Below are 288,358 nucleotides of genomic sequence, written 5' to 3' on the forward strand. Positions count from 1 at the left end.
CTCTTCAGGATAGGTGCAGAGCACATGGCCTTCTTCAGGTCATCAAATGCCTTTTGACAGCTAACTGTCCACTGAACCTTTTTTGGCATCTTCTTGGATGTCAAGTCATTTAATGGTGTCACTATAGACCCATAGTTTTTCACAAACTTTCTGTAATACCCAGTCAGGCCCAAGAAGGCTCTGACTTGTGTCTGGGTAACTGGAGGAGCCCAGTCCTGTATGGTCTGGATTTTGCTCTCCAGTGGCTGAACCTGACCTCCTCCTACTAGGTGGCCCAGGTATACAACCTTACTCTGCCCTATCTGGCACTTAGTAGCCTTGATAGTTAGGCCTGCCTTTTGCAGGGCCTCCAAAACTTTCTTTAGGTGGATCAGGTGATCCTCCCAGGTGGAGCTAAAGACAGCAATATCATCTAGATATGCTGCACAAAAGTCATCCAACCCAGCAAGGACTTGGTTCACCAACCTTTGGAAAGTGGCAGGTGCATTCTTCAAACCAAAGGGCATTACCACAAACTGATAATGTCCACTAGGGGTAGAGAATGCTGTTTTGGCTTTTGACTCCTCAGCTAGTCTGATTTGCCAGTAGCCAGCTGTCAGGTCAAATGTGCTCAGAAACTTAATCTGTCAATGAGCTCATCTGCTCTTGGAATGGGGTGAGCATCTGTCCTAGTGACAGCATTGAGACCCCTGTAGTCCACGCAAAATCTCATTTCTCTCTTTCCATCTTGGGTATGAGGTTTTGGCACCAGGACTACTGGGCTGGCCCATGGGCTCTCTGATGGCTCAATCACTCCAAGCTCCAACATCTTTTGCACCTCAGCCTTGATGCAATCCCTGACATGGTCAGGTTGCCTGTAGATCTTATTCTTCACAGGCAGACTGTCACCAGTGTCCACCACATGGGTACACCAGTCAGTCTGGCTGGGGGTGAGTGAAAACAATTGTCTGTGGGCCTGCAAAACTTTTCTGCAGTCCACCTGTTGCTGGTCAGTGAGGCTGCCCCCCAAGGCTACTCCATCAACTGAACCATCATGAGGGTTCTGGGAAAGCAGATCTGGGAGAGGGTCACTCTCTTCCTCCTGTTCCCCATCTGTGGCCATGAGCAAGCTCATGTTTTCCCTGTCCACAAATGCTTTCAAACGATTCACATGGATTACCCTGTGAGGGCTCCTGGGGGTTCCAAAGTCTACCAAGTAGGTGACTTCTCCCCTTTTCTCAATGATAGGATAGGGTCCACTCCATTTGTCCTGGAGTGCTGCTGGGGCCACTGGCTCCAGTACCCACACCTTCTGTCCTGGTTGGAACTCTACCAGTACAGCCTTTTGGTCATGCCAAGCTTTTTGTAATTCTTGGCTGGCCTCCAGGTTTTTGGATGCTCTCTCCATGTATTCAGCCATCCTGGAGCGGAGACCAAGTACATAGTCCACTATGTCTAGTTTGGGCTTTTTGAGAGGTAACTCCCATCCTTCCTTCACCAAACACAATGGACCCCTCACAGGGTGGCCAAACAAAAGTTCAAAAGGGCTGTAGCCAACCCCCTTCTGTGGGACCTCTCTGTAAGCAAAGAGCAGGCAAGGTAAAAGAATGTCCCATTTCCGCCTGAGCTTCTCTGGTAGTCCTTTTATCATGCCTTTAAGGGTCTTGTTAAATCTCTCCACAAGCCCATTGCACTGTGGATGATAGGGGGTGGTAAACTTGTAGTTTACTCCACATTCCTTCCACATTGCTTTCAGATAGCTAGACATAAAGTTCGTGCCTCTATCTGATAGTACCTCCTTTGGGAAGCCCACTCTTGAGAAAACTGCAATGAGGGCTTTTGCCACCACAGGTGCTGTGGTGGTCCTCAGGGGAATAGCCTCTGGATACCTGGTGGCATGATCCACTACCACCAGTATAAATCTGTTCCCAGATGCTGTTTGGGGGTCCATTGGACCCACAATATCAATTCCAACTCTTTCAAAGGGAACCCCCACCACAGGTAGTGGTATTAGGGGGGCCTTTGTTGTGCCACCTGACTTACCACTGGCTTGGCAAGTGACACAGGAGCGACAAAACTCCTTGACATTTTCTGACATATGAGGCCAGTGAAAGTGTGAAACAAGCCTGTCCCACGTCTTGTTCTGGCCTAAGTGTCCTGCAAGGGGAATATCATGGGCCAAGGTAAGAAGGAACCCCCTAAACTGCAGAGGTATAACCAACCTCCTGGTCATGCCGAGCTTGGGGTCTCTAGCCTCTGAGTAAAGGAGTCCATCATCCCAATACACAGTATGGGTACCTTGGGCATCCCCAGCAGCCTCAGCAGCAGCCTGCTGTCTGAAGGGTTCAAGTGAAGGGCAATCTAATTGAGCCTGCCTCAGGTCTGCCCTTGAGGGTCCCCCTGTCCCCAGAAACTCAACCTGGTCAGGTTCAAGTTCCTCAGAGACAGTTTCCTCTTGGACTGCAGAATCAGTTTCCTCTGAAACTTGATCCTCAACCTGGGGCAAGGTGGAAGGTTCAGCCTTTCCTCTCTTGCTCCTTCTCTTGGGTTGTGGTTGGTCTAGTGTTCCAAGATCCACCACTGGTTCAGGAAGGCACTTCTTAGCCTGAGACCTTGTCACTGCAAGGACATGCTCTGAAATCCCTAGCATTTCTGCATGAGTCCTGTACTCCACTTCTGACCAAACTGAGCTTTCAAGATCATTGCCTAACAGACAGTCTACTGGAAGGTCTGCACTCACAACAACTTTCTTTAGGCCATTTACCCCTCCCCAGGAGAAGTTCACAACTGCCACACTATGGGAAGTAGTGGAGTTGCTTGCATTGGTCACTAGGTAACTCTCACCTAGTACAATCTGTCCAGGGTCCACAAAGTCAGGTGTCACCATTGTGACACTGGCACATGTGTCCCTGTAGGCCTGAGCCAGTTTCTCATTAATTAAAGGCGTCTGCCTATATTTGCCCAGGTTACTGGGACTCACTGCAGTGGGCAAATCTATGTCCACATCATATAGGAGAACTGCCTGAGTAGGGGTTCTGACTAGGCCAGATCCTACTTCAATACCCACGGTCAACCCAGCTACACCCTTGGACTGTGTTCCACCACTGCTTACTGGACTAGGGGTTGCAGTTGCTTTAGGAGCTGGAGTGGTGGAGACTGGATTTGCCTTAGTGCATTCACTGCCCCAGTGTGAAACTGATTTGCAGGTATTACACCAAGGTGTCTTTGGACCTTTATTCTTCTTCTTCTTGTTTCCATTTTGGGAACCACCCTCCTTACTATTAGTTTGGGGGCCTGAAGACTTCTGGTCTTTTTCTTTATCTTTCTGATTTCCACCCTTCTGGTCTGTTTTCTTCTGGTCACCACCTTGGTTCTGGGGTTTCTGCTTAATCCTTGTTCTGACCCATTTGTCCGCCTTCTTTCCCAATTCTTGGGGAGAGGTCAGATCAGAGTCAATAAGGTATTGATGCAACAGCTGGTTTGTACAGTTATTAAGGATCTGTTCTCTCATCATAAGATTGTACAATCCTGTATAGTCTGAAACTTTACTTCCCTGCAACCAACCCTCCAAAGCCTTAGTGGCACACTCAACGACATCAGTCCAGTCTTGAGTCTGTGCTTTTTGGGTGTCTCTGAACAACAACCTGTATTGCTCAGTGGTTAGGCCAAACCCTTCAATAAGAGCACTCTTCAAAACAGAGTAGTTTTTGGCATCCTCAGGTCTAACTGTAAGGAGCCTGTCCCTCCCTTTCTCAGAAAAGGAGTACCATAAAATTGCAGCCCACTGATCCTGAGGAACCTGCTGTACCATGCAGGCTCTCTCCAGAGCAGTCATCCATTTGTGGATGTCATCCCCTTCCTTGTAGGGGGGCACAATTTTTGTCAGGTTTCTATTATCATAGCCCGTGTCTTTTTCTCTAGGAAGATTGCTGCCACCAGTGGCATCTAAGCCACACAATTTCTGCTCTCTTGCCAAGGCAAGTCTAGCTTGAGCCAAGGCTACCTCCTCCCTCTCTATTTGGAGTTTGACAGCCCTCATTCTGGCCCTATGCTCTAGCTTTTGAGAAGCAGTCATGCCTCTCTGAGATTCTCTTGAGGCACTAGAAATATGAGAGTCCCCTGAGGGAGATCTCACTCTTCTGTTGCCTGGGAGAATGACATGGTGGGATCTGGGGAGGTGCTGGCCCTCTCCATTCCCCAGTAGGTCTAAGTTGGCCTGGTTAAGCCTGGCAACTTGGACCTGGCTACCCCTCTGATCCTGATCTTCTGGGTCCTCTACGTCTGAGCCCTCCTCCTCCTCTTCTTCCTCCTCTTCTCCTTCCTCTTGAGGGGTATCAGTTACAGGGGGGTTCACTCCATCTCCTGATTCTAAGGGAGCTTCATTTCCCTTCTCTAAGTCATCCTGCTCTAGAATGGCTATCAGGATAGGACATGTGGGACTTCTGCCCCTTTTTAACCCTCTTGATATGCACAGGGCAATCAAGTCCTTTCGGGTTAATTTGTCATAGCTGGAAGTTGCCTTGGTAAGGTCAACTGTCACAGGAGCAGACCCTGAGGCTTTTCCTGTGTCAGACATGACTGCTAGTGAGGTGTAAGTGGTGCACTTACCTACACTAAGTGTTTTCCTACTGTACCTTGCTAGTGAGTTGTAGTCAGGGTGTGCTAATCCCTTTAATCTACAACTACTAAGTTCAGTAGAACTTAATATGCTAAGCTTTTGATTTATATGTACCTAGAGGTACTTGATGTGATCTTTCAATTTGATAAAAAGATTGCAATGGTAAAACAACAGCAAGCTCAAATCCGCACCGCTGCTCACCAATGTGAGAAGTTGGCCTGATAGGTGATGTTTCCAATTCTGGAACCACCTGTTATCAGACCAAACAATCCCTTTTGGTGTCTGGTTGTAAGTCAACCTTATTAGACAAGCTATCCTAGGGGTAGCATGGACTAAGCAGCCTAAAGGCTTAACTTAAGAGGTCGTGTTAAGCGAGCTGTTTTACCACATACAATCCTGTAATATCAAATGAAAGGACACCACACAAGTATATATTATAAAAATATATGTGTTTATTACTAAAAACAATCCCCAGTATTCTTTATGAATAAAGGGGCACAAGCATTAAATCAAAAGCACTGTTTAAACATACAAAGTTGCACAATTATGGATGAGGGCGGGTGGCCACTCAAACCATATACTAAACAAGTGGTATAAGAGATGCCACTCGAGCAGTGGTTAGGCCTAGGGCCTAGGGAATCGCTGGGAGCAGTCGGGACAAGCAATGCTGAAGTCGGGAACGGCCCAAGGGATTCGGGAGCAGTGCGGAAAGCGCACGCATGCACCAATGTTAACCAATGGTGCGTAAAAGTTGTAAAGTTAGAGTTTAAGGGCACTTCCGCTGAACCTAGAGGAACAAAACTTAAGACACAGACCCTAGAGATGTGTACCAGTGTGGGAACACCGGCGGAGCAAAGTTACCTCACCCACAGGAAGCGGGTGCACAGGGTCGAAGTTGAGTCGGGTTTCGTCACGCAGGCTCTTGGTGCTTGAAGCTGAAAGGGCTGCAGGCGGGGTGAAAGTGAAGTGTCCGGTGGAGTCCAAGGGTGGACTCAAGTCGAAGAGTACCTGAAAGCAGAGGGGACAGAGTCTGGGTCACTCAGCAGTGACCAGGGTGGAACCAGGACGGAACCAGGCAATGTCGGGCGCAATCAGGTGGTCGTCGAGGAGGTTCTCTCCGCTGTCACGTGGGCTCTGGGGCATCTGCGACGTCCAGGAGCAGGTCACGATCTGTCCCACGCAGGCTCTCGCCGTCGGCGCTGTTGGCTTCAAGATTGGAGCAAACAACACTTGGCAAAAGCAATCCACGCGGAACCGGGAGATTGCTTCTCACTCGAACCAGGAAGGTCAGAGTGGGGGCTCCTTTTCAGGGGAGCTGGTTTAGATCTGGAGCAACCAGATTCACAAGTCGTATTCGTAGTTTCGTCGGCACAGGGACCACTAGCCAGCTGGCAAGTGACCGGGCCAACGCATTGAGCCAAATGGAGCAGAAGGGCCCCACGCAGCACTCGTCGAGTGTGGAGGGCTGAACTTCGTTGCAAGAGTGGCTCAGGGTGGGGGCTTCTCAAACCCCGGTGTACAGCTTCGAGGGTCACTCGTGGGCTGCACGGTCAGCGTCTCGTGGTCAATTCAAGATGGCGTGCCCCACGCTTCCGGTCGCCTCCACGGGTCTCAGCTCTGCAGGGACTGTGGATCGGGCTGTTGGAAGGCAGGCAAGCTTGATCTCGTCGATCTCTGTCGCTCGAGTTCCGGCGGGAACTGCAACAAAGTAGACGTCGAGGGCTGGATGGAGCCTGTTTGCACAGGGTGGTCACTCCTTGACCACAAGGGAGATTCTTCGGGCTTCCACGTTGAGTAGGAGGTCCAAGGGTCCAGAGTTTCGTTTCTTATGTTTCGTTCAGGAAATCTAAAGTGCATTGGCACTGCTCCCACTCTTATTCGAATCTGGGGGGCGTGATTACCTGCTAGGTCCCCCCCTATGGGTGGGACCCAGGAAGTGGGTGGATACACCCCCTTCCTTTGATCCAGGCCGCCCTGGCACGAGGGCTGGAGTGCCCCAGAACCGGTTTGGCCGGATTATGCAAGGGGCAGCCTTGTGCGCCCCAAGCAGTGTCTGGTTTCTTTCAGACCTCCCTGCTACAATCCACTATCTCCTGTCTGGAGGGTGGTAAAACCCCCCTGCGACAGGAAACCCTTTGTCCAGGCCCCATTTGGCTGAGTTTCGGTCAGCTGCAGGGGTCCAGACCCGTGTCTGTGGCAGAGGCATCCATTTTGTGGATCTAAGGCCCTTTTAGAAATTAACCGCATTTAAGTAAAGTAACATGTCTTACCCCTCTAGAGGGGTGGAATGCTATCCCCGTCGCCAGAACTGGCGAGGGGATAGTATTCCAAATCGTATGACACCTTACACGACATGTTTTGATAAAGCCAAACCAAAGTTGCTATATAACCGCGAGGATTATAAGGCACTTAAGAGTATATGGTATGGCATTATCCTGAAACAGCTTAGGGAGTTGTTCCCGACAGCTGCAGACAGGCTCAGCTCATGCTAGAGCTCCATCTCACATGAAACCACGCACTCTGCCTCCAGGATTGATGAGGCCTTCCATAGGAGTGGCTCACAGGTTAATATGTGTCCAGATATAGGTTTAGATATAGGTATACTATATCTAAGCAAGGGGTGATTACACCACCTTACCCCAGCTGAGTGATCAGCCAGTTGTGTCAATTTAAGAACCAGCCAGGGGTGGCAAAAGATATGCTGCAGCCCCTGGTAGGCCTTGGTGGCCCCTATGCCCTGGGCACCTATAGTGCATTATACAGGGGCTGACAAGGAGTCCATTTCCAATTGTGGTATGTACCTATAGCACATGTATCAGTAATTTAGTGAGAGAACAGCAGGCTGGGGGTCTGATCAGCAGGCCCACAGCCTCAGTAGTCGAAAACCAGTGAAGCAAAAAGCAAAAATTTGGGGTGACCATAGGATAGCAGACCCTACTCTCCTACAGGGGGTCAACATGGACGTGCGAAGGGAGGCCTAATAACACTTCTTTCTAATAAGCTTAAATATGAGAAAGTAAGTTTTAAGTCTAATTCTAGTTATTATCAACTAATAACCCTAAGCATAAAGGGAATTATTGTAATCCTGATAAATTTCTACAATAATATCCCAAAAGACGAGATACTGAATCCCTTAAGAATACTTAGGGAAAATATACAACATGAAATAGATAAATCAAATAAGGAAATGGTAATTTTATGGGGGGGAGATTTTAATTGTCCACTCTGTACAAAGGGAAAAAAGGGGATTTGTGGCCTAATGTTAGAATAAGATATAAATCTAACACATTTTGATCATTCCTTGATCGGGGATCTACTTAATGAACTAGTATTTATGTATGATTTGGGTTTTGCAAATGAAATAGCTTAGAACCCTACTCCTTTTCAACCTACATTTATTGGCAGAGGAGCCATGTCCACTATTGATTTTATTCTTGTATCAAATAGTTATAGCTATAGGATCAATAGCTTAGAGATTTTGGAGTAACCCCACAAGTGATCATTTGCCCCTATCATTAGAGGTTGAGAACCCTTTTTATGGACATCTTGAACACACTCTTATTCCATATATCGCCTCTGATGTGAGTCTGGGAAGGCAAAATGGGTATACACTAAAATGGGGCAAGGTCATGCCAGAAATGTTTCTTGCAAAGCTGTTAAATACCTGTTCAGATAGCTTCTCTATTTGCCTAGGGGAGACGTCTCACTCTAATCAGATTTTAGAGCATTTTGATAGAATAGCTATCGAAATTAAGAAAAGTCTGTGGGTGGAGTTAAAAAATAAGACTAGGCGTACTAAAAGCTGGTTTGATACCGCTTGTACCAGGGCACTAAGTGATCTGAAACATGCTATCCACAGGTCTCCCCGGGATCACTTCGCAATAAGAGGGTTAAGGAAAACCTATAACAAGGCCCTGAAAAATAGGAAAAATGCCATAAAAAAGGAGGCCCTTGAAGCACTCTGCGAGGCTGCACAGTCAAAGGATGCATCTGCTTTTTGGAGGGCAGTTAACACCCCCTTCCTCTTTGACAGTCATAAGGCTCGTATAGAGACAGCGATTACCGAAGAAGAATGGGTGGAACACTTTTCAACTTTATATAGCTCGCAGGATGCTCCTTACACTACAAATGTTTTTAAATCTGTGAACGGTGCAATGGGTGAGGAAAAGTTGGTGATATCCCTGGAGGAAGTTTTAATCGGGTTGAAGGCAATGAAGGGTGGCAAGGCTGCCGGCCCTGACGGGATTCCTGCAGATTTATATAAAGCAAATATAGAGATTTGGGGTCCCATGTTGGTACAGCTTTTTAATGCCGCTCTTGCTAATGGCTTGCATTCATCCTGGTTTACCTCGATAATTGTGCCGATTTATAAGAAGGGTGAGAGACAAAATTGTGCTTGTTATAGGCCAATCTCCCTTCTTGATTCATCTGTAAAAATTCTCGGTAGAATAATCTTGGCAAGACTCCAGAATTGGGCGGAGGAAAATGAAATAATGAGCGACCTACAGTACGGTTTCCAGAAAGGTATGGGTACCGTTGAACAATGTTTAAACTTAATGATTATCCAACAAAAATATATAAGGGTTAAAGGTGAACGGTTATATCTTATGTTCGTTGATTTGTCTTCGGCATTTGATTGTGTATCACACACTAAATTGTGGGATATTTTGAAAGGGCTAGACGTCGATGACGCCATAATTCGCTTTCTGAGAGACTTATACTCAGGAGCCACAGCCTCAGTTCGATATGGCCGTGGGGGAGAATGTACTAGAAGATTTGGGGTGGGACGCGGAGTACGCCAGGGGTGTGTTCTGGCCCCCTTCCTATTTCTTCTTTACATTAATGGACTTGAACATCGTCTCCTACAGGAGTGCAGGGATGTGCCTAGGGTGGGGAAGTGGTTGATCCCTGCGCTCATGTACGCGGACGATGCCGTCCTAATGGCTCGTACCCCCTTGGCCTTACAGAAATTGTCATTATCCTTCGAAAAGTTCATGTTGAGCTTAGATCTGAAAATTAACTGTGGTAAAACATACTCCATGAACTGTGGTACAAAATCTGGAAAAAAGTTGAAAAGTATGTTTTTAAACAACGTTCCCTTGGAAAATATTTCTTTTTTCCCCTATTTGGGTATTTTATTTCATTTCATTTCAGGGATGGTTAAGTGCTATAAAGGCTAGAACTCTTTTGTTCCAAAAAACTATAATGGCCCTTAAGACTTTTTTGAAAAAGTTGGGAAATAAACCAATAAAAGAAATCTTGACCATATACAACGCCACATGTACATCCGTAGCCCTCTATGGTGCGGGACTTTGGGGCTTTTCTAATATTGACCCATTACAAACTGTTGAAAACAAATTCCTGCGGGATGTTTTAGCTGTACCGCAGAGTGTTCCAACTTATATTTGTCATATGGAGCTGGGTCAACCCCACGTATCAGACTTAATTAGAATACAGCCCATTCTCTTGTGGCACAGAGTATGGACTACTAATGAATGTGTAGTTAATCGGGCTGTGATACAGGATATATTGAATATGGAAAATACGGGCACTGTCAAATGGCTAGCATATATTAAGCAATTTATGTTGGATATTGGACACTGCGAATATTATGAGGACCCATCCTCTATGGGAACTGTACCCAGAAGATTTTTGAAAAAACTGAGTTTGGATTACCTCGAGGATAAAAGAAGAAGAGCAGAAGCCAGTAAAAAGACAGTTGCCTCGCATAATTTAATATTGACTGGTGTAAAAGTACAGCCCTATTTGACCCTGTTGATGTCAAATTATGATCGATTTCTTTTAACCCGCTTCAGATTGAATCTTGTTTTTAGACTCCTGTCCTTCCCAAAAATGAACTTATGGTCGCGAAATTTACCAACCTGCCCCTGTGATGATTCCTCGTCCCAATCCGATATTCACATTTTATTCTTTTGTAAATTTTATACTATGCCTCGCCGAAAAGTCTTAATCCCCTTTCTTAAAGACATGAATTTAAACAGATGTTGTTTAGCTTTCCTAGAATGTCAGAGAATGGATACAGTTTTTACTGTTGTGGTACTTTTAAGCTATTTTAAATATGTTTTGAAATTACGGAAAACTATTACTGTAAATGATATATAATGATACTGTGTGTTTTAAGCTAGATTTGTATATAGTGTATTTTTCATGTTGTTACTTTCATGGTTAATGATTTTAACCGAATAAAGTACTTTCTGATTCTGATTCTGAGTCAGCAAGCACCAGCAGGAGTGTGTGATGAATGGACCAAGAACAGCAGTAGCATCTGCCGTCCGCTGGGAAAACACGAACATGGACTTCAAACAAAATATTATCTCCAAGCCTAAGGCTGAAAGAGATATCTTCAATCATGAGGGGCACAAATAAATGAATGCTTGTTGTGATTATTTAGGTTTTTTTATAACCTAAAGTGCCGGTGCTCATGCCACCACTGTTGCTGCACACGTGCAAAGCTGGCGCTGCACCATTAGTTTAGTACCCTATTGGCTAGTTCTCCTGCTGGGGGAGTAAATCATTAGGGGCCCCTTGTACAAAGCATTTTTGCAGTCGGAAACGTCGAACCGCAAAAATGCTTTCATAAATGTACCAAATACAAATTGTGATTCAGTAAAACGCTACCTACTTGCAATTAGTGTTTGCGATTTGGTATTTAAAAGGGGCGTATTTATGGCATTTCTTCCATTTACTGAATCTGAATGGGCTGTATGAAAGTTTTGCGACCGAATTAAGGTCAAGTTTTACTGACTCCCTGCAGGAGGTGGTAACCCATTTGCAAATAGGTACGGGACCTTTAAAGAATGGAAAACGAATATTTTTAAGGCCAGGCGGCTGTCCCTCGGACCCCACTGCCTACTCTTAAAAAATTAAACGAAAAAGCTTATTTTTTTTCTTTTTAAATGCATCCCATTATCCTTTAAGGAAAACGGGCTGTATTTAAAAAAAAAATAAACAGACTGCTTTATTTAAAACCAATCATAGACATTGTGGTCTGCTGACCTCAGCAGGCTGCCATCTCTGTGATAGCTGTGATTCCTAATGGGTCTCAAATTGTGACCTACCACACTAATATACACAAGGTAGGTCTATTTGTCACTCGCTAGCAATCGCTAATGAAACTCAAAAGAGTTTCATACATTAGGATTTCCAATTTCCAAATTGCGACTCAGAGAGAATCACAATTAGGAAAAAGGGTATTCTGTGATGTCCTGATGCTAGTACATCCTGCCCTACGTCATGTTGTATTTTGCATTCTTTGAATGAGGAAAGCAAAAAAGGGCTGGGATGAAAAAAAGAAATTAAAAATCTGTCTGGACACAGTACTTACTCCTTACAAGAGGTAAATCAAGTTATAGCTGGCGGCACTCATAGCTACGGGGCTCCTTGGTGGGTTAGCTGCTTTGCAGTTGGTTGCGGCAGCACTCTTCACTACCGAAGCCTGAGTGCTGTAGAGCTTACAGAGCGACACAAAAATAAATGTGCGCCCTGTAGGAGGGGATCTTAAATGCAAAGAATGCTGACTCGAACCCATTGCAATGCAAGATACAGCAGGATTTATTTAGGAAATGATGTCTACATACATCTGCAATAAACACAGTTCAACTACTAACTCTTAAACATATGTGATAAAAGGTATGATGGGAAGGGAAAAGAGCCCACGTTTTTTTCTGCAGTTCCAACGTTAATCACACACCACAAAGAGCGAGCAGCACCTGGGCTGAAGATGGAAGCAAGTCCGTTCCGAGAGGCGAGTACCTCTGCGCTGCAGAGGGGCATCGGGCTTCGATTTCTTAGGACTTTGGCATCTGCAAATAGGGGGCAGTGCTGAGAGCCCTCGCTGTGAGCTCAAAGTTGTGGTGACGTGTAAGTAGTAGTTTAGTGTGTGTTTTGTAAGGCGGTGTGAGAGCGTTGAGGCTGTGCCCTCATGTAATGCATGAGAGAGGTGGTAAATGAATCCTATATTCCGTTGGTACAATAGAATCAACTAGCAGTGAGAAACGCTCAGCACATTTATAAAGAAATTAGATTAGTTGTTGCGTTTGTAGATTTGCGTTTTGATTGAAGCTCTTCTCGCACACAGTGCAGCGAAAAGGTTTTTCTCCTGTGTGTGTTCTTTGATGCAGTACAAGGTGTGCCTTCTGAGAAAATGTTTTGGAACACTCTGTGCAGTGATAAGGTCTCTCTCCGGTGTGTATTAGTTCGTGCTGTAGTAGATGCCGCTTTTGATTGAAGCTCTTCTCGCACACAGTGCAGCGAAAAGGCTTTTCTCCTGTGTGTGTTCCCTTATAAGCAAAGCGCTGGGAACACTCAGTGCAGTGCTAAAGCTTCTTTCCTGTGTGTACGATTTGATGCCGTACAAGGGATCCCTTATCAGCAAAGCGCTTGGAACACAGAGAGCATTATTAAGGCCTCTCTCCTGTGTGTACACTTTGATGCAGAACAAGGGTCGCCTTACGAGAAAAGCGCTTTGAACACACAGTGCAATGATGAAGTGTCTCTCGTGTGTGTACAATTTGATGCCGTACGAGGCCTACCTTTTGAGAAAAGCGCTTTGAACACACAGTGCAATGATAAGGTCTCTCTCCGGTGTGTATTAGTTGGTGCGTTTGTAGATTTGACTTTTGATTGAAGCTCTTCTCACACATGGTGCAGCGATAAGGTCTCTCTCCGGTGTGTACACTTTGATGCTGTACAAGGATTTTCTTATGAGCAAAGCGCTTTGAACACACAGTGCAGTGATAAGGTCTCTCTCCGGTGTGTATTAGTTGGTGCGTTCGTAGATTTGACTTTTGATTGAAGCTCTTCTCACACATAGTGCAGTGATAAGGTCTCTCTCCGGTGTGTATTAGTTTGTGCTTTAGTAGAGTTGCCTTTTGATTGAAGCTCTTCTCACACATGGTGCAGTGAAAAGGCTTTTCTCCTGTGTGTATGCGTTGATGCTCATGGAGAATTTGCTTTTGAGTGAAGCTCTTTGCACATACAGTACAGTGATAAGGCCTCTCTCCTGTGTGTACGCTTTGATGAGGCCTCTCTCCTGTGTGTAAGCTTTGATGAGGCCTCTCTCCTGTGTGTACACTTTGATGAGGCCTCTCTCCTGTGTGTACGATTTGATGAGGCCTCTCTTCTGTGTGTACGCTTTGATGAGGCCTCTCTCCAGTGTGTACGCTTTGATGAGGCCTCTCTCCTGTGTGTAAACTTTGATGAGGCCTCTTTCCTGTGTGTACGCTTTGATGAGGCCTCTCTCCTGTGTGTACGCTTTGATGAGGCCTCTCTCCTGTGTGTACGCTTTGATGAGTCCTCTCTCCTGTGTGTACGCTTTGATGCCGTACAAGGCCTTTCTTATTAGCAAAGCGCTTGGAACACTCTGTGCAGTGATAAGGCCTCTCTCCAGTGTGTGTTCTTTGATGCTGTAAAAAAGTTGCCTTTTGAGTGAAACACTTTTTACACGTTTCGCAGGGATATGCCCTGAGGCTGCTGTGTCCTATTTTGTGCCTCACAAGAAGTGTCTCATTGATAAATCCTTTGTCACACACATTACAAGCAAAGCGTCTCTCCCTCATGTGCATTCTGCGCTGTTTTTTTAAGTAGATATTTTGAGTAAAATTCATCTTTCCTCCGGAACCTTTATGGCTTTCTTTCCCATTCATACTTTCTAGATGTGATTGTTGTGCTGCAAAATAGAAAAAACATTGAAAATTACATGAAGAAAATATTATTGAAAAAGCTGCATTGTTATAATATGGAGAAGTGAAAAGTTAAAATTCAGAAAAAAAGTGTATGTTCTAGGAAAAAGAGTCACACTTCCCTTTGAGACACAAATGGTGGCTAGTCCTCCTCCACAAAGTGTGGTGACCTGGTTCTGCAACAGGAGCATGCTGGGAAATCAAGTGATTCACAAGAACCACTGTTGGACATGGAGTTTCTGGTTGGCCAGGGTAGGCACCTAAGCCAGGCAGGATCCACCACTCTAGTCAGGGTAAACCAGATACACACCTGAGATAATCTGCGCTCACCATCTGGTAGCTTGGCGCAGAGCAGTCAGGCTAGTTTAAAGAGGCAATGTGCAGAGCATTTGTGCAACACACTCGCGCAGCAACACAGTGAGTAAACCACAAAAGGGAATCCACGCAGGATTATGTAAAAATAGATTCTATATTGTACATCAAACGAGACCAAAATGACTTAAATCACAGTTAGTGCAAATAATGCATGTTTGACAGAGAAAAACACAAATTACTATGAAAACAGGTCACAGCGAACCTGTGCTCCTATTACACTTCATACGGTAACTGTAGTGAACGTGGTTGAAGTGATTGCATTTAGAAACCAAACGTACGGCGCAGGAGCACCTACTAAACGCTGAACAGTAATTGAGCTTGAGTCTTACACCAGTTCTCCTCTTTGGACGGCCCTGCGCCATTCTTGAGGTCATCTCCAGGGCAGAGACAATGCTGAACAAGAAATGCCCCTCACGCTCTTGCGAATTTGGAATCTGCCGGGGCCGCTTGAACCGCGTCTCTTTGCCCAAGGGAAACTAAGCCACCCGTGAAGGAGAGCAGGGCGGCTTTACCCTTCTTCTGGACCCAACCCGCCTCACAGTACCTTTGTGGGTGCAGGGTCACTGTCCTCAGGGCATCTGTAACTTGCTAACAATGTTGTCATGTCTCAGGAGTGGGACAAGACGTTGGAAGCCTCATGTAGTATACGCTTAAAAACCAGAGGGCAAGGCTGGCTGGAATGAGCCTCAGAATGCTGGCCGCCGCATGTTACAGAACAACGCTGTTCACAAACCATTGGAGAGCACTTCGGGGCGCAAAAGGAGGTGGCAGACAGCACATACAGTTAGGTTGCAAATTGGTAGTCCCTCCTGCAGCCCAGCAGCAGCAGGTCAACACAAAAAGGCAGTTAGTTGAAATGATGGTTGCTCCTGGCAGCACAGCAGTCCTCATGGCAATGAGCAGTTTGTAAAGCCAACAGTGTCTGGTTACAAGTCCAAAGGCAAGCCCGTCTGCGCCCGTCCGCGCCTGGGCGTCGCCTTTCGCCAAACCCGCTGGGCCAAAGTCGGGCGACCTTTGTTGCTACGGGAGAGATACTCTTATATCTTTAAATCCAGGTACTGGGGAGTGCAGTAAGCTCACGTCACATATGGGGGGTACAGATCTGAAATGTTCTATCTGCAATTTTTGCACACCTACCCCTGAGTTTGCTAGTGTAGCAGGGAATAGAACCCACCTAGTTCAGCTCAAAATATATCAACTTAACGTGAGGTCGCTGGTCAAACATCACATGGAAATCCATGATTTTATCTCTGAGGAGCTCCCCGATATTCTTTTTATATGCGAAACCTGGCTTACGGATGACATGATAGCCATGCCTAACCTTACCTCCCTGCGGGATATTCGATCACTACTATAAACCGGGACTCTAGGGGAGGTGGCATTGCGATAATATATAAATCGCAGTACCCCTGCTCTTTTATTAAGGAGAATATCAGAGATTGTGAATGCGCCCGTTTTAGGGTGGACATTAACGCGCATTTCACTTTCTCTGGATTGTATATTTACCGCCCACCAGGACCGGCTGCCAAGTTCATAGAGGCATTTTTGGATGTGACGTGTGAATTAGTAGGGGGTTCAGCCAACTTTACGATTCTGGGGGATCTTAACCTCCATTTTGATATGCCACAGGACAGTGCTATTGGTACTTTATTAGCGGATCTAGGGGCGCTGCAGATGGAGCAACGAGTGTCTGATGCCACACACATAGCTGGTCATACACTAGATCCAGTATTCTCTAACATCTCAGCCTTGAACATAGCTGTCCCTAAACCCATGGGATGGACTGACCATTTCCTGATAAAATAGGGTTATCTATCCCAGACGCTTATAGACTGGACACTGATAACAGGGTCCTGAAACGCCCATGGCACAAACTAAGATTAGAAGAGTTTCATGCTTACCTTTTGCCTAATCCTCCAGGAGTTATGACTGAGGTGGCGTATACAGAGTTTTGCGATTGGATACTAAAGGCCTTAGATTCCCTTATCCCTGCAAAATGGACCAAGGGGCGTATGTCCAAATCGAGCCCTTGGTACAATGAGTCTTTGAGAACCCTAAGGAAAGCTTGCAAGAAAGCGGAACAGGTTTGGAGAAGGGAATACCTAGATGGAGAGAAAATTATCTATTTGTCAAAAGTCAAGCTTTAACATAAAGCAATTTGTGCTGTACGTGCGGCTTTTTATGCGAAGGAGATCAAGTTGAGCCCCAATCCAACTAAATGTATATTTAAAATCTTTAATGAGCTAAGGAGCATTAGAGCGGCCCGTTTGAGTGTTACATCTACACAACACTGTGAGGAACTTGCAACTTTCTTTGTGGAGAAAGTGCAAAAGATCTACCAATCCTTTCCACAAGGAGTCCCAGATACCATCCGCACTTCTGTTAGGGAGGAGATCCGTCCTACGTTATCAGTTATACCAGAGATTTCGGAGATGGAACTCACCAGACTGGGGGGTAGAATTAAATCGGGCTCCCCGTCTGATCCAATCAGGCCGCCCCATTTTATTGAGTCATTGTCGATGCTTCGGCAGCCGCTATGTCAAATATTGAATCGGTTCTTTTCCATTGCTATAGTTCCAGCTGCTTGGAAAGAGGCCTATGTGTCCCCTATTATTAAGAAGCCTATGCTAGACGCTTCAAAACCTGAGAATTTCAGACCAATTTCTCTGCTTCCTTGGGCGTCCAAGATAGCTGAAGCCCACGTTAATAACACCTTGTCACAATTCTTGAGTACCCATAACATTCTTGACCGGTCACAGAACGGTTTTCGTCCGGGACATAGCACGGAATCGGCCCTGCTAGCCACCACGGAACACCTTCGGAATGTTTTGGATGCCGGTCAAAGTGCAGCGCTGATACTGTTAGACCTGAGCGCTGCCTTTGACACGGATTCACACCGCATCCTGCTCCATCGTTTGGAGGCAGCAGGGGTCATCGGTACGGCCTTGGAATGGTTCAGGTCCTTCCTTATGGAGAGATCCTTCCGTGTGTCGGCCCCACCGTTCCTTTCTCAATCCCACTCTATCGGCCAGGGGGTACCACAGGGCTCAGCATTGAGCCAGTCACTGTTCAACCTTTATGTACAGCCTTTGGCTGCTGTTGCGGAAGGTTGGGACCTGACGATGGTGTCCTACGCGGATGACACCCAGCTTGTTATCACCTTAGCTGAGGGATCATCAGTAGCGGCTACCAGATTCAGAGAAGGGATGACAGCAGTGGCTCAATGGATGACAGAAAACTATTTACAACTGAACGCTAGCAAAACTGAAGTTCTGCTGGTGGGTAAGAAGGCTGCTCTATGAAATGAACACTGGTGGCCGGCGCCCCTTGGTCCTATGCCCAGGCCTAAGGCAGAGGTAAAGAACCTTGGAGTCTGGATGGATGCTACGCTTAGTTTTCAGACCCATACTAAGATAGTTGCGGCCACCTGTATAGGACTACTAAGAGGTCTTAAACCCCTCTTGAAATTTTTTGACTCAGGAGTAAGTCAGCTCATCGTACAAGCTACCGTTCTGACTCGCTTAGGTTATGCCAGCTCTCTGCTTTTGGGGGCCAATAAAGCAGAGATACGGCGACTACAACGAGCTCAGAATTCGGCAGCCAGGATCTTGGTAGGTCTCCCTCTCCATTGCCCAGCTGGGGCTACAATTCAAGGGCTGCACTGGCTTCCGATTTATAAACGGATCCAGTTTAAAGCCCTTTGCCTATCTTTCAGGATCTTAAAGACGAGTAGCCCAGCGCTTCTGTGTGACTTTTTGATCCCGTATGTCCCTCACCGCCAGTTGCGCTCCTTGGGTCAGCAACTGGTGACTGTCCCGCGGTTCAAACGTAGCAGGGCTGGAGGGCGTTCATTTCGCCATCTGGCTGCCAAGCTATGGAATTCTCTACCGTTATCTATCCGCGGTATGGAGAACTTGCTGGCATTTCGAAAAGCTATTAAAACTTTCCTGTTTGCATCAGTATAGACTATAGGTTTGGGTTTGTCAGCGCTGTGCTGGGTGTTTTTTTTTTTCTTTCTCTTTGGTGTATGTAAATCTGATAGCGCCGGGACGCCCCTTTGCTGGGGCAGCTGCACGCTTTAGTAAATGTCTATCATAACATAACATAACATAACATAACATAACATAACATAACATAACATCTAAAAACATGGGATCAGAACTCCAGTACATATACTCAAAAATGTCTTTGATGAACAGGTTACTTCAAATGAACCCTCAGAAGAGTGCAACAATCCCTTGCAGTCCATTCCTGGCTCCAGACGATCAGTAGGGGGTCAATCAGCCCTTTGAGGGATGGCAGGACACAACCTATTCAAATGAAAGTGTGAATCACCTCTCTCCCAACCGAAGAAGCCTATCAGCGTGCAGATGTATCCCCGGTCACACCCAGCCTCTTCCATTGGGAAAGCTTGGTTGTCATGACTCTTCCAAACATGATAGTTGCAGGGGTTTCCACTGTGGTGAGTGAGGGGGTCAAATGCTAACCTCAAAGAATAGTGTTCAAAACACCTTCGAGGTCGAGCTTCCCCAATGCAGAATGCTGAACAACTTTCTTTAGAGTACTCATGAGGCCTGGGGTCAAAGGGGAGTGCTTTTTTGATGCTTTTTATTGAGGTGTTTTAAAACATTTTTGAATTCTTGACTATTAAAAGGCGGGTCATTGTCAGATTTTAAGATTGCAGGTACAAGTCATGACACAAAGATGCCATCTAGTTTTTGAATAACCCTGCTCATGTGTAGTGGATGAAAGGTCTTCTACCAATGGAAAATGGGAGTATTGATCAACAATAACTAGAAGATAATGTCCATTATCCAGAGGGCCATAAAAAAAATCAATAGCAATTCTCTCCCAAGCATGATGTGGCAATTCTGACATAATCAAAGGTTGCTGACAAACTTGAGATGAAAGACAGTTGCATATGTGACAAGTCTTCAATTCTTTTTTGACCCTTTTGTCAAGATACAGAAACCAGACTCGATCACGGAGAGATCTCTTAGTGGCAACTATTCCTCGATCTCCTTCTTGGTCAAATTCGACTACTTGTTGTCAGAGACTTTGGTGAATAACAATCCATGTACCTTGCAGAATGAGGCCTTGCTGCGTTACTGAAAGTTTATCTCTTACATTTCTGAACTTCATATACTCGCTGTCATTAGTGAGAGGTCTAGAATACTGGTTCCACAACTTTCAATCTTGACATGCCACTACCTTGGCTTGTGGCAGTGACAATTTGCTCTAAAGACATGGCAGTTGGTGTCCTCGATTTCACAATAAATTTGATGTAATCCTCCACTGTCTTAGATGGGGTACCAGGGCATAATCAGCCAGTTTCTGATCTTTCCCTGGACGATGAAGAATAGTTTAGTTGTAATTCTTGTGACCTCAATCCCCAATGCTCAATTCGAGGAGGCATTTTTGCTGTGGGATTGCCAAATACCATCAACAATGCTTGGGGATCAGCCACTAATGTGACGGGCTTTCCATACACAAACACATGGAAATTATTCACAAGCCCAAACCAGTGCCACACTTTCTTTCTCAGGGTGCGAGTAAGCACATTCAGTTTGTGACTGGCTCTTACGGGCATGTACCATGATATGTCGCGGGGAATTTGGCGGTCCCTTGTGCTGTGCAAGGATTGCGTCTAACCTTGAAGGGCTATCATCAACTACAACCTCTGTATGGAGTTTGGTATCAAAGTCGGGCATTTCAATGGCACTCTGAAAGGCTTGCTTGATTTTTTGGACGCTCTGTTGGCCTTCCGCAAGCTCCTGAAAACCCCTCTCTTCAAGGCATCGCTCTAACATTGCTGTTCCTCTGCCGCTCGGTCCGTAAACACTAGGAGGCCTCAGGGTAGCTACGCGCCATATCAAATTAAATGCATTCATTCATTCTTCTCACACTCATGTGACCAATGAAAAGACATATACTTTTTGGTTAGTTCTGGTGCAATGACCATAGCAAAGTATTGTATAATAATAAAGAAGCTTGTAGAGCGCCTGGTAACGCCATCCCGGCGTGTCCCCGCGCTGTGGAGAGCATCGGCCTACCCATAGAATGAGGAAAGCCCCCGATTTCTGCTTGGCATTACATAGTAAACAGGTGTGTTTTTAGTCGGCTCCTAAATCTGGACTCCGAGGGCTCCAGCCTGAGAAAAAGCGGGAGATTGTTCCAGTATTGAGCCGCCAGGACCCTGAAGGAGCGTCCGTCCATCCTGGCTTTATGAAACCTGGGGACAGCCAGCTGTCCTGACCCCACCGATCTCAGGGCGCTACCTGGTACATATCTGGAAACCAAATCTCCTAAATAGGAGGGAGCCTTATAACAAATGATACAATGGCATATAAGAAGGGATTTAAATAGAATTCGCTTCTTAACAGGGAGCAAATGTAGAGCCGTCAGCGTGGGCTTAGAAGGCACTCTTCTAGGTAGTCTCAACACTAGCCTTGCTGCCGCGTTTTGTAAGACTTGCAGGTGGCCTAAGATCTTTTCCGACGCTCCCAAGTATAAAACGTTCCTGTAATCTAAACAGGACGTAATGAGCGCCTGAGTCATCGTCTGCCTAGCCTCTAGAGGGAGCAGGTCCAGTATTTTGTTTAATGTCTTTAACACACCAAAGCATTTCCCTACCAGCCGCCTTATCTGGCCCTCATAGGAAAGGGCAGAATCCACCCAGATCCCCAGGTTCTTTGCCTCCTTACAGGGGATAGGGGTGGGGCCCAGGCAAGGCGGCCACCAGGCATCCGTCCAGCTAAAAGTGTTGCTCCCCACCACCAGCACCTCGGTTTTGCCTCCATTTAACTTTAGGCAGTTCTTACTCATCCAGGAGGCCAGCTCCTGCATGCATGCCCTAAAGTTGGCGGCCTCAACCGAGGGAGACTGGGATAGGGATATCAGCAGCTGAGTGTCGTCAGCATAAGATACTAACTCCACTCCAAATGCCTGCACCACCTCAGCCAGAGGGGCCATGTACAGGTTGAACAGGGTGGGACTCAGGGCAGAGCCCTGAGGCACCCCCTGTTCTAGCGCGATCTCAATAGATTGAAAGGAGCCCCGCTGGACCTGGAAGCTCCGTCCTGTCAGGAAGGATTTCAGCCATCCCAGAGCGCCACCCGACACACCTCCCTTGTTCAGACACTGCAGCAAGGTTTGTATGTATGTATCTAGAACAGTAATTGACCGTTCCAATAAATAATCATAAGATAGTAATGCCTTGTGGGGGATTTGCAGTAGACAATGCTTGTACTCTAGATGGATCAGGTTTCATACCCCCATCAGAAAAGACATGGCTGTAGAATTTCAAGTTTTTCTTGTGGAATTCACATTTGTCAGCATTCAGAGTTAAGGCTGCATCATTCAGCAAACGACATACCTGCATGAGAGTTTTGTAATGCTCTTCTGTGCAGCCCCACAATACCAATATATCACTACAGTTAAATGCATTTACTAAAGGCTATAAGATAAGTCAAATGACGTCTTGGAAAATTCTGCAGCAGAGGATATACCAAAACTCAATCGCTTTTAGCAAAACAAACCAATATGTGTAGAAAAGGTTGCAACGTGTCTGGATTTTTCTTTGAGTTCCAATTGGTGAGATCCTTTATTTAGGTTGAGTCGAGAGAAGAACTCTGCGCCATTCAATTGAGTTATTATATCAGCAATGTGCGGACTGTGAGGTTTCTGTCGCTCAGTTGCCTGGTTGGCCTGACGCATGTCAACACTTATGCGCACAGGTCCTTCACTTTCTCTTTTAGGTACTGTTACAATGGGAGAAAGCCATGGTGTCGGACCACTGGAGCGTTCAATGATGCCATGTATAAGTAACAAGCATTTGCAATGCAATAGGTCTCGCATTAGGAAAGTTTGAGCTATTGGTATTGTAAATGACAAATTTTGTATTTATGTGTTTGTTTTGAAAATAACAAAATTAATACCTTTGTCATTTACAATGCCAATACGTTTAACTTTCGCAAATGTGACACCTATAGCATTTGTAATGTAATATGTGTTGTATTTACGTGACTTAGATGTATTGATATCACAAATAACAATGCCTTCTTTTCATTTTTAAAAATAATTAATACTTAAATTAAAGTTATTGTAATTTATAATGACAATAGCTTAAACTTTTGTAAATAACTTTTGTGAAGATTATGTTCAGTGTATTTTATTGTGATGATAATCCAAGAACAGAAGTGAAATATTAACATCTTTTTGTGACATTTGTAATAAAGCTTGAAACATTGAGAGAACATATTTGAACCAGTTGTTGTTGAATGGTTGCACAGACTGATGCTGTGGTGGCGCGGAGTGATGTTGTGGTGGCGGCGAGTGATTCTGTGGTGCTCAGTGATGCTGTGGTAGCGCATAGTGATGTTGTGGTGCCCCTGCGTGATGCTGTGGTGGTGCTGAGTGATACTGTGGTGATGCGATAGATAGAGTGAGTGCGATAGATAGATAAAGTAAGGGCGATAGATAGAGGGAGGGCGATAGATAGATAGAGTGATGGTGATAGATAGATAGATAGATAGCTAGATAGAGTGAGGGCAATTGATAAACAGATAGATAGAGTGAGGGCGATCGATAGATAGATAGATAGATAGATAGATAGATAGATAGATAGATAGATAGATAGATAGATAGATAGATAGATAGATAGATAGATAGATAGATAGATAGATAGATAGATAGATAGATAGATAGATAGATAGGTTTAGATAGATAGAGTGATGGCGATAGATGTTAGGGATCCATAAGTAATATGCAATAACACAGCACGGCACAAAGTTATGTTTTCTCGTTCTCTCTCCCGCTTACCTTTCCGGTTCCATCCTTCCACCTTTTGACTTTTTATTCCATCACAGCTGCCAACAATATCCAGGAAGTAGCTTTTTGTGCTCCTTAAGAAACTGGCACCAGTTGGATGAGAAGCAGCACAAAGGCAACATTATACCCATACATTATTTGCATTGCGACTGCCAAAATTAGAACAGCACTGAAAAATAGTACCATAACCTCTCTGGCACGCACCAAAAACCTTAAGTGGTAGGGACAACATGTTACCCTACTAGTCACTAAGCTGGCAGACAGTTCTTTAGATAGCACAGCAGAACTCTTACGTTTCCAATGACCATGTGTGGGTAGCTCATGAAAGCTTGCTTTTTCCTTTGTATACTGAGAATCATATTTCTATCTGTATAATGTGATAAAACAGGACTTGTCTCATAAAGCATAGTAAAAAAAAACGTGAAGTGAATAACCAACTCATGCATGAACCTGGAAAACTTGGGAGCTCTGTGGCAGGTGGAGGTGGGGTGGGGTGGGAGAGGGTGCTGCTTTAAGAAAGTGGCTTCACTTGTGTACTCGCTGGTAAGTGATGAACTGCACTTTGAAATGGTTTCACAGCAGTATACGCACATTGACAAAAACTGTGCTCAAACAAACGCACTGTGAAACCACACACTCAGACATATATATTTTGGAACCTTGTTTCATCAAACGGAGTCTGTAGAATGCCCTCAACGTAAATCAGTGCCATTTAACGCAGTTTCTCGCAGCGATGGCGATTTCCAGGTGTGAACGAGACTCCTGTCAAGGAGCTCCAAAGAAAATGGTCAAAGTTGCGGCCTTTGCAGACAAAATGTGAGACTTGTAGGTGTGATGGACTATACAAAAAAGTAGCACACAAAAATATACAGTTCACGTTTTACTTGGTAAAGACCGTTTTTAAAGTCCTGCAAGATTGGGACGGAGGTAAGGGAGATTATGGCTCAGAGGCCACAGATGGCGAACGGCACTCTGGTAGCAGTGCAGCAGGCAGTGTACAAACACACCCTGCGTATGTGTGGTGGACGTCCGTTTTCGATATCGCCCAAGTCACACATGTGCAGAGTGTGTCTGTGAAGCTGTAGTGAGGGCAAGCAGACGCTACCTGAAGCAGCTGGTTTTCCAGGACTTCGGTCGGATTTTCGGCTCGCCCGGATCTCTGACGTTGCTAAATTCAGAACAGTCTTCTAGTTCTAGGATCCCGCCTCCTCCTCTGACTGGATGACTGTTGATACAGTCACCCTATGACAATCGGAGGCGGGATTTCAAATACTGCTTCCTGCGCCCTCCTTCCTTGAACCAGCTTCAACCCGGTCCAAAATAGAAACCGCGTGATGAAGCTGATAGCTGGAAACAGTGAGTACTTTAATGTGCTTTTCATTATTTTGCTGATTTATATAGCGCGATCTCGACCTGTAGGTATTGGAGAGCTTTACACGAACGCCAGTTATGTAGCACAAGGACACATTCATTTTTGGTATGCACGGGGAGATAAGTGAATTGCCCAGACTCAGGATGCTGAGCCCACGCGAGGATCGAACCCGGCTCCCCAGCGCACTAAGCTCACAACACCACAAACCTCTGTAGATGATGGTAATTGTCTGTGCAAAAGAGTGCCCCACAGGTAGTAACGTGCAGATAACAGGCACAACCCCACCTGCACATGTTATTCCCCAGTTGTTTGAATGCATGCACCTTCGGTGTTTGTGTGGCCTTTTGTATCCGTACCTGTATCTTCCGACTCTTCTCCCTAGCACTTGTCCTGGTTTTACTCCAGCCCATTTCCTGCATCTGCCACTCCCTCCTTGTTCCTGCTTCAGTGTCTCTGCTCTCAGTGAAGAAGAACTTTTAGTTATAAAAGAAAGAGCCAGGCCTATTGGCATCGGCAGCGCTTGTTCCTCGGGTTGTCATGAAAACGGCAATTAGAGTGTTAAAAGCCGGTCACTGACAGCGTTACATCTCACTGCTTCCCATTTTAAAGTACTGCCTCGGCCTGGACAGCATCGGATCGCTGTGTGAGAGACTAGAAATCAATTCTTTCAGCAGCCAACCGGGCATCGGAGCGCTTTACACGAAAGCCAGTTACGTAGCACAAGGACACATTCATGTTTGGTATGCACGGGGAGATAAGTGAATTGCCCAGAATCAGGATGCTGAGCCCTCACGAGGATCGAACTCGGCTCCCCGGCGCACTAAGCTCACAACACCACAAACCTCTGTCCCGGACCTTAAGCGGACTTCGACTGCCTCCGCCTGGACCACTGACAGGTATGCCAGCGCACGCAGTGGACTGCTCCTCGGCCCCCCACCCTCCTTGCATCGGGCTGCTCTTTGGCGGTGAAGTGCAGGGTGCATGACGCGCGAGGGTGGGGTGGGTCACTTGTAAGTGCTGCACCCGGCTCACCATTTTAAAAGGTTGCCAACCGCTACTGGTGGGTATCATGCCCCCACAGTCGTCTCCCTGGCAGTGCATGCACGCGGGATGTCAGTCAGCGGTACCTGAGCACGCGCCGCCTGGTTGATAGCATTGTTGATTGGCGCCAATCCGCGGCAGACGGGGCAGGAAGCGTGGCGAGGCACCACCCACCGGCAGTAGAAGTCTAGCCGGGCAGAGGCGGCCGGATAGTGACGGGTGCTGCACGAGGACACCAGGGCTGGCGCGCGTGGGACTCCAGGACACCCTGCACCACTGACTGACAGCGGGACTCTGCGGGGCTCATTACAATGCGTCCCCGTCTTCGAACAGGCGGGAGTCACGACGAAAGAGCCAGGTGAGTGGGGGGGGGGCTGTGTGCGTGCGTGTGTGTGCGTGTGTGTGTGTGCGTGTGTGTGTGTGTGTGTGTGTACGTGTGCATGTGCGTGTGCATGCGTGAGTGTTTGTGCACTTCAGGGAATCGGAGGCTGGGGAAGTGCAAGGCGCCGGCCTGGGCATGCGCGTCCACAGAAACCAATCGCCGCTCGTGCCCGACCCCTGTCTCAGATTCCCAGGAGACGGGCAACATTAGTTGTCGAGCTGGACGCAATGCTTCGCATTGCTTTTCTCCAGCTCGACCTAAAAAATGAAGTTCCTTTTCAACAGCTTCTTGTAAGTGAAACACAACTCGTCTGTGTCTTTGATGAAAATTCTCATTTATGTGTAACCTTACTTTCATTGTTTGACTTTTCCCGACCCATGAAATAATGAAGGAAATCGACTTACAATTTCATGATGAGCATTCATAGTGTAGTTCACTGATATCAGTCCCATATCAGCAGCACTATGGAAACTCAGCAAACGCTTGAAGCTGTTCCTTGAAATACATGAATAGGCGCATTCACCACAGTTTTCTTATGTTTCAACGTGGCTACAAATTTTTAATTTGACTTTTGAAGGGAGTTACGGCAGCCCAGGAGTATACTTTAGTCTTTGAATTCGTAAGTTGTGGTACCGGAGATAATTCGTGATACATCTCCAGCGGCATAATATTTATCGACGCACAGCTGTCTTCATGTTGATTTGCCTACACTTTGGATTTTTTCTCACATTTGACTAGCTCCATATGTACATGCCTTTTTGTAGTAAACTTCAATATTGCACAATTGTCCTTGTCCCTTTCATTGTAAACAGACACAAAGGAATTCTTTCTCGACGATTTAGACGATTATCAACTTCATTTTGAGTCGATTTGCCTCAATTGGTGTGACAGCTAAGCCTTGTGGGAGTACGTTGAATGTCACTGATGTAGCGTTTGGTCGGCCATTTTGTCTTCACGCTGCAACGCACCTACTTTTATCTTCGCGTTGCAAGTCATCACAAAATGATTCCCTTTGCCACAGTCTATGCATATCTGTCCAAAGGCGGGATATTTACCTTTGTGTGGAAATAACAGTCCATATCTGTAACACATTTTCTTTTTCTGTGAAGACAGATACGTGTGACCCTCGGCCTTGTACCTTGGCTTACTTTTCATGTTTATGACCAACGCACTTTGGGTGCCTACGACCTCCATGTCAGCCAGACGATAAGCACGCTTGTCAGCGCAAGCAGCCTTGAGGACTTGATACAAGCTCAGTTTCCATCAGCATTCGTCATTGAAATGCATATGACAGACATCCATTGATTACTCCGAGGAGGGTAGCCTCCTCATCATAAATTAATTGAATTTACAGTGCTTTACCATACATCAAGTCTTTCAACAAACTCATCAATGGTCTTACCTGGTCTCTGGCATTCTTGGCTGAATATGTATCGTTTATAATTCACATTTGTCACTGGCTTAAACTTGACATTAAAGGCCTTTGTGATTTGATAATATGTCTTTTTACCTTCTTGTAAATGCTTTTTCATGGCTTCTTTCACTCCTTCACTGGCCATGTTTCTCAAGACACTTTATATTCTTTTTCATCTATTGCATCTATGAAGTCTTCAAAAGTCTCTATCCATCCACCTATCGCCAATATTCTGTTTTTTTGCACTATCAAATGCAGTTGGCGGTTTTAAGAATGCAGCAGCCGTGTATACATTGGAGGACAGTAGTGGTCTCTCAGGCACTCCCTGTGGAACTTGATCAGACAGAGCTTCTCTAGCGCCTCGCGATGTGCTGGCTTCGGGGTCAGCCTCAATGGCTTTTGGAGCTTGGATCTCGTCCTGGCTCTCCATCAGAGCTCTGTATGTTATGGCTGTCTAAGGAGTTGATCTGGGCACCTTATGCAGCAACTTTGGTGGTGGGCCGCTTCGTCTGGGGAAACTCGACAAACCCAACCCCGACCCTCTTTCTGGGACTGCTCTCCAGCATGTTGTGAGACGATGATTTGTTGATGGTTTAGAGAAGGAGATACATCTTTGTACACTACAAGTACATGAAAGCAGATAACACTGGTCGATTTTGTGCTTAAATGTTTCTTCACAAACACCTGGTTAATCTCTGCTTCATAGCATGTGAATTTCAGTGTAATGTGTACTGAATTATTTCTGTGTGCTTTCCTTGTCCACCTTTAGTTTTCTTACTCCGCATAGCGTAATGGTATTAATTTGCATAAGGGCGCCATATATTCTATTAGAAGCTGTTTCGTTCAGTTCCTGTCCAGCGACAGGTAGACTTTCAGTGTCGCTTTCTTTATCTTTAAGAATTTTTTGCAGGCTGGCATTACGCTGAGACTCCACCAGTGCCAGCATCGATTCTGCACTCAACTGAGGCACATGTAGCACGCACGAGCAGTGTGCTGGACCACGGCAAACTCTCTGGAAGAGCGCTTTCAGTGTACGGGCTTCGTATCCCCTATCTTGTCACCAGTTATAGCTTCCTTCCAGCCCAAATACTCGCCAATAACCAAGCCACACACGGAGAGTAGTTGAACACATCTTGATTACACTGCATGTACGTCAGAACTCAACATTCTACGCCGGCCTTTAACTCATCTCTCCAGCGCTAACGTCCTTACCGATGATATACCTTGGAAGTCACTTATGAAGGATCGATGCTACTACTGCAAGAATAAGCTTGTTAGTTGCACTTGAAGAAAACAGCTATTGAATTTGTTAGACATGGCCCTCTCTAGAGGGTCACCCCCAAACTGGTGCCTTCACCCTTCCAATTTTTGCTGAATCGGTTTCTGTTGATCTTAGGACACCCTCCCGTTCTACGCCACTGAGAACCCATGTGGTACCCTTTGTAAAAGCTCTCAGGACCAACTAGGCTACACCACTGGTACTCCCCAGCTGTCCGCGTCCAAGACCAGGCCCTGTGCCACCCAGATGCCACTGGTCCTTGCCCATGCACAGACTACCCTGGCAGATAGTAGCCATTCTCCACTCTTCCCCTCATCAGGGCAGTTCTAGACTGCCACTGATCCTCCAGCCTAGGGTCTGCACCCTCAGGCTGACCAGAAGTCACGGCCGAGGCTCTCCTCCCCCTACCTCTCCTCCTAGGGTTCCGCACTCTGCTCCTTTAAGAGGTACCCTTAGAGCACAACTCTCCCACAAGTTCAGGACCTCTCTCCAGCAACTGGCCTCCCAACCTACGGTCTAAACCCTCAGGTTGCACCGGGATCAGAGGCGTGGGATTCCTCCCTCTGCTCCCCCCCCCCAAGAGTTCTGCACCCTCCCAACTGGAGCGGTACCCCTGAAAGCCAAACCTGTCACGACACTGGTTACAGATGTCCCTCCATCCAGGTCAGGCAGATCCTGAACCTGTCCTCCCAACCCAGGGACCAACCCCTGCGGTAGAACACTTGCCTGGTACGCCAGGATTTCTGGGGGCGCACACAGCCTCAACCCCATGAGGGTAACACATGACTCATGTGTCGTGTGAAAGTCAGCCTGGCGCAGATCTCCCGACCCCTGTTCATCTGACAGCGTGCGAAGATCCCCCAGGACAGAAGTGGTGTCACCATTGCCATTCATCGGTGACTCAGCCCTTCTGGCTGGCCCCTGGTTCTTCCACTGGGGAACCCATCCACCTCTCACCCCTCAATCCGGACTTCTGCACCCTCCCATCTGGAGCGATACTGCCAGACACCAGAACCACTGGAGCTCCGTTTACAGATGCTCCAGGGTCTCCTAACATTAGGAGATCCCCCTCAAATGGCTTCCTAGTAAAGCCTAGGCCCTCAACCTGGTGTTCCCTTAGGGATCCCTCCAGGCCCCAAGACTGGGTTTCAGGCACCTGGGGACACACAGTCCCACACTAACTTCTACTCCACTGAGACAGGATGTGAGCCCCTACACCACTCCCACTACACTGGGACCTAGCTGGGCTACACTGAACCTCTTCCCCCACACAGGAAGGGAAGATACCAAAGCCACTACTTTTGGAATCACTCTCAAATGCCTTGGCAGAACTTCGGGCACTTAGCCAGAAGTCTGCCTCCTGTGCAAGTTCCCAAGGATTAAAGGACTCACACTCCAACAGGTGTTGGCACAAGCCCGGCAAACAACGACTGAGCATGTCCTCTTTGATAACCATCTTGATCAGTCCCTCAAAATCATGCTGCGGGTTAAAAGTCACCCAATCAACCAGTGCATCATAACATTCATCCGCAAACTCCCCCCAAGACTGGTGAGACAGTTTCTTACTGCCACTGAACTTCAACTGTACTCCTCTTCTTGGGAACAAGGTACCATACTTTGGGAACTGGGAATGGGACTTGCTGCACTGGACTCCATCTTGCTGCCACCACTGGACCCCACCCTCACGGGTGAATCCAGAAAACTACACCTGCAATCAGGGGATAATCTACCCTCCAGAGCTAATTTCTCCCTGGCGAAGGCCCTCTCACCCTCTGTCATCTTCTCCTGCGCTAAGATCCTTTCGGTCGCTAGCTTTTTCTCCTCCACCCTCAGCTGCATTATCTCCTTGGCATGCTCTAACCTGAGCTTCTCCAAAGCCAGCTGATGCTCCCTTTCTTCCCTCCTATCTACCCACTCCTCTGGGGATAGGGAAAGGGATGGGGCACTGCACCCAGCTGGGGACTCCCTATCTCAGACCCTCCAGGATTTCGCGATTTCGCAATTTGCAAAAAAAATAGCGAAATCAGCAGTTTTGTAAAAAAGCCGCGATTTTTACAAAACTGCCCGCGAAATTTCTTTCATTTCCCAACTTTTGGGAAACTAGGACCTCTTGTGGCCATATCGTTATAGCGCTCACATTGATTGTCAGTCACAGACAATCAAAAATTTCTCAGCAGCCCCCTGACTCATGGAGTGAACCAGGACTTGCAAACCCGAAGGAAACAAAGTTCTCACCCGCGTAGCTAGGGGGGGGGGGGCGGTCCGCCCCAGGCGGCACATTTGTGGGGTGGCCGAGCTGCACTCGAGGTCCGTTGCGGCGGCATTTATAATTTATTTGGGGACACTCAGTGACAGTAGTGTCAGTGTCCCCAATAAATTATAAATGCCGCCGCAACCAGTGTTGCCAGATTGGGTTTGTTTTTCCCCGCACAAATGGGAATAATGTCACCTATTTGTGCTGGGAAAAAACCCAAATTGTGGGTGGCTACTCTTTGGGCATTTATTGGCCCGTTATCATGTTGTGCTCATTTTTTTAAGCTGGGGCGGCGCCTCAGCAGTGTCTAAATCATCCTTGGCAGCCAGCCCTGATTAGTGGTTGGACACGAAGTGTGCTGCGCAACATAACTAAAGCCTCGAGTAGCCAGTTTGTGTAGCTACTGCATTGCGTGCACTGCCTGAACTTATTTTAAACGTTTTCTATACCTTCCTGTTTGGTTGGATCTCGGGCGTCTGGCTGGGGGCAGGTCGTGTGCGAGTAATACTTTCCCTTTCGATTTCCCTTGTGGTTCGTGCAGATTGCTAAGTGATTCAAGTAACAGCAGGTAAGTTTCCCCCCTAGTTTATACACTATTTGTGGAGGTGACGGCACTTCTAAAAAGATAAAATGCGCATCACTCTGAGGGTGAGGTTAGGGAAAGAAGGACACAGCCGAGAATAGAAGTGTTTTTGGTGTCATGTGTAGAGAGACAGGGTGTTGCAAGGACAGGGGGAAAAACCTTCACAGCTACAGGGGAAGTGTTTTAAATGGGCCTGCACATATTAATATTCTTCTCTTCGGTAGGTAATGGAACGTTATTTTACAGTTTTGTAGCAGTGTAGTTCGCCACTCAGCCGGTTCTTGGATTCCCTGTGAACAATGCGAGGGAGACCAGAGGCGGGCTGTAGACAGTTGGTGAGTGTAAAGTGCCCCTGGGTGTATGGGCGCCCTTCCATAACAGGCCACAGGCGCAGGAGCATGGACAGACACTGGACACCGCGTCCGGTTACGTGCAGTTGACCACGAGCCTTGGTCGTGTTAAAAAGAGAAACATTTGCAAACCTACCTGAAGAAAGAAAGATTAATTGCTCGTTTACTTAAAATCATTACAAAGGTTGAAAATTGGGCAAACGCACAATTACAATTAGTCGTGTATTTTGCTTACTAAAGTGGAATTGCAAACACCATCTAAAATCTTTAACAATTTATCTACAACAAATACCTCCTGCGCCACAGGATAGTGGCACCATGCGTACAAGTAACATTTATGGGAGCAGGCGAAAAAAGAAAAATAGGAGACAAAAAGGTAAACAAGAAAATAAAAGCTTGTGGGCAGCCGCAGCATTGGTCGGGTCTTCAATAGCTGATCCTAGACTACTTTGGATGAAGCCATGGAAACAAGACTCCACTCAGAGGTTTACTTAAAAAATTACATTTTAGAGGCTATGTTTGCTCAAGTCGTCCTATGAGGACTGGACCAAGTAAGCAGGAGGTGACCTCCCTTTGCAGTCTCTCTCACTTATTGGGATCAGTCACTACGATCCTGCATCCTCGGGAGCCTGAGGAAGAGGTGTCCTGCCTCACGGATCCAGGAGGAAGCGGTGCCCCGGCAGGGGTGCATTCATGGGCGCTAGAAAATCCCAAGGAGCTCCCTCCTATGAGGTTAGAACTGGAGATGTGCTTCTGCAGAGATACAGACACTTTAAACATGCCTAATTCAAAGTAGAATACTCTGCTAAATAGTTTCCATTGATTTCAGGCTGAAAATGAATGATTATGAGTAACATAAAGTGACGCAAAATTGCAGCTAAATTTCCATATTTGTGCCGCTAAATTTCCATATTTGTGCCGCTAAATTTGCTAATCCATGCCGCAATATCCTGGGGGGTCTGCTATCTATGGGGTCCTCACTATCTACTTGCGTCCCGGTCCTGTCATTTTCTTTCTCCACTTCAAACTCCACAGGCCCCCTCAGACCCACCACCATCTTGGCATGCGTCCAGGGTCCTCATCTCCTCATTGCGCAAACGTTCCCATTCATCCTTCTGCCATTCGATCAGGTTTCCCCGAAGTTTTGACATGGTGCCTAACCCACTCACTGCTATGTCTCTCTCCTCACATAACCCCACCAATTCCCACATACTGTATCTAAACAGACCATAGAAATTAAAGGCAGAATCCATTTTGGCAGGACGCTCAGGGACACGAGCAACACAAGAGACCTAGGTGCAAGAGCTGCAACAGGGGTACGTAATTAAAAATGACACTTTTAGGAGAAAAAATCAAATAAAACTCAGAAACAATAATCCCGAAACACGTGATTATCTAAATGCAGGGTTGTAGAGCAACCAGTTGTCGCTGTGGTACTGTACAAACGCAAGTCCTATCCTCATCGCTGACCACCAATGTTAGAAATGGGATCTCTGGTTGGCTAAGGCTTGTGCCAAAGCCAGGCAGAGACCACCACTCTAGTCAGGGCAAGGGAGTTACACGCCAAAGATAACCCCTGCTCACCCCCTTGGTAGCTTGGTACGAGCAGTCAGGCTGATCCCGGAGGCAATGTGTAAAGCGTTTGCGCAACACACACATACACAGGAGCAACACCCTAGGCACACCACAAAAGGAACTCCAAACAAGGTTATATAAAAAATAGCCTTTGTGTGGTCATAAACACATCAGAAACATAATCACATAATATGTATGTATTGCGACTTATATAGCGCACGTATCACCCGAAGGCATCAAGGCGCTTGCCTTGGGAACCCGTCCTGGCTTTTCCCTGTGAGATAACCCCTACTGGGTATCCCCAGGGTGAAAGCCAGGCATCCCGCAGCGGGTGGGCCACCGTAGTAGAGATTAAGCAACTATTGCCCAGAGTTGCAGCGTGGGACCCCATGGTCAGAGAGGCACCGAGGCGAGATTTATTGAGCCCGCTGACATTGTTTCCCTACCCTACCGCGTCGGGAATCGAACCCTGGTCCCGGGCCGACCTCTGCTTCTGGGTCTGCCGCCTCTAACCGGTGAGCCACACTTCTCCACTAGATTCTCCATGGATTCTCACTCCATTGCCTAGTGCCAACTGGCACTAGGCAATATTCACAGGGGATTATATAGAGGACCAGGCCGATCGGGCCCTGTTCATAACCATCAGAACAGGTAAGTAAAACACAAGTAATGAAACAACCAGTAACTACTGGTACCATAATGACCTCAGCATTATCACCTGTAATAAACACATTATGTCTGCATCACTTTGGGCATACACACATTACACTATCTCCTTAGGCATAAACACATTAGGATATTTATTTATTTATTTATTTTTCACATTTGTAAAGCGCACTGTTACCAAACGGTGTCCTGACGCTGAATGACCACTGGTGTGCATGACAGAAGGATTAGTGTGTGAATAGCCATGTCTTCAGGGCCCTCCTAAAGGGCAGCAGGTCTGAAGTCTGCCTGAGGGCCAATGGCAGAGCGTTCCAGGCCTTAGCTGCTCCAAGAGAGAAACTCCTTCCCCCCCAGCGAGCCTTCCTGACTCTAGGGACTACGATCAGTCCTTGATCGGCAGACCTTAGTGATCTTGTCGGTTTGTACCACTGGAAGAGCGGGGTTATGCAGTGAGGGCCCAGCCCTTTTATAGCTTTGAAAACTACACAAGGTGTGTTAAAAGCTATTCTTTTGCGTACTGGCAGCCAGTGTAGCTTTACCAGATCTTGTGCTACCGAAGAAAATTTAGGTGTGCCCGTAATCAGGCGGGCAGCCGCGTTCTGTAAAATTTGAAGTTTGTTTAGCAGCCACTGTTGGGCATTTAAGAGCAGGCTATTACAGTAGTCTAGACGAGATATTACTAATCCCGTTACCACTGTCTTTCTATGTTCGTCGGGGAGAAAAGGCAAAACTTTTCGTATTGTTTTTAGGACATAGTGGATGGATGAGGACAGGGCGTTAACTTGAGGTCTAAAGGAGAGGGTATCGTCCATCAGAACCCCCAGGTTTTTTACCTTAGTGACTGGAGAGGGGACTATCCCCATTTCCTCAGGCCACCATCTTGGGGACCAGAAATTGTCTTTGGCCCCGAACAGCAGGACTTCAGTCTTTGTTGAATTCAATTTAAGACAGTTTTCTGCCATCCAGTTGCTGACCTCGCTCATGCAGTCCTTAAACCTGTCAGCAGTGTCTTCCACTCCACCCGACACGCGACACTACAATCTGCGTGTCGTCTGCGTATGATGTTAAGTTAAAGCCGAAAGATCTAATAACTGGCGCCAGGGTGGGTACGTACACATTAAAAAGAGTCGGACTCAAGGATGAACCCTGAGGGACTCCACAGGGGAGTGCAAAAGGGGCCTATTCAAAGTCTCCCAGTGCTACCACCTGAGTCCTGCTGGAAAGAAAGGCCTGCAAGATCTTGAGGGCCTTACCTTGAATTCCGCAGGACCCCAACCGGTCCACCAACAACCTGTGATGGACTGTATCGAAGGCCGCGGACAGGTCTAGCAGGATGAGGGCGGCTCTGCCTCCTGCATCCATCACTTGTCTTATATTTTCGGCTGATTATATCAGGGTCGATTCTGTACTGTGCCCTGCCCGGAATCCATGCTGAGACGGACCCAGACATTGTTCTGTCCCCAGAAACGCGCTCAGCTTGGTATTCATTATACCTTCTATAATTTTAGCTGGTAATGGTAATCTGGCGATGGGCCGATAGTTGTTCAAATCGGCCGCATCTAGGTTAGATTTTTTTAGAAGGGGTAGAATCGATGCTTGTTTCCAGCGTATAGGGAACTCACCACTTTTCAGCATGTTATTGAAGAGTGGGGTGAGTCCCGCTGCTATGATAGATGGGACTGTTTTTACAATGGTGGCTGGGCAGGGATCACCCGAAGAACCTGATTTAATCCTCTGTATCCGGTTCTTAACCTCCTCCTCGGTAATGGGGGAGAAGTTAAGTAACCTTTCCATGTACCTATCAGTCTCTGAGACCTCTGGGTTAGTCACTGGAGGATTGACCTTAACTAGGTGATCCAGAGAATAAAAAATCTTCTCGACCTTACCCTGGAAGACTTTGGCCAGATCTTCACATAGTTCCCGACTAGGGGGGGGGCTTCCACTGGTTTGGGGGCTGCTAGAGATGACACTGTGCGGAATAGTTCTTTGGAGGAATTACTAGCTTCCTGAATGCGATTGGTAAAAAAGGCCCTTTTAGCTGATCTGATCATCTCTTTGTAGACTCCCAACTCTGCATTTAGTAGCTTTTTTTCTTTCCAATTTTTTACATTTCACTTTATGATCCCTGATTTGTTCAGAGAACCATGGGGCTGATGGGCTAGAGCGCGTAGAGTGGTAAGTTTTTGGGGGTGCTAATAGCAGACATGCCGAGTCTAGCCAGTTTGTGTAAGTCGTTGCTGCTTCCTCAACAGTTCCTAAGGAGTGCGTCATCGAGGAATCCAGTAGGGTCCCGAGGGCCTCGCCGTCTATACTTTTCCATTTCCTAATCGTTCTGGGTGGGTTCATGACCTTACTGGACCTGGGGAGAGGGACTAAGGTAATACTAAAATGGATAGCGGCATGGTCCGACCAGGGGACAGGATCAACTGCCGTAACCACCAGGTTGGGATGGTTAGAATAAATGCCATCTAGGGTCTGTCCAGCCTAATACTCATAATCATAAATCACCTTAGGGCCTGGTGCCCTACAAACCTATTAGTCCCCCTTGCCAACTGGCCTTCTCAGGGGCTCTAATGCCCTATGTCCCAAATGTCAGGGCTTCTGCCATGCAGCGGAATTCGCAGTGCGCTCTTGCTCTGGTCAGAGGAGTGCATCTCACTCCTACCTCATTCAGAGATTCCCCCAAAGGAGTGCTGGCCTAAACGTGGCAGCTTCCCTCTACTTGCTGGTCAGCTGTGAAATCCAAAAAGATGGGCACTGGCACCCTCGGTCCCCCACTGGGACTCTAACAAAATAAATGGGCCCAAAAGTTGCAGCTGCCTGCGCTTCGCAGGGCAGCTGTGGGAATGCACTGGCAGTCCTGGCGCTCACTGTGCCTCTGGTGCCCAAAACAATGCCCCACAAGCAATGAGGACTGGCACAGTGCACATGGGAGTCCCGCCCTGGGACTCTGAAAATAAACTCTGCCCCAAATGTTGCAGTTGCCCACTGTCATGCGGGGCAACTGTAACGAAATCTTGCCAACAAGGGGAAGAGCACGGTCCTCTCGTTGAAGATTAGACTGGAGAAGGGCCCAAAATGTTGCAGCTGCCCACTTCTTTATTTTTTTCATTTTAAAGGTTTTATATAGCACTGGCTAGACCCGGAGGTATCAGAGCACTTTACATGAGCATCAGATCATAGTTACAGGTTACATCGTTACAAAGGTTACACAGTTTATTAGAGCATGGCAACATAGTTACTTGTAAGGTCAAGATAAACAATAAGCACAAATACGTAAGGGGAAAAGTAGGTGGGGAAAGATTCAGGGAAGGGGAAGGAGCTGGGGAAGTAGACAGGTAACAACATGTAGGGGGCCACTATGGAAGCCAGGGAGGGGACTGGACTGTACACTGGGACACTGGTGGCTATCCTAAGGTCAGGCATCAGGCAGTTAAAGTCAGTATCAGGACAGCAGCCGCCAGAGAATAACAAATGCAGCATGCACACACCATCACACGCACAGACATGCACAAGCACACACAAATTTGAGCATACACCCTCATATGCGCACTGACGCACGCACACAAGCACATAGACAGAAAACGTCCAAGAACACAAGCACACATAAAATCCTGTGCTCTAATACAAAAACACCCAAATACATGCACACGCAAACATTGTCACATGCACAGACACGCACAAGTACACACAAATATGCTTGCACTCTCATACACGTAGACACGCACACATACACAAGCACACATACAGAAACTATCAAAAACACAAGCACACATACAATCACATGCTCCAGAACAAAAATACCCAAGGATGTACACAAATACATGCACACATCATCACACGCACAGACATGTACAAGCACACAGAAATGTGAACATAGTCTTTCATACCTGCACAGGCGCACACACACACACGTGCGTCCGCACACACCCCCTCATACACGCACAGACGCACACACAAAAGCACTCCCATGATACATTTCTCCAGGACTACTGCAGCATTGACGGCAAACAATGGCAGGTTTGGACAGACTAATGAAAGAAGGCTAGTTGTACACGCAGGAATCGGTCGAGGCCAACAAGATGGTGGGCCCAATGACTATGTTATTTAGCACCTGACGGAGCGTTGGAGATTATTGCTGATCTATGCTCCTGACTCTATTGTGTCCAGCAACACACAAGCCCTCTCCATGGCGAGCTTCTGGGGCACTGAGGTGGCATTGTCAGTAGGGCGCCATTTTATGCAGGAACCCAGCGCCCAGTTCAAAAGAGCCATGTCTGAACTGGGGTGGCTGAGTGAGCTAAAGAATGGTGATGGATTAAACCCAGATCAGTTGACTGGGGGTGAGTGTTTGATTTGCTCAAACACTCCGTCCATCTTTCCCTTTTGTATCGCTTTGTTCGCCCTTAGTTGGCATGGTATCCTCAGACGTGAGTCCCTTGCTCACTTGGCCACTGGATTCAAGATAGCCTGGCTGATGAGGATTATGAATCCAAAACCAGTCCCAGGATGCTTGTTTCCGGTCCAGGGAAGACATGGCTTGGCAGTTCGGGCTGGACTGTTCCCATGAGGCACAGGGTCAGACTGATTTGCATATGGCCATGTCTGAACTGGGGTGGCTGAGTGAGCTAAAGAATGGTGATGGATTAAACCCAGATCAGTTTACTGGGGGTGAGTGTTTGATTTGCTCAAACGCTCCATCCATCATTCCCTTTTGTATCACTTTGTTCGCCCTAAGTTGGCAGGGTATGCTCAGACGTGAGTCCCTTGCTCACTTGGCCACTGGATTCAAGATAGCCTGGCTGATGAGGATTATGAATCCGAAACTGGTCCCAGGATGCTTGTTTCCGGTCCAGGGAAGACATGGCTAGGCAGTTCGGGCTGGACTGTTCCCATGAGGCACAGGGTCAGATTGATTTGCATATGGCCATGTCTGAACTGGGGTGGCTGAGTGAGCTAAAGAATGGTGATGGATTAAACCCAGATCAGTTGACTGGAGGTGAGTGTTTGATTTGCTCAAACGCTCCGTCCATCATTCCCTTTTGTATCGCTCAGTTCAAAAGAGCAGCAGGCCACCAGACATCCACACCGCCGCTGGATAAGGGAGCGCTCATCCAGTCTGTAGCACCAGCGGGGGTGGTAGCTTCACGGCTGAGTTCCCTGTTATCCAGCCATATCATCAAGATTCAGGGCCGCCCCATACCCCTGTTAAGCAGTCACAGCGGATTCAGATCTGCACCCCATCCTGACCGAGGGGTCCTCTCACCATCAGGTCAGAGGCACTTCGCCTCCAAGCGCCGTCGTCCGCAGGGCACTGAAGACCGGGATCACGTTTCAGGCGATTCTCACCGCAGGAGCGCAGCAGTCGTCCCCGTTTCACTCTCACTGTAGTCTGTAACCTTCGTTGTGGCTTGCGGGGTCACAGCGCTGCTCGTACCTTGGACACAAGATGCATCACACCGCACTCCGGCCCGCTCAGGACTCTAGCTTTCAGCAGTTCCCCATGGCCGCCATGTTTCCACCTCTTTTCTCCTTTTGTTTATTTGCTCCCCAGGCTGCTGTGCAGAGACTCTTCTCTGCAGCCGCACGGGGTTCCAATGCGACGCCCTGCAGGGGCTCCCTCAGCATACGGGAGCCCTGCAGAAACACACCCTGCCTCTCCACTTCACCTGGGTCCCCTCCTGGCACCCGGGACTTCCATTGCTACCGTGGGGCTCTCCCTTCTTCATGGGAGCCCTTTAATACCACGAATTACCACGAACACACATGTCCCCCATGCATTCCTGTGGGAGGGCAGGCCAATCTCACCACAGCACTCAGAGAGCGCAGGCACTCTACACTGGGCCACAGCGCTAAAGTGCCCAGAGTTCTAAAATCAATGCCACCATGTCAGAGCTTAAGGCAAAAAGTTCAGGGGTGAACCTGCCAAAAGGGCCCAGTCCAACACCGGTGAAAAGTGGGTGGAGTCTAGGGAAGAGCGAGCACCGCACTCAGCTTTAAAGTTACACAATAAACCTTAAACGGCACGGCTGAAGTGGTGAAAGGAGAGGGGGTTGTTTGTAGTGTTGCTTCTGGTATATGCAGCAGAAGGGGGGTAGGGTTGATGTAGCAATAAGATAAAAATGTAAGTAGACTGACAGCAACATACTGGTTACCTTGGACTTCTGTGCATTATATACTAGTATCCCCAAATCTGGGGAGATTGCCGCCAAACAGCATTTTTTTAAAATCGGAGACGCCACTCTACTTGAGCATTCTGGAATGCTAATAGATTTGATTACTGTTGTTTTGGCTAACAATGACTTTATCGGGAGTAGTATGATTTTACAGCAAGTTGCAATAACTTAGCATGGCCAGATTATCAGGCACAATCTGTTTTAGGATCTCACCCGATGCACTTGGCTCTTCACAGGGTATCCTTCAGGACCACAACGGTGTTCTTCTTGTTCTATCTGGTGGTGGTGACTTAACAGCTGCATTTCTTATCCCTATGTCATTGTTACAATTGTGTAAGATACTTTGTATATCCTCTTGCAGCCTTGAAAAAGTCTCTATGACGAAACACTTGACGGCTGCCTGTCTGTAATGGATTTTACGTCTCCAACGCAAGAAAGTGAATAATTGTGGAAACAATAAATCACAACAAACATCTTTGATCTTCCAGTACTTCTTTACGAGCCACAAGGCATGGCCATTGGACTACGCTGAGTGCTTCAGTATTCCTCTGCTCATTTGAAAGTGAGGTGCTGGCAGGATAGGTCTCTTTGACTTAACGAGGGGGAGCAGCTGTCACTTATCACAGTTGCACATCACAAAGGCTCTGCATGAGCACTCTCACAAAGGAGTTATCACTGGTCTTATGTGACTCCAGGCAAGCTGGACCCAGGGCAAGGAGGAACCAGATGCCTGGCACGTCATGGTGGTGGAAGCCTCTAGAAACTCCTACTAGTGGGCGCCAGGTATAAATATTGGACTCCAGACCGCAAAAGAATAAACGAGGTCCCAATGCCACCCACTGTCCCTTCTAATACTTCATGCCAGTAAAAACAACTCTCAACAAAGTCCCACAAAATTATAGTGTCAGAGACAATTTACATCAATGACACCTAGTGACCCCTCCCAACATATCTCCCCATTAAAATGAATTTTCAACTAAGTTCCACAATGCTAAAGTGCAAGATGTTCTCTTGCGAGTATAATGTGTCTTTATATCTACACTGTTATTCTAAGCCTACATGGGGATTGTTTTGCCCATCTTATTCCAATATTATCTCGTGCATATACTGTTATCTCAAGTTTATGCTGCTTCCTATCCTACCATGTGCCTATAGCAGTGACCCATCCTTTGTGATGTCTACTAGTCTATGCTGATATTGATATACTACCTATGATGTGGGTGTATAACTTGTATATATGCCCTCGAATATAAAGGACGTTTCTGCAGACTGACCAATAAACTCCATCACAACCTCCAGCTCCAAGATACCATGGCCACTAAGAACCCAGTGACATCAACAGGCCCTAGGCGCTTTTCGGCATTCAAGGCCCCCTTTTCCTCAAAGGGATCCTACTAGATCGCTTTGGTGCCCTTTTTCACATGCCTCTGACACTCGCATCCCACTCTTCCAAAGAAGTGCCCACCAACCATTGAAAGGGCCCAATGTTACAATCAGGCGGCCATCTCAGCTGTTGGAGGCTGCCTCTTGACCACTATGCACAGCTCTGAATGCTTCTCCTGAAGTCTAACTTTGGTTATCCCCAGAAACAACTTCTGAGTATCACTTCAACTTCGGCAGCGTGGAAAGATACGCCCCCAACTCATTTCTGCAAAACCTCTCCAAACACGCTGCTAAAAAGTACAAACACAAAATCCTTAAAGAACACCCAGAGACACTAATAACAGACATCTTGTACAATCCAACACACGGAAGTCTTAAAATGGACTTCATCTTCTACACTACGAAACCCGCCAAAAGGAGAGAAAACGTCATTCAACACCTTCATGTAACTAATGCTACCAATGTCCCTTATGGATCTAAATAAACTATATCCCTATTCCAGAACTTTAGCGGAGATCGGTCCATAACTATATACAGAAATGGGAACATCCTAATCCAAGCCACTGAACAAAATTATCTATTTTCCACTTTCCGGCTCTCTGTGCCGCATTGCCATTCGCTCCCACCACCACCCCTCCACCCTCTCCCATGCACGCCCTCATCTACTAGCTGAACCTTCTACTTCCAAACCCACTTGCACTGCCCCCACCTCTACCTCCCCTACAGCCTCTCTGATCCCCAGACGCACTGAAGCTTTTGTTTCGATACCAAAACTACTTGCCCCCTCTGCATGGCACACCTCCACTGCCCAGCTTGACTTATCTATCCCACCGGAATCCTCTCAGTCCTCCAACCACAGCAGGCTGGATACTACATTAGCCCAGGAGCGGCCTGTGCAGGTAAGAGCAGTGGGGGGCCGGGGGAATGCGAGAGATGACGACAAGGGAAAATTAAATAAATCAATCCCCCCATCCGGCCCCACCGATCTCTCTCATCAAGTGAGAGAGAAAGAAAGAAAGAGAAACAGAGAAACAGAGAAAGAGTGACAGAGAGAGAGAAGGAGAGAGAGAGAGAGAGACAAAGATAGAGAGAAAGAGAGAAGGATAGAAAGAAAGAGAAACAGAGAAAGAGAGGGGGAGAGAGAGAGAGACACCATGGTTTAAGTGAGTTGCAAATCATTTTTAAAAATAAATTAAGATGTTGAAAGCAATCCTAATAATAAACTTCAACGTGACCTTTGTGCTTTTGATCCAAGACTACCAGACAGCGCTAAAGACATCTTGGGGATATTCAGGAAGCGTGATAAGCGCTGTTTCCATCGGGAGCAGCGTCCCTTCAGTGCACTTGGAAGAACGCGTTCTTTAATTGCTTTAATAAAAATTTCTTGAAATCAATTCTTGTGTAATCTTTTTATTCTTTTTCTTTGTTTTTCATATTCCACATTATTCATTCATAATGTAATCTCTCTTGTCAGCCTAATGCATTTCCGTCGTTCGCCCTTCATCAGGGGACTTAATTCTGAAAGCAACCAAGCGAGGCACACATTTAATATGTACAAGTACATATGCTTATAATTGCAAATTAACATCATGCATTAAATCATGTTTATCGATTTTATCATGCATAAAACGAATATCGGGTTGGATTTTAGTTAACAAATGAATCTCAGTGGAAAGAAACAAAAGAGGAAATGTTAGAATGAAGGAAATTGAAGAAGGGAAAAGGTAGCCAGTTCATTGAAAGAGTGCAGAATGAGAACATAGTTATCCCGGCTAGATACACCTAGGTGTATGTGAACGTTATACGCTGTGATTGTCAAAAACATGTGACTCATGCGTATGCATATGGAGTAGACCAAGTGAATCCCTTGGGTCTGACCTGTTACTGTTGTGTAAGAATACGTTCAATGCCGTATGTAGATCGTAGATGGAGTCTATAAAAGATGTAAAATCGTGATAAGACTAATACAATGAAATAACCTGATCGCAGGGGTCGGGTGTTTTAACGCGTGGAAGGGCTTTGGTGCTTACCGCGGGTTCTTGACGATGTGGCGTTTAATCCTCTCCGCACGAATGTGTGAAGACGGAGTGTTGAACGGCTGACGCTGTAATGTAAGTGACTCCGACATGTGTGTTGGATTCTGATTGGGTCAGCGCTCGGTCATGTGACCAGAGAAATGCGTAATCCTTTCCGATAGGCGGAAAAGCGGTCAGAAGGGCTGTTGCTATGGTGATTGCGTTTTTTTGAGCGTGAAACTTTATTATTCAGAAATGAAGATGTGGGATCACATGTTAGAACAGGATGTGTGCAGGAATACTGTAGAAGAGTAGGGTCTGCTATCCTATGGTCACCCCAAATTTTTGCTTTTTGCTTCACTGGTTTTCGACTACTGAGGCTGTGGGCCTGCTGATCAGACCCCCAGCCTGCTGTTCTCTCACTAAATTAATAATACATGTGCTATAGGCACATATCACAATTGGAAATGGACTCCTTGTCAGCCCCTGTATAATGCACTATAGGTGCCCAGGGCATAGGGGCCACCAAGGCCTACCAGGGGCTGCAGCATATCTTTTGCCACCCCTGGCTGGTTCTTAAATTGACACAACTGGCTGATCACTCAGCTGGGGTAAAGGGGTGTAATCACCCCTTACTTAGATATAGTATACCTATATCTAAACCTATATCTGGACACATATTAACCTGTGAGCCACTCCTATGGAAGGCCTCATCAATCCTGGGGGCAGAGTGCGTGGTTTAATGTGAGATGGAGCTCTAGCATGAGCTGAGCCTGTCTGCAGCTGTCGGGAACAACTCCCTAAGCTGTTTCAGGATAATGCCATACCATATACTCTTAAGTGCATTATAATCCTCGCGGTTATATAGCAACTTTGGTTTGGCTTTATCAAAACATGTCGTGTAAGGTGTCATACGATTTGGAATACTATCCCCTCACCAGTTCCGGCGACGGGGATAGCATTCCACCCCTCTAGAGGGGTAAGACATGTTACTTTACTTAAATGCGGTTAATTTCTAAAAGGACCTTGGATCCACAAAATGGATGCCTCTGCCACAGACACGAGTCTGACCCCCTGAAGCTGACCGAAACTCAGCCAAATGGGGCCTGGACAAAGGGTTTCCTGTCGCAGGGAGGTGCTACACCCCCTCAGACAGGAGATAGTGGATTGTAGCGGGGAGGTTTGAAAGAAACCAGACACTGCATGGGGAGCACAAGGCTGCCCCTTGCATAATCCGGCCAAACCGGTTCTGGGGCACTCCAGCCCTCGTGCCAGGGCGGCCTGGATCAAAGGAAAGGGGTGTATCCACCCCCTTCCTGGGTCCCACCCATAGGAGGGGACCTAGCAGGTAATCCAGCCCCCCAGATTCGAATAAGAGTGGGAGCAGTGCCAATGCACTTCTGATTATCCTGATGAAACATAAGAAACGAAACTCTGGACCCTTCGACATCCTACTCGACGTAGAAGCCCGAAGAATCTCCCTTGTGGTCAAGGAGTGACCACCCTGTGCAAACAGGCACCATCCAGCCATCGCTGTCTGCTTTGTCGCAGTTCCCGCCGGAACTCGAGCGACAGAGATCGACGAGATCAAGCTTGCCTGCCTTCCAACAGCCCGATCCACAGTCCATGCAGAGCTGAGACCCGTGGAGGCGACCGGAAGCGTGGGGCACGCCATCTTGGAAAGACCACGAGACGCTGACCGTGCAGCCCACGAGTGACCCTCAAAGCTGTACACCGGGGTTTGAGAAGCCCCAACCCTGAGCCACACTTGCACCGAAGTTCAGCCCTCCACACTCGTCGAGTGCTGCGTGGGGCCCTTCTGCTTCTTTTGGCTCAACGCGTTGGCCCGGTCACTTGCCAGCCGGCTAGTGGCCCCTGTGCCGACGAGACTTGAAATTCGACCTGCGAATCTGGTTGCTCCAGATCTGCACCAGCTCCCCTGAAAAGGAGCCCCCACTCTGACCCTCCTGGTTCGAGTGAGAAGCAATCTCCCGGTTCCGCGTGGATTGCTTTTGCCAAGTGTTGTTTGCTCCAATCTTGAAGCCGACAGCGCCGACGGCGAGAGCCTGCGTGGGACAGATCGTGACCTGCTCCTGGACGTCGTAGATGCCCCAGAGCCCACGTGACAGCGGAGAGAAGCTCCTCGACGACGACCTGATTGTGCCCGACATTGCCTGGTTCCGTCCTGGTTCCACCCTGGTCACTGCTGAGTGACCCAGACTCTGTCCCCTCTGCTTTCAGGTACTCTACAACTTGAGTCCACCCTTGGACTCCACCGGACACTTCGTCTTCACCCTGCCTGCAGTCCTTTCAGCTTCAAGCACCAAGAGCCTGCGTGTCAAAACCCGACGCCACTTCGACCCTGTGCACCCACTTCCTGTGGGTGAGGTAACTTTGCTCCGCCGGTGTTCCCACACTGGTGCACACCTCTAGGGTCTGTGTCTTAAGTTTTGTTCCTCTAGGTTCAGCGGAAGTGTCCTTAAACTTTAACTTTACAACTTTTACGCACCATTGGTTAACCTTGGTGCATGCGTGCGCTTTCCGCACTGCACCCGAATCCCGTGGGCCTCTCCCGACTTCAGCATTGCTTGTCCCGACTGCTCCCAGCGATTCCCTAGGCCCTAGGCCTAACCACTGTTCGATTGGTATCTCTTATACCACTTGTTTAGTATATGGTTTGAGTGGCCCCCGCCCTCATCCATAATTGTGCAACTTTGTATGTTTAAACTGTGCTTTTGATTTAACGCTTGTGCCCCTTTATTCATAAAGAATACTGGGGATTGTTTTTAGTAATAAATACATATATTTTTATAATATATACTTGTGTGGTGTCCTTTCATTTGATATTACAGGATTGTATGTGGTAAAACAGCTCGCTTAACACGACCTCTTAAGTTAAGCCTTTAGGCTGCTTAGTCCATGCTACCCCTAGGATAGCTTGTCTAACAAGGTTGACTTCCAACCAGACACCATAAGGGATTGTTTGGTCTGATAACCGGTGGTTCCAGAATTGGAAACATCACCTATCAGGCCAACTTCTCACATTGGTGGCAGTGGTGGGATTTGAGCTTGCTGTTGTTTTACCATTGCAATCTTTTATCAAATTGAAAGATCACATCAAGTACCTCTAGGTACATATAAAATCAAAATCTTAGCATACTTAAGTTCTACTGAACTTAGTAGTTATAGATTAAAGGGATTAGCACACCCTGACTACAACTCACTAGCAAGGTACAGTAGGGAAACACTTAGTGTAGGTAGGTGCATCACTTACACCACACTAGAGTCATGTCTGACACAGGAAAAGCCTCAGGGTCTGCTCCTGTGACAGTTGACCTTACAGAGGCAACTTCCAGCTATGACAAATTAACCCGAAAGGACTTGATTGCCTTGTGCATCTCAAGAGGGTTAAAAAGGGGCAGAAGTCCCGCCAGTCCTATCCCGATAGCCATTCTAGAACAGGATGACTTAGAGAAGGCGAATGCAGTTCCCTTAAAGTCAGGAGAAGGAGTGAACCCCCCTGTAACTGATACCCCTCCAGAGGGAGAAGAAGAAGAGGAGGAAGAGGAGGAGGAGGAGGTCTCAGATGTAGAGGACCCAGAGAATCAGGATCAGAGGGGAAGCCAGGTCCTAGTTGCCAGGCTTAACCAGGCCAACTTAGACCTACTGGGAAATGGAGAGGGCCAGCACCTCCCCAGATCCCACCATATCATTCTCCCAGGCAACAGAAGAGTGAGATCTCCCTCAGGGGACTCTCATATTTCTAGTGCCTCAAGAGAATCTCAGAGAGGTATGACTGCCTCTCAGAAGATAGAGCATAGGGCCAGAATGAGGGCTGTCAAACTCCAAATAGAGAGGGAGGAGATAGCCTTGGCTCAAGCTAGACTTGCCTTGGCAATAGAGCAGAAATTGTGTGGCTTAGATGCCACTGGTGGCAGCAATATTCCTAGAGAAAAAGACAGGAGCTATGATAATAGAAACCTGACAAAAATTGTGGCCCCCTACAAGGAAGGGGATGACATCCACAAATGGATGACTGCTCTTGAGAGAGCCTGCATGGTACAGCAGGTTCCTCAGGATCAGTGGGCTGCAATTTTATGGTACTCCTTTTCAGAGAAAGGGAGGGACAGGCTCCTCACAGTTAGACCTGAGGATGCCAAAAACTACTCTGTCTTGAAGAGTGCTCTTATTGAAGGGTTTGGCCTAACCACTGAGCAATACAGGTTGTTGTTCAGAGACACCCAAAAAGAACAGACTCAAGACTGGACTGATTTTGTAGATTGTGCCACTAAGGCTCTGGAGGGTTGGTTGCAGGGAAGTAAAGTTTCAGAGTATACAGGATTGTACAATCTTATCAGATCCTTAATAACTGTACAAACCAGCTGTTGCATCAATACCTTATTGACTCTGATCTGACCTCTCCCCAAGAATTGGGAAAGAAGGCAGACAAATGGGTCAGAACAAGGATTAAGCAGAAACCCCAGAACCAAGGTGGTGACCAGAAGAAAACAGACCAGAAGGGTGGAAATCAGAAAGATAAAGAAAAAGACCAGAAGTCTTCAGGCCCCCAAACTAATAGTAAGGAGGGTGGTTCCCAAAATGGAAACAAAAAGAAGAAGAATAATGGCCCAAAGAAGCCTTGGTGTAATAACTGCAAATCAGTTTCACACTGGGGCAGTGAATGCACCAAGACAAATCCAGTCCCCACCACTGCAGCTCCTAAAGCAACTGCACCCCTGTTGGACAGGCCTCGTAGCTGGGCCGTCCCCCCTCCGCCCAACGGGGCCCGGACCCCGGCTCTCCCTGAATCCCCAGCAAGAGCCACCCCGGCAACCCCCCGAGGCAACCCACAACCCGTCCACAACGGGACGCCAGCTCCTGAACCCTCCCGTACCGGCTGGCCCTGGTCCCCGTCAGCACCGTGGCCCCGGCCCAGCCGCCATCTTTGGACACTACAGCACGAGGCCGCGTGGCCTCGACTTGACCCCGACCCTGGGCCTGGCCAGGCCCCGACATCGAGGCACCGACCTCCACACAGGGGGTAAAGAGACCACTTGGCAGGTCAATGGAAGAAGGAGTCGTCAACGGCTCTCCTCCGCCAGGTGTCGATCACCCCCGGCCTCCCTGGCCGCTGGCTCCACCCCCCTGCTGGGTGTCTTTACTCCCTCATTCCGGACCTCCCGACCTCCAGGCGCGAGGGTCCGGACATCAAAGGGGACCAGACCTATAACTGGGGCAGCTCCAGACCAGGAAGGCAGTTGTATCCTGGAGTCGAGAGACACCGAGAAGATCTCATCCTTGACGGACTGCCGGCGCTGCCGCAGCCTTGCCCTGTGAACCCTTCGTCTTGGCCTGCTGGCGCTGCCACGGCCTACCCTCGTGAAACCACCGCCTTGGCCTGCTGGCGCTGCCGCGGCCCTCCACCTCGTGCAACCATCATCTTGGCCTGCCGGCGCTGCCGCGGCCTTCTGCCACGTGAACTATCGCCTTGGCCTGCTGGCGCTGCCGCGGCCCTCTGCAACGGGAACCATCGCCTTGGCCTGCTGGCGCTGCCGCGGCCCCTTCGTTGTAGACCTCCATCCTAGCCGGCTGGCGCTGCCGCGGCCCGACCTTGCAGACTCCTAAGCTCGAGGATTGTGAGCTTCCCTCTTGCCACCCCCGGTGCCGATCCGGTACCCAGACTGTCCCGCTACCCCCTTTTCCTACAGAGACTAGAATTGAGGGGACCCTCGAGTCCTGAATCTCCTGTATCGCTGATAACCTTGCCGCAAGAACCCTATATAAAGAGTGTTGATCTCATCCTGGTGTGGTGTCTATCCTTGGGGGGAGAAGTGACTTGTCTGTACGATCGCCGGAGACGGCCCTCATCGGAGGCCTCTCCCCCAGTACTCGGCCGACCCTCCGGGTCCCCGTCTAACATTGGTGGCCAGCGGCGCGATCCGAACCAACGCATAATCGTACAGAGGGTAACTCGCCCCGCGACACACAACCACCATGACAACAAAAGAGAGCGGAACAACGGAAAAATTCCAGATGGAAAAGCTAGAAGAATACAACCACAGAGAACTGAAGCAATTCTGCATAGAACTAGGCATTTCAACCAAAGGACTGAGCACGAAAGAGGACTTCAAACAAGCCCTGGAATCGTGGGCGGAGATGGGTACGACCGTACCCCAAACACGAAGCCACGAGACACCCGAAACAAGCCCCACGCCGACGGAAGAAAGAAGATCGGGTCTCTCCCCAGAGGAGGTCCGAGAACGGGAAAAAAGCAGGCTCCATGAATTAGAACTGGCGCGACTTCGCTTAGATGGAGAGCTCAAATTGGCGGAACAAAAAATAACATTGGAACACTTACGGCTCCGAGAGGAGCGAGAAGAGAAACAAAGGCAGAGAGAGCTAGAAGAGAAGAAGCTAGCCTACGAACATGAGCGCAACCTCAAAGAACTAGAGATTCGGAAGCAGAACAAGGAGCTCGGGACCCCCGAGCGCACGAACACCCCTGCCACTACAGACCCCAAGGTCCACATCCCCAAAGATGTCGTCAGAGAGTACTACAAGAACGATGATATCCAGCAATGGTTCAAAGCGTACGAGGTAGCCATGACCTCCCACCGGATTCCCCGGAGCGACTGGGGAGCCGGGTTATGGGGGAGGTTTGTCAACGAAGGGCGAGACGCCCTGATGCAACTCCCGGACCATCTGATGACATCCTACGACCACATGAAAGCCGCCCTCCTCACTCGATACGGACTCACACCCGAGATGTACCGCCAGCGGTTCCGCGACTGCAAACGGATCCCGGGTACAACTTGGGTGGAGTACGTGAACTTCTTTAGCCGGGCCTTCGAGGGGTGGATCAAGGGCAGCAAAGTGACCACCTACGAGCAACTCTTTGACCTTATTGTGTGGGAGCACCTTTCTAACAACTGCTTCATCGCACTCAGGCAGCACCTCCTGGACAGTAAACTAACGGAACCTCGGCAACTTGCCGCCGAAGCTGACCGATGGGAAAGCACCCGAGTTGGCCGAAACGGGCCCAGCAAACCGAACAGAACTGCCCAAGGGCTCCATCGCCCCCGTGGGGGAGGAGGAGGCCAGGGTCGGGGTAGAGACACCGGCCCGGTGACTCCCACAAGCAACCCCCCGCCCCCGGCCAGCAGGGGAAACCCCCCGATGCGACCAGGCTTCCGAGCCAACATTACTTGCCACCGATGCCAGCGACCCGGCCACTACGCCAATGATCCCCACTGCCCAAAGAACCCGAACACTATACCCCGCCAGGTCGCTGCTGCCGCCCTGGGGGAAGAGCAAACCCCGGAAGACCAAGAAGAGTACGAGACCGACCAGCCGGAATGGGAACCGGCCGCCATGTCCCTGGTTTGCTTAGGGGAACGGGACCTGATCCCTCGGGCCCCCCTTCCCGCCAACACGCAGAAGTACAGCCAGTGGGTCAACATTAATGGCCACCGGGCTGAGGCCCTCCGCGACACAGGGGCCAGTGTGACTGCAGTCCGCTGTCATCTGGTGGCCCCGGACCAGATCTTGCCGAACATTCTTTGCCCTGTCCGGTCGGCCGACAACTCAGAAAGTCTATGTCAAATGGCCTACGTCCCCTTCGAATGGGGAGGAGTATCCGGGATGCTGAAAGTGACTGTCCGCGATGATGCCCCTGTGGATTGCCTCCTGGGGAACGATCTCGAAAGTTCTCCCTGGGCAGCAGTCGAACGGAGAGAGCACCTGGGGATGCTGGGCCTCCCCGAATGGGTCTGTGTCACGACCCGGTCCCTGACCGCCCGTGCCGTCCCCCGTCCAGAGGAACCCGAGTGGCCGGAGCCTCCTCTCGCGATTGCCCCAGAGGAGGCCACCCCAGAAGCAAGTCCTCCAGCCCGGACCGAAGAAGGACTCGGTCGGCTCCAGGACCTCCCCGACCTGGCCCAGTGGCGTCAAGAGGGGGGTCCCACCCAGGAACAGTTCCGACAAGAACAAAGAACCTGTCCCTCCCTCGAGGGACTTCGGCAGCAAGCCCTTACCCAGAGCGCAGGGGACACCTCGGGACCCACTGGATCTACTGGGACAATGACCTGCTCTACAGTGAGCAAAGGATTGCAGAACTGGGGGCCAGTCGGGTGCTGGTGGTGCCCCTTCGCTTCTGAGATTTCCTCTTGAACTTAGCCCACGATGTACCCCTTGCCGGACACCTGGGACAGGACAAAACGTATGACCGCCTGGTGACCCACTTTTACTGGCCCCGAATGCGAAAAGACGTCACCGACCACTGCAGGGTCTGCCCCACCTGCCAGGCCAGCGGAAAAAGTGGCCGAAAAACCAAAGCACCCTTACAGCCCTTTCCCGTCGTCACCACCCCGTTCAAACGGGTGGGAATATACATTGTGGGGCCCCTGGACCCCCGGACAGCCCAAGGACACCGGTTCATCCTGGTCCTGGTGGACCACGCCACCCGCTATCCCGAGGCCATCCCTCTTCGGACCGTGACGGCACCCGTGGTAGGCCGAGCCCTGATGGGGATCTTCTCCCGGGTGGGCTTCCCCCGGGAGGTCGTCAGCGACAGGGGCACGAACTTCATCTCGAAATACATGAAGTCTCTCTGGCAACAGTGCGGGGTCACCTACAAATTCACGACCCCCTATCACCCGCAGGGAAATGGATTGGTCGAGCGGTTTAACCGCACTCTCAAAGGAATGATCATGGGCCTAGAAGAACCCCTCCGTCGCCAGTGGGACGTGCTACTCCCGTGCCTCCTGTTCGCCTACCGAGAAGTCCCTCAAAAATCCCTAGGCTTCAGCCCATTTGAACTCCTGTACGGACACCCCGTCCGGGGTCCCCTCAGCCTAGTCAAAGAAGGTTGGGAGAGGCCCCCCAGAAAACTCCCCCTGATATATACAAGTATCTCTTGGCCCTTCGCAACCAGACCCGGCGATTCAGGGAGATCACCCCCTGGTGCCTGCACGATGTGGACACCGGGGACAGCCCCCCTATTGGACACAGGGCGTACCGCGTACCAGATCGGGTGCGCGCCTGCATCCAGACCGAGGTATCCAAGATGCTGGCCCTGGGAGTGATCGAACCCTCTGACAGCCCCTGGGCCAGCCCAGTCGTCCTGGTCCCTAAGGCTGCCGCCCCGGGCGTTGCCCCTGAGCTCCGGTTCTGTGTGGACTACCGGGGACTGAATGCCGTTACCAGGACCGACGCTCACCCTATCCCCCGGGCAGATGAGCTAATTGACCGTATGGGGGCCGCCCGCTACCTGAGCATCTTCGATTTAACAGCGGGCTACTGGCAAATCGGCCTCACCCCCAGGGCCCAAGAGCGATCCGCCTTCTCTACCCCGGACGGTCACTACCACTTCAAGGTGATGCCATTCGGCATGAAAAACGCTCCGGCAACATTTCAACGACTCGTGAACCAGGTACTGGCGGGCCTCGAAGAATTCAGCGCCGCCTACCTGGACGACATCCCTGTGTACAGTCACCATTGGACCGACCACCTCCGCCACCTGCGGGAAGTTCTACACGCCCCCTGGCAGGCCGGGCTCACCGTCAAGGCCAGCAAATGTCAGGTTGGCCAAGGGTCCGTGACCTACCTAGGTCACCAAGTGGGAAGCGGTCTGGTGGCCCCCCTCCAGCTCAAGATCGCTGCCATCCAGGCCTGGCAACCCCCTACGACCCAAACCGAGGTCCGGGCCTTCCTGGGACTCACCGGGTACTACCGGCGGTTTGTGAAGGACTATGGCAGCATCGTGGGGCCCCTCACGGAGCTCACCTCCAAGAAGAACCCCAAAACAGTCAACTGGACTCCGGACTGCCAATCGGCCTTCGAGAAGCTGAAGGCCGCCATGTGCACTGCCCCCGTGCTCCAGGCTCCCGACTACGGCCGGGAATTCATTGTACAGACGGACGCCTCCGATCAGGGCGTGGGGGCCGTCCTCTCCCAACTCAACACCGAGGGAGTCGATCAGCCAGTGGCATTCATCAGCCGACGCCTGCTGGCCCGGGAACAGCGCTGGAGCACCATCGAGAGGGAGGCCTTCGCCGTAGTATGGGCCCTCAAGAAGCTCCGGCCCTACCTCTTCGGCACCCCCTTTAGGGTACAGACAGACCACCGACCCCTGCAATGGCTGATGCAGATGCGGGGGGAAAACCCGAAACTGTTGCGCTGGTCCATCTCCCTGCAGGGGATGGACTTCACTGTGGAGCATCGTCCAGGCCAGGACCACGCCAACGCAGACGGCCTGTCACGCTTCTTCCGCCTCGGCGGGGAGAGTCCCCAAGAGGATGGCTGACTCTCCCTGCCTTCAGCTGGGGGGGACGCATGTTGGACAGGCCTCGTGGCTGGGCCGTCCCCCCTCCGCCCAACGGGGCCCGGACCCCGGCTCTCCCTGAATCCCCAGCAAGAGCCACCCCGGCAACCCCCCGAGGCAACCCACAACACGTCCACAACGGGACGCCAGCTCCTGAACCCTCCCGTACCGGCTGGCCCTGGTCCCCGTCAGCACCGTGGCCCCGGCCCAGCCGCCATCTTTGGACACTACAGCACGAGGCCGCGTGGCCTCGACTCGACCCCGACCCTGGGCCTGGCCAGGCCCCGACATCGAGGCACCGACCTCCACACAGGGGGTAAAGAGACCACTTGGCAGGTCAATGGAAGAAGGAGTCGTCAACGGCTCTCCTCCGCCAGGTGTCGATCACCCCCGGCCTCCCTGGCCGTTGGCTCCACCCCCCTGCTGGATGTCTGGACTCCCTCATTCCGGACCTCCCGACCTCCAGGCGCGAGGGTCCGGACATCAAAGGGGACCAGACCTATAACTGGGGCAGCTCTAGACCAGGAAGGCAGTTGTATCCTGGAGTCGAGAGACACCGAGAAGAACTCATCCTTGACGGACTGCCGGCGCTGCCGCAGCCTTGCCCTGTGAACCCTTCGTCTTGGCCTGCTGGCGCTGCCGCGGCCTACCCTCGTGAAACCACCGCCTTGGCCTGCTGGCGCTGCCGCGGCCCTCCACCTCGTGCAACCATCATCTTGGCCTGCCGGCGCTGCCGCGGCCTTCTGCCACGTGAACTATCGCCTTGGCCTGCTGGCGCTGCCGCGGCCCTCTGCAACGGGAACCATCGCCTTGGCCTGCTGGCGCTGCCGCGGCCCCTTCGTTGTAGACCTCCATCCTAGCCGGCTGGCGCTGCCGCGGCCCGACCTTGCAGAATCCTAAGCTCGAGGATTGTGAGCTTCCCTCTTGCCACCCCCGGTGCCGATCCGGTACCCAGACTGTCCCACTACCCCCTTTTCCTACAGAGACTAGAATTGAGGGGACCCTCGAGTCCTGAATCTCCTGTATCGCTGATAACCTTGCCGCAAGAACCCTATATAAAGAGTGTTGATCTCATCCTGGTGTGGTGTCTATCCTTGGGGGGAGAAGTGACTTGTCTGTACGATCGCCGGAGACGGCCCTCATCGGAGGCCTCTCCCCCAGTACTCAGCCGACCCTCCGGGTCCCCGTCTAACAACCCCCTAGTACAGTCAGCAGTGGTGGAACACAGCCAAAGGGTGTAGTAGGGTTGACCCTGGGTACTGAAGTAGGATCTGGCCTAGTCAGAATCCCTACTCAGGCAGTTCTCCTATATGATGTGGACCTAGCTTTGTCCACTACAGTGAGTCCCAGTAACCTGGGCAAATATAGGCAGACGCCTTTAATTAATGAGAAACTGGCTCAGGCCTACAGGGACACATGTGCCAGTGTCACAATGGTGACACCTGACTTTGTGGACCCTGGACAGATTGTACTAGGTGAAAGTTACCTAGTGACCAATGCAAGCAACTCCACTACTTCCCATAGTGTGGCAGTTGTGAACTTCTCCTGGGGAGGGGTAGATGGCCTAAAGAAAGTTGTTGTGAGTGCAGACCTCCCAGTAGACTGTCTGTTAGGCAATGATCTTGAAAGCTCAGTTTGGTCAGAAGTGGAGTACAGGACTCATGCAGAAATGCTAGGGATTTCAGCTCATGTCCTTGCAGTGACAAGGTCTCAGGCTAAGAAGTGCCTTCCTGAACCAGTGGTGGATCTTGGAACAATAGACCAACCACAACCCAAGAGAAGGAGCAAGAGAGGAAAGGCTGAGCCTTCCACCTTGCCCCAGGTTGAGGATCAAGTTTCAGAGGAAACTGATTCTGCAGTCCAAGAGGAGACTGTCTCTGAGGAACTTGAACCTGACCAGGTTGAGTTTCTGGGGACAGGGGGACCCTCAAGGGCAGACCTGAGGCAGGCTCAATTAGATTGCCCTTCCCTTGAACCCCTCAGACAGCAGGCTGCTGCTGAGGCTGCTGGGGATGCCCAAGGTACCCATACTGTGTATTGGGATGATGGACTCCTTTACTCAGAGGCTAGAGACCCCAAGCCTGGTACAGCCAGGAGGTTGGTTATACCTCTGAAGTTTAGGGGCTTCCTCCTTACCTTGGCCCATGATATTCCCCTTGTAGGACACTTAGGCCAGAACAAGACGTGGGACAGGCTTGTTTCACACTTTCACTGGCCTCATATGTCAGAAAATGTCAAGGAGTTTTGTCGCTCCTGTGTCACTTGCCAAGCCAGTGGTAAGTCAGGTGGCACAACAAAGGCCCCCCTCATACCACTACCTGTGGTGGGGGTACCCTTTGAAAGAGTTGGAATAGATATTGTGGGTCCCATGGATCCTCAAACAGCATCTGGAAACAGATTTATACTGGTGGTAGTGGATCATGCCACCAGGTACCCAGAGGCTATTCCCCTGAGGACCACCACAGCACCTGTGGTGGCAAAAGCCCTCATTGCAGTTTTCTCAAGAGTGGGCTTTCCAAAGGAGGTACTCTCAGATAGAGGCACAAACTTTATGTCTAGCTATCTGAAGGCAATGTGGAAGGAGTGTGGAGTAAACTACAAGTTTACCACACCCTATCACCCACAGTGCAATGGGCTTGTGGAGAGATTCAACAAGACCCTGAAGGGAATGATAAAAGGATTACCAGAGAAGCTTAGGCGGAAATGGGACATTCTTTTACCCTGCTTGCTCTTTGCTTACAGAGAGGTCCCACAGAAGGGGGTTGGCTACAGCCCTTTTGAACTTTTGTTTGGCCACCCTGTGAGGGGTCCATTGTGTTTGGTGAAGGAAGGATGGGAGTTACCTCTCAAAAAGCCCAAACTAGACATTGTGGACTATGTACTTGGTCTCCGCTCCAGGATGGCTGAATACATGGAGAGAGCATCCAAAAACCTGGAGGCCAGCCAAGACTTACAAAAAGCTTGGCATGACCAAAAGGCTGTACTGGTAGAGTTCCAACCAGGACAGAAGGTGTGGGTACTGGAGCCAGTGGCCCCAGCAGCACTCCAGGACAAATGGAGTGGACCCTATCCTATCATTGAGAAAAAGGGAGAAGTCACCTATCTGGTTGACTTGGGAACCCCTGGGAGCCCTCACAGGGTAATCCATGTGAATCGTTTGAAAGCATTTGTGGACAGGGAGGACATGAGCTTGCTCATGGCCACAGATGGGGATCAGGAGGTAGAGAGTGACCCTCTCCCAGACCTGCTTTCTCAGAACCCTGATGATGGTTCAGTTGATGGAGTAGCCTTGGCAGGCAGCCTCACTGACCAGCAACAGATGGACTGCAGACAAGTTTTGCAGGCCCACAGGCATTTGTTTTCACTCACACCCAGCCAGACTGACTGGTGCACCCATGTGGTGGACACTGGTGACAGTCTGCCTGTGAAGAATAAGATCTACAGGCAACCTGACCATGTCAGGGATTGCATCAAGGCTGAGGTGCAAAAGATGTTGGAGCTTGGAGTGATTGAGCCATCAGAGAGCCCATGGGCCAGCCCAGTAGTCCTTGTGCCAAAACCTCATACCCAAGATGGAAAGAGAGAAATTAGATTTTGCGTGGACTACAGGGGTCTCAATGCTGTCACTAGGACAGATGCTCACCCCATTCCAAGAGCAGATGAGCTCATTGACAGATTGGCTTCTGCCAAGTTTCTGAGCACATTTGATCTGACAGCTGGCTACTGGCAAATCAGACTAGCTGAGGAGTCAAAAGCCAAAACAGCATTCTCTACCCCTAGTGGACATTATCAGTTTGTGGTAATGCCCTTTGGTTTGAAGAATGCACCTGCCACTTTCCAAAGGTTGGTGAACCAAGTCCTTGCTGGGTTGGATGACTTTTGTGCAGCATATCTAGATGATATTGCTGTCTTTAGCTCCACCTGGGAGGATCACCTGATCCACCTGAAGAAGGTTTTGGGGGCTCTGCAAAAGGCAGGCCTAACTATCAAGGTTACTAATTGCCAGATAGGGCAGAGTAAGGTTGTGTACCTGGGCTACCTAGTAGGTGGGGGTCAGGTTCAACCACTGGAGAGCAAAATCCAGACCATACAGGACTGGGCTCCTCCAGTTACCCAGACACAAGTCAGAGCCTTCTTGGGCCTGACTGGGTATTACAGAAAGTTTGTGAAAAACTATGGGTCTATAGTGACACCATTAAATGATTTGACATCCAAGAAGATGCCAAAAAAGGTTCAGTGGACAGTTAGCTGTCAAAAGGCATTTGATGACCTGAAGAAGGCCATGTGCTCTGCACCTATCCTGAAGAGTCCTGACTACTCCAAACAGTTCATTGTACAGACAGATGCTTCTGAGTTGGGGGTGGGAGCTGTGCTCTCACAACTTAATCAAGATGGTCAAGACCAGCCCATTGCTTTTATTAGCAGAAGGCTGACCCCCAGAGAGAAACGTTGGTCAGCCATTGAGAGGGAGGCCTTTGCTGTGGTTTGGGCCCTGAAGAAGTTGAGGTCCTACTTGTTTGGAACTCACTTCCTAGTTCAGACAGATCATAAGCCCCTCTTGTGGCTCAATCAGATGAAGGGTGAAAATCCCAAACTGCTCAGGTGGTCCATTTCCCTACAGGGGATGGACTTTACAGTGGAGCACCGCCCAGGGACTGACCATGGTAATGCAGATGGTCTCTCCAGGTACTTCCACTTAGAACATGAAGGTCTTATCTGGTCAAGGTTAGTTTAATGTCCCTGCGTTTGGGGGGGGTTGTGTAGGAGAGTAGGGTCTGCTATCCTATGGTCACCCCAAATTTTTGCTTTTTGCTTCACTGGTTTTCGACTACTGAGGCTGTGGGCCTGCTGATCAGACCCCCAGCCTGCTGTTCTCTCACTAAATTAATGATACATGTGCTATAGGCACATACCACAATTGGAAATGGACTCCTTGTCAGCCCCTTATAATGCACTATAGGTGCCCAGGGCATAGGGGCCACCAAGGCCTACCAGGGGCTGCAGCATATCTTTTGCCACCCCTGGCTGGTTCTTAAATTGACACAACTGGCTGATCACTCAGCTGGGGTAAGGGGGTGTAATCACCCCTTACTTAGATATAGTATACCTATATCTAAACCTATATCTGGACACATATTAACCTGTGAGCCACTCCTATGGAAGGCCTCATCAATCCTGGGGGCAGAATGCGTGGTTTAATGTGAGATGGAGCTCTAGCATGAGCTGAGCCGGTCTGCAGCTGTCGGGAACAACTCCCTAAGCTGTTTCAGGATAATGCCATACCATATACTCTTAAGTGCATTATAATCCTCGCGGTTATATAGCAACTTTGGTTTGGCTTTATCAAAACATGTCGTGTAAGGTGTCATACGATTTGGAATACTATCCCCTCGCCAGTTCTGGCGACGGGATAGCATTCCACCCCTCTAGAGGGGTAAGACATGTTACTTTACTTAAATGCAGTTAATTTCTAAAAGGACCTTGGATCCACAAAATGGATGCCTCTGCCACAGACACGAGTCTGACCCCCTGAAGCTGACCGAAACTCAGCCAAATGGGGCCTGGACAAAGGGTTTCCTGTCGCAGGGAGGTGCTACACCCCCTCAGACAGGAGATAGTGGATTGTAGCGGGGAGGTTTGAAAGAAACCAGACACTGCCTGGGGAGCACAAGGCTGCCCCTTGCATAATCCGGCCAAACCGGTTCTGGGGCACTCCAGCCCTCGTGCCAGGGCGGCCTGGATCAAAGGAAATGGGTGTATCCACCCCCTTCCTGGGTCCCACCCATAGGAGGGGACCTAGCAGGTAATCCAGCCCCCCAGATTCGAATAAGAGTGGGAGCAGTGCCAATGCACTTCAGATTATCCTGATGAAACATAAGAAACGAAACTCTGGACCCTTCAACATCCTACTCGACGTAGAAGCCCAAAGAATCTCCCTTGTGGTCAAGGAGTGACCACCCTGTGCAAACAGGCACCATCCAGCCATCGACGTCTGCTTTGTCGCAGTTCCCGCCGGAACTCGAGCGACAGAGATCGACGAGATCAAGCTTGCCTGCCTTCCAACAGCCCGATCCACAGTCCCTGCAGAGCTGAGACCCGTGGAGGCGACCGGAAGCGTGGGGCACGCCATCTTGGAAAGACCACGAGACGCTGACCGTGCAGCCCACGAGTGACCCTCGAAGCTGTACACCGGGGTTTGAGAAGCCCCAACCCTGAGCCACACTTGCACCGAAGTTCAGCCCTCCACACTCGACGAGTGCTGCGTGGGGCCCTTCTGCTTCTTTTGGCTCAACGCGTTGGCCCGGTCACTTGCCAGCCGGCTAGTGGCCCCTGTGCCGACGAGACTTGAAATTCGACCTGCGAATCTGGTTGCTCCAGATCTGCACCAGCTCCCCTGAAAAGGAGCCCCCACTCTGACCCTCCTGGTTCGAGTGAGAAGCAATCTCCCGGTTCCGCGTGGATTGCTTTTGCCAAGTGTTGTTTGCTCCAATCTTGAAGCCGACAGCGCCGCCGGCGAGAGCCTGCGTGGGACAGATCGTGACCTGCTCCTGGACATCGTAGATGCCCCAGAGCCCACGTGACAGCGGAGAGAAGCTCCTCGACGACGACCTGATTGTGCCCGACATTGCCTGGTTCCGTCCTGGTTCCACCCTGGTCACTGCTGAGTGACCCAGACTCTGTCCCCTCTGCTTTCAGGTACTTTTCGACTTGAGTCCACCCTTGGACTCCACCGGACACTTCTCTTTCACCCCGCCTGCAGCCCCTTTCAGCTTCAAGCACCAAGAGCCTGCGTGACGAAACCCGACTCAACTTCGACCCTGTGCACCCGCTTCCTGTGGGTGAGGTAACTTTGCTCCGCCGGTGTTCCCACACTGGTACACATCTCTAGGGTCTGTGTCTTAAGTTTTGTTCCTCTAGGTTCAGCGGAAGTGTCCTTAAACTTTAACTTTACAACTTTTACGCACCATTGGTTAACCTTGGTGCATGCGTGCGCTTTCCGCACTGCACCCGAATCCCGTGGGCCTCTCCCGACTTCAGCATTGCTTGTCCCGACTGCTCCCAGCGATTCCCTAGGCCCTAGGCCTAACCACTGTTCAATTGGTATCTCTTATACCACTTGTTTAGTATATGGTTTGAGTGGCCCCCCGCCCTCATCCATAATTGTGCAACTTTGTATGTTTAAACTGTGCTTTTGATTTAACGCTTGTGCCCCTTTATTCATAAAGAATACTGGGGATTGTTTTTAGTAATAAATACATATATTTTTATAATATATACTTGTGTGGTGTCCTTTCATTTGATATTACAGGATTGTATGTGGTAAAACAGCTCGCTTAACACGACCTCTTAAGTTAAGCCTTTAGGCTGCTTAGTCCATGCTACCCCTAGGATAGCTTGTCTAACACGGTTGACTTCCAACCAGACACCATAAGGGATTGTTTGGTCTGATAACCGGTGGTTCCAGAATTGGAAACATCACCTATCAGGCCAACTTCTCACAAATACAAAGAGGGAAAAAGTGGTAGTCGAATGTAATGGGAACGGTAAAGGCAAAAGACTTAAAAGTGAACACCAAGGGCAATAAACATGGTTGTAAACACAATTGGATGAAAACAAATTAAATAAAGACAAGTTTGATGAAAACACTATAGTTCAATAACTGCTAACTCCGGAGTTCATTTATAAATGGCAACTAAATTCCAAACGTTCATTGAGTCCTTTAGGCTGTACTGAAGACAACCGGTGTATCCAGTACAGTTCTCTTCTGAGTAGGTACTGGCTATTGTCACTTCCAGGTAATATTAGTACCATTTCTAGGATGCAATAACGTAGTTGACTGGGGTTGTGATTGTATTCATTAAAATGGGCGGCCACTGTGGATTTTGTTGATTTTAAACGAATGTTACTTTTATGTTCCACTATTCGTGTTTTTATTTTTCTTGCGGTTTTTCCCACGTTATGAGGCCACACGGGCATTTTAACATATACACCAAGTTGGTGCTATCACATGTTCCATTCGTATTGAGTTTGATTTTGGTCCCATGTAGTGGGTGAGTAATTTCATTGCCTTTAATGATGGAATTGCAATTACCACAGTTATGACACGGTAATGTTCCTTTAAATTCTTTCGCGGGAACATTAATCGTATAGTTTGATAGTTCCTTGATGTTTTTAGTTCTTTCATAGGCAAATCTTGGGTTTAATGAAAATATGCCATTGAAGTCTTCCTCCGATGCTAGTAATGGCCAATGTTTTAGAATTGCTTTTTTGATGTATTGGCTTCTGGTGGAGTATTTGGATACAAATACAGCCCTCTGTTCGTCCTTTGCATGGGATGGTCGTAGCAGTTGATCTCTATGTATTCCCTGTGTTCTGTCAATGGCCTGATGCAACGTGGTTTCAGGATACCCTCTGTCTTTGAATTTTTGAATGGTGGTAATTTTCTGTTGTTCATAGATTTCTTGAGAGGAGGCGATTCGCTAGATTCGAAGTAATTGGGAAAACGGTAAATGTTTTTTGAGTGATGGAGGATGGAAACTGTGAAAATGAAGGAGGTTGTTTCTGTCGGTTGGTTTCTGGTATACGCTGGTTTGTAATAGGCCCTGGTTGTTGGTGACCAGGACATCCAAGAAAGATAGCTGTGGGTCACTGATGTTGGATGTGAATTGAATTCGGTCATTGACATTGTTGAGATTTTGAATTGCTGTTTGTAACTCGACGGTTGATCCCTTCCATAAGATGAAAATGTTGTCGATTTAACGTTTATATAGGATGAGGTTGTCTTACCACTCCGTGTGCTTAGTATATGTTCAGTTTCGAATTGGTGCATGAAAATATTGGCTGACGATGGGGCCGCACAATTTCCCATGGATGTACCTGAACATTGAGCGTAGAATTGATTTTCCCATTGGAGGTAGCTGTGAAACAGCGTGAAGTGCATCAGTTCCATCAGTAATAATTTCAGGTTTTCCTCCTTGCCGCTGTTAAGCAGTGCATTCTCAATCGCTGTTAGACCCAGATTGTGAGGGATGGAGGTGTATAATGCCTTGACATCAATGGTGCTTAAGATCATATTGGTGGTGAATGATGTTTTATGTTCTTCCAGAATGTTAAAAAACTGGGCGGTATCTTTAATGTAGGTGGGTATCTTTTGGACTAATGGTTGTAAGTGCTTATAGATGAATTTGCCCACCAGTTCATGGATGGAATTGATGGTAGACACGATTGGATGGAATGGAGAAGTGGTTGGATTTTTGTGGATTTTAGGGATCATATAAATATATGGAATGGATGGGTTTTGTTTCACCAAGAATTCTTTGTCCTTGCTGGTAATGACGCCTGTGTCGATGGCGGTGTCGATGATTTTGGTTAGGCTTTTAACTAATTCCTTGGTCGGATCGTTCTCCAATCGCATGTAAGTATCCTTGTCATTGATGTGTTCCATTAAATTTTTCTCGTAAAACTCGGTGTCCATGATTATTAGGGCGCCGCCCTTGTCTGCTTGGCGTATCGTGATGTCTTTATTGTTCGCTAGGGTTTGAATTACCTGTCTCTCTTTTTGTATCATGTTGGTGTTTTTGTTTCTTGTAGATTTGAAGATCTTGATGATATCCTGGCCTACTACTGTTTCAAATGCATCAAGTACTTTATGACTGACGGGGGGTTGAAATCTGCTCGGATTTCTGAGTCCCATAAGTATATCCGGTTTCTTCGTTTCCTCTTGGTTCGGTCTCTCAATGATGTTAGTAAAAAAAAGTCTGAGGCGCAAACTCCTTAAGAATTTGTAAACGCAAACTTGTATCTCTAGGATGTTGGAATGATTCGTGGGGACAAAAGATGTTCCTTTTTGTAATGATTGTGTGTTTGGAATCTTGTTATTTCGTGTTTGGATATATTGATTTTTAAGTTCTGTGACTCCTCGTGTTTTTGGAGACTGGTTCTGTTGAGAGTCCTGTTTTTGCTCCTGTTCCTGCCCCTCCTGGTTCTTCCTGGGGTCCTCGGCCTCTCTCTAAAAAAGGTATCGTTGGTTGTTGTCTTCGATTCTCTTCCGTGAGTGTGCCACCCTGGGCCTGTGTTTCTTTTCTTTGAAATATGGGACCTTTTCTGTGATGCTATGAGTCATCGGAGGAAGTATCATCTGATGACCTGTCATGAGTTGGTCTCTGTTGTCGTCGGCGGGCATAAATGTCAGCCCAACTTTATACTTCTCCAGTGCGATAATCAGTGGTATCTCTCTTAAATTTCCTTAGTTTGCTCTCAAAGACATTAATACCCAATTGGACGCATACACTAAAGAAATCAACGAACGCAAACTAAGGAAATTTAAGAGAGATACCACTGATTATCGCACCGGAGAAGTATACAATTGGGCTGACATTTATGCCCGCCGACGACAACAGAGACCAAGCTTTATTTAATTTGTTTTCATCCAATTGTGTTTACAACCATGTTTATTACCCTTGGTGTTCACTTTTAAGTCTTTTGCCTCTACCGTTCCCATTACATTCGACTACCACTTTTTCCCTCTTTGTATTCCTGCACACATCCTGTTCTAACATGTGATCCCACATCTTCATTTCTGAATGATTTATTTATTTATTTACTTATTTATGCATTTTTATATAGCGCGGACTTTACCCGAAGGTGTCAGAGCGCTTCACAATAGGAACAGAACTGATACATGAGAACATTACAAGTGAACAAATTACAAAAGCAAAAGTTACATTACATGAGGCAAAAGAGACAATCGTGAGCCAACAAAATACAAGAGGTAGCAAACGGTGCAATCACAGGAGGAAAAAGTGACATGTGTGCAGGTTACAAAAGCGTCAATAAATGGAGGACACTCAAACAAAAAACAAACATTCAGTAGGCAATGGTGGCACCTGTGCAAGAATCGAAAGCAAACAAAATGTAAGAGGTAGCAAACAGTGTGATACAAGAGAAAAGTGATGTGTGCATGTTATAAACGAGTACCAAACATAGGTAGAAGGATAAAGTTTCACGCTCAAAAAACGCGGTCACCGTAGCAACAGCCCTTATGACCGCTTTTCCGCCTATCGGAAAGGATTACGCATTTCTCTGGTCACAAGACCGAGCGCTGCCCTAATCAGAATCCAACACACATGTCAGAGTCACTTACATTACAGCGTCGGCCGTTCAACACTCCGTCTTCACACATTCGTGCGGAGAGGATTAAACGCCACATCGTCAAGAACCCGCGGTAAGCACCAAAGCCGTTCCACGCGTTAAAACACCCGACCCCTGCGATCAGGTTATTTCATTGTATTAGTCTTATCACGATTTTACATCTTTTATAGACTCCATCTACGCTCTACATACGGCATTGAACGTATCCTTACGCAACAGCAACAGGTCAGACCCAAGGGATTCACTTGCTCTACTCCATATGCATACGCATGAGTCACATTGTTTTGACAATCACAAGCGTATAACGTTCATATACACCTGGGTGTATCTAGCCGGGATAACTATGTTCTCATTCTGCACTCTTTCAGTGAACTGGCTACCTTATCCCTCCTTCAATTTCCTTCATTCTAACATTTCCTCTTTTGTTTCTTTCCACCGAGATTCATTTGTTAACTAAAATCCAACCTGATATTCGTTTTTTGCATGATAAAATCGATAAACATGATTTAATGCATGATGTTAATTTGCAATTATAAGCATATGTACTTGTACATATTAAATGTGTGCCTCACTTGGTTGCTTTCAGAATTAAGTCCCCTGACGAAGGGTGAACGCCCGAAATGCATTGGGCTGACAAGAGAGAATACATTATGAATGAATAATGTGGAATATGAAAAATATTGAAAAGCTAAGAAAAAGAATAAAAAGATTACACAAGAATTGATTTCAAGAAATTTTTATTAAAGCAATTAAAGAACGTGTTCTTCCAAGTGCACTGAAGGGACGCTGCTCCCGAGGGAAACATCGCTTATCACGCAATTCTCCAACCCTCAGCACAGGGGGTTTTACTTCTATGCACCACCCAACTTATGAACTGATTCCATCTTCATTTAACTCGTGTGCGATTTCCACACCCCATTTCTTGGATATGATATTCAGGAAGCATCAGTGGGAATACATTCCACCCATTCCTTACCATGGGATTTGTGGTTTGTAATTCACATCCGTCCCACAAACACGCTTTCTTTAAAAAGGCCGTTAAATCTTGTTTTTATCTGGTCACATTTGCTGTGCATTCAAAGACAGAGGTCAAATGTCAAGCTCTCTCTTTGAGAAAGCTTGGTGTTTACTTTTCTTCCAATGACTTCAAAATGAGAGAATGTATGTGACAATTCTGCTGAGTATCCACACAAGAGGAGAAGGTGTAAGATGGTTTTCCTAGCACACAACAAAAAAACAAGCACTGGCAAAGCCAATTGGTCTTGCCTTGCAAACCTACTGACTTTGCAAATTACTTTTAGCAGTGTCCCACACCATCAGTTGAAAAAGAAATATCCTACTGCATTTTGCCGGGTTACAAAGAGTTCAAATGTGGTGGATATGATTAATGAAAATAGAATGCCGGGAACAGAGAGTTATTACTGTGCCATCAATAAGCTCCTTAGGTGCTGCACCTAAAAATGCTGATATTACATTTTTTTCAGAACGCCGGGAAAGGGGACTAGTAGTCTGATAAGAAGCTACAAATGGTTGCTCTCTGTTTCAGGGAATCCCAGCCCACAATCAGAGCCTGAGAAGTCTCTCCCCAATGTGAGTAGGTTATTTTTGAAAAGTAGTTTGGCCTCGTCGCCGGTATTTGATTATTTTCCTGAAGATACCACTAGCAAAGTGCCCAATAATTTCCAAATCAGCCTACGGGCTTGCTGTCTTTCACAGTATTGGGTGTAAATGCCTGAGATGTCCTCTGGTTTTCTGCTTCAATATGGCCATTACGCAGGCAGCATCGAGGGTGCTGGCATTGCAGGGCATGAATGTAAATTTTCAGCCCTCACACACCTTCTTCACAGCAGGCACCAGGTGCGTGTGGGGGGGGATCTCCCCGCACTCAGGTGTGTTATTTATTTATTAATTCAGTGTTTTATATAGCGCAAACGTGACCCAACTGGGTATCAGAGTGCTTCACAATTCTATAGCACTGTACTTCTGACATTTGGTTTGATTAGTCCATTAAACAAACTACCAAGTATATATATTCAATTTTAAGTGGAAAGCATTTCTACTTTACAAATAATACATGTCCTAAACATTACTAGAGATCAACTTGCATTACAATAGTATGTGTCCTAAATATTACAACAATTGACATTTTAGAAATACATGTACTAAGAATACCTCATATCATTTAGTACAGTGGATTGTACGCAGCAAGCAACTGGTTACAGAATATATAGCTATTATCCTATACTGCTTTCGGCCCGGACACGTTGTACAGATGGGGCAGGGTCGCGTCATGATGCTGCTGGTGAAAGCTGCCAGAAGATGCTTCAATGGCATGGCCCTCTGTACATGCCAATGTCCCCTCCACCACAAGCCGTCCTTCCAGTACCTTAGGTGCCAACTTTACAGCCGACAGTGAAGTTTCTGGTCGGCAGCAGTAGACATGAGCACTTTAGTTGAAAAGGCTGCTACCATTATGCGAAGGGGAGGTGGAGAAGACAAGAAAATGAAGTAATTTGCTTTTGTTAATAACAAGCAAGAAGAGGCACGCAGCGATGAGTGAGATGGTGAGGAACTGGCTCTCTTACTTTGAAGTCAGAGAAAGAACAGGCATTTGAACTCGGTCTGTGAATGAACAGCAAATGTGACGAGATATGAACAAGAATTACAGCCGTTTACAAAAAAGCTTGGAGCGGGTAAAAAAAGTGCTCATATGAAGTGCTCTTAGACAAAGAAAAAAGAAAAAGTTCTAAAGCAGTTGATAATATGGGACCATTGCAAAGACACAAGTAACGGGACGGTGCTCCGTGGGAGGGAACAATCTACAAAAAGGAGGGACAAGTAGGAAAGATTAGCCATTGGGAAGCAAGGCTGTTTAAAGGAGATTCAAAGAAACAAATAAAAAGCAATGAGTGGGCAGTAAGCCCACAAAGTTAAGCGCTGTTGCGGCAAGACCTAAAGAAAAGAACTGTGCTGATGTTTCAGAATTTATCAGAATTAGTACAAATGAAGCACATTTGTTTTGTATTACTGAAGTGTGGAGAAAAATATTTGAATAAGATTGAAACACATTAATACACTAGGGGATGACATTTGCAAACATTATCATTGATGTGCAGTAAAACCATATTTCGGTGTAAATGTAATGACCATTTCAATTGAAAATGTGTTGTCTGTAATGGCAGTGCGCTACCACACCAAGTACACTCCACACTACGCCACTCAACTCCACACCACACCACTCCAATCTATGCCACTCACTCCATGAAACAACACTCCACTCCATGCTCCTCTACTCCACACCACTTACCCCACTCCAATCCTCCCCACTCCACTCCAATCCACCCCACTCCACTCAAAAGTACCCCAATCCATCCCACTCCAATTCACCCCATTCCAATCTATCCATTCCCAATTTACCCACCGCAATCTACCCCACTCTAACTCAATCTACCCTATTCCACTCCAATCTACCCTAATACACTCAATTTAACCCAATCTACCCGACTCCACCCCAATCTACCGCACTCCACTCTGATTTACACCACTCTGCTCCAATATACCCCAGTCTACACCACTCCACTCAAATTTATCCCACTCTACTCCAAAGTACCCCAATCCATCCACCTCCAATTCAACCCATTCCAATCTATCCATTACCAATTTACCCACCGCAATCTACCCCACTCTAACTCAATCTACCCCATCCAGCTCAAAACTACCCCACTCCACTCAGATTTACCCCACTCTGCTCCAATATACCCCAGTCTACCCCACTCCACTTCAATCTACCCCAACTCTAATCTACTCCAATCTAACTGACTTCACCCCAATCTACCTCACTCTACTTCAGTCCAATTTACCCAACTCCATTTCAATTTATCCAACTGCAATCTATTCAACTCATCTACACTCCTACCACAATCTACCCACTCCAAACTACCACAATCTATCCAACTCCAATCTACCATAATCTACTGCACTCCACTGTAATCTACCCCACTCCACCCAATCTATCCCTCTCCACTTCATCCAATCTACCCCATTCCACTCCATCCTAATCTACCCCACAAAACTCCACTCCAATCTAACCAATTCTACTCCACCCAACTCTACCCAAACCTACCTCATTCCAGTCGAATCTAATCCACTCCACCCTACTCCAATCTACCCTACACCACTCCATCCTAAACTTACCTATCCCAATCTACCCCATCCAACATACCCCACTCAATTCTACTCCCATCAATTCCACCACACTCTACCCCACCCCAACCCAATCTACCCTAAACCATTCTATATAACTCCACTCCATTCTACTCCAGTCAAATGTACCGCAATCCAAACTACCCCAATATACTGCACTCTAATCTACTCCACCCCAGTCTTCTCCACTCTACTCCAATCTACCTCATTCCACCCCACTCTTTCCCAATCTATCACACTCCAATCCACCCCGATCCATCCTACTCCACCTCAATCTACTCCACTCCACCCAAATCTACCTCAATTCAATCTACCCCACTTGACTCCAATCTACCCCATTCCACTCTACCCCAATCTATCCCCCTTCTAACTACCCCACCAACCTCATGCCACTAACTTTTAGCCATGTCGAACAGCAGTCACACTGGTGTACATAATGGCTAAAACTCGTTGCCAAAGCCAATAGCTTTCGGATAGGAGACACCTATTTGTTTTGACAGTGCTTGTTTTCAGTGGGTGTTTTTTTCATCATATTCACATGTAACAGTTCCCTACAGCCAACTCCAAGCAGGCACAGGTGTTCAACTGTGCCTGGGCACAGCAGGGGATTCCCTAAAGGGCCTGGCTTATGTTTCTATATTTTTTATTTTTAAGGGTTCCCGGACACTTTCTTGGGGTTCTCGGACCCTTGCAAACGTGTGTATCCTTATTGAACATCAATAGGGTTTCAGACCGAGCAGCAGGTCTCCGAACATCACAAATGTCAACCAGGGTACAAGGCCAATTACTGTGCCTGCACAGACACCTGCCTAAGGTTTGCGGATCTCAAGGGTCATGATGTGGAATCCAACCTCTGTTCAAAATCAGCAATTTCTTTCTACATTTTATCATTAGGCAGCCCCTGTGCCAGGGAGAGACAGGATGGCACCACGGCTCTTTATGGCTTTTTTAGTATTTTTACAGAATCCGGGGAACAAGTCTTTTCATCATGTAATGGTTCAAGATGTAGCCAGCCAATCAGGGAGCTTCAGTTCCACAGACCCAACTTTGGGTTTACGTATCCGAAACGGATGGGTGAAAAAGCTCCCTCATCCAATCGGATCCAATATATTTTTACATTTGGGTCCACGAGTCCAGATGCACGGACCATTCATAGGCTAAAGGTCCAGCTAGCTCGATCTTAAATGACTAGTGGCTTAATTTGAAGACCACAAAAAAACACTGCATGAAACTAGCCATGCAAATCCCAAATAGTTTTGTGCAGATTCATTGAACTGTACCAAAGTTATTATATGTGTATATATATAATTATATTACATGGGATTCTGTAATCCCTGTATAAATGGCGGCCTCTAATTTCTTTACAATCAGGAATTTGTGATGCACCAAGTTAGTGATTATGAAGAAAAGACGTCAGAACTCAGCTTTTCTAAGTTATTACAGTCGAGTTCTGTGGGCACAATGCCTGCTGCCAGAGCCAGAAGCTGATGTGAAAAGAAGGTCAAGTCACGAAGCATAATTAAAGCAGCTGTTTAAAGCAACAAACAGAACTTTGCTTTTATTACTTCTGCTGTATGTTACTAGCTTACTATGAGAAGCAGAGGGAATATGTTTATTAGTTTCCTTAGATAAAGAAAGGGTGGAATCTTTATGCATGTTTCTACACATTCCGAGCTACTGCAGCTTTTTTTTTTCAATGGACATTTATTGAACTGTTTCTAACATCTTTTTGCAACAAATATCTAACCGTTTTTATTTGTACTTTTGCACAAGAGGTTTTAAGTTCATTCTTCATGTTTGCTGCATATATAGGAGCTACGCACCAAGGTTTGAGGGAAAGGTGATGGTGTGACCATGTATTATACGGGATAAAGTACCACCTGGTGCATATAATACGATTATTGCAAGTCACCTCAGAGTTCCAAAACCTATGTGTATCTGTCTATCATGAGGTGGTGTGCACTCCTGGAGAACTCTGCAGTGACAACAACATCCCTGGTCAGCCCTGCTGTTGAGGCTGGGGGTCAGTATCGTTCAGTGGGTTCATTCCAAACCATAATCCTCCCTTCAGAGACTTTCTCAAATCTGCCCTCACGCATTTTGAAGAGGTTACATGTGTTAGTATGCACTCCGAGAGACCATTTATAGTGAAACACATACCTGGGGTAGCTTCGAACAGCAATAAATGTGATTTTGTATTTCCTCTCTCCATTGAGTCTTCATCTGCAGTATTTGTATCCAGTCCTAGGAATGATGGAGGCACACACTGACCCCGCTCATCAGGAAAGAGCAGTTCTGCCTTGCAGTTCTGATGTTGATGCTGTGATTCAGGGTGCAGTGGTTCGAGTATGTAGTTCTGATCTGAATCCTCTGCATCAGTACAGGGAGGTTCTAGCTTGTACTTTTGATCTGAACCATGTGCATCTGCACAGGTCTGTTCGAGCTCGTCGTTCTGATCTTGTTCCTGTGCTTCAGGAAGCACTGACTCTAGCTCTCGGTCTTGTGCCGCAGTGTGCATTGGTTCTAGCTTGTAATTCTGATCGGAACCATGTGCATCAGTATAGGCCGGGTCTAGATTGTCATGTTTGTCTGGTTCCTGTGCTTCAGGGCGCATAGATTCTAGCTCATAGTTCACGATTGGATCCTGCACATAAGGAAGTTCCTGCTTCAAGCATAGGTGTTGCTGTAGGCACTGGGTTTGTTGTGACCCCAAATCATCAAAGGACAATAGCCCAGACTCTAATTGTTCGTCTGATGACATCCCATCAGGTGACAGGGGTTGTAGGCACTGGTTCTCCTGGCGATCTTGGAAATCAGAACATATCAATGCTTCCTCCAAGGGATCATCAGGTCCGTTCCCATCTGGCAGGGCGGGTTGTATACGGTGGTTTTGCTGTGGTTCGTGTCCATCAGGAAATAGTGGGTGTGGGCAGAGGTTCTGTTGTTGGTCCCAGCTATTATCACATAATGGAGATGGTTCTTGCTTCAGGGGCTCATCTGGCTCCAACTCTTCTGGGAACGCCATCTGTACGCTCTGGTCTTGCTCTGGTCTCTGCCCATCAACAAATTCCGAGTGAAGACACAGCTTTGCCTCCTGTGAACTGCATGGAGGATCTGTCTGAGGGCACCGGGATAGAGGACAATCCTGCTGTACTCCATTTCTATCTGGAAACCCAGGCTGCAAGCACTGGTCCTCCCGTGGGTCCCGTCGATCTGGAAACACTGGCTGTAGACAAAGGTTTGGCTCCTCTGGACGCACTTGAACCTCAGTTGGCGAGGAGAGGGTACAGTCCTGCTTTGGTGCATGCCCATCAGAGAACACCGGCTGAAGACACAAGCTCGGTTCCTCTGACCTGTCCAGTTGAGGTGTCGCAGGAGACCGGCTAACAGCACAATCTCTAATGCTCGCCGGACAGACCATCTCCAAAGACACTGCACCATTATCTAGATAACCTTGATACTTTTCTATCCAGATTTTCTTAATCAGCCCAGCGACTCTAGAAGGTACGTCCTCCACAGTATTCATCAAGTTATCCAGTTTTGCTTCCAACTCCTCCAGCATGGATAGAAGGATAATGTGGGGCAGGTCCTCCAAAAGCGGTTCCAACTCATTGTCCCTCTGAGTATCTTTTTGAGATCTTGAAGCTGAGACATCATGAAGACGTAAAGATGGGACTGTGGCTCTTACGGATTCACGTGAACACTGCGCTGTCACTTTCTTTCCTGGAGCCCGTCTTCTCCCCATTCCGGTTAATTGAAGTTCAAGTCTCAAGTGTCTGCAGAGGAGAGGAAAAGAGAAAAGACAACACATTATCACAGGACAGTTGGGTCAAAATACTCCTTCCTGTCTCACCAACCCCAGTGTGATCAGAGAACATCGCTCATTTCTAAAACCAGAAAAAAATGAATCATTAAAATGTCACAATACCCGCAACTTAGTTCATATATCATGAAAGGCAAGGATTTGAAATGTGTTGTCAACACTATGTCTGTTCCTTGGTCTGCTCAAATTGTGCACTGTCCAACCACAAAAAAGAGAATATTCTAACTGCCTTGCAGCAATGAATGGTTTATAGCACCCTAGCAGACCAGAGTGCACTATCATTCTCACTTGCACTGTACAGTTCTCTTTTGCAATATTCACTTCAGTAACTGAAGCACGCGCCGACATACCAAACCTCTACAGTATCTACAAAACGCTTGTTATGTCCTTGCATATATAGAGAGCATGTTCAACCTGTGGTTTCTTGGAACTGAATCAGAAATACATTAAAGAGGAGATAACAAATCAGACCAGGGAAGAATCTAGTCTGAATAGGCTTGTGGGTTGTCAGCTTTCTGGATGAAAGGAGCATGTACCAAAGCTGCGTCCACCTGATCTGATCCTCTGTAATTTTGGAATAGAAAGTAAATTCAAGCGAGGAGATCTCTGCTTTTGTTCGGGTGAATGCATTTCCACCTGGTTTGCAATGAAGTGAGGGGCTTGACCTCTCACCCCTTTAGAGCTGAGGCAGAGGGTCTTAGAGGGGATTTGTTATTTCAATATAGGTGTGGCGCGTGCCCACCTCTGAAGATGATGTAGTACACAAGCTGCGTCGCAGTGAATTACTTGTAGTCCATGAATGGTGATATTGGGTATTCTTACATACACGGTTGGCATTATGCGATCTAAATAGGACTACAGCCCCTGCTATTGACAAATACTAAATCTGGAGTGTTTAAGGATTACTCTATGTATAGGTTTTATACTGGAATGGTGTGTTTCCAGTACGAATCCTATGCTTGACAGCACACACACCTCTGGCTTATGGTGTAAAGGTTATGTGTGGCACTAGGTAGACTGTGTACTAGTGCAGGGGTAGTGAGCAGCAGCGTGCTGTATTTCATAAATCTGGCTCAGCGCGTCTTTCCCCCCCTCGCACATCACAGTGCTGCACCTAACTGCTGAACTATGCTGCACTAAAAAATAATAAATCTGCCCCGTAGTGTGCATGCGTGGTCTGTCCAGGCTCAACCCTCACATTCTCTTGTGCACGCGTGGTCTGCCCGGATTTAACCCTCACATTCTCCTGTGCATGCTTGGTCTGCCCAGCCTCAACCCTCACATTCAACTGTGTATGCGTGGTCTGCCCAGCCTCAACCCTCACATTCTCTTGTGCATGCTTGGTCTGCCCAGCCTCAACCCTCACATTCTCCTGTGTATGCGTTGTCTACCCAGCCTCAACTCAGAGTTGAGTTCTGTGTAATTATAAGATAAACCACGTCATCTGTAATTCTACGCGCTTGGTCACCAGCACTAATGATTGAATGTGTTTTACACCAAGCGCGTAGAATTACAGATGACGTGGTTTATCTTATAATCACAGTGAACTTTCGCCAGCACTTATTTGGTTGGAAATAACAAGGTGCCGCACATGACGATGCAGAATTAATGCTTTTCGCAAAAGCACGTAAAAAACTCAAGAAAAATGTTTAGGTTAACAGCAATGACGTAATGTTTAATTTACATACTGCATGATGATTTTAATGCAATGTCTCACGATGTATCTCCCAACATTGACTAAACAAGTCTGTTTTTCCAGCTCCGAGGACAGTCAAACACCTTGAATCTGTTGTCACTGTCTATTACGTAGAGGTGTGTCACATGATATTGTATAAACACTGTGATTTGCATTGCACTCGTACTCGTGAACCAGGAGGTTTCCTCCGAAATGAGCAGAGTGACTTGGCTTAAATAAAAACACGCTGAAAAGGAACACTTGTGGCCCTGGCATAGTTTGTGGGATACCGGCGAAACGATTGTTGAGATTTGGGGTTCGCGACCCCGCCAAGGCCCGCCACTGAAAGCGGCTGGGGTTTCTGCGCGAACATTTAGCTGTAGGTTTACACATATATAGAAGTTGAGATGGACAAGGCAGGGGAAGAGAAATAAAGAGAAAGCTATTCTATTTTCACAAATGCGATGGCGAAAATCCTCAGAGCAGCGCTTTGATTTTTGGTTGCTGCAGCAGGAATGCCAATGGTGAAAGGGGATTTATTTGTAATTACAAATATTCAGCAACTAAAGCTACACTTTCAAGTGCTATATGTATGTCTTTTTATTGTAATGTTATGCACTAGTCCACTAAACTTAGAACACATAACGCATAACAGGATTTCCTGCAATGGGAGTAACAAGCTGACTGGACAGCCACATAAAACCTTTTTGCAGGAAAAATCTAGACTCAAACGCAAAAAGAATATTTATCAATGTCTGTTCAAGCTGCTTTGATTGTACTTGGCTGGTGGACTATAGCAAGCTTGGGCTTTTAGATGCTTTTGCCGGCCCCGGTTTCTGAAGGTTTAACACGATTAAATATTTTTTGGGCATCACACGGCCTTCAATGACCCTAAACGCTGTAATAAATTCAAATGTATTCCAAATAGGGAGCCCCAAATATGTGTTGCCCGGGCCCCACAAATCATTAAGTATATCAATGAACTAGAAGTCAGCTTCATATGCTAGTTATGAATAAAACAACCACCTTACTTTAGGGAACAAATTCCGGATATCAAAGGGTTCAATGTACAGAACTGTGGACCAAGGCGCTTAATAAAGACATGTATTCTGAGAGAAGAAACTAATATTATTCTGTAAAAATATGCTTTTGTTTCCTCCTAGCATACCTCTTAATCCATTGTAGAGATAACCTCCCACTGAATACAAACATCAAAAAACAAGGTCTGAGCAGGTGTTCATGAAAATGAGTAACAACTCCAAACGGACCCATTCTGGACGAATGTATGACGTTACAACGCATTCATTTACAACGCATGCACTTACAACGCAGTGTTTACATCACAAAATCAACTACAACGCATTGCATTACATCGCATGACACTACATCGCATTTAAAAAAACTACCTTTATAACGCATTTCATTACATCGCATACTACCTTTACAACGCATATCATTACAATGCTTATCATTACATTGCATTTAAGGTAAGTATTGGATAGTATGGGTGTTAGACCCGTCTGCTTCTGAGAGTCCCCTCACCACTATGATTTCTTTTGTTCCCCTGTACCTCCCAAAATTAGTCGCTTTTTATTTGTCTACCAGGACTTTTTATGTGTTGTTTCATGGGGTTAGATGTTCCTTGACGCCCAGTTGCTCACAAGGTTTGTGGCACCTATTTACAAGGCGCCTGGCCCAAACCTGTGGCATTACAAGCTGGGGTAGACAACCTGTGTAAATGAACTTAAAATGGTGGACACCCTTTTTCCTCATGTGAAGTGACTCCCATTGGAGCCTTCATGAACCCTGGCCTTTTGAGGTTTTGGCGCCCTTTGGTTGGCACGCATTTCTGACAGGAATTCCTTTATTTTCCTCAGGTACACAAAATGGCTGCTCTAGAACCCCAGTACGGTGGCTGTGAGTGTCCTAAATACCCCTCAAGAGTGCCATGTCATTGTCACAGCCAGAGAAGGTTCTAGAACCTTCTGGCTCGTGCCAGTACCCCAGGGCACTGGCTATATAAGGACCAGTCCCTGGCGGCCATTTTAGAGAAGATGATGAAGATGATGAAGTTCAGATTAGAGAAGAGATTCTAGACTTGACACCAGATTGACACCTGCCCTGTTGACCCCTAAGGTGGCTGGTAGCGCAGGCAGTAGAGCAGCAAAGGGTTGCTGGTGTTGTGTCTGACTGGCGTTCCAGTCAGCCACGTGAGAAGTGATCTAGCGCCTACAGCGCCTGCCCAGCGAGTACCTCATTGCCCCCAAAGACTGTGGCCAGATTCGTGTGCCTCTCCGCCCCCCCGGTGGTGAACTGTGATCGACTTATCGAGTCGCGAGGCGAGAGCAAGTTCGCCGCGACCGCGATCGTCAGCTGTGCCCCCTTCGCGTCAGGTGCCTCTAGAGGGGAGCTCGGACGTCTCCGAGCCCCACCAGCGTAGAGCGCTTCCTGCGCAGATAGAAGGTGAGGTGGTGCGCCGGGGCGGGGAAAGGCCGGCCTTCGTTGGGCGGGACTAGCGTCTCTGCCACTTCCCAGTGACCCGGGAGCTGTAGCTGTGGGCGGGAACCCCCCTGTATGCGGAAGTCGGAGGGAGGTCCGTGGAGCCCCTGAGAGCCCCGTCGCTAACGAGAGGAGTGCTGTGCCCGACTGAATCGTATCTTGACTGCAGCCGATGTGAGGTGGGCCCGTTTCCTCATAGTGAATGCAGCGTTGTGAAGGAACTGTGAACCGGCATTTATTTGACTGTGCGCGAAGGTTGTGTGACCTCTCCGGCAGCCCGTTCGTCAGTCTAATGACTTTGAACTGGTGCCGCCTGTGCTCAAGTGGTGCTAAAGCCCGTAGGCACGCATAGACTTCACCGGCAAAGCAGAGATCCTATCCCGGTGACCGCTGAGTGCAAATGATGTATTTACTGTGTTTCCTTGCCTTCTAGATATACGCGCATACGCCTTGAGTGATTATTAAAGAGTCCCAAACCTTATTTTGTGCTCAGAGAAGCCGTATACCTGGTAATTGAAAACAGCATAAACTGTAAGAGTTATCTTTCCCATTTGAAACGTATTGCAGATGCAATGATTCGAAAGTATTTAATTGGTGGCAGCGATACCAGAAGAAAAATGTGGTTGTTTATTTAAATGAACCAATATTTATTCTGATATTTATTCTGATATTTATTGTGATATTTATTGTGATACTCATTCCTGAAGTTATTCTATTTATTAATACTATTTATTACCAGAACTGTATGGAATGGAATGGAATGAGGATTTGTAGAGCGCGATGGCTTCCCAGGGGCGTCCCAGCGCTGTAGGGAACTTGAGCTAATCCGGAGGGGTAGGAAGAGGGAGGCTAGGTTTGGTTTTAAACAGAGGTTTTGCTGAATAACCAGGTTTTGAGAGTTTTTCGGAAGGTGAGGAGGTTGGGTTCGGATCTGAGATTGAGAGGGAGGGAGTTCCAGATCGTGGCCAGGTTGTAGGAGAGCGAACGACCCCCACATCTGGCCTTCCTGATGCGTGGTACTGAGGCGAGGTAGGAGGTCGCAGATCTGAGAGAACGAGTGGGCTGGTAGGTTTTCACAAGGGGAGAGTTAATGGGGGGGCCTGTTCCCCAGTAAGAGCGGTGTGCAATGCACATGCTCTTAAACTCGATTCTAGATCTCACCGGGAGCCAGTGAAGATCTCTCAGTCTGGCTCTTACTGACGTTCGGCGGGGAATATCCAGAAGAATTCTTGCTGCGCAATTTTGAATAACCTGGAGTCTGTTGATTGTGGATTTGGGTGCTCCAAGATATAAGGCATTTCCACAGTCGAGGCGGGAGAGGATCAGTCCTTGAACCACGATTCGTCTTGAGTGGAATGGAAGCAAAGGGAGAATTTTGCGGAGCAGTCTCATCAGGCCAAAACAGGTCGCAGCTAGCTTAGTGGCCTGATGGTTGAAGGACAGAGTGTGGTCAAGCCAGATGCCCAGGCTCTTGATTTGCTCCTTGGGTTGCGGGGGGTTGCCTAAGCAGGAGGGCCAGATGGGGTTGATGGTTTTGGCGATGTTATTACCCAGGAGCATTATCTCAGTTTTTTCCCCATTAAGCCAAAGACAAGAGCTGGACATCCAGGTGGCGACTGCTTCCAGAAATCTGTGTAGGCTGTGTTGAGAGTTTAGGGGGGGGTCCAGAGATACCACTAGCTGCGTGTCGTCCGCATAGGAGACGATCTTTACACCAAATGGGCGGACGACATCAGCTAGGGGGCGCAGGTAGACATTAAAAAGGGGTGGGACTCAGGGACGAGCCCTGAGGCACTCCACAATTAAGTGACCAAAAGAAATGTATATGTGCTTTCCCAGACAACCCTATTTACAACAAAGAACTTTTATATAAAGGAATCGTATTTTTCTACAGCAGTGGTGTGGTGTCCTTCTTTTTGGTGTGGATGTACAAGGAGTTATTATTGGGTCAGAGCCGGCTTAACACTACAGCCTTCACTTGCCTTGTCACTTGAGCCAAGCTACCCCCTTTGTGCTGGGCTTGCCCATCGCAGGTCCAACATAAAATTGGTGCTCAGTGGGTGGGATTGCGAGCCGTGCTTGTTTTGAACCCCATAATAATTCAGTGTGCACCACAGGTACACACCCGGAGTTTTCTCCTAGCGGCCCTCAAATTCAACGTTTTGCTTTTTCCAAATTCTTTCCTGGAGGTGGGTGGAAGTGACCCTCAAAGTTCTTATCCTGGTCACCTACTTCGGGGTGGTGGTCCACACTTTTCACTGACAAGATGGAATTCGAAATGTCAGAGCTGGAGACCTATACTGTGGCACAGCTCAAGGATTTCTGTCAGGAGAGGGGAGTGTTTGTCAGGCGAGGGGCCAAAAGAGAGGAGCTCCGTACTAGTCTGCGAGCATGGGTGGAAGCACACACGGAGGGAACGGTGGAGGAGGAGGAATCGGACAGAGGTACTGTCATTGATAGGACTGCGGAATGTCCCCCGGGGGTGGGTGAGATGTCAATCAGCCCCAAGGCAACCTCACGGGAGGGCAGCAGTGTGTCATCGAGAGGGTTGTCAGAAACCGAGTTAGCTGACAGGAGAGAGGAAAGACTGTTAAGGTGGGAAATAGCAAAAATGGAGTTGGAAGAAAGAAGGGAGGGGAGGAGGCTGGAACACGAGTTCAAGCTACGAGAGCTCGAATTCCAGGCCCCTAACATCACTCCGAAGGGTGTCGAGTCAAAGGAATTTGCCAGGGAGCCCAGGCCCCATTTACCCAAGGACGTAGTCGCCAGTTATACCGCTGGAGATGACATAGCCAAGTGGCTGGCAGCCTATGAGGTCTCCTTAAGAGCCCATGGGATCCATGAGAAGCATTGGGGTGGTGGATTATACCGGTACATGCCTCCGACAGGTAGGGATGCCCTATTGGCCCTAGACCGGGAGGAACAGGTTAATTACCCCGCCATGAAGGTGGCGCTCATCAGGAAGTTTGGGTTGACCCCCGAGAAATACCCGCAAAGGTTTAGGGGCAGCCACAAGCTGAGCTCCCAGAATTGGGTTGACTTCCTGGATTTTGCCAAGAAAGCCCTGGATGGGTGGGTCCAAGGTAATGAGGTGGAGGACTATCGAGGGTTGTACGACCTGATACTCAAGGAACATCTACTTGAGAAATGTCTTCCCGAGCTGAGGCAACACCTGGTAGACAGCAAACTTACTTGCCCCCGTAAGCTTGCTGAGGAGGCGGACATTTGGGCAAGTACCCGAGTGTCCACGAAGGGGACGGGAGGAGATTCTCAGAAGTCCGGACAGGGCGCTCCCCAGAAGAAAGAGGGGGGAGATAACAAGAAGCAGGAGTTCTCCAAAGGCCCCCAAAATACCTTTAAGGGGAAAAGTTTCTTCTCCACTTCTAAGGCTAACCCGCAGAAGAACCCTAATCCTGGCCAGAGTCAGCAGCCAAGGGTTATCCATTGCTATGAGTGCGTTGGTATTGGACATTATAAGGGAGACATGAAATGCCCAAAGAGACCACCCCCTCCCACTGGACGAAAGGCCCCGGGAGTCGCTAGTGTAGCGCTCAGGGAGGAGATGCCCTTAGTTAAGGGGGGGGAGTGGGCGGGTGTCACCTTTGTGTCCCTGGGTGATCGGGAGGTGGTTCCAAAGATCAAGGTGCCCTCAAATACTACCAAGTATGGGCAATGGGTCACCATCAATGGCCATAGAGGGGAAGCTCTGAGAGATACAGGAGCCAGTATGACTATGGTAAGGAGTCATCTGGTGTCCTCGGAGCAGGTGATTCCAGGCGTACTTCATCCAGCCGCGATGGCTGACGGCAGAATGGGCCACTATCCTGTGGCCGAGGTTCCCTTTGAGTGGGGAGGGGTTGCAGGTTCACTTCGAGTTGCCGTAAGCCCCGCCGTGCCAGTCGATTGTCTGCTGGGCAATGATATGGCAATTCCCAACAGGTATTATTGAGAGACAATTTCAATTGTGCATGCCTACAGGCATTACTGAGGACAGAAACAAGGAGTCAAGAGGGATTTTTGGAGAACGGTGGTATTATTCACCAAGGACAAAGGGCATTCAACATATGTATACAGTTTACAACAGCACTGTAAGGATTAGATCGTGTGACGCTGCATTAAGTGCCGAACAGCCACGCCAGATGAGCTTTTGCCCTCTGTGCCCCTCCTCTACTTAGGAGCTGCCCAACTACGTGAGCAGTCCCAGGACAAGTCGCTTCCAGTGACCAGCACGTATTCACTCCGAAAACCGCAAGCCACGCATCCCTGCTTGGCTTTTTCACTGTATTCATTGAGAACAACCCCGTCCTGATGACGATCCTGACTCAAGGGGATCGAAACGCCGTCGACCACACAGCTTGAATCAAATGACGCATATGACACTTTCAGCTTTTATAAGAAAATAATTCTCTCAAGTGACTGTAACTTGTTTATTATAATTGAAGCTGTAATTGATGTATATACCTTATTCTATGCGCCACCAATGCTGTTCTTAAGCACTTGCACTTTCTCTTCACCTAAATTGTATATAGCACCTTGCACCAAGTGCCACTGGGTTGTCACACGATCTAATCCTTACAGTGCTGTTGTAAACTGTATACATATGTTGAATGCCCTTTGTCCTTGGTGAATAATACCACCGTTCTCCAAAAATCCCTCTTGACTCCTTGTTTCTGTCCTCAGTAATGCCTGTAGGCATGCACAATTGAAATTGTCTCTCAATAATACCTGTTGGGAATTGTTTTTTCTACACAGTATACCCATCCCAACTTGGTTTATGGGTTCCCTCCTGTTTTTCCTATAACGGGCAATGATATGGAGCACAATGCTTGGAAGGAGGTGGAATACCGGACTCATACTGAGATGCTGGGTACACCTGATTGGGCCTGTGTGAGTACCAGGTCTGCGGCTGCTCGGGAGGAGAAGTCGCGTGGGTTGGAGCCTGGAACAATGGCCCACCCAGCTGCTGATGAGGGAACATTTCGAGGACAGGAGGAGCCTGTCTCGATGTCCATGCCCCGTGAGACGGATAGGCCACCTGTAGAGGTGGACCCGGAGTCCGCGGAGGAGGACATGGTTCCGTTGGAGGACTTGCCTATCCCCGCTGAGTGGCGAGTGGAAGGAGGACCATCCAGGGAGGAACTGAGCAAGGGACAAAGGGAATGTCCCACCCTCGAGGGTCTGAGGCAACAGGCTGAAGCCCAGGCAGCAGGTAACGAGTCTGGGAACTATCGTGTTTACTGTGAGGATGGTCTCCTCTACAGTGAACCCAGGGCGCCAGTGCACGGATTGTCACGGGCCCTGGTAGTCCCACAGTGTTACCGAGCCTTCCTATTAGAGTTGGCTCATGAGATTCCCTTGGCAGGACACTTGGGTCAGGACAAGACCTTTGCCCGGCTTGTCCCCCACTTTTATTGGCCTCGAATGAGGGTGACATCCGACACATACTGTCGGTCGTGCGTGTCATGCCAAGCCAGTGGGAAAACAGGGACGAAGCTGAAGGCTCCTCTGGAACCACTTCCCGTCGTTGGCACCCCCTTTGAAAGGGTGGGCATCGACATTGCTGGGCCCCTAGATCCACCTACATCATCCGGTCACAGGTTTATCCTGGTCCTGGTGGATCACGCCACAAGGTATCCAGAGGCAATTCCTCTGAGAACCATTACTGCACCAGTAGTGGCCAAGGCCCTGATGGGGATCTTTACCCGAGTGGGATTCCCCAAGGAAGTTGTGTCCGACAGGGGGACCAACTTCCTGTCAGCATATATGCGGGCCATGTGAAAGGAGTGTGGAGTGACTTACAGGTTCACCACTCCTTATCACCCACAGACCAATGGTCTTGTGGAAAGGTTCAACCAAACCTTGAAGGGTATGATCAGAAGTCTACCCGAAAGCCTGCGGAGGAAATGGGACGTCCTCCTACCCTGTTTGCTCTTTTCCTACAGGGAAGTGCCGCAAAAGGGAGTGGGCTTCAGCCCCTTCGAGCTTTTGTACGGGCACCCTGTACGTGGACCTCTCAGCCTGGTGAGGGACTCCTGGGAAAGGTCTCCCCGGAAAGTTCCCCAGGATGTGGTGAGCTACATGCTGGCCTTCCGAAGCCAAAAGGCTAAGTTGTGGAAGCAAGCTTCTGACAACTTGGAAGCCAGTCAGGCAGTTATGAAAGCGTGGTATGACCACAACGCTCACCCAGTGGAGTTGGAGCCTGGCCAGAAGGTGTGGGTGATGGAGCCTGGAGAGCTGAGTGCCCTACAGGATCGTTGGGCAGGCCCCTACGAGGTATTGGAGAAGAAGGGCAAGTCTACCTATCTGGTGGACGTAAAGACCCCTTGGCATCCGCATCGGGTGTTACATGCCAATCGCCTCAAGCCCCACTACGAGAGGCCCGAAGTCATGTTGGTTATGGTGACTGACGGATCGGAGGAAGAGGACACGGAGCCTCTCCCCGACCTTTTTGCATCTCAAGAAAAGGATGGGTCAGTGGACGGAGTGAAACTCTCGCCAACCCTGACTCCTGAGCAGCAGGAGGAATGTCGCCAGGTCTTGGGGTCATTCGCTCCTCTGTTCTCCCTTGTCCCGGGTAAGACCCACTTGTGTACCCATGACGTGGACACAGGGGACAGCCCACCTGTGAAGTCAAAGTCTTACCGGCTGTCTGACAAGGTGAAGGCCAGTATCCAAAGCGAAGTAGCTAAGATGCTGGAGCTAGGAGTCATCGAACCTTCAAGTAGCCCTTGGTCTAGTCCGGTGGTGTTAGTTCCTAAAGCTGCCCCACCTGGCACCACCCCAGAATTGAGATTCTGTGTGGACGCCCGAGGACTAAATTCGGTAACCAAAACGGATGCTCATCCGATCCCTCGGGTGGATGAATTGATTGACCGGTTGGGAGCTGCCCAATATCTCAGTACCATTGACCTCACTGCAGGGTACTGGCAGATTCCCATGTCTAATGGAGCCAAGGAAAGGTCAGCCTTCTCCACACCTGATGGACACTACCAGTTTTGCGTCATGCCCTTTGGGCTCAAGAACGCTCCTGCCACTTTTCAGCGGCTGGTGAACACGATCCTCACCGGGATGGAGTCATTCTCTGCTGCTTACTTGGATGACATAGCTGTCTTCAGTAGCAGCTGGGAGGATCACTTGCAGCACTTGCAAGCCGTTCTCCAAACCTTGGAACGGGCTGGCTTGACGATCAAGGCCAGCAAATGTCAGATTGGACAGGGGTCGGTAGTGTACTTCAGGCGAAGATTGAGGCAATCATGGCCTGGAAACCCCCCAAGACCCAGACTGAGGTCCGAGCCTTCCTGGGCCTCACAGGTTACTACAGACGATTCGTGAAGGGGTATGGCACTATCGTGGCACCCCTTACAGAACTCACGGCCAAAAAGCAACCCAGGGGAGTCATTTGGACGGAGGCTTGCCAGCGAGCCTTCGACACTCTGAAACAAGCATTGTGTAAAGCTCCAGTCCTGAAGGCTCCAGATTTTTCAAAAGAGTTCATTGTCCAGACAGATGCATCCGACATTGGCATTGGGGCGGTGCTATCGCAACTCAATGAAGAGGGTCTGGATCAGCCCGTGGTCTTTCTGTCACGAAGACTGCTTCCCCGGGAACAGAGGTGGAGTACCATCGAGCGGGAAGCCTTTGCGGTGGTCTGGGCACTGAAGAAGCTGCGACCATATTTGTTTGGTTCATACTTCCTTGTTCAGACAGACCACCGACCCCTTCGTTGGCTCATGCAAATGAAGGGGGAAAATCCCAAACTGTTGAGGTGGTCTATCTCCCTACAGGGAATGGACTTTCGGGTGGAACACCGGCCCGGAGTTGACCACGCCAATGCAGACGGTCTCTCCAGGTATTTCCGCCTTAGTGTTGAGGACTCCCAAGGGGTTGGGTAGCTCTCCCCACTTTCAGCTGGGGGGGACGCGTGTTAGACCCGTCTGCTTCTGAGAGTCCCCTCACCACTATGATTTCTTTTGTTCCCCTGTACCTCCCAAAATTTGTCGCTTTTTATTTGTCTACCAGGACTTTTTATGTGTTGTTTCATGGGGTTAGATGTTCCTTGACGCCCAGTTGCTCACAAGGTTTGTGGCACCTATTTACAAGGCGCCTGGCCCAAACCTGTGGCATTACAAGCTGGGGTTGTCAACCTGTGTAAATGAACTTAAAATGGTGGACACCCTTTTTCCTCATGTGCAGTGACTCCCATTGGAGCCTTCATGAACCCTGGCCTTTTGAGGTTTTGGCGCCCTTTGGTTGGCGCGCATTTCCGACAGGAATTCCTTTATTTTCCTCAGGTACACAAAATGGCTGCTCTAGAACCCCAGTACGGTGGCTGTGAGTGTCCTAAATACCCCTCAAGAGTGCCATGTCATTGTCACAGCCAGAGAAGGTTCTAGAACCTTCTGGCTCGTGCCAGTACCCCAGGGCACTGGCTATATAAGGCCCAGTCCCTGGCGGCCAATTGAGAGAAGATGATGAAGATGATGAAGTTCAGATTAGAGAAGAGATTCCAGACTTGACACCAGATTGACACCTGCCCTGTTGACCCCTGAGGTGGCTGGTAGTGCAGGCAGTAGAGCAGCAAAGGGTTGCTGGCGTTGTGTCTAACTGGCGTTCCAGTCAGCCACGTGAGAAGTGATCTAGCGCCTACAGCGCCTGCCCAGCGAGTACCTCATTGCCCCCAAAGACTGTGGCCAGATTCGTGTGCCTCTCCGCCTACCCCGGGGGTGAACTGTGATCGACTTATCGAGTCGCGAGGCGAGAGCAAGTTCGCCGCGACCGCGATCGTCAGCTGTGCCCCCTTCGCGTCAGGTGCCTCTAGAGGAGAGCTCGGACGTCTCCGAGCCCCACCAGCGTAGAGCGCTTCCTGCGTAGATAGAAGGTGAGGTGGTGCGCCGGGGCGGGGAAAGGCCGGCCTTCGTTGGGCGGGACTAGCGTCTCTGCCACTTCCCAGTGACCCGGGAGCTGTAGCTGTGGGCAGGAACCCCCTTGTATGCGGAAGTCGGAGGGAGGTCCGTGGAGCCCCTGAGAGCCCCGTCGCTAACGAGAGGAGTGCTGTGCCCGACTGAATCGTATCTTGACTGCAGCCGATGTGAGGTGGGCCCGTTTCCTCATAGTGAATGCAGCGTTGTGAAGGAACTGTGAACCGGCATTTATTTGACTGTGCGCGAAGGTTGTGTGACCTTTCCGGCAGCCCGTTCGGCATAGACTTCACCGGCAAAGCAGAGATCCTATCCCGGTGACCGCCGAGTGCAAATGATGTATTTACTGTGTTTCCTTGCCTTCTAGATATACGCGCATACGCCTTGAGTGATTATTAAAGAGTCCCAAACCTTATTTTGTGCTCAGAGAAGCCGTATACCTGGTCATTGAAAACAGCATAAACTGTAGGAGTTATCTTTCCCATTTGAAACGTATTGCAGATGTAATGATTCGAAAGTATTTAATTGGTGGCAGCGATACCAGAAGAAACATGTGGTTGTTTATTTAAATGAACCAATATTTATTCTGATATTTATTGTGATATTTATTGTGATACTCATTCCTGAAGTTATTCTATTTATTAATACTATTTATTACCAGAACTGTATGACCAAAAGAAATGTATATGTGCTTTCCCAGACAACCCTATTTACAACAAAGAACTTTTATATAAAGGAATCGTATTTTTCTACAGCAGTGGTGTGGTGTCCTTCTTTTTGGTGTGGATGTACAATGAGTTATTATTGGGTCAGAGCCGGCTTAACACTACAGCCTTCACTTGCCTTGTCACTTGAGCCAAGCTACCCCCTTTGTGCTGGGCTTGCCCATCGCAGGTCCAACAATGGGGACACAAATTACTAATCTAACTACAGGGGGTGCAACAGTAGGGTAAGTTTTGGATAGTGTAGGGGTAAAAATTACTATTCCAACTCCAGAGGGTGTAACAGTAGGGTAAGTGTTGGATAGTGTAGGGGTAAAAATTACTATTCTAACTCCTATGGTATCGTTTGTAATGGTATGCGTTGTAATGCCTGTGAAGTAGTGAATTGCGATGTAGTATCATGCGTTGTAATGCCTGTGTTGTAGTGTCATGCCTTGTAAAGGATGTTGCGATGTAATGCCTGCGTTGTAAGTGTATACAGGAGTTAAGACCACACACTGAGGCCACACTAAATCTTTGATGTATTATAACAAGGTGACAAAGTGACCCCCTTGCACAGTACGCCTCAAGTCCTAAATTTTAGCACGGATACATAGCATTCGGGGACATGTAGCTTGGATCTAAACACTGTTAATATGGGTGTTTACATTTCATAATGCAATGTTCTTTAAAGAGCCGTGGCTAAATGAAGGGATTCATATATAACAGTGGGCCATGTAGTCTCACAATTATTAAACATTACACATACACCTGCCGGCTGCATCCCCTGATGATGATGTGAGGTCAGTACACCTGCCCCCTACACTCCCTGATGATGGTGTGAGGTCAGTACACCTGCCCCGTCTCCCCTGATGATGGTGTGAGGTCAGTACACCTGCCCCCTCTCCCCTGATGATGGTGTGAGGCCAGTACACCTGCCCCCTCTCCCCTGATGATGGTGTGAGGTCAGTACACCTGCCCCCTCTCCCCTGATGATGGTGTGATGTCAGTACACCTGCCCCCTCTCCCCTGATGATGGTGTGAGGTCAGTACACCTGCCCCCTCTCCCCTGATGATGGTGTGAGGTCAGTACACCTGCCCCCTGCCCCCTCTGATGATGGTGTGAGGCCAATACACCTGCCCCCCCCAATGATAGTGTGAGGTCAGTATACCTGCCCCCTGCACTCCCTGATGCTGGTGTGAGTTCAGTACACCTGCCGCCCGATGATGGTGTGAGGTCAGTACAGCTGCCCCCTGCACCCCCTGATGATGGCGTGAGATCAGTACATCTGCCCCTTGCATCCCCCGATGGTGGTGTGAGGCCAGTACACCTGCCCTCTGCACCCCCTGATGATGGCGTGAGATCAGTACATCTGCCCCTTGCATCCCCCGATGGTGGTGTGAGGTCAGTACACCTGCCCCCTGCACCCCCTGATGATTATGTGAGGCCAGTACACCTGCCCCCTGCACCCCCTGATGTTGGTGTGAGGTCAGCACACCTGCCCCCTGCAACCCTGATGATGGTGTGAGGTCTGTACACATGCCCCCTGCACCCCTGATGATGTTGTGAGGTCAGTACACCTGCCCCCTGCCCCCTGATGATGGTGTGAGGCCAGCACACCTGCCCCCAGCACCCATTGATGATGTGTGAGGTCAGTACACCTGCCCCCTCTCCCCTGATGATGGTGTGAGGCCAGTACACCTGCCCCCTGCACCCCTGATGATGGTGTGAGGCCAGTACATCTGCCCCCTGCTCCCCAGATGATGGTGTGACGTCAGTACACCTCCCCCCCATGATAGTGTTGTGGTAAATAAATAATTAATTACCGGTACTATTTTTGAATACAGTGAAAAAAACAGATAGCTCAATAAATAAGAGACAGGATTCGAGGTATCTGAGTCTAACAGGCTTTAATCAGGCATAAGGGAAGGGACAGGAACGGGATAGCCTGCACGGAAATAGAATGGATGGCAGCTGCAATGCCTCATCGACAGTGCAGCATATATATAGTATAATACATTACATTGCATTGCATACAATAGGCGTAGCAGTAGGCGTAACTCGTAGCAGTCGCGAAAGATAAGAACAAATGGGTGTAACAAGAAGGCGTGTACAGGGCGTATACATAGACATGTGATGTAGACGTCACAGAAGTGTCATGAATGGGGTGGAAACATGGAGGGGGCTACCTGAGAGCAGCTGGGACCTTTAACCTAGTGGTGTGCGCAAACGGGCAATGACGTGTTACCAGGAAGAACTGGGGCTATGACTTCTGCGCTAGAAGAGGAGACTAAAGTCTGCGGTGTCAGGACGACATGTACCTATAGCATATCTGGTATCTGGTGTTTGGAGTACATGTTGATAGAATCCAAAAGTTATCAGGGCAAAGGCTACTTGACACTAAGACTGGTGCATGTATTATTCTACATATATTGCGTGTGCTAGGAATATTCTATGAATATTAATACAGTATTTCTCTTACATGGAGACAGAAAGACTAGACCATGACTGGAACTGTTGATACAGTTCAGTAGCTTAGGAATGCAGAGAAGGAGGGCTGGACTGATAACTAGAAGCATAACATACTCTTGGCAGACAGGCAGGCAGAGCCAGGCCGGGCCGGGCACCGCGCGGCAGGAAATAAGTGAAGGGTCAGGGATGCAGGTGGGGGCTGCATCGCTCCTCGGAGTGGGTTCAGGAGACTGGAGCTTGAATCAGGTGTCCGGGCCCTTTTGAGGCCTAGAAACGGGGACAATGCGGTGAATTAACGTGCACACTGTAAACGTGGCAACATAGGCCTAATACTCGTTGCTTTCACGAGAACTGGAAACTGGCATACTAGAGTTGGACACAACTATGATTGCATCTTTAATCGATCATAGGGGATACATGCATATCGATCATGAACATATAGCATAGGATGGGGAACACGTAGGCACATACAACATGGCAAAATTTACTTTTCCACAGTGTGAGGTCAGTATACCTGCCCCCTCCCCCCTGATGATGGTGTGAGGTCAGTACACCTGCCCCTGAACCCCCTGATGATTGTGTGAGGCCAGTACACCTGCAGGCTGCGCCCCCTGATGATGGTGTGAGGTCAGTACACCTGCCCCCTGCACCCCCTGATGATGGTGTGAGGTCAGTACACCTGCCCCCCGATGATGGTGTGAGGTCAGTACACCTGTCCCATGCACCCCCTGATGATGGTGTGAGGTCAGTACACCTGCCCCCTGCATCCCCCGATGATGGTGTGAGGCCAGTACAACTGCCCTCTGCACCTCCTGATGATGGTGTGAGGTCAGTACACCTGCCCCCCAATGATGGTGTGAGGCCAGTACACCTGCCCTCTGCACCCCCTGATGATGGTGTGAGGTCAGTATACCTGCCCCCCACGATGATGGTGTGAGGCCAGTACATCTGCCCCTTGCACCCCCCGATGATGGTGTGAGGACAGTACACCTGCCCCCTGCACCCCCTGATGATGGTGTAAGGTCAGCACACCTGCCCCCTGCACCCCTGGTGATGGTGTGAGGTCAATACACTTGCCCCCTGCAGCCCTGATGATGGTGTGAGGTCAGTACACCTGCCCCCTGCACCCCCTGATGATGGTGTGAGGCTAGTACACCTGCCCCCTGCACCCCCTGATGATGGTGTATTGTATTGTATTGTATTGTATTGTATAGCCCACTTATAAAGCTCAGCTGTCACACATCTTTCATGGCCTGAACACAAGAAACATTACAATCAGCAGTCACTACAATGTCCTTGGAAAAAGATGAGTTTTTAATCCCTTTTCAAAGGAAGAAAGATCTTCCAGGCTTCGGAGAGACAGTAAAGTAAAGTAAAGTCCACATTTGTAAAGCGCACAATCACCCGTAAGGGTCTCTAGGCGCTGGGGGGCCGTCGGGAAGATTAAGCGAGCTATTGCCCAGAGTCACATGGTGCTGGGCTAACCTGCCGCCGGAGCCGGGGATCGAACCGTGGTCCCCAGATTCCAGCGTCAGTCGCCCTGGCCGCGGCGCCACACCTCTTCCACAGTGGCAACGCATTCCACAGCCAAGATGCTGCGTAGCCAAAAGAGCGGCCACCCATCCGAGTCCTCCGGATCTTGGGTACTACCACTAAATGAGCCGTCGCCGAGCGAAGAGGTCTGGTAGGGTTATACCGGAAGAACAATTCCCGCAGAGGAATCGGTCCCTGGCCATGAAGAGCCCGAAAGACGAGGCATAGAGCTTTAAATTCAACGCGCTGGGAGATGGGCAGCCAATGGAGATCTTTAAGTGCCGCTGCGGAAGAATCGAGACGTCGGCGAGAGAGCGCCAGTTTTGCGGCAAAATTCCGAACCCGCTGTAGTTTGCCCAGCAGGGTAATAGGGGCCCCCAGAAGCAGTGCGTTGCAGTAGTCAAGTCTGCTCAAGATGATACTCCACACCACTTCTGGTCTGGCATGGGTAGGGAGCAATGGGAGGATTTTCCGCAAAGAGCGCAGCAGCGCCATGCAAATGGACACTGTTTTGTTAACAAAACCCTCCAGTTGTAGATTGGGTTCCATCATCACGCCCAGGTTACGAACCGAGCCAGCTGCTGATGCCGTACCCTGAAAGATACGGGGCCAGAAATCTTGCGGAAGTGGACGCGGAATGCGATCTGCTGAGCAGTGAGGCCAGTACACCTGCCCCCTGGACCCCTGATGATGGTGTGAGGCCAGTACACATGCCCTGCACCTCCTGATGATTGCGTGAGGCCAGTACACCTGCCCCCCCAATGATGGTGTGTGGTCAGTACACCTTCCCCATGTACTCCCTGATGATGGTGTGAGGTCAGTACACCTGCCCCCCGATGATGGTGTGAGGCCAGTACACCTGTCCCCTGCACCCCCTGATGATGGTGTGAGGTCAGTACACCTGCCCCCCCCCCCCAGATGATAGTGTGAAGCCAGTACACCTGCCCCCTGCATCCCCCGATGATTGTGTGAAGTCAGTACACCTGCCCCCTGCTGATGGTGTGACACCTGCAGGCCGCTCCCCCGATGATGGTTCTGAAGCCAGTACACCTGCCCCCTGCACCCTCCTGAAGATGGTATGAGGTCAGTACACCTGCCCTCTGCATCCCCCGATGATGGTGTGAGGTCAGTACACCTCAGGCTGCACCCCCTGCTGATGGTGTGAGGGCAGTACACCTGCCCCCTGCTGATGGTGTGAGGTCAGTACACCTGCCCCCTGCATCCCCCAATGATGGTGTGAGGTCAGTACACCTGCCCCTCCTGATGATGGTGTGAGGTCAGTACAGCCCCAGGCTGCACCCCCTGATGAGGGTGTGAGGCCAGTACACCTGCCCCCTGCACCCCCGGATGATGGTGTGAGGTCAGTACACCTACCCCCTGCACCTCCTGATGATGGTGTGAGGTCAGTGCACCTACCCCCTGCACCTCCTGAGGATGGTGTGAGGCCAGTACACCGGCCCCCTGCACCCCCTTATGATGGTGTGAGGTCAGTACACCAACCCCCTGCTCCCCCTGATGATGTTCTGAGGTCAGTACACCTGCCCCCCTCTTACCCCCGATGATGGTGTGAGGCCAGTACACCTGCCCCCTGCACCCCCTGATGATGGTGTGAGGCCAGTACATCTGCCCCCTGCACCCCCTGATGATGGTGTGAGGCCAGTACATCTGCCCCCTGCACTCCCTGATGATGGTGTGAGGTCAGTACACCTCAGGCTGTATTCACACCTCTTGGTTGTGAGAGGTCTCACTTACCCCTGATGAAACTGAAGGTAACTGCAGCCAGGGCTCCTCCTTCCACAGGACAGACAGATAGACCCTCAGGGATCCTCTCCTCTGCAGCAGGCTTGGGCTCACTGCTGGTGCTGACTCTGCCCCCGCTGACCCGGATACTATCACACTCACAAGCCTGAGGAGAGCTCAGCAGCATCTGGTACTGCCGCTGACTTTGCCGCCCCTGACCCGGTAGCAGACATTACTGAGAGGGCGGGGACGGGGTAAAGGTATCCTGAGAGGAGGCTTCTTTCGGCCTCCGCTGCTGGTGCTGACGCTGCCCCCGGTGACCAGGATACTGTTCGCCTCACAGGCCTGAGGAGAGCTCCATCGGCTCCGTTGCTTCTGCGAAGTGAAACTGTCCATTAGTTTCCTACAGTGCAGGAGAAGAGACTCAGGAAAGAGGAGAGAGAGGGTGAGACTGGGGGGGGGGGGGGGGGGTGAGACCAGGGGGGGAGGGGAGGTGAGACCAGGGGTGTAGAGAGGAGGTGAGTCCAGGGGGTGAGAGGGGAGGTGAGTCCAGGGGGTGAGAGGGGAGGTGAGTCCAGGGGGGGGAGGGGAGGTGAGACCAGGGGGGGAGGGGAGGTGAGACCAGGGGTGTAGGGGGAGGTGAGTCCAAAGGTGTAGAGAGGAGGTGAGTCCAGGGGGTGAGAGGGGAGGTGAGTCCAGGGGGGAGAGGGGAGGTGAGTCCATGAGAGAGAGGGGAGGTGAGTCCAGGGGGGAGAGGGGAGGTGAGTCCATGAGAGAGAGGGGAGGTGAGTCCAGGGGGTGAGAAGGGAGGTGAGTCCAGGAAGGGGGAGGGGAGGTGAGTCCAGGGGGGGAGGGGAGGTGAGTCCAGGGGAGTAGAGGGGAGGTGAGTCCAGGGGTGTACAGAGAAGGTGAGTCCAGGGGTGTACAGAGAAGGTGAGTCCAGGGAGGGGGAGGGGAGGGGATGTGAGTCCAGGGGGAGGGGAGGGGAGGTGAGTCCATGGGGGAGGGGAGGTGAGTCCAGGGGAGTAGAGGGGAGGTGAGTCCAAGGGTGTAGAGGGGAGGTGAGTCCAGGGGTGTAGAGGGGAGGTGAGTCCAGGGGTGTAGAGGGGAGGTGAGTCCAGGGGTGTAGAGGGGAGGTGAGTCCAGGGGTGTAGAGGGGAGGTGAGTCCAGGGGTGTAGAGGGGAGGTGAGTCCAGGGGTGTAGAGGGGAGGTGAGTCCAGGGATGTAGAGGGGTGGTGAGTCCAGGGATGTAGAGGGGAGGTGAGTCCAGGGATGTAGAGGGGTGGTGAGTCCAGGGGTTTAGAGGGGAGGTGAGTCCAGGGGTGTAGAGGGGAGGTGAGTCCAGGGATGTAGAGGGGTGGTGAGTCCAGGGGTGTAGAGGGGAGGTGAGTCCAGGGGTGTAGAGTGGAGGTGAGTCCAGGGGGGAGAGGGGATGTGAGTCCAGGGGAGTAGAGGGGAGTTGAGGCTAGAGGGGAGCTCTATTGACTTAATTAACTAAAAGGCAGACGGGTTGAGAAAAGCCCAGATTGTGAAACAACTGTTGTTCCGACTGACGATGCTTGTATGCTGGATGTCATGTAGCAGATCTTTGGTTATAAGAGCTTAAGATCTAAGAGGTATTTTCGCCTGAAGGGATGTCTTTCCACATTTCTAGATAGAATATCACCTTTCCTAAATGTTTCATATTTAGGTTTTCCTAATGAGCCTACATTTTGTGTTGTACAATGTTTGAAAGCGTATGAGCTTTGCTCGATGGGATTCAAGCAAGAGTGCTGAAGGCCATTTGTTGATTGCCAAAAGCCATATGGTCCTGTCAGATCAGCTGATCTGGTCAGATGGGTTGGGCATTTTATGGCAGAAGACCGGGTTGACATGAGTAAATTTGGGCACACTCAGTCAGGGGCTCAGTGGTGTCCAAAACATTTTTATTATGCGCCAGGTTAGATGATCTAATGATTGTATAGATTGGTCATCTGATTTTACTTTCAAGACATTTTATTATAAACCAATATCCAATGTGCCATCTGTGCTCGTTGACCAGCTTTAAACAAGCATAATCTCAGCCTCCGGTCCGGGCACAGGATGAGGATTATCCCAGTGTTAGTCAACATGTGCATTAGATGTGAATTAGGTCCTGAATATTATGTTGGTGCTGGGTATACTCCATCACAAAAGTGACAGAATATGCATACCGCCAACATTAGGGTCCATCTGCTTGATTTAAATGCAGGTGAGCTTTCAGTGTGTCCCTAATGAGACTACTTTGTCTCCGCCGTGGCATAACTTCTCCAACAGCCCTCAGGAGTAAGAGCCATTGGAGAAATGGATACATGCCCGTCCAGTTTAGATCCTGGACATGTAGTAATTTTATGCTGTTTCTTACTGCCAGAAGGAACAATAAAAGCATTATAATGCTCCACTCGCCATGGGAGAAGACTCTCATGGCGAAAGGAGCATTATATTTTTTGTTTACAAAAAGAAAATCTAGTTTCAGGATTTTCTTTTTGCAAACAATAAACAATTACTCCATGCTACAGGGCTGCGTCCTGCTGGCACAGCCCCGTAGAAGAGAGTAATACACATTGCCAGGAACCGCCGTCATATTTTGATAAATGACTACCTGCTTGGTGGTCATTTATAAATCAGGTGGACGGCTCTCCACCATGGGTATGAAGTAATATATTCTGTTCCATTGGCAAAACTGCAGGCCATCCTCCAAGTAATAAATCAAGCCCTTAATCTTATATTCCATAATTGTGTCTTGTTTGAATATGTTCATTTGAAGTCCCTCTCTATTCTTTGAATGTTCTGTTTTGGGTTGGACCTTACCTTGTTTGATGTATTGAGCATTAGTGCAGGAAAGGCCTCTGTAGGAAGGGGCCAGGTCTTATAGGTATTGTGCCATTAACAGGTTGGATCTGTGATTCATCTAGAGTTGCTGTCTTTAGTGACAAAAGTTTCACTTCCATGACCTCCTGGAGGGTTCTGCTCTATAGTGGAAATCCGGATCGTTAAAATTCTGTTTGATTACAGTGACTTTTTGTTCTTCTCGAAGTGAAGTTCCAAGTTGTTGATCTTTTGGTCAATTGAGCACAGAGAGAAGAATAGTTTTGGTGCCTCTGATTGATAAAGGGACATGTATGCTCTGATTAGTCACTGAATTGATGGTAAATGTAGTTTTTGTGTTTGACTGTCTTAATGGCTGCTGCGAATATTGCAGCAAAGATTGAGAAGCATAATCCTCACCTTTGTATAGTTACGAGAATTGATAATTCTTGACACAAAACTTGCTTAACATTTTATCCTTCAAAATCTTCTGTTACGTTGTACACTCCAGTGCACATGAACAGTTTCAACTCACAGAAAGCCCTTTAAATGTTCAATTATGGCATCCACTCCAGTGAGCGAGAACAGCTTCCGGTTTAAGATGCATGTATGATACCCCTCCATCTCTAGGACTCGCTGAGGCCACATGTCATGTGTTACTATGTACTGCAGGAGAGGGATTAGTTTATAATATTCTTCAGCCAGACAACCGTCATCGCAAATGTACTATAAAAAGTTCCCATGCTTCTCTGTTTTAAAAAAACATATTTTATTGATTTTTATGCTGAACAATCCAGCGAGACAGCGAATCATATGTAACAAAATACATATCAGAGTTTCCTACTGTAATCAGAGGGCGATCATTACAACTTACTTCTATTCTGTAAAGAGGTGTTACCACCGTAGAAGATGCAGTAACTGTGTTGTAATTCGTAGTAGCAGTACTGGTGTCACTGTTATATTCATTCATTCTACATCAACTTATCATACCCCTGCCTTACTGTAAATTACAACTAAACATTCCCATCCCCTCCCTTCCCTAGACTCCCTCCTGTCCTCCCATGAGCCGATAAATAAATGGTTTAGTCCCTGTTCGTATTTATATTTCCAATTAATTGGTTTACAGCTGTGCGTGTATCTGGTTAGTTCATGTCTGGGGGGATCTGTTTTTGGTTTTCTACGTTTTGTATTGGTGGGTGAGTATCTAAACTACAGCGTCTTAATGTAATGAAGCATCAGAGGATTTTAAAGAGTTCAAGCACTGCGTCCCATTCTATTAAAATAGGGGTCTTTCATAATCCCCTGGTTTCCTCCCTCCTTATTGCCATGCTTTCGGCCCTTCCCCATCTGACTACTTCTCCATGCCAGGTCAGCATTGCAGGGGGCAATGCGGATTTCCACCTCATAATAATTGAGGGGTTTTCCAATATTAGGGATAAGTTCGCAAATCAGGTTGCACTGTTTGTTTCTTGCGTTTACGGCGCAGTCCTAGTATACAGTATTCTGCGGTGTGTGTCCCTATTATGTTCGTAACATGTAAATGTAAATGTAAATGTAAATGTAGTATACTTGTAAAGCGCACAGCTGCCCCAGCAACGGGCGTCCCGGCGCTGTATAACTCTGGGGAACCCGTCCTGGCTTTCCCTGTGGGATGGTCCCTGCTGGGAGTCCCCAAGGTGGAGCCAGGCATCCCCGGAATTGGTGGGGCCGTTGTGGAGATTAGGCAAGCTAATGCCCAGAGTTGCCGAGTGTGATCCCTGATTAGAGTAAGCACCGAAGCGAGAATTATCAAGTCCGCTGACCAAGGTCCACGACCCTGCCGCGTCGGGAATCGAACCCTGGTCCCAGGCCGACTTTTGCTCTCGGGTCTGCTGCCTCTAACCAGTGAGCCACACTACCCCGCTGTAGTAACAGTTCCATAGACCTTCATCACATTTGCCCAGAAGGGGAGCAATCGAGGACAAGCCCATAACATATGTAGCAGATCAGCAGTCTGTGCAAAGCATTGGGGACAGTGATCTCCCACCTCCGGGTACATCTTTTTTTAATTGGTGCGGTGTCAGGTAGGCCCTTTGTAACACCATGTGTTGAATACGTTTTAATTTGGCATTGCAGGATACTTTTTGGGGGTCTTCTAATTTGATATCCCATTCCTTGTCAATTGTTTCTTTACCTATATCAGTGCTCCACTTTTCTCTGAGCGCCTCCTGTGAAACTGCTGTGTGGGAGCGAATTCCCTTGTTCAGCCATAGAAATTCCTTCCATTGCCCATAAGGTGTAATGTATGCACTAAATTGTGTGTGGGGGGCTCTGCTATCTAGTGCCCAGTTCCGTCTAATGTACCCACTGATGCTCGCATGTAGAATGTAAAGTGAATTTGGTACCCCTTGCTTTCCAACAAAGTTCTCATGGTCTAATAAAACACTGTCAGCGAACAGCATCCCAACAGTGTTCACACCTTCTCCTGTCCATCCGGAGATGCTTCTAGTTTTTATTACTCTTGTTTGTGTGGGGATCCCTAACCATGGAACATTAGGGGCGTAGGGGAGTAACCTCTTAGTGTATTGGATTGTTTTTTTCAATACCTGAGGGCTGTTTTCAGCAAAGGGGGAGCCGCTATTGGGGTCCTTCCTCCAGGGTATGGAGGGTCCTCTGCTCTGGTGTCTGTTGCGTCATCCCTGTCTTATGGAGGGTCCTCTGCTCTGGTGTCTGTTGAATCATCCCTGTCTCATGGAGGGTCCTCTGCTCTGGTGTCTGTTGCGTCATCCCAGTCTCATGGAGGGTCCTCTGCTCTGGTGTCTGTTGCGTCATCCCTGTCTCATGGAGGGTCCTCTGCTCTGGTGTCTTCTGTTGCGTCGTCCCTTTCTCATGGAGGGTCCTCTGCTCTGGTGTCTGTTGCGTCGTCTCTGTCTCATGGAGGGTCCTCTGCTCTGGTGTCTGTTGCGTCGTCCCTGTCTCATGGAGGGTCCTCTGCTCTGGTGTCTGTTGCGTCGTCTCTGTCTCATGGAGGGTCCTCTGCTCTGGTTGCTGTTGCGTCATCCCTGTCTCATGGAGGGTCCTCTGCTCTGGTGTCTGGTGCGTCGTCCCTGTCTCATGGAGGGTCCTCTGCTCTGGTGTCTGTTGCATCATCCCTGTCTCATGGAGGGTCCTCTGCTCTGTTTGCTGTTGCGTCATCCCTGTCTCATGGAGGGTCCTCTGCTCTGGTGTCTGTTGCGTCATCCCTGTCTCATGGAGGGTCCTCTGCTCTGGTGTCTGTTGCGTCATCCCTGTCTCATGGAGGGTCCTCTGCTCTGGTGTCTTCTGTTGCGTCGTCCCTTTCTCATGGAGGGTCCTCTGCTCTGGTGTCTGTTGCGTCATCCCTGTCTCATGGAGGGTCCTCTGCTCTGGTGTCTGTTGCGTCATCCCTGTCTCATGGAGGGTCCTCTGCTCTGGTGTCTGTTGCGTCATCCCTGTCTCATGGAGGGTCCTCTGCTCTGGTGTCTTCTGTTGCGTCGTCCCTTTCTCATGGAGGGTCCTCTGCTCTGGTTGCTGTTGCGTCGTCCCTGTCTCATGGAGGGTCCTCTGCTCTGGTTGCTGTTGCGTCATCCCTGTCTTATGGAGGGTCCTCTGCTCTGGTGTCTGTTGCATCATCCCTGTCTCATGGAGGGCCCTCTGCTCTGGTGTCTGTTGCATCATCCCTGTCTCATGGAGGGCCCTCTGCTCTGGTGTCTGTTGCGTCATCCCTGTCTCATGGAGGGTCCTCTGCTCTGGTGTCTGTTGCGTCATTCCTGTCTCATGGAGGGTCCTCTGGTCTTGTGTCTGTTGCTTCGTCCCTTTTTTTTCATGGAGGGTCTGCTGCTCTGGTGTCTGTTGCGTCGTCCCTGTCTCATGGAGGCTATGACCTGCAGTCCAGTATGATAGCCTTTAAAGTTTACCCGCATAGCAGTGTGCCACAAAGTCCGGGACCCCCAAGCCTCCCTGGTCAGTACTCAGCTGAATTTTCAAGAGCCCCACTCTCCTGCGGCCCCACCCCATATTAATTCTAAAAGCAGCATGTTCAAGGTCTTGAAGCTGTTTTTTGGTACTACTACTATGGGCAGATTTGTGAAATAATATAGCAGTGTTGAGAGCTGTTGGACCCGGCCTCGTGGCGTGGTCCTACCCCTCCCGCATGGCGGACCCTGGACGACATCGGCCCTCCTTCGACCCGCTGTCGCCCCTCCGGACACCACCCTCAACGAACTCTCGACGAGAGCCGCCCCTGGCAAACCCCGGCTCTCCCCCTCTGGAACCCGGCGAACCCGGTTCGCCCCAACTCTGCAGGTCCGGTCACCACCCCGGGCCACCCTCTCAGGCCCGACTCCATCTTGGGCCCATCACGTCCCGAGCACGTGGCCTCGGCCCAACCGCCGCCACGGCCCAGCGAAGCCCCGACATCGTGGCACCAAGATCAACCCAGGTGGTAAAGTGGCCACTTGACGGATCCCGGAGGAGAGGAGTTTCGATGGCCCTCCATTCGTCCCCGGACGCCTGGTATCGATCGCCCCCCGGCCTCCCTGGGCGCTGGCTCCACCCTCCTGCTGGGTGTCTGGACACCTTCATCCCGGCCCCTCTGACCCCCAGGCGAGAGGGTCCGGACATCAAAGGACTCCAGTCCTATATCTGGGCCAGCCCTGGATCAGGAAAGCAGTTGTATCTGGGAGTCGAAGCCCTGCTGACGCTGTGCGGCTCTACCAAGCTGAACCATCCGCCGAGCCCTGCTGACGCTGTCGCGGCTCTACCAAGCTGAACCATCTTCGGAGCCCTGCTAACGCTGTCGCGGCTCTACCAAGCTGAACCATCCGCCGAGCCCTGCTGACGCTGTCGCGGCTCTACCAAGCTGAACCATCCGCCGAGCCCTGCTGACGCTGTCGCGGCTCTACCAAGCTGAACCATCTTCGGAGCCCTGCTGACGCTGTCGCGGCTCTACCAAGCGGAACCATCTTCGGAGCCCTGCTGTCGCGGCTCCCGGCACCCCCCCAGCTCGAGGATTGAGAGCTGTGCGCAGGGTTGCCCAGTACCAGCTGGTACCAAGACTGTCCCGCTACCCCCTTCCCCGGACATTGAGACTTTGTTGGGATCCCACGATCCCCCTGTACATATTGCTGCGGAATCTTACCTTTATTCATTATATAAAGACTCTTAAACCTACTCTGGTGTAGTGTCTCTCTGTGGTGGTGTGATTGCTCGGCTGTTACAATAGTAGGAGAGGAGCCTCGCCAAGGAGGCCTCTCGACGGCGCTCGGCCAATTCCATACGGAAAGGTAGGTTTCGGGGCGGCAGTCAGACATCTTCTGTCTCCCCTGGAATCGCCTTTCTAACCTTGGTGGCAGGCGACGGGATCCGAGCCGACGCATATCGTACAGCGAGCAACTCGCCCACTACTAACAGAGACCACAGCAACCATGAGCGATAAAGAAGCCGGAACGACCGCAGAGTTCCAGAAGGAACTACTGGAGGATTACACACATAAAGAACTCAAACAGTTCTGCAAAAACTTAGGTATCGCTACCACCGGACTAAGTACCAAAGAAGACTTTAAGGAAGCGCTGCAAACATGGGTGGAGGCCCGAGAGACACCACCCCCGACCGGAGGTGAACCGGTCCCAGACGTGCACCAGGGGACCTCAGCAGCCCCCGTAGAGGAAAGAAACACCAACCGAGATCCGGGCCTCTCCCACGAAGATGCCCGAGAACGAGAGAGAAGCCGGCTCCACGAGTTGGAGCTCGCCCGACTCCGGCTGGACGGAGAACTCCAGCTAGCGGAAAAGAAAATCGCCCTTGAGCAACTAAGGCTGCAAGGAGACCTAGAGGAAAGACGGAGACAGAGCGAACTAGAAGAAAAGAAACTCACGTTCGAACACGAGCGTGGCCTCAAAGAGCTGGAGATCAAGGCCAAGAGCGAAGAAGCTGGTGCCGCGGTGCTCCGCAACCCCCCGCCTCCTGCCGACCCGAAGGTCCACATTCCCAAGGATGTCGTCAAAGAGTACTACAAAAATGACGACATCCAGCAGTGGTTTAAGGCCTACGAAGTCGCCATGGCCGCGCACCGCATACCCCGAAAAGATTGGGGTGCCGGCCTATGGGGGAGATTCGTCAGCGAAGGAAGAGACACCCTGCTGGACCTGGCCGACGACGTGATGTCCTCCTATGATCACATGAAGGATGCCCTGCTCACCCGGTATGGACTCACCCCTGAGATGTACCGGCAAAGATTCCGAGACTGTAAAAAGATCCCCGGTACTACGTGGGTGGAGTACGTGAACTTTTATAGCAGAGCGCTAGAAGGGTGGATAAAGGGCAGCAAAGTGACCACCTACGAGCAGCTGTTCGACCTCATCGTATGGGAGCACCTCTCCAACAACTGCTTTGTCAAGCTCCGACAGCATCTACTCGACAGCAAGCTAACCGAGCCACGGAAACTCGCCGTCGAGGCCGATCGATGGGTGAGCACCCGGGTCCCCCAGACCCCGATAGGAGAATCCGGACGGAACACGCAAGGGCACCCCCGCCAGTGAGGCGGCGGAGGAGGCCAGAACCGGAGCCGAGACTTCCCGCCGGTGCCGCCCCGGAGTCCCCCCCGGGGGTCGCCCCAGAACAACACTTCACCATCCCTGACCCGAAGAGGGGCATCCCCAGCACGACCGGGGCCCCACACGAACCTTACCTGCCACAGATGCCAGCGGCCAGGTCACTTCGCCAGTGACCCCCAGTGCCCCATGAACCAGCGCACCGGCGTGGCCGGACCTCCAACCCGCCAAATCGCTGCCACAGCCCTGGGGGAAGGAGGAGAGGAAGAAGAAGAGGTCTACAACGAGGACCAGACCGAGTGGGAGCCAGCCGCCATGGCCCTAGTCTGTCTGGGCGAGAGAGACATGATTCCCCGGGCTCCACTCCCTAGCAACACCCAAAAGTACCGTCAGTGGGTCAACATTAATGGGCGCCGGACCGAAGCACTCCGTGACACTGGAGGCAGTGTGACAGCCATCCGCTGCCACCTGGTGACCCCCGAACAAATCCTACCGAATGTGCTGTGCCCCGTGCTGGCCGCCGACAATTCCGAGACCCTGTGCCAGATGGCCCACATCCCCTTCGAGTGAGGAGGGGTGTCGGGCATGCTAAAGGTGACCGTCAGGGACGACGCCCCTGTGGACTGCCTCCTCGGAAATGATCTCGAGAGTTCTCCCTGGGCCCAAGTCGAGCGGAGAGAGCATCTGGGGATGCTGGGGCTACCCGAGTGGGTTTGTGTGACAACCCGATCCATGGCAGCTCGGGCCCCGGCGCCGGCGGAGGCCGCCCGACCAAAGAACAGGAATGGCCCGCACCTCCGCCACCCGCCATCGATGAAGAAACCGGCCTTGAGCCCGGGCCACCAGGGCCCACCCGCGAAGACCTCGCCGAACTCGGCGACATCCCGGAACTAAGCCAATGGCGCCAGGAAGGTGGTCCCACCCGAGAACAATTCCGGCAGGAACAGAAGACCTGTCCCTCCCTCGAGGGGACCAGGCAGCAAGCCGCCGCTCAAGCCGCCGGGGACACGTCGGGGTCCCACTGGGTCTACTGGGACCACGACCTCCTATACAGTGAACAGAAAAGTGCGGAACTGGGGGCCAGCCGAGTGTTGGTGGTCCCCCTACGATTCAGAGACTTCCTCTTAAACCTGGCACACGACGTGCCCCTCGCCGGGCACCTGGGGCAGGACAAAACTTACAGCCGCCTGGTGACCCACTTCTACTGGCCTAAGATGCGCAGCGATGTCAGCAATCACTGCAGGACCTGTCCGACCTGTCAAGCCAGCGGGAAGAGCGGGGGGAAAAGCCAAGGCCCCGCTCCAACCCTTTCCCGGGGTGACAACCCCCTTCGAGCGAGTAGGGATCGATATCGTGGGGCCCCTGGACCCCCGCACCTCACAAGGACACCGCTTCATCCTCGTCCTAGTGGACCATGCCACCCGCTACCCAGAAGCCATCCCCCTCCGGACCATAACGGCCCCCGTGGTGGGCCGAGCCCTAATGGGAATCTTCTCCCGAGTGGGATTCCCCCAAGAGGTCGTGAGTGATCGGGGCACGAACTTTATATCAAAATATATGCGGTCCCTGTGGCAACAATGCGGGGTCACATATAAGTTCACCACCCCGTATCACCCCCAAGGGAATGGACTTGTGGAGCGGTTTAACAGAACACTCAAGGGGATGATCAAGGGCCTAGAAGAACCCCTCCGCCGCAAATGGGACGTCCTACTACCATGCCTCCTGTTTGCCTATCGGGAGGTACCTCAGAAGTCCCTGGGGTTCAGCCCCTTTGAACTATTGTATCGACACCCTGTCCGAGGTCCCCTCAGCCTGGTCAGAGAAGGCTGGGAGAATACAGTCCGAGATGCCCTGCCAGATGTCTACCGGTACCTCCTGACCCTCCGGAACCAGACTCGGAAGTTCCGGGAACTTGCCGAGGCCAATCTAGAAGCCAGTCAGGAGGAGATTCAACGCTGGTATGACCAGAACGCCTCGTCCATCGAGTTCGAGCCGGGCCAACAAGTCTGGGTCATGTCCCCGGTCGAACCATGTGCCCTCCAGGACAAATGGATGGGGCCCTTCAAAGTGGTGGAGCGCAAGAGCCCCGTCACCTATCTGGTGGACATGGAGTCCCCCAGGAACCCCCTCCGGATCCTGCACGCCAACCGGCTCAAGCCTCACTTTGCCCGCACGGAGCTGAGCCTGCTGCTAGCTACGGATGACGGGGCCGAAGACGACTCCGAGCCCCTGCCCGACCTCCTGAAGTACTCTGAAAAAGATGGCTCCGTCGAGGGAGTTCCCCTCTCCTCCGCCCTGACCCCCGAACAGCACCAGGACTGCCAAGAGCTGTTGGGGCAGTTTGCGGACCTATTTTCGCTTACTCCTGGGGTCACACAGTGGTGTGTCCACGATGTCGACACCGGGGACAGCCCGCCCGTGCGACACCAGGCCTACCGAGTTCCCGACCGAGTTCGGGCCTGCATCCAGTCCGAAGTTGCCAAGATGCTAGCCCTAGGGGTGGTCGAACCCTCAGGCAGTCCCTGGGCCAGTCCAGTTGTCCTGGTCCCTAAAGCCGCTGCCCCCGGCGCCCCCCCGGAACTCAGGTTTTGTGTCGACTACCGGGGGCTGAATGCCGTCACCAGGACCGACGCCCATCCCATCCCCTGGGCCGATGAACTGATCGATCGCCTGGGGGCCGCCAGATACCTCAGCACCTTCGACCTCACGGCCGGGTATTGGCAGATCGGCCTCACTCCTGGTGCCCAAGAGCGATCTGCCTTCTCGACCCCCGATGGCCACTTCCAATTCAAGGTGATGCCCTTCGGCATGAAAAACGCCCCCGCTACCTTCCAGAGACTAGTGAACAGAGTGCTGGCGGGGCTAGAAGAGTTCAGTGCCTGGACAATATTGCGGTGTACAGCCTCCACTGGAGCGAACACTTGAGACACCTCTGGGAGGTCCTGACGGCCCTCCGGTGGGCCGTACTAACAGTGAAAGCAAGCAAGTGCCAGATAGGCCAAGGGTCCGTGACCTATCTGGGGCACCAAGTGGGGAGCGGCCAGGTGGCTCCCCTCCAACCCAAAGTCGACGCCATCGTGGCCTGGGAGCCCCCGGTCACCCAGACAGCAGTCCGAGCCTTCCTGGGGCTCACTGGATATTATCGGCGCTTCATAAAGGACTACGGGAGCATTGTGGGGCTCCTCGCTGAACTGACCTCCAAAAGACTACCACAGAAGGTGCACTGGACCCCCGAGTGCCAAGCAGCCTTCGAGACTCTAAAGACTGCCATGTGCACCGCCCCTGTGCTCCAGGCCCCCGACTACAGCCGAGAGTTTGTGGTCCAAACCGACGCCTCGGAGCACGGCATCGGGGCGGTCCTGTCCCAAGTCAACCCCGAGGGGGTTGACCAACCTGTGGCCTTCATCAGCCGGCGGCTGCTGGCTCGAGAGCAACGATGGAGCACCATAGAAAGAGAAGCCTTTGCCGTTGTTTGGGCCCTAAAGAAACTCAGGCCCTACCTCTTCGGCACCCACTTCCGGGTCCAGACCGACCGCCGGCCCCTGCGGTGGCTGATGCAGATGCGTGGCGAGAACCCGAAGCTGCTGCAATGGTCCATCTCCCTGCAGGGGATGGACTTCACTGTGGAACATCGGCCTGGCAACGACCACGCCAACGCTGACGGCCTGTCCCGCTTCTTCCGCCTCGACGAGGAGAATCCCCAAGAAGATGGGTGACTCTCCCCGCCTTCAGCTGGAGGGGACGTGTGTTGGACCCGGCCTCGTGGCGTGGTCCTACCCCTCCCGCATGGCGGACCCTGGACGACATCGGCCCTCCTTCGACCCGCTGTCGCCCCTCCGGACACCACCCTCAACGAACTCTCGACGAGAGCCGCCCCTGGCAAACCCCGGCTCTCCCCCTCTGGAACCCGGCGAACCCGGTTCGCCCCAACTCTGCAGGTCCGGTCACCACCCCGGGCCACCCTCTCAGGCCCGACTCCATCTTGGGCCCATCACGTCCCGAGCACGTGGCCTCGGCCCAACCCCGGCCACGGCCCAGCGAAGCCCCGACATCGTGGCACCAAGATCAACCCAGGTGGTAAAGTGGCCACTTGACGGATCCCGGAGGAGAGGAGTTTCGATGGCCCTCCAGTCGTCCCCGGACCCCTGGTATCGATCGCCCCCCGGCCTCCCTGGGCGCTGGCTCCACCCTCCTGCTGGGTGTCTGGACACCTTCATCCCGGCCCCTCTGACCCCCAGGCGAGAGGGTCCGGACATCAAAGGACTCCAGTCCTATATCTGGGCCAGCCCTGGATCAGGAAAGCAGTTGTATCTGGGAGTCGAAGCCCTGCTGACGCTGTCGCGGCTCTACCAAGCTGAACCATCCGCCGAGCCCTGCTGACGCCGCTCTACCAAGCTGAACCATCTTCGGAGCCCTGCTGACGCTGTCGCGGCTCTACCAAGCTGAACTATCCGCCGAGCCCTGCTGACGCTGTCGCGTCTCTACCAAGCTGAACCATCCGCCGAGCCCTGCTGACGCTGTCGCGGCTCTACCAAGCTGAACCATCTTCGGAGCTGTGGTAAATAAATAAATGATACCCTATTTTTGACTAGGCATATATCATAACAGATAGCTCAATAAATAAGAGTCAAGATTCGAGGTAGTAGGAGTTTGCAGGTTTATTACAGCATAAGGACAGGAACAGGACGACCTGCATAGGAACAGGATGACGGGGCTCTGCAGGGGAAAAGAGGCCCAGCAGCTGCTGGGGCTGGGTCTGGGATGAGCGCGCTAACGTTTAATAACAATACATGAACTTATATACATAACGCAAACACATAGCATTACATTGCAGTAGGCGTAGCAGTGGGTGGAGCAGAAGGCGTGACGCGTAGCAGTCGCGAAAGATAAGAGTAAAAGTAGGTGTAACTGGGCGTATACATAGACATATGGTGCAAACGTAACAGAATATGTCATGAATGGGGCGGAAACATAGGAGGGGGCTACCTAAGGAGCCGGGACCTCTAACCTGGTGGTGCGCGCAAACTGGCAATGACGTGTTACTAGGAGAAGCTGGGGGCTATGAACTCTGTGCTAGGAGCAGAGACTAAAGTCTGGAGGGTCGGAGCGACATGTACCTAAACCCTATCTAGTATCTGATGTTTAGGGAACATGTTGATATAAACTAGAAGTCATGAGGGGAAAAGCTAACTTGATTCTAAGACTGGACCATGCATTATTCTTCATGTAGTGCGTGATGAAGAATATTAAATGACCATTAAATACAGTATTTCTCTAACATGGAGACGTGAGGGCTAGACAATGACGGAAACTATTGATGCAGTTCAGTAGCTTAGGAATGCAAAGAAGGAGGACTAAACTGATAACTGGAACTATAACATACATTTGGCAGACTCAGAGGCAGAGCCAAGCTGCACCGGGCACTGCGAGGCAGGAAGTAAGTGAAGGGTCGAGGATACAGGTGGGGGCTGTATCGCTCCTCAGCGAGGCTTCAGGAGACAGGAGCTGGATCTGATGTCCGGGCCCTTTTGAGGCCTAGAAACGGGGACTTTATAATGGAATAACGTGCACACTGGGAAACGTGGCAACATAGCTTTACATAGGCCTGATATTCGTAGTATTCACGAGGACTGGAAACTAGCATACTAGAGGTGGACACAACTGTAATTGCGTCATTAATTGGACATGGGGAATAACATATGCATATTGGTCATGCACACATAACATATGATGGATGAGGCGTAGGGACACAGAACATGGCAAAATTTACTTTTCCACATTCCCTCCTTGTCACTACGTTGCCATCAGGAAACATCAATATTCATGATACCATCTATCATTTCATACAGTATCATTTGCTCGTCTCGAATTGTCTTGGAACGGGATTTAGAACGGGGCTTGGGACTAGGAATACAAGAGGTAGCACAAATGCCGCAAATCGCAGGGCCACATTGTATACAGAGGCAGCAGCTAAATATGATCGCTACTGCAATACCTAGAAAGGACAGGACTTTCCATCCCCATGCGGAAATTATATTCCAGAACCAACCGGACCATGTCCAGGTGCCTGGATCTTGGTGTAACAGATGGGCAATTTTATGGAGTCTGGTTATAGCTGAATAAACAGACGGCGCGTTATCAGGAATGAAAATGCAGCAACTGGATCCGATGAGTCTACAGGCCCCGCCCCTATCGGCCAGTATGACGTCAAGGACGAGACGATTCTGTAAAACGACAATTCTCATAAAGGATTGCTCTTCAGTTAAGTTACCTAGAGCGGAGGCAGTCTCATCTACTACAGCTTCAAGGGTTCTTGTTAACCTACGGATTAGCTTACTGTTTACAACTGTGCCTAAATAAGGGAAAACACCTTTATCTATATCAATGAATTGCTCTGCGGCAGTTTCAGTATAATCGACAATCGGGAGGTATCTCTTGTGTCTAGTGTGTACTAGGAAGGAATTCCTATGGTAGTCAGGTGGGGCTAGAAAAACAGGTGGCAGTAGGAAGGCAACGTAACAGGTTCCCTCCCAATCGAGGGGCAAACGAACATATGCAGTTTGACCACAAACAAAATAAGAATGACGTGAAGCTTTGAAAATAGATTTCCCACTGTCACTGTACTTGACAACAGTAGTACATTCACTATGTCCTACATGTACGGAACCATAATTTCGGACACATAATTCGCCTTTGACTGGTAGTACTGAAATAGCGGGTGAGTCTGGAGTAGTATCAGATTGAACATTCAGGACCATGAAATTCGACGAATAATTACCTAAATTATATACTTCATTTTCTAGATCTAAACCTGTTCTGTGGGGGAAACCTTGCTTGTCTGGGAAACATGTGCTGTTAAGAAAAGACATATCTGTTGAGGATGACGTTAACGTGGACCATGCTCCACACGAACCATTATGTGAAAACGGATAAGGAAAGAGTGGCAGAACTCCCTTCGGTGTCTGGAAAGGGGGGAGTCGACCACACACCCAACAATTTGTGGCATTGCTGGTCTGGTGTGAGTAATGTAACATGCGGATAAATGAATTGTTACGCATAGCGAGGCGGTATGAATATTCGTGAGGAGGCAGATCACTAAACGTGTGCTCTACTGTAGCATTAGCAGACTTATTTACATGAGGAACTGGGAAACACAGGAAAATTGCGTAACTAGTGCAGGAAATCAAAATGCTGAGAAACAATATGAAACTTAAAAAAACGATACATTGAATTGAGTTTTGACTGACTCTCTCACTATGGGGGTCTATTTTATACATGTCAGAAACAGTCTAACCGTTTCACCTAGGGGAGGACTTAGACAATCAAACTGACTGACTTATTTTACTAGACCGGAGCTTTAACTTATACTCCTGCTGCGGAGTTTTCTCTAACAGGGAAGGGGTTGTAACAATGTCTTTTGCGGGACAGTCCTTAAAAGCAATAGTTTGGCAGTCTTTAAAATCCTGGGAAATGTTTTTAGAAACTGGTTTCAGTCCTTTGAAAAGTTTAACATGAGACAGGTGGATCCATCCTTTTCGGCCTTCCAACTTCACGGCTGTACGGGTGGTGAGGAGGACCTGACGGGGCTCCTTCCATCGGGGCTCCAGCGGACTTGATCTGTCAAAATTCCGGACCATCACTAGGGAACCTGGAACGATTTCATGCGGTGCCACCTCGGTATTGTCTGGAAATGCGGCGGCAACCTGTGAACGACATGAGTTGAGGGCAGACATCAAGGAAGCTAGGTAATCTGTCAGCATATTACATGAAACATCGGTAATACTTCGGGGTCTAGGAGTACCCCACATGTTAGGGGGACGGCCGAATACGACCTCATACGGGGACAGACCTGATCTGGAGTGTGCGACCATGCGCATATAAAATAAAGCGACTGGCAGAGCTACTAGCCAGTCCACACCCTTATCTTTACAAACTTTTGCAATGCGGATTTTCAGGGTCTGATTATGTCTCTCTACTAGACCGGCCGCTTCAGGATGGCGTACACAATGAAACTTCCACTGGTACCCTAACAACAGGGAAACGTGCTTCATCAGCTCAGATGAGAATGGCTGACCGTTATCAGAATATACGACTCTAGGGAGTCCATATCGAGGGAAGAATTCACGAACCAACTGCTTGGCAGTGGTCGCGGCTGTATAATCTGGGACTGGATATGCTTCTGTCCATCTGGACAAAGCGCATACAACTACAAGGACATACTTAAAACCTCGACATCGCTCCATCTGAATATAATCCATCTGGAGGACTTCAAAAGGGTGGTCAGGAGGCTGGAAACCACCTTGTTCCACCGGGACACTTTTACCTGGATTAAACTGACAACATATCATACAGGTACGGACTTTCTGCTTGGCTGCAGCTCGTAAATGCTTGTTGAACCAAATGTTCTGGATACTGTCTAACATAGCTTTTTCTCCTAAATGTGCTGGACTATGTGCGGTATTAATAATGACTTGAACCATAGAGTCGGGGAGAAACCATGTGGCTCTACCCTTCGTTAACCATCCTTGATCTGTCTGGACCCCTCCTTGTTCAGACCATTTCTTGATTTCCTCGGGAGTAGCATGTAACTGGATATCTATGACATCTCGTGTAGGGTCCTTAACTGTCATACATGTAATCGGATCTGGAGTATGTGTCAGGTTAACTGGACTGTCTGGAGTCTGTGCTGTAAGCTTGGCTGTGCGATCTGCTAGATCGTTACCTTGGGAAATAATGTCAGTGACTTTCGTATGTGCTTTGCACTTCATGATAGCTATAGATGTCGGTAAATGTATGGCATCTAACAGAGCTTGAATAAGGAGACCATGCTGAATCTTGGTTCCATGAGAAGTCATGAAACCTCTCTCCTGCCAGAGCACTCCGAAGTCGTGTACAACTCCGAATGCGTAACGTGAATCGGTGTAAATATTTACTTTCAGGTTCTTGGCGTGTATACAGGCTTGTGTCAGAGCAACTAGCTCTGCTGCTTGAGCGGACAGGGTATCAATACGGTGTGTTTCAATAACTTCAGTGTCAGTAGTCACTGCATACGCGGCAACTAAATCTCCTGTACTAGTTCTCATACATGAACCATCCACATAAAGTGTCAGGTCGGAGTCTGGTAACGGAATGTCTGTCAGGTCTTGTCTTGGCTTTGTCGTAATATTGACTACTTCCACACAGTCATGTGGGTCAGGATTTGAATTAACTGATGGTAACAGTGTAGCAGGATTCAGGACGTTGCAGCGTCTGATTTCTATGTGTGGCTGGAACAGTGTCAATTCATAACCTGTTAAACGTGCAATTGTCAAGTGCTGAGTTTGTGTTTGGTTTAAAAGAACTTCTACTGAATGTGGGACTTGTACTGTCAGGGAGTGTCCTAAAACTATGGAATCACTTTGTCTGATAGCTAGTGCTGTGGCTGCAACTGACTTGAGGCACGCAGGCAACGCCTGGGCGACTGGATCTAGTGTGCTCGAAAAATAAGCACAGGGCTTGTATTGTCCTGCTTGATCTTGTGTAAGAACAGATAATGCTGTACCTTCACGTTCAGTAACGAAAAGTGTAAAAGGCTTACTGTAGTTCGGTGTAGCTAGAACTGGAGCTTGGCATAGGGCTTTCTTTAACTCGTTGAAACTAAGTGTATGTTCAGATGTCCAAGGGAGGACAGTTGATACGGCTGCCTCCTGTGTCGTTAACTGTATCAGTGGCTTGGCTAAAAATGCATACTGGGGGATCCATTGTCTACAATAAGAAGTAAGGCCAATAAAGGCACGTACCTCCTTCTGGGTTCTGGGCTGGGGAAGACTCGCTATCAACTGGATACGGTCGGGTGTCAACTGCCTACCCCTCTTGGACAGCAAGTGTCCTAAGTATACCACTTGCTGGACACAGAATTGAAGCTTCGAAGGGGACACCTTGTGCCCCATCTCGGCTAGAAAATACAAAACTGTAAGTGATGCTCGCTCGCAGTCACGTTCAGAACGGGCTGTGATCAGTAGATCATCGACATACTGGAGCAGGGCAGTGTCAGTTGGCATGTGAATATTATCTAGTTGTCTCTTAAGTGCTTGACTGTAAATACTAGGGCTTTCTGTGAAACCTTGAGGAGCTCGTGTGAACATATAGCTCCTTCCATTTAAACAGAATCCAAAAAGAAACTGGCTGTCTGGATGAATAGGAACACTAAAAAATGCATTCTTAAGGTCTATGACAGTGAAGAACGTGGCTTCGGAATCAATGGCTGTTAATAGGGAAGAGATATCTGGGACAACTGGGTACTGCGGAATAATACATTTATTAAGCTCTCGTAAATCAATCACTAATCGATATACTGGGGGTGCATTCGGATCAGTGCGTTTCATGACTGGAATGATCGGAGAATTACATACATTGGAGTCAGTTTCTACAACTACTCCTTGAGCGACGAGCTCGTCAATAATTTTGGATAAGGCTGCTACAGCCTCAGGTGGCAATCTGTACTGTCTGATTCGGGGTAACACTACACCTGGCTTGAGAGTCACACGATAGGGTGTGATTTGCATGTAACCTACATCAGTTGGACCTTGCGCCCATAAATGCTGCGGAACATTAGACAGTCTTGAATCAAAATCTCGTAATACATAGTGACCTTTAAAGTCACGTAGGAACAGACGTATTCCAACTGGGGAACAGCATATAACTGCACCTAATTCTTTCAGTGTCTTAATGCCTAATAGATTTTCTGGACATGACTTAGTAAGTAACAGGTCAGTAGTACGGGACAATGGACCTACTTCTAGAGTAACTGGCTTGGAAATCTCGTTAACTATTGGCTTTCCTGAAAATCCAAGGGAAACATTTCTTGAGCCTGAGAGCGGAGCCCCTGGAACTTCGGCATGACTAATTGTGGTCCTACTTGCCCCTGTATCAATCAAAAACTTTCTGTCTTTCCCTAGTACTTGACTGTGAACATAGGGACCTTCCTGATCTACAGGTATCTCGATGAGAGGCAAACCTACCTCCCTCTCTAGGCTGTTTCATGAATATGGCTGATACTCTGGATACTCAGACTGTGCATACTGGTACATCTGCGATGTGACATGCTGTGTTGCAGCAATAGGCTGCGGAGCTGGAACTGTCTGTGGTGCATTCTGTGACTGAGAAGTCTGTGAAACTTGTTCTTGTCTAGGCGGACGTGGTCTTTCTTTAGTCTTACCAGTAGCTATGTTGTGTTTCAGAACTTCACACTCGTTTATAAAATGACCTGGCTGTTTACAATAATTGCAGTTCCCTTTAACGGGAGCTGCAGGATGACTGGCTTGATTCGGACCCCTCTTCTGACTGTCTTGAGGAACAGATTGTGCAACTAGCACTTTCATTTTCGTGTCTTTCATACGTTTTCTCTCGTGTTCTTGCTCTTCCCTGATTCTATTCTGGTGATACTGGAGCATCTGGAGCATCTGGGACGGAGTATTAGCTTGCCAGGTGCTTTCGACTTTCAAAACTCGATTTTTAATTTGTGGACTTGAATTTTCGACTAATTTAGTAACAAAAAGGTGAGGGTATGACTCACTACTTGTCTTGAGACCACTGTTGATACTGAAACATTTTTCAAATCTAGAATAAAAATCACTAATATCTTCGTCTTGTTTCTGTTTACAGGCTGAGATTGCATCCCAGTCTTCCTTTCTAGTTGTCAATAATCTGGGTAAAACTTGAATCAATAATTCTGGTAACTCTTTACATTTATCTCCAAGACCGGTACCTGGTACTCGTGCCTTGTCTTCAGCTTCTAGAGCTGTCCAATCGATCTTTTTCTCTCCCACCTCCCATTCTTTTTCCTTTAGCTTTTCATACACCCCTGCGGGCAGCAGAACCTTTAACATTTTAATGATATCTGGGTAAGTGTATTCTCCCATACGGAGCATGTCTTTTAATTCTCTATGGAACCCTGCTGGATCTTTGTCATGACAAGGAATTAATTTCTTCAATTCAAGAAGTTCCATCTTTGTAATTGGAGTGTATACAAACACTCGTTGCATTTCGCCACCCGTTCCTTTAACTGGGTGGACTTCTCGTAACGGATTCTGTCTGTCTATGTAAAATGGTTTACTTTCTGGGGGTGAGACATGAACAAAATGCGGGTTCAAGAACGTTCTATATTTGTGACGCTGTTCTAGAATGACACTAATTAAATCGGTACCTAGACCTCTCCATTTGTACTGGAGTAACTCGTTCAGGACATCATGTAACGGGCCTGGATCAGAGTGCTGACCCTCATACAGAGTAATGAGGTGCTGAATCATATACATACCCACCAGTCGTTGTTCGGCTGGGGGCAGTTTCAGGAACATTTGTGCCACTATTTCGTCTGGAAAAGTGGTAGAATCAGTAATCCATCGGACTGCTGATCGGGCTATTTCCTGTTCATGCATGGTATTTAATTCACTGTAACCGATTCGTGATTTCAGAATGTGATCGGTAGCTTGAAATACTTGTTCTAGGGAACCTTGTTCTGGTGCTGGATGATGGAAAATAGACTTGGGTTCTAGGCGTAAATGGCGATCTGGAAATCTAGATTTTCCTACATACGCTATTCTGGCGGGATTCTCGTCCTCTTCCTCTTCAGGGTCAGAGATACTTTCTTTCTCACTTACTTGTGCTGCTTTACGCTGTTTGTGTATCTTTATTATTTCTTTACGAATTTTCTTGTACATACTTTCCATGGCACCAATAGTATTGTGCTTTCCTTCGGCTATATTATCACTCCACTTTGTCAGAGTTTTCATTTCGGCTGGATCTTTAGACGGGTTATCTTGTTCTCTTATTAGACAGTTAATTAAGAACTTTAATATCATACGCTGAATCTCGGCTTTCCTTTGAGACATGGCATCACTAATACTTTCTGGATCATCCCCTGTACGGATGAAACGATATATTCTGTCTAGATCTTCTTTCATATTGGGTAGGGTGACTAGATACTCGGTCACCCTCCTTACGCGTACGGAATATAAAACCATATTAAACTCGCCTGGAACTGGGTCATAGGCACATTCGCCAAGGGTTTGCCTGATTTCTGTAACAGACTTATTACTTTTAGGAGTACGCTGTGATGCTTGAGCATGTAATTCGAGTGCTGATAAACGCTTGTGTGGCGGCGGGGTTTGAGGAAGACCTCCCCCTGCGGCCCCTAAACTGGAATCATCGACTGATGTTCTTCGTGGCGGAACGGGAAGTTGAAATGCTGACTGGACCGGGGGTACCGTAGCAGGTACTCCGGTGTCTGGAAGAGCGGGAAGTGCCTGATTTACAGGGACTGGCGGAGCGCGAACAGGATTTGCATATTCTGGGACTGTGTCGTCCAAATAGGACGAAATAAAAATATCAGCTGCGGTCGGTTTGTGACGTAGCTTGGTCGGAACTAATGGTGGCGGGAAATTACTGGATGCCTCTGGGGTCGCTTTTGGCAAGCCTTCGGCAAGAAGAGGATACATACCCTTAATGAGGGCATGCCTCTGTCTATCTGACTGTTCGGCTTTTACTTGTTCACCTATCTCGATTAATTCTCTTTCTTGGGCTCGTTCTTGGGATTCTCTACTTAACTCTGACTTTCTGACTTCCTTTTCGGTTCTTCTATGCGCTTCTTTACGCCATAACTCGATGGCATCTTTCTGTGACTGTCTGGCTTTCTTTTTCCATAATGCTTCTTCTACTCGCATGATACATTCGGCATCCCATGTACCCGATACGGGCCATCTATATTTTTCTTCTAACTGTTTGGTATACTCTACCCATAAATCTAGATACAATATAGCGCTTATGCCATGTTTCTGATACATAAAATGACCTGGACTATCCCTAGGCGGAACGGGGACTGCTGCTTCCAGCAGACCCTTTCTAGTTTTTAACTGACGTAACTTGGAAAATATGGGCATGACTGAACTGTAATCTAGACACAATACAATACACAATGAAAACACGAAATCACGTCGCACTCATACCACAACATTAAAATACATGAAAAACATTATGAACAGTTCGAACAGAATACTACCTGAAAATACTGAGAACAGAAACAGAACAGAATTTCTCGAGAACGGAACAGACTAGAATTACTGGATGCACTGCTGAAACAGTACGGAACATACCGGTCCCATAAAGGGACGCATCAAGACCCGTATGCACCTAGGTGAACACTTCGTTTGTGAGTCTGGGTACCACCAACCCACGGACCAGGAGTCAATTTAGATTGGTCCTGTCTAGATACTACCCCAGCAATGGTACTCACCGGGCAGCACGGAACGGAAGGCCTCGGATCGGACTGGACTGCTACGACGACGGACGGACTTCAGTTACGGGTGGGCCTCCGGATACCTCGGACCTTGGACTCTTGGCTTGGGCTCTGGTCGGGACTCGCCGCGTTCCTCCACCGTCTCGTTTGGATGCTGGACCGCCTCCTCCGTCTCCTCCGTGGGCCTGAGGGATACTTGAAGCAGAAATATCTGCACGTGGCCGGTATGGTTCCGTCACGGCTGCAGAGGGTCAGGGGGTCGGCGTGGCTTCACCGACGCGTGGGGAAAGGGCAAGTCCCTATTCGGGCGCCATTATGTGGTAAATAAATAAATAATACCCTATTTTTGACTAGGCATATATCATAACAGATAGCTCAATAAATAAGAGTCAAGATTCGAGGTAGTAGGAGTTTGCAGGTTTATTACAGCATAAGGACAGGAACAGGACGACCTGCATAGGAACAGGATGACGGGGCTCTGCAGGGGAAAAGAGGCCCAGCAGCTGCTGGGGCTGGGTCTGGGATGAGCGCGCTAACGTTTAATAACAATACATGAACTTATATACATAACGCAAACACATAGCATTACATTGCAGTAGGCGTAGCAGTGGGTGGAGCAGAAGGCGTGACGCGTAGCAGTCGCGAAAGATAAGAGTAAAAGTAGGTGTAACTGGGCGTATACATAGACATATGGTGCAAACGTAACAGAATATGTCATGAATGGGGCGGAAACATAGGAGGGGGCTACCTAAGGAGCCGGGACCTCTAACCTGGTGGTGCGCGCAAACTGGCAATGACGTGTTACTAGGAGAAGCTGGGGGCTATGAACTCTGTGCTAGGAGCAGAGACTAAAGTCTGGAGGGTCGGAGCGACATGTACCTAAACCCTATCTAGTATCTGATGTTTAGGGAACATGTTGATATAAACTAGAAGTCATGAGGGGAAAAGCTAACTTGATTCTAAGACTGGACCATGCATTATTCTTCATGTAGTGCGTGATGAAGAATATTAAATGACCATTAAATACAGTATTTCTCTAACATGGAGACGTGAGGGCTAGACAATGACGGAAACTATTGATGCAGTTCAGTAGCTTAGGAATGCAAAGAAGGAGGACTAAACTGATAACTGGAACTATAACATACATTTGGCAGACTCAGAGGCAGAGCCAAGCTGCACCGGGCACTGCGAGGCAGGAAGTAAGTGAAGGGTCGAGGATACAGGTGGGGGCTGTATCGCTCCTCAGCGAGGCTTCAGGAGACAGGAGCTGGATCTGATGTCCGGGCCCTTTTGAGGCCTAGAAACGGGGACTTTATAATGGAATAACGTGCACACTGGGAAACGTGGCAACATAGCTTTACATAGGCCTGATATTCGTAGTATTCACGAGGACTGGAAACTAGCATACTAGAGGTGGACACAACTGTAATTGCGTCATTAATTGGACATGGGGAATAACATATGCATATTGGTCATGCACACATAACATATGATGGATGAGGCGTAGGGACACAGAACATGGCAAAATTTACTTTTCCACAGAGCCCTGCTGACGCTGTCGCGGCTCTACCAAGCTGAACCATCTTCGGAGCCCTGCCGACGCTGTCGCGGCTCCCGGCACCCCCCCAGCTCGAGGATTGAGAGCTGTGCGCAGGGTTGCCCAGTACCAGCTGGTACCAAGACTGTCCCGCTACCCCCTTCCCCGGACATTGAGACTTTGTTGGGATCCCACGATCCCCCTGTACATATTGCTGCGGAATCTTGCCTTTATTCGTTATATAAAGACTCTTAAACCTACTCTGGTGTAGTGTCTCTCTGTGGTGGTGTGATTGCTCGGCTGTTACGATAGTAGGAGAGGAGCCTCGCCAAGGAGGCCTCTCGACGGCGCTCGGCCAATTCCATACGGAAAGGTGGGTTTCGGGGCGGCAGTCAGACATCTTCTGTCTCCCCTGGAATCGCCTTTCTAACAAGAGCATATCCATTTTTGAAATGGCAGCTCTCCCCGCCACTGGAAGTGGTAATAAGGTCCAGAATGCGATCTGATTTTAAGTGCCTTGGTTGCACGTAATAGGTTACCGTCCAGTAGTTCCTGCGTTCCCCTATATATTTGTATGCCGAGTTATTTGAAAGTAGTAGGCTCAACTGGGAATGCCCAGGGGCCAAAGTGGATCGGCTCTACCCGTGCTGTGTCATTGAACTAGTAGGCATACGATTTGGGCTCATTCATGGAAAGGCCTGAAAGACTTTGGAAGGGAACAAATATACTTGAGATGGGCTCAAGATCACCCTGTAGGTTGTTTAAATAAAGAATAATATCATCTGCGTATGATGAGAGAATATGGTTGCTGTTTCCGATCCTAATACCCTTTTCTGTTGCAACGGAGCGTAGTTTGATGGCTAATGGTTCGAGTGCTAATATGAACAAAAGCGGAGACAGCGGGCATCCCTGACGCGTGCCACAGGCTACCGCATAAGCCTGTGAAATGTGGGCACCCGTGCGGGCCCGTGCAGTAGGTGCCGTGTATGATAAGTTAACCCATCTCACAAACTCCCTCTGGATAACAAATTTCAAAAGGGCAGTTAGCATGTATTTCCAGCTTAGTGTGTCAAAAGCTTTCCTCAGGTCTAGGGAGATTTAACCAACTTCAGTGTTATCCGCAGTTGTAGAAGTCAATATGCGGTATAGTCGCCTAATACTGAGGGAGGTGTTTTGGGCAGGCATGAAACAGCATTGATCTATGTTTAGTAGTTTTGGCAAATATTGAAGTAGTCTACGGGATAATATTTTTCTTAATATTTTATATTCGGTGTCTAATAAAGAGAGAGGTCGGTATCCGGACATGTCCCTGGGGTTCCTGCCTAGTTTTGGGAGGGAAGTGACCAGTGCCTGCCGTGAAGTAGGAGGGAGGGACCCTGTGTCTAGTGATTCCTGGTACAGGCGCCCTAATGGGGGGACCAGTACCGTGAGAATATCTCATAAAGCTCCACGGGAGGCCGTCCAGGCCCGGGGTTTTGTTTCTTGGGATGTTCTTTTATAGCTTATGTAATTTACATTTTTGAAATGGGTTCTTGTTAGAAATGGGATTTTTGGTTGGCTAAGGCTTGCGCCAAAGTCAGGCAGAAACCATCATTCTAAGTCAGGGCAAGGAAGTCACCCGCCAAGATAACCCCTGCTCACCCTCTTGGTAGCTTGGCACGAGCAGTCCGGCTTATCTCAGAGACAATGTGTAAAGCATTTGCGCACGCACCCACCAGCAACAACATCCAAGGCCCCCCACAAAAGGAACTCCACACAAGGTTATATAAAAATAGCCTTTGTATTATCAAAACACATCAGAATCATAATCATCATCATCAAAGGATGTATATTGTGCCAACTGGCACGGGCAAGATTTACAAGGGATTATATGTACACAGGACAGGGCCACACGGACCACTGTCAGGAATAAGCACTTGGTAGAACTAGAACATAGAACAAGCAGAAGCTTCACACATGATGCATAGAAACACATTCAGAGGTATAGGCTAGAAGCTTACACATGAAGCATGGAAACCCATTCAGAGGTATAGGCTAGAAGCTTTGCACATGATGCATAACAACACATTCAGAGGTGTAGGGAAAACACATGATGTATAAAAACACATTCAGCGTTGTCAGTGAAGACACATGACGCATAAAAACACATTCAGCGGTGTAGTGAAAACACATGACTTATAAAAACACATTCAGAAGTGTCAGTGAAGACACATGACGCATAAAAACACATTCAGCGGTGTAGTGAAAACACATGACTTATAAAAACACATTCAGAAGTGTCAGTGAAGACACATGACGCATAAAAACACATTCAGCGGTGTAGTGAAAACACATGACTTATAAAAACACATTCAGAAGTGTCAGTGAAGACACATGACGCTTAAAAACACATTCAGATGTACCAGAACACACGGTGCGCAAAACATACAACACACAGTACATTTCCTAGCACCCTAAGAAGCACATAACTCACAACAAAGTCCAGGTTGCGCCACTGCGCCAAACACCTAAACGTAGCAGCTGCCCAGTACTTGCTGGGCAGCTGGGGACAGGGACAGAACACGGCCTAAACGCTGCAGCTGGCACTAAGTGCTGCGCAGCTGGGGAAGGCCAATGTAGGGATGAAGGTGTGCGACTCACTCCTGAGTCAAAGTACATGTCCCTAGAAAGAAAAGAACCTAAATCGAGCAGCTGCCCACAAAGTGCTGGGCAGCTGAGGTCAAAACTGCGTCAGGGGGCTCTTGTTAGCCCTTAGAAACAAATTGCGCCAACATTGGAGCCCTCTAGGCTCTAGAACACTACATGTGCCTTCTGGCTCCTCAAACACAAAGACTGCGCAAAACTGAGCCATCGGGCTCTCTAGATTACCGGGGCCTTGGAGCCACCGGGCTCTTTAAAGAAATACATGCCCCCAAGTTGAAGCGGCCCGCTGCCATTGGGCCGCTCTGAAAACGGGCACTGCACTGGTATGGGCACGGGGGGGAGCGGGCACCGACAACGTGCCCGACACCACCACCCCCATAAAACAACCAAGTGTGGGCCCCTCTGGGCCCGAGTAGGCACTTGTACCAAATGATGGTGTTCTCAGGCTCTAAAACAAACATGGGGGCGGAGGAACTACCTCGGCTCCTCGAACAATCATGCCCGCAAACGTTGGAGCAGCCCTCTGCCAAGTGGGGCTGCTCTGAGGGAGTCACCGGCATGGTGCCTTCGTTTTGCTTACTCTCCCCCGGCTCTGAACACTCACCGGGCTGCTCTGTCCTTCTCCGGCGGCGGGGGCATCTACGCGCTGGCACTCTGCGGGGCTCTCTCAATCGGGACCCCGCCTCTGCAAGGCACCTGCTTCACTTTCCCTTGGTGGCGGCCCCAGGGCTCTCCATAACTCACCGGAGCCCCGGGCCGCGAGAAGCCCTCCCTCGGCCGGCTGCTTCTTCCTGGTGCCAGCGTCACTTCCATTCGGCGGCCCCGCCCACAACCAGGTGGGCCGCGGCGGCCATCTTAACGCAGCTCGGGCCGCGGCGGGAAGACTCCGAAATGAGGGGTGGGCACCCTTGGTAGGCACATAAAATGTAGAAGCGAGGTGGGCACTCGCTAAGGCACACCTAAACGGGGTGGCACCCGTGTTAATTTAAATAAGCACACGGGCAAGGAGAATAATATCGGCACGGCGGCCATCATGCAGGGTGGGCACCTGCGAAGGGCACAAAGAGGGGGGGGTCCCCAGACAGGGGGACTCCCTCACACACAACGCAGCCCAGCGCTGCAGGGTTCCCATGGCGTGCTCCCAGAGGGAAAAACCAAGCGCTCAACAGGCCAGCATTCCCAAAGGAAAATACAGCTCTCTCATGCTGCAAAAGGCTTGCAAAAGTCTTGTGGGCAAGAAAGAAAGTCAAAAAGGGGTCCAGGAGTAAGGAAAAGGAGCAGGCAGCTCCCAGCAAAGCAAGTCCCCCAGTTATCCAGCATCCAGGGGCTGGGCAGGGCCCAGGGAGGCAAGCCTTCCTCTGGGCCCCAGCAGCAGCATGCCCCTGGTAGATTCATGTAGGAACACAAGAATCTTTTACAAGAGGTCACAGCCTCTTTTTATACACAAAATCCCTTTGTCTCCAGGGTGTAGGATCTTAGCAAAACCAGACGCAGCTGGTTTGGGAGCACTCTGATGGGCTCAGCCCCTCTCACTATTCACTGGCCAGGCTAGGGTCATTAGATGCACCACAGGGGGCGGAGCCAGCATTGTGTGGGGAAAGCCCAGCCCTATTCAGGTCCCAGGTGCAGCCCCTCCCTGCCATCAACATGCAGATCTCCCCATTCACCACCAGGGCAGACCCACCCAGACTCCAGGAGCCTGGCACACCAGCCAGCTGCAGCCAATCACAAGTCAGCACATTCACTGCACAGACAGGCCAACTTCTAGAAGTGGCACTTCCACACTAGACACACGAACACCGCACACATCATCGCGCAGCATTTAATCACACGAGTCCGCACATACCAAACTCGCACCTGCACTCCCCACGCATCAGGAATTACCATGGACACTCACATTCCCCATGTATTCCTATGGGAGGGCAAGCCATTCTCACACACGCACTCAGAGAGGGCACACACTTTACACTGCGCCACAGTGCTAAAGTGCGCAAAGACCAGAAATCATTCTAATTATGTAACACTAAAAGGCAAAAAGTTCAGGGGTGAACCTGCCAGAAGGGCCAAGTCCAACAGGTCTGCTAACTCTTTTTGGTGCGCTTCTAGTAATTGGGGTAATACTAGACCATATAGGAACGCCTCCAATGCATGTTCCTTGGGATCGCTAGGTGATGCATATCATTTCATAGTTTCATAATACTTCATAAATGCTGTATTTATGTCCGATTGCGTGTTTACTGCGGTTCCTTCAATCATATTGCTCTCTTGTATGGGGGTTGGAGCAGCTTTCAAAGTCCTGGCCAGGAGAGAGCCAGCCTGATCTGCCTCTGCATGTTGTTTTTGTGTATATGTTCGATAATCTATGACTCGTAGTCACTTTAAGAGACCAGCATGTGTGATGTGAGCCTCTTGTAGGGCCGGTTCCTTTGAGGTCTCAGTGATTGTTGTCTGCTCCAGTCTACTTTCTATTTCTTTTAGCTGTCTATTAATCGTTTGTCGGGCTCCCACTATTGTGCTGATAGCTACACCTCTAATAACTGTCTCAAATGCCTTCCCATTCTACTTGACGTGATTCTGTAGTATCTGCATTTTCTGAGAAATAATTCGAAATAGCTGTGGCTAGGGTGTTGCGAAATACAGAGTCTTCTAGTTTTTGGGGCTGCAGTTTCCATGTTGGGATTGAAGTAGGAATTTTCCCCCAGGAAAATGTAACCTCTAGGGGGTTGTGGTCCGACAGCGTTTTCGCGAAGTATGTGGTTTGGTCAATTTATGCAACTAGGTGCCAAGAGCAAAATATCCTATCTATTCGTGTATGTAACAAATGTGGGGGAGAGTAAAATGAATACTCCCGACCGCTCGGGTTTTTATTGCGCCAAGCATCAGTTAGTGTCCATCCCTTCGTCCATCTATGCAGAGAGGCTGCTTGTTTCTTGGCGCCTGCTCCCTGCAATGGTGGGTGAGAGCGATCGAGGTCTATATCAAGGATTGCATTGTATTCTCCTCCCAGAAGCCAGGGGTATTCTACCCAATCAGCTAGGATATTGTTACGTGTACCTAAGAATGTATCCTGCTCTGCATTTGTGGTGCATATGCTGCCAATCAGTATATGCATATCGTCTAGTGTACCGTGGATTAATACATATCTACCGTTCACATCCACTCTTTGGTCTAATGCAACAAAGGGAGTGCCGTTTCTGATCCATACAGCAGCTCCCCTTGCAAAGGCAGAGTATGTTGTATGGTATATTTGACCCCTCCATTTTTTCTGTAGCTTGGTGGCCTCTGAGTTAGTGAGGTGTGTCTCCTTCATTAAAACAATATGTGACTTCCACCTATTAAATTGAGCATATATTCTGTGACGCGTAATCAATCAATCAATCATGGCATTTATAAAGCGCACTACATAGCCGTGAGGGTCTCAAGACACTCGGGGTGGGGGACACTGCTACTGTTCGAAGAGCCAGGTCTTGAGGAGTCTCCTGAAGGATAGGAGGTCTTTGGTCTGCCACAGGTGGGTGGGGAGTGTGTTCCATGTCTTGGCGGCGAGGTGGGAGAATGGTCTGCCGCTGGCGGTCACTCTTTGAATGCGGTGGACGGTGGCGAGGGCGCGGTCTGCGGAGCGAGCTGGCAGGTTGGGGTGTAGGGGCTGAGTCGGCTGTTGAGGTACGCTGGTCCGGTGTTGTGGAGTGCCTTGTGTGCGTGGGTGAGGAGTTTGAAGGTTGTCCTCTTGCTGATGGAGAGCCAGTGCAGGTCTCTCAGGTGGGGTGTGATGTGGCTGCGGCGGGGAATGTCGAGGATCAGGCGTACAGAGGCGTTCTGGATGCGTTGGAGCCGCTTCAGGAGTTTGGCCCGGGGCTGCTGCGTAGTGTGCATTGCCATAGTCCAGTCTACTGCTGACGAGGGCCTGGGTGACCGTCCTTCTAGTTTCGGTGGGGATCCACTTGAAGATCCTGCGAAGCATTCAAAGGGTGTTGAAGCAGGAAGAGGAGACAGCATTGACCTGCTTCGTCATGGAGAGGGTGGAGTTGAGGATGACCCCTAGGTTGCGTGCATGGTTTGTGGGTGTGGGGGGTGCTCCTAGTGCAGTCGGCCACCAGGTCGAGAGGGTGGATCCGAGGATGAGGACCTCATCTTGTCTGAGTTCAGCTTCAGTCGGCTGTTTCTCATCCAGTCAGCGACGGCCTTCATTCCTTCGTGGAGGTTGGTTTTGGCGGTGTGGGGTCTTGGGTGAAGGAGAGGATCAGCTGGGTGTCGTCGGCGTAGGAGATGATGTTGAGGTCGTGCTGTCGTGCGACGTGGGCGAGTGGTGCCATGTGGACGTTGAACCGTGTTGGGATGAGCCTTGGGGTACGCCGCAGATGATCTCTGTGGTTTCGAAGCGGAAGGGGGGGGGGGAGGCGAACGCTCTGTGTTCTGCCGGAGAGGAAGGAGGTGGTCCAGTCCAGGGCCTTCTCTTTGATTCCGGTATCATGGAGGCGTGTTCGTAGTGTGTGGTGGCTTATGCACAGATCCCTTTCATCTAACATTCCAGGTTGTTATTGTGTACTTTCCTAACGTAGCCATACTTTTGTGTGTTTTGTCTTACGACTTGTCATTCCTTGACAGCTTGTATACTTGGTGGACTTACCTAGGAGTGAGTCAACTGTATGAGCACCCTTAACATTACCCAATACAAGGTCTGTCCGAAGAACTATGGTGGACCAAACTACAAATAAAAGTTGACTATAGTACAATTTGAACTTTGGTGCAGTCACAATGGGGGAGATGGGTTCCATAGTCTGCCATGTTTCTATGGGCGGAGTTCTCTCAGCTGCCATACAGCTGGCTGGGCACAGGACTTTTGTAAGGTTGTGAATATATTGCAAGGCGAAGAGAGCATATAGCTCAGTGTCTCGTCTACCTTACGGTATTTTTCTAAGGCCTGATTGACCTCGAGTCAAGTTATTCATCCAAGGTAATCGTTTAAAAATTGTGGGGTGATGGACGGGAAAAGAGCCATACTGTTCTCAGAGTCTGAATGCAGGTTAGTATCTTCGGATGATTCGATTGACTCAGCCAGGGAGAGAGTATCTTGGTCGTCAAGTGCTGTTATTAGTGCTGATTTTAGGCTTTCTATTACTTGTTCTGGAGATGGGCTTGTCTTTTGTCTGTACAGAATGGTTTTCTGCGGCCTGATCTTTCTTAACGTGATTCATGTGACTTTTGTGATTTCTGTTTGTGGGACTGTGCCGACCCCTGCAATGTGTCAGGAGCCAGTGTGACCTACGTTCATTCCACAGCCGTCTCTGGGTTTTCAAAGAAATAAGAATTCTGTTCATATATCACTTTTAGTCGGGCCGGGAATAGGAGGACATATTTGAGATTGTGAGCTCTGAGCATCTTTTTGACCTCCTGGAAGGAGGCTCTTTGGTACTGAACTGCCAACGTAAAGTCTGGGTATAGCGAGATTTGTTTGTTCTCAAATTGAATTGAGGCCTTCTCCCTAACAGCTCTAAATAAAGTGTCCCGATCTTTATAATTAAGTATTCGCACAATTATTGGCCTGGGTGGTGTCCCTCCTATCGGTGGTCTCTTGGGGATTCTGTGTGCCCTTTCCCCGCTGAAGGATTGGTTTAGTCGCTCCGGGCGATCGTGTCTTGTAGCCACTGTTCCACAAATTGCATTGGGTTTGTTCCTTCACTTCGTTCTGGAAGCCCCACTATTCTCACATTGTTCTGCCGTGAACGGCCTTCGGCATCGTCCACCCCATCTTGCAGGCTGGACACCTGGCACCGCAGTAGTTCTATCTGTTCTGCGCGGGCTTTGTGTTGTGGTACCATTTCAGTGAGGAGCATTTTATTGTTTTTCACAGTTGTAGCTCTTTTGTCATGATCCGCCATTAGGAGCTTGAAGCCTGTTGTTAGTGTGCTCATTTGTTGCTCAATCACCTTCCTTGATTCCCGGACTTCCTGTAGGATAATATCTAGTTTATCTTCAGGGTCTTCGGTGGCGGTTGGCGGAAGGCCGTCTGGATCAGGTACTTGGACTGCTACGTTCTGCTCATTATGTTCTGCTCCCCGATGAGAGTGGGTCTGGTTGTTTCCCCCTGTACGGCCCATCATTGGTTATGCAAGGGCGTGATTGAAGAGGTGATTATCTTTTACGTCACTGTCACCTTCTTTCACATGTAATTTTCAGCGTCTTTGCACCTTGCAAGCAGTGTGAGGTAACTTGCCGGATAGTCCCCATAAAAAAGCAACAAGGTCACTATAGGGTGGTGCGGCCTTACTCACGAGTCACCACTACTTTTGGAGTGCGCTGGTGCCAGTTCTATGGTGCATGCCATGGGTGTTCCTTGTATTTGTACCTGTATTTTATTGGGCAGATGCAGTTCTAGGTATGGGCTACTGGCGCAATACAGCCTTACAGACGCGCTGCACTCACTGCTTATCGGGGGTTTGATGAGGGGCAGGTGATGAGTGGCACTCGTTGCTTGTTCAGGGCCTGCTGGTTGCCAGACTCCAGGGCTAGCCCAGGCCTCTAGGGATCGAGTCTTCATGCTTGTTCGAGTTTGGTCTGTCCACCTGGTACCTGAGCGGAGAGGCCCGGAGCCCAGGGTGCACTCCACACTCACAGTTCTCTTATTTGCTCTGACTGTAAAGGGGTTTGAGTGGATTTGGGCCAACGTTAGATCGCGGCACAGCCAGGGCCCGGTGAGCCCGGCGCACCCGTTGTTGATCGAGGCCCCTTCGTTTTTCGATCACTTGATAATGACCAGGTGGAGACCATGCCACATAGGCCTGTTTACATCTAGACTGGATCACCTGTTCCTCTGTTTTTAAGCTGTAGACCGGACCCTTTAGCAGAGGCAACTGATGTGTTCTGTCAAGACTGGAGGCAGGCGCTTAGTTATGCATGTCCCCTGTTCTCCATGCCCGTGAAGCTTATGGCACAGGTCAGGAGACAGAAGATGAACCTGTTGTTATGGACACTGGGTTGGAGATTGCAAGCTCGGTTTCCAGTTCTTCTTGACCTTTCTTTGGATTCTCCAATCCATGTACCCCAGACTCAAAACATTCTAAGGGATGTCCACTGAAACTGCCACCTCTTGGTAGAGAAGGTCATTCTCCACTTCATGGCAAGGAAGGTTACAGGGGACGCATCCTCTGGTATGTAGACTTCTCAGAGAAATCAGACTTTCACTTCCTCCCAAACCTAGATATTCACAATTGTAGGACATGAATGTTGTTCTGCACTTTTTGGAATCTTGGCAGGACAACCAATTTATTTCCAGAAAGGAATTGTTGAATAAAATAGCTAGTTTGTTGTGTCTTATATCAGGTAAATGGGTCTCTGATGTCAGAACCCTGGATATTTCTTTCAGAGTGTACACCCTGGAAGGAGTTACCGTCACAGTGTTAAGAAATTCCAAATCGCATTGACAGGCAACCCTAAATTGTCCGTAACTTGTGCATGGTATGTTGTTTACGAGGTTATGAGACCATAACAGTGGAGGGTGAGACTCCTTGGGACAAAACAGCTGCTCACTGCAATCAAGAAACCATTCAAGCCGGTTCCCCCAGCAACAAATGCACAATTGTTTCGGTGGATTATGACCAAGGATGGAATCGGTGTCTCCATCTTTTGGTTGCACTCGGTGAGGGGTTTGATGGCATCAAAAGCATATACCTTGGGTACCCGTCTTGAGGATAGTTTGAGGGCAGCAGCCTGGTCCTTGGACTCCACCTTTTAAGAAATTCTGCTTCAAACCAGTGATGGTGGTGGCACCAGTGGTGGTTAATAAGCGTTAAACTTGCATAATCTGAGTCTACGGTGCTAACAAGGAAAGTATTTATTGCTCGCAGCATGTAATTGACAAGCAGGACTGCCCGGTTGCAGGAAGCTGTGCTGTTTTAACGTGTGTGTGTGTGACCTTGAGCGCTTTTTAAATCTTTGGCATCAGAGTCTGTGCTTGACCTGTATTTTCTCGCTGCCATAATCTGTGCACCATTGGCGTGGGTCTCCCTTCCATTTTTCGCTGTTGTCTCCTTTTTTTTTCTGGTATCAGCTGCTCTGGGCGCTGTGCCACTGCCATTCAGTGCCACAGCGCAAATGCTCCCTGTGTAAATATAACTGTGAATTGGTATATCCCTGATTGGCTTATTTGGTTTACCTGTTAGTCCCTAGTAGTGTGGCCTGTGTGTGCCCAGGGCTGGTAACCCAAATGCTGCTGGTGGGCATGCAGCGCTGGTTTGCGCCACCCACAAAAGCAGCTGGTAAAGTGTTCCTCAGACCTGCCACTGCAGTGTCTGCGTGCAGTCTAGAACTGCCATCTTGACTGTGAAGTGCCCACACTTCCCAGCCCCTGAACCTTCCCTTAGCAACATGTCAGTCACCCCTATGGTAGGTGCAGTGTGTGCATAAGGTAGGACATGGCTTGATATGTGTAGCATGTCCTGGTAGTGAATCACCCTCCATTTTGTTTTTCACTGCTGCAAGGCTACCTGTTTTCCATAGGCTAGAATGGGCAGACTGGCTATTACATCTTATAGTCCTATCTGACTCAGGGAACATGGTAGAAATTCGAGTTTAGTATGCCTGAGCTCAGAATAATAAAATACATCTTGTTGGACCTGGCCCTCCTTAAAGGATGACCCCTGAGCTTCTTGCTTCACATTTACATTTGTTTCTCTGACCTAGTAATGAATTACAGCCATTTTCATTTTATCACTGTAAGCATACCTGCCTCCAATAGACCAGAATGGGCAGGTTTGATTATTACATCGGATGATCTATCTGACCCAGAGAACCTGGTAAAGATATAAGACTAGCAGCCCTGAAATCCGTATTTATTAATACCTTCTTTAGGATGGATGATTTCTAGAATTCTAAGTTGGAAGTATTACTTCTAGGAAGTGACTGTTTCCTCATCCAATCTTGCTGTGTGCTGCTGCTGGAATGTGTATTCCCCGTCTGGAGATAGTGACAGGGACTGGGGAAACTCCAGCATCTGGCGTTAGTTGTCTGCTATTTAGATTAGGGGGAGGAGTGGTTTCTGGGCTGTGTCCTGTCCTCCACAATGCTGACGCCCCGTCCTGCTGGGCGGCTGATGACCCTGCCTTCCTGCTTCAAGAGAGAGGTGTCCCATGACGGGAGATACCCACAACAAGGATCTGGGGAGGGGAACTCCCTGCCTACTTCAAAGACATCAAAGGCAATTTTTGGTATAAAGAAAAGACCCTCGCACTAGAGAGGCAGACTACCTTTGGAAAAACTCAAGAAGCCTGCTGGACTGCAGAAGGGGAGAACTTTAAGGAAAAGGACTTTGCATCAAGACTTGAGGAAAGAAAAATCTCCAAGGGCCTGGAACTGAGCTGGCCCCCTGACTGAAGTCTCAGGAGCAGTAGACTTCACCTTCCTGCCTTCCCCTGAAACCCCTTGCTGTGGGTTTGGAGTGCCAGCCGCCGCTTGAGCACTTTCCGGAGACCCCTCGTCACTGGCAGACTGGAAGCGCCGAACGCAACTTCAACAGCCCTGCTGACCTTGTCGCGGCTCAAGCACGTTGTTTCCTCCATGAATTACAAGTATCAGTGTGCGCTTCGCACATCACCACAACCGTACCTCGTACGCCCGTACCTTCAATGCCACACAAGGATTAGCATGTGCACTGCACCTTACCAAACAGCATCGAGTATGCCTTGTACTCATCGCACGCACCAGCCGGTGCGCTTCGTACTGCAGTTTTCAAACAGCATTGAGTACGCCTCATACTGTCTACACTCCCCAGCCGGTGCGCTTTGTCCTGCACGTCACCAAAAGCATCGAGTACGCCTCGTACTCGTCGCACGCGGCAGGCGGTGCACTTCGTACTGCAGCTTTCAAACAGCATTGAGTTCACCTCGTACTGTCTACCCTCCCCAGCCAGTGCACATCGTATTTAACCCGATCGGCCGGTACGCCTCGTACTGCCCACCCGCACAAGTTGTATGCAGCCTTGCCTTTCAACGTCGCCCCAGCTGAAGGGGCCTGGCCATTTGTTCAATGTCGCCCCAGCTGAAGGGGCTTGGCCTTTTGTTCAACGCTGCCCCAGCTGAAGGGGCCTGGTCATTTGTTCAACGTCTCCCCCGCTGAAGGAACCTGGTCTTTGGTTCAACATCGCCCCAGCTGAGGGGGCCTGGTCATTTGTTCAACGTCGCACCAGCTGAAGGGGCCTGGTCATTTGTTCAACGTCACCCCAGGTGAAGGGACCTGGTCATTTGTTCAACGTCACCCCAGCTGAAGGGGCCTGGTTCTCCGTTATTTCCCAGTTATCTTGAGACACTGTGAGTACAAGTGGCGCTGCTTAAAGACTTACCCTACCCTGACCTGAACTAAACCAACCTAGGCATTTTTTTGGTGCTTCGTTGGATGTGAAATGGTCAGGCTGCTCCGTGCCTGATGTTCTGAGGCCGCCCTGTAGGGTGTATTGCTCCTTTGCTCGGAGAACTGTTGGGAAAATGTTTAATCTGGAGCAAGACCCACTCGCCACCGTGACCCTTATTAAGGAAAGCTATTCTGCTCAAACACGGCGGCTGCAGGAAGGGATTCAGAGAGAGGGGGACTCTCTCACTCTGATCGTGCCGGAGCGGAGGCATTTTTTCAAGCAATCAAGGATTGTAAGCACCATGCAAACTTACAAATACTAACGTGACAATGTGAGTTATTATCCCACTATTATTGAAACTTGCACTGAATATAAATGGACACTTGAAGAACAAAATGAAAAAACGATCTATTAAGATGTGATGTGATTTTTGACTACCAGTGCAATGCATCATGGGACTTGTATTTTTATGCTTGTCACGTGACTTTGAATATTTTAAAAGCGCGCTCTAAGCACTTTGCAAATGACACTCTTACCCTGTGAGCAAGGCTGACGCCGAAACGCGTAAGGAAAGGAGACATTTTGCGCTGCTGAGCTTGTCAATAAATGCCTTTCAATCCGGTATTGGGCCTCATGTGGTGCTTCGTTGGATGTGAAATGGTCAGGCTGCTCCGTGCCTGATGTTCTGAGGCCGCCCTGTAGGGTGTATTGCTCCTTTGCTCGGAGAACTGTTGGGAAAATGTTTAATCTGGAGCAAGACCCACTCGCCACCGTGACCCTTATTAAGGAAAGCTATTCTGCTCAAACACGGCGGCTGCAGGAAGGGATTCAGAGAGAGGGGGACTCTCTCACTCTGATCGTGCCGGAGCGGAGGCATTTTTTCAAGCAATCAAGGATTGTAAGCACCATGCAAACTTACAAATACTAACGTGACAATGTGAGTTATTATCCCACTATTATTGAAACTTGCACTGAATATAAATGGACACTTGAAGAACAAAATGAAAAAACGATCTATTAAGATGTGATGTGATTTTTGACTACCAGTGCAATGCATCATGGGACTTGTATTTTTATGCTTGTCACGTGACTTTGAATATTTTAAAAGCGCGCTCTAAGCACTTTGCAAATGACACTCTTACCCTGTGAGCAAGGCTGACGCCGAAACGCGTAAGGAAAGGAGACATTTTGCGCTGCTGAGCTTGTCAATAAATGCCTTTCAATCCGGTATTGGGCCTCATGTGGTGCTTCGTTGGATGTGAAATGGTCAGGCTGCTCCGTGCCTGATGTTCTGAGGCCGCCCTGTAGGGTGTATTGCTCCTTTGCTCGGAGAACTGTTGGGAAAATGTTTAATCTGGAGCAAGACCCACTCGCCACCGTGACCCTTATTAAGGAAAGCTATTCTGCTCAAACACGGCGGCTGCAGGAAGGGATTCAGAGAGAGGGGGACTCTCTCACTCTGATCGTGCCGGAGCGGAGGCATTTTTTCAAGCAATCAAGGATTGTAAGCACCATGCAAACTTACAAATACTAACGTGACAATGTGAGTTATTATCCCACTATTATTGAAACTTGCACTGAATATAAATGGACACTTGAAGAACAAAATGAAAAAACGATCTATTAAGATGTGATGTGATTTTTGACTACCAGTGCAATGCATCATGGGACTTGTATTTTTATGCTTGTCACGTGACTTTGAATATTTTAAAAGCGCGCTCTAAGCACTTTGCAAATGACACTCTTACCCTGTGAGCAAGGCTGACGCCGAAACGCGTAAGGAAAGGAGACATTTTGCGCTGCTGAGCTTGTCAATAAATGCCTTTCAATCCGGTATTGGGCCTCATGTGGTGCTTCGTTGGATGTGAAATGGTCAGGCTGCTCCGTGCCTGATGTTCTGAGGCCGCCCTGTAGGGTGTATTGCTCCTTTGCTCGGAGAACTGTTGGGAAAATGTTTAATCTGGAGCAAGACCCACTCGCCACCGTGACCCTTATTAAGGAAAGCTATTCTGCTCAAACACGGCGGCTGCAGGAAGGGATTCAGAGAGAGGGGGACTCTCTCACTCTGATCGTGCCGGAGCGGAGGCATTTTTTCAAGCAATCAAGGATTGTAAGCACCATGCAAACTTACAAATACTAACGTGACAATGTGAGTTATTATCCCACTATTATTGAAACTTGCACTGAATATAAATGGACACTTGAAGAACAAAATGAAAAAACGATCTATTAAGATGTGATGTGATTTTTGACTACCAGTGCAATGCATCATGGGACTTGTATTTTTATGCTTGTCACGTGACTTTGAATATTTTAAAAGCGCGCTCTAAGCACTTTGCAAATGACACTCTTACCCTGTGAGCAAGGCTGACGCCGAAACGCGTAAGGAAAGGAGACATTTTGCGCTGCTGAGCTTGTCAATAAATGCCTTTCAATCCGGTATTGGGCCTCATGTGGTGCTTCGTTGGATGTGAAATGGTCAGGCTGCTCCGTGCCTGATGTTCTGAGGCCGCCCTGTAGGGTGTATTGCTCCTTTGCTCGGAGAACTGTTGGGAAAATGTTTAATCTGGAGCAAGACCCACTCACCACCGTGACCCTTATTAATGAAAGCTATTCTGCTCAAACACGGCGGCTGCAGGAAGGGATTCAGAGAGAGGGGGACTCTCTCACTCTGATCGTGCCAGAGCGGAGGCATTTTTTCAAGCAATCAAGGATTGTAAGCACCATGCAAACTTACAAATACTAACGTGACAATGTGAGTTATTATCCCACTATTATTGAAACTTGCACTGAATATAAATGGACACTTGAAGAACAAAATGAAAAAACGATCTATTAAGATGTGATGTGATTTTTGACTACCAGTGCAATGCATCATGGGACTTGTATTTTTATGCTTGTCACGTGACTTTGAATATTTTAAAAGCGCGCTCTAAGCACTTTGCAAATGACACTCTTACCCTGTGAGCAAGGCTGACGCCGAAACGCGTAACGAAAGGAGACATTTTGCGCTGCTGAGCTTGTCAATAAATGCCTTTCAATCCGGTATTGGGCCTCATGTGGTGCTTCGTTGGATGTGAAATGGTCAGGCTGCTCCGTGCCTGATGTTCTGAGGCCGCCCTGTAGGGTGTATTGCTCCTTTGCTCGGAGAACTGTTGGGAAAATATATATATATATATATATATATATATATATATATATATATATATATATATATATATATATATATATATATATATATATATATATATATATATATATATATATATATATATATATATATATATATATATATATATATATATATATATATATATATATATATAATGTGGCTCACTGGTTAGAGGCGGCAGACCCGGGAGCAGAAGTCGGCCCGGGACCAGGGTTCAATTCCCGACACGGCAGGGTCGTGGACCAGGGTCAGCGGACTCGACAATTCTCACCTCGGTGCTTACTCTAACCTGGGGTCCCACTCGGCAACTCTGGGCATTTAGCTTGCCTAATCTCCACAACGGCCCCATCAACGCCGGGGATGCCTGGCTCCACCTTGGGGATTCCCAGTAGGGACCATCCCACAGGGAAAGCCAGGACGGGTTCCCCAGCGGTATACAGCGCCGGGACGCCCCTTTGCTGGGGCAGCTGTGCGCTTTACAAGTATACGACATTTATATGACTCAAACCCCTTTTTAATATTGTGGATTGACGTTAACGTGATTCGTCTTGTGATAAAGTTATATAAAGAAACAGATATTTTTACATAAAACCTTTATAGTGTCCATCGTAGTGGGTCTCTTGTATTACTGTATGTGGTCGTAAATGCTTTACACACTGCCTCTCAAGTAAGCCTGTCTGCTCGTGCTACGTTACCATAAGGGTGAGCAGGGGTTATTTCGGGAGGGTACCTCCCCCCTTTCCTTGGGAGTGGGGGTTCCTGCTTGGCTTCGGTGCAAACTCCATCCAACTGGGAATACCATTTCCAACACATCTTTTAGCAAAGTTGGTTTTAATATTCTGTGTTTGAAAATACCACTTTTAGAAAGTAGGTATTTTCTTGCCTAAACCTTCCAGTGTGCTCTGCTGTTATGTGTATTGACTGTCTGAGTTTAGAGGAGCAAGGCAGGCTGAGTCAGACCTGGGTTGAATAGAGAAATCTGCATTGAGTACTGGGGAGGGGTAGCTCCTTGACCTGAATAGGGCTGTGCCTGGCAAGGTGAATGCTGGCTCCACCTTCTACTGTGCGTCTGATGGCAGACCCCCCTCTTCCTGAAAGGAAGGATGCAGCCTGGTAAACACATTGCTCCAGGTCTGAGAAGAATTGGTTCTGGCTGGGTTCAGCGACTAGAGACTTTTGAGAAAAAAGACTTTGGGGTATAAATATCTGTGCCCAAACCCCTGATTTTGGTATTGCTCCTGGATGTCAAGAGGAACCTCTGTTCGTGTTACTGAAGGAATCTGCAGGAGAGGACTGTCCTTGTGCTTGTGTGCTGTTTCTTGGATTGGCCTGCAGTAGTTCCCCTTGGACTTGGAAAAAGAGGGAAAAGGACTTTTGAGATACTTTTATTTTACTAAGCAATCACCCAAGGGCTAGAAGAGAGCTAGCCTCCTGCTGAAGTCGCAGGCCCATCTGACTCCCCCACCAGCCTCCTGATTCCTTCCAGCGAGGATTTCTATCTGCAGGTGAAGCCCCTGTGAGTTCCAGGGCCTCTAGTTCTACTACAGAGAAGAGAGTGCTGAAATTGTCGCTAAAGCCCGTTTGCGAGCCGCCGCAGCTGAAGAGCGTAAGAGAATTTATCTCGCTGCTGCCGCCGAGCGCTCGCAAGCCAATGATAATCGCATCGCACGCTTGCGAGCCACAAAGTGCTCGCTAACCACAGAGATCATCGCATCGCACATTTGCGGGCTTTTCGAAGGCTCACTAACCCCGGATCATCGCACCGAGGTCATCGCATCACGACATCGCAGAGCGGGCGCCGTACGTCCGCCATTTTCCTTGCATCGCACCCGGATCGTCGCTCCCTCGCGGGGCGCCGTTTTCTTTCATCGTAACAAGACACACACAACAGGATCAGCGCATCATCCTCCCTTGCGGCGAGGATTCAACGCATCGCTGGCCTAGCGTGAAGAAGTCTGTCGCTTGGTCCCGCACACACCCGCAGACCGGCGCATCATCCTCCCTTGTGGCAAGGATTCAACACATTGCTGGCCAAGCGTGGGGAAAATCATCGCTACAGCTTGTTTGCGACATTTTGCTTGTTTTGCTATGAAATCCAGGTACTTTGTAAGTAAAAGGGTCGCAGAGACCCCTGCTTTGAACTGAACCCCTATTTGAACACTTTGAACTCTTTTTCCAGCTTTCCAAGAGTACCCCCATTTTTCAGTATTGTGGCTTTTTACCGTTATTGGTCTTGTGTTAAGTCTATATATAAAGATACTTATTTTTTATAACTACTTGTGTGGTGTCCCTTTGTAGTGCCCTTCACTGTGTTACTGTGTATGATCATAAATGCTTTACACACTGCCTCTGAGATAAGCCTAGCTGCTCGTGCTACGTTACCACAGGGTTGAGCAGGGGTTATTAAAGGGTGTAGCCCTCTTACTCTGACTTAGGAAGAAGGGTCCCTACTTGGACTGTGGCCAGCCACTGCCAACTAGAGACCCCATTTCTAACAATCTGTCTTTTAAAAACTTAGGCAAATTGCACAAATTACTCGCTGCTTTCTCCCTATCTGCACTCACCGTATCTGAGACTTGAAATCCACCAATCCCTCCCCGGTCCACCACCAGCCATTAGCGGGCTGTTTGTGTGGAGGGAGTTGAGAGTGGCGGATACCCACTTCAGGTGTGCCGCGATCCTCTGCCATTTTGGGTGAGGAGACGATCTAGTTGCTCAAAACTCGGCACCAGCCCAGTGAAAAGGGGCCGATGGTGCGGAAGCGCACAGCGGGTGCACCAAAGGCAAGGCCGTCTGCGCCCGTCCACGCCAGTTAGTTGCCAGACGCCAGGCATGCTGCCTCCCCCACTAGAGATAGGCTCTTCTATTCTCGGAATTACCTAAAAATCAGGAACTCAGTGAGCAATTGTAGACAGTCCAATGGGGACACCATTGAGGGCCTTTTCTGCTGTATACAATGCGGCATCATTACTGTACTAGCCCCATCCCATGCTGATGCTACCTCTCCCATCCCAGTAAGCATCTTAGAATCCTCAATCTGAACTGTCACTCCTTATCCAAACACTTCGCTGATATCCATGACATATTAGAGGACACCTCCCCTGATGTGCTCTTCCTTACCGAGACGTGGCTCTCTGATGCCATGATAGCCGAGCCAGGCCTTGCGCTTCCTTCTGGCTACTGCATCCTTACTTTAAATAGGGAGTCCAGAGGTGGAGGCATTGCGATCATTTTTAAATCTTGCTACACGTGTACTTTTGTAAAACAGGTCGTCGCCGGATGCGAATGTGCACACTTTAAGATCTCACTGAGCCCCAACTACATGATGTTGGGGCTCCTGGTATACCGGCCCCCAGGGCCATCCACTGACTTTAGGACTGCCCTCATGGAGACGGTCACCGTATTAGCAGTTAACGCCGCTAACTTTACAGTCTCTGGGGATTTGAACCTCCATCTGGATAATTATGATGACACAGACATAGCTACCTTTGTAGCCGATCTCGCGGCTTGTCAGCTTGTGCAATTGGTATCGGGTCCGACGCACATTGCCGGCCACCTGTTAGACCCAGTCTTCACGAACATACCCTCACTTACAGTGCACCCGCCCATCCCCATGGGATGGTCAGACCACTACCTAATCCGTATGTCACTCCAGGGTATAACCCCGGTACGTAGTACGGATCGTTCGGTCTCCCTCAAACGTCCATGGTACAAATTGAACTGGGAACAATTCGACGCATGCCTCTCGGTTACCTGCCCGAGGCTGCTGGTTGACGCCAACAAGGCATACAGGGTATTCTCCGACTGGATCAGGTTTCCGTTAGACAGCCTAATCCCTGAGAAATGGTCTATTAACCGCAAATCTAAAACTAGACCATGGTACAAAGGCTGTAAGCGGCTGGAGCGTATATGGAGAAGGGATTTCAATCCCGCCACGAAGGGCTTTTACCGGGCGGCGATTAAGAGGTACCACATGGCAATTCAGTTGGCCTGAGCGGCATTTTACAGCAATAAAATCTGCAAAGAGCGTGTTCTCAATACTCTCTAGCCTTCAATCCCAGCGGACTGCCGCTGAGCCAACCATCAAAGTCCAATGAGCAGTGTGAGGACCTTGCCACCTTCTTCGTTAGGAAGGTGGATAACATCTGTAGGTCCTTCCCAACAACACATAGTAGCGAGCAAGCGGCAAGGGGCCCTCAAAAGGCGAATACTTTAGACATACTTCCGCCTATCCCTGCCGACCAGCTGCGAACACTGTGTCATAAAGTCAAGTCTGGATTTCCAGCAGACCCGCTCATACCAGACCAATTCAGGAAAGTGGTTCCTGCTATCTTATCCTCCATGGGTCAGGTGATAAAGGGATCACTTGCCACGGCCACCGTTCCCAGGGCATGGAAACAGGCCAAAGTGATACCCCTGCTTAAAAAACCTTCCCTCGACCATGCCAAGCAAGAGAACTATCGTCCTATTTCCTTGCTCCGCTGGGCGACAAAGATCACTGAGGCCTATGTTAACTCCCTCCTATCTCACTTTCTGACCAGGAATAACATGCTGGACCCCTCCCAGAACAGCCTCCGACCAGGTCACATCAAGAAGTCTCCTCTGCTGGCTGTGACAGAGCATCTCTGGTCCGCACTGGATGCCGGTAAAACATCGGCGCTGATCCTGCTGGATCGGAGCGCCACGTTTGACACTGTGTCCCATGCCATACTGCTGTGCCGCCTGGAGGAGGCAGGAATCACTGGTCCGGCTCTGGAGTGGCTTGCCTCTTTTCTTCATGCGAGGTTGTTTGTGCGACCGGGTTCCTCCTCAGCCCCCTGATATTCAATCTTTACGTCCAACTCCTGGCCGCAGTAGCTAAGAGCAGAGGACTGACCATGGTCTCCTATGCCGATGATACACAGTTGGTGATGGCGCACTCGAATAACACTGAGCGGGACGCCCTCAAGTTTCAGGGTGACCTAGCAGCAGTTGCTGAATGGATGGCCACCAACTGTCTCCAGCTGAATGCCAGCAAGTCAGAGGTGCTGCTGGTGGGCAAGGCCATGGTCAGTGAAGTGTACGCTGGTGGCCTGCAAGCCTTGGTAGTGCCCCCTGCCCGCCAAGCAGGTTGTGAAAAATCTAGGGTTGTGGATAGACTCATCTCTCAACTTCCGAGCCCAAACCAAAAAAGTGGCAGGACCCTACTTTGGATTACTTCGGGGGCTTCGACCCCTATTGGGTTTCTTCGATGCACCCACACGACAGATCATCATTCAGGCGTCTGTAATGTCAAGCCTGGACTATGCCTGCTCTCTGTATGTAGGGTCCAATAAGGCTGAAATTCTGAGGCTATAAAGGGCACAGAACGCAGCAGGGACCCTGCTAGGTCTGCGCAGGTCCTGCCCGGTTTCCAACACCATCCTGCGCCTTCACTGGTTGCCTGAAGCCAGGCGATTTGAATTCAAGGCTTTATGCATCGCCTTCAAAGCCTTGAGACTGTCGTTCCTTAACATCTTGGCCAGCCTCCTCTTGCCTTATGTTTCCTCACGCCATCTTCGCTCACAGAGTCAACACCTGGTAGTGGTCCCCCGAACAGAGAGTCTGCGCTGGAGGCCGCTCTTTTCGCAGCAGAGCGGCCCTCCTCTCGAATGCACTTCCAGCTCACATCCGTTGCCTTAACAACTATCTAGATTCAGGAAGGCCATTAAAACTCACCTTTTCCCTGCACCACACTCCTTCCCTCAGTTCCACCCTTACATGTCAGTTGCTCTGCTGTCAGTGCCGGGACGCCCCTTCGCTGGGGCAGCTGTTGCGCTTTACAAGTTGTGGTAGCATAACATAACCATATTTCAGAGCTGTCATGAAATAAAATTAAACTCTATTAATATCATCATGGAGGCGAGGATTTTCCCACCCTACGTACAACTAATACTGCACCCACTCAAGAAGGTGAATGGAAGCTCATTGAGGATAGGTACCTTTCTTTAGTATTGAGCGATCTTTACAAACCTGCTCCAATTCTTTTGATGATTGTAAGAAATACTTTGAGCAATGTGGACGATTCCACGGTGGCACAGGTTCAACAAATGACGTGACTCACAAGGGGTTTTCCTTTCAAGCTCTGACCAGAAACATTATTACCAGTGGAGGAATGACAAAGGAGAGGGGATTTTGCACAAATAAAGAGGAAGTGCTTCGCCTTGTGCCTGTTTTACGTGGAAAGCAGGGGCTGTCTTTTTCTGAGCATGGGACTCATTGGATAATACGAAGAGAGAAATGCGTAATTTTTACATCTGTGTCCTTAATAGGATAGACACCTCTCTGCCCAATAGCTAAGAAATCTCAGGTCTTTCTATTAGGGTTCGTTGAAAGGTCCTTTCCCCATGATGATAAGCAGTTGTCTTCAGCCGTTCATAGTGTCATAGCTTGGTTATTCTCAGGACTTTTCATCTCTAGTCTGTATGCAAGATTTCTCCAACATGTTTACTTGTCTACCCCTTCTTCGCGCATATATACTCCTCGATCCTGATATTATTCCTTCAGGACTTCACTCAAGTCCTCCTCCTTTACTGAAATATTATATTTATTTTCCCCAACTAAGTTATGTGGCGGGGTTATTGCTCTAGCTCAGAGAATCTGTTTGTCGCCTCCTACAATGACTTCATCTTGTCATCCAACTCATCCGTGTCCCTTTGTATGTCAGCTTCACAGAAACGTTCAATTTATAATTCACTCTCATACTGTTTCACCAACTGTGTGACACAACAAAATTAAAACCTTAATGGAGGAGATTGATTTACATAGCTTCCCCCCTGGTAGAGACCACTTCAGCACCTAGTATTATTTGACACAGGGAGTTCTCCACTTTATACCCTGAGACTTCTGCAACTTTCTTTTGAGGTGACTAGATCTGGCTAGCTGAACAACGTCAGTCCAGTAACAAATTTCAAACAACTGAATCTCTAAGTTGGTCCAGTGCCTCTGCCATTACTCCCCACTTAGTTGTTAATGGTATGGTTCCTGCTGCTCTTAAAGACACCACAGCGAATCCCTTGTCTGGAAGCCAGGAGCAGATTCCTTGGTTTAAAAAAAGTTATTGCCGATATTGTTACTTTCTTTTGCTCTTAGCTGGTGTAAAAGTTTGTAGCAAAACCACTTTCCCAAGGATACTAGAGCATGATTTTGGCCATCACACAATACAGAGACAGTGCCTCTACCGATTATGGATGTGCTGAAATGGGAGCCGGAGCCAACGCTTTGATCTCATTAGATCTCTCTGCTGTCTTCGCACAGTTGCGTACTCCAACTTGGTGAACCATGTTGAGGCTTTGGGCATCGGGTGCTAGGCCCTAAAGAGGTTCATATCGTTCTTTACAGGCTGAACATGTATCGCTAGATTGGGCAACTTTTCGTCCAACACATTGCATGCAATTTCAGAGTGACTCGTGGGTCCTCAATCCCGCCCCATTTGTTCACCAGCTATGTAATCCCACTTGCTGAAGCTTTAATTGAGAAAGGTGTTAGAGCATTTTGAGGTGTTACATGTGATTGTGCAGATCTGTGCCCACCCTGTGTGTAGGTATCTCCGAGTAGTTGATCCCCGTGAATGGCTCGGACGAAGCCTAACCTTTCACTACAAAATGTATGGAAGGGATTTGTGTGTGCGAGACAGTGTGTATGTGTTTGTTTGTGATTGGTCGTCTTGGGTGGATACATTATATATGAGCATGTAAGCGACTGATCCGTCTGATTACTTATTTCCAGTGTGTAGGTCTTTGTGCCTGGGGATGAATTGTGTTTCACGTGTGTGTGCACTGCAGAGCACAATGCCTGTGTAATTGTGCAGCATTGAAGATGTGGTTAAGAGATATCTGATTTGTTACATTAATCCATTTATAAATGAGGTGTGAGGCTGTACAAGTGAGAGTTGGAGTTTGTGTCACATCTGTGAGTACACAATTGAATGGACTTTTTAAAGAGCAATTTGTTTTGTGTGCGTGTTTGTTGCAAACATTTGGCGTGTGTGTTGCAAGCATTTTGCCAAAGACAAGCCTGTCTGCTCCCAGGCACACCTGGCCGCATCCGCTGGGACCAGGAGTCAGGTAGTATACTCAATATTTCTCATATTCTGCATAAGATCTAAAGTCTTTCAGTTACACAGATTTTAGAATCTCCCCCATGTTTGTCTCGTTTTTAGAGGCAAATGTTGTGTATGCCAGCCACACATAGAGTAATCTAGTACTAAACAGCCCTCATTTCCGACCAACAAACAATAAACCTCTTCTACATCCTCAGATTGAGGAGTCGTTAAAAGTGGCTTTACTAAACCCACCCTCCCTAGGCAAAGATGAGGTGGAAATACTAAATTTATTAGAATCTTCTAAGCCGGATATCCTGTTCTTAACTGAAACCTGGTTGTCAGAGTAATCTACTCCAGATCTCCAGAAGCCATACCTGAAGATGACAAAAAGAGAACACGCTCAGAGGAAGGAGTGAGATAGCAGCAATTATTCTCCAGTGGATCCACACATCTGTGAAACAAATTACTCAAACTGATGGGGTAGATCTGCTTTCCTTTCTCAAGTTTCGAGTTGATGACGACAACTCGGTCCCTAAAGATAATGAATTTGCTGAATAATGATGTTGAATTTACACCAACACATTACATGCTCAGGTCACATAAAATGAAATCCCTAAGATCTGATCTGGGCGTATAATTCGAATTGACTGAATATAATCATCCTTCCTTGCATATGGTCCAATCAGATGGTGATACATTAATACAGAGCCAGTGTTATCAACACTTTCAAACCCCTCCCCCCTCTTCCCATCAATTGAAGACATTCTCTCCAAAGAAAAATAATCCACTCTGTGGCTCGGACATGCTAGTGACCCACACCCCTCAAATCCAACAGCGTGTTATAAACCGCACCAGACCAGTGCCCTGGTACAAGGCAGAGCTAAAGGAGGCGAAACCTGCATTGCGTCAACACTGGCGGGAGAGGGATGATGAAGAGAGCAAAATCACATTTTAAATTGAGCTTGTGGAATATAAAGGCAACCCCGTTCCATGCAAAGTCCTCTTAATAGACAAATAATAAAAATACTTTTTTTATATCCTGAATGATTTGTCTCCCCCAGATGAAATGAGAACTTCCCTGACTCCTATTAAGGCATTCTGTGACAATCTAAATACTTAACAAAAACATTCTTTAAAGATAGTATAAACTATTACAGCAGCAGTAGTTGAGTCTGAAAAGAACTCTACTCTCCTTATCCTTGTTTAAAGAAATAAACAAGCTCCATGAATTTGTGATCAAGGTCAAATCCGGGTCACCAACTGCCCCTTGCCCTCCAGCAGCCATGGAATCTCTTACCCCATCATTCAATCAATCAATCAAACAATCAATCAGCATTTATAAAGTGTACCCCAAGGATATCTGGGGGCTGAGGGTGCTGCGTCTCAGTCGAAAAGCCAGGTCTTGAGCAGTCCCCTGCAGAGTGTTTTCATCAATTCAGCAGCTCAAGCTGTCGCTCCAAGTGCGTTTCAAAATGCTGTAGAGCTCATGTTACTTTTAATTCAATTCAAAAGTGCTTTATTCGAGTATTACTCATAAAAGCAGACATACAAACACATAATAAAATGCAATTAAATTACAAAGATCGAATATAACATAAGCACATTGAACAAAAAAGAAAAATACAATTACATTTCAGCATACTTCATACAATCACAGGTGCAAAGTTCATTTGATAAAAATCAGGTTAAAAAACAGTCCAGTATCACTATTAAAAGTCAGTAAAATTTATAAAATTATTCATCCGAGAAGACACCTCACGTGGGACGGAACAGAGAATAGATAATCTAGCAGTCTCTGTTCAACTAAGCAGAGAGTAGTTACCCTACTAGCATTCTCTGCCTAATTACCCACGCCCACCCCAAATACTTTGCAGTCGCTATTATAATCCAGGTTTGGGTGGTAGATTTTACAATACGCAAGGCTACCATACTACTTTTAGTACCCAGATTTCTACACATAGGAGCCAACCAAACACATCTAGGGGCGGAATATACATGACAGGAGAACAAGAAATGACCTAGCGTTTCCTTTCCTTCCCCACATACTAGGCAAGTAGCTGGACCTCCATCTCTCCACTTTGATGTTAAGTTGCGTAGAGGTAGAGAACCAGCCCTCATTTGGAAAAACAGTTTCCTGTCCATGGGTTTCGTTATACAATCCCAGTACATTTCATACGTAGGAAACAGCTTAACTTCAAGGAAAGCAGTAGTCATAGACCCATTGTTAGTACTAAGCAAACTCCTGTTTTCAACCCGTTCCCAGAAAAGATTTTTTATGAATAACTTAGATGGGAAGGATGACCCGGCTGGATCGGACCATAGTTCATTTAGTCCTCGTTCACATAATGCTAATTTTAGTGATTTAAACCATCTAATTTTGTTAAATCGGTCCGCTTTGATAACATCAGCAAACCCTTCTGCATAATGTGACAACTCAGGGGTGGTCCAGATTCTACGCCAATATAATATCGGACGAAGTTTACACATTGCCGAGATTTCTTTCCTGCCAAGGTCATATCTAAGAGGCAAAAGGGGACTGCTCTGTGGGGTGCCTGTCAGTTTACGAAGGAAGTTATTCTCCGATGTCTGTAACTCCTGGAGGTTTTCTTGCCCCCACAACTCAGCCCCATACAATGCAGACCCTATTGCCTTAGCCTCGTATATAATCAAGGGAGGTTTGATCGGTTTGGTCATTGATTTACTGTGCTCCTTAATGATGGTACCAGCCAATTGCTTATGTCTTAATACTGCAATCTTTAAATGTTGGTTCCATCTATTGTCATGTTACTGAAAGAGCAGGGAGAAGTCCCGGATATAACCAAGAATTATAGGCCAATACCTCTGCCCCTTAATCTGCAAAAACTATTGGTCAGAGAACTATCTTCAAAAGGTTCCAGGCTTTATAACTACTCCAGCTCTCAGATAATTCTCATCAATGGAATGTCAGCCTCACCACTCCAGTCTCAAAATATGATGCAATTTGATGATTACTTGATGAGGTTGAATCAGATAAAACTGGATATTGACCAAACTGAGATTATAATTTGAAAGAATAAGACCAATCTTTGGAACCAACTTTACTCTCCAACAAAACTGAGATTGTTACCGGAGCCTACACCCACAGCTAAAAGCCTCTGAGTGCTAATCAATAGTAATCTTAGCAAGAACCAGGAGGCTGGAGCAGTAGGATCTAAATACAGATTTATACTGAAACTACTTAAGAGAATAACCCCACTCCTCCCACGTAAGGCAAGAAAAGCAATAGCGGTGGCCGCAGTCCTATCTAGATCTCATCATGCCAACCGAGTATATGTAAGAATGCCCAGTATCACCATTCATAGACTACAAGTAATTCACAGCGACGCAGCTTGTTTACTACATCATCTTCAGAGGTGGGCACACGCCACACCTATATTGAAATAACAAATCCACTCTAAGACCCTCTGCCTCAGCCCTAAAGGGTCGAGAGGTCTAGCCCCTCACTTCATTGCAAACCAGGTGGAAATGCATACACCCGTACAAAACCAGAGATCGCCTCACTTGAATTTACTTTCTATTTCAAAATTACAGAGGATCAGATCAGGTAGACGCAGCTTTGGTACAAGCTCCTTCCATCCGGATCTCTCTCCCGGCTAAATCCATTTGAATCTAACTTCAAGTGTTTTCCCAGAAATCTGACAACCCGCAAACCTATTTATACTAGATTCTTCCCTGGGCTGATTGGTTGTCTCCTCTTTTATGTATTTCTGGTTCAGTTCCAAGAAACCCTAGGTTGAACATGCTCTTTATGCAATGACATAACACGCGTTTAGTAGATCCTGTAGAGTTTTGGTGTGTTGGCGCGTGCTTCAGTCACTGACCTGAATACTGCAAAAGAGAGGTGTGCAGTTCAAGTGAGGATGATAGCGCAGTCTTGTCTGCCAGGGTATTATAAACCTTTGATTGCTGCAAGGCTGTTACAGTGTTCAATTTTTGTGGTAGAACAGTGTACAATTTGCGCAGACCAAGGAACAGACATAGTGTTGGAAACATTTCAAATCCGTGCCTTTCATAATATATGAACTATGTTGCGGGTATTGTGACATTTTAATGATTCATTTTTTTCTGGTTTTAGAAATGAGCGATGTTCTCTAATCACACTGTGGTTGGTGAGACAGGAAGGAGTATTTTAACCTAACTGTCCTGTGATAACGTGTTGTCTTTTCTCTTTACTTCTCCTCTGCAGACATTGAGCCTTGAACATCAATTTACCGGAATGGGGAGAAGACGGACTCCAGGAAAGAAAGTGACAGTGCAGTGTTCACGTGAATCCGTAAGAGCCACAGTCTCATCTTATCCTCTTCATGACGTCTCAGCTTCAAGATCTCGAAAACATACTCAGAGGGACAATGAGCTGGAACCGCTTTCGGAGAACCTGCCGCACATTATCCTTCTATCCATGCTGGAGGAGTTGGAAGCCAAACTGGATAACTTGATCAATACTGTGGAGGACGTACCTTCTAAAGTCGCTGCGCTGATTAAGAAAATCTGGATAGAAAAGGATCAAGGTTCCCTAGATAATGCTGGAGTGACTGTGGAGGTGGTCTGTCCGGCGAGCATTAATGATTGTGCTATTAGCCGGTGTCCTGCGACACCTCAACTGGACAGGCCAGGGGAACCAAGCTTGTGTCTTCAGCCAGTGTTCTCTGATGGGCATGCACCAAAGCAGGACTGTACCCTCTCCTCACCAACTAATGTTCAAGTGCGTCCAGAGGAGCCAAACCTTTGTCTACAGCCAATGTTTCCAGATCGACATCACCCACAGCAGGACCAGTGGGTGCAACCTGAGTTTCCAGGTAGAAAGGGAATACAGCAGGATTGTACTGTATCCAGGTGCCCTCAGACAGATCCTCCAGGCAGATCACTGGAGGCAAAGCTGTGTCTTCACTCAGAATTTGTTGATGGGCAGACACCACAGCAAGACCAGAGCGTACAGACGGCGTTCCCAGAAGAGTGGGAGCCAGATGAGCCCCTGAAGCAAGAACCCTCCCCATTGTCTACTAATAGCTGGGACCAAAAACAGAACCTCTGCCCATACCCACTATTTCCTGAAGGACACGAACCACAGCAAAACCACTGTACACAACCCGCTCTACCAGATGGGAACAGACCTGATGATCCTTTGGAGGAAGCATTGATGTGTTCTGATTTCCAAGATCCCCAGGAGAACCAGTGCCTACAACCCGTGTCACCTGATGGGATGTCATCAGACGAACACTTAGAGTCTGGGCTGTTGTCCTTTGATGAGTTGGGGTCACAACAAACCCAGTGTATACAGCAACACCTATGCTTGAAGCAGGAACTTCCTTATGCGCCGGATCCAATCGTGAACTATGAGCTAGAATCTATGCGCCCTAAAGCACAGGAACCAGATCAAAATGACAATCTAGAAACGGCCTGTACTGATGCACACGGTTCAGATCAGAAGTACAAGCTAGGACCACTGCACACTGCGGCACAGGACCGAGAGCTAGAGTCAGTGCTTCCTGAAGCACAGAAACCAGATCAGAACTACACGGTGGAACCACTGCACCCTGAATCACAGCATCAACATCAGAACTGCAAGGCAGAACTGCTCTGTCCTGATGAGCGGGGTCAGTGTGTGCCTCCATCATTCCTAGGACTGGATACAAATACTGCAGATGAAGACTCAATGGAGAGAGGAAATACAAAATCACATTTATTGCTGTTCGAAACTACCCCAGGTATGTGTTTTACTATAAATGGACTCTCTGAGTTCATACTAACACATGTAACCTCTTCAAAATGCGTATGGGCAGATTTTAGAAAGTCTCCAATGGGATCATTTGGGATTGGATGGAACCCCCTGAGCCATACTGACCCCCAGAGTATGAGTACACAGGGTGTAGATGTGTCCCTGCATTCTCCTCCTCTGGTTCCATACAGGACTGCATCCTTCCTGTGCAGAAACAGGCCTGGTTATGGGACTCTGCATGAGACAAATAGGCCAGTAGCTCTTGTCGTTCGTCCCCATTCCAGGCTGAGGAACTGAAAATAGCGCCAGTCATGTGAGGATTTACTGGCCAGAATCGCACGTAATAGTCGGATGCAAGTGATGTGGTGTTCATTGAGAATATCAGACATGCGCAGTCTGGAGAGGAAACTGTGTTTCCAGTTGCACAGTTACATTGGGTAAGACGCAGTCGTCTCCAGTTCCTGATATAAAAATCCTAGTCTGTATTCGGCCTCAACAGCAGGGCTGACCAGGGATGTTGTTGTCACTGCAGTGTTCTCCAGAAGTGCACACCACCTCATGATAGACAGATACACAAAGGTTTTGGAACTCTGAGGTGACTTGCAATAATCTTATTATATGCACCAGGTGGTACTTTATCTCGTATAATACATGGTCACACCATCACCTTTCCCACAAACCTTGGTGCGTAGCTCCTACATATGCAGCAGCTAACATGTTTGCAAACATGAAGTATGAACTTAAAACCTCTTGTGCAAAAATAAACATAAAAACTGTTAGATATTTGTTGCAAAAAGTTGTTAGAAACTGTTCAATAAAAGCCCATTAAAAAAAAAGCTGCAGTAGCTCGAAATGTGTAGAAACATGCAGAACTATTCCACCCTTCCTTTATCTAAGGAAACTAATAAACATATTCCCTCTGCTTCTCATAGAAAGCTAGTAACATACAGCAGAAGTAATAAAAGCAAAGTTCTGTTTGTTGCTTTAAACAGCTGCTTCAATAATGCTTCGTGGGGTGGAGTGGAATTGGATAGATTGGAGTGGAGTGTTGTGGGGTAGATTAGGGTGGAGTGGAATGGGGTAGATTGGGTGGATTGCAGTGGGGTGGTTTGGATGGAGTGGGGTAGATTGGATTGAGTGGGGTAGATTGGATGAAGTGGAAAGGGATAGATTGGGTGGTGTGGGGTAGATTACAGTGGAGTGCATTAGATTATGGTACATTGGAGTTGGGTAGATTGTGGTAGTTTGGAGTGGGTAGATTGTGGTAGGAGTGTAGATGAGTTGGATAGATTGCAGTGGGATCCATTGAAAAGGAGTTGGGTAAATTGGACTGAAGTAGAGTGAGGTAGATTGGGGTGAACTCAGTTAGATTGGAGTAGATTAGAGTTGGGGTAGGTTGAAGTGGAGTGGGGTAGACTGGGGTATGTTGGAGCAGAGTGGGGTAAATCTGAGCGGAGTGTGGTAGATTGGGGTGAAGTCGGGTAGATTGGGTTAGATTGAGTGTATTAGGGTAGATTGGATTGGAATGGGGTAGATTGAGTTAGAGTGGGGTAGATTGTGGTGGGTAAATTGGGAATGGATAGATTGGAATGGGGTGGATTGGAGTGGGGTGGATTGGGGTACTTTGGAGTGGAGTGGGATAGTTTGGAGTGGGGTAAGTGGTGTGGAGTAGAGGGGTGTGGAGTGTTGTTTCATGGGGTGAGTGGCATAGATTGGAGTGGAGTGGTGTGGAGTTGAGTGGCGTAGTGTGGAGTATACTTGGTGTGGTAGCGCACTGCCATTACAGACGACACATTTTCAATTGAAATGATCATTACATTTACACCGAAATATGGTTTTACTGAACATAAATGATAATGTTTGCAAATGTCATCCCCTAGTGTATTAATGTGTTTCAATCTTATTCAAATATTTTTCTCCACACTTCAGTAATACAAAACAAATGTGCTTCATTTGTACTAATTCCGATATATTCTGAAACATTAGCACAGTTCTTTTCTTTAGGTCTTGCCGCAACAGCGCTTAACTTTGTGGGTTTATTGCCCACCCATTGCTTTTTATTTGTTTCTTTGAATCTCCTTTAAACAGCCTTGCTTCCAAATGGCTAATCTTTCCTACTTGTCCCTCCTTTTCGTAAATTGTTCCCTCCCATGGAGCACCGTCCCTTTACTTCTATCCTTGCAATGGTCCCATATTATCAACTGCTTTAGGCACTTTTTCTTTTTTCTTTGTCTAAGAGCACTTCATATGACCACTTTTTTCACTCGCCCCAAGCTTTTTTGTAAATGGCTGTAATTCTTGTTCTTATCTCGTCACATTTGCTGTTCATTCATAGACCGAGATCAAATGTCAGATGATGTTTCCCCTAAAAAGTCTGTTCTTTCTCTGACTTCAAAGTAAGAGAGCCAGTTCCTCACCGTCTCACTCATCGCTGCTTGCCTCTCCTTGCTTGTAATGTATAAAAGCAAATTACTTCATTTTCTTGCCTTCACCACCTCCCCTTCGCATAATTGTAGCAGCCGTTTCAACTAAAGTGCTCATGTCTACTGCTGCCGACCAGAAACTTCACTGTCGACTGTAAAGTTGGCACCTAAGGTACTGGAAGGACGGCTTGGGGTGGAGGGGACATTGGCATGTACAGAGGGCCATGCCATTGAAGCATCTTCTGGCAGCTCTCACCAGCAGCATCATGACGCGACCCTGCCCCATCTGTCAACGTGTCCGGGCCGAAAGCAGTATAGGATATTAGCTATATATTCTGAAACCAGTCTGTTTACTACGTACAATCCACTGTACTAAATGATATGAGGTATTCTTAGTACATGTATTTCTAAAATGTCACATGTTGTAATATTTAGGACACATACTATTGTAATGCAAGTTGATCTCTAGTAATGATTAGGACATGTATTATTTGTAAAGTAGAAATGCTTTCCACTTAAAAGTGAATATATATACTTGGTAGTTTGTTTAAAGGACTAATCAAACCAAATGTCAGAAGTACAGTGCTATAGAATTGTGAAGCACTCTGATAACCAGTTGGGTCATGTAGGCACTATATAAAACACTCAATTAATAAATGAATAACACGCCTGAGTGCGGGGAGATCCCCTCCACACACACACCTGAGTGCGTGCTCTGAAGAATGTGTGTGAGGGCTGAAAAATTACATTCATGCCCTGCAATGCCAGCACCCTCGATGCTGCCTGCGTGATGGCCATATTGAAGCAGAAACCCAGAAGGACATCTCAGGCATTTACACCCAATACTGTGATAGACGGCAAGCCCGTAGGCTGATTTGGAAATTATTGGGCACTTTGCTAGTGGTATCTTGAGGAAAATAATCAAATACCGGCAGCGAGGCCAAAGCTACTTTTCAAAAAGAACATACTCACAGTGGGGAGAGACTTCTCAGGTTCTGATTGTGGGCTGGGATTCCCTGCAACAGAGAGCTACCATTTGTAGCTTCTTATCAGACTAATAGTCCCCTTTCCCGGTGTTCAGAAAAACATGTTATATCAGCATTTTTAGGTGCAGCACCTAAGGAGCTTATTGATGACACAGTAATAACTCTGTGTTCCCGGCATTCTATTTTCAATAATCATATCCACCACATTTGATTGAAATTCAAAGGGTAGGCCTCAGTAACTACATGTCAATCTTTGTAACCCGGCAAAACGCAGTAGGATATTTCTTTTTCGACTGATGGTGTGGGACACTGCTAAAAGTCATTTGCAAAGTCAGTAGGTTCGCAAGGCAAGACCAATTGGCTTTGCCAGTGCTTGTTTTTTGTTGTGTGCTAGGAAAAAAAATCTTACACTTCTCCTCTTGTATGGATACTCGATTGATTGAAAAAGCTTTATTCGAGTTATACACTCATAAAAGCACACACATAAAAGTTTACACATTTAAAACTCTAACATACATTGACGATAAATTTCAGATTAAAATACACAGTATACATACATAAAATATTCACCAATGGTAATTAATATAGCTTTCTCATAATATACAGAAACTAAATACAAGTTAAAATACAAAATCACCCTCTTTGTGGACCATAACCAAAAATGTACAGTCAAAACTCTTTGCGTACATTTTAGTAACATGTTATAGCTAAAATTCATAATTCTCTCCCACGGGATATGAGGAATGCAATTCATACAAGCAAGAAAACGGGATTCAAAGCCTATTCGGAGATAGAGCCCTCCGCCTTATGGACCAAGCCCACCCCAGGTATTTTGCCGTTCCTACTACTATAGGCAATTCGGTTGAGGAACAAATAATTCTCAGCCCCACGACACCACTTAAGACACCAAGGTTCCTACAAACAGGTGCCAACCACAATTTTCTTGGTTTTACATAGGACTCACACAGGAATAAAAAATGTGCTATACTTTCGTTAGGGGCGCCACATGTTGGGCAACACGAACTACTGTTAGTTCCCCAGTTGGACGTCACTGACCTCAGGGGGAGGGAACCTGCCCTTAGCTGGAAAAATAATTTCCTGTCTAGCGGAACGGTTAAAGTGTCCCAATACTGTTCTAGTGCAGGTCTTGTTTTAATTTCCATAAACCTACCCCCCATAGATTCTGAGGTCACACTCCTCCAAAGCTTCTGGTCAATATAATCCCAATATATAGCTTTTATAGTTATTTTACTAGGGAACACTTCCCAGAGGGATTTTCCCAAAGTTTGGAGAGACCGAGCTCAGCAAGGGCGTCCCTTAGCATTTTTAGCCATGTAATTTTATGGAAGACATCTGATTTAACTAGGGCAGAGAACCCATCAGCATAGTGTCTAATTTCTGGGGTCGTCCACAACCGTCTCCAATAAAGGATAGGCCTTAAACGGGCACGATCACTAAGCGATCTTCTTCCTAAATCCAGGCCAAGCGGTATTAGAGGGGTACTTTGGGGGAGACTAGTTATCCCTCTCAAGAACCTGTTCTCAGATCTCTGGAGCGTATTAAACCTCTCAAAGCCCCAGACTTCAGCCCCATAAAGGGCTGCGCCCAAAGCTTTTGCGTCGTATACCATGAGAACCGGTTTAATAGGCCTGGTTTTGGATTTTACTTGTTCAGCCCGAAGCGCTCCTGAAATCTGCTGGTGTTTCAAAACCGCCTTCTCGATATGTCTTGACCAACCAAATTTACTTGATATCTCCACCCCTAGGTATGTAAAAATGTTTACTACCTCTAGTCTGATACTGTTCAGAGATACCCTAGGTTGGGATTGGCGCTTTTGCCCAAAGACCATCAGCTTAGTTTTATTTACATTAACCTCGAGACCACGTTCCTTACAGAACATATCAAATATGTTCAAGGCTCGCTGGAGTCCTGCCGGGGTTTTGGACACGATCAAGGTATCGTCGGCGAACATCAGGATCGGAACCCTGATGCCCGCCAGCGAAGGTGCGTCCACCCTCGCATCTAACATCCTGTCCACTATACCATTGATGAACAAGGAGAACAGCAGGGGTGCCATGGCACAACCCTGACGTACCCCCCGCTCAACTGGGAAATTGATGGTAGATTCCCCGTTCCTCCCCCACTGGACTTTAGCGAAATTGCTTTCGTGGAGACGCATTATTAATGTGAGCAGTTCAAGTGGGACCCCTATCTTGCTCAAAACACCCCACAGCTTACTCCTGGGCACCAGATCGAAGGCAGCCCTCAGATCTACAAATGCTACATAAAGGCTGCCTTCGCCAAGGAGTACAGTCCCCCACCGTAGCATAGTGAAGCGAAAAATTTGATCAACCGTGCTGGTTGCCCGCCTAAATCCTGCCTGGTAAGGGGATAAGGCATTGTTTTCATCTACCCAGGCCATAAGTTTGTCGACCACCATCTTACCCACAACTTTTTGGATAGTGGCCAGCAAACTTATAGGTCTATAATTTGCCGGGAGCGATCGATCGCCTTTCTTAAAGATCGGAATTATAATTGCCCCCTTCCATACATCCGGGATGTTTGCCCCTTTTGCAAGGGCATTTCCCAGCACAGTCGCATATTTTGCCCACCGAACCTTATCATGTTTGAAAATATCTGGGGGAATTCCATTCAACCCCGGAGCTTTCCCCCCCTGCAGTAATGAAATTACAAGTTCAGCTTCTTTAATTGAGAATAAATCTCCCTTGCAAAATACCACAGGGATTGGTTCTATGTCCATTATATCCCTATTTTCCGCATACTGTGGTTGGAAATACTCAACCCATGAAGCCTCATTAACATTATTATCGGGGTTGTTTGGAGTCCCACCTCTGCCCCATTTCATAATTTTCCAAAAGAGTCTTGAATCTTTTTGGCCAGAGGCCTCAAGTAACTCCTCCCAATACTCCTCGTCCCACATCTTCTTAGCCTTGCGAATATTCTCTTTATATTTTTTCCTGGCAGTGCTAATCAAAGCCTTATCCCTGCTTTTGATTGCCCTGCCCAACTCCAGTCTAGTTGCCCTACACTGCTTGTTAAACCACCTCGCCAATTTGATGGGTGGTTTTCTATTTGCCCTAACTGATTTGATAAAATGCGGTTTTATCAAAGAGAAAAATGTGTCATGGATTTCTGCTATTATAGAGGAGCCCGGTGTTACGGGATATACTGTTTCCATGGCGGCAATAGCATTATCCACCTCCAGATTAATGTGCTCCAAGGTGGCTGAATTGGCCAGGACATTAGGCCATTTCACCCTTCTTGAGTCGTTAGCTATAACAGGTACAATCTCACTACCTGCCACTAGCTGGGCAGGCGCGGCCTTCCACCATGAGTGGGTAACACTGAGGGGGTTATGATCGCTTTCTATTCTCCCCACAATTTCCATGTCGCCCACTCCACACCATAGCTCAAGACTACAGATGACATAGTCGATCCTACTCTTGCTATGACCGTTGTCGAATGAACAATTCCCTCCCTGGTCACTTTTTGTCCTGCCATTAAGGGCCCTCAAACCATACTCCAGACATAAGGCATTTAACAACAATACATCCTTAGTCCACCGCTTCACTGGTGAGAGGTTTAGATTTGGGACGCCCCATAGGGCATCTTCCTCTTGTCCTATCGGATGTTCAGTGTTTTCCAAAGGCTCAAAGGTCCTATTCAGGTCACCTGCCACAACCACTCTATTTCCAAGTGACTGGGATTCAAGGGAGGTCGATAGAACTTCAAGGGTGGGGGAATTCCCAGCACTTAAACCCCTAGCATAAATGTTGTAGATGTCTATCACACCGCCCTGTCCTAATGTTAACCTCAATAATTGTATATCCTTGCAGCATAGGTCAATCACTTTTACTTTAACCTGGGAATTCTGCTTGACCCAGACTGTTAGACCTCCCGTAGGTCTGCCCCTAGGGCCCCTTGTTGCTGGTATACAAAAATTTAGATAACCTGGCAGGTAAATTGGATCACAAGCCCACGTCTCCTGAAATAGGCACATTTCAAACCCATTGACAAAGTCTAGCCAATCTTGAGACAGCAATCTGGAGGCCAAACCTGCTATATTCCATGAGAGAAAACTTTCCATGGTATCACCTTTACTGATCCCCTTTTCAGTGGCAACCATGACCGATGATTTAGTCAAAATCTCACGGTCGCCGCCCTCTTCCATAACAATATCTGCACAGTTATCCACATTAACATCATTTGACACAAGACATAATGGTGATCTAGGATCACCCCCCCAATCATCCTGACATACCATATTGCCCCCCCTCATATTTCCACATTCCCTATCCGGGACCGCTCCTGCCAAATTACACATCACATCCCCCTTAGGTGACAGTATTGCCTCCACAGTACTTTCCCTATCCCTTTGTACAACAGAGTCAAAAAATTCAAATGGATTCCGTCAGCATCCCCATCTCATATACCCAGCCCCACCCTCAAAGTTATGTGCCTGCTTATAACAATCATTTGGACGCGAGATAGGGGCAGGGAAAGAGCTGGCCTCTACCCAGTGAGGCAAACTAGTTCTCATTGACTCATTACTCCCCCCAGGATGAGTGGACACTGGTCTAGGATAGAAAAAAGTCAAATCCACAACGCCAATCCCACCAATGCTAATATTCCATCCCGGTCTCGTAATCAACCCTACCACCCTTGGATCTTGGAAGTTGATTATGATGCACTCACCCCCCTGCTTTTTTAAAGTGTTCCCAATCCAGTTGACCCTTCTAACCCCAATAATCAGGCCGTCCACACCCCCTGGCAAGGGTCTATTGACCCGTAGCCAATGCATGGCTTTATTTTTTAACATGTCATAAGTTTCCCTTTGACCTTCCAATAAGGGTGGGACATTGGTGAGAATAGCCACGTATGGATAGGAATCAGGGGTGAGTTGGACCGGGGGAATCCGAATCGAAGGTTTGTTAACATATGGTTTTAATGGGCAGCGATCTGGGACAGCAAGGCTCAAAGGAACACCACTTCCCATAGCCATGATAACCTTATTTCCATCGGCTGTGGTGTTGCCATCCCTTGCATGGCCGCCCCTACTTGCTATCTGGGAGGCAAGCGGACCATTGGATCCAACAACATTCATACCTAGGTTTTTGTCTATATCTATCAGTGTACCCTGGTTACGTTCCAAAGTAGCTGGTAGGAGTGGACTATTATTATTAGCGGTGGGGGCCAAGTTTTTAGAACCATCTTTGGTACCTTTAGCCGTAATACTATTACAGCTGGTCTTAGTTCTCCCACAACTGTTGTTGTTTACAGAGGGTAAAGGTACTGCTGTATTCTTACTATTCTGCCCCTGGTTCTGCTGAGTAGATGCACCACTCGCTATTGGGGGAGTCAGTTCGACCACCGTGGCAACTATATCCCGCTCACCTAACTTATGTTTTGCCCCATTCTCTCCCATTTTATTTTAAGACTTAATTAATGACTTTATTGAGAAGAAATTATCTAAGCTAGCCTGCTCAAAATGGTCCAATTGTTCTGCTAGCTTTCCAAGTCTAGTCTCAAGGGGCTTTAAAAGGGAGCGTATTAGTTTTTCTAAATCCGATAAACATTCCGGGTTAGACATCAGTTGCCCAGGGGCTGCTAGAATAATAGGGTCTATTTCTGTTGCTATTGGTGCTGGCATCATTGGGTTATCTGCACCTATTGTGGCAACTAATTCCTCCCCCGTTATTGCCCAAGTAGGATTCTCAGCAGGAACATGGGTTACGGGTGTTTTAATGGCCAACTTCCTGACCTTCCTTGCAGGATTTAGAACTTGAGATTTTTTTACAGTTGCCGCCCTTTTCCTCTTTGGGCATGGTTTAGGCTTAATAGCCTGTGCTTGAACACATGCTTTTGATATGGCATTTTGCCCCCTCAATGGTCTATTAGAAGCATTTGAATGCTCAGAGGATAAGGTGGCAACCACTATATCTACAGGAGAGGTACCCAGTGGCTCATTAGAAACAGATATATCATACAATGAATCATGTGTGGCTGGCAGTACTGTGGAAGATAGCGGGGTGACTAATGCAGGAAAACTTTGACCTATACGTTTATCAAGGGGGTTTTTCATAAGCTCAATCGATAGCCTTCGCCCGGCGCGTCTTTCCCCCAAAGCAATCTCCCTATCTATGTCCTGGGGCAGGCGTTTGAAGTACGTATCTAGGGGGCCCATAACCGCCGTCTCCACCTCGCCCATAGAGGACAGCAAAGCAGAGGTATTTAGAGAGCTAGCCATGAATCACACCCCCCTGCTACCTTCAAATAAACTAGGTGATCCGGGTAAACACCAAACAAATAAGTTACATCCAATAACGGGTCTGTAGATATTAAAGGGGTGGCCCAGCCCGGCCTCCTGCGGCCCCGGACGGCCACAGACGGTCCCGCCCTTGTCCCGGGCTTCTCCCGGCGCTCCCGCGCAGCGGGGATACTAGGAGCTTAATATGGAGTGTAAACACAATAGGTGGAAGGGGTAGGAGGGGTCGGGGAGAGCGGCCCAGGTGTAGGTATTCAGGGCTGGCAGGCGCTCCTGGGAGATGCAGTCCCAAAGGAGCACGCACTCGCTCGCAGCCCCGAGTAAGTACTTCCCTCAATATCCCCTTCGAAGCAACAGCAGGCAAACACTCCTCACGCAGCGGGACCCGCGGAGCGGGTTCCGCAAGAAGTAAGCTGGTGGCAGGCAAATCCGGACGGGTGAGAGCAAAAGCAGCAAGGCGTCCCACTCGCCGACTCAGCGAGAGCAGTTAATGAGGGCTCGGTGGAAGGGTAGGAGGGGTCGGGGAGAGCGGCCCAGGTGTAGGTATTCAGGGCTGGCAGGCGCTCCTGGGAGATGCAGTCCCAAAGGAGCACGCACTCGCTCGCAGCCCCGAGTAAGTACTTCCCTCAATATCCCCTTCGAAGCAACAGCAGGCAAACACTCCTCACGCAGCGGGACCCGCGGAGCGGGTTCCGCAAGAAGTAAGCTGGTGGCAGGCAAATCCAGACGGGTGAGAGCAAAAGCAGCAAGGCGTCCCACTCGCCGACTCAGCGAGAGCAGTTAATGAGGGCTCGGTGGAAGGGTAGGAGGGGTCGGGGAGAGCGGCCCAGGTGTAGGTATTCAGGGCTGGCAGGCGCTCCTGGGAGATGCAGTCCCAAAGGAGCACGCACTCGCTCGCAGCCCCGAGTAAGTACTTCCCTCAATATCCCCTTCGAAGCAACAGCAGGCAAACACTCCTCACGCAGCGGGACCCGCGGAGCGGGTTCCGCAAGAAGTAAGCTGGTGGCAGGCAAATCCAGACGGGTGAGAGCAAAAGCAGCAAGGCGTCCCACTCGCCGACTCAGCGAGAGCAGTTATTGAGGGCTCGGTGGAAGGGTAGGAGGGGTCGGGGAGAGCGGCCCAGGTGTAGGTATTCAGGGCTGGCAGGCGCTCCTGGGAGATGCAGTCCCAAAGGAGCACGCACTCGCTCGCAGCCCCGAGTAAGTACTTCCCTCAATATCCCCTTCGAAGCAACAGCAGGCAAACACTCCTCACGCAGCGGGACCCGCGGAGCGGGTTCCGCAAGAAGTAAGCTGGTGGCAGGCAAATCCAGACGGGTGAGAGCAAAAGCAGCAAGGCGTCCCACTCGCCGACTCAGCGAGAGCAGTTAATGAGGGCTCGGTGGAAGGGTAGGAGGGGTCGGGGAGAGCGGCCCAGGTGTAGGTATTCAGGGCTGGCAGGCGCTCCTGGGAGATGCAGTCCCAAAGGAGCACACACTCGCTCGCAGCCCCGAGTAAGTACTTCCCTCAATATCCCCTTCGAAGCAACAGCAGGCAAACACTCCTCACGCAGCGGGACCCGCGGAGCGGGTTCCGCAAGAAGTAAGCTGGTGGCAGGCAAATCCAGACGGGTGAGAGCAAAAGCAGCAAGTCCTCAGCAGAATTGTCACATACATTCTCTCATTTTGAAGTCATTGGAAGAAAAGTAAACACCAAGCTCCCTCAAAGAGAGAGCTTGACATTTGACCTCTGTCTTTGAATGCACTGCAAATGTGACCAGATACAAACAAGATTTAAAGGCCTTTTTAAAGAAAGCGTGTTTGTGGAAGAATACAGTAAACAAGGTTTGGGCAGCGGGAGGGACGGATGTGAATTACAAACCACAAATCCAATGGTAAGGAATGGGTGGAATGTATTCCCACTGATGCTTCCTGAATATCCCCACAATGTCTTTAGCGCTGTCTGGTAGTCTTGGATCAAAAGCACAAAGGCCACGTTGAAGTTTATTATTGGGAATGCTTTTAACATCTTAATTTATTTTTAAAAATTATTTGCAACTCACTTAAACCATGGTGTCTCTCTCTCTCTCTCTCTCCCTCTCTTTCTCTGTTTCTCTTTCTTTCTATCCTTCTCACTTTCTCTCTATCTTTCTCTCTCTCTCTCCTTCTCTCTATCACTCTTTCTCTGTTTCTCTGTTTCTCTTTCTTTCTATCTTTCTTTCTTTCTCTTTCACTCTCTCTCTCGCTCTCTTCTTTGTTTCCCTCCCACGTAGTTTGTGGTTATAAGAGTTTTTTTTGGAAAGCAATTATTTCTTTGCTAATAATTTTGGAATCTTTATACAAATTTGCACAAACTTTTCAAAAAGATGTTTTTTCTGGTTTCTCTTTATAATACCAAATGTGTTTATTTTTGTGGTTTTATACAGTACAATCTTGGCTGAAGGGCATTAAAGCACTTTTCTAAAGAGGAAAAACCAAAATGCAGATTAGCTGTGCCATAAAATAACAGATAAGCAATAGACTAATCCCACAGATCACGTCAGGGGAGAAAGTTAATACAGTTAATATCTGGATACATTGGAAAAGTGGATGCAGAAAAGCGACCATAGATTTATTATTCAGAGCGTCTCTCAGATAGGAGAATTTTGAGTTTATAATTGTGGCAAGACTTGTGGTTGTTCAAGGTGGTTGTGGGAGGGAGTTCCAGATCCTTGTAGCGCTGGCAGAGAAGGCGTGTTTCATAAAGCGTTCTTGCCTGAATGTCGCTTGTTCCAGCAGGAGGACTTTACGAATTCTCGATCCTTCTTCAGATCCAGAGATTTTGAGTTTTTCTACCAAGTAGAAGGGTGTGTAGTTGTGGAGGGCTTTGTGGGTGATGCATTCAGTGTTACATTGGTCTGTTGCTTCAATTGGAAGCCATTGTAGGATGCGAAGTATAGAAGAAATGTGATTTAAAAACGTTGTGACCTGTCATAAAGTGGATAACTGTATGAAGCATTTCTCTCATTGATGCTAATTTTCTCGGGGAAGGCTAGACAGGAAAGAGGTCCAATAATCCAGTCTAAAAAGTACCAGCGTGTGGACTTCTAAGTTCGTCAGGCACTCTTGTGCTTTGATGAGACATGCTTCTGAAGGTAAATGAGAATAAATATAGGTGTGTAATTGTTAAGGTTGTTCAAGTCGGCGTCTGTGTTGTTTGATGGGGGGGTGACTTGGCCGAGTTTGAGGGAGGTTGGCATGGAGCTTCTTGAAAAGGAGGAGTTGATGATTTTGGTCCATGCAGGCGAGATATGATGTGACTGTGATTATTGACACATTCGGGAGGGAGGGGATCAGAAATGTGCGATGTTGGTTTCATACAAGCGAGTAATTGGAGCACTTCCTCTTAAGGGACATCGTCGAATTCAGTCCAACTGGCATAGGGTGAGTTTGGCGAGACAACCATTAGTGGGAGGTAGGGCCTTGGGTAGACCCTCTTTGTTAGGGGGGACATCTTTGGTGTAGGACGGAGAGATGGGTGGGTCAAGAGAGATTTCAATGTTAGATATTTTTTCAGAGAAGAATGTTGCAAACTCTTTGCAGCGCATGGTAGAGTCATTTATTGAGTGTTGAGGGAAAGAGGAGGTTTGTTGTTTGATGATGTTGAGAAGGCTTTTAAGTCTGTTCCTAGAACGGTCAAGTTGGGCTCAGAAGAAGAGGGATTTTTCTCTGAAGATGTGTGTTTTGTATTTTATGCGTTTAGCTCCCGATATCGCAAAATGTGTTAACAAGGGTTGTTGTCTCCAGTTTCTTTCAGCCAACCGGAGTTGTTGCCTCTTTGTTAAGGTCTTTGTTAAACCAAGATCTGGAAGGGATACTCCTTGATTTCTTGAGTTTCAAAGGGGCGTCTATGTCGAGGAGTTCTCCCATTTTTCTGTTGTAGTGGGCAGTGAGATCATCACCTTGGAATATGGGAACTGACTAACGCTTCTAACTCTGCCTGGGAGATTCAGTGTATGTTCCTCGCTCAGTGCTTGTGCTGGGTATTTTGGGGGTGGGCCTTTGGTTGGATGGCATTGAGATTGAAAAGAATTAGGTGGTGGTAAGTCCAGTCGGTGGGTAGGATAGAACGGAGGGATAACGTGTTCTGCTTAGAGATGATTGCATCAAGTGTAGTGTATTTCCTATATTCCCAATAGGCTCTGCGCATTGGAATAACATATACTATAGTTTAGACGTAGGCCTGAGGTCGACTAGGTCTCTGTTGAATATATTGGACTTAATTGTGAGTGCCAGGTAGCTCAGAGGTCACTAGAAACTTTCTTGAATAGACAAGAAGGGATCGTTTCTGACAACCGCATAAACATGACAACTTTGTTTCGCAAGAAAAAGAAATCAATCTCTAGAGTCGCGGAAACAATAGATAGTTATTTCACTCAGTCAATCGTGCATGCTTCGTTTCACCAGAGGTGCAGAGAAAATAGAGTGACGGGCGTTTTCAATAAAAGTATTTATTGAACAGTCTTCTTTCTCAAGCACAAGAAATGAACTGCTACAATCGCAATACTGGTTATAAAGTACACGGCATATAATACGAAGAGTATTATAAAGTAGTGCTGTAAAAGCATGGTATGGTTTCTAAGCCATATAAAATAACATAAAATACATACATTAATGAATAATGACTAAAAGTACTCAACTGGTGCTTCTAAAATACGCCTACCCCGGTGTACCTAACCTAGGTCTAGTACAAGGGAAGAAGTAAGTGCGTTGTAGCTGAGTTTCAGTATTCTTTTTGCCAAGAATCTATTCCAAGAATTCTCTAAGGGTCTAATCAGCTCTGTACCTTTGGTTTAGAATGAAGGAGGTCTTGTATCTTTCTCTCTCAGGACTCGATTTACCAGCAACCCGCAAGGGTGGCCTGGAAACACTGGAGCTGGATTTCTCGGTCAGAGAAAAGACAGCGTCTCTCAGTGCGTCTGCTGGAGGGTCAGCTTTCTTCGGCACTTGCTGCGGCGTGGTGCTTTGGGCAAGTAGATAGTTGAACTGCTCCAAACCACCTGGTGTTTGTCTGGGCAAATGTGAGCATATTTATACCTTGAAGGTGCCGAGTTTGACGTATGGTTGGACATAATAACGTCATCAAAGACTCAGTTCTTCGAAAACTCCATGATTTCTTAGATAAATTAGTATTCAAGCAAGGGGAAGTCCCTAGCTGCTGAAGGCGGGTTTTTCCAAGAAATCGTTGTGGATTCTCAGAACTAGTGGAATTAGCCATGCTGTATTTGGGCTGCATAGGCTAAGTCTAAATATGGTTATGATTTCTATGCTTATATAAGGATAGGGTAATTTATACCTATATATGGGCATGAATCGGGAAAATTACACTAGGGTCCTAGAGTCATATACAACACAAGGATAGAGCCCTTGGTATGAGTTTGTTTATTGCAGTGTTGGGTGAGATTGTTCTCGTCCAGGAGGGTGGATAGGGCTTGTACTGTTGGATCATCGGCATTGTTCAAGTGCAGATTCAGGACTTCTAGTAGAACGTCTGCGCTGCCTTTAAGGTAGTTTTGCGTTAATAGGTTTGTTTAGTCCTCAAAGATTTGTCATTTTTCACCAGGAGGGTGACAGATGACATGAATTTTGATAGAGTTGGGCCTTTGGACGAGAGTTGAACTCCTACATATTCAAAGGTAGGGTATTTTGTGTTGAGGAATGGAGTTAAGCACAGATAGTTTTTGTGTATAATGGTTAATCCACCGCCAATACGATCTTAGTGGTCGTACGGATGATTGAGAAGCCCTGTGGGTTGAGGAAATTGATAAAAGAGGATGAGTGGTCATTCAGCCGGGTTTCAGTTGGAAAGCAGAAGTCAATTTTGTGCCCTAGGATGGTTTCGGCTATTTGAGTGGCATGCTTGACTGCTGACTGACAGTTTAGTAACGTGCAGCAACGCGTAGGTAGTGATCTTGGACCAGGCTGACAGGGTTGGATGGTTGTTATTTGGGTAGGCCGCCTGGGAGGGCGAGTGGTGTTCAGGGTTCTACTTGTGCTAAGGATGACCGGGATCTGGCGGCGACAAGGCTTGGGAACTTGCACAGGAGGCACACTTCTGGGTAAGTGCCCGTAGTTCAGCCAAAGCATTGGAGAGTGATTCCAAAAGTAGCGGCTTGGGTATCTTCCCGTCCTGTGTGGGGGAAGAGGTTCAGTGTAGCCCAGCTAGGTCCCAGTGTAGTGGGAGGGGTGTAGGGGCTCACGTCCTGTCTCAGTGGAGTAGGAGTGAGTGTAGGACTGTGTGTCCCCAGATGCCCGTAACCCAGTCTCAGGGCCTGGAGGGTTCCAGGCTGAGGGCCTAGGCTTTATTAGGAAGCCATTTGAGGGAGATCTCCTAGTGTTAGGTGACCCTGGAGCATCTGTAAACGGAGCTCCAGTGGTTCTGGCGTCTGGCAGTATCGCTCCAGTTGGGAGGGTGCAGAAGTCCGGATTGAGGGGTGAGAGGGGGATGTGTTCCCCAGTGAAAGGACCAGTGGGTCAGGGGCCAGCCAGAAGGACTGAGTCACCATTGAATGGCAATGGTGACACCACTTCTGTCCTGGGGGATCTTCGCGTGCTGTCAGATGAACAGGGGTCGGAGATCTGCGCCAGGCAGACTTTCACACGACACATGAGTCATGTGTTACCCTCATGGGTTAAGGCTATGTGCGCCCCCAGAAGTCCTGGCGTACCAGGCAAGTGTTCAACTGCAGGGGTTGGTCCCTGGGTTGGGAGGACAGTTTCAGGATCTGGCTGATCTGGAGAGAGGGACATCTGTAACCAGTGTCTTGACCAGTTTGGCTTCCAGGGGTACCGCTCCAGTTGGGAGGGTGCAGAACTCTGGAAGGGGGTGCAGAGGGAGGTAGCTCTTGCCTCTGACCCCGGTGCAACCTGAGGGTTGAGACCCTAGGTTGGGAGACCAGTTTCTGGAGAGAGGTCCTGAACTGGTGGGAGAGTTGTGTTCTGGGGGGCCTCTCAAAGGAGGAGAGTGCTGAACCCTAGGAGGAGAGGTAGGGGGAGGAAAGCCTCGCCCATGACTTCTGGTCAGCCTGAGGGTGCGGACCCTAGGCTGGAGGATCAGTGGCTGTCTAGAACTGCCCTTATGAGGGGAAGAGTGGAGAATGGGTACTAATTGCCATGGGTAACTACCCCTACTCTGTGGATGGGTAAGGACCAGTGGCATCTGGGTAGCCTAGGGCCTGGTCCTGGCCGCGGGCAGCTAGGAAGTACCAGTGGGGTAGCCTAGTTGGTCCTGAGAGCTTTTACAAAGGGTACCACATGGGTTCACAGTGGCATAGAACAGGAGGGTGTCCTAAGGCCAACAGAAACAAATTCAGCAATAATAGGAAGGGTGAAGGCACCCGTTAGGGGTGATCCTGTAGAGAGGGGCCATGTCTACCAAATTCAATAGCTGTTTTCATCAGTGCAACTAACAAGCTTATTCTTGCAGTAGTAGCATCAATGCTTCATGCGTGACTTCCAAGGTATATCATCGGTAAGGACGTAAGCGCTGGAGAGATGAGTTAAAGGCCAGTGTAGAATGTTGAGTTCTGACGTACACGCAGTGTAATCAAGATGTGTTCAACTACTCTCCATGTGTGGCTTGGTAATAGGTAAGTACCTGGGCTGGAAGGAAGCTATAACTGGTGACAAGATCGGGGATACGAAGCCCGTACACTAAAAGCGCTCTTCCAGAGAGTTTGCCGTGGTCCAGCACACTGCTCGTGCGTGCCACGTGTGCCTCAGTTGAAGTGCAGAATCGATGCTGGCAATGGTGGAATCTCAGTGCAATGCCAGCCTGCATATAATGCTTAAAGATAAAGACAGCGACACTGAAAGTCTACATGTCGCTGGACTAGAACTGAACGAAACAGCTTCTAATGGAATATATGGCGCCATTATGCAAATTAATACGATTACGCTATGTGGAGTAAGAAAACTAAAGGTGGAGAAGGAAAGCACACAGAAATAGTTCAGTTCACATTACACTGAAATTCACATGCTATGAAGCAGAGATTAACCAGGTGTTTGTGAAGAAACATTTCAGCACAAAATCGACTGGTGTTATCTGCTTTCATGTACTTGTAGTGTACAAAGATTTATCTCCTTCCCGAAACCATCAACAAATCATTGTCTCTCAACATGCTGGAGAGCAGTCCCAGAAAGAGGGTTGGGGTGGGTTTGCCTAGTTTCCCAAGCCGAAGTGGCACACCACCAAAGCTGCTGAATAAGGGGCCCAGAACAACTCATTAGACAGCCATAACATACAGAGCTCCGATGTAGAGCCAGACAGAGATCCAAGCTCCAAAAGTCATTAAGGCTGACCTCGAAGCTAGCACATCACGAGGCGCTAGAGAAGCTCTGTCTGATCAAGTTCCACAGGGAGTGCCTGAGAGACCACTACTGTCCTCCAATGTATATACGGCTGCTGCATTCTTAAAACCGCCAACTGTGTTTGATATTGCAAAAAAACAGAATATTGGCGATAGATGGATGGATAGAGACTTTTGAAGATTTCATAGATGCAATAGATGAAAAAGAGTATAAAGTATCTTGAGAAACATAGCCGGTGAAGGAGGAAAGAAGCCATGAAAAGAAGAACCACGACCCACCACCACCCGCAACAGGTTCCTCACAGGAGCTGGAGCAAGATCACCGCCGACCAGCTCACCACCTCCCTCAGCTAGAGCCCACCCGCCAGCACAACGGACCCCAACGAAGCAGCCCGCAACTTCACACAGTGGCTGACCGCCTGCGCCGATGACCTCGCACCACTGAAGAACCCTCCCAGCAGACCCAGAAGCAAGAAGGCCTCCTGGTTCACCGGCGAACTCAAGGACTCCAAGAAGAACTGCCGCACCCTCGAGAAAGCCTGGCTCCTCGACCAGACCACAGACAACATGACCGCCCTCAAACAAGCCACCCGCAAGCACCACCAGCTTATCCGCACCACCAAGAAGAAATAACTGAAGGAACGACTGGACAACAACGCCCACGACAGCAAGGAACTCTTCAGCATCGTCAAGGAGTTCTCCAACCCCAGCACCGGCAACAACGACATCACTCCTTCACAAGATCTCTGCGACTCTCTCGCCTCGTTCTTCCACCGCAAGATCGCCGACATCCACAACAGCTTCGGCGCACCATCCACGCACCCAACCGTCAAACCAACGTCCCCCACCGCCACCCTCCGCACCTGGACCACGGTGACCACCAAAGACACAGCCCGCACGATGAAAGCCATCCACTCTGGATCTCCGACCGACCCCTGCCCCCACCACGTCTTCAACAAGGCCGACTCCACCATCGCACCCCAACTCCGGAACATCATCAACACCTCCTTCAACACTGCCACTTTCCCGGAGAGCTGGAAGCATGCAGAGTTCAGCGCCCTACTGAAGAAACCCAACAGCGGACCCCACCGACCTCAAGAACTTCCGCCCCATCTCGCTCCTCCCTTTTCCTGCGAAAGTCATCGAGAAGATCGTCAACAGACAGCTGGCCGCCTTCCTCGAGACGAACGGATCCCACGACCCCTCGCAGTCCGGTTTCAGAGCCAACCACAGCACCGAGACCGCCCTGATCGCAGCCACCGACGACATCCGAGCCCTGCTCGACAACGGGGAAACAGCGGCACTCATCCTCCTGGACCTCTCCGCAGCGTTCAACACTTCTGCCACCGCACCCTAGTTCAACGCCTCAGCAACATCGGCATCTAAGAGAAGGCACTGGAGTGGATCATCTCGTTCCTTGCCGGAAGAACACAGAGAGTTCGCCTCCCCCCGTTTCGATCCGAGGCCACCGAAGTCATCTGCGGCGTACCACAAGGATTGTCACTCAGCCCCACCCTCTTCAACGTCTACATGAGACCTCTTGCAGCCATCGCACGCCAACACAACCTCAACATCATCTCCTACGCCGACGACACCCAGCTGATCCTCTCCCTCACTAGGGACCCCGACACCGCCAGAACCAGCCTACACGAAGGGATGAAAGACGTCGACGAGTGGATGAAGAACAGCCGCTTAAAACTGAACTCAGACAAAACGGAAGTCCTCATTCTGGGACCATCACCCTCCGCCTGGGACGACTCCTGGTGGCCTCCCGCCCTGGGCACCACTCCCAAGCCAACAGACCACGCACGCAACCTGGGCTTCATCCTGGACTCTTCCCTCTCGATGACCAGATAAGTCAACGCCGTCTCCTCATCGTGCTTCAACACCCTACGCATGCTCCGCAAGATCTTCCGATGGATCCCGACCGAAACCAGGAAGACGGCCAGCCAGGCACTCGTCACCAGCCGACTGGACTACGGAAACACCCTCTATGCCGGAACCACAGCCAAGCTACAGAGGAGACTCCAACGCATCCAGAACGCCTCCGCCCGACTCATCCTGGACATCCCCCGACGCAGCCACATCTCCGGCCACCTGAGGGACCTGCACTGGCTCCCCGTCAACAAGAGGATCACGTTCAGGCTCCTCACCCACGCACACAAGTCTCTCCACGACCTGGGCCCCAAGTACCTCAACGACCGACTGACCTTCTACACGCCCACCCGCCAGCTACGATCTACTAGCCTCGCCCTCGCCGCCGTACCACGCATCCGAAGAGCCACCGTCGGAGGCAGATCCTTCTCCTACCTGGCGGCCAAGACATGGAACTCCCTCCCCATCCACCTTCGACTGACCCAGGACCATCTCGCCTTCAGGAGACAACTCGAGACCTGGCTGTTCGAGCAGTAGCGGACCCCTTCCCCCAAGCGCCTTGAGACCCTCCCGGGTGAGTAGCGCGCTATATAAGTGTTATGATTGATTGATTGATTGATTGACAAGAAGGTGAAAAGACATATGGTCAAATCGAAAAGGCCTTTAATGTCAAGTTTAAGCCAGTGCCAAATGTGAATTATAAAAGAAATATCTTCATCCAGAGACCAGGTAAGACCATTGAAGAGTTTGTTGAAAGACTGGATGTTTGGTAAAGCACTGTAAATTTAATACATTTATGATGAGGAGGCTACCCTCCTCGGAGTAATCAATGGATGTCTGTCGTAAGCATTTCATCGACGAATGCTGATGGAAACTGATATTGTATCAAGTCCTCATGGCTGCTTGCGCTGACCAGCGTACTTATCGCCAAGTGACTGACATGGAGGCCGTAGGTGCCCAAAGTGCGTTGGTCGTGAGCACGAAAAGTAAGCCAAGGTACAAGGCCGAGGGACACAAGGTCCTGTCTCCATAGAATAACAAAACGTGTTACAGATACGGACTGTCATTTCCACACAAAGGTAAATGTCCTGCCATTGGACAGATATGCATAGACTGTGGTAAAGCGAATCATTTTGTGACGACTTGCAACACGAAGATAAAAGTAAGTGTGTAATATAGAATATATTTTTACTTAGTCCTGCGTGGATTCCCTTTTGTGGTTTACTCACTGTGTTGTTGCGTTAGTGCGTTGCACGAATGCTCTGCACATTGCCTCTTTAAATTAGCCTGACTGCTCTGTGCCAAGCTACCAGAGGGTGAGTGCAGGTTATCTCAGGTGTGTATCTGGCTTACTCTGACTAGAGTGGTGGATTCTGCCTGGCTTAGGTGCCTACCCTAGCCAACCAGAAACCCCATGTCGAACAGTGGTTCTTGTGAATCACTTGATTTCCCAGCATGCTCCTGCTGCAGAACTAAGTCATCCCACTTTGTGTAGGAGGACTAGCCACCATTTGTATCTCAAAGGGAAGTGTGACTCTTTTTCGTAGATCATACATTTTTTTTCCCTGAATTGTAACTGTTCACTTCTCCATATTATATCAATGCAGCTTTTTCAAGAAATATTTTCTTCATGTAATTTTCAATGTTTTTTCTATTTTGCAGAACAACAATCACATCTAGAAAATATGAATGGGAAAGAAAGCCATAAAGGTTCTGGAAGCAAGATGAATATAACTCAAAATATCTACGTAAAGAAACGGCGCAGAATGCACATGAGGGAGAGACGCTTTGCTTGTAATGTGTGTGAGAAAGGATTTATCAATGAGACACTTCTTGTGAGGCACAAAAAAGGACACACCAGCCTCAGGCCATATCCCTGCGGAACGTGTGAAAAGTGTTTCACTCAAAAGGGAACTTTTTTACAGCATCAAAGAACACACACTGGAGAGAGGCCGTATCACTGTACAGAGTGTTCCAAGCGCTTTGCTCATAAGAACAGCCTTGTACGACATCAAAGTTTACACACAGGAGAGAGGCCTTATCACTGCACTGTGTGTTCCAAGCGCTTTGCTGATAAGAGATCCCTTGTACAGCATCAAAGAGTACACACAGGAGAGAGGCCTCATCATTGCACTGTGTGTTCCAAAACCTTTTCTTGTAAGGCAAACCTTGTACTGCATCAAAGAACTCACACAGGAGAGAGGCCTTATCACTGCACTCTGTGTTCCAAGCGCTTTTCTCATAAGACGAACCTTGTACAGCATCAAAGCGTACACACAGGAGAGAAGCCTCATCACTGTACTGTATGTTCAAAAACCTTTTCTCAGAAGGCAAACCTTGTATTGCATCAAAGAACACACACCGGAGAGCGGCCTTATCACTGCACGCTGTGCTCCAAAACCTTTTCTTGGAAGAAAAGTCTTGTACTGCATCAAAGAACTCACACAGGAGAGCGGCCTTATCACTGCACTCTGTGTTCCAAGCGCTTTTCTTATAAGGCGAACCTTGTACAGCATCAAAGCGTACACACAGGAGAGCGGCCTTATCACTGCACTCTGTGTTCCAAACGCTTTTCTGATAAGGGATCCCTTGTACGGCATCAAAGAACACACACAGGATAGAAGCTTTATCACTGCACTGAGTGTTCAAAGCGCTTTTCTCGTAAGGCAACCCTTGTACAGCATCAAAGCGTACACACAAGAGAGAGGCCTCATCACTGTACTGTGTGTTCAAAAACCTTTTCTCAGAAGGCAACCCTCGTACTGCATCAAAGAACACACACAGTAGAGAGGCCTTATCTCTGCATTAAGTGTTCCAAGCGCTTTGCTTATCAGGGATCCCTTGTACGGCATCAAAGTGCACACACAGGAAAGAGGCCTTATCACTGCACTATGTGTGAGAAGAGCTTTACTGGTAAGGTACATATGCAACGGCACCAAATAATACACTCTAAACTGAACCCCATCACTGCACAGTTTATGCCAGGAACTTCACTCAAAATGAACGTTTCTACAACACCAATAAATACAAACTAGATCCATTTTCACTGTAACAATCTTATGTCCTGCTTACCCCAAAGTAAGTTTTACTGGAATGTTGTAACTTAGCGAGGGCTTATAGTCATCAATTCCTAATGGCCAGTGTTCCCTGTAGGGAGCGCGCATTTAGTGTAATAACCCTGAGTGGGCAAACTCCGTTGCGAAGCGCATACACTTCATACATCACTGAGGCACCATTTGCAACTCTTGCTTTTAAAAAGCGAGCAGCGTGGAAAACAAGATCTCTTGCATGAAGGAGCACAGAGAGCAGATCTTGGGCCTAGCAACATACCACCGTGGAAGAGGGGAGAACGAGCAGCGTACCTCTTAAACAGCAGTGTATCGGGTTGCCGATGGTCACAAGTTGTGCAGCATGTTTCTTCTTCGCATGCTGTTTGCTGCACTAGTTTCTGACAGAGGCTGCAGGGCTTTACAGGCTGCAGTGGCTGTCCGGGCATGATCCGCGCCTTGCAGATTAATTTATTTTAAACGTCCATGCACTAATTAGCATTGTTCGGTATTTAAGGGCACGATGTACGGCATACTGATGTTTAAGTCCCAGCTAAAAGTGTTCAAAGGCAAGCACTCAGTGCGTATTGGTATGCCTGTGCTAAACTTATTTAGAGAAGTAATTTCTGACCCTGCCACAAGCATGCTAAGGCATATGTGCCCCTAGTGAAGCAGCATCATTAAGATGAGTCATTTCCCTGGCCTAGACCTGGGCTCTGTAATTGCAGCTCTGGTCACCTGTGAAGCGTGATTGCTAGCAGCCGTACAAGAATGTAAGGAGACTATGATCGGTAACCAATCACATCCTTGTGTTATTTCTTTATAAATGTTCTGAGTCTTTCTCACTGCTAGTTGATTCTATTGTACCAACCGAATATAGGATTCATTTACCACCTCGCTCACGCCATTACATGAGGGCACAGCCGCAACGCTATCACACCATCTTACAAAACACACACTAAACTACTACTTACACGTCACAACAACTTTTAGCTGACAGCTAGGGCTCTCACCACAGACCCCTATTCACAGATGCCAAAGTCCCTACTCGCTTCTCGGAAAGGACTTGCGTCCATCTTCAGCCCAGGTGCTGCTCGCTCTTTGTGGTGTGTGATTACCGTTGGAGCTGCAGAAAGAAACGTGGGCTCTTTTCCCTTCCCATCATACCTTTTATCACATATGTTTAAGAGTTAGTAGTTGAACTGTAGTGATTGCATATGTATGTAGACCTCTTTTCCTCAATAAATCCTGCTGTATCTTTCATTCCAATGGGTTCGAGTCAGCATTCTGTGCATTTAAGATCCCCTCCTATAGGATTCACATTTATTTTTTTGTCATTCTGTAAGCTCTACATCGCTCAGGCTTTGGTAGTGAAGAGCGCTGCCGCAACCAACTGCAAATCAGCTAACCCACTGAGCAGCCCCTTATCTATGAGTGCCGCCAGGTATAACTTGATTTACCTCTTGTAAGGAGTAAGTACTGTGTCCAGACTGATTTTTTAAATATTTTTTTTATCCCAGTTCTTTTTTGCTTATCTCATTCGAAGAATGCAAAATACAACAAGACTTCGGGCAGGATGTACTAGCATCAGGAATACCGATTTCCTATTTGCGATTCTCTATGAGTCGCAATTTGGAAATCAGAATTCCTAACGTATGAAACTCTTTTGAGTGTCGTTAGCGATTGCTAGTGAGTGACAAATAGACCTTCCTCATGCATATTAGTGAGGTAGGTCACAATTTGAGACCCATTAGGAATCACAGCCATCACAGAGATGGCAGCCTGCTAAGGTCAGCAGACCACCATGTCTATGATAGGGTTTTAATAAAGCAGTCTGTTTATTTTTTTTTAATGCAGCCCGTTTTCCTTAAAGGATAATGGGATGCATTTAAAAAGAAAAAAAATACGCTTTTTCGTTTAATTTTTTAAGAGTAGACAGTGGGGTCCGTGGGACAGCCGCCTGCTCTTAAAAATATTTGTTTTCCTTTCTTCAAAGGACCCTTACCTATTTGCAAATGGGTTACCACCTCCTTCAAAGGAGTCAGTAAAACTTGACCCTAATTCGGTCGCAAAACTTTCATACAGCCCATTCAGATTCAGTAATTGGAAGAAATGCCGTAAACACGCCCCTTTTAAATACCAAATCGCAAACACTAATTGCAAGTAGGTAGCGTGTTACTGAATCACAATTTGTATTTGGTACATTTGTAAAAGCATTTTTGTGGTTGGGCGTTTCTGACTGCAAAAATGCTTTGTACAAGGGGCCCCTAATGATTTACTCCCCCAGCTGGAGAACTAGCCAATAGGGCACTAAACTAATGATGCAGTGCCAGCTTTGCACGTGTGCAGCAACAGCGAGGCACAGGTTTTTTCTTAAAACAAATTAATCACTGCAAGCATTCATTTATTTGTGCTCCTCATGATTGAAGATATCTCTTTCAGCCTTAGGCTTGGAGATAATATTTTGTTTGAAGTCCATGTTCGTGTTTTCCCAGAGGACGGCAGATGCTCCTGCTGTTCTTGGCCCATTCATCACACACTCCTGCTGGTGCTTGCTTACTCCTCATGCTTCTGTGCACTACCATTGGTGCAGCAGGTGCAGTGGCACGGGGCCTAGGGCTGTGAGGGGCCAGTTGAACCTTGTAAATTACTGTATATTAGCAGCCCAACAACAGTCGAATTGGTGATTTCCTTTGCTTGCACCTGAGCTCATGGCATCCTGGTCTTTCCACAAATATGCATAAACCCGAGCAGGACGTTCCTGCTAGCACTGATGGAGAGGGGGGCTGTACGTTTTGGAAGGAGAGTCGATCTCTCAGGACCATGCTCAGATAAAATGATCATTATTACGAATCTCTGCACTGCCGACGCCTGAGCAGCAGGAACCCTTTGTCTACCTCTTCTTGGTTAATGCGGGACTTCATTCTGCCTAAAATAAGGTTCCCGTATGTTTCATTTAACAACACAGTTTGCTTCCTAAATGCAACGGCAAAGTTAGATTTTAGTGGGATGAACAGCACATAGGATTATACCTGCAAGCGTTTTGGAAATAGAAACAGACACACACAGGCATCAACCCTTTTAAGAATATCCATGCCTTATGTCCCATATACTCCACTCCACGTGTTGTGTAGCATTCTGCATCATAGGGAGGGGACACCTTCACAAAAGAAGGGTCGAGGATGTGTTGCATCTTAAAAGGCTTCAAGCCTGTGCTCTGCGTGCTGCAGATGTCCGCAGTGGATGCCTTAACAATCTGTGCTACCTTACATGCTTACTAAGACATAGGAACAATTGTGTATGTATGTCAATTATAACTGAGGATCAACAAACGTTTTGGTTTAGAGGATTGCCTAAACCTTTTTGTTTAGTAGCTACAAGGACTTTGTTTCTGAGGCACTTTGCATTTCATATTCACTGTGCTGCGGCTCACCATTACCAACCCAATGAATACAAAATGCAATTGAGAATTGGTTGCAGGTTGCAGGTTTCAGGCTCCACTCATCCTCCACCGTTCCACAAGCAGGTAGTTTGGATCTTCCATTCATTTAAGGCAATTCCTGAAATATCAGAAATAGCTGTAAAGTCCAGAAAAATGTTTCACACTCTCAGGGGATTCCTTTCTTTTCTTGTCCAACTCCTCTCTGCTGTTTTTTTTAAATTCTTTTTTTATTAACATTTTAAAGATCACACGTGCACATTTGACCACCTCATAGTCCCACTTCATAACATAGTTCTTGTATGATACAGAAAGTAGCACAAAGCATTCAGTGGTAAGTGGCGCTCTTCAGTATACCTTTCTGCTGCTGACAGTCATTCGATAGACCTCTCCCCACACATCTGCCCCAGAGGACCTGTTGTCCGTACATTCTTCAAATGCATACATTTGTTCGTCCTTTGCGGGGGTCTGGTGTTAACGCAGTCCCATTCCATAGCCCACCACGCTGCAGCCTGCAATCCTCTTTTAGTATCCTGTGTCCAGCATCGCCCCTCTGCGTGCCCTTCCTCCTCGGCATTTTCGCAATTGTCCACTAAGTATGCCTTATAAAGGGCCCAGTAGTCCCTAGGGTGGTTCTGCACAGACTGAAGCTCATTAGAAGTGTCCAAATACTCATTACAGTATGCCATGTCCGAGTGCCGATCCCCCAATTTTGGGGCAGGGCACCTTGCCCAGCGCATCGCTTAGCTAATAGTAGTCCAATAACTGCTAGCTTCCTGACCGATTTTACTAGGTCCTTATCGTATCACAATAAAGCTAGCATTGGTTCCATCTGTATAGTGAGGCTGTTCTAGCCGTCAATACCTGGAAAACTCCCTCCCAGAATTGAAGTATCGCTGGACAGTACCAAGCAGCATGTATAAACCCTTCTTCCAGCTCACTGCATCGCAGGCAGTTTGCAGATTCCCATAAGCCATATCGGTACAATCTTTCCAGCGTATAACACACACGGTTTATGTACTTAAAGTGTATCAACTGGTGTCCCCATTTACAGATCCCTCCTTAGTTGTAGCGCAGCAGGACTGCCATACCTTATCTTCTATCGGCCTACCCACGTCTCTCGGCTAGTCCGATCTTGCTTTAGTCACACGCTCGCGACTGCAGGAGGCTCCAGCTGGAAACTGCAAGGCCCAGAAGGCAGTGGGCACACCGGAGGACAGCTTGCCCCTCCCCCTAGCCATCGGGGGCTACATAGACCTTTCGCGGCCCACGACTGCAGAAGACTCCAGCTGGGAACTGCGAGGCCCAGAAGGCAGTGGGCACACTGGAGGACAGCTTGTCCCTCCCCCTAGCCACCAGCGGCTACATAGACCTCTCGCGTCTCCCGCTCCGCGGGAAACGCTTGCGACTGCAGAAGGCTCCAGCTGGGAACTGCGAGGCCCAGAAGGCAGTGGGCACGCCAGAGGACAGCTTGCCCCTCCCCCTAGCCACCGGGGGCTTCATAGACCTCTCGGGTCTCCCGCTCCACGGGAGACGCTCGCGAATGCAGAAGGCTCCAGCTGGGAACTGCGAGGCCCAGAAGGCAGTGGGCACACGGGAGGACAGCTTGCCCCTCCCCCTAGCCACCGGGGGCTACATAGCCCTCTCGCGTGTCCCGCTCTGCGGGAGAAGCTCGTGACTGCAGGAGGCTCCAGCTGGGAACTGCGAGGCCCAGAAGGCAGTGAGCACACCGCAGGACAGCTTGCCCCTCCCCCTAGCCATCGGAAGGACATAAGCGTCTGGACCCTCCAGCTGCGCGGGACGCATGCGGGCGGGCACCGGGCTAAGCCCGGGTAAAGGGCGGTCCGTCTGTGGCCGTCGGGGGCCAGAGGAGGCTGGGCTGGGCCACCCCCCTTGTTATCGCCTCAAGAAGGTACTGTTGACATTTTACGAGTGCCTTAATAGCACGAGAACCTAAGTAATGGGGAAGAGAAAATGTATGGAGGGAGGGGGTGAGGGCCCAAGTGTACTGACAAAGGGGAAGAAGTCAAAAAAGTCTAAGAAAGTAGCAACGCATGCAGGGGGGAACTGTGTTATGGACCGTATTGACGAGCTAATCGAAGAAAGTGGAGCACTACTTACAACCAACCACCTCCCTAATCAGAAGCCAGAAAGTGGATGTAAGAGCCCCGTGGAAGTACTAAGGGGGGGGATTAAACAAGGCCCAATAGTGGTCCCTGACATGTTCCTAGGGAGAAAACAAGGTAACAGAGTTCTAGATAAAGGGAATGCTGAGGGGGGAAATGAGATCAGTAAATCTGGTATAGAACATAGAGCAATATGCCCCCTTGTGGTTGATCCAATTATTATTTGTTAAAATAGGTTTTCAGCCCTAGCAAATACTGATAGCTGTAGTTCTACGATTGATGGGGAAGGAGCCCAACCCAGTACATGTGAGATTGTTGTTCTCCAAGGAGCTAGTGAATCCACACTCAAGTTCAAGTTCAAGTTCGGGCATTTATATAGCGCACTACTCACCCAGAGGGTCTCAAGGCGCTAGAGGGGGGGTTCACTATTTGTCGAATAACCAGGTTTTCAGTTCTTTTCTGAAGGAGATGTGGTTCTGAGTAAGGCGAAGGTGGGTGGGGAGTGAGTTCCAGGTTTTGGCAGCCAGGAAGGAGAAAGATCTGCCACCCATGGTGGTTTTTCGGATGCGCGGGACTGCGGCGAGGGCTTGATTGGATGATCTTAGTTGGCGGGTGGGAATGGAGAAGGACAGCCGGGTGTTGAGGCATTCGGGTCCTAGATTATAAAGGGCCTTGTGTGCGTGGGTAAGAAGGCGGAAAGTAATTCTTTTGTTGACGGGAAGCCAGTGGAGGTTTTTTAGGTGTCCGGTGATGTGCTCTTGGCACGGGATGTCTAAAATGAGTCTCGCTGACGCGTTTTGGATACGCTGGAGCTTTTTCTGCAATTTATTTTGTAGTTCCGGCGTAGAGTGTGTTGCCATAGTCTAGTCGACTTGTGATCAGTGCATGGGTGACAGTCTTTCTTGTCTCGAGGGGGATCCAGCGGAAGATCTTTTTGAGAATGCGAAGGACGTTGAAGCAGGAGGATGATACGGCGTTGACTTGTCTGGACATTGAGAGAGAGGAGTCTAGAATGAAGCCAAGGTTACGTGCATGGTCTGTGGGTGTGGGTGCTGACCCCAAGGCAGAAGGCCACCATGAGTCGTCCCAAGCTGAGGGGGAGGATCCTAGGATGAGCACCTCCGTTTTGTCTGAGTTGAGTTTTAGGCGACTCTGTTTCATCCATTCTGGGGGGACTTCTTGACTTTCTCGTTCCCACTAAGGAAGACAGCACTGCCCTGACCATTGTGGTCAAACAATTATGTAAACTGGTTGAGGGCATGCGGGTTAAGATCGAAAGCCTTACCGCTTCAGTAAATAAAACCATATTAGGCCGAGGTCCCTGTTCTACTTGCATAGCAAATAAGAAAACAAATGGTATGCCTATAGATCAGGGCAATGTGGCAACTCAACGCATTGTGTCTCGCCCAAGCAGAGATAATGTTTTGATCCAGGCTGGTGCTTTGCATAGCGAAGCGGCTAGGGCAAGGAAAGGGTTGTCGCAAGTCCCTTACACTAATGTTGGCAAACAACCAATTGCAACGTTAGGGGAAACCCAGCTAAGCAAAAGAAGTGGTGATTCCAAACTGAGCGGTAGACATCGTGACCAAGCTAGCATGTCCAAACAAATTAACAATAAAATTCCTACAATGGACAGAGGTAAACAACAACACCATGCTGATATGAATGAAACACCGAAAGTTTATTTGGTGAATGTTCCAAAATTGGGCCCTGGCAGGGATCGAGAATCAAGTGAATCTCTAACTAATAAGGGTATTCATTGGATTAGGAACACCAGGGGTTGTCGATCAGTGATAAGAGATGATATTGTTAGGACACAAAGGCTTTCTACCCAAGGGGGAAAAACCGACTGTATTGAACTAGTTCTTAAACCGGCAAATATGGCAGAGAATTTAATACTGTTGGAATTTAGAAGTTGCTCCCCAGTTTATTCTGCCATACAAATGAGATCTTCTCCCCCACAACATTGCCTGGCTGAAACAGGAAAGCGAGCACTCGAAAGTGAACAAGGCTGTTCGGGCTTAGAGTCGAATGATTGACTACCAGATAAAGGTGACCAATCAGGCCTCTCAGTCTCTATCGTAGCGGAAAGTCCGAGCCTGCATGTAGATCTTAATCCAGGCATTCTTTGCACACCAGTAACCTCGTGGTTGTTGGAAGATCACGATAACCCCATGTCCGGTCGCGTCCTAGAAGGCCCAAATTTAAATTTGAACCCTAACCTCCCTGATGGCCTTGAGAAATTTGGTTCAATCTTATCTTGGAACGTCACAGGATTGAACACGAAGATTCAAACCCCGGAATGGGCCTCGTTTATTAATCTGTATACTATCTGTCTTTTCCAAGAAACCTGGCTAATTGAAGCACAGTATTTCCCGGGTTTTTTAAATGTTATCGTACCCGCGGAAAAGGGCGAAAGAGGGCGACCTTCAGGGGGTATAGTTATCTGGATTAGGCAGGACTTAGAAGTTAGTGTAAAGGTGCTCCCCTCAAACCACAGGGATATACAGATTGTTACCCTTAAGTATAGACAGGCTAAACCTGTAGATATCTACAATGTATATGCGAGGAGTACATGGGGCAAAAAATCTGAGACCATTGCCACCCTAGAGAACTTATAGAAAGATACTCCACGCAATCATATATAATTGTAGCAGGCGATTTTAATACGACTTTTGAACCGTTGTTAAGTGGCGACTGGAACCTCACAGATGAAGAAGATAAGCAGTGGGGAGTTCCTAAATTAGAATTGGAGCCTGTAAAGAGGTGGCCTGAACTGACAATTCAGATTAATTCAATTTGCATGAATAAGGGGTTGAGGGCAACCAATGGCAGGACATCACAGGATAAGCTGGGTGCTACTACTTTCAAGAGCGGCCTACGGGAAAGTAGAATTGACTTCATTTTAGTGAGTCTTGGAATGTGGGAATACTTAGAGGATATGATGGTTGTTGATCGGTTGGAGAGCGATCACAATCCTCTATGTATGTTCTTGTCTTATTGGAAGGCGCCTACGGCTGCCAGGGGATCGAATGAAGTGTCTCCCCCAAATATAGTTCTTGCGAATGATATGCGCCACATAAAATGGGCAAAATTGCTAGAATGCCAGGAGCATAAGATTTTATTTCAAGCAAGCTAGAGCAAGCAACAAGGGAGTTGGGGGTACATACCAGTAGTGGTGGTACGGACTTAGATTTAGAATCTGGTACTAGGACACACGAAACATTGTTTAACCAATTAAAGTGTTTGTTTGTTAGACCATGCAAGGTGAATAAGGCACAAACTAACCGCTCTCCACGCTGGTATTCCAAAGAATGTAGGCAAGCACATCATGATTTGGGTCAGGCTATAAAGTTTGGATCTAGTATCGCTGTACGCCTTGTAAGGCAGCCTATAAAAGTGTAATATCCAAATCAAAGCGAGCGTGGGATGAGAAGAGGTGGCAAGAGCTCAAGGAAGCCAGCGCCCCCAAGAATTCCAAATGTTTTTGGAATATACTTAAGTGGGGTTGTGAGGGCCGACCTGAAAAGACACAAAACTGGGTAGCCCAAGTAGAGTAGGTGGCTTATTTTAAGCCGCAATATGCAAAAAGTGTGGAACCAAGTACAAGTGTAGAGGTTATACGCACACCCTTTTCGGAAGATCCATTCAATATTGGGGATATGAATTGCGCCTTGGACTCTGTGGTACCTGGTAGGGCGCCAGGTATAGGCGGCGTACCAGCTGATACCTTTTTGCATGATAGAGAATCTTGGGGGAGGTATATATTATTGTTGGCAAATCTAATAGCAAAGGGAACACCTATACCCGAATCGTGGAATGATGCGGAAAATATACCAGTTTTTAAGAAGGGGATAAGTCACTCCCCGGTAATTACCGCCCAATCAGTCTGATTGATACCATGCAAAAGATCTTTGGTAGACTGATTTTGATCAAAGTGCAGGAATAGGAGCGCGAGCAGAATATTTTATCCCACCTCCAAGCAGGATTTAGAGCCTGTATTAGCACAGTCTACCAAATATTGCATTTTGCAATGCTTCATTGGAAGACTGTGCAATTAGGTGGGGGTAGTTTATATGCTGCCTTCATTGATCTAAGGGCAGCCTTTGATCTTGTTTCACGCTCGATCCTGTGGTCTGTTCTACATGATATGGGTATGCCTCGTGCCCTTCTTTCGCTAATTATGAGACTCCATGAGCATAATTATGTGCAGATAAGATGGGGTTCTCCTGGATGCGTTACCAGCCAGTTTCCAGTAGAAAGAGGGGTGCGACAAGGCTGTGTGCTAGCGCCAACCCTGTTTTCTCTATACACTAATGATGCGGCCAAACTACTGATTGAAGCTAATGTTGATGCCCCAACTCTAGCAGGTGCGAAAGTACCCATTTTAATGTTTGCTGAAGATTGTCTAATTATTGCTAAGTCCCTGAGTGGATTGCAAAAAGCTCTAGGTATTTTTGAAAATGTTTGCACCAACCGAGGTCTAGAAGTAAATTTTTTTAAATCCAAATTTATGTCTTTTAATCAACATAAATCATAAGAGGGCAATGTGTTCATGAATGAATTACCCCTTGAGCAAGTCAAGGCTTTTAACTATTTGGGTGTTAGTATTCAACATGATTTGCGATGGAACCAACAGGTTGAGTTGGCAACGCTCAAGCATCACCAACTGGCTGGAGCCTTGAGCTTAGAGCATGCTAAGTCATTAACAAAACCAGTTGCCCCTGTTCCACGTGTTTACGATGCAAAGGTGGTTAGCTCAGCCCTTTACGGCGTAGAGATCTGGGGCTTTGAGAATTTAGGTAAAATTACTGTATCTGAAAATAGGTTCCTACGCAATCTTATATATCGACCCCCGAGTACCCCTGTCGAGGTTACGTAGTTTCCGACTCCCCTTCGTATTCAGCTGCCATTTTGTGCTTAGTAGCCATTTTGTGTTGCCTCACTCAGGCAGCATGGCTAACGCGGTAAACGCAGTGTTTTTGCCTCTTTTTAGCTGCTACGTGTCTTTTCTGTTGAAGAGTAACTCCTGCCCATGTTTACGAAACTGATGTGAGGGTCTGGCCGAGTCCGTAAATCCATGTCTAGACTGATTAATCCATGTCCTACTCCGCTGTTTGGGTCCCACCATTCTTCTCGACTTTATCTTGTTTAACTGACCTTCACTATTCTCTTCATGTGTTCTCTTGTTACATAGCCTGTCTTTTGAAGTATTGTAGCATGTTCTACCACCTGCAAATTGAATTACGGGCACTAGTGTTGATTAACTTGAGGGGAGGAGAGCACACGGGGTCTGAAAGGAGGGTGTGTTTTAGCTTGTTTTCGAACTATTCCTATTTGTCAGTTATGTGTGTTTTGGGAGTTGTCATCGTAAACTTGTGTTGTATAATAGACTGCGCGCCACGGAATGAGGAGGCAGTCTCCTCAGAATCCACCTTGTGTGTAACTTCTAGGATAACTGTGCTTAACTGCAGCTAATAAACCTGCTTTTCTACGCCTAACAGAGTGTCTCGTGTCTCTGTCTGTCAAGGCAGGTGAACCCGGAGATCTTAGACGTGCCCTGCGCCGCCTGGCCCATAAGGTCAGGTTCTCCAATTGGCGGCCCAACCTGCGACTTCAGCGGTAGTAGTTTTTGCCCGAGAGTCGTGAGGAGCTTCGCAAGAAAATTCCGGAGGATTTCACGAACCACGTGAGCGACCCCTGCATGTTGAAGTGGACCGAAGGTCTTTTTGAAGCGCGGCTACTCCTTCCCGACGGCTGCTGACGACTGCTGCCCTGACTGTCGCCCTGCCTTGGCCCTCTGGTGATGATTGGTATCGCGAGACGTTAGACGGACATCTGTTGGCGTGAGAAAACATTTAGTTAAGTATTCGTGAGTAGCGCCCACTCTTTGTTTTTTTTTTTTATTCGATTAGCGCGCTAACCGAAGCCAAGGGGTAAGTACGTTTGTGCTGTGACTATTGTCTAAAATCCCTTGACGTTTGTAAGGGAGTCCAGTTCGTTACGAAATGCCTGGATTCAGTAAGTTTAGAAAATGTTGTTGTTTTGGTTGTTCAAGGGATTCCCGGCTAGAGGATTCTTGTCCGATTCCTCCAGTTGGAACTCCCACTTACGAGCTCTATTCAAAACATGGTCTGGGTCCTATTATTTTTAATGAAACCTGGATCCGATATACAAATAAGGATGGTGTCCTACAGTGGCTACAAAATGTTTCTTTTGAGCCCGATATTATAGATAATTTGGAAACAATTCTATTTAAGAGAAAAGCCCGGAGTATGACGATTTTACAGGCTGCCCAGCAGTTTAAAAATGATGAGGCTGATCAGGTGATTGAGGTGTCGGAAAGACAGCATCATATGGCACTAGATAGATGTTATCCTGTGTTACCTACTGCATCAAAGAATAAGAATCCCGACGAAGATTCTTTTATGTCCCATGTATTAACGTTACCTCCACCTTATGTGTTAGGTGCTAATGCACCCCCATTACAACCTGCTGCTAATCCAGCTGTTTTGGTTCCTGCACAATTGCGTTTTCCTGTGATTCCACCTCTGCCCCCTTTGCTAGCGACTGCACCCCAATCTTCTGTGCCTCAGCCTCCTTTACCTGTTGTTTCTTTTGCTACAGATTCTTCTCCTGTTTTACAAAATACATTGTCTCCTGTTTTAGTGTCAGATTCCCCTACAGCTCGACAACGTTTAGGCAAAACTGTTTCAGGTCTTCTGTCACCGTTTCTTGGGCCTCTTTACTTTTCTCCTGCGTCGTCTCGGAAACAATCTCGTAGTCCGATTCCAGATTTGGAAGAACGGACTAAGTTAGATTCTCGTGCTCGTAATTGGATCATGAGTAGTGTACAGTATAGTGTGTGCGATATTTTAGATACTTTTCTTCAATGAAATGCACCTACACAGAGGTATGTTTTCAATGCTATGTGCACTACCCTTATTAAAGGATGGGGAGATGTGGACCTGGATTCACCTCCTCAGGATTTATTCGACGATTTATTCAAAAGCTTGTTACTCTCCGATCTTCCTTTTTCTCTCAAACTTCTCTTGAGTCTGATCCTGCGGTTCGTCGTAAAATGGCACAATATCCTATGCGAGAAGTTCCTCCAATATGGAGAGATGAGGTTCCTCAAGCGGGTGCTAATCCAGGTATTCCAGCTCACCTTTAGCGTATATGGGTACATGATCCTTGGAAAAGATCAGAAGTATTGGCACTTAAGCAGTCTTTACGGGACCCTCGTAAGAATCCTGCTGGGTATTATAAAGAGTGGTCTCAGACTATTGATGCATGTATTATGAATTTGGCAGATATTGATTTACTTATGGGAAATGTAGTCCCACAAGCAATATGGACCAAAATTCGTAGACAAGATCATGATCAAGCTTTAGGCGGAAATTGGGCTGCTATTGCTGCCGCAGATGCAGGTCAAATAGGTGGTGCCAAACCTGATGATTTAATTACGGAATTACCTGGTAAAATAATAGATCTAATGAAAATGATGATGCCTGCTGTACGCGTTAACTGGGATAAGTTAGCAGCGTGCAAGCAAAAGACTGATGAAAGTGTCTCCGATTTCTTTACTCGTTTCGAAGAGACTTTCATCGACCATAGTGGTCAAGATATGAGTACTGAAGGTGGACAGCGATTATTTGTAGATAAATTTGTCTTTAATCTACTTCCAGAATTGTCACATAAATTGAAACAATCAGAGAGTTCATGGGCCGTTTCTTCGACTGCCCAGATATTAGCTACTGCTCAGTATTATGAGAATAGGGATAAGGAAGATAAGGAAAAAGCAGAGAAAAAGACTAAGGAGTTAAAAATAAAGGTTCTTCTGCAACAGGCTTACCCCTCTCGTTCTACTCAGCCCCAATTTCAACAGCCTACGCAGTTCCTGAAGTTGTTGCAGAAACTGGTATCTTCAGCTCCGCAATTTCCGTTGGGTCCTAATCAGTGCGCCTATTGTAAAGAAGAAGGTCATTTCAAGAATAGTTGTCCGATTTTATTGCAACGTTATGGTGGATTATTAGCACCACGAGGTCGTGGTGATTCTCGGTCTATGTCCAGAGGTAGAGGACGTGGTGCATCGTCTCAGGAACGACGTCCCTCTCCCCCTCAGGACTCTATGAATTATTTTGATCAACGGAATTCTCAGTCTGCACAGTATTACAACAATGACTATTGTTTAGGCAGTGACACCGCAGATTTTCATACTAGCTAGGACAGCCATAGACAGAGTAAGGGAGTCGTATCAGTTCCAGTGGATCAAGATGGACCTTATGTTAATGTTGTAGCATTGGGTGTTACAGAGCCATTTCTTTTGGATACTGGTGCAATGAGAAGTTCTATTATGCATTCCAAACTCCCTGGGGCACCTTTGTCTGGCTTAACAAATGTTTCTGTAGGATTCTCTGGCGCCCAGTCAATAACCCTGTTTCTTGTCCTTTGCCCATTTCTATTGGTCTGTACGATTTAGAGGCTCCACTTCTTTTAACGACGGATTGTGGAGAGAATTTATTGGGTTTGGACTTATTAAAACGTTTGCATGCCACTTTGTATTGCTCACCCTCTGGTGTACATCTTACTTTGGGTGATAAATTGACTTCTCCGATGTATGTATCTAAAGAACAGCTGCCACTTGGACTGCGTTCACTTCCTGCTACGCCTTGGGCTACGGGTCCGAATGATGTTGGTTTATTGCAAATTCCACCTTATGTGATTACTGTTAAACCTGACGTTAAGTTGCCACGTGTTCCTCAATACAAAATATCTAACGAAGGTGAGAGAGCTTTGTTGGCTATTATTCATGACTTGGTTCAGAAAGGTGTGGTCGAAGAGACCAGAGGAAATGTTTGCAATAGTCCTGTTTTGCCTATTCTTAAACGTACTGATCCTTCACAGCCACCTGTGTACCGTTTTGTGATTGATCTTCGAGAGGTCAACAAAATTGTTGTCCCTCAGTTTCCTGTTGTGCCAGACATCACTGCGTTGCTCACTATGATTCCTGCTTCAGCTGCTTGGTTTTTGGTTATTGATCTAAAAAATGCTTTCTTTAGCATTCCTATTGCTGAGGAGAGTAGGGATCTCTTTGGCTTCTCTCTCGGAGGCCGAAGTTTCCGATTTAAACGTGCACCTCAAGGCTATTGTGAGAGTCACTCCATCTATAGTCAGGCTTTGATATCCCAGCTTGAAACTTTTTCCTTGCCATCAGGTGCTACTCTTATCCAATATGTAGATGATTTGTTAATAGCTGCTGATTCGGAAGATGTCTGTAGAACTGCGACTGTGTCGCTTTTGCAACATTTGTCTGATTTACACCATAAGGTATCACCTTCTAAGTTGCAATATTGTCACCAAGAGGTTACCTATCTAGGTCATCTCTTGTCGAAGGAGGGAAGACGATTGACCCCAGGAAGTATCCATGCAATTGCGCGGATGCCTGTACCATCCACACAAAGAGAAGTGCGTGCTTTCCTAGGCATTACCTCTTATTGTAGACAGTGGATTCCAAATTGTTCTCTACTTGCTAAACCTCTGTTGGCACTCACTCTTAAAGATACGCCCCAGCCTCTTCCTTGGACTGATGAATGTCAAAAGAGTTTTTCTGATTTGCGTACTGCTTGTGTTCTGCTCCTGTGTTGGGTACTCCAAACTACAGTAAACCTTCTACACTCTATGTTCATGAGAGGGAAGGTTGTGCATTATCAGTCCTGACACAGCAATTTGGAAACAAACAGAGGCCATGTACCTATTTTTTGGCTACATTAGATCCGGTAGCTAAGGCATTACCCAGTTGCCTTAGAGCAACAGCAACAGCAGCAGCGGCGATTTCTATTCATCAATCTGCTGGATTGATGTTGGATCACACTCTTAATGTTATGGTGCCTCATGCAGTAGATACTCTTCTTAACAGGACAAAAACCCAGCACTTAACGAGTGCCCGTTTGTCTGGATATGAGTTGACACTTTTAGCTAGCCATATACATATCAAAAGATGTAATGTTCTGAATCCAGCGACATTGTTGCCTGTTTTTGATGAGAAAAATGTACAAGATCAGCATGATTGTTTTCTTCGTACAGAAGAGGAAACAAAAGGTCGAATTGATTTGAAAGATACACCACTTGTGGATCCGGATGGGATCCTGTGGGTAGATGGGTCTTGTTTTAAACTTCCTAATGGCGAGACGACAGCTGCTTATGCTGTTACAACTTTGCACACAGTGGTAGAAACTGCACGTATTTCACAGAACTCAGCGCAAGCTGCAGAATTGATTGCATTGACGAGAGCATGTGTGTTGGCGAAAGGGAAAAGAGTGACTGTTTATACAGATAGTCAATATGCGTTTGGCGTTGCCCATAGCTTTGGTCGTTTGTGGAAGGAAAGAGGATTCTTTACCTCCCACGGCACTAAAATACAGCATGGTCAGTTGGTGACCGACCTTCTCGAATCACTTGCTTTGCCTACTCAAATAGCGATTGTGAAGTGCAGTGCGCATAAAAAGATTACTGATGACGTGGGTCAAGGAAATGCATTTACGGATGAAATAGCGAGGGAAACGGCGAAAAACGTTGAAAGTCGCATGTATGTTGCAGGCCCTGCAAGATGGGTCGCAGAAGGTGGTATGTGTGAAGACACAGTAGAAAGCGTGAAAGCGATTCAGAAGGAGGCCACTGAGAAAGAATTGAGTAAGTGGAGAGAGAGTACGGGAATGTTGGATACGATGGGATGTTGGACAGAATTGTCAGAGCATTGTTGTATAGCTCCTATATATCCTTATATCGTGTTAAGTTAGCATAGGTACATTTCGGATTTAAACGCCATTTTTCCTTTCTTGCAACTTCTGCACACGACCCTTAATTGTTGACTTAGCTTTCAACCTAGTGGTTTGCCGTGGTGTATGTGAGAATAATATGTTATTGCTCTGATATCAGTTTTGTTTAATAAACCATGTCTGCACGGAGAGTGCTGAAGTTTCAGGAGCAACACGATATGGAATTGTTATGAGGTCTGATCTCCACGCCTTCATAGTCATAACACAAGTGCAGCCTTTGCCAACTTGGGCTTGAGGCGGGATTGATATTGCTTTGCACGAGAATTGTTAACACACTTGATGCGGTGCACATGCAGAGAGAGCTGGTGTATGCTGATGTGATTCCTTCATGCTAGGACACTAAGGTATGGGCCCGCCCTAAAACAACCCAAAGAGACCTTCTTAGATAATAATATAATATATGTGTTAGGGAGGGTGAGATATAAGTGTTGTTAACTCTTATTCATTACAGCATGTTAACATGCTGTCACCATTCGCTTTTTATGTCTTAGTAACTATGCTGATAATTTTGCTACTGATAATAAGTATACTTGTATTATCAAAGATACTGCGCCTGAGAAGACGGCATTAGTAAATAAACATTTCAAATGCACATGTGTCTTCTTTACTCCATGTTCTGGTTTGTAATGATAATATAACGAAAGAGTGTTCATGAGTCCCACGTACCCTGAGGTACTGTAAGTTCATGTTCTGGTTTGTCTAAACATTGGGTGTTTGATATGTCCAATGAGACACTGTAGCTAGCTCGGTAAGGGGTGAGTTGGTTGCTAAGGTAAGTTTTGGGACACCCTAATTTGCCGAGGTTCCACTCCTCTGTGCACAGTTCTGTGTGAGTACAGAAACCCTGCAACATGGCGCCCAACGGTTTCGGTGGTCTTATATCATGACACTCGAGTAGTTTATCGTTCATGCCTTAACCCCTTCACGTCCGTTTCCGGAAAACGGGGTGTCGGTGAAACCTACCTATTTTTTGAAATAGGTCTTTATTCAAGCTTGATTCTTTCTTAAACGGTTTCTTTGAATTACTACCCAGTTGTGCTACAAAGTATTCTTTGTGTTTTCTTATTTCCAATTCTGTAATGGCGGCAGCGGTGGCTATTGCGCAGCATAGTCGCGTAGCGGTACGCAACCATCTTCAGACGTACCAAGTCCCAGTAGATGGGATGGCTGTGATTTTCGTGGTATGTGCAGATCCGGCGTTTCCTTACGAGTTGTTTTACTCTTGGGTTACGTTTCCGGCTGTGGACGCTAATTCTGGTTTGTTCCACTCCTACACCGCCTCAGATGTCCCTGCTGAATATACGCCGTACAGGGCATTGGAAATACCTATTGATCATTGGCAGCATCGAGTTTGGTTTGATGGCGCCCTCCCCCACTCTATGTCCCCTGCGAGGTTAGGCCCACTCTCAATTCCAGGTACTAATTGGCCTGCGTTGGGTGGCTTTACCCCGCACCCGAATCACGGGGCTTGCACCCTGGCTGAAATTCGCAGGCTGCATGTAGTTTCCATTTCCGTGATTCGTGCTTTAGTGCAATACATCGGTCGACATCTTCCTGGTGGTCCCCAGGGGGGTGCGGCCGCTCCCATGGAACGAGGCGGTATGCGTCTCAATCCAGTGATGGTAAATTCGGTTTTTGGTGCGCGTCCGGTTGACAACGATGACTTCCCATTCTGGCTAGCAGAGAAGTTTGATCAACTGGAGGCGGTTTTTCCGAATTCTACTCCTGCTGATAAACATAGAATGTTAACGATTACTCTACCGAAGGATATTACTCCTGAACTTGCTGACTGTGACAGCTGGGGTAAAACATTTGCGGCAGTTTATACAAGGTGTTTCGGCACCCCGTCTATGACTGCCCTGCCTGAAATCGTTAGACGTGTTCAGAATGATCACGGTCCAGAGGCAGCGGTTGAATTGGGTATGCGCCTGTGTGGTTCTTTTGAGATTGTAAGTGATCTCATTCTCTCCAATGTTAAAGGAGATGCAGTTAACTTTCAGGTGTCGAATGCTTTGGCTGCTCTGCCCGATGCCGACAAACCCCGCCAGTTAGCAAAAATTGTGGTGGCCGCTTATAAAACGATTGGCCGCACAAGTAGGGGTCTGAAATATTTTCCAGTGAAGGAGAAAAAACAACCACAGGGACAATCTGCAGTGACAGATGCCCAGCCCAAGTCCAAGAAACAAAATTGGCCTAAAAAACAGACACAGGGGAAGCAGACAACGCAGACTCAGGGTACTTTTCCTGCAATACAAGCTCCTGCGCCACCCGAAAAAGTTTATGATTTGCGCGACCGCGCGATGATTAAATCGCCTGATCGTTTTCAGGGTTCTGATGAACGCTCTCCTCGTTCCTTTCAGGACACATCGGCCCCGAAGACCGGTGGAGGAGGAGGGGGTGGACGTGGACGTGGTGGCCAACAAGGACGTGGCCAGTCCCGCCAGACGGACGGCGCAGTGAAGCAGGAGGATTCTACGCCTAGGCGTCCGCAGTTTGCGAAAAAGAAAGTCGCAGCCTTAACAGCGCATCGATATGCCACAGATAGTGAGAACGCGGCTTCGGAATCTGACGTGGGCTCTGACCTTGCTGGACAGCGCGGCGGAGATAACCATAGTCATATATCCTTATATCGTGTTAAGTTAGCATAGGTACATTTCGGATTTAAACGCCATTTTTCCTTTCTTGCAACTTCTGCACACGACCCTTAATTGTTGACTTAGCTTTCAACCTAGTGGTTTGCCGTGGTGTATGTGAGAATAATATGTTATTGCTCTGATATCAGTTTTGTTTAATAAACCATGTCTGCACGGAGAGTGCTGAAGTTTCAGGAGCAACACGATATGGAATTGTTATGAGGTCTGATCTCCACGCCTTCATAGTCATAACACAAGTGCAGCCTTTGCCAACTTGGGCTTGAGGCGGGATTGATATTGCTTTGCACGAGAATTGTTAACACACTTGATGCGGTGCACATGCAGAGAGAGCTGGTGTATGCTGATGTGATTCCTTCATGCTAGGACACTAAGGTATGGGCCCGCCCTAAAACAACCCAAAGAGACCTTCTTAGATAATAATATAATATATGTGTTAGGGAGGGTGAGATATAAGTGTTGTTATGATGATTGTTAACAGATGCGTATGTATTGCCTGTAGTTACTATGGCTCATGGACCAGGCTATATTAATGCAAGGGCTATATGTAAACTCCTAGCTCCAGTATGGCAGAATGAAGGTATTCCTAAATGTGCAGAAAATGTAGTGAAACATTGCATTGTTTGTTTGATGCACAATCCAGGAAAGGGAACTCCAACTCCAGCAGGTCATTTTGCTCCCCCTACGTATCCTTTTGAGGTACTGCAAATAGACTATATCCATATGGAACGTTTTAACAATCTCAGGTATGTCCTGGTGGTGGGTTGTGCCTTTTCCAGATGGATAAAGGCCTACCCCCTAAAGGATAACACTGCTTTGTCTACTGCGAAGGTCCTTCTGAAGGAATTTTTCCCAAGGTTTGGTTTGCCGCGCATTGTCTGGAGTGACAATGGGAATGAATTTGTAGGTCAGATTATGCAGAAGGTGTGTGTGGGTCTTGGTATTAGACAGAAATTCCATGCGGCAAACCATTCTCATTCAGCGAAGTTTCAGGCTAGCACAGGCCTTTCCTGGCCTGATGCCTTGCCTTTGGCACTTCTCTCAACAAGAATGACTGTACATTCTCGTTTGGGGCTTAGCCCGTATGAGATTGTTTTTGGACGCCCAGCTAACATCTGGGGAGTCCCCAGACCCAAGAAATACTCGGACATTCCATATCCATTGTTGGTTGACTACTTGCATGACCTCACCACTAAATTGCATGTTATTCGTCAACAGGTCCAAAACGCTTTGCCAGAGGCCTCCTCAGATCCAGGACACTCAATTCAACCTGGAGACTGGGTGTGTCTCAAAAACCTCCAGAGGAAGAAGAATTTGGAACCTCGTTGGGGGCCGCCGAGATAAGTATTATTGACTACTCGTACAGCTGTAAAGGTTGTGGGAAAGAAGAACTGGATCCACGCCGTGCATTGCAAAACGGTACCATTGCCTTTACCCTTTGACCAGTGGGTCAGAGAAGGTGTTGGTGATAACGAATGCGAAAAAGTACCCAGATTTGTACCATTCAGCAGTGCACGCCTGGATTGGACTAGCTCAGAGAAAGAAGACGACGACGTCTTACAGGAAGCTGTACCTTTACCTTTGAGATTAGATACAACAGATCCAGAGACCTTGTTCGAGGACCAAACGACACTTGGCAAGAGACGATACAACCTAAGAAGGAGATTGCCTGAGGACAATTAATTTTGTGCTATATAATTTTTGTTTGTATTAAAAGAGAAACATTCCTTTTCCTTTATCCATCAAGTTGCAGGGTCACGGTAGGAGTCTTGAGCTGTGACCTGAATAGTGACTAGGTCAACAGGACTTGCAGTGTTATAGGACGGCTAACAATCACAGCCAAGGGATTAAGGAAGATTATAGTGAGCAATGCTTTTAGAGTAATGGATAGCGCAGGAAAAGGGGATGATATTAGAATAATGAAAAGACAACGTTATAAGAAATTACTATTCAGTCGTTGTGGCGTAGCATTGTGTATTTTAGTATGTTTGAGCAGTTTATTAGCATGCATTGGAAGGATCATATATATTATACAACCAACAACTGTACCTACCTCTGCCTCTCTGATTTCCTCTACTACTATTTCTCCGCAGAAATTTTACTCACTCTCAGATCATGAGCAAATGAGAAGAATGGAATATTTTAATAATTCATTCATTCAATTGTTACACCAGCATCAATTGATAATAAACACTACTGATTGTTGGGTTTGTGGGCTTATGCCCCATAATACTGAAAGAGGGATGCCGTATTTAGTCCTTCCATTTTCGTATGAAGGTTCTGCTTGGGCTTATCTGGCTATGTTCTCTAATGCATACCAGAACCAGCTCCGAAATCCTCCTGGTGGGTCCTACAATGGTGGAATGGATTTCAGTCACAGTCCTTTGATAAAGGGAATAGTAACTATGGCAAAATTGCTGATATTAGTAAAATTCCCAAGGACGAGAAGAGAGCATATGATGGATGGAATGTGACTCGTTATGTGACTAGCCTTACTGACAAGATTAAACTAAAGGAATTTACACCGATTTGGGTTATACCCCAAAGAGGTAATTTGTGTTTGCAAATAAATGGCCAGAATACCAAAATTAAGCAAGAGAAGAGTAATTGTTCCCAGACGTATGTTTATACACCCTTGATTTCCTCACCGTTAGTGCCATCTCAAGGTACATATTTTATCTGTCACGACAGAGCTTATACATGGTTTCCCACATATTTTTCGGGAACATGTTACATAGCTTTCTTTCTTCCTCCTACATATACTGCTCCTGCAGATCACCATAGAAAAAGATTTGGTAGAGGGATTGTTGATTCTGAAGACACAGTTGGACAAGAGGGAGGAGATTTTCTGAAAGGGTTTCTTCCCTTTTGGGGTTCATTGATCAATAGCAGAAACAGCAGACGTTTAATTTGTGTGGTCGATGCTACCATAAATGTAACTTCTGGAGCATTGAGCAATTTGACAGCTGAACTTCAGGCGGATCGCCTTATGACTTTGCAGAACCGAATGGTTCTAGACATTGTCATTGCAGATAGAGGAGGAGTCTGTACATTGATTGGGTCTCGTTGCTACGTTTATATTCCTGATAATGCCCCTACAGTATACCAATCCATCTCTAAACTACATGTCATCTCTGAGTCTATTCACCAGGACACTGGAGATTGGTCTGTGATGGGAGGGTTTTGGGGATTTCTGACTACCTGGGGATGGAAAGTGTTAACTTTCCTTGGAGTAATCCTAGTGATCATCTTTTCTTGCTGTCTCTGTTTACAGTGTGGCCCAGCCCTTTGTGGACTTTGTGCCACTGTATGTGTTTCCAAGCCAGAAGCACAGAAAACAGAAAATATTAGGATGATGGTGCAGAAACAACTCAATGACCTCATGACCATTGATATCGACTCAGACTAACATGGGTCCTATGTGATTGCAAAAGGAGGGTCCGAGGTTACGTAGTTTCCGACTCCCCTTCGTATTCAGCTGCCATTTTGTGCTTAGTAGCCATTTTGTGTTGCCTCATTCAGGCAGCATGGCTAACGCGGTAAACGCTGTGTTTTTGCCTCTTTTTAGCTGCTACGTGTCTTTTCTGTTGAAGAGTAACTCCTGCCCATGTTTACGAAACTGATGTGAGGGTCTGGCCAAGTCCGTAAATCCATGTCTAGACTGATTAATCCATGTCCTACTCCACTGTTTGGGTCCCACCATTCTTCTCGACTTTATCTTGTTTAACTGACCTTCACTATTCTCTTCGTGTGTTCTCTTGTTACATAGTCTGTCTTTTGAAGTATTGTAGCATTTTCTACCACCTGCAAATTGAATTACGGGCACTAGTGTTGATTAACTTGAGGGGAGGAGAGCACACGGGGTCTGAAAGGAGGGTGTGTTTTAGACATACGATAGCTTGTTTTCGAACTAGTCCTATTTGTCAGTTATGTGTGTTTTGGGAGTTGTCATCGTAAACTTGTGTTGTATAATAGACTGTGCGCCATGGAATGAGGTGGCAGTCTCCTCAGAATCCACCTTGTGTGTAACTTCTAGGATAACTGTGCTTAGCTGCAGCTAATAAACCTGCTTTTCTACGCCTAACAGAGTATCTCGTGTCTCTGTCTGTCAAGGCAGGTGAACCCGGAGATCTTAGGCGTGCCCTGCGCCACCTGGCCCATAAGATCAGGTTCTCCACTGTGCGTCCTGGTTTATGATTTAGGAATGAGACCAATTGAACTTATTGCTAACCTGCAACCAATATTGTACTGGAGGCGCCTATGGTCAACCCCTGAACTAAGAATATTTGCTGCAGACTCATGGATATAATTAAGAGTGACACCTTTCACAAAATCAAGTGGTTATCGGGCGTTGGTGGGATCCTGGCAGAGTTAGGAATGCAAGAGCTGTGGGAGGATCCACTCAACGCTAGGTTTTCACCGAAGAAGGTCTTAAAGGGTATGTACTGGGAGTTAGTGGCCTCAAAAGCTTTTAGGACTACTGCTCCACTTTCGCTCACAGGGATCTTCCGGAATTTCAAAGATGAGAATATTTTAGAAACATTCTGGGATGACATAACCAAACCACTGGATAGAAAGCTCTATTTCCAGCTTAGAATTGGTAGTTTACCAATCAGAACATTCACATCTAGGTGGTCAAATGGTGGAAAGGCCTCTTGTCCCTGTTGTCCGGGCCCCTTGGAGTCAATCGGACACATGCTATTCGCGTGCCCTGCGTATTCTGCCCCACGCAGGGCATGGCTGCGCCCAATGTGTAAACTATTGGCTACCAGGAGTGGTATGGCAGCTACTAGAATTATTTGCACAAGTACTAACCCTCCTGTTTATGTAGCAGTGGCAAAGTTCCTAGGGTGGTCTTGGACTATTAGGAGTAAAATTTTGAAGGGGTAATTTGGCCATATTGTGCTTATGTGATATTTTGTGGTATATTGTATATTTTAGCTATTATGAATTTTATGCCGAATTTTAAGATGAATTGCACTTTAGATATTATGTATTTTAAGCTTTTTAACATTTGAGATGAATTTTATGTATCTTATGCTTTTATGACATTTGTCGAATAAAGCTTGCTTGAATGAATGCTTTAGTCACACTGGGTCTGCGCCTGCCTGTGCTTAAGCATAGAGCACTTGTCTGGGGCTTCTTCTGTATCGTGGCAGAACGTGCCGGCATGACTGGTGGCTCTTGCAAGTCTTGTCCTAATAGTTCTCTCAATGCATGGCAGTGATATCGAGTCAGGGCTGATGGCGGGTACTTTGCTCAGGGATATTCCTCCAATTCCCATCTTTACTTTGTGAAAAAGATCTCCCATCTGTAAGAAGTTGGCCTGGTATATGATGTTCACTAGTTCTAGTGAGCACCTTGCACCAGTCCAAACAACCCTTTTGGTGATTGGTTGTAAGTCAACCTTATAGACCAGCTATCCTAGAGGTAGCGTGGACAAAGCAGTCTTAGGCTAAACTCAAGAGGGCATGTGAAGCCAGCTGTTTTACCATATGTAACCCCTTTAACACCAAGTGAAAGGACACCACACTGGATATATATTGAAAATATATATGTATTTATTTCTATAATAATCCCCTGGATTTTTTATGAGCACAGAAGCATACACGTTTAAACAAGTTACTTTGATAGATATACAAAAGTTGCACAGTTATGGATAGGCCAGGTGGCCTGCTAAACCATATATTAAACAAGTGGTATAAGAACCACGTATCGAACAGTTGTAAGGCCTAGGGCCTTGGGAATCGCTGAGGCTACGCTGACCTAACAGTAGTTAGTGACCAGGCGGCCCACGGGATCTGGTTGCAGTGTATAAAGGAACACGCCTGCACTCATTGGAAACAATGGGTGCGTAAAAGTTACAAAGTGTTAGATTTGGTAACCTTCCGACTGGAATAGAACTCAGTCACTTAAAACTAGGACACTAGGAGAGTTGTTCTCCACAGGAGCACCGGAGTGCCAGCGTTACTTCACCCACAGGAAGCGGGTGCACAGGTGCCAAAGTGTGTCGGGTTTCTTCGTGATGTTCAATGGAGCCTTGGAGTAAGGATGCTGCAGGCGACCAGGAGAGGAGAGTTCCGGTGTATCCAAGGGTGGATCGAAGATTTAGAAGACCTGAAAGCAGAGGGGACAGAGTCTGGGTCACTAGCCAGTGACCGGGCCGGAACCAGGAAGGAACCAGGCGATGTCAGCTGCAAACAGGTGATGATTAGAAGTTTGTCTCTTCAGCCACGTGGACACGGACGCGTCGACGATGACCAGGAGTCAGGCACTAGCTGTCCCACGAAGGCTCTCGCTGTTGGCGTTGTCGGCTTCAAGATCGGAGCAAACAGGCCTTGGCAAATGCAAGCCACGCAGGAAACTAAGTTGGCTTCTTACTCAGACCCGCAAGGTCTGAGGGGCTGCTTCTTTTGGAGGAAACAAGGGCCAGTCTGGAGCAACCAGACCAGCAGTGAAGATTTCAAGATTCGGCGCCAAGATGGCGACTAGCCAGCGGGCAAGTGACCGGGTAGGCGCGTCGAGCAGGAATATGCAAAAGGGCCCCACGCAGAACTCGTGGAGGATGCAGGGCTAATCTTTGGTGCAAATGCTGCTCGGGGCTGGGGCTTCTCAAACCCCAATGCACAGCGTCGAGGGGGCCTCCGGTGCTGCGCAGGTAAAGGGTGGACTTTCCAAGATGGCCGGTCCCAAGTCTCTCGTGGCCTCCACAGGTCTCTGCTCTGCAGGGACTATGGATCGGGCTGTTGGATGTCTGGGAGTCTGGTTCTTGTCAGGCTCTGGGCACGGTCTCCGGCGGGAGGCAGTGGCAAAGCAAGTCGTCGAGTGCTGGATGGTGCCTGCTTGTGCAGGGCGGTCACTCCTTGACCACAAGGGAGATTCTTCAGTCTTCTTCTTGCAAAGTTGAATGGTGAAGGTCCAAAGTTTCATATCAGAGTTTCAGTCAGGATAATCTAAAGTATTGGGACTCAGCTCCTACCTATATACCAAATTTAGGGGCTGGATTACCTGCTAGGTCCCTCCTATGGGTGGGACCAGGAAGGTGGGTGGTTACACCCCCTTTCCTTTGTCCAGTTTCGCACCAGATCTGGGGCTGGAGTGCCCCAGCACCGGTTTGGACTGGGCTATGCACGGGGACACCTTGTGTGCCCCAGGCGGTGTCTAGTTTCTTTCAGCCCTCCCTGTCCCAATACACAAAGTCCTGTCTGGGGTGGTGCTCGCACCTCCCAAGGCAGGAAACCCATTGTCCAAGCCTCCCTCACTGGAAGGACTCCCAGCAGCAGGAGGTCAGACTTGTGTCTGTGGCAGCAGCATCCATTTTGTGATGCTGAGGCTCTGTTTAACTTTAACCGGGGTTACAGTTAGGTACATGTCTTCTCCCTCTAGAAGGGTGGAATGCTACCCCCGTCGCCAGAATTGGCGAGGGGGTAGTATTCCAAATCGAATGACACCTTACTCGACATGTTTTGAGAAAGCCAAACCATAGTTAGCATTTAACCACGAGGTTCATAATGCACTTAAGAGTATATGGTATGGCAATATCCCAGAACAGCTATATGGACATTGTTCCGAAAGCTGCAGACAGGCTCAGCTAATGCTAGAGCACCATCTCACATAAAACCAAGCACTCTGCCTCCAGGATTGTTAAGGCCTGCCATAGAATGACTTATAGGTATATATGTGTCTAGATATAAGGTTAGATATAGGAATACTATATCTAAACAAGGGGTGATTACACCACCTTGCCCCAGCTGAGTGATCAGCCAGTTGTGTCAAATGTGAAGGCCAGTCAGGGGTGTCATAATACATGCTGCAGCCCCTGGTAGGCCTTGGATGCACCTATTACCTGGGTACCTAGGGTACACTGTACAGGGGCTCATAAGGTGATCCAGTATCCAATTGGTTACGTACCCAAGGTACATGTAGTCCATTTTAAGGAGAGAGCAGACAGTCTGGGGTCCTAAATAGCAGGATCCCAGGCCAACTAAGTAGAAAACCAGCTAAACACTAGGCAAAAAGTTGGGGGCAACCATAGTCGGGTATCCACCTTCCTACACCATCTTTGTTACCCCTTTTTTTTGCAGGGCAGTTCTCATATTTCTTACCAGTACTAAAGAGAGCCCCTTGTTTATCTCACAAGCTCCAGATCAAAGACTCAAATTTGGCGGGTTGGAGCCTCGAAGGTTAATGTGGGAGTGTGTGGGGGTGTGCGGCGTCTTTCTCCAAGCACTGATTAGGCAGATCGTGTGGGCCATGAATCCAGTAGTAGGCGAAGGAGCTTTGCACCACTGTATAGTATAATTCTAGGTCTGGTGCTTTAAGACCCCCCATGTCATAAGGAGATTGAGGATCTCCCACCGAACCATTAGCTGCTTTCCCGCCCATGCTAATTATGTCAGAAAACTGCATAATGTCGCAAAAATGCTTTAGACAGGAGAATAGGTATGTTCGGAAACAGAAACCTGGGGAGGACTACCATTTTCATAAGAGCTATCCGCCCAATGAGAGAGAGTGGTAGTTTGACCCAGCGGTTCACATCTTCTAACATTTCTATTGCCTTACTGTAGTTCTCAAGTGTGACTATTGCTGGATCTGTATGAATCTGTATTCCCAAATATCGTTCTGGTTCTGTGGTCTATCGTAAGGGAATTCCAATACTGGTGGTGTCGTGGATGGGGTAAGCGGAAAAATGATGGACTTATCCCAGTTAACCTTTAGTCCTGAAAGACCCCCAAATCGTGCCACTTCTCTTAACATAGGCGTAAGATTCTTCCCTGGTTCCTGAACATACAGCAACATGTTGTCAGCGTATGCTCATATGACTAGTCTGTAACTTGGGGATCACAGATCATTATATTCTTGGAGCAAGCACGCCAGCAGCTCCACTATGAGAGCGTATAGCAGGGGCGATAGTGGGGAGCCCTAACGGATGCCTCTTGTAATCGAGCATTGGGACGTGGTTATTGCACCAATATGAATATGTGTCACCAGTTTGTTGTGCAGTGTCTTAACCAATTGTTGAAATACTTCTCCCACTCCAATTCGTCTCAAGTTTGCTCTCATGAATACCCACTCGACTGAGTCAAATGCCTTTTCGGCATCCAAAAAGACTGCGGCCGCTTCTGTTTATGGGTCCAGGATCTGTACTGCATCCAGCAGCGTCCTAAGATTAGTATTCAGACTCCGACCCGGGACAAATCCCGACTGCTCTGGCCCCACCACCCTTGGTAATATCAACGCCAGCCTATTGGAAAGTACTTTAGCGTATATTTTCACGTCAACATTTAATAACAATAAAGGCCCACAGGAGAAGCACACATTGGGAGGCTTACCAGGTTTAGGTATTGCAACTTTGAGGGCCTCTCGCATCAAAGGGGTATTATTCCGATCTGTACAATTTCTTGAGCGTGACTAAGTGTGGTATCAGGACATCTTGCTATTCTTTAGAAAAAGCCACAGTTATGCCATCCATCCTCGATTCTTTTCGAGGTTGCATACCCGCCAGTGCTGCACGGATCTCCTCCGGTTCCAGCGGAGCCATCAGATGCTCCCACGTCATTTTAATGTGCTCCAAATGGTCATTCATGGCTGCCTCATCTGGGATTATTCAAGACCTATTGAACTCAGCGTAGTATTTGTGAAATCTCACGGCTATATGGTGCGGCTCATGTAGCGGTTGGTCATCTTCATCTAACTCTTCCAACAGAGTCTCTACCTCTCTCCTAGGGTGCACCAATGATCCTAGCGTTGTCCCTGGGTGTTCCCCTTCTTCGTATGCTCTGGCTACCGCATACTGTCCCATATGCTGAAACTCCTAGGCTGCTATTTCATTGTCCTCTACTAGTCTTACCTGGATGTACCTTAACGTTTGTTTATCTCCCAACCGTTGTTTTTTCATTTCTAGCGCTGATATTTCTTTTTATAGGAGTGTTCAACTACTCCGGGGGGATTTCAGTACCCCTGAGTGCTTTGATATAACCATCCCCCGATATAAACTTTGAATGTTTCCCAGACCGTAGCAAATGTATCCAACGAGCCTACATTGTCTGAGAAAATCTCACTTATTAGCTGGCTCAATTCCACTTTAAAGGTAGAATCTAGGTGAGAGTACGGTGGGAATCGCCAAGTAAAGGCAGAGGTCTGGCATTGTCAGAGCTCCATGCTCAATATCACTGGCGAGTGATACGAATATGTACGGGTAGAGGTTTACGTTGGGTAACCCTAGGCACTAGGCTCTTAAAGATTGACCAATAATCTATCCTAGTGTGTATGTCATGTACGGTGGAATAGTGCATATACCTGACCAATATTTAAGCAATGTCTCCAAATATCCACCATTCCCAAACAGTCCATTATATCTGTGATTGTTTTTGCAGCCACTGCCGGTCTGCGGGTCGGGTCCCTTGATCTATCCTTAGCAGGTTCCAGGAGGCAATTAAAGTAGCCCCCCCCAAATCTGAGGCAGGCCATCGTCCTGGTGCAGGTAGGCGCCGAGTGTGTGGTAAAACTGTGGGTCATCATAGTTAGGACTGTAGAGTCCAACTGACAGGACTGCTACATCTTCCTTATAACACCGGGCCACCACAAATCTACCGCTTGGGTCAATGCGTCCATTTTTTATCTTCACACCTGCCTTATTGTCATCCCAGATAAGGACCCTCTATGATGTGAGGTAAATCCTGATGCAATAAATTGACATGATGTCGTTTCGCCCCCTTTCTCATTGGCTCAAAGTCTGGTTGAACAAGGGTACCGCCCTAAATAGAGAGATCTTAAAGGATTGTATGGCTCTGGACCATGCCCACTACATTCCTTGGTTAAAATACATCCGGGATGGATATAGGACTCCTGTTAGGGCGGATCTCTATAGTAATCCGAATTCAAAGAAAGAAAAAATCTTCTTCGGGGCAAGGAGACTTTTTTTAGACAGCGGCTGGTGAACAGGGAAGAGCATGACCTAATGAAGCCCAGTGTACGTAAATATATTATTCTGAAGACGTCCCCACAATTGAACCGTATCTCCTAGGGCTTCCCAAAACGCATGGCCGTTTTTTATTAACCGCTTAACTGTGTCGGCAATTCCGCCGCAGTGCGGCAGTTTAGAACAGAGTGTGGGGCCACGTCGGCCAATGGATGTGCGGAGCACTACGAAAGTAGTGCGGTCGACGGCCGTTGGCCGACGCCAGCAGCGAAGGAGTTAACAAGATTGCGTTTTAATTTATTTCACCTACTCCTGGAGTAGAAAAGGCAAGACTCTGTTGACATGTGGTTGCGATTGCAAATCCCCTCAGGATATGACTTATTTTTTAATGTTTTGTAGTTATTATGAGGTGCCGAGGAAAATGTTTTTAATCCCCGTTTTAAAACAAGCAAACTTTACGCACGTGCGCCCTGCTTTTACCTCTTTAGCCATGCTTTCGGGGTCCACTTTATGGCACGTTCCTAGCTTTTAAAGGTTGAAGTAAGGCTTAGATCTAGCTGCGACTAAATTTCATATATGATGTAGTCCTGAAAGTGTGATCATTCTTGATTTTTATATATGATGTAGATACATTTTTATGTCCTTTTTTTAATGTACTTTATATTGAATTGTAATCATTGATCAAAGATATTCATGTACGAGATCCGTACGCTACAAGGTAACTTGGACTTTTATGTTTTTTTTCACAAAAGCTGAATAAAGTATTTTGATTGATTGATTGACCTTGCAATCTACGTTGCGTCAATTCATCACTATTGGGGGACCGGTGCGTCTCCTGTAATATTGCTCCATCTACACTGTAGGGTTTGAGATATTCCATCACCTTCCATATTCTCCTACGGTCATTCAACCCTCTAACATTCCATGTATGGCGTCTAATCTGCAGCTTTGTGTGTGGTTCCATCATTCCTTTTCTTGTATCTTCCATGATCTCAGTGCTTTGTGTGCTGTGTAGTTACGAGTAGCCAAATTGTCAACATACACACTTCTACCTAACAAAACTAAATAGACAATACCAACCCCGTTATGAATCCCACCCACGCTATACATTCCCAAAGTTTGCATAGCTGCTCTGCGACCCCCCACCCCTCCCTGCCCCCCTCCCAAAATGTCCCTCCCGGTAACTTAAAAGTACTGTAAACTATACAAGGTGGTGCACACATGAGGGCGGGTCTTGCTCCGTCTCCACTCTTCCCTAATCCCAGCCTTCATGTAGATGCTATCTATCAAGGGTCTTAGCTTTGTGTGCACAAACAACATTGCTTGATTCCACTTATTAGCTAAGCTTTAAGAACATCAAGGGCCAGTTTGGATAATCGAGTCCTCTCCCTTTAGAGGAGTTCTATCCCCGCCTCCTCGTCTCCATTGCACGCAAGTATGTCCATGCTCAGCATCTACATGGTTCCGTACCATCTTACCAATAATCCAATGAGAAGGTCCAATCTTCTCCTCCCCCACCAGGTGAACACTTTCACAGCCGTCTCTCAGCAAAGGATAAAACCATGGAGTGCTTACAATGTTTGCAGTGTGCTTAGCGCAGATCCACGCGTTGATCTCATATCCCCAACTTAGCAGGGGAGTTGGGGGCAGCTCTGATGTTAACATCACCTCATTGCTCCTCTAGGTCTGGAGCGTCCTCATCTTCGTTCAAATTACCTTTGGGGTGGTCCCTTTTGTCTTTAACTTTTCCTTTTTGCTTAAGGAACTGGAGTGCTGCCTTGGGATCTGTAAAGAAGAGAGTCTTCCCCTCATTTACAATTCTGAGCTTAGCGGGATGCATCATGCTATAGTCCAGCTTTAACTCTCAACTCTCACAGCTTTCTCTTCACTGGCACAAACTGGCGGCAAGGTTCCTGCATTTGTGGCATGAAGTCGGGATAAATGGATTACTTCATGCCCTCATGACGCAGAGTCCGAATCTCTCTGGCCTTCTGCATTGCAGCATCCCGGTCCCTATAGTTTCAAAGTTTGGCAATTATTGGGCTTTGGGGCGGCCCCCAGGATCTGCTTCAGGCCGGCGGCCCCAGGACCGGCTTCGGGGTGGCCCCCAGGACCGGCTTCAGGGCGGCCCCCAGGACCGGCTTTGGGGTGGCCCCCAGAACCGGCTTCGGGGCCAAGGCACGGTGAGCCCGCTCCACCACAAAGATCGCTTAAAAAGTGTCTCTGCCCATTATGCTCAACAGTGTGCTTTCCAGAAATTGCTCTATATTCGTTATATTGGCTGTTTCCGCAACTCCCACTATACGCACACACCACATAGGGCCCCACTCGTGGCCACGCCTAAGTGTGCTTCATTTGGCCGGGTTCGGTGTCCTCTCCCGCTCCGAATACACCCCCGCAGTCCACACCTGACCCGGGTCCACGGCCCAGGTGCCACCATGATGAGTCCACGCCTTTCGTTGGTTCTGTTTTTATCAGTCCGGCATGAGTATATGTTTTATATTGGTTTGCTGTGATTTAACAGGGTGCACGTTCTTTGCTGATAACTTCAAGCGGAATTCAAAATTGATAATTGTACATATTGCTATCCGTTTTGCAGGCATATTAATTCCGGTGAATATATAACTTACGAAGTTCTAGACGCGATAACACATACTTTTTAATGGTCTGCCTACCCCTCCATGTGCCACCAAAAGCATTCTGTTGCTTTGCTGAGCTTGTTTCCAGCTGCCGAGTCAGTCATCCTCCTCGGCTCACATCCCCTCCTCTTCTGAGGTGACTGGTGACCCGCCTTGACACAAAGTGCAGAAGGTGAGCCGGGTTCTCTCTCTGCTGGAGGAGGAGGCAGCACGCCGCCTCAGACCTCTGCCCATAGTGCACCAGCTCACCTCACTGCTGCTGCCTGGAGAGCCAGAGCTCGGACTGACATGCTGTTGTTGCAGAGCCAGCTCACCCTCTCTCATGGGCCTGCCTACCCTCTCGCCACCGCCTCCTTACCCGCTCTCCTCGGCCTGCTCACCCTCTCTCCCCGGCCTGCTCACCCTCTCCACAGCCTGCTCACCCTCTCTCCTCGGCCTGCCCACCCTCTCTCCCCGGCCTGCCCACCCTCTCTCCCCGGCCTGCTCACCCTCTCCACAGCCTGCTCACCCTCTCTCCCTGGCCTGCTCACCCTCTCCACAGCCTGCCCACCCTCTCTCCTCGGCCTGCTTACCCTGTCTCCTCGGCCTGCCGACCCTCTCCATGGCTTGCCCACCCTCTCTCCACGGCCTGCTCACCCTCTCTCCTCTGAGGCCTGCTCACCCTCTCTCCACGGCCTGCTCAACTTCTCTCCACGGCCTGCTCACCCTCTCTCCACGGCCTACCCACCCTCTCTCCACAGCCTGCTCACCCTCTCTCCACGGCCTGCCCACCCTCTCTCCACGGCCTGCCCACCCTCTCTCCACAGCCTGCTCACCCTCTCTCATGGGCCTGCTCACCCTCTCTCCTCGGCCTGCTCAACCTCTCTCCTCAGCAGCCTGCTCACCCTCTCTCCTCGTCCTGCTCACCCTCGCTCCTCTGCCTGCCCTCCTCTGGGAGCTCCCTCACAAGACCCCTTTGAGTCGAGGCCCCCATGCCAGGCTTGTGCACTCTGTCTTCAGGTGGAGTCTGTGTACCTGGGCAGAAGCGGCCCTGTGTGCAAGGCAGGGCCGCTGGCACACAAGGGGCCTTTCTGGAGCCTGGGCCGTGGGCAATAGGCTGGCTGGCTGTCGGACCCCTCTCTGAGTGCCAGATCCCCCACACCAGGTCCAGAGGACAGACACATGGACGCACTGAGCATGCACACAGTCAAGCGCATCCGATTTCAAGAAGTCTATCAGATAAATGCCCAAGGACGCAGGCATGAGTGCACAAAGGCCCGCAAGCACGCAGGCATGAGCGCAGACAAGCCCACAAGCACGCAGGCATGAGTGCACACAGGCCCAGAAGCACACTGGCATGAGCGCACACAGGCCCGCAAGCAGCGCACACGGGCCCGCAAGCATGCAGGCATGAGCGCACAGAGGCCCGCAAGCACACAGGCATGAGTGCACAAAGGCCCGCAAGCACACAGGCCCACAAGCATGCAGGCATGACCGCACACAGGCCCGCAAGCAAACAGGCATGAGTGCACACAAGCACGCAGGCATGAGAGCACAGAGGCCCGCTAGCACGCAGGCATGAGCGCACACAGGCCCGCAAGCACACAGGCATGAGCGCTCACAGGCCCGCAAGCACGCAGGCATGAGCGTACACAGGCCCGCAAGCACACAGGCATGAGTGCACACAGGCCCGCACGCAGGCATCCAGTGCACACAGGCCTGCAAACACGCAGGCATGAGTGCTCACAGGCCCGCAAGCATACAGGCATGAGTGCAGACAGGCCCGCAAGCACGCAGGCATCCAGTGCACAGAGGCCAGCATGCACACAGGCTCGTAAGAATGCAGGCATGAGTGCACAGAGGCCCACAAACACGCAGGCATGAGTGCACACAGGCCCACAAGCACGCAGGCATCCAGTGCACACAGGCCCGCAAGCATGCAGGCATGAGTGCACACAGGCCCGCAAGCATGCAGGCATGAGTGCACACAGGCCCGCAAGCATGCAGGCATGAGTGCACACAGGCCAGCAAGCATGCAGGCATGAGTGCACACAGGCCAGCAAGCATGCAGGCATGTGTTCACACAGGCCCGCAAGCACACAGGCATGAGCGCACACAGGCCAGAGTGCAAACAGGCCCGCAAGCATGCCGGCATGAGCGCATACAGGCCCACAAGCACGCAGGCATGAGTGCACACAGGCCCGCAAGCACGCAGGCATGAGTGCACACAGGCCCGCAAGCACGCAGGCATCCAGTGCACACAGGCCAGCAAGCACGCAGGCATGAGTGCTGTTGGAAGGGGAGGTTCTCTGGATGGCACTGGTAGCTACCTCTGACCACCCAGGGACCCACCTCCTCCAGGAACGTTGCCGAGTGCTTGGAGTCTGACCCTCAGAGGGGAGGGTTAGGCATTTATAGTTGTGCACAGTAAGGTCTCTCCACACCACAAAGGGGCACCACACTAGTTGATGATATGAATAAACGGGTTCTTTATATCACACTTATTATCAGGCTCACACTATTCAAGAGTCTACTATACACTTAGGTGGGGGTAGGGATTTCCCCAGGTACGTAGGGACTGCGGGGCGGTTTGGTCGAGTCCTTTCCGTAGGAGCGGTGGCAGTACTCACAGTCCACAAGGAGAAGGGGGGTCCTCAGTACATGGGCACGAGGTGTCCAACGTTGGTCTCGGTTCTCCTGAGCCGTGAAGGGTAGCGGGGATGTGGCAGAGGGCGGGTACGAAGCGTACCTGGCAGCCGGCTCTCAATCCTCGAGCCACGGAGGAGATCGTTGGATGGCAGATGCGGGGCGCACCCAGCGTATGGCTCTCAATCCTCGAGCCGTGGGCTACGCTGATGCTGCCAGTGCGTGGCGCACCAGGTGTACGGCCCACACTCGGGGGTCTGCGGTGATCCTTACAGGCAAAAAGTATGTGTCGCAACGCCGGCTCAGCTCGGCTCGCACTCCTCGAGCCGCGGGACACGATGGTGGGACCTTTGCGGGGCGTACCACGTGTACGGCTCGCACTCCGGGGGGTGCGATGTTTCTTTCAGGTGGAAAGTATGTGTCGGGGGGGCGGCTCGAGCCGCGACCAGGTCAGCAGGGCTCACTCTAGGTGCTAAAAGTCCAAGTCTTCTGATCCAAACCAATCGAGCCGCGACCAAGTCAGCAGGGCTCACTCAGGGTTCCAGGAGAGATATATTTTCATCAACGACAGGACGAGCCGGGACTAGGTCAGCAGGGCTCCCTCGGACGACAGTCCAGAACTACTAACGATACAGTTATAGTCTTTTTTCCTTTGAAGTCTGCAGCTGCAGCAGGCGGGTCCCGGGTGCCCCGGTGCTGATTGAGGGCTTCCTGCCAGCTGGTGTCTTGCCCCATTTGAAGTTTTGCCGCCGGGTTTCCAGACGTCTGGCGGGGAGCGGGCCATCCCTGGGGGAGGCAGGAGGTGTGATTGAAACTACTCCACCCCCCTCATTTGGGAGAGGCTCGCTACTCTCAGCCTGGCATGAGGCGTTTGGCGCCCAGGTTTTCCTTGGTTCGGGGCCCTGCATGGGGGGTTACGGAGTCAGGGGTTTTAGGACCGGGTGAATCCTAAGCTAGGCTTGATGAACCCGGGGGACCGGGGGAGCTACGCTGGGGTATCTATTCTTTCCCCGGGGTCATTGGGGGTCGGTGAGGGCAGAGGCCAGGGGTACATCAGGGGGGGGCCTCGCACAGGATTACTGTGGGGGCACATGGGCGTCTAGCCTGAGGAGTGGGGCAGCACGTAGGGGGCTAGCAGAGTAATGTAAGGAGACCCACGCCAAGGATGCCAGGTCTAACACGCGTCCCCCCAGCTGAAAGGCAGGGAGAACTACCCATTCCCTTGGGAGTTCTGATCACTGAGGCGGCAAACCCGGGACAGACCATCAGCGTTGGCGTGGTCGGTACCAGGACGGTGTTCTCCAGTGAATTCCAACCCCTGGAGGGAAATGAACCATCGCAACAGCTTTGGATTTTCTCTCCTCATCTGCATCAACCATCTGAGGGGCCGATGGTCGGTTTGGACCCAGAAGTAAGTTCCGAATAGGTAGGGCCTCAGTTTCTTCAGCGCCCAGACCACTGCAAAGGCCTCCCTCTCGATGGTGCTCCACCTTTGTTCCCTGGGTAGTAACCTCCTGCTGATGAATGCAACTGGCTGGTCTAGGCCCTCCTCATTTAGCTGTGCTAGAACTGCCCCTATGCCATGCTCAGAAGGTGTCTGTCTGGACAACAAATTCCCGGGAGTAGTCAGGGGCCTGGAGTACTGGGGCTGTGCACATGGCTGTTTTCAAGGTGTCAAAAGCCTTCTGACAGGTGGGGGTCCAGTGCACCTTCTTAGGCTGTTTCTTAAAGGTCAATTCTGTCAGCGGCCCCACCATGCTGCCATACCCCTTGATGAATCTCCGGTAATAACCAGTGAGGCCTAGGAAGGCCCTCACCTCTGTCTGGGTTGTGGGGGGTTCCCAAGCCAGGATGGCATCGATCTTGGGTTGGAGGGGTGCCACCTGGCCGCTCCCTACCTGGTGTCCTAGGTAGACCACTGACCCTTGCCCAATCTGGCACTTACTGGCCTTGATGGGGAGTCCAGCGCGGCGCAAGGCCATCAACACTTCCCAGTGGTGTCGCAAGTGTTCTCCCCAGTTGGTGCTGAACACTGCGATGTCATCCAGGTACGCGGCGCTGAAGGCTTCCAGCCCCGCCAGTACCCGGTTGACCAGTCTCTGGAAGGTGGCAGGGGCGTTCTTCATCCCGAAAGGCATCACACGGTATTGGTAGTGCCCATCGGGGGTGGAGAAGGCGGATCTCTCCTTTGCCTCTTCTGTGAGGGCAATTTGCCAGTACCCTGAGGTCAGGTCGAAGTTGCTAAGGTAGTGTGTGGATCCTAGGCGGTCAAGGAGTTCATCCACTCAGGGAATGGGGTGTGCATCCGTTCGCGTGACAGCATTGAGCCTATGGTAATCCACGCAGAACCTCAGTTCGGGGGTGGTACCTGGTGTGGCCGCTTTTGGGACCAGGACCACTGGGCTGGCCCACGGACTGTCAGAGGACTCCACTACCCCTAGGGCAAACATTTTGGAGACTTCCTCCTTAATGCAGGACCGAACTCTCTCTGGAACGCAGTAGGCTTTGTGCCGCACCGGGGGACTGTCCCCAGTTTCAATGTCGTGGACACACCAATCGGTGACACTGGGGACCAGGGAAAATAGGTCTGAGAATTGTCTCAATAACTAGTGACAGCCTTCGTGCTGTTCAGAACTCAGGGAGGGGGAGAGAACCACCCCCTCCACGGAGCCATCCTTTTCTTTAGCACAAAGGAGATCGGGTAGAGGCTCTGCTTCCTCTTCCACTCCATCATTGGTGGCTAGGAGCATGCTCACCTCAGACCGCTCGAAGTGGGGCTTAAGGCGGTTCACATGGAGGACCCTTAAAGTGTTCAGGGGACTGTACATCCACTAGGTAGGTGACCTGGCTCTTGCGCTCCACTACCTTGAAGGGACCGGTCCATTTGTCCTGGAGGGCGCAAGGTTCCACCGGGGCAATCACCCACACCTGGTGACCAGGCTGAAACTCTACCATAGTGGCATTCTGGTCATACCAGCGTTTCATTTCTTCCTGGCTAGCCTCTAGGTTGGCCTCCGCGAGTTCCCTAAATTTCCGAGTCTGATTCCTTAGGGCCGGGATGTATCAGAATACATCCTGGGGAGGGTTCCGCGGGGCTGTCTCCCAGCCCTCTTTGACTAGGCTTAGAGGTCCTTGGAAGGGGTGACCGTAGAGCAGTTCAAAAGGGCTGAACCCTAAGAACTTCTGGGGAACTTCCCAGTAGGCGAACAGGAGGCAGGGAAGGAGGATGTCCCACTTACGCCTCAGGGGCTCTTCGAGGCCCATGATCATCCCCTTGAGGGTCCAGTTGAACCTCTCAACCAGGCCATTGCCTTGGGGGTGGTACGGGGTGGTGAATTTGTTAGTAACTCCACATTCTTGCCACAGGGACTTCATGTATTTGGAAATGAAGTTGGTCCCCCCTGTCGCTGACTACCTCACGGGGGAATCCCACCCGGGAGAATATTCCCATAAGGGTCTGCCCCACCACGGGGGCCGTCACCGTTCGGAGGGGGATGGCTTCGGGGTACCTGGTGTCATGGTCCACCAGGACTAGGATGAATCGGTGGCCCATGGCGGTCCGGGGATCCAGAGGTCCCACAATGTCGATCCCCACCCGCTCAAAGGGGGTACTGACCACTGGGAAGGGCTGGAGGGGGGCCTTATGCCTTCCCCCACTCTTCCCACTTGCCTGGCAAGTCGGTCAGGACTTGCAGTGGGTTTCCACTTTTTTGCACATCCGGGGCCAATAGAAAAGGGTGGCCAGCTGGTGGTAGGTCTTATCCTGTCCCAGGTGTCCTGCTAGAGGCACGTCATGCGCCAGGCTCAGTAGGAAGTCTCTGAAGCGGAGGGGCACCACCAGCACCCGGGCTGAACCTAGCTCAGCAGACTTAGGCTCGCTATATAAGAGGCCATTTTCCCAGTATATCCAGTGGGACCCGGCCTGGTCGCCGGCGGCCTGCTGCCGTTCGCCTGTGAGGGAGGGGCAGGTGGTCTGTTCCTGGCAGAATTCTTCCCGGGACGGTCCACCCTCTTGTCGCCACTGGGCTAGTCCAGGTAGGTCACCTAGTTCCGCGATCTGCTTCCCTGTAGGGCCCAGGGCATCCCCTTCCGGGCTTCCTTCCTCCCAGGTAGTGGGACTGGGGGGGTCCGGTTGCCCTTACTCCTCCTCTTCCTCCTCTAAGATGGGGATCTGAGCCATTCTCTCCGGTGCCAAATCCTTGTGAGCACCCATCTTGGCAGTCATAGACTGAGTGGTGGCGCACACCCACTCGGGCAGTCCTAGCATTCCCAGGTGAGCCTTCCGCTCCACCTGCGCCCACGGTGAACTCTCCAGATCGTTGCCCAGTAAACAATCCACAGGCATTGTGGGCCTGACAGCTACTTGCAAGGTGCCTGAGACTCCTCCCCACTCAAAGGAAATTTGGGCCATTTTGCAGAGACTCTCAGAATTGTCTGCCGAAAGGACAGGGCAGAGGACGTGCGGTATAATTTGCTCCTCCGAGACCAGGTGACAGCGGACAGCCGTGACACTGGCACCGGTGTCGCGAAGGGCCCCTACTCGGTGCCCATTGATGGTCACCCACTGCCGGTATTTCTTAGTGTTGGCCGGCAGCGGGGTTCCGGGGACCATTTTCTCCATCCCCTAGGGCAGAGCTTTCCAAACTCTGAGTCGAGACACTGTAGTGTGTCGCCTGCCATGTGTGGGTGTGTCACGCGATATACTACAGCTGCATACGCTGCAGTATAGTGAGCAGATCCTGGACGGCTGTGCGCTTTCTGTTTCAGGGGCCTGAACTGCTGCTACCGCTGTCGTGCATATTGTGTGCGTTTGTGTGCAAGAAACGTGCACCTAAGTACACCATATTCGCATCTAGTTACACGATCTGCCCAGGAGTGTAAAATGGGAATTTGTAATGTTGCTCGCTGCAAAGCGCTTCAATAACTCATCACGAGTAGCAAGCGCTATATAGATATAATTTTCAAGAACAAATACAACCGCTTCAACTCGGGCGGCTGTATTCTTTATACAAGAACTAGTGGTAGTAAAAACACAGAGCCGATCCTATTCTTGATATGCGGCGTTCGTGAAAACCACCTCTTCTGACTGTAATATCTGGCTTTGGGGGCGTAAAGTGCTATTTTTATATATATAGCGCTGAACTAGACCCGAAGGCATCAGAGCTCTTTACATGAGCATCAGTTGCGTTACAGACGGGCACATTGATTGTGTTAGGCACCGGGAGATGAAGTGATTTGCCCAGACTCGAACCCGGTTCCCCAAGTCCGAGGTCGACCGAATAGGCCATTAGGCAGACCCTCCAGCTTATCGCGATTTCGCGATTTGCAAAAAAATCGCGAAATCGCGCGATCTCTGCAAATGCCGCGATATTTGGCATAAAGCCCGCGAAATTTGCCGTTTCCGCACGTCGCCCGTTTCCGCCTTAAAAGAAGGCACGAGGCACCCATTTTCCCATTCCCCCCAGGATTCATTTGCGGCGAGAGAAGAGAAAGGACGGCGGCCGAGCGAAGGGAGAAGACCAGCACCACACCAAGAGGGGGAGAGAGCACGAAGCGGCAGCGACACGAAGACTCTTCCTCAGAGACCGAGACCGGGGCTCGGAGCAGGAGGAAAGCCGGCCAGCAAACAGAAGACAGGTAAGTCCGTCCTACGCTGGTGGGGGCCCGCCGCGCACATAGGGGAGAGCGCTGCCCTGGTGGGAGGGGGGCAGTGGAGATGTGGCCGACCGGCCCCCGGCCTGGGCTGCGTGTTTGTGGGAGAGCCCTGGTACAGTAAACACCATCTAATGCATTAACAAAAAAGCATATATACAAGTTTAACCGACCGAACACCTGCTTTTGTATCAGTAATGTTCTGCAGTATGACCTTTATGAGAAAACGGTTTTCCTACATTTTCACTGGTTCACAGGAACACATTTGTCCACCTGAGTTGTCTTTCTGGTCTATAATGCCTTTTATGCCCGGTTTACAGTTAGGACAAAACATACTCCTTCCCTTGCATGCCTAACAGATATTATTTGTAAATTAACTGTACAAGTAGTTATGAAAAATACAATTCATGCATGAGATATTCACGTTTTGCATTAGACCCTTATTCAAAAGAGTCGTCTATTGTTGTATTCAAGCTTTTACTCTCAATGTCTAGTTTTCTAGTTTTGAGTCCGGGCAGGTGTCATATGTTTAAAAGTAAGCCAAGTGATTTTTTTTTTCCTAACACTCATATTTTATAGGTGAGGAGTATATTGCGGTTATAAAATGCCCAAGTAACATTTTGTACTGCCATCATAACCACTAAGAGCCAATTTAGAAACGACCCCTCTTACATCATGTCCTATGGATCCCAGCATGTGTCACAATTATTCCCACATACCGAGAATCCTAGCGCAGGCAGGAACACTGCATACTTTCACACATACACAGAACAGTTACAACAAGTATAACATCAACATGAAGCTACATTTCAGTACGTATAATACAAACGGTTATATATTTAATTCCATGATTGCATTTATTGCATGTACTTGTTTTTAATATATTTATTAAGGCATATGTGTACTTAGTAAATTAGTATTTAGAACTAATTTATTTTATGCATTGATTTAACAATCCTTTTTTCTGTACACTTGCAACTTCTGTGTTTTGTTCTAGATTGAACATAATTGTTATTTTTAAAATAAATAATACTGTTATATAAACTTAAAACCAACTAAAGCAACTATAATACTAACAATAGTTGCATACACTTAAAGCTAAACTTCTTTGAGAAAAGGCACCTCTATTGTTACTCGGTCTGCCACCTAGTTCACTCTGTTCCAACCACCCAACATAAATGGACCCTTTCAAACACATTTCGGTTTTAAGCAGGCTAATGGCCTAGATTTCTATACAGCACTTGCCATCACAGATAGTTCAGAGCTTTGAATAGCCGGAATTACTATCGCCCTACCGAACAATCCTGGTGTTGTTGACTTCAGAAGGACAAAGGCGTGGCCTTGCTTCACCAGATCACTTGTCACGTGAGAGAAACTGATAATCCAAATTCTAGTTGCTGCCTCCTTGCAGCTGACTGCCCCCACTTCAGATACAATATGATGTACTTGAGAAATCAAGTGCCCATTTTAGAAGTATGACCTCCTCTGTGCTCTGGCTGCAGTTCCAGTTTGTCAACATTTCACTGGGTGACTTTAGTGCAGCATTCCTAGCTTCCTTATAGATGCACTAGGAAAAAGGAAATTACATTTTTGAGAATATATACCAGCCAAAAAGCAAGAGAGAAAGTCAAGTGATAGGTGGTTGGTGAGCATATTTCCTTTTAAAATGCAACACCTCAGAAGATATGAAAGGAGGTGTACAGGGATGGATCCTCTGCAGTGGCGGAGGAGCGTCGCCCCACTGGATCAGAGCGATCAGGAGAAAAATAAAACAATTACCTATAGTCGTTTCATTTTTCATTTGTAAGCTCTGAGCCAGCGTGTGCAGGAAGGGGCAGGGCACTGGTAAGTTTGGGGTTGTGGGCACCTCTGGGGAATTTCATAATTGTTTGTTTTGGTTCTGGGGAATTGTTGTGTTCTCTGGACTGTACTGCATTTTTTTCCTGAATCTTGACCCTTTGGCCTGTTTTTTACTGTCACTGTTACTGATTTTTTGTCCTGAATCCTGACCCTTTGCCATTCATTTTTACTTGCCATTGGGCCAGGTGCCGCTGCGCACTGGTAAGTTTGGGGTTGTGGGCACCTGGTGCGTTTCCTAACTCTTTACTTGGTTTCTTTTACAGAGCATCACAGGGGAGAATCCGCTGTTGCAAGAGCCAGAATTGGGTCAGCTGCCGCAGCGCACTGGTAAGTTTGGGGTTGTGGGCACCTCTGGGGAATTTCATAATTGTTTGTTTTGGTTTGGGGCAATGGGGAATTTCATATTTGTTTATTTTGGGGCAATTCTTTCACTTTCTTTGCACGTGGCTTTGACATTTTACATTTTCAGGCACTTGGAGCTTTTCAACAATTTGCATGGCTTTTTCCCCCTGCGCTTTCTCTTTGTGTCTGTTTGCTCAACACCGTTCGGGGACTGGCATTTACCATTGCAGTTATGGCCCAACACGTTTGTCACTTTACTTGTGCTTCAGGGTTGCATGCATTTCTTATCGTTGAGCATCGGCGCTTTATGAACTTTCCATTCAACAATTGCCTTTCCCCCCTTCCCTATCTTTGTAGGTGAGGTAACTGACAGCGCCACAACAGCGAGATCTTCTGTCTTACGAGGGAGCACCAAGCCACCACAAGAAAAGCAGAATGGATAAGTTTGTGCTGCACCCTGCAAAGGGTGTGAAGCACAGATCACATCTGCCCACCCAGATAACCGCAGCAGACCGGGCCAGAGACTACAGCACCGTGATGCAAGCTGACGGTGGGGTGCTGTTTTGCAGTGTGTGCAATGTGGCGGTGGACCACATCCGGAAACACACTGTGGATATGCATGTGCGGTCCCAAAAACATTTGAAGCGCTGTTCAGATGATCCTGACCTTCAATCGTCTCCAAAACGTGCCCGCCAGATGACAGTGAACTCGCTATTCACAAAGAGTACAGCTGCCGGTGCCGCAAACCATGAAATGATAAGTGAGTGGGTTAACGTCTGCACTGCGTTGAACATTCCGCTCAGCAAAACCGACCACCCTGTGTTGCGCAAGTTCCTACACGAGCGAGTACGGAATGGTGGAGCGATACCTGGGAGTCATCAGCTGCAAGAACGTTATCTCCCTGAGAGATATACAAGTGCCAAGAACGAGCTGAAAGAGCTATTGAAAGATCAGAAGATCAGCGTTATCTTTGACGAAACACCAGATGTCGAAGGGCGGTGTGTTTTGAATGTGCTAGTTGCAGTAGTCTCTCCGCAGGGTGGCCGTCAGATCCATACCTACCTGGTGGACACAGTCTTCCTATCCCAGTGCAACCATGGGACTGTAGCGCAAGCTGTTGTAAAGGTGCTCACAGAGTACAGCATAGACTTCCAGAACGTTGTTTCCTTCAACACTGACAATGCGGCATACATGCTCAAGGCATTCAACACAGTGTTGAGGAATCTGTACCCAAACTCCATCCACATCACCTGCTTGGCACACATCATGAATCTTGTTGGAGAGTCATTTAGCTAGCCTTTTGTGGAGCTGAATGCTTTCCTGCTGTACTTCTCCCGCATCTTTTATATGGCTGGCAGCAGAAAGAGAAGGTACCTGCACCATCTTGCAGAGAACCATGGGATGAAGGCACGGGTGGCACCTGACCCTTGCAGTACCCGCTGGAATTCTTGGTTCGCCGCAGTCCAGTACCACTGCAAGCACTTTGAGGCCTATGCTGGGTTTGTGGAGTCAGAGATGCAACTCAGCAAGTCTCCCCAGATTCCCTTGAAAATCTACAGAAGATTTTTAACACCGACCAAAGGGAGTGCATTAAAGTCCAATTGGACATTGTGGCAGAAAAATGCCAAAGCATTTTAAACCTGATGGAGCTATTCCAGAGTCAGACACCAGTGACCATGAAGGTATACGATTATTTGGAGGACCTCCACATGAACTTAACCAACAATTCAGTCCTCACTGTGGAGTCACTAGAGCCGTTTGTATAGACCACTGCAGGGGCAAAACTAAGCCTGGCACAGAAAATAAAAATTACAGCCCAGCCTAATGAAGCTTTTGAACATTCACTAGAAAAGGTGGCCAAATACATGGGGGAGGCCCAGCCAGGCATGCAATTCTTGAAACAAGTGCGCCTCTTCAACCCTGCGCGACTCAGCATCCTGCCTAATGAGAAGAGTGCCTATTCAGCAATCCCTGGTTTCAGCGAAGTTCCCGATCAGAAGCTTCGCCTCTACTTAAACAATGTAGGGCCAGAAGCAGTGCAGGTGTCTGTTTCTGGACTTATTGACACCGACCTCTTTTGGCGTGGGCTGGCTGACCGCCTTCCAGCTCTTTCCCAACTTGCAGCTGTGTATAAGGACTGCGTCACAAGCTCTGCAGATGCTGAAAGGAGCAACAGTATATACAAAATTATTCTCTCTTCCAGACGACGGTCCCTTTCAGAGCAATCAATCCGGGCATTATTGTTTTTACACTACAACCAGCAGCAGAATACTGGTCTTGATTTGGAGTGCTCCGAAGAACTTACCGTACTTGCCCAAGAATAACATGCCTTTTAATTAAAACAAATGGGCTGAATTGTAAATAAACAAAATGTACATAGCTCCATGTTGTCAAATAACTCAAACAGTAAGATATCTGTGTTTGGTGTTGCAAAAACCACAAAATAAAATGCCGCTAAATGCCGCTAAATTTCCATTTTTGTGCCGCTAAATTTTCATTTTTGTGCCGCTAAATTTGCCTATCCATGCCGCTATATCCTGGGGGGTCTGGTCAATGGATGTAAACAAGTATATACCAGACACAGAGACACTAACCAAGAGAGAAGTCTCAGACACATGCAGTGAGAGCTTTAGTTTGTCATCAATATTAAAACCCCATCAGCAAGCACACACAGGGAAAAAACTATTCAAATGCACTGAATGTGTAAAGAGCTTTATTCAGTTATCAGGCCTAAAAAGACATCAACGAACACACAGAGGAGAAAAACCATATAATTGCACTGAATGTATGAAGAGCTTTAGCCAGGTATCAGGACTCCAGACACATCAGCAAACACATGCAGGGGAAAAAACATATAATTTCAATGAATGTGGGAAGAACTTTATATATTTATCAGGTCTAAAATGGCATCAGAGGACACACACAGGGGTAAAACCATTCCAGTGCAGTGAATGTGAAAGTAGTTTTCGTGAATCTTCAACATTAAGGATTCATCAGCGAACACACACAGGAGAAAAACCATTCAAGTGCAGTGAATGTTTGAAGAGCTTTAGTCGATTATCAGACCTAAAATACCATCTGAGAACACACACAGGAGAAAAACCATATAATTGCACTGAATGTGTGAAGAGGTTTAATCATTCATCACACCTAAAACTGCATCAGCGAACACACACTGGGGAAAAACCATTCCAGTGCAGTGAATGTGGAATAAGTTTTAGTCAATCATCAACATTAAGGAGACATCTGCGAACACACACTGGGGAAAAACCATTCAAGTGCAATGAATGTGGGAAGAGCTTTATATATTTATTAGGACTAAAACGGCATCAGAGAACACACACAGGGGGAAAACGATTCCAGTGCAGTGAATGTGAAAGTAGTTTTAGTGAATCTTCAACATTAAGGATTCATCAGCGAATACACACAGGGGAAACACCATTCAAGTGCACTGAATGTTTGAAGAGCTTTAGTCGATTATCCGACCTAAAATACCATCTGAGAACACACACAGAAGAAAAACCATATAATTGCACTGAATGTGTGAAGAGGTTTAATCAATTATCACACCTAAAACAGCATCAGCGAACACACACTGGAGAAAAACCATTCAAGTGCAGTGAATGTGGAAGAAGTTTTAGTGATTCATCAACATTAACAAAACATATGCGAACACACACAGGGGAAAAACCATTTAAGTGCAGTGAATGTGGAAAAAGTTTTAGTAATTCAGCAACATTAAGGATTCATCAGAGAATACACACAGGGGAAAAACCATTTAAGTGCAGTGAATGTGGAAGAAGTTTTAGTAATTCAGCAGCATTAAGGATTCATCAGCGAATACACACAGGGGAAAAATCTTTCAAGTGCAGTGAATGTGAAAGTAGTTTTAGTCGATCTTCAACATTAAGGATTCATCAGCGAAGACACACAGGGAAAAAACCATTTAAGTGCAGTGAATGTGTGAAGAGCTTTTGTCAATCATCACACCTAAAACAGCATCAGAAAACACAAACCGGGGAAAATCAATATCAGTGCAGTGAATGTGAGAAGAGGTTTATTCGATTGTCAGACCTAAAACAGCATCAGAGAACACACACCGGGGAAAACCCATTCAAGTGCAATGGATGTGGGAAGAGCTTTATATATTTATCAAGATTAAAACGGCACAAGAGAACTCACACAGGGGAAAAATCAATCAAGTGCAGTGAATGTGAAAGTAGTTTTAGTGAATCTTCAACATTAAGGATTCATCAACAAACACACACGGGAAAAAACATTCAAGTGCAGTGAATGTCTAAAGAGCTTTAGTCGATTATCAGACCGAAAGCACCATCAAAGAACACACACTGGGGAAAAACCATATAATTGCAGAAAATGTTTTAAGAGGTTTAGTCGATTATCACAACTAAAACAGCATCAGAGAACACACACTAGGGAAAAACCATATCATTGCCATGAATCTAGAAGTAGTTTTAGAGAATCATCAACATTAAGAAAATATCAGCGAATACACACTGTAAAAACTATTCAAGTGCAAGGAGTGTGACAATGGATATATATATATATATATATCAGGTCCAAAACGGCATCAGAAAACACGCACAGGAATCATTCAAGTGCAGTGAATGTTGAAGTAGGTTTTATGAATATTCAATATTAAGTACTGATCAGCGAACACACACGGGAAAAGCCATGTCATTGCAGTAAATGTGTGAAGATCTTTTGTCAACTTTCAAAGCTACAAAGACGTCAGCCTCTCTTTAGAAGAGTGCAGGATCAATAATGAAGGTGGCAGAGCTGCAGCTGAGTGATAGCCAGGCTGAGCACACAGTGTCTGTTCAGCAGATACAGATTATTAATGAAAGTCTCCAACCTGCATGCTGTGTGAGGGACAGGGTGAGCACGCGGCTTCTCTTCAGGAGAGTGAGGAATCATTTATAAAAGACACTGAGCCGCATGTTGTGTGATAGTTAGGCAAAATCACCATTTTACATTCTTGGACGATGATTTTTTGATGGCTAATGGAGCCGAATTTTGACATGATTGTTCCACAAAAGAAATGAAAAAAAAGATTGATTGCACAAAAATAATATAAAGGTAGAACCAATCATGATGTAATAAAATGTATACAACAATGACTAAGTTTTACATATTAAAAAGAAAGGCATGTTTTTAGATATGTAATAGAATAAAGAAAGGATTTGGATTTTGGCATTTTACTGCTGATTGTAAAGAAATGATATTGCGCCCCTAAACTCAAGATAATTTGTGCTGCCAGCAGGTAGTCTAGCAGAGGTGGCATTAGAAGGGGGTCCTGTCTCGACAGTGTGACTGCTGTCAGCAGGGAGTCTTGAAGAGGTGGCATTAGAAGGGGGTCCTGTCTCAATTGTGTGACTGCTCTCAGAATGGCTCTGCTTTCGGCGTTCACATGACTGACAAGGTTTCTTTGAGATGGGACTAGCTCTCTTGTGTTGATGGTGAGAGAAGTGCTACTTGTGATACAAAGACCTGGGCTTTACTTCTTTTAATTCAGTGATTTTTGTCCAACTAATGTATCATTTCTTAGGAAAGTTAAAAATATGTCTGTGGCTTGACACTCCCCTTATTAATAATTCATAAAAATGCCATAACATTTTCAGTACTTGTAAGTATTCTGCTACAAGAGGGATGTAGACATAGATTTGTCATATTTCAAAGATACTTTTTTTTAAGGTTCTTATTTAGTGCAACTTTATAAACTGGGTGTTAGATTGTGATATATCTAGACCACCGTATCTGTGATGGACATGGAATAAAGGAGTTGAGTACAAAGAGTTTCTCAGAAAGCTGTGAGCACCTTGAAAGGGTGATCGGTTATAAAGGTAAGCTCATTTAAGTGTTGGCTTTTTGTCGACATGTTTATGCCACAATCATATCCAGAATGTCGGTCTTCCTATGTCCAGGACTAACCGAGTGAACTAAGCTTTTTCTTAGTATGGAAGGAGGGCTGTTCCTTAAAGCCCCTGTAAGAACATACAGGGCTAAAATTCGAGCAAAAGCAATCTATGGAGCCCTCCCCTGGTGTTACTGAGCAGCACCTGCTTGAGCTGTTGTCGTATGTAACTTGTAAAAGAGAATTCTGTGGGTTCCTGCGGGGAATAATAATGCCATAGTCCTATGGAAGCTTAACTTTAAATTTATAATTGACTATAATGGAACTAAAAGCTCTCCTGGACTGAGCCTAGATAGGGATAAGTAAGTAGTCTGTACTGATGATTGTCTTTATTACCTAACGAGCTCGAGTGTGGATGATTGGCACAAGGATCGCTGTCATCACACAGTTAAGCAGCTCAAATCTATGTATGGAATTGTGTTAAAATGTCCTTATTTTGTGCACATATTCACTCCAGTACTTCTAAAGCCAGGACACCATATCTAAATATTCATACAATTGAATATAAATACTAGTGAGGCTGAGTCATTTGGAAATTTAAGAGAAACAAAACAATTTACACAAAAAATGGTGATATGAAATTGATTGTATTTTGTTCTTTTGATTGTATAAACCTTTTTCTGCCCCTGGTTCTCTTTAAAACAGGTGCTAGCCGATAAGCCTATTAAGCTAGCACACTAGGTCAATGTCCGGTAGACTAGGACGAGGTCACTTTCAGAACTTGCAAATGAAACCTTTAGTTACCATAAAATGCTAGAAAGAGCATAGCACATCTACAGCGCCAGAGTTCCATCCACCATGGCACTTTTGGTATGGAAGGCTTTGTGAACCAATGATATTCAAGTAAAGAAAGATGACTCCTAATGACTTGGCTACCTGTCTTGTAGGACATGGTGGTTGAACTGGCTTCTCAAGCTAGGCGGCGGGCACTCGGAATGCTCAAACTAATTTAAAAGGTAGTTTGGTTGACGAACAAGACAGCTGTCCCTAGCTTTTACTGCAGTGTACAGAATAAAAAGGTCATACATTTCTGAAACAACTAGTTGCTGACTCAGAGGGGACGGATAAAATGATAACAAAGCGGCAATTACAGTTATGTATTGAGATACATTTTCACTGTATTATAGCCCTTATATGGAAAATTATTTTTGTAAGAAAGCTAGTGTGAGAATCTAACTTTCCTCCTAAAGTCAGATGATCTGGACGTTCTGTAGTAATTGGCCAACAGTATGACACAATCAAAACTATAGAGTTTTAGGAAATAAAAGTGACTTCATTATCTTAAGAATTCTTATTACCCCTAAGTTGGAGGATGCTGCTGGTAACATATTTCCGCAGGTTTGATTTAACTAGCAGAGTGATTAACCATGGAATCTATTTAGTCAGTTTGTGTATCTTTGAATGTTTAATCAAACGTGTAATCAGTTTTAGATGTAGGATGTATCTTATCCTTTTGATCCACCAGTTCCTTGTTTCCTACCAGTGTTTATGATTTGATTAGTTGATGTTAAAATGCATTTCAGTCGTTTACTTGTTCTGCTGTCCTATTGCTGTGTCAATTTCGTGAAATATGAATTAATTCCTAAATAAATCGTGATTTATTGATTGATTCATTCACTCACATTCTGTCAGCTCTTATGTGATTTTGTTTTAGGATCTGAGAATGCTTGAAAATGTATGTCTAGGGCAGGGGGCCTCAAACTGGGAGGGGCTTCCAGGGTGGCCTGACACGATCCCAGGTGGGGCGCCAGGCTCTGGTCAAATGAAGCATTATGCTGATAACGGTGCTTTGTTTTAAGCTGAAAATAATGAGCGCTGCTCTCCATTGGGCCACGCGTTCTCCAATGGGCCATCACTAATATCCTTTGTCGTTTATATCCTAGCTAGGAATATGTGTCAAAAGGGACGGGACTCCAAATGTTTTTCAAAACCCCCACCCCCACTTCAAATAAACACACTGTGGGTACTTCTACCAGTTGTTAGAACATTGGAATGTTGGGGGCTCCATTGAAGCCGCTCCGGCTTGTAATGGCTGGTATAAGTCTGTAGCTCCAACATTCCAATGTTTGTCGTCATGTTTTTCTCTTTTTAATTTAGAACATTCTAACCTTAGTGGATGGAATCTTCTAATTGCCTTATAGCCCTTCTGCCTCTGGATATACCGGTTGTTAAAGGCCCTGAACCTGCACAGGCCCGAGACGCAGGCTCTCGTCAACCATCATAAGGCTATATTAAAACCTGCCTGACCAGAATAGCATGTTTGCCAATCATGTATTTGATTGCATTCTTAAAACAGTACTTAACTGCAATATTTAAATGAGTCTAGACATATTTAAACATTGTTAATTGAATAGAATAATTGTGAAAGATTCTGAGGGGTGCCCGACGATCGCTGTGGGGTTGGGGCGTGGCATTAAAAGGTTTTAAGACCACTGGTCTAGGGTGTTCCTCATCGGAGAGGTGTGAGGGGCCTGATGTAACACTGTTGGTTAGTCAAATCTTAAAGGGAAGGGCACAGAGACTCAAAGCCAATGGATTTCAATGTCAAACCTGTTCATTACCACTTAATCATCCTCACAATTGCAATAAGTGACTGGATCAGGCCCCCTCCTCCCATGTCCAGATGGGCTGCTGTCTGAGTATATTCAGCACAGGTTTGGAAATCAAGGTTTGAGATGTAAAACATGAAAGTAATAGACACATGTACGCTGTACAAAGGGACGGTGATGGTGATGCCAAGCCTTGTGTGGCAGTGTTAGTACTGCTAGCAAGAGTGTGTACATTTATCAGCTAACAGTGCTGCTCCATGGAAAAGGTCAGCCGTCCCTCATACCTGTCAAACCCAACCTATTCTACACCCTCTCCAGCATCATCTGTAGGTGAATGGAGAGGGTGTGGGGGACAGGAGTTGGCCTAACGGCTAGGGCGCTCAACCTCAGACCTGGGGATCTGGGTTCGAGTCTCGGTAACGACGCCCAACATCCTGTGATTCTGGGCAAATCACTTAATCTCCCTATGTCTAACAAAAATGAATGTGTGTCCTCATGTAACGTGACTGGTGCTATGTAAAGCGCTCTGATACCTGATTCGGGTCAAGTTCGTGCTGTATAAAACTCTGCAAAAAAAGAATGGCGAGTGAACAATAAACTCTCTCTCATAAACGCACCCTATTCTACACCCTCTCCAGCAGCACCTGTAGGCGGCTGGCGAGTGAACACTAAACTCTCTTTCATGAATCCACCTTTAGCAGACATGGGGGTGAGCACTTCAGGCATAAACAACAAAACTAGGGCTGCTGATCGACCCCGATCACAGGGCCAGAGTGTTTGGTCCTAGAGATCCACGAGGACTAGTTTGGTCCTGCGTGGAGCTGAAATGTAACCGGTTCCTGTCCAGAAATGCTGAATGTCCACAGGGGACAGGCAGTCCTTGTTCTGGAAGAGCATGGGCATTGAGAGCTTATGACCGGGGTTTACTCGGCCCCTTAAAATAATTTATAGACAGTTCATACACCAGTAGGACAGCGGCTGGTGTCAAACGCTTGAAGGGGGAAGAGTCGCGTTTCCTAAACCGCTGCAGTTTGAGCTGACCCTAGGAAACCACCCAAACTTCATGCAACTTGGCCTCCACTGGTTCTTTTGGTCGGGCACCGCCAGAACCTCCTTTAGGCTTACTTCAGAAAGTAGTGGGTTTGAAACTCTGTGACTTGGATTACAGTCCGTCTTTGTGTAAGTAGCCCTAAAGTTGTAGGGTGCTTCATAGGTCTAGCATTTTTTTTGGGAGTTTCATTTAGCTCGCACTCGACCCAGAGGTATCAGGGATCATAGTGCTTTATATGAGCCCCAGTTGCGTTACAGATGGACACATTGATTTTTGTTAGGCACGGGGATATTGAATGATTTGCCCAGAATCACAGGATGTCTCACGTGACGGATCGGTGTGCCATGCCTTAACATAGCTAAACCAGAACCCCTAAATGTGCGCTGCCAGCTTTGCTCAGTTTGACTTCTAATTATTATAGCAGCGCTCCGGCACTTGACAGCTCAGAAAGCCTAAACAATGTGTGGCCTTGCATTTCAGTACGGTGATGCGGACCACCACATTGAAATGTGTTAGTCAAACCCCTGATGCGTGGTACTTGTCATGCCTGTTCCCCTCAACGCAGGCACCCTTGCAGTATGGTGCAAGGCTGCCTGCATTGGTGCTAGGCAGCTAAATTTAGCACCAGCACAGGGTGAAATGCAGGGCTGCACCGTATTCTTGTAAATATGGTGTAGCCCTGCATTTCAGAAGTGGAGAGTGTGGCGTTAAGCCAAGGAGGCCAACGCCGTGCTCCACCACTTCCTTGTAAATATGCCCCTTAATAACAACAGCCTGTCCCATTTTATCAAGAGGCAGAAAATCCTCTCATTTCAGAAGATGCACCGCCTTGATGTAGCATTGCTCCAGGAAACACACCTGCACCTATTGAACATGATAAACTCAGAAGGGATTGGATGAGTACGGTACTACATGCCAGCAGGATCCTGACTACCCTTCCACACCCACCTACTCCTTTGGAACATGGGGAGAGTGGGTTGGACATCTGTTTTCACAAATCCCTTGCGGTTTGCACACTGCAGACATGGTGGGACCCCCTGGGCAGATATATTTTTGCCGAGGTTCAGATTCTCAATGAATCTTTGTGTGTGGGCTCTATCTATGCCCCGGTGGCTGTTCAAACTCCTGCTCTCCTTTGGACAGCCAGGGTATTCATGAGGGGGGTGCTGGAATATGGCACCTTCACAAGGCCAGAAACCATACGACTAGGCAGCCTCGAGACCGGTTCATCCTCTCTGACATTATTGAGGATCATGCCTTGATGGATCCATGGGGATTGGCGCAGCTCAGGGACGCGGACTATACTTTCACCTCCTGCATCCATTGTAAACATTTACGCCTTGATCCTCCCAAACAGTACCTCTGATCATGATCTTCTGCTACTCGACCATAAACTTTGATTGTGGAAAACCCCTCAGGCCCGTTGGCGTATGTATACAGCATGGTATAAAGCCCCTGAAAACAAGCACAGATGGTGCCAATATCTGAGCCAGTACTTGGAGGAGAACGCTGGGTCCATCTCCTCTGTACAGGTGCAGTGAGAGGACAGGAAGGCCGATGAACGATTTGGCTGCCTGTAAGTGCCTCTGTGAGGCATACCAGCGTTTGTTGACTGACCTCATGCTTCACCTGACTCAGACGTATAATGCATTGCTGACACCTGCTATTCTCAAGGAGCTGCTTGGAGCCAAGTATGATCTGAACTCCGATTACATAGTGGAGGACCAGAGGGATACGATCTGTGGACGATATAGTAGGGGACCGTGAGTTGGCCCCCTTTGGTACTCTCATGTGTGATTATGGGATGCCATAATCGCATCACTGACAGTACCGACAGCCTATGCATAGCCTGCGACACATGCTGGGTGCTCCTCCTTATGATCTTGAGACTGTCCCAATGTTGCATTATACTCTGATGTGGAAAGGATTCAAGGACACTAGGGGCCCGATTCTGATGTGATGTGGAAAGCTTCCTGACCAAATGGGTTTGGGAATGGTTTCCAACCAAATCGGATCGGGAGAGTCCAATGGACCGAGTATGATGCGTCGTGATGGTTCCAGTTATGATTTGGTTGGACTCCCATTGACGTCTATGGGAGCCTATGTTCCTAACCGCATCGAAATCGGGCCCTAGGTGGGAATGCTTTCCTAACCGCATCGTAATCGGGCGCTCAGTTGGAAAGACACGTTCCCGATCCGATTTGGATGCAGCAAATGCTGTTAGGAGGCCTTCCTAACCACATCAGAATCAGGCCCTTAAGTTAGGATTGTATGTTACAGCTGTGGGGAGCCTTTTTTAAAGCACTGCTGCCTACAATCTATGCTGTTTGCTGGAGCAGAGGTTGGGCCTCTCACTTTCTGAACAGGACTCCCATGACCTTTGGAAAGATAATGGCAGTGTACCTCAGGAGGTCAGGTTGAAATCAGTTATTTCAAGTTCCTACACCACTGGCACTGGACGCCGGAGTGGATCTATAAAGCACATATGGCAGACGATTCCAAGTGCTGGAGGTGCTGATGGTGTAGCGCACTCGCCTGTGACATTTTGCATTTCCTGTGGACTGTACAGTACTTTGTGCTACTGGGCTCCGTTTGGGATAATTTGATGACCAACGAAGGGGTGGCACCGCAATTCATGGCCCCTCAGACCTTGCTTCACAAAATGTCAATATTCCATGATTTAACTCCCCATGGTAAGAGTAAGCTGGCTACGGCCTTCATAGTGGGAGTTATTTTTTTGGGGGGCGACCATGGGTCCTGGCACCCTGACTTTTCTCTCCTGTTCTCATGTCCCTTCCCCTCCTGTTCCCCCTCGTCCTCCTTCCCTGTTCTTCTGCGGGATCTTCTAGGACACATCACCTCTATCTGGAGATGTTATTTTATTTATCGTTTTTCCTGTTATCAATGTCGTCTCACCAGTTCTAGTTTACACAGTATCTTGGACTCTGCTGAATTGATAAACCTTAATCCCTGTTAAATGCTCATTGTGTATGAAAAGTCAATAAAAAAATTAGATATTTAAAAAAGACACAGGGAGTGGTGTCACTTAACATTTGACTTTGACAATTCCAAAGGAGGAGACATTACTGAATTTATAGATATGATCAGAACAAATGTAAAGTGATAAAATTAAAAAACCAAGTCTCACTAAAATTGACATTCAATTTAACATTCCACTGAACTGTGTGCAGTACTCATGGTGAAATATAAGTTTTGCCACTAAAATGTGGGACGGAAGGTCTGCTCTGTGCCGAATAGTCATGTGTGAAGTTCTTGTTAATCCCCATATTTTGGAAGAATGAGCCAGGTTTGAGTGACACTTCAGACCGACCTCCAAATGTGTGAGTGTCACTCGTGATGAGTGAGGTTTGAGGGCTCTGATGTATGCATGTCCGAACTAATGTTGCTGTCGAGACATTCAAGACTGCTTGCATGACAATGCTACAAAGAGTTGGCGCACTCACTAATCAATGGTGTATTGATGACGAGTGTACCATGATATAGGGGCCTATGTGAAGGAGTAGAATATTTTCGAGTACTGAAATGCCCCTCCCCTGTTCCTCAGACCAGTAACACCCACTCATTTTTATGATACAATGCAAACTGTGTGAGAAATTTCTGGTTCATACTTGATATCTCTGTCTTAGGAATTAGCTGTTTCAAAGATAATTGCTTTATTTTTTGTCAGTGAATCTTTGTTGAGAGATGATGGTGGTTACTGTAAACAAAACAACAAAGCCTGGAAGAGGCCGCTATCTTAATATTTTATGAGATAGTTGTGCTCTTAAACCAGAAACTCAAAACCTAATTAGAACCTACAATTCAGTCAAGAGCAGGATGGGGCCTATCCAGGGGAGCAGTGTCTCTCTTTGGGGCCTGTGTATAGCTCCCGAGACTCAGGGCGAAGTCAGAGGCGCTGTATGGGGTGGAATGAACTCTTGGGTCCTCTTTCCTTAATGAAAATCCTTCACCAGAGCTCCTGTGAGAAGCACCTGAGAGGCCTGTCCAGAGGAGGAGAGGCCTGTCCAGGGGTGCAGAGAAGGGGAGGGGTGTCCTGGGGGTGCAAAGGAGATAAGGCCTGTCCAGGGCGTGCAGAGGAGGTGAGGCCTGTCCTGGGGTGTTGGGTGCAGAGGAGGTTAGGCCTGTCCAGGGGTGCAGAGGAGGTGAGGCCTGTCCAGGGGTGTAGAGGAGGTGAGGCCCGTCCAGAGGAGTGCAGAGAAGGTTAGGCCTGTACAGGGGTGCAGAGGAGGTGAGGCCTGTCCACGGGTGCAGAGTAGGTGAGGCCTGTCCAGGGGGTGAAAAGGAGGTGAGTGAGGCCTGTCCAGGGGTGCAGGGGTGCAGAAGAGGTGATGCCTGTTCAGGGGGTGCAGAGGAGGTGAGTGTAATAAAGAAGTTGAAAATCCAAGATAATTCCAAGTAAAATCCAAGGTTTATTGAACTGCAGCACAGTACATCCACTCTCCAAGTTACCAGTCCTTTTTCTCCACCCCAATCCATTTCAGACCATAACAATTCTAAATGGAATCCATAACACAATGTCATGAGCAGCTATGAAGAGACATTCTATTTAAAAGGGAAATATGTACAACATTGGAACTTGTATTAAAAGGGAAATATCTGCAAACAAGAATACTACACATTTTCCCCCTAAAGAAAATTAAGTGACTACGTAAACATAAAAAAAAAAAATCCTTACACATAAAAGAAACTACTGGTTATAATAGAAAATTTAAGACACACATTTGGATACTCTTGTAACATTCCATCTTTTGCCATCTTGTGTGACAACGCTATTGTGATAAACTTTCACAACCTTCATAGGTTTGCCAAACTTTGTCTCACCTTTGGTAATATAACCAGGTTTACGAATCCTAACCACATCACCTACCATAAAAGCAGGTTGTTTGACTTTCATCCTAGTATCATAATCACTTTTGTATTTGCACTGTTTGAGTTCCACTTTCTCAGCTACATCCTTGACATTCACATCAACCATGCGATAACCAGCACTTTTCTTAAACCACCAAGGACATAGGTTAGCTGCAGGATCTCTACCCTTTAGTAGGCAGAAAGGAGAAACTTCTGTAGCGGCATGAGGCGTTATACGGTACAGCCATAACTTTTCTCTCAATTTCTCCTTCCACATTCCCCCAAACTTCCGAGCCCATAGGATATCTTGTTTGAGAACCCTGTTATATCTCTCCACTAGCCCATTTCCTTGTGGTTCATACAGAGCAGTGGTGCAATGCTTTATACCATAAGTACTCAAAAACTCCAACATCTCTGAAGATTTTAACTGTACCCCATTATCTGATACAATGCTTTCTGGGAATCCTTCTCTTGAAAATATCTCTCTCAAAAATAAAATAACACTTTCAGTGTTAGGATGAGGTACCAGTTTGACCTCAGGCCATTTGGAGTGATAATCCACAGCAACTATAGCGAATCTACACTCCTGTGGTAAAAAATTGAATGGACCAGCAATATCGATCCCTAATTTCTGCCATGGATGATCTGGCCACTTCACAGGAGTCAAAGGTGCCGGATCACATTTGCACGTCTTATCACTTTCAATGCACTCAGGACACTCTCTAACAAATTTAACTACAAACCTATCCACTCCTGGCCACCAGAAATTTGACCTAATTAATCTTTTCATGGACGACATGCCCATGTGACATTCATGACTCATTTGCAAAATAACATCTCTTACCGCAAAAGGTGGAATACATTTTCCAGCTCTGAATAGTAGATTTCCCTCTATGGCCAACTCATCAGCAACATTGTAAAATGGTATAACTTCAGCTGGAATGAATTCCTTAGAAGGCCAACCCACACTCACATAATCTCTCACTTTGCACAAGACATCATCCTCACTCATGCTTTTCATCCATAAATCTTCTGAAATGATACTGAATTTCTCAGACAATAATTCTGAAATGCTAGTTACGACTTCAGTATCTTCATCATCTCTGACACTGGGATATGGTAATCTTGACAAACAATCTGCAGTCACATTGAGTTTCCCAGGCACATATTCTATGTCAAAACTATATTCTTGTAATCGTGACATCAATCTAGCAATACAAGCAGTCGCACTTAAACCTCCACCGGGTGAAAGAATACCCACCAAAGGCTTATGATCAGTACGTATCAAAAATCTTGCACCCCAAATATAATTCCGGAAATGTTCAACAGCCCAGACACATCCTAATAATTCCTTTTCGATTACAGCATATCGTTTTTCAGTGTTATTTAGAGATCTAGACGCGAATGCAACATTCCAGTCCTCCTTACCCGAACGTTGCGAAAGCAGGCAACCCAGGCCATAAAGGCTAGCATCCACTGTCAAAACACAAAGTTTGTTCAAACAAAACGGTCTAAGTGTAGGAGCTGACACCATGTCAAGTTTAATACTGTCAAAAGCGTTTTGTTGTTTAGTTCCCCACAAAAATTCAACATCTTTCCTGGTTAGTTCACTTTAGTTGCGAAACCAACTATAAACTTACTGTAATATTCACAGAGTCCTAAAAATGATAACAATTTATCTTTGCAATCGGGTGCAGGAGCTTTCAGGATTGCATCAACTAACGATTTCTTAGGAGCAACACCATTCCCAGAAATAGTATGCCCTAAATATTCTATCTTCTTTTGAAATAACTTGCACTTTTTACTCTTAATGGTAAGCCCAAACTTACTTAACATTTTACACACATTACTCAGGTGTTCCATATGTACTTCATCACTCTTAGAAAATACTAAAATGTCATTCTGAAAACACTTCACATAGTCACTCATGTCTTTAAAAATATGATACATCGATCTCTGAAAAACTGAGGCTGCCGATGCCAAACCAAATGGCATCCGTTTGAATTGATATAATCCCTGAGGTGTAATAAATGCTGTGAGATGACGTGATTCCTCTGCTAACACTACCTGATGATACGCAGATCTCAAATCTAAGGTAGAAAAAACTACAGCCTCACCAATCATGCTCACTACTTCATTGATATTCGGCAGAGGATCACAATCTACCACTATATTAGCATTAAGTGCTCTCAAATCTATGCAAAGTCTCAGAGATTTATCAGGTTTGCGTGCCAAAACTACTGGCGAAACCCATTCTGACGATTCTATCTCCTCTATGACATCATTTTTAACATATCTTTTAGAGTATCACTTAACTCTTCTCTAACATTGAGTGGTACAGGTCTAAGCTTTTGCACAACGGGTTCAGCTCGTTGTTTGAGCTTGATGACATGAGTGAACCCGCTTAGCTTACCTAACTTGTCTGAAAAAACTCCAGGAAACTCACACGAAAGTAACTTCCAAGTATTACTCTCTTCTACAAACATAACTCTTTTATTTAACTCATCTCTATCCTTTAACACCATGACTGGATCTTTGCTGCGTGGATTCAACGTAATGTTAAGTTTGAATTGATCGCGCCAACCCAGAACATTCACACCATTTATTACAACATATAATTTGATGTACGCAGATTGATCCTTAAAATATATGGTAGAAGCAATATAACCAATGAAATCAATGTTTGAACCATTGAAACCTTTTGCCATTACATCAGGGGGGCACAAATCACTCTTAGCAATCTTAGATTCATACATTTCATGAAAGTATTCTTCCGTTATGATGGTCCAAGGAGACCCAGAATCAGCCATTAGCTCTAGTTCAACACCCATAAATTTAACCACACACTTAGGAGAGTCCAACACATCCTCTTCAAGCAACCCTAAACTCACTAATGATACAATCATTCCTCTTTCTTTAAGGGATTCATCAGACACGGCATGCTCACATCTTGACAAATTTGATCCCAAATCAGTGTCATCTCTCACACAAGAGACTTCCCCTTTTTTAAAATAATTACTTTTGTCCCCAATTTTCTTTTTGTCTTCCCTAAAGGACTTGGAAAAATGACCAACTCTACCACATTTGTTGTACTCTTTTCCCGAGGCAGGACAAAACTTGAAGGAAGCTACATGATTGTAACTCCCACATCTAAAACATACAATGCGGTTACGTGATATATTCCTATAGTTTTGAAAACCTTTTGTAACATTGTTCATAGCACATACTTCTTCACTTAGTTTATCATTCTTGCTGCCCCTAGTGCTCGTTTCTTCAATAGTTTTCATCCATTTGTTAGATTGTTCAAAAGCCTTGGCAGTGGAAATGCTTTCTAATAAAGTGGGATTACCTAATATCCACAATTGTTCCTGTGTTTTCTTACATTTAACATTGACAATTATCTGATCTCTGATCATTTCGTCTGTCATTGCACCAAAATTACATGAAACCACCAAAGCTCTCAAACCCGTTAAAAAATCATCAAAAGATTCATTTTCTTTCTGTGCCCTCGTATAAAACTTGTAACGATTCAGAGCAATACTGGTTGTGGGTTTGAAACGTGTTTCTACACGAAGCATTGCTTCATCAAATACACCAGAGTCATCAGGAACAGGTGGTAAATTTCTAAAAATAGCTTGCCCTTCGGACCCTAAACAATGAAGAAAAATATTCTTTTTTCTTTCATTTCCCATCCTTTCCCCATCAATAGCCTTTAAATAAGTTTAAAACTCCTCCTTCCATCTGTTCCAGGGGATGGGAGGATCACCCTTACATTGTAAAAATTTCGAAGGAGGGTCAAACTGCATGGTGAAAATGATAATAGTACAAATTAAATAGTGAACAAAATGAAGCAATATGATATTATTACCATTGAAAGAAAATAAAATGCAAAGTAAATAAACACAAAATTCAATCCTTGAGTACACCAGCTGTGTACATCAGCGCTGTTATGTCCTACACAGCAGTTGTAGATTATAGTGCAAAAGTCTAGCACTAACTCGAAATTTCCAGCAATAATGCACGCGATGTGAAAATGTTGTCAAACAGATAGTTGTGAAGTTCGTCGTGGGGCGTGGCTTATTTGATCAATATATTCCAAAATGTGAAACAGTACCTTTATTTCACGAGCACACCCGAGTCACCGAGGCGCATTAGTTGTTGAAACTCGGTGCCGATGTAAACAAATATGGCCGCCTTCACGTTACGCGACGTGACGCTCCATGCGTGTAGCATCTTCAGCCTCGTACTTGGAAACCATGGTAACTGCACGCTCCAATGCGGCGCATGGAGATTTGTTGCACGGGAAGACTCAGTCCTTCGCGTGTTGCCCGTTGAAACCACATTCAAAGGTAAACATTTGCTTATTTCGTTTACAATTGTGAAACTTTTGCGCAAACACCCATAAATTTCGTAGTTTTCGGTAAACACAGCGTCCTCAACCGTGCAGTCTCCAAGATGAAAAGCGTCACCAATAGAATATTGTACACCAGTAAGAGCAGGTGTAAATAGTATTCCAAGTAAAATAAAGTTTTAAATCCTTCAGTCCTTAAGTAGGATAGTCGATAGCAACGTCTTCTATGTAGGAATGAACCAAGCTCCAATCTTCAAAAGTTTATAAAATCCAAAATAGGTAAGATCAGGTAAAAATCCAAAATTCTTTCAAAATCAGGTGTACCACACCTGTGCTGCTGTAGTAGTAGGTACTAGACACCCTCGTCGCCAATTTTGTAATAAAGAAGTTGAAAATCCAAGATAATTCCAAGTAAAATCCAAGGTTTATTGAACTGCAGCACAGTACATCCACTCTCCAAGTTACCAGTCCTTTTTCTCCACCCCAATCCATTTCAGACCATAACAGTTCTAAATGGAATCCATAACACAATGTCACGAGCAGCTATGAAGAGACATTCTATTTAAAAGGGAAATATGTACAACATTGGAACTTGTATTAAAAGGGAAATATCTGCAAACAAGAATACTACAGTGAACCTGTCCAGAGGGTGCAGGGGAGGTGAGGCCTGTCCTGTGCTTGGGGCTGCAGCCTGGGTTAAGCCTGCCCAGCTTGTGGAAAAGTAAATTTTGCCATGTTATATGTGCCTACGTGTTCCCCATCTTATGCTATATGTACATGATCGATATGCATGTATTCCCCTATGATCGATTAAAGACGCAATTATAGTTGTGTCCATCTCTAGTGCGCCAGTTTCCAGTTCTCGTGAAAGCAACGAGTATTAGGCCTATGTTGCCACATTTTACAGTGTGCACGGTAATTCATTGAATTGTCCTCGTTTCTAGGCCTCAAAAGGGGCCCGGACACCAGATTCAGCTCCAGTCTCCTGAACCCACTCCGAGGAGCGATACAGCCCCCACCTGCATCCCTGACCCTTCACTTACTTCCTGCCTCACAGTGCCCGGCCCGGCCTGGCTCTGCCTCCCAGTCTGCCAAGCGTATGTTATGCTTCTAGTTATCAGTCCAGCCCTCCTTCTCTGCATTCCTAAGCTACTGAATCGCATCAATAGTTTCAGCCATGGTCTAGCCTTTCTGTCTCCATGTAAGAGAAATACTGTATTAATATTCATAGAATATTCCTAGCACACGCAATACATGTAGAATTATGCACGCACCAGTCTTAGTGTCAAGTAGCCTTTGCCCTGATAACTTTTGGATTCTATCAACATGTACTCCAAACACCAGATACCAGATATGATATAGGTACAAGTCGTTCTGACACTGCAGACTTTAGTCTCCTCTTCTAGCGCAGAAGTCATAGCCCCAGTTCTTCCTGGTAACACGTCATTGCCCGTTGCGCGCACCACTAGGTTAAAGGTCCCAGCTGCTCAGGTAGCCCCCTCCAAGTTTCCGCCCCATTTATGACACTTCTGTGACATCTACATCACATGTCTATGTATACGCCCTGTACACGCCTTCTTGCTACACCCATTTTACTCTTATCTTTCGCGACTGCTACGAGTTACGCCTACTGCTACGCCTACTGTATTGAATGTAATGTAATTGTTTTAGTATATATACTATGTACTGTTACTGAAAGTGACCCCATTCCCATGCCCTTACCCATTCCCCGGCAGCTGCCTTCATTCTATTTCCGTGCAGGCTATCCAGTTCCTGTCCCTTCCCTTATGCCTGATTAAAGCCTGTAAGACTCCGATACCTCGAATCCTGCCTCTTATTTATTGAGCTATCTGTTTTATTCATTGTAATCAAAAATAGTACCGGTAATTAATTATTTATTTACCACATAATGGCGCCCGAATAGGGACTTGCCCTTTCCCCACGCGCCGGCGAAGCCACGCAGGCCCCCTGACCCTCTGCAGCCGTGACGGAACTCTACTGCGCACCGGCAGATATTTCTGCTTCAAGTATCCCTCAGGCCCACGGAGGAGACGGAGGTTGCGGTCCAGCATCCAGACGAGGCGGTGAGGAACGCGGCGAGTCCCGACCAGAGCCCAAGCCGAGAGTACAAGGTCCGAGGTATCCGGAGGCCCACCTGTAACTGAAGTCCGAAGTTCGTAGTCCGACGTCGTAGCAGTCCAGTCCAGTCCGAGGCTTTCCGTTCTTGCTGCCCGGTGAGTACCGTTGCTGGGGTAGTATCTAGACAGGGTCAATTAATTTGTCTCTGGTACAGTGGGTTTGGGTACGCAGATCCAGTCCGAAGTGTTCACCTAGGTGGACACGGGTCCTGACGTGTCTCTTTATGGGACCGGTATGTTTCGTACTGTTTTAGCAGTGCATCTAGTAATTCTAGTAAGTTTCGTTCTCGAGAAATTCATGTGTTCTGTTCTTAGTATATCAGGTAATATTCTGTCCGAACTGTTATTCTAAATGTTATTTAATGTGTTTTCAATGTCGTGGTATGAGTGATTTGTCTTTCTATTCATTACTGTGTTTATCGTGTATTGTATTGGGTTCGGATTCAAGTATAGAATGCCTCTGTTCTCCAAGTTACGTCAGTTAAAGACCAGAAAAGGGTTACTCGAAGAATCAGTTCCTGTCCCGCCTAGGGACAGTCCAGGACATTTTATGTATCATAAGCATGGCTTAAGTGCCATATTGTATTTAGATTTATGGGTCGACTATACCAAGGATCTAGAAGAGAAATATAGATGGCCTGTATCAGGTACATGGGATGCCGAGTGCATCATGCGAGTAGAAGAAGCATTATGGAAAAAGAAAGCCAGACAGTCCCAGAAAGATGCCATCGAGTTATGGCGCAAAGAATCTCATAAAAGAACTGAAAAAGAAATCAGAAAAACAGAATTAAGTAGAGAATCCTCAGAAAGAGCCCAAGAAAGGGAATTAATCGAAGTAGGTGAGCAAGTTAAAGCAGAACAGTCAGACAGACAGAGAAATGCCCTTATTAAGGGTATGTATCCTCTTCTTGCCGAGGGCTTGCCGAAGGCAACCCCGGAAGCATCCAGTAATTTTCCGCCACCATTGGTCCCGATTAAGCTACGTCACAAACCGACTGCAGCTGATATTTTTCTCTCGTCCTATTTGGACGATACGGTCCCAGAATATGCAAATCCTGTTCCGCCTGCTCCCGTAAATAATGTAATTCCTGTTCCTCCAGCCACCGGGGCCGTGGGTACAGCACCTGTTACAGCATCTGTTACAGCACCCCCGGCCCAGTCCACAGTGCATGTACCCGCTACATCAGTCACTCTCCCAGCACGTACAGTACACACCGACGATTCTAGTTTAGGAGCCGCGGGGGGAGATTCTCCTAGTACCCCGCCTCAACACAGACGTATGACGCTACATGAACTAGCGTTACAGCGTACGCCAAAAGTTCATACATTCACAGATATCAAACGAGCACTTACCGAATGTCGTTATGATCCAGTTCCAGGTGATGGTACCATGGTCATATATTCATTACGTTTAAGACGGGTGACCGACTACTTGGACACCCTGCCCGATATGAGAGAACATCTAGACAGAATATATCGCTTTATCCGTACAGGAGTGAATCCAGAAAGTGTTCGCGACGCCATGATTCAAAGAAAAGTCGAGACTCAGCTCATGCTTTTAAAGTTTTTAATTAACTGTTTAATAAGAGAACAAGATTATCCGGAAAAAGATCAAGAAGAAATGAAAGTCTTGACCAGGTGGAGTGACCATATAGCCGAGGGAAGACACAAGACACAAAACTGTATAGAGAGTATGTACAAGAAAATTCGTAGGGAAATAATAAAGTTACACGAGAAACGAGAAGCAACACAAGCAACCGAGAAAGAAGACAACTCTTCTAATGAAGAGGTAGACGACGAGAATCCCTCCAGAATAGCGTATGTAGGTAGAACTAGACTTTTCGATCGACATTCACGTCCAGACCACAGGAAAGTTTTCCCTCCTCCAGCACCAGAACAGGGTTCTCTTGAGCAAGTATTCCAAGCTACCGATTACATTCTGAAATCACGAATAGGTTATAGTAAGCTCAGTACAATGCATGAACAAGAACTAGTCCGATCAGCAGTCCGGTGGACTACTGATTCTACCACTTTTCCAGACGAAATAGTGGCACAAATGTTTCTGAAACTGCCCCCAGCCGAGCAGCGACTGGTGGGTATGTATATGATCCAGCACCTCATCACACTGTATGAGGAACAGCATTCTGATCCAGGTCCGCTACATGATGTCCTGAACGAGTTACTCCAGTGCAGATGGAGAGGTCTAGGTACCGATTTAATTAGTGTCATTCTAGAACAGCGCCACAATATCGAACGTTTCTGAATCCGCATTTTGTTCACGTCTCACCTCCAAAAAGTAAATCATTTTACATAGATAGACAGAATCTGTTACGAGAAGTACACCCAGTTAGGACAACGGGTGGTGATCTAGAACGAGTATTTGTTTACACCCCTATCACAAAGATGGAACTCTTAGAAATGAAGAAGTTAATTCCCTGTCACGATAAAGATCCAGCAGGGTTCCACCGTGAATTAAAAGACATGCTCCGTATGGGAGAATACACATATCCCGATATCATTAAAATGTTAAAGGTCCTGTTGCCCGCGGGCATATATGAAAAACTCAAGGAAAAAGAATGGGAGGTGGGAGAGAAAAAGATAGATTGGACAGCTCTAAAAGCTGAAGATAATACACGAGTACCAGGTACCGGTCTTGGGGAGAAAGCTAAAGATTTGCCCGAGTTATTGATACAAGTTTTGCCAAGATTACTTGCCACGAAAAAGGAAGATTGGGATGCCATTTCAGCTTGTAAACAGAAACAAGATGAAGACACCAGTGATTTTTATTCAAGATTTGAAAAATGTTTTATTATTAACAGTGGTCTGAGAACAAGTAGTGAATCATACCCTATTGAAAGTCGAAAGTACCTGGCAAGCTAATACTCCGTCACAGATGTTACAAATGTTCCAGTATCACCAGAACAGAATCAGGGAAGAGCAGGAACACGAAAGGAGACGTATGAAAGACACGAAAATGAAAGTATTAGTTGCACAATCTGTTCCACAAGACAGTCAGAAGAGGGGTCCGAATCAAGCCAGTCATCCTGCAGCTCCCGTTAAAGGGACCTGCAATTACTGTAAACAGCCAGGTCATTTTATAAACGAGTGTGCAGTTCTGAAACATAATATAGCTACTGGTAAAACTAAAGAAAGACCACGTCCGCCTAGACAAGAACAAGTTTCACAGACTTCTCAGCCACCACAGAATGCACAACAGACAGTTACAGCACCGCAGCCTATCGCTGCAACACAGCATGTTACACAGCAGATGTACCAGTATGCACAGACAGAGTATCCAGATTATCAGCCGTATTCATGAAACAGCCTAGAGAGGGAGGTAGGCTTGCCTCTCATCGAGATACCTGTAGATCAAGAGGGTCCCTATGTACACAGTCAAGTATTAGGGAGAGACAGAAAGTTTCTGATTGATACAGGGGCAAGTAGGACTACCATCAGTCATGACGAGGTTCCAGGGGCTCCGCTCTCAGGCTCTAGAAATGTTTCCCTTGGATTTTCAGGAAAGCCTATTGTTAATGAAATATCGAAACCAGTTACTCTAGAAGTCGGTCCATTGTCCCGAACTACCGACCTGTTACTCACGAAATCTTGTCCAGAAAATTTGTTAGGCATTAAAACATTGAAAGAATTAGGAGCAGTAATTTGTTGTTCCCCAGAGGGGGTCCGCCTGTTCTTGAGAGACTTCAAAGGTCATTATGTATTACGTGATTTTGATCCAAGATTATTGAATGTACCACAGCATTTATGGGCGCAAGGTCCAACTGATGTAGGTTGTATGCATATCACACCCCATCGTGTGACTCTAAAGCAAGGTGTGGTTTTACCCCGAATCAGACAGTACAAATTGCCACCTGAGGCTGTAGCAGCCTTATCCAAAATTATTGACGAGCTTATTGCCCAAGGAGTGGTTGTAGAAACTGACTCCAATGTATGTAATTCTCCTATCATTCCAGTCCTGAAACGTACTGATCCAAATGCACCTCCAGTATATCGATTAGTGATTGATCTTCGAGAACTTAATAAATGTATCATACCCCAGTATCCAGTAGTCCCAGATATTTCATCCCTCTTGACAGCCATTGATTCTGAAGCTACGTTCTTCACAGTTATCGATCTCAAGAACGCATTTTTCAGTGTCCCCATACATCCAGACAGCCAGTTCCTTTTCGGTTTCTGTTTAAATGGAAGAAGCTATAAGTTCACACGAGCTCCTCAAGGTTTTACAGAAAGTCCTAGCATTTACAGTCAAGCGCTCAAGAGACAACTAGACAATATTCACATGCCAACTGACACTGCCCTGCTCCAGTATGTCGATGATCTACTGATCACAGCCCGTTCTGAACGTGACTGCGAGCAAGCGTCACTTACAGTTCTGTATTTTCTGGCCGAGATGGGGCACAAGGTGTCCCCTTCCAAATTACAATTCTGTGTCCAGCAAGTGGTATACTTGGGACACTTACTGTCCAAGTGGGGTAGGCAGTTGACACCTGACCGTATCCAGTTAATAGCACGTCTTCCACAGCCCAAGACACAGAAGGAGGTACGAGCTTTTATCGGCCTCACTTCTTACTGCAGACAATGGATTCCTCAGTATGCGTTTCTAGCCAAGCCACTGATACAGTTAACGACACAGGAGGCAGCCGTATCGACTGTCCTCCCTTGGACCCAGGAACATACACTTGTTTTTAATGAGTTAAAGAAAGCCTTATGCCAAGCACCCGTTCTAGCAATACCGAACTACAGTTAGCCTTTTACACTTTTTGTCACAGAACGTGATGGTACTGCATTATCTGTTCTCACACAAGATCAAGCAGGACAATACAAGCCCTGTGCTTATTTCTCGAGCACATTAGATCCAGTGGCCCAGGCTCTGCCTGCGTGCCTCAAGTCAGTTGCAGCCACAGCTCTAGCTATCAGACAAAGTGATTCCATAGTGTTAGGACACTTCCTGACAGTACAGGTTCCACACTCCGTGGAAGTTCTTTTAAACAGAACCCAGACTCAGCACTTGACAATTGCACGTTTAACAGGTTATGAACTGACACTGTTTCAGCCACACATAGAAATCAGACGCTGCAACATTCTAAATCCAGCTACACTGTTACCGTCAGTTACTTCAAATCCTGCCACACATGACTGTGTGGAAGTTGTTAATACTATGACAAAGCCAAGACAAGACCTGACAGATATTGCATTACCTGATCCCGACCTGACACTTTATGTGGATGGTTCATGTATGAGAACAAGTACAGGAGAACTAGTAGCCGCGTATGCAGTGACTACTGACACCGAAGTTATAGAAACACATCGTATTAACACCCTGTCTGCTCAAGCAGCAGAGCTAGTCGCTCTGACCCAAGCCTGCATACGTGCCAAGAACCTGAAAGTTAACATATATACAGATTCACGTTATGCATTCGGAGTCGTACACGACTTTGGAGTGCTCTGGCAAGAACGAGGTTTTATGACTTCTCATGGAACCAAGATCCAGCATGGTCTCCTCATTCAAGCTCTGTTAGATGCAATACATTTACCGACAGCTATTGCTATCATGAAGTGCAAAGCACATACGAAAGTCACTGACATTATTTCCCAAGGTAATGATCTAGCAGATCGAACAGCCAAGCTCACAGCTCAAACTCCAGACATTCTAGTTAACACGACACAGACACCCACTCCAGATCAGACTACTTGTATGACAGTTAAGGATCCTACACAAGATGTCATAGACATACAGTTACATGCCACTTCCGATGAAATCAAGAAATGGTCCGAACAAGGAGGGGTCCAGACAGATCAAGGATGGTTGACGAAGGGAAAAGCCACATGGTTTCTCCCCGACTCTATGGTTCAAGTCATTATTAATACCGCACATAGTCCGGCACATCTAGGAGAAAAAGCTATGTTAGACAGTATTCAGGACCTTTGGTTCAACAAGCATTTACGAGCAGCAGCCAAGCAGGAAGTACGTACTTGTATGATATGTTGTCAGTTCAATCCAGGTAAATGTGTCCCGGTGGAACAAGGTGGATTCCAACCTCCTGACCACCCTTTTGAAGTCCTCCAGATGGATTATATTCAGATGGAGCGATGTCGAGGTTTCAAGTATGTCCTCGTAGTTGTATGCGCTTTGTCCAGGTGGACAGAAGCATATCCAGTTCCAGATTACACAGCTGCGACCACTGCCAGGCAGTTGGTTCGTGAGTACTTTCCCCGCTTTGGATTGCCTAGGGTCGTGTATTCAGATAACGGTCAGCCATTCTCATCCGAGCTCATGAAACAAGTTTCCCTTCTGTTAGGGTACCAGTGGAAGTTCCATTGTGTACGCCATCCTGAAGCAGCCGGTCTCGTAGAGAGACATAACCAGACTTTGAAAATCCGCATTGCTAAAGTGTGTACAGAAAAAGGTGTAGATTGGTTAGTAGCTCTGCCAGTCGCTCTTTTTTACATGAGAATGGTTGCACATTCCAGATCAGGTCTGTCCCCTTATGAGGTCGTATTCGGCCGCCCTCCAAACATGTGGGGTACACCTAGACCCCGCAGTATTACAGATGTTTCCAGTAATATGCTGACAGATTACCTAGCTTCCTTGATGTCTGCCCTACACTCTTGTCGTTCACAGGTTGCCGCTGCATTTCCAGACAACACTGAGGTGAAACCGCATGAAGTCGTTCCGGGAGAATTTGTCCTGGTGCGAAATTTTGATCGTTCAAGTCCGCTGGAACCCCGTTGGAAGGAGCCCCAGCTGGTGTTATTAACAACAAGGACTGCAGTCAAGCTTGAAGGCCGCAAGGGATGGGTGCATACCAGTCATGTTAAGAAATTCCATGGATTGCGACAAAAGACATTTATCAAAGACTGCCCTATTCCTAAGGACTGCCCAAAAACAGACTCTGAATTCAAACTTCCCCTGTTAGAGAAAACTCCGCAGCAGTAGTATAAAACAAAGCTCCGGTCTAGTAAAATAAGTCAGCCAGTTTAATTGTCTAAGTCCCTCTCGGGTGAAACGGTTAGACAGGTTACTGACATGTATGAGATAGACCCACACAGTGAGAGAGTTAGTCAAAACTCTAAAAGATGTATTATCGTTCTATTCTTTTTATTATTTTTGAGTCTTATGGTTACATGCATAAGTTATGCCTTACATTTATGTTTTCCAATTTCACATGTACATATGTTTTCTAATGTTACAGTAGAGCACACATTTAGTGATCTGCCTCCTCACGAGCTATCCTATCGTCTTGCTATGCGTAACAACACATTCATCCGAATGTTGCACTATTCACACCAGACCAGCAATGCCACTAATTGTTGGGTGTGTGGTCGACTCCCCCCTTTTCAGACACCGAAGGGAGTTCTGCCACTCTTTCCCTATCCGTTTTCACATAATGGTTCGTGTGGAGCATGGTCCACGTTAACGTCATCCTCAACTGATATGTCTCTTCTGAATCGAACATGTTTCCCAGACAAGCAAGGTCTTCCCCATAGAACAGGGTTAGATCTAGAAAATGAAGTATATGATTTAGGTAATTATTCTTCGAATTTCATGGTCCTGAATGTTCAGTCCGATACTACTCCAGATTTGCCTGCTATTTCAGTACTACCAGTCAAAGGCGAATTATGTGTCAGAAAGAATGGTTCCGCACATGTAGGACATAGTGATTGTACTACTATTGTCGAGTATAGTGACAGTGGGAAATCTATTTTCAAAGCCTCACGTCATTCTTATTTTGTTTGTGGTCAGACCGCATATGTTCGTCTGCCCCTCGATTGGGATGGAACATGTTACATTGCCTTCCTACTGCCACCAGTTTTTCTAGCCCCATCCGATTATCACAGAAACACACACCTAGTACACGTTAGACATAGAAGGGAGATTGAGTCCTCAATTGTCGATCAAACTGAAACTACTCTAGAACAATACCAAGACTTCAATAAAGGTTTCTTCTTCTTTATAGGCCCTATCCAGAATAGTAAGTTAATACGTAGGTTAACAAGAACCCTTGAAGCAGTAGTGAATGAAACTACTTCCGCTCTAGGTAACTTAACTGAAGAGCAATCTGCTATGCGTTTTGTTGTGCTCCAAAATCGTCTCGTTCTTGACGTCATACTGGCCGATAGAGGAGGAGCATGTAGAGTCCTCGGATCTAGTTGCTGCATTTTCATTCCTAATAACGCACCGTCTGTTTATTCAGCTATAACCAGACTTCATAAAATTGCCCATCAGTTACACCAGAATCCAGGCACCTGGACATGGTCCGGTTGGCTCTGGAGTATCATATCTGCCTGGGGATGGAAAGTATTGTCATTCCTAGGTATAGCAGTAATGATCATATTCAGTTGCTGCCTTTGTTTACAATGTGGCCCTGCGATTTGCGGCATGTGTGCTACATCCTGTATTCCTAGTCCTAAATCCCGTTCCAAGACAATTCGAGACGAGCAAATGATGCTATATGAACAGATAGATGGTATCATAAATATTGATGTTTCCTGATGGAAACGTAGGGCACAAGGAGGGAATGTGGAAAAGTAAATTTTGCCATGTTATATGTGCCTACGTGTTCCCCATCTTATGCTATATGTGCATGATCGATATGCATGTATTCCCCTATGATCGATTAAAGACGCAATTATAGTTGTGTCCATCTCTAGTACGCCAGTTTCCAGTTCTCGTGAAAGCAACGAGTATTAGGCCTATGTTGCCACATTTTACAGTGTGCACGGTAATTCATTGAATTGTCCTTGTTTCTAGGCCTCAAAAGGGGCCCGGACACCAGATTCAGCTCCAGTCTCCTGAACCCACTCCGAGGAGCGATACAGCCCCCACCTGCATCCCTGACCCTTCACTTACTTCCTGCCTCACAGTGCCCGGCCCGGCCTGGCTCTGCCTCCCAGTCTGCCAAGAGTATGTTATGCTTCTAGTTATCAGTCCAGCCCTCCTTCTCTGCATTCCTAAGCTACTGAATCGCATCAATAGTTTCAGCCATGGTCTAGCCTTTCTGTCTCCATGTAAGAGAAATACTGTATTAATATTCATAGAATATTCCTAGCACACGCAATACATGTAGAATTATGCACGCACCAGTCTTAGTGTCAAGTAGCCTTTGCCCTGATAACTTTTGGATTCTATCAACATGTACTCCAAACACCAGATACCAGATATGATATAGGTACAAGTCGTTCTGACACTGCAGACTTTAGTCTCCTCTTCTAGCGCAGAAGTCATAGCCCCAGTTCTTCCTGGTAACACGTCATTGCCCATTGCGCGCACCACTAGGTTAAAGGTCCCAGCTGCTCAGGTAGCCCCCTCCAAGTTTCCGCCCCATTTATGACACTTCTGTGACATCTACATCACATGTCTATGTATACGCCCTGTACACGCCTTCTTGCTACACCCATTTTACTCTTATCTTTCGCGACTGCTACGAGTTACGCCTACTGCTACGCCTACTGTATTGAATGTAATGTAATTGTTTTAGTATATATACTATGTACTGTTACTGAAAGTGACCCCATTCCCATGCCCTTACCCATTCCCCGGCAGCTGCCTTCATTCTATTTCCGTGCAGGCTATCCAGTTCCTGTCCCTTCCCTTATGCCTGATTAAAGCCTGTAAGACTCCGATACCTCGAATCCTGCCTCTTATTTATTGAGCTATCTGTTTTATTCATTGTAATCAAAAATAGTACCGGTAATTAATTATTTATTTACCACAAGCTAGGAATGAAGAGAAGTTGAGGCATGTCTGGATAAATGTGCAAAGGATAGATAGATTTATTGTTTGATTAATAAAAATCATTACAGTATTGTCGTACAGATACTAAAGCATATATCAATTGACTGTTAAGATGTTTACACACAATCAAAAGAATAAAAAGGAGGTTCACTCATTTCTGAATTCATGCTACATAGTTTCCTCACAATCTATAAAATCCAAATGCGGCCCTTGGGCCAATAAAGGTGTCATGTGTGATAGCAGTTGGTAGAAACTTATGATATTCAACAATAATAATTGCATAAAACCTAGTCAGCACCTGTTCGAATCTTTTGGGCTCTTAAGGTCATTCTACTTCAAGTGGGACTTCGTCACCAGGTGAGTTCTGAACCAAAGACCACTTCAATTACGTTACCGCCAAAAGTCACTAATAATTTGTTACATTTTAACTTCGTATTAAAAGAAGGGAGCTAGGCTCTCGTCTTTACTAAAAACCGACTAACAATCCCACTTATTTAGTACAGATCAACTTTAAAGGGATTCGGAAATTGTGCAAATTAGCATTTTTATGGAGATGGAGCAGCCCAGTGCTAGTTGATTATTGTTGGCTCATCGGCTCTCACATTGAGTAAGCCTTTGTGCCGCTAACAAACCTGGTGAACCGATGTTAAGCATCTGGTTCTCTGGGTTCATGGATGTAAGGCTGGCTTGACGGCAGGAGCGAACACCAAGCTTGTTCCATTCGCCCCGTAACAACATTTTTCGGTCATTAGGAAATACAGGGCAAAGACATACCACGTGCTCAATGGGTTCCTTACTACTCCCGCTCCCCTACACATGGTGTTATCGTTTGTATGGTGCCAAACGTATTTTTTTCCAGTACTCTGAATAGGCATATGACAGATATGGGGCCTCAACCCCTGCCTTAAACCCTGATAAAACCGTCCAAGTATGTTTACGATATGCCAGTTTCGCTCTGTCCGAGTGAAAAGACCTGGAACAAATGGCCGTTTTAATCAACATTTTGAGGCTTGTTGAGAAGGATTAGTGTCCCAGATTTCTTTTGCCTCCAGAAGTTGTAAAGAATCATCTAAGTAGTATCGATACGATGGTCCCTGTTGACCAAGTGATATTTCCTGCCACATCATAGCCTCCAGGCTCGATTCTCTGGCCGAGCGTAGCTTGTTGCACAGCTTGATAAATGCTCCAGCTCCAACTGCTCAAGGATTTGGAGGCCAAACTCAAGTTGAATCAATGCCGGGGATCAGGATTTTGGTAGGCTCAACACTTGCTTAAAGATCCTTGTTGTTATTTTATTCACCAGACTGTTGTCCTTCCCTAACATAATCTCCTGACTGTAAGTAAGATAATTGGAGATTCTGGCCTTCAAAACAGGTATTAGAGGGTTTTGAGAAAGTGCACCTCCTATCCATGTGGACCCCTAAATATTTGTCTGCGGCTGCCTTTTCGCCCTCCTTGCTATTTCCTTCACCCGTAGGTAATCACCCTTGTCTTTGATATAGATTTAATTCCAGGTCATTTGAGGTGGTGTCGGAGAACAACTGAGCAGGCAGCCTCTGCAGCCCGATCCAGGTGTGACTACTCAGGATAAAGTCATCTGCGTACAAAAGGTTGCTGACCCTGGTTCCCCCGAGTTTTGGAGGGAGGGAGTTCACATCTTCACATGACTGTGATAGATCCGAGATGAAGAGGTTGAAAAGGAGAGACGACAACACACAACAATGCTGAGTTACGTAGGTGCTTTATTTTCCTAATTTCAGCAGATGCTGTGGTTGAGTTCCCTCTTTTGTTTTTTTGTGAGCAGTTGGCTAGAAAAGATCTCCCATGATGTAGAGAGCGGGGTATCATCAAGGCTCCTTGTTGCTAACTGGGCTCGGCATGCTGTCATTATTGTTGCTATCAAAGGATTTGACCATTTTAACTTTTTAAGGTTCTCTGTAAAAATTCCTTTTGATGTCAGACGTGTCGTGGCGTGCCGAACTACACTAAGTGACAAGATGATTACTTGGGGTCGATGGTCACTATCACCTCGTGCAGCGATGGTGTAATTTATTTCTGATCAGAGGGAGCATCTCCTTATTGCATATAGTGTAGTTTAAAAAAGAATAAGTGCGGCCATTTGTTCTTGACCAGATTGTAGGGTTGTCCATGGAGAAAAGACCATTCACAGTTATATAGCCCAGATGTTGAACTGTGGTACCACCTATTCACCAAGTTTACTGTATTTGTTGCTGGTAGGCTTTGTTTGTTCCATGATAGGAGGGCTTCTTGCGTTGTGCTCATCTGGAGAGTCTTGAAAGAGGTTTGTGTTGTAATCTCCAGTTGTCAGACATTCATACTCACTTAATAGGTTACACATGATCCGGAGCAGGGGATCAAACTTGAGCCTCTTCTCCCTGGCGCTTGGTGAAATATCTACGTCGATCAAGAGCATTTGTTTGGTAGATTTGGAGCTTCTGATTCTAATACCGATAATCAAATCTTTTTCGAATTGTAGCTGCCCGATGTTCACGTTTAACTTGCCATTGCCAGGTGCTGAGGAGGCGAGGCCTGTCCAAGGGATGCAGAGGAGGTGAGGCCTGTCTAGGAAAGGTGAAGGGGAGGTGAGACCTGTCCAGAAGGGCAGAGTAGCTAAGGCCTGTCCTGTGCTGGGGATAAAGAGGAGGTGAAGTCTGTCCTGGGCTTGAGGGGTGCAGAGGAGATTAGGTCTGTTCAGGAGGGGTGCAGAAGAGATGAGGCTTGTCCGGAAGTGGTACGGAAAAGGTGAGGCCTGTCCAACGGGGTGCAAAGGAGGAGAGTCCTGTCTTGTGTTGGGGGAGGTGTGTAGAGGAGGTGAGGCCTCTCTAGGGGGTGCTTAAGAGGCGAGGCCTGTCCAGGGGGTTGAGGAGGCGGTGAAGCCTGTCCAGGGAATGCAGACGAGGTGAGGACTGTCCAGAGGGGATGCCCAGGATGCGAGACCAATACAGAGGGGGTGCAGAGGAATTGAGTTCTGTCCACAGTGTACAGAGGAGGTGAGGTCTGTCCAGCTGGTACAGAGCAGAGGCGAGGCCTGTCCTCTGGTGGGGTGAGGCCTGTCCTGACTCTGCATGATTTACGAATACATGAATACTTCTTAGAAATGTTGCTCATTTTGCCCCTCCTTCAGTCCATATTAAACCAGTGTACGCTCCCCCACCCCACCCTCTTGATCCCTCCAGATAATGCAGGCTCACCTGTTGAAAGAACTGACAGACAGCATAAGACCTTTCCTGCTGGTGGACACTGAACGCTTCCTGTTAGTCTCCCCATCGAGTGCAGTCCCATCGGTGCTGAAGCTGCACAGAAGCAAAGCTCTCAGGTACATTCCCTGACCTCACCTGTCAGCAGCGCCCCAATATCTTATCCCACATGACTGACCTCGAGTGCTCTAATCGGCCCCAAATCAGGGAGATCTCCCTCCAAACAAACTTCTCTCCATCAAAAATATGTTTCATCTCAAAAGATTTCACCAGGTTCATCTAAAGGATGAGAGGTGAGCAGTGCACATTCAAGCAGCCTCCTCGTATGTAAATGTAAACTTCTTTTATATAGCGCGGGTTACACTCCATGGAGCATCTTGGCGCTTTCGAAAGAGGAGAACAGGTGGTATTGTTCATGTGGGAGAGCATGACAGGTGGATTAAATGAGGTTTTTACAGTATGTATCAGGTAGGTTGTAGATCCAGGTTTTAAGAGTCTTTCTGAAGATTGTTTCAGTAGGGATATGTCGAAAGGGGGGTGGTAAGGTGTTCCAAGCCTTAGACCCCAGGACTGCTAGAGCTTTTCCTCCTTTGGTTTTAAGTCGGAACTTGGGTATGGTGAGGAGGTTTTCACCTTGGGATCTCAGGCAACGTGTAGGGATATAGTGCTTAAACATGTTTTCAATGTATTTAGGTCCAGTTTTATTATACGCCCTGAAAGTGATTAACAGTATCTTAAAAAGCACCCTTTTATGAATAGGGAGCCAGTGCAGAGCGTCCATTGCTGACGTGGCCGAGGTCCTTCTTTTCCATCCTAGGACTAGTCTGGCTGCTGCATGTTGTACCACCTGTAGTTTGTGGCAGACTGTTCTGTTGGTTCCTGCATACAGACTGTTGCAGTAGTCGAGACGGGAGGTGACGAGGGCCACTGCAACAGTCTTCCTAACTGGGAGGGGAATGAGGTCGAAAAATTTCCTAAGCTTTTTTATTATGCCGAAACAGGTCCCCGCCACGGCTACTGCTTGTTGTTGAAAGTTCATGGAGGGGTCGAATTTTATCCCTAAATTTCTTACTGTATTAGCCGTATTCGGGGTAGCAGTATCCGTCAGGACGCACCAAAGCTGCTCCGATTTATGAAAGCGTTGAAGATGCATCTCGTTAAAGAACCCTACATCACTAGTGCATTAACCGTGAACAAACTGCCTCCTCTTCTTTCACTTTATGTTATACGCACTTGTAGAGACCATAGCTGCCCCAACAACAGGGCGTCGCAGCGCTAAATGTGACAGAGCAGACGGCGAGGAAGCTAGTGGTTGGAGAAAAGCCGCTACTTGATCATTTTCCTGAAAGCCCAATGGTCTTGCGTGCTACGGCAGCAAGGAGAATGGAATTCCAAAGGGCTGGTGCCAGTGCTCTGAACGAGCACCCCCTTGCTCTTGTCCTGTGCACTCGTGGGACACGGGCCAAATGCAGGTCCGCAGAGTGCAAGGCTCGAGCCGGGACATACAGAGAGCACAGCTCGCCCAAAATTTGTGGACCCAGGCCATACAGGATCTTGTGTGTCATACACAGATTCTTAAAGTAGACTCTGTTCTTTAGATAGCCAGTGGAGCAGGCGGAGAAGGTCTGAAACACGGCTGTACTTAGGTAGTGCAAAGAGTGTGCGGGCAGCCACGTTCTGGGCCCATTAAAGTCTTTTGGTCACAGCACAATTAACACCAAGTAGCAACCCATTACAGTAGTCTAGTCGTGACAGCACGGTGGATAGGACAATCACCTATCGAGCAGGTGCGTCAAAAAGTCCCAAAATGGGTTTCAGGCCATGTAAGACACCAAAGCAAGTGCCAGCCACTGTCTTAGCGTGCCCCTCAAATGAGAGAGCACATCCATAGAAACTCCCAGTTTCTTGACCATGGATTTCGGTTGAGGTGGGGTTCCAAGGGCCACAGGCCACCATTGATTGCCCCATCGATGGGCAGCTCAGCCCACCAGGAGCACGTCTGACTTGGTGGACTTCAGTTGAAAGTAGTTAACTACCATCTGTTGGAAATGGGATCCCTGGCTGGCCAGGGCTTTCGCCAAAGTCAGTCAGAGCCCACCACTCCCAAGTCAGGGCAAGGGAGTTACACGCCAAGATAACCCCTGCTCACCCTCTAGGTAACGTGGCGCGAGCAGCAAGGCTAAACTTGGAGGCGATGTAAGTTAAGTATTTGCGCACGCACCCCAGCAACAACACCCAGGACCCACCACAAAGGAAACTCCACACAAGGTTATATAAAAACAGCCTTTGTATTACACCAAAACACATTAGATAAAAACACACACTTTACAATGTGCCAACAGGCACGGGCAGAATTTACAGGGGATATGTACAAGACAGGGCCATCTGGACCACTGTCAGGAATCAGCACTTTTAGAACTAGCAATACAATACTTGTAGGCCTAGAACATAGAACATAGAGCCTATCGGACAGTACCTTCCGTCCTGGTTGCGCAGGATAATGCGAGTGATCTCCTTAGTAGGCTTTAGCAGGCGACCGGCTAGCTACAAGCGTTTCTCTGGGGCGACCAATGTGTGCGGCTCAGAAGAGGAGGGGAAGGCAGGATGCGGGCGGCCCAGCGAAGCGGCGCGGCTCAGGGGAGAGCGGCGCGGCTCGAGGCTTGGACGGGCGGCCGGCACGAGCTGCCGTTTGGAGTGAGCGAGGCACACTTCAGCGAGGCCCCAGGGGCCCAGGGAGATCAGACAAGTCCCAGCAATTTGTCAGGGAAGGCACAATAGAGTCCACTGGTCCTGTGACTCTGGTCAGGGGGCGAGTTCAGTATCAAGCCCTTGAAGTATAACTTAGAACATAACAGAAAATCACTGTAACACAAAATAGGACATAAAGCACACAACCAGTACCCACTGGTAACCGGTAAATACCACCTACGCAATCCTAACCACCTTAGGAACAGGTCACGCAGGGGACCAGGACCTCACTAGCACCACCTGTACTAGCAAGAACAACCACCTAAGTATCACAATACAAGTAGGGGCATAGACCTGGGGACAAAACACATGATGCAGAACCTACATTCAGCGGTGTAAGGAACACATGACACATCAACACACGTTCAGCAGTGTAAGGAACAAGGCACATGATGCATCAACAACACATTCAGAGGTGCAGCAAAGAGAACACATGATGTATAAACTACACATTCAGAGGTGTAAGGAACAAGGCACATTATGTATCAACAACACATTCAGAGGTGCAGAACACAGGGTGCGCAAAACATACTACACATTGTACATTTCCTAACACCCAAAAGCAATAGGACTTAGATCATAACAGCATCTAAACCTCAGTTAGCGCATAAATCACCTTTAGCGCAGAACTCACAAAGTCCAGGTTGCGCCACTTGCGCCAGAACCTAAACGTAGCAGCTGCCCACTACTTGCTGGGCAGCTGAGGGACAGAACAGGGGGCCTAAACGCTGCAGCTGGCACTAAATGCTGCGCAGCTGGGGAAAGGCCAGGGATGAAGGAGTGCGCCTCACTCCTAAAGTCCAGAGCACCTGTCCCTAAAAGAGAAAGACATAAATGGTTCAGCTGCCCACTAACTGCTGGGCAGCTGGGGAACAAATCTCGCATGGGGCTCTCACTAGCCCCTCAGGAACACTGCGCCCCATTGAGCCATCTGGCTCTCGAAATAACTGGCACTTGAGCCTCTCTGGGCTCGTAAAACAAGAATGCCCCCTGAGCCTCTCGGGCTCTCAAGGAACGTTGGAGCCTCTCAGGGCTCGTGAATAGGGTGGGGGCCTTCGCTGGAGTCCCCCCTCTGGGGACTCGATATGGCCAAAATGGGTAGGAGAGCCTCTCGGGGGCTCGAAGCAATGTCGGCCCAGGGGAGCCTCTCGGGGCTCGTGGGCAAAACGGGCGGAGTCCCTCTCGGGGGACTCGAAGCAAATGATGGCCCAAGAGCCTCTCAGGGCTCAGAACACAGGCGGAGTCCCTCTCGGAGGACTCGGCATTAGGTGAGGCCCCACGGGCCTCTGCACACAACGAGCCTCGCTCTGGAGGGGAGGGGCGGGCACCGGCAATGTGTCCCGACGCCCCTCCTCTCTCGCACTCACCGGGTCTGGCGCTCAGGCGGCTGGCAGCGGGGCTCTCTTCCAAGCACCGGAGCCCTGCCTGCACCCTCGGACGACCTCCTCTCTTCAGGTTTTGCGGGGGCGGGACTTCCGGGCAGGCCGCACCGCGATTGGCCGGCCTGTCAGCTGCTTCCGGGTCGCCATGGGCAGAGCGGCGGCCCGGGGGGAGACTTCACGGCCAGAATAGATCGAGGTGGGCACTCGATCGGGGCGGACAATGCCGGGTGGGCACCGGCCTCTGCAATTTAGAGCGCTCACAAGCACAACAAGTAAATAAGAAATAAAGCGAGGTAGGCACTCGCTGGGGGCCCAGGGGCCCTTCGCAGAACGGGGTAAATGCCGGGTGGGCACCGGCTCGAATAAACAGCGCTCCCCAGCGCTGTGGGCATGAAAACAGCGCTCCCAAGCGCTATAAGCAGGATAAAGCGCTCCCAAGCGCTAGGAAGGAAAATACAGCAACAAAGTCCTTTGGCAATCCAGCATCTCAGCAGTCCCGGGGCTGGGCAGGGCTCAGGGAGGCAAGCCTTCCCCTGAGCCCAAGCAGCAGCACGCCCCTGGCAAGATTCAAGTTGGGAACAAGAACATTTTCCAAGAGGTCACAGCTAAGTATGAGCGCAAAATCCGCTACGCTCGCGGATTTTGCGAATTTTCGGTAAATCCGCGATCCGCGAACTCTCGCGAATGTACCAAAAATTCGCAATCCACGAGCGGCGGATTCCGAGGCCAAAAGTTCAAGCCTTCCTGGCCTGTTGTTGTAACTGATTTACGATGGCGCCGGCAAGCTGCCTGCGCCATCGTAAAATAGTTACTAAATTAGCTTCAACAGGAAGCTCTAATAGATAAAATCAAGCAGGCGCTCGTGCATCTGCTTTATTTTATCTATTCGTGCTTCCTGTTGAAGCTAATTTAGTAACTATTTTAGGATGGCGCTGGCAGCTTGCCGGCGCCATCGTAAAATAGTAACAACAGGCCAGGCAGGTCTTCTTGAATAAATATGAAGGGCAGGGTTCATTCTGGCACGATGGTCCTGGCACAAAAATTAAACCTCAAACGGAAGCACTTACAGATATCAAGTAAGCACGTGCCCTAGTTGTAGCTTAAATTCAGTGACTCATTCATAGGCCCAAAAAACAATTGTGCGCGTTGTCAAGGCTGGGCAGCTGTGCCCTCTTCCCAAATATACCATCGAAAATCAGCTGTGATGCTGGACAGAGGCCTTTGAATCCTTGACTTTCACGAGCGCAATCCTCGTGCTGTTCCTGTGGCCAGGAGCTTCTGTATCTTCATCTGCTGCTCTGATCGGCCTCTGACCTTTTATACACACAAGAGGCATGTGCACTCGCATGGAAGCCCCGTCCGTTTGGCCCCGCCCACACACACGCGGTGGGCACAGTCTTCCCGCCATTTACCCACTATGATAGCTCACTTAAGGGACCCCTGCGCCCTTCGGCGCTATTGCATAGTAACACACACCTGGTCGCTGTAGACAACTCTCTGGCACTTTAGGCAGCTGTAGTGTAATAAAAGCACTATACATTTACCCAACGAGGTAGCACTTACTGATTATCCAGTACAAAGTACTCCAGCTGAGTAGCGGTATGGCACAAAACGGTGGCGTCTTCTTGAATAAATATGAAGGGCAGGGTACTTTCTGGCACTGATCGGTCTCTGACCTTTTCTACACACAAGAGGCATGTGCACTCGCATGGAAGCCCCGCCCCAAATCCGCCGATCCGCAAAATCCGCGGATTTTGCGGATCCACGATCCGTGAATACGCAAATCCGCGAATCGTGGATCCGCAAAATCCGCCCATGCTTAGTCACAGCCTCTTTTTATACAGACAAATCCTTTGTCTATGGGCAGGGTGGGGGCAGAACCAGTTGCAGCTGGTCTGGGAGCACTGTTGATGGGCTCAACCACCCTCTCTATTCACTGGCAGGGCTTGGGTCGTTAGACGCACCACAGGGGGGCGGAGCCAGCATTGTCAGGGGAAAACCCAGCCTCATTCAGGACACAGGTACACTCCTCCCCAGCCATCAGCATGCTAATCTCCCACTCACCACCGGGCAGACCCAGCCAGACTTCCTGGAGCCTGGCATGCCAGCCAGCTCCAGCCAATCATGCTCCAGCACCCTCACTGCACACACACAGCCATGTCTAGGAATGGCACTTCCCCACTAGACACATACAAGCCGCACATACCGTTGCGCAGCATTCACTCCCACGAGTTCACACATACCAAACTCGAGCCCGCACTCTCCACGCATCAGGAACTACCAGGGACACATAAATTCCCCATGCATTCCTAGGGGAGGGCAGGCCTATCTCACACACGCACTCAGGGAGCGCACACACTTTACACTGCGCCACAGTGTCAAAGTGCGCAAAGACCAGAAATCACTATACTTCAAGGCAAAAAGTTCAGTGGTGAACCTGCCACATGCCCAAGTCCAACAAGCACAGACTGTGGAGGAAGCAACTCACCCACCACCAGCCCTGCTGGCCTGTCTGCTGTTCCCATCAAAGTGCGCCAAAAGTCATCTCGTCCTGCAACTGCTCTGCCTCCAAAGCCTACCTTCAACAGAGAACCAGGGACTTCCATAGAGCACTGGAGCTGCCCCCTTGCATCCTTCAGGCACCCAAATAAAGACTGTGAGACTCCGGAACGGCAAAAACCTAACGCCGCAAAGTACCACTGCATCTAAGCTCCCAAGCCCAAGCTAAAGTGAGCCAATTGTGCCAGTGTGGTGCCCGAGGCCTCCAGAGACAAAGCCCACCTTGGACTTGGCCACTGAGAATTTACGGACACACACGGAGACTGTTTGCAAGCCCCCTCCACAGTGAGTGCTTCCGGTGACGAAAATCTGATGCCTAAAGACACCTCTGTACCCATTGCCCCTGGACCCTGGTGAAGAGGACCAAAGGTGTTCCAAGCCTCACAAGAGTTGAGCCCCCCTATTGGTTCAGTCCGACTGGTACCCCACTCCAAGCTTGCAGCCTCTTATACCATGGACCAATCTCTATAGACTTAAATAGGGCTCCAACCCCTGTAATGCTCCTCTGCACCCGGTGCCCCAGTGCTGCCAGAAGTGAACGAGGTCGGAGCGTGACGCCGTCGCTCCGGACTATCATAGCATCATGAGCAAACAAATCCAAACAGTTCTGGCTGGCCGCGACGTAGAGGGCCAGGTAATGTGTCGGGAGACCCGCAAATAGGACCTGTTAGAGATGCAGGGCGCCGGCCACCTCTCGTTGAGCTTCTGAAAACAAGGCGTCCGCAGGCGTCGATTCCGGATGTTGTTGCAGGAGTTGTCTGGGCCCTCGAAGTCACCCGCATTACAGATCGATCTCGTCTCTGCTGGAGTCAGGATCACTGGTGTCGCCGGGCGTCTTGTGCTGTGGTGCGAAGTGCAGTGGTTTGACGTGCAGTGCCCCCGTGTCGCGGTGCGAGCAGCGGCTCTGTGGCGGCGTCAGATGGCGTCATTGGTGAGACCAGGGTCACAGTGCGAGCTGAAGGCGGAGCTCATCACGGTGCTGGCAGGTCACGGTGCAAGTTGCGGTGTTGTCCTTGCTGAATCGCTGTTGTCAGCTGACAAACTAGAGTCGACGGCGCCGGCGTCGGTAGCCCAAGGCGGCAGTGCGGGATGAGGGCAGTGCGTCGTGTTACCTTATGAGCGGTGCCCTCGAACCACGGTGCAAGCAGCTGTGTCGATTTCAGCATTTAGTGGCGTCGTCGGGGATACCATGGCGTCGTCGCGAGGCGGTACTGAGTGCAGTGCACTGAGGTCGCAGTGGCTCGGTGGCGCTATGCTGTACCCTGCCCGGCTTAAGATCACTGATGAGGGGTCTCGAAGGGTCTTCAATGATCCCAAAGTCGTCATGAAATACCTGCAACTACGGAAGCCCCAAGGAGCGCGCAGAAGGTCTCAGAGAGACAGATTGCCTGGTATAGAGGTAATTTCAGATGTAGAATGAGCTACACACATCGAAACCACATAGACAATGATCCTGTCGAACAGGGTACTGGCGCCCTACCAGCCATACTTGCTACTTGGTAATCGATGTACTGAGGATGACTAGCCAAACCTGTAGATGCATCAGTCATGGTTCTTTTATTGCGCCTATATCCAATATGAACACTTCTGCTGTGTTGGGTGTATGATAAGACTACGCCATTCAGATAAGTAACACACTGCGGCAGCTATTATACTATTCTGTTTAGATCACCCTGTGGTGGGGTTACCATTGACTGCTACCACAGACATTCTGTTTTGAATTAGTATACATGTTTATAGATTTAAAGCACTGTGAGCTGTAGGAATGCAAAGATGCGAGGCTATGTAGACCTCCCCCCTCCGGACGATCTAGAGGAGAGTGAAAGACTCGGCAGCTCCTTACCCCCTAGTGACTGGCTGAGAAACTGACCGAGAGAGAGAGAGAGAGATAGAGAGACTGACAGGGAGGGAGAGTGTTGGACAGGCCACATGAAGGGCCGCTCTCCCCCGGCCCAACCAGGCCCGAACCAGCCACGCAAGTACCACACACCACCATTACACGTCCACCGTCCCCGCAGGGACCCCTACACTCGAACCTGTTGACCGCGTAGGCCGACCCACTACCGGCCTGCGCGCCCATCCTGGGCGCCATCTTGGACACTCCACCACGAGGCCGCCTGGCCCCCGATCGACCTCAACCCTGGGCCCGGCCAGGCCTCAGACATTCCGGCACCAACATCCACCCAGGAGGTGAGCGGGCTACTTGGTCAGTCAATGGGAGCAAGAGGTGTCGATGGCTCTCCCCCGCCAAGTACCGCTCGCCCATCGCCTCCCCGGGCGCTGGCTCCACCCCCCTGCTGGGTGTCTGAACCCCCTCATCCCGGACCTCCCGACCTCCAAGTGCGAGGGTCCGGACATCAAAGCACACCAGCCCTATAACTGGGACAGCTCCAGAGCCAGACGGCAGTTGTATCTTGGAGTCGAGAGACGCAAAGAAGAACTCATCCTTGACGGACTACTGGCGCTGCCGTAGCTCTGTCTTGTGCACCCTCGTCTTGCCTGCTGGCGCTGCCGCGGCTTTGGGAACCACCCTATCCTTCATCGTCGTCGGGACCTGCTGGCGTGGCCGCGGGCCGTTTGTAACCACCACCTTCATCGGGACCTGCTGGCTCTGCCGCGGACCGTCGTCTTCCTTCATCCATCACGGGACCTGCTGGCTCCGCCGCGGCCCGTTCATCTACACCACCGAGCTCGAGGATTGAGAGCTATTTCCATCTCTTTGGTAACAAGACTGTCCCGCTACCCTTTTCCCAAACAAAGACCAGAATAGAGGGGACCCCTGAGTCCAGACCTCCTTGTACCATTCTACCGTACTTGAAGAATTGCCTATAAAGTATCGTTGAACTTTATCATTGTGTGGTGTCCGTCTGTGGGGGGGGAGTTACTTGTCTGTACGATTCACTGGAGACGGCTCTCCCCGGAGACCTCTCCCCTTATCCTCGGCCGACCCTCCCGGTCCGTCTAACATTGGTGGCAGCGGTGGGATCCGAATCACCGCATAAACCGTACAGAGAGTAGCTCACCCCACGGCGAATCACGATGTCAACTAAAGACAGCGGATCAACGGAGAAAATCCAGATGGAGAAATTGGACGAGTACAGCCATCGTGAACTTAAACAGTTCTGTATCGAATTAGGTATCGCTACCACCGGACTAAATACCAAAGATGACTTTAAGCAGGCCCTGGAATCTTGGGCAGAAACCGGGGCTGCCGGAACCCCCGATCAAGACATCGCAGCACAAACCCCCATGGCCCCTGAAGAACGAAGAACGGGTCTCTCGCCAGACGAGATCCAGGAACGAGAAAGAACCCGACTACACGAGCTGGAAATGGCCCGGCTCAAAATGGACGTTGAACTAAAGTTGGCCGAACAGAAAATCAACTTAGAGCACCTGCGTCTCCGAGAAGAAAGAGAGGAGAAACAGAGACAAAGGGAGCTCGAGGAAAAGAAACTGGCATATGAACATGAGCGGAAATTAGCTGAAATCGACCTACGCAAACAGAATAAAGAAGCAGGGGTGCCCGAGCAACCCCACACTCCAGGGGCAACAGAGAAGAAGGTACACATCCCCAAGGATGTCGTTCGAGAATACTTCCGAGAGGACGACATCCAGCAATGGTTTAAGGCCTATGAAATCGCTATGACTGCACACCGGATCGATAAAAGCGATTGGGGGGCCGGTCTGTGGGGGAGATTCCTCAATGAGGGCCGCGACGCCCTGCTGCAACTCCCGGACCACCAGATGACCTCCTATGACCATATGAAAGCTGCACTCCTCACCCGCTATGGCCTCACACCCGAGATGTACCGTCAGAGGTTCCGAGACTGCACCCGCATCCCAGGTACAACTTGGGTGGACTATGTCAATTACTTTAGCCGAGCCTTCGAGGGCTGGATCAAAGGAAGCAGGGTCACAACCTACGAACAACTGTTCAATCTTATGGTATGGGAGCATCTGTCGAACAATTGCTTCATTGAACTTCGTCAGCACCTCCTCGACAGCAAGTTAACGGATCCCCGGCAGCTCGCAGCTGAAGCAGACCGGTGGGAGATCACCAGAGTGAGTCGAAATGGGTCCTCCGAACAGAACCGGAACAACAATGGTCAGCACCGTCCCCGAGGAGGTGGAGGCCAAGGACGCGGAAGAAGCAACGCTCCGGTCACCCTCACTACCAGCCCCACCCCCCCGGCCAACCGGGGCAGCACCCCAGCGCGACCGGGACATCGAGCCAATGTTACCTGCCATCGATGCCAACGAGTCGGACACTATGCAAACGACCCAAACTGCCCCCAGTACCAGAGCCCAAGACCCCGCCAAGTAGCCGCTGCTGCTCTGGGGGAGGAACAGATCTCAGAGGAACAAGAAGAATATGAACAGGAACACCAAGAATGGGAGCCAGCCGCCATGGCTCTCGCCTGCCTAGGGGGGAGAGACATGGTCCCGCGGGTCCCCCTACCCGCTAATACCCAGAAGTACAGCCAATGGGTGGGCATCAATGGACGCCGGGCTGAAGCCCTTCGTGACACTGGGGCCAGTGTAACAGCCGTCCGCTGTCACCTGGTGACCCCCGAACAATACTTACCAAACATTCTCTGCCCTGTACGTTCAGCCGATAACTCAGAAAGTCTGTGTCGGATGGCCTGCGTCCCCTTCGAATGGGGAGGGGTCTCCGGCATGTTGAAGGTGACGGTCCGAGATGATGCCCCCGTAGACTGCCTCCTGGGTAATGACCTGGAAAGCTCTCCATGGGCAGCAGTCGAACGAAAAGAGCACCTGGGGATGCTGGGCGTCCCGGACTGGGCGTGCGTCACCACCCGGTCCATGACCGCCCGTGCCAACACCCGCCCAGAGGAACTCGAATGGCCGGCGCCACCGCCTCCGGTCGCCCCCGCCGAAACCACCGACCGTGACGTCCCCCCCGAACCAGCTCAACCTCCAGACCTCGCTAACCTCGACCAGTGGCCTCAAGAGGGGGGGCCCACGCAAGAACAATTTCGCCAAGAACAAAAGACCTGTCCCTCCCTCGAGGGACTCCGCCAGCAAGCGCTAGCCCAAAGCGCAGGGGATACCTCCGGAACTCACTGGGTCTACTGGGACAATGATCTGCTGTACAGTGAGCAAAGAATCGCGGAGCTGGGGGCCAGCTGAGTCCTAGTGGTACCCCTCCGTTTTAGAGACTTTCTGCTAAACCTGGCCCACGATGTCCCCCTGGCAGGACACTTGGGTCAAGACAAAACCTATAGCCGCCTGGTGACCCACTTCTTCTGGCCCAAGATGAGGGACAATGTACACCAGCATTGCCGATCTTGCCCCACGTGCCAAGCCAGTGGGAAGAGCGGCCGCAAACTGAAAGCCCCCCTGCAACCTTTTCCCGTGGTCACCACCCCGTTCGAGAGGGTCGGAATCGATATCGTAGGGCCCCTGGACCCGCGCACAAAACAAGGCCATCGATTCATCCTGGTGCTAGTGGACCACGCCACCCGCTACCCGGAGGCTGTTCCCCTGCGGACTGTGACAGCCCCGGTAGTCGGCCGGGCTCTGATGGGGATCTTCTCCCGGGTGGGCTTCCCCCGGGAGGTCGTCAGTGACAGAGGCACGAACTTTATTTCGAAATATATGAAATCTCTCTGGCAACAGTGCGGGGTTACCTACCGGTTCACGACCCCCTATCACCCTCAAGGAAACGGCCTCGTTGAGCGGTTCAACCGCACGCTCAAAGGGATGATCGGGGGGTTGGAAGAGCCCCTCCGTCGCCAGTGGGATGTGCTGCTGCCGTGCCTCCTCTTCGCATATCGAGAGGTCCCCCAGAAGTCCCTGGGCTTCAGCCCATTTGAACTGCTATATGGACACCCCGTGCGAGGGCCGCTCAGCCTAGTTAAGGAAGGCTGGGAGATGCCCCCTCTAAAGAACCCACCAGATGTTTTCCGCTACCTCCTAACACTCCGCAACCAGACCCGGCGATTCCGAGGACTAGCAAAAGCCAACCTAGAGGCCAGTCAAGAGGACATGAAAAGGTGGTATGACCGGAATGCCTCCTCCATCGAATTTGAACCTGGGCAACAGGTATGGGTGATGTCCCCCACCGAACCCTGCGCCCTACAAGACAAGTGGACAGGGCCCTTCAAAGTGGTCGAGCGCAAGGGTCCGGCTACCTACCTCATCGACTTGGAATCTTCCCGGAACCCCCTCCGGGTCCTCCACGCTAACAGACTGAAACCGCACTTTGTACGGACAGAACTCAGCCTCCTGATGGCCACAGACAATGGGGCTGAAGAGGACTCCGAGCCCCTCCCGGACCTCCTACGAACGCGGGAGAAAGATGGTTCCGTAGAGGGGGTCCGACTCTCAGAGGCCCTCACCCGAGAGCAACGCCAGGAGTGCCAAGTTCTCCTGTCACAATTCGCCAGCCTGTTCTCCCTCACCCCAGGTGTCACTTCCTGGTGTACGCACGATGTGGACACGGGGGACAGCCCCCCTATCCGCCACCGGGCCTACCGCGTGCCAGATCGGGTACGGGCCTGCATCCAGGAGGAAGTAGCCAAAATGCTCACGCTCGGGGTCATCGAGCCCTCAGACAGCCCCTGGGCCAGCCCTGTAGTACTGGTCCCCAAAGCAGCTGCCCCCGGCACCACACCAGAACTCCGGTTCTGCGTCGACTACCGGGGCTTGAATGCGGTCACCAGGACAGACGCACATCCCATCCCCCGGGCAGATGAACTAATCGACCGCATGGGAGCTGCCCGCTACCTCAGTATCTTCGACCTGACGGCGGGCTACTGGCAAATCGGCCTCACACCCCGGGCACAAGAACGTTCTGCCTTCTCCACTCCCGATGGCCATTACCATTTCACAGTCATGCCCTTCGGCATGAAGAATGCCCCAGCAACATTCCAACGACTCGTCAATCATGTCCTGGCGGGGCTCGAAGGATTCAGCGCCGCCTACCTAGACGACATCGCTGTATACAGCAACCAGTGGTCCGAGCACCTCCGCCACCTCCGAGCAGTGCTGCACGCCCTTCAGCAAGCTGGCCTCACGATCAAGGCCAGCAAATGTCAAATTGGGCAAGGGTCTGTAACCTACCTCGGGCACCAGGTGGGAAGCGGCCTGGTGGCCCCTCTGCAGCTAAAAATTGCCGCCATCCAGTCCTGGCAGCCCCCCATTACCCAGACCGAGGTACGGGCCTTCCTGGGCCTCACGGGCTATTACCGAAGGTTCGTGAAAGACTATGGTACTATCGTGAGGCCCCTCACAGAGCTCACGTCAAAAAATCAGCCCCAGAAAGTCAACTGGACCCCAGAGTGTCAAGCTGCATTTGAACAATTGAAAGCCGCCATGTGCTCCGCCCCTGTGCTCCAGGCCCCCGACTACAGCCGGGAGTTCATCGTCCAGACGGATGCCTCCGACCATGGCATTGGGGCAGTCCTGTCTCAAGTGAACACCGAAGGCCGTGATCAGCCGGTGGCCTTCATCAGCCGGCGACTCCTACCACGGGAACAACGCTGGAGCACCATAGAGAGGGAGGCCTTTGCGGTGGTATGGGCCCTCAAGAAGCTCCGGCCCTACCTTTTTGGCACACCCTTTCGGGTACAGACCGACCACCGACCCCTGCAGTGGCTGATGCAGATGCGGGGGGAAAACCCGAAGTTACTACGCTGGTCCATCTCCCTACAAGGGATGGACTTCACAGTTGAACATCGGCCTGGGCCAGATCACGCCAACGCAGATGGCCTGTCCCGGTTCTTCCGCCTCGACGAGAAGAGTCCCCAAGAGAATGGGTAACTCTCCCCGCCTTCAGCTGGGGGGGACGCATGTTGGACAGGCCACATGAAGGGCCGCTCTCCCCCGGCCCAACCAGGCCCGAACCAGCCACGCAAGTACCACACACCACCATTACACGTCCACCGTCCCCGCAGGGACCCCTACACTCGAACCTGTTGACCGCGTAGGCCGACCCACTACCGGCCTGCGCGCCCATCCTGGGCGCCATCTTGGACACTCCACCACGAGGCCGCCTGGCCCCCGATCGACCTCAACCCTGGGCCCGGCCAGGCCTCAGACATTCCGGCACCAACATCCACCCAGGAGGTGAGCGGGCTACTTGGTCAGTCAATGGGAGCAAGAGGTGTCGATGGCTCTCCCCCGCCAAGTACCGCTCGCCCATCGCCTCCCCGGGCGCTGGCTCCACCCCCCTGCTGGGTGTCTGAACCCCCTCATCCCGGACCTCCCGACCTCCAAGTGCGAGGGTCCGGACATCAAAGCACACCAGCCCTATAACTGGGACAGCTCCAGAGCCAGACGGCAGTTGTATCTTGGAGTCGAGAGACGCAAAGAAGAACTCATCCTTGACGGACTACTGGCGCTGCCGTAGCTCTGTCTTGTGCACCCTCGTCTTGCCTGCTGGCGCTGCCGCGGCTTTGGGAACCACCCTATCCTTCATCGTCGTCGGGACCTGCTGGCGTGGCCGCGGGCCGTTTGTAACCACCACCTTCATCGGGACCTGCTGGCTCTGCCGCGGACCGTCGTCTTCCTTCATCCATCACGGGACCTGCTGGCTCCGCCGCGGCCCGTTCATCTACACCACCGAGCTCGAGGATTGAGAGCTATTTCCATCTCTTTGGTAACAAGACTGTCCCGCTACCCTTTTCCCAAACAGAGACCAGAATAGAGGGGACCCCTGAGTCCAGACCTCCTTGTACCATTCTACCGTACTTGAAGAATTGCCTATAAAGTATCGTTGAACTTTATCATTGTGTGGTGTCCGTCTGTGGGGGGGGAGTTACTTGTCTGTACGATTCACTGGAGACGGCTCTCCCCGGAGACCTCTCCCCTTATCCTCGGCCGACCCTCCCGGTCCGTCTAACATTGGTGGCAGCGGTGGGATCCGAATCACCGCATAAACCGTACAGAGAGTAGCTCACCCCACGGCGAATCACGATGTCAACTAAAGACAGCGGATCAACGGAGAAAATCCAGATGGAGAAATTGGACGAGTACAGCCATCGTGAACTTAAACAGTTCTGTATCGAATTAGGTATCGCTACCACCGGACTAAATACCAAAGATGACTTTAAGCAGGCCCTGGAATCTTGGGCAGAAACCGGGGCTGCCGGAACCCCCGATCAAGACATCGCAGCACAAACCCCCATGGCCCCTGAAGAACGAAGAACGGGTCTCTCGCCAGACGAGATCCAGGAACGAGAAAGAACCCGACTACACGAGCTGGAAATGGCCCGGCTCAAAATGGACGTTGAACTAAAGTTGGCCGAACAGAAAATCAACTTAGAGCACCTGCGTCTCCGAGAAGAAAGAGAGGAGAAACAGAGACAAAGGGAGCTCGAGGAAAAGAAACTGGCATATGAACATGAGCGGAAATTAGCTGAAATCGACCTACGCAAACAGAATAAAGAAGCAGGGGTGCCCGAGCAACCCCACACTCCAGGGGCAACAGAGAAGAAGGTACACATCCCCAAGGATGTCGTTCGAGAATACTTCCGAGAGGACGACATCCAGCAATGGTTTAAGGCCTATGAAATCGCTATGACTGCACACCGGATCGATAAAAGCGATTGGGGGGCCGGTCTGTGGGGGAGATTCCTCAATGAGGCCCGCGACGCCCTGCTGCAACTCCCGGACCACCAGATGACCTCCTATGACCATATGAAAGCTGCACTCCTCACCCGCTATGGCCTCACACCCGAGATGTACCGTCAGAGGTTCCGAGACTGCACCCGCATCCCAGGTACAACTTGGGTGGACTATGTCAATTACTTTAGCCGAGCCTTCGAGGGCTGGATCAAAGGAAGCAGGGTCACAACCTACGAACAACTGTTCAATCTTATGGTATGGGAGCATCTGTCGAACAATTGCTTCATTGAACTTCGTCAGCACCTCCTCGACAGCAAGTTAACGGATCCCCGGCAGCTCGCAGCTGAAGCAGACCGGTGGGAGATCACCAGAGTGAGTCGAAATGGGTCCTCCGAACAGAACCGGAACAACAATGGTCAGCACCGTCCCCGAGGAGGTGGAGGCCAAGGACGCGGAAGAAGCAACGCTCCGGTCACCCTCACTACCAGCCCCACCCCCCCGGCCAACCGGGGCAGCACCCCAGCGCGACCGGGACATCGAGCCAATGTTACCTGCCATCGATGCCAACGAGTCGGACACTATGCAAACGACCCAAACTGCCCCCAGTACCAGAGCCCAAGACCCCGCCAAGTAGCCGCTGCTGCTCTGGGGGAGGAACAGATCTCAGAGGAACAAGAAGAATATGAACAGGAACACCAAGAATGGGAGCCAGCCGCCATGGCTCTCGCCTGCCTAGGGGGGAGAGACATGGTCCCGCGGGTCCCCCTACCCGCTAATACCCAGAAGTACAGCCAATGGGTGGGCATCAATGGACGCCGGGCTGAAGCCCTTCGTGACACTGGGGCCAGTGTAACAGCCGTCCGCTGTCACCTGGTGACCCCCGAACAATACTTACCAAACATTCTCTGCCCTGTACGTTCAGCCGATAACTCAGAAAGTCTGTGTCGGATGGCCTGCGTCCCCTTCGAATGGGGAGGGGTCTCCGGCATGTTGAAGGTGACGGTCCGAGATGATGCCCCCGTAGACTGCCTCCTGGGTAATGACCTGGAAAGCTCTCCATGGGCAGCAGTCGAACGAAAAGAGCACCTGGGGATGCTGGGCGTCCCGGACTGGGCGTGCGTCACCACCCGGTCCATGACCGCCCGTGCCAACACCCGCCCAGAGGAACTCGAATGGCCGGCGCCACCGCCTCCGGTCGCCCCCGCCGAAACCACCGACCGTGACGTCCCCCCCGAACCAGCTCAACCTCCAGACCTCGCTAACCTCGACCAGTGGCCTCAAGAGGGGGGGCCCACGCAAGAACAATTTCGCCAAGAACAAAAGACCTGTCCCTCCCTCGAGGGACTCCGCCAGCAAGCGCTAGCCCAAAGCGCAGGGGATACCTCCGGAACTCACTGGGTCTACTGGGACAATGATCTGCTGTACAGTGAGCAAAGAATCGCGGAGCTGGGGGCCAGCCGAGTCCTAGTGGTACCCCTCCGTTTTAGAGACTTTCTGCTAAACCTGGCCCACGATGTCCCCCTGGCAGGACACTTGTGTCAAGACAAAACCTATAGCCGCCTGGTGACCCACTTCTTCTGGCCCAAGATGAGGGACAATGTACACCAGCATTGCCGATCTTGCCCCACGTGCCAAGCCAGTGGGAAGAGCGGCCGCAAACTGAAAGCCCCCCTGCAACCTTTTCCCGTGGTCACCACCCCGTTCGAGAGGGTCGGAATCGATATCGTAGGGCCCCTGGACCCGCGCACAAAACAAGGCCATCGATTCATCCTGGTGCTAGTGGACCACGCCACCCGCTACCCGGAGGCTGTTCCCCTGCGGACTGTGACAGCCCCGGTAGTCGGCCGGGCTCTGATGGGGATCTTCTCCCGGGTGGGCTTCCCCCGGGAGGTCGTCAGTGACAGAGGCACGAACTTTATTTCGAAATATATGAAATCTCTCTGGCAACAGTGCGGGGTTACCTACCGGTTCACGACCCCCTATCACCCTCAAGGAAACGGCCTCGTTGAGCGGTTCAACCGCACGCTCAAAGGGATGATCGGGGGGTTGGAAGAGCCCCTCCGTCGCCAGTGGGATGTGCTGCTGCCGTGCCTCCTCTTCGCATATCGAGAGGTCCCCCAGAAGTCCCTGGGCTTCAGCCCATTTGAACTGCTATATGGACACCCCGTGCGAGGGCCGCTCAGCCTAGTTAAGGAAGGCTGGGAGATGCCCCCTCTAAAGAACCCACCAGATGTTTTCCGCTACCTCCTAACACTCCGCAACCAGACCCGGCGATTCCGAGGACTAGCAAAAGCCAACCTAGAGGCCAGTCAAGAGGACATGAAAAGGTGGTATGACCGGAATGCCTCCTCCATCGAATTTGAACCTGGGCAACAGGTATGGGTGATGTCCCCCACCGAACCCTGCGCCCTACAAGACAAGTGGACAGGGCCCTTCAAAGTGGTCGAGCGCAAGGGTCCGGCTACCTACCTCATCGACTTGGAATCTTCCCGGAACCCCCTCCGGGTCCTCCACGCTAACAGACTGAAACCGCACTTTGTACGGACAGAACTCAGCCTCCTGATGGCCACAGACAATGGGGCTGAAGAGGACTCCGAGCCCCTCCCGGACCTCCTACGAACGCGGGAGAAAGATGGTTCCGTAGAGGGGGTCCGACTCTCAGAGGCCCTCACCCGAGAGCAACGCCAGGAGTGCCAAGTTCTCCTGTCACAATTCGCCAGCCTGTTCTCCCTCACCCCAGGTGTCACTTCCTGGTGTACGCACGATGTGGACACGGGGGACAGCCCCCCTATCCGCCACCGGGCCTACCGCGTGCCAGATCGGGTACGGGCCTGCATCCAGGAGGAAGTAGCCAAAATGCTCACGCTCGGGGTCATCGAGCCCTCAGACAGCCCCTGGGCCAGCCCTGTAGTACTGGTCCCCAAAGCAGCTGCCCCCGGCACCACACCAGAACTCCGGTTCTGCGTCGACTACCGGGGCTTGAATGCGGTCACCAGGACAGACGCACATCCCATCCCCCGGGCAGATGAACTAATCGACCGCATGGGAGCTGCCCGCTACCTCAGTATCTTCGACCTGACGGCGGGCTACTGGCAAATCGGCCTCACACCCCGGGCACAAGAACGTTCTGCCTTCTCCACTCCCGATGGCCATTACCATTTCACAGTCATGCCCTTCGGCATGAAGAATGCCCCAGCAACATTCCAACGACTCGTCAATCATGTCCTGGCGGGGCTCGAAGGATTCAGCGCCGCCTACCTAGACGACATCGCTGTATACAGCAACCAGTGGTCCGAGCACCTCCGCCACCTCCGAGCAGTGCTGCACGCCCTTCAGCAAGCTGGCCTCACGATCAAGGCCAGCAAATGTCAAATTGGGCAAGGGTCTGTAACCTACCTCGGGCACCAGGTGGGAAGCGGCCTGGTGGCCCCTCTGCAGCTAAAAATTGCCGCCATCCAGTCCTGGCAGCCCCCCATTACCCAGACCGAGGTACGGGCCTTCCTGGGCCTCACGGGCTATTACCGAAGGTTCGTGAAAGACTATGGTACTATCGTGAGGCCCCTCACAGAGCTCACGTCAAAAAATCAGCCCCAGAAAGTCAACTGGACCCCAGAGTGTCAAGCTGCATTTGAACAATTGAAAGCCGCCATGTGCTCCGCCCCTGTGCTCCAGGCCCCCGACTACAGCCGGGAGTTCATCGTCCAGACGGATGCCTCCGACCATGGCATTGGGGCAGTCCTGTCTCAAGTGAACACCGAAGGCCGTGATCAGCCGGTGGCCTTCATCAGCCGGCGACTCCTACCACGGGAACAACGCTGGAGCACCATAGAGAGGGAGGCCTTTGCGGTGGTATGGGCCCTCAAGAAGCTCCGGCCCTACCTTTTTGGCACACCCTTTCGGGTACAGACCGACCACCGACCCCTGCAGTGGCTGATGCAGATGCGGGGGGAAAACCCGAAGTTACTACGCTGGTCCATCTCCCTACAAGGGATGGACTTCACAGTTGAACATCGGCCTGGGCCAGATCACGCCAACGCAGATGGCCTGTCCCGGTTCTTCCGCCTCGACGAGAAGAGTCCCCAAGAGAATGGGTAACTCTCCCCGCCTTCAGCTGGGGGGGACGCATGTTGGACAGGCCACATGAAGGGCCGCTCTCCCCCGGCCCAACCAGGCCCGAACCAGCCACGCAAGTACCACACACCACCATTACACGTCCACCGTCCCCGCAGGGACCCCTACACTCGAACCTGTTGACCGCGTAGGCCGACCCACTACCGGCCTGCGCGCCCATCCTGGGCGCCATCTTGGACACTCCACCACGAGGCCGCCTGGCCCCCGATCGACCTCAACCCTGGGCCCGGCCAGGCCTCAGACATTCCGGCACCAACATCCACCCAGGAGGTGAGCGGGCTACTTGGTCAGTCAATGGGAGCAAGAGGTGTCGATGGCTCTCCCCCGCCAAGTACCGCTCGCCCATCGCCTCCCCGGGCGCTGGCTCCACCCCCCTGCTGGGTGTCTGAACCCCCTCATCCCGGACCTCCCGACCTCCAAGTGCGAGGGTCCGGACATCAAAGCACACCAGCCCTATAACTGGGACAGCTCCAGAGCCAGACGGCAGTTGTATCTTGGAGTCGAGAGACGCAAAGAAGAACTCATCCTTGACGGACTACTGGCGCTGCCGTAGCTCTGTCTTGTGCACCCTCGTCTTGCCTGCTGGCGCTGCCGCGGCTTTGGGAACCACCCTATCCTTCATCGTCGTCGGGACCTGCTGGCGTGGCCGCGGGCCGTTTGTAACCACCACCTTCATCGGGACCTGCTGGCTCTGCCGCGGACCGTCGTCTTCCTTCATCCATCACGGGACCTGCTGGCTCCGCCGCGGCCCGTTCATCTACACCACCGAGCTCGAGGATTGAGAGCTATTTCCATCTCTTTGGTAACAAGACTGTCCCGCTACCCTTTTCCCAAACAGAGACCAGAATAGAGGGGACCCCTGAGTCCAGACCTCCTTGTACCATTCTACCGTACTTGAAGAATTGCCTATAAAGTATCGTTGAACTTTATCATTGTGTGGTGTCCGTCTGTGGGGGGGGAGTTACTTGTCTGTACGATTCACTGGAGACGGCTCTCCCCGGAGACCTCTCCCCTTATCCTCGGCCGACCCTCCCGGTCCGTCTAACAGAGAGAGACTGAATGACTGACAGAGAGAGAGAGAGAGAGAGAGACTGACAGACTGACTAAGAGAGACTGAATAACAGAGAGAGAGAGAGACTGACTGACTGAGCGAGAGAGACGGACTCATTGAGAGAGAAAGAGAGAGACTGTGATGGAATTGGGGTTACAGTGTGCATGAAGCTATGCAATGACTCTTAAGATTGCTATTGTCTACTTATAAAAATGTATTATCAAAATGTGCTCTTTGTAGTTACATCTGCTTTTGAAATACTGCATTGTCGCATTGTCTAATGTTTTAAAACGGAAACGAGAAGGAGCAGTGGATGCACTTTTGTCAAAACTGAACAATGAGTGGGCCCGATGTTGTATATCATGACCGGAGTCTGCATCAGGAAACCCATCTAAAATTGGGCAAACTTCCCTGGCCTACTGATGGCAGGGACCCTGTAATGAATGGACCACCACCTATGATAGCCTGCGGGCAGACTAAGCCCATCCTTTGACTCCACCATCCAGTGTTACTTATAACGGCTGTATTGGTGACAGTGGTGTAACAATTGCCACGCATCCCCTGCAGTATGGCGGGTCGCAGGCCTGAGCGCCCTAGACAGGCACGGAGAATGGGGGAGGGGGCCTCCTTGTAGTTTGCAGGGGGGCCCCTCAAGTTTTGTTACGCCACTGCCCGGAGCTCCCCCAGTCCGCTTACACTCACCGGGCTCTCTCTGGTCCCGGTGCTGTCTCCTCTCTGCGTTGGTGCGATGGGGGCTGCAGGTGGGGGTGGGAGAGCCCTCAGGACTCCGTTGGGGCTCTCCTGTCCCTCCGCTTCCTCAGCTCGCCCCACGGGGCTCTCCCTCAGTCTCGGGAGCCCCGATGGGAGAAGCCGGCTTCTTCCTCACTTTTTCCACGGTGGGGGACACAAACTACCACACTGGCTGAAGCTCTTCAGGTTGAGGAGGTAATGACCAGTTTCTCATTTGGAGACAAACGCCACACTTCCTCACATCAAGGAGAGACAGGACTGACGGGCATTTTATCCATCCAATCAGGCGCGCAACACCCATTGGCCTCAAAGGGCTTTAGCCCCCCCTCGTGTGTGGCAGCCCGGGATGAGACACTTCCCGGGCCCGCTCACAGCCACACCCGAGCACTTCACAGGTCTTTAAAAGACCTTGTGCATGTTAATGGGGCTTTGATGCTGTTTCACCCCTTCGAGAAACCCCTGTGGCTCGAATTTGCCGATTGCCTAAGATTCAGCCCCCCCCGAAATGTTCTCTTAGCCGCCCCCGAAATTTAACTCTAGTTGCGCCTCTGCTTCGAATGCATAAGCATTTGCATTATTTTATTTATTGTAAATTCTTGGCCTCTCTTGGGGTGTCTGCTAGTACCGTTTTCAAATATAGAATTTACATACCCATTCTCTCTTTTTGGCCTCCCCTTGGGAGCCACACTTTCTAAGTGCACACGTTACCCGCCAGTTGATTCAAGCAGGTGCCCTCTTTCCTTCCTCAGCTCTCGGCCTGTCGATCCCCTCCCCCCCAGGCCTTGGGTGCGGGGTCGAAGGCCTGTCGACCCCCTCCCCCCCCCAGGCCTTGGGTGCGGGGGTCGAAGGCCTGTCGATCACCCCCCCCCAGGCCTTGGGTGCGGGGGTCGAAGGCCTGTCGACGACCCCCCCAGGCCTTGGGTGCAGGGGTCGAAGGCCTGTCGATCCCCTCCCCCCCAGGCCTTGGGTGCGGGGGTCGAAGGCCTGTCAATCCCCTCCCCCCCCAGGCCTTGGGTGAGGGGGTCGAAGGCCTGTCGATCCCCTCCCCCCCCCAGGCCTTGGGTGTGGGGGTCGAAGGCCTGTCAATCACTCCCCCCCAGGCCTTGGGTGCGGGGGTCGAAGGCCTGTCAATCACTCCCCCCCCCAGGCCTTGGGTGCGGGGGTCGAAGGCCTGTCGATCCCCTCCCCCCCCCCAGGCCTTGGGTGCGGGGGTCGAAGGCCTGTCGACCCCCCCCCCAGGCCTTGGGTGCGGGGGTCGAAGGCCTGTAGATCACCCCCCCCCCCAGGCCTTGGGTGCGGGGGTCGAAGGCCTGTCAATCACTCCCCCCCCAGGCCTTGGGTGCGGGGGTCGAAGGCCTGTCGATCCCCTCCCCCCCCCAGGCCTTGGGTGCGGGGGTCGAAGGCCTGTCGACCCCCCCCCCAGGCCTTGGGTGCGGGGGTAGAAGGCCTGTAGATCACCCCCCCCCCAGGCCTTGGGTGCGGGGGTCGAAGGCCTGTCAATCACTCCCCCCCCAGGCCTTGGGTGCGGGGGTCGAAGGCCTGTCGATCCCCTCCCCCCCCCAGGCCTTGGGTGCGGGGGTCGAAGGCCTGTCAATCACTCCCCCCCCAGGCCTTGGGTGCGGGGGTCGAAGGCCTGTCGATCCCCTCCCCCCCCCAGGCCTTGGGTGCGGGGGTCGAAGGCCTGTCGACCCCCCCCCCCAGGTCTTGGGTGCGGGGGTCGAAGGCCTGTAGATCATCCCCCCCCCAGGCCTTGGGTGCGGGGGTCGAAGGCCTGTCAATCACTCCCCCCCCAGGCCTTGGGTGCGGGGGTCGAAGGCCTGTCAATCACTCCCCCCCCCAGGCCTTGGGTGCGGGGGTCGAAGGCCTGTCAATCACTCCCCCCCCAGGCCTTGGGTGCGGGGGTCGAAGGCCTGTCAATCACTCCCCCCCAGGCCTTGGGTGCGGGGGTCGAAGGCCTGTCGATCACCCCCCCCCCCCCCAGGCCTTGGGTGCGGAGGTCGAAGGCCTGTCAATCACTCCCCCCCCAGGCCTTGGGTGCGGGGGTCGAAGGCCTGTCGATCCCCTCCCCCCCCCCAGGCCTTGGGTGCGGGGGTCGAAGGCCTGTCAATCACTCCCCCCCCAGGCCTTGGGTGCGGGGGTCGAAGGCCTGTCGATCCCCTCCCCCCCCCAGGCCTTGGGTGCGGGGGTCGAAGGCCTGTCGACCCCCCCCCCAGGTCTTGGGTGCGGGGGTCGAAGGCCTGTAGATCACCCCCCCCCCAGGCCTTGGGTGCGGGGGTCGAAGGCCTGTCAATCACTCCCCCCCCCAGGCCTTGGGTGCGGGGGTCGAAGGCCTGTCAATCACTCCCCCCCCCAGGCCTTGGGTGCGGGGGTCGAAGGCCTGTCAATCACTCCCCCCCAGGCCTTGGGTGCAGGGGTCGAAGGCCTGTGCTCTGGGCTCTCACTGCCTCTCCGAAGGAGCAGGTGGGGGCGGCTGTAGGGTCCGGATCTCACCCCCAGCTGGGCCTTCCGTGAATAGATGGTTCTGAGAAGCAGAGTCCGGAAGGAGGGCCGGGGTCAGAGGTCAGCTGTTATCGGAGCTGGTAAAGAAGAGGCCACGTGCGCTGCTGCGCGTCGAAGGAGTTAAAGGACCCTCTCCACCTATGAAGCAAAACCATATCCGGCCAAATGGATGAATGTTTGAAGCGCAATACACGGACCAGCATCTAATCTAGTGCAAATACATCAACTGAGCTGTCAGTGCTGGAGCTACCGCCTTTCCAAGCATGCTCAGATGTTAGCAGATTTATTTGTGATTTTATCATTCAGTTAGGCTTCTCTACGAGGGCAAACCCTTGAGGGCCCCCCGCCTCGCCTCGGAGTCTGGTGCACACCACACCGAGGCCACTGGAATGATGCCATGGGGGGGGGGGGCAGATGTTTTTAATCCGCCCTCTCATGAGTAGACGTTTTGCCTCGTCCCAAAGTAAGTGTGAACCCGCGGTCGTTCATGAGTGAAACTAAACCCAAGGCTCGGGGCGGAGTTTATGATTATTTGTCGTGATTCAAGAGGGTTTGTTTTCTGAAGCTCGATGTGTTATTTGTTGTCCTTTGTGAATACAGTCACAATTTCCAGCTCTGATTTTTCTGAGGTCAGCGCGAGGCTCGGGTTGCCAATGACCTTTCAGTTAGAGTTTCTGTGTACATTTCCTGCAGGTTTGGGTCCGAGCCCAGGAAACCTTGTCCACTTGACACATATTATAAGTGGGGTTGAACTCTAAAGGGTCTTACCAGCCAGACCTGTATTTTCAAGTCCACGCAGGTGGAAATATGGGGGAAAGCCATGTAATCCGGTGTCTTCACTCTCCTGCAGGGCTTTAAGTGGGGAAAAAAAACTGGGGGTGCTCTAAAAGGGGCGTGGCTACTCTCATAAAGGGGTGTGGCCTATCCAAGTAGGGGCGTGGTCTATCCGAGTAGGGGCGTGGTCTAAATCAAGATAACTAGCATTGTGTGCTTAAGAAAATCATGAAGTTGCATCCAGCAAAGGATAATAAAATAGGAAAAAAAGTATATTTATTAAGTATAAGCCATACAAATACCAAACACTTTAAAAAAACATGTAAAAATTATTTATATTACTTAGAAATCTATTGCAGGATTCCCCAAAACCCTTGAAGATATTCAGTGTGATTATTTTGCTGGGGTTTCTCACAACAATTTTCTTCAGCGGACCGTCTACCTTTTGCAAGCCAACTCTTCACATACAGCTTTGCATCAAATGTTTCAAATGGAGGACCATTGAGTTTTACCCATAGGCATGAAGAAATGGTCTCTACAAGAAGAGAGGCCCTTGTTGGACAAGCAATTAAGTTCATTGCGCTGAAACCTCTCTCGCAATCCGCATTACTTGCTGGCAGGGTTTCCATGCAAACGACTAACTTTTTTAATGCTTCAGGGGTTTTCTTTCCACCAAAATCTTTGAAAAGTCTAAAAGCTTGGATAGTATCTCTTGCTGGCAGCTGAAACTCTGAACACAGTTTCTGGATATCTGTTTCCCCATAAAGAATACATTCATCACCAGAAGGCAAGTTGCTTGCATCTAGCACACTGAAGCTGGCTATAAGTTCTTTCTCAGAATCCGGGGCACATCGTTTATTTATATTTACAGACAGGCTTTGGTAAAACTGATTTTGATTAAGGGCAACAGAGTTGCTTCTACCATGGGAAAGAGGAACATTCTTGAATTTGCCCTCGTCCACTGCTCTCTGAGCCGCAGATGCAAACTCCCCTGGGGAGTCCTTCATTGCTATAAATATGCGTACTTGACTAACCAAAAGTCTGTGGGCATTAACAATTGTAATATCCCTCTTCTGTAAGGAGAGTGATAAGTCTTTGAGCTCTTGAAGTGCATCACACATTACCCCCAAATCTCTGATGAAAGAATAGGATGTAAGCTTCTTCAAGAGACGTTCATACTTACTCCGGTCTCTTATGGGTCTGGATGGGTCTTTAGAAGCATTCTCAAAATGTTTGCACAAGGCAGGGAAGCAGTTCCAAACAGCTTTCACAGATCTGTAACTGGATGCTACCCATCTAGTATCAAGCATTTTCCCTATCTTCTGAAGCTGTACACATAGCTCGCTGGCGGCAAGATTTAGCTCTGTCTGGTTTTTTGGTGACATGCTGTATGTGGCATACAATGAGTCCATGAAAATCTTGAAGTGATTGACCCCTCCAACCTCATCAACTGTATCTGCCACAGCAAGTTCTAGTCTGTGAGCCAAACAGTGCCATGTCAGTACAAGATTTGGAAATTCTGATTTCAACAATGCTACTACTCCTCCTTTTTTACCAAACATAACTGCTGCTCCATCAGTACATACCGCAATCAAGATATCATGAAGCAGACTTTTTGTGAGTCCAACTTTTTCAAAGTAGCTTAGGAGAGCGGTCTTTACGCCAATAGCATTAGTTTCTGCCAGCTCCAGGAGGCCGAAATAGATGGTCACTGGGGTACTTTCATTTCCAAAAATGCCACGGAGGTAGATGATCAAGGTAGAAGCATTGCTAATAGAAGTGCTCTCATCAATTAATACTGTGATCTTTGGTTTGTGTTGTCTGATATAACAGACCAATCTTTGTTGCATTTCCAATGCAATGTGTTTTATTATTTCAGTTGCAGTCACATTGCTGTGCAAAACACGTCCCATTGCGCTGCCATTCTTTGCCTGAAGGAGAATTAGATCAGGGTGGTCAGTGAAAGGGCGATCTTTTTTTGCCAAGTAGTAGGCAGTGTCAAATACCCTGCATGTGCTCTCCATATGTTTTGCATTACATTCGTGTACTGCCACCACCAATGTATTTTTCTGCTGAGCTGTAAGAATGTCCTCAGCTGCCAAGTGACCAGCGCTCGCCTTATGCTCCATAATCTTCTTCCTGAGCTGTTTCTGCCTGAAAGCTTTTCCGTCACCGGAAGGACCAACCTCGCCATCTGCCCACACTTTACTTACACGCATGCCTTGGGTGTTATTGTGCACTGAAAGACCTGTTGATTTAGCCCGTTTACAGGAAGAACATCCAATATTGCCTGACTTAAGATACAACCATTTATATTCCTCCTGAAAGTAATACCACTGTTTAGTGTTCCAGCAGTCAGGGAGTTTGACAGTTTCTTTATCTGGCACACGTTGAAGTTTTTCTAATGGTGGACTGTCCCTCTCAGACTCTTGCTGGGTTTTACTAGCTTCATCACTAGTTGGTTGCACTGGACAAGACTCCCCTGTAACACGCTGGCGCTTCAGTGACGGTAGGAAGTCAATCATTGAAGACTGCATAGACTTGCGCTTCAGAGCAGAAGCAGATAAGCTACTAGTAGCCATGGTAAATGTAGAACTTCCTTCTTGGAGGCTGGACTGGTATATCTGAAAAAGAAAAGAAAATCTTGCTCTGCTGGTTTCCTCTGCTGATTTTGGTTTCCAGGTGATAAGGCCTTCCTTCACGAAAATAGAATATTGAGCCTCTTATCTGCAACAAAAATTGAATAGTTTACGCCAGTGATCAACAATGTTTAATTGAAGTGCCATTTGGCAGGCAGATGTTACTCTTCATTTTGTGCTGTTCCTGAAAGTATCTCTCATTGTGCAGTGAAGTTGTAAGGTTTTCCTGATCTGGAGAATCCAAAATAAGTCTTCCCCGGGTCTCCAAAAGTCCTTAAGATGGCACTGGTTCATCTGTATGTACTGTACTCCAGTCTACTTACTCCTTCCTGATTTGCATACATGGGACTTGTTCGCTGCCTCACACATGGATGCCGGTACACACTGCCTGCACAGTCCTCCCACACACATACTCCCTGCTAAGGCCCAATGTATAGTATTTTGATTTATGTCACACTTACTACCCCTGATGAGGCGTTGCATCGCTTTTTCGGCGAGTAGCATGCTACTACGAAATCCATAAAGGATTAGTGGCAAATTAGTATAGTGAAATATGAAAGTAATTTGAGTGGTGGATGTGTTAGTCATTTGGATTGAGAGGGAAAAGGTATACATTTATATAGCACTTGCTAACCCCAAGGTGTTGAATTGCTTTTTCGGCGAGTAGCACCCTACCCCAGAACACAAACAATACTAAACCCACAGAACAAACCCACAAAGCAGGAATAGACTACTGCATCACTGCATGGAATAAATAATATCCAGAGGCACTGCCATCATACTGCGTCACTGCATGGAATAAAGAGTACCCGTAGGCACTGCTCTCTTCCTACCTCACTGCACAATATAAAGAACACTCCTAGGCATTGCCATCCTTGTATATTTGTATATCACTGCACAGTATAATGAATATCCTGAGGCACTGACATCAATCTGCCACATTGCATCCACCACAGCTCTCTGGATAGGATTAACTCTACCACCTCAGAACCTAAAGATGTGTCTCAGGTGGTCTGCAGCCAGAACACCTTGGAAGGAGATGTCGCTTGAAGCAACATCAGCAAATCCATTCCTTTCTTCAGCTATGATGGTGGAACGCTGCTGTGGGCAGGAGTCTGAACCAGAACAAAACAAAATGCCTTAACCAGGCCAGGCTCTCAAGAACACTCCAGCAGAAAGTGTAGTGAATGGACATTTCATATTTCTTACAAAATAGAAAAAGTTTCAGTTGTGAAAACAGTGGTACACATTTTAATATCTTACCAACTCGAAGCTGAAGGATTTACGGAAATTTCTGCAAGTCTTTTTCAGAGGGGCATGTTCACTACACGATAGTCATCGGACCTTACTCTGAATCATGGAAAGCCTTTGGGGTGCTAACTAGCAAGCCTACCAGCTCTACAAAAGAGAACATAATTTGTGGCAGCACTCTAACGTTTGGTGGTTTGATGGTTAAAGGATATAGGAAAGATCAACCATATATGGCAAAATATGGGGAGAAATCTCTCCCTACTTTTCACAGGACAGGTTACTTGCCCTTCATCCCCAGAGTACACAAAGCACTTGAAGGTCACAGGCACACATGGCTATCCAACAAGAATGGCTCTTCAGACAGGCAGACACCTAACCATGTCAATGGCAGACTGGAAAGCAAAAACGTCCTAATTACCATCTGGGTTGCCAGGAATGGGCGCGCGGGAAGGTGCGCCATTAAATGTAAGCATTAAGAAATCTTTGGGAAATATACAGGGGATCTCTGGCTCAACATAAACCTTGATTTAAGTTCTGAGTTTTGCTGAAGTTTGTACAATGCTAAAACCCCCTTTTACTGCCAGACATGGCTCAGAGAGGACATCAAATTCGAAAAAACTACAAGGCAATCCACTGCTATCTGTGCCCTCTCAACAAAATAACAATGATGGATGCGCATGGCCTTCAGCTCTCCAACTGCCTGGGAGCTGCCCTCTTGATAAACTGAGCAGGATGTATGGCCCTGTTAGGGTGAACTGCTGCTCACAGGATTTGTTTTAAAATTAATTTATAAAGTTTTACATAGCACAAACTTGATCCCGAAGGATACCAGAGCGCTTTACAATTTGAGGCAAAGGTAACAAATCAGAACATTACTTAGTTCTCCAGTACAGACGCAAGCCCTCCCCTCCCCACCCCTCCAGCACAGACATAGGCCCTCACCACCTCTACAGCACAGACACAGGCCCTCACCACCTCTACAGCACAGACACAGGCCCTCCCCACCCCTCCAGCACAGACACAGGCCCTCCCCACCCCTCCAGCACAGACACAGGCCCTCGCCACCCCTCCAGCACAGACACAGGCCCTCCCCACCCCTCCAGCACAGACACAGGCCCTCACCACCTCGCACACACAGGCCCTCGCCACCCCTCCAGCACAGACACAGGCCCTCGCCACCCCTCCAGCACAGACACAGGCCCTCCCCACCCCTCCAGCACAGACACAGGCCCTCACCACCTCGCACACACAGGCCCTCGCCACCCCTCCAGCACAGACACAGGCCCTCGCCACCCCTCCAGCACAGACACAGGCCCTCCCCACCCCTCCAGCACAGACACAGGCCCTCGCCACCCCTCCAGCACAGACACAGGCCCTCCCCACCCCTCCAGCACAGACACAGGCCCTCACCACCTCGCACACACAGGCCCTCGCCACCCCTCCAGCACAGACACAGGCCCTCGCCACCCCTCCAGCACAGACACAGGCCCTCGCCACCCCTCCAGCAGACACAGGCCCTCCCCACCCCTCCAGCACAGACACAGGCCCTCGCCACCCCTCCAGCACAGACACAGGCCCTCGCCACCCCTCCAGCACAGACACAGGCCCTCCCCACCCCTCCAGCACAGACACAGGCCCTCGCCACCCCTCCAGCACAGACACAGGCCCTCCCCACCCCTCCAGCACAGACACAGGCCCTCCCCACCCCTCCAGCAGACAGGCCCTCGCCACCCCTCCAGCACAGACACAGGCCCTCCCCACCCCTCCAGCACAGACACAGGCCCTCGCCACCCCTCCAGCACAGATACAGGCCCTCGCCACCCCTCCAGCACAGACACAGGCCCTCCCCACCACTCCAGCACAGACACAGGCCCTCGCCACCCCTCCAGCACAGATACAGGCCCTCGCCACCCCTCCAGCAGACACAGGCCCTCCCCACCCCTCCAGCAGACACAGGCCCTCGCCACCCCTCCAGCACAGACACAGGCCCTCCCCACCCCTCCAGCACAGACACAGGCCCTCGCCACCCCTCCAGCACAGACACAGGCCCTCGCCACCCCTCCAGCAGACACAGGCCCTCGCCACCCCTCCAGCACAGACACAGGCCCTCCCCACCCCTCCAGCACAGACACAGGCCCTCCCCACCCCTCCAGCACAGACACAGGCCCTCGCCACCCCTCCAGCACAGATACAGGCCCTCTCCACCCCTCCAGCACAGATACAGGCCCTCCCCACCCCTCCAGCACAGACACAGGCCCTCCCCACCCCTCCAGCACAGACACAGGCCCTCGCCACCCCTCCAGCGCAGACACAGGCCCTCCCCACCCCTCCAGCACAGACACAGGCCCTCGCCACCCCTCCAGCACAGATACAGGCCCTCGCCACCCCTCCAGCACAGACACAGGCCCTCCCCACCACTCCAGCACAGACACAGGCCCTCGCCACCCCTCCAGCACAGATACAGGCCCTCGCCACCCCTCCAGCAGACACAGGCCCTCCCCACCCCTCCAGCAGACACAGGCCCTCCCCACCCCTCCAGCAGACACAGGCCCTCCCCACCCCTCCAGCAGACACAGGATCTCGCCACCCCTCCAGCACAGATACCGGCCCTCGCCACCCCTCCAGCACAGACACAGGCCCTCCCCACCCCTCCAGCACAGATACAGGCCCTCGCCACCCCTCCAGCACAGATACAGGCCCTCACCACCTCGCACACACAGGCCCTCGCCACCCCTCCAGCACAGATACAGGCCCTCCCCACCCCTCCAGCGCAGATACAGGCCCTCACGACCTGTACAGTCCCTTTAATCCCCCCACCCCCGTGACTTTCTCCCAACTAAAACTGTACAGTTTTTCGACGTACCCTTTTAACTAAAAGTGACAAAATAATTCGTTGCAGAGTACAGTCCCTTGCCAGGAGGCACTTGGCTGTCAATAACAAAACACGCATAAAAAACAAAGATGCAAGTTTGTGACTAGAATCTACACATTATGCAAGCTGAAACAAAAAAATGATTATAATCAAACTGTGGGGATAACCCACTGCACTTACCGATCAAGGATGGGGCTTCACAGGTGAAAAATGCTGAAACGAATTTCCCCGACCTCTCCAGTTCTAAACACGGCGCAAATTCATCAAGTGAAGGTCGGTAGGTCGTGCTGGAGCTGGCTGCCTGGGGGCCTCTGCCTCTTCAGTTTTTTATCATCCACGACGTTGCTCCTGCGATGGTAAAGGTCCCGCGCTGGCACCACCACGACGTTGCTTCTGCTGGAAAGAGAGGAGAGAAGGGAAATCCTGAGAGAAAATGGCTCTCTTAAAGGATTTCCCTTCCTCCAACAAAGCTCACCTGGCATGACGTCATGACGTCGTGCCGTGGACGTCATGCCGTGACTACTACTGAGTGAGGAAACGGAGCTCTCACTGCAGTAGTGCAAAATGTCCCAGCAGGTTTCCTAAAGGAGCAGCAACCGCCAGGGCTTTAAGTGAGCAGAGGCAGAGTCTGAGCACCGGCAGTTTTTTTTGGGGCCCTCGAAACGGGTCTGGAAAAAAAAAATAAAGAACGGACTACCTTTGCCAGCTGGGAAAATAGAGCCCGATAGAGACCCGTTTCGAGGGCCCCAAAAAAAAACTGCCGGTGCTCAGACCCGGACCGACCCGGCCCACTTAAAGCCCTGCTCTCCTGAGACACAGACCGGGCAGGAGCTGCACACCTCTGCGTGTTCATGCAAGAGTCCTGGCGTCTGGTCACCGCCCTGTGATTCTAGGCACACCTCTGCGTGTTCATGCAAGAGTCCTGGCGCCTGGTCACCGCCCTGTGATTTTAGGCACACTTCTGCGTGTTCATGCAAGAGTCCTGGCGCCTGGTCACCGCCCTGTGATTCTAGGCACACCTCTGCGTGTTCATGCAAGAGTCCTGGCGTCTGGTCACCGCCCTGTGATTCTAGGCACACCTCTGCGTGATTATGCAAGAGTCCTGGCGTCTGGTCACCGCCCTGTGATTCTAGGCACACCTCTGCGTGTTCATGCAAGAGTCCTGGCGCCTGGTCACTGCTGCGTGATTCTAGGCATACCTCTGCGTGTTCATGCAAGAGTCCTGGTACCTGGTCACCGCTGTGTGATTCTAGGCACACCTCTGCGTGTTCATGCAAGAGTCCTGGCGCCTGGTCACCGCTGTGTGATTCTAGGCACACCTCTGCGTGTTCATGCAAGAGTCCTGGCGCCTGGTCACCGCCCTGTGATTCTAGGCGCACCTCTGCGTGTTCATGCAAGAGTCCTGGTGCCTGGTCACTGCTGTGTGATTCTAGGCACACCTCTGCGTGTTCATGCAAGAGTCCTGGCGCCTGGTCACCGCTATGTGTGATTCTAGGCACACCTCTGCGTGTTCATGCAAGAGTCCTGGTGCCTGGTCACCGCCCTGTGATTCTAGGCACACCTCTGCGTGATCATGCAAGAGTCCTGGCGTCTGGTCACCGCCCTGTGATTCTAGGCACACCTCTGCGTGATTATGCAAGAGTCCTGGCGTCTGGTCACCGCCATGTGATTCTAGGCACACCTCTGCGTGTTCATGCAAGAGTCCTGGCGCCTGGTCACCGCCGTGTGATTCTAGGCACACCTCTGCGTGATTATGCAAGAGTCCTGGCGTCTGGTCACCGCCCTGTGATTCTAGGCACACCTCTGCGTGTTCATGCAAGAGTCCTGGCGTCTGGTCACCGCCCTGTGATTCTAGGCACACCTCTGCGTGATTATGCAAGAGTCCTGGCGTCTGGTCACCGCCCTGTGATTCTAGGCACACCTCTGCGTGTTCATGCAAGAGTCCTGGCGTCTGGTCACCGCCCTGTGATTCTAGGCACACCTCTGCGTGATTATGCAAGAGTCCTGGCGTCTGGTCACCGCCCTGTGATTCTAGGCACACCTCTGCGTGTTCATGCAAGAGTCCTGACGTCTGGTCACCGCCCTGTGATTCTAGGCACACCTCTGCGTGATTATGCAAGAGTCCTGGCGTCTGGTCACCGCCCTGTGATTCTAGGCACACCTCTGCGTGATCATGCAAGAGTCCTGGCGCCTGGTCACCGCCCTGTGATTCTAGGCACACCTCTGCGTGTTCATGCAAGAGTCCTGGCGCCTGGTCACCGCTGTGTGATTCTAGGCACACCTCTGCGTGTTCATGCAAGAGTCCTGGCGCCTGGTCACCGCCCTGTGATTCTAGGCACACCTCTGCGTGTTCATGCAAGAGTCCTGGCGTCTGGTCACCGCCCTGTGATTCTAGGCACACCTCTGCGTGATTATGCAAGAGTCCTGGCGTCTGGTCACCGCCCTGTGATTCTAGGCACACCTCTGCGTGATCATGCAAGAGTCCTGGCGCCTGGTCACCGCCCTGTGATTCTAGGCACACCTCTGCGTGTTCATGCAAGAGTCCTGGCGTCTGGTCACCGCCCTGTGATTCTAGGCACACCTCTGCGTGATTATGCAAGAGTCCTGGCGTCTGGTCACCGCCCTGTGATTCTAGGCACACCTCTGCGTGATCATGCAAGAGTCCTGGCGCCTGGTCACCGCCCTGTGATTCTAGGCACACCTCTGCGTGTTCATGCAAGAGTCCTGGCGCCTGGTCACCGCTGTGCAATTCTAGGCACACCTCTGCGTGTTCATGCAAGAGTCCTGGCGCCTGGTCACTGCCCTGTGATTCTAGGCACACCTCTGCGTGTTCATGCAAGAGTCCTGGCGCCTGGTCACCGCTGGGTGATTCTAGGCACACCTCTGCGTGTTCATGCAAGAGTCCTGGCGCCTGGTCACCGCCCTGTGATTCTAGGCACACCTCTGCGTAATCATGCAAGAGTCCTGGCGCCTGGTCACCGCCCTGTGATTCTAGGCACACCTCTGCGTGTTCATGCAAGAGTCCTGGCGCCTGGTCACCGCTGTGTGATTCTAGGCACACCTCTGCGTGTTCATGCAAGAGTCCTGGCGCCTGGTCACCGCCCTGTGATTCTAGGCACACCTCTGCGTGTTCATGCAAGAGTCCTGGCGCCTGGTCACCGCCGTGTGATTCTAGGCACACCTCTGCGTGTTCATGCAAGAGTCCTGGCGCCTGGTCACTGCTGCGTGATTCTAGGCATACCTCTGCGTGTTCATGCAAGAGTCCTGGTACCTGGTCACTGCTGTGTGATTCTAGGCACACCTCTGCGTGTTCATGCAAGAGTCCTGGCGCCTGGTCACCGCTGTGTGATTCTAGGCACACCTCTGCGTGTTCATGCAAGAGTCCTGGCACCTGGTCACCGCCCTGTGATTCTAGGCACACCTCTGCGTGTTCATGCAAGAGTCCTGGTGCCTGGTCACTGCTGTGTGATTCTAGGCACACCTCTGCGTGTTCATGCAAGAGTCCTGGCGCCTGGTCACCGCTATGTGTGATTCTAGGCACACCTCTGCGTGTTCATGCAAGAGTCCTGGTGCCTGGTCACCGCCCTGTGATTCTAGGCACACCTCTGCGTGATCATGCAAGAGTCCTGGCGTCTGGTCACCGCCCTGTGATTCTAGGCACACCTCTGCGTGTTCATGCAAGAGTCCTGGCGTCTGGTCACCGCCCTGTGATTCTAGGCACACCTCTGCGTGATTATGCAAGAGTCCTGGCGTCTGGTCACCGCCATGTGATTCTAGGCACACCTCTGCGTGTTCATGCAAGAGTCCTGGCGCCTGGTCACCGCCGTGTGATTCTAGGCACACCTCTGCGTGATTATGCAAGAGTCCTGGCGTCTGGTCACCGCCCTGTGATTCTAGGCACACCTCTGCGTGTTCATGCAAGAGTCCTGGCGTCTGGTCACCGCCCTGTGATTCTAGGCACACCTCTGCGTGATTATGCAAGAGTCCTGGCGTCTGGTCACCGCCCTGTGATTCTAGGCACACCTCTGCGTGTTCATGCAAGAGTCCTGGCGTCTGGTCACCGCCCTGTGATTCTAGGCACACCTCTGCGTGATTATGCAAGAGTCCTGGCGTCTGGTCACCGCCCTGTGATTCTAGGCACACCTCTGCGTGTTCATGCAAGAGTCCTGACGTCTGGTCACCGCCCTGTGATTCTAGGCACACCTCTGCGTGATTATGCAAGAGTCCTGGTGTCTGGTCACCGCCCTGTGATTCTAGGCACACCTCTGCGTGATCATGCAAGAGTCCTGGCGCCTGGTCACCGCCCTGTGATTCTAGGCACACCTCTGCGTGTTCATGCAAGAGTCCTGGCGCCTGGTCACCGCTGTGTGATTCTAGGCACACCTCTGCGTGTTCATGCAAGAGTCCTGGCGCCTGGTCACCGCCCTGTGATTCTAGGCACACCTCTGCGTGTTCATGCAAGAGTCCTGGCGTCTGGTCACCGCCCTGTGATTCTAGGCACACCTCTGCGTGATTATGCAAGAGTCCTGGCGTCTGGTCACCGCCCTGTGATTCTAGGCACACCTCTGCGTGATCATGCAAGAGTCCTGGCGCCTGGTCACCGCCCTGTGATTCTAGGCACACCTCTGCGTGTTCATGCAAGAGTCCTGGCGTCTGGTCACCGCCCTGTGATTCTAGGCACACCTCTGCGTGATTATGCAAGAGTCCTGGCGTCTGGTCACCGCCCTGTGATTCTAGGCACACCTCTGCGTGATCATGCAAGAGTCCTGGCGCCTGGTCACCGCCCTGTGATTCTAGGCACACCTCTGCGTGTTCATGCAAGAGTCCTGGCGCCTGGTCACCGCTGTGCAATTCTAGGCACACCTCTGCGTGTTCATGCAAGAGTCCTGGCGCCTGGTCACTGCCCTGTGATTCTAGGCACACCTCTGCGTGTTCATGCAAGAGTCCTGGCGCCTGGTCACCGCTGGGTGATTCTAGGCACACCTCTGCGTGTTCATGCAAGAGTCCTGGTGCCTGGTCACCGCCCTGTGATTCTAGGCACACCTCTGCGTAATCATGCAAGAGTCCTGGCGCCTGGTCACCGCCCTGTGATTCTAGGCACACCTCTGCGTGTTCATGCAAGAGTCCTGGCGCCTGGTCACCGCTGTGTGATTCTAGGCACACCTCTGCGTGTTCATGCAAGAGTCCTGGCGCCTGGTCACCGCCCTGTGATTCTAGGCACACCTCTGCGTGTTCATGCAAGAGTCCTGGCGCCTGGTCACCGCCGTGTGATTCTAGGCACACCTCTGCGTGTTCATGCAAGAGTCCTGGCGCCTGGTCACTGCTGCGTGATTCTAGCCATACCTCTGCGTGTTCATGCAAGAGTCCTGGTACCTGGTCACTGCTGTGTGATTCTAGGCACACCTCTGCGTGTTCATGCAAGAGTCCTGGCGCCTGGTCACCGCTGTGTGATTCTAGGCACACCTCTGCGTGTTCATGCAAGAGTCCTGGCGCCTGGTCACCGCCCTGTGATTCTAGGCACACCTCTGCGTGTTCATGCAAGAGTCCTGGTGCCTGGTCACTGCTGTGTGATTCTAGGCACACCTCTGCGTGTTCATGCAAGAGTCCTGGTGCCTGGTTACCGCTATGTGTGATTCTAGGCACACCTCTGCGTGTTCATGCAAGAGTCCTGGTGCCTGGTCACCGCCCTGTGATTCTAGGCACACCTCTGCGTGATCATGCAAGAGTCCTGGCGTCTGGTCACCGCCCTGTGATTCTAGGCACACCTCTGCGTGATTATGCAAGAGTCCTGGCGTCTGGTCACCGCCCTGTGATTCTAGGCACACCTCTGCGTGTTCATGCAAGAGTCCTGGCGCCTGGTCACCGCCGTGTGATTCTAGGCACACCTCTGCGTGATTATGCAAGAGTCCTGGCGTCTGGTCACCGCCCTGTGATTCTAGGCACACCTCTGCGTGATCATGCAAGAGTCCTGGCGCCTGGTCACCGCCCTGTGATTCTAGGCACACCTCTGCGTGTTCATGCAAGAGTCCTGGCGCCTGGTCACCGCCGTGTGATTCTAGGCACACCTCTGCGTGTTCATGCAAGAGTCCTGGCGCCTGGTCACTGCTGCGTGATTCTAGGCACACCTCTGCGTGTTCATGCAAGAGTCCTGGCGCCTGGTCACCGCCCTGTGATTCTAGGCACACCTCTGCGTGTTCATGCAAGAGTCCTGGTGCCTGGTCACCGCTGTGTGATTCTAGGCACACCTCTGCGTGTTCATGCAAGAGTCCTGGTGCCTGGTCACTGCTGTGTGATTCTAGGCACACCTCTGCGTGTTCATGCAAGAGTCCTGGCGCCTGGTCACCGCCCTGTGATTCTAGGCACACCTCTGCATGTTCATGCAAGAGTCCTGGTGCCTGGTCACCGCCGTGTGATTCTAGGCACACCTCTGCGTGTTCATGCAAGAGTCCTGGTGCCTGGTCACTGCTGTGTGATTCTAGGCACACCTCTGCGTGTTCATGCAAGGGTCCTGGCGCCTGGTCACCGCCCTGTGATTCTAGGCACACCTCTGCGTGTTCATGCAAGAGTCCTGGTGCCTGGTCACCGCCGTGTGATTCTAGGCACACCTCTGCGTGTTCATGCAAGAGTCCTGGCGCCTGGTCACCGCTGTGTGATTCTAGGCACACCTCTGCGTGTTCATGCAAGAGTCCTGGCGCCTGGTCACCGCTGTGTGATTCTAGGCACACCTCTGCGTGTTCATGCAAGAGTCCTGGTGCCTGGTCACCGCTGTGTGATTCTAGGCACACCTCTGCGTGTTCATGCAAGAGTCCTGGCGCCTGGTCACTGCTTTGTGATTCTAGGCACACCTCTGCGTGTTCATGCAAGAGTCCTGGCACCTGGCTGTTGGCACGGCTGCTGGCACTGGCTGCTGGCACTCCTGACTTCTCAAGCTGGGGCCCTGGCATTCTGGGGTGTACACGACCTCCCCGGGAGGCACTTACAGCTTCTTCCAGATGGTGAGTCTATATCCTCATTACCAGCGCCCACCCGGGCCTGAGGGTGATGGTGGAAAGTGTGGCTCTTACCCTCAGCATGGAGGTGCATCGGGCCAAGGTCTGCAGTGTATGTGTTCTTGACACACCATAAGCTCAGGAGGCTGGGTAGATGCTGCAGACGTGTGCCACTCCTCAGTTTCAGTTTTATAATGTCCAGTCAGCCTCCACTCCTCTTCCTTCTACAGTGACACCTTGAGTTTGATCATTAAAGTGCCCCTCAGCATGTGTGCGCCGCGACTCATTGCGACAGAGCCTGGGGTGTCTGCCAGACCCAAAGACTCAGTGTGCCTGCGTGTGTGATCACGTGTGCCTCTATGTATTAGTATGTCTGTCTCACGGGGTGCATGTGTTTCTCAGCGTGTGCATGCATGTGTGCCTGTTTGTAGTGCGGTTTCTATGTATGTCTGTATGCGGGGGTCATTGTCATTTATGCCATTACTTGAGGAAGGAAAAAAAGGAATAATATTTTCAATGGCAATAGCTCAAAACAAAGTCCTTGCGAGACCTATTGCATTGTAAATGCTTGTTTAATAAACTAGTGCATGCAGTGAGTAGTCTCCGTTCAAGCGACTCAAACAAATTGGAAACACACTCCTAAAAACAATGACCTATAAAAACGAAAACCCAGGACTGGAGATATTTCCATCTGTGATATTGGCGGAAAGTGCGTTACAACTACAAATGTGCTGTATATTCACCAGAAAGAGCTGGGTAAACCTCACCCACCCATTTGTAGAATCGAATCTGATTTTCACCAAGTTTTCCAGTGCAATGTCCTTTAAAATGGACTGTTTCCTAAAAATCTGAATAAATTAGCAAGATATGAGCCGTAGTCTTTAACAGTTCCATATAGTATCCAATTTTTGTGTGAAAACACACCTCGGTCCCTACACGTGCTTGTTACTGTCGGCCATGACCATGAGGTTGCCACGCAGCTCATCAAGACGCCTCGTTTCTAGTACTCTGATTTTATTTTGCAACCTAATGTGT

The 288,358-nt window shown here is 48.9% G+C and overlaps 4 protein-coding genes across 4 annotated transcripts; 2 read left to right on the top strand and 2 right to left on the bottom strand.

The window, feature by feature from the left end:
* Nucleotides 1-13,017: 13,017 nt before the first annotated feature.
* Nucleotides 13,018-93,380, bottom strand: LOC144767744 (uncharacterized). Its single transcript, XM_078651130.1, has 3 exons — nt 93,042-93,380; nt 71,828-73,443; nt 13,018-14,285 (listed from the first exon to the last, which is right to left on the bottom strand). Exons 2-3 carry the CDS (start codon nt 73,410-73,412, stop codon nt 13,018-13,020), a joined length of 2,853 nt encoding a protein of 950 aa, XP_078507256.1. The 5' UTR covers nt 73,413-73,443; nt 93,042-93,380.
* On the top strand, nt 93,380-147,667 carry LOC144758715 (uncharacterized). The gene is made up of 3 exons (XM_078646445.1): nt 93,380-93,474; nt 146,658-147,538; nt 147,628-147,667. The coding sequence occupies exons 2-3, from the start codon at nt 146,688-146,690 to the stop codon at nt 147,665-147,667; spliced, it is 891 nt and encodes a 296-aa protein (XP_078502571.1). The 5' UTR covers nt 93,380-93,474; nt 146,658-146,687.
* Nucleotides 147,668-147,694: 27 nt separating this feature from the next.
* On the top strand, nt 147,695-220,271 carry LOC144758731 (uncharacterized). Its single transcript, XM_078646446.1, is given in 3 exon segments — nt 147,695-148,176; nt 169,745-171,112; nt 216,807-220,271. Coding segments are annotated over 3 exon segments (3,435 nt in total). The 5' UTR covers nt 147,695-147,818; the 3' UTR covers nt 218,516-220,271.
* Nucleotides 220,272-273,922: 53,651 nt separating this feature from the next.
* LOC144758747 (E3 SUMO-protein ligase KIAA1586-like) lies at nt 273,923-276,154 on the bottom strand. Its single transcript, XM_078646447.1, has one exon. The coding sequence runs from the start codon at nt 276,152-276,154 to the stop codon at nt 273,923-273,925; it is 2,232 nt and encodes a 743-aa protein (XP_078502573.1).
* Nucleotides 276,155-288,358: the final 12,204 nt, after the last annotated feature.

This window comes from Lissotriton helveticus, chromosome 1_1 (assembly GCF_964261635.1).
Source record: "Lissotriton helveticus chromosome 1_1, aLisHel1.1, whole genome shotgun sequence".
NCBI lineage: Eukaryota > Metazoa > Chordata > Amphibia > Caudata > Salamandridae > Lissotriton > Lissotriton helveticus.

Excerpts from the sequence above, each read along its gene's own strand:
- LOC144767744 (XM_078651130.1), bottom strand. The coding sequence starts at position 73,412 with ATGGGGAGAAGACGGGCTCCAGGAAAGAAAGTGACAGCGCAGTGTTCA. Across the intron at positions 14,286-71,827 it reads GCTGTTCGAAGCTACCCCAG|CACAACAATCACATCTAGAA; the intron begins GTATGTGTTTCA and ends TCTATTTTGCAG.
- LOC144758715 (XM_078646445.1), top strand. The coding sequence starts at position 146,688 with ATGGGGAGAAGACGGACTCCAGGAAAGAAAGTGACAGTGCAGTGTTCA. Across the intron at positions 147,539-147,627 it reads CCTGAAGGACACGAACCACA|ATCCCCAGGAGAACCAGTGC; the intron begins GCAAAACCACTG and ends CTGATTTCCAAG.
- LOC144758747 (XM_078646447.1), bottom strand. The coding sequence starts at position 276,154 with ATGGCTACTAGTAGCTTATCTGCTTCTGCTCTGAAGCGCAAGTCTATG.